We start from the raw sequence: 288,358 nt of genomic DNA on the forward strand, positions 1-288,358 counted from the left end.
TTTCTTTCTCAAGTGGCTGGGCTGTTTTTGGAAGCAGTTTGGACCCAAGTGGAAGGACAAAATTGGGCAAAATGTGAATTTTATCCTGGACCAAGAGTGAGCTTCCAGCTCCAGTGCTAATAAAAGATTTATTTCAATCCTTGCTTTTCCTTTAACCTATAGGTTATAAACACAAGTTGTGAGGCTGTAAATTCAGAAAAATCTGGAGGTGAGGAGCACCTGCAAAATGTATAAAAGCAAAAAAATGCAGATTGTGCCTTTCTTAAGCAAAATTTTCATGGGTATTGTCAGGGTTTTATGTCCGGTCGAAGACTGTTGATTCTATTTTTGGCTTCACGCCGACATCTTGGGCCAGCATCTGCGGAGTTTGCAATAACTGACAACTCTGAAACTGCTTTGATGAAACCAGCAAGACTCCAAAGCGTGCATCGCATCCATTCACACTTTTCAGGGAACATCTTTGGAAAAGCTGAACAAAAACAGATCTTCTGTCCACATTCATGCGGCGTGACTGGATGATAGCGAGGGACTGGGGCCGAGCCAGCAGCACCGTACATGAGCAAACCGAGGAGGGCCGGATGCTCGGACAAGCGAGCGGGTGTGCAGCAAAAGGACCGAGTGAACAGACGGGTGAGGAAACGGGATGGCAGGCATTCAGCGGGGGAGCTTTAGAAACGCAGGTGCCTTAATTGTCCTCCAATAAAGCCTTGGCGAGTGGGAAAACCTGTGAATGAGTTGCTGTAAAAAGAGGGTGGGATGGGGGCCATGAATGAGATGCACGTGAATAAATAAATGAGTGAATGAATGAGCATACGAGGGCCTGGAAATGCAAGGACTCTACAACCCGGGATGTCGGGTTGTGGAAATAGCAGGGGATGGATGAGGTGGTGGGTGACGGGGTGTGTGTGTGTGTGGGTGTGTGTGTGTGAGGGGGGGGGGGGGGTTACGAAAAACGGTGAAGAGATGACGAGGCAAAGACGTTGGGAAGTAAGGAAGGAGATGAAGGAGTAAGAGAGCAGGGGCAAGTAAGAGGGGTTGAAAAATCAGGAAAGAAGTGGAGCCATGAGAGGGTGGGGGTTGTGGGGTTAGTGGAGGGCGGGGGGTTTAGTCAGGCCTGTCTCAGACAATGTGACATGGCACACGCTATTAATTCTGGCTCAGTGGAGAGACCCTGCCTCGCCATCTGCTCAGGGTCAGGGGCATTGGCTGGGGTCGGCGTCACATCCACCCCCACCAACCCACCCGCCTACACACACACACAGAACCCCCTCCCCGCTCCCGTCCCACCCTCCACCCGCTCTTCCATCCTCGCCTGACAGACACCCGGCCAGGCCCGCGCGCATTTCCATAAAACAATTGCAGGCCAACCTGCTCCCGTGTCGGGTGGGTGGGGTCAAGAGGGGACTAGAACGCTGGCGAGCTTTCCTTAACAATGGCCCGTCAGATGAAAAAGGCCTTTAGTGAACTTGATATACATTACAAAAGAGCCAACACCACGGTAGTCCCCGGGCTCAGTCTCGTCCGCCTGCGGTTAGATTTGATGCTTGGCGTTCTTTTTTTTATTTAGTTGCAGTTTATGCACATGCTCCCCCTTCAACCCCTGTAGCACCCACTCACTCCTCCACCTCCTCGCTCCTCGCCCAATACCTCTTTTCCTCTTAACCCCCTTAGAATGACATCCAACCTCACATGTGCGCGTGGCGGCCTGCTGCTGCGGCTGATGGAGCTTTGTGTTCATTCATCAAAACCCGGTGTGACAATACAAAAGACCAGCAAATTGTGTAGTTAGTGTAGGATCAGAATTTTAATAAATCTGAGCTGACAATTTTATACAAAAGAAAATGACCCTTTCATTAACTGTAAAGGGAAAATCTGACTGAAGGCAATTTGACCAATCATATTTCTGTTTTGCTTAATAAGAAAATAGAAATACAAATCTTAAAAGGGGAGTATGATGTATTTTACAGGCATGTAGTGTCATTTTATAGCACAATCAAGAAACCATGTGACTTTCAGTCGTTATGAAGCTGTTGTATATATATCAAATATGACTTAAAAAACGCCTCACTTCTGAATTTAACGCTTTGAAATTGGACTCCGTCTCTTTAAGAAGCTGCTGCTCTTTACAACACTCCTCCTTCAGCATGTCATCATAACAGTGCTTCTCTGTTTACAACTTTTCTGAGGAGATTTGAACTAAGATGTAGTTCATGTAGTGAACTTAGCAGACTCGCAGTTCCACCAGGTGTTTGCAAATTGCTGCTGCCGCTAGTCTAGAGGAGGCAGGAGCTCAGTTGGAAACTACAGCTCAGAGGAAGAGCTTTGGGGAAAAGGAGTTCTGGGACTGCTTGGTTTCTGCGGGACTTACTGAACTTGTTGTAATTGATGGACTCATAAATTTCTGCTCTCTACTTACAAAACCCTGAAGGTAAATATTCGTACTTAAGGCGATGACCTTAGGATCAACCCCACTCAGGTTATGCATCAGGGCAATGATCCTCGCAACAACAACAAATCCACTTCTGAATGGATTAAGAAAAGTAAATGAAGGTCATTCAAGTCCAAAAGTAGACTTGAATGTGATCGAGAATCCTCCAATATGACGGAATTGGCAAAATTCAGTAAAAACAAGTGAGCCAAAATTTCTCCACAGTGACGGTTAGCACGGCCAACTCTTAGAGGAGAATTACTTTCCACAACAGGCCAGGCTGGTTTGCACAGCTTCAGTGAAACCATCATCTGAAAACTGCTTCTTTCAGGTAATCACTTTATCTTTGTCTTGTTCCTTTAATAGATGCAGAGTATATGTTATCATTTCAAGTCTGTCCATTCCTACACTTTTAGCTCAAGCAGCGTGAATTTCTATAAATAAAATCTGATGTGTTTTTTTTTTACTTATCTTCTGAGGTCATCCCTGATGAGTTCAGTGTGTACGACGACGCAGAAAGACCCTGATGTACGATTAGTTTCAGTATTGACCGTCTATCTCTTCCCACTGCCTATTTCTAGCTTAAAAGAAACCTTTTCTTGTTTGACTTCCTCATTAGGGATTCATGTGGATGGCCAAAGAGTCGAAGTCATTCCTGAGCCACCGCCCCGCCGATAGTCAAATCCTTTAATCTGCTCTCAGACACGTCTAGAGGGCAAAACAAACAAATAGGATCGCCCCCCCACCATCCTCCAGCCTCACGTCTACAACCACACGCATACAGATCCAACGGCCCCTGCCCTGAGGCCACATCCTGGAACATGGCATCGCCAGGAGGGGAGGGTGACAGCCGCCTTCTCCGTGTTAATGAGGCAGCGCTGACGGCGGAGGGTTACCGACCTACACTCCCGTCCTCAAGGTTCTTCAAAATCCACTGCGCTCGTTCTTAGCTTCAAACGAGCTACGAGTCATGCCGCCGACAGACATCCTAACTACTGAATTATAACCAGGAAAATATATTTGACATAATACATATTCTCAAAATGATTTTAAAAAAATCCCCCACCAATTTTATTTGCATTTATTTAATTTTATTAAAATATTCAGCATTTCTGCCCTCAGGTCTTTCTGAAGATTCATGTTCAGACCTGAGGCAGTAACACTGATGAGAGCCTGCTAAAACGCAAATACAAACTATTGTCTTTTAGTGTTATATATCTGTCCCTTTGTCCGTCCAGTTATAGATAATTAAAACATGGATCTTTTTGTTTGGCAAATAGACATGAACAACAAAGTTACTGTGTTTTTCTAACTTCTTTCTCAACTGGGAATCAATCATTTTTGCAGACTCAACTTGTTAAGAACTTTACCAGTAGGCTAGTTACGCACAGACGATACGCACACTACCAAATCTAGACACTGAGTCTGCCATCGTCAGACAGCAAAAAGAAGAAACTAGATCATATAAAAGGGTTATTAGATGCTCTGTCCTCCTCCCATTCTCCACATTTTAGTTTACTAGAGTAATTGGGAACAATATATTTACCAAAATTGTTTCCTCACGTGAAAATGCTTTGATGTTCATGTATAACAAACAATTAGGTCTGCAGAGAGAATCAGAATTCAAGGGTCCACAGTCAGAAAAAGGGAAGGTTTAACTCCTGCAGACCCCACATATCCTGGACATAACTTTTAAGACTATTCCCTTAAGGTCAGCACTACAGAGTACTATTTTTCAAAATAAGTCTCCACAGAGACAATTTTGTTCCTCCAGACTGTCTGCTGCCACATGCATTTAATGTAATTCAACCTCATCTTTCTCTTATGTAAATACACTATATATTTACAAAATTAGAAATTTACAATTGATTTAAATGACCTCTAAAGGCAATTGAATATGGTTTTTGAAAACACTTAATTATTTACTTTGTGGTAACAGAAAAATAAGCTGATTATAAAGGCATGTTACAGTTTTCATTTTGTTTTTAAAAGTAATACTCCTGTATAATTTTTCATTTCCTTCATGGTCATGACTCACTTTTCGTTTAAGGTCATTTTTTTCATTTCATTTTCTAGTGTGTTCACTCAGTAATGCATATGAATAGTTCAAGTAAAAATATATTTTTTTAAAAAAATCCATAAAACACAAATAAGTATAGGCTTATTTATCTGGTTCCTAGTCACACAAAAGAAAATTAGCTATTCGGCCCTGAAGTTTATTCCAGAGACTTTCAATAATCAAAAAACAAACAACCAAACACTGACTTATTCAGAGTCACACTGCTTCATCATAATGGGTTTCACATTTCTTTTAAATGCAGAAAGAGATTTTGCATTTTAAGAAAATGCAAAATCTCGATTGCCCTATAAACTGACAACCTTAACTGAAATGCATCGTTCCATTAACACCGTTCTACATCCACATTTTTTTGAGAGCCTTGGTTCCTATTAAGCCTGATTTGCTTTCACTTTTGCAGCTCTGCTTTGAATATCGTTTTGGAAAAAATAATTGTGTGCATTTTGTACACACATTTTAAAATATTGTACTCTATCAATGCATGAAGTTTCAATCAGTTGACTTTGTGTTTGTCTGTCTCATAAAATACCAAGGACGTGCAACGAAGGTTCTGGTCACGCGACAAGAGGGGAATGAACACTTTTGCAAGAGCGCAGCACTGAAAAGAGTAAATTAAACGTTATTCTGTCCAGTGGCCGTTTGCTTAACTTAATTTAGACCAAAGCTGCACTGCACAGCTTTAATTACAGACCGGCAGCGTCCAGGCAGCCAAGCTTGGGTTAAATATCCCATCAATCTGTGTTGTGCGTGTGAGTGAGTGCGGATGTCCACTATCTGCTGTGTGGGTGTGGAAACATCACAAACACATGCAGGGCCTCCCTCTGTTCCCTCCTGGAGCGGCGGTCTGGCTGCCAGGAACGGGACAGAGGGTCAGGGATATGCTCACCCCTCCTGGCGTCCCCCCCACTCACTCACCTCCCAAATCCTAATCACCAGTCTTCTTCCTGCCCCTCGCAGACCCCAGCCTCCCTGGTCCTCTGTCGGCCCACAGACAGATAGCCCATGAGGAGGAGCCGGGAAGGGGGCGCGGGGGTCACGGCCTCAGCGGCGCAGCCACTTGGCCAGAGAGTGTTTGTGTGAGTGTTTGCGAGCTCCATGTGTGGGCGTCTGTGTGCGTGTGTGTCCAATATCCAAAACAACTCTAGCAGCTTTTTTTTCCTTTTCTATGTCAAAGTGTTTTACATCTTTATTTATTTATCTATTTATTTTCAGATGGGGCAAACGCTGCAAAATGTATTCGTGTTGTCCGAGGAAGCATTCGTGTCTGCGTGTCGTGCGTGTTCTTACCGAGACAGACAGAGAGAGAACGATTGAAAGTGTGTGTGTGGGCGTTAAAGAGGCAAAGGTCAAGGTTTGAGAGGTTCACTTGGCTGAGGCTTTTTCCCTCTAAACCCCCAGCAGTCAAATATGCCAGAGAGAGGCTGTCCGTTTTGAAAACTAACTCTTAAAGTAAATGCAACAGCAAGAAGAGATTGCGCAACAACAAAAAAAGAAAAAAATTCCATAAATATACAATCATATCATGTTTTAGAAGTTCATGAGTGCAGCCAAGGGAGGGAGAACTGAGAACAGATCCTTAATATTGGTTTAATGATCACAAGAGGGATTTTTAGTTTTCATTTTACCAAAGTAATTTCTCTGAGAAACAAATATGCATTCTTTTTGTGGCTTAGGGATAAGTGGAGCAAAGCACTTTCTGCCCACAAATAGCTACACATCAATCTTTTTGTCATGATATAATAAAGCCTGTCACCAGCTCTTGTAAAAAAACAAAACAAAAAGAAAAACATAAGAATAAAACACTGACATTCTGCATTGTGATCTTATGAGCTAGCATCCTCTATCAGCCTAGCTTTGGACTCAAACGTCCCATCCGACTGAGACGGGCAAGCCAAGCTAAACGCTCCTACTTTACCGAACGCAAATATCCTGACAGGTGGAAAGCTTCACTTTAGCTGCAGGAAAGCGTTTGTTATGACATTTCTTGACCTCATGCCTGATTAGTTTTTTATGGATATAAACTTTGAAAAATGTTTGGCTGCGTTTTCCCTTTACAAAACGCACTGGCTTTCAGGCCCGAATGACCGCCGCGCTCCGGCTTTGAGATGATGTTTCAGCCACAGTCTGACGAGAAAAAACAAAAGCACAATGCAACTTGTGTTGAGGTTAGGAGATTCTTTACATACAGATCCCTGCAGATCAGGAGTTGGGCTTCACGTTGAAGCCTAAATAAGGATTTTCTAAAATGAGACATGTGGATGTCCTTCACTGTATCATGAAGGCATCGTTTAGCTCCAACAGCTAGCGCCACAGGACTACGGGCGGTTGACGTTAGGATTAAAAGTTGCATCTTGTCTTTCAGAGAAATTCAGTGAAGTGACTAATAGGTGTGTAATTTAAAAGTAAAAAAGTAGATGTCACTGCAAAGATGAAAGATTTGATCAAAATCTAAGCCAAGGCTAAAAATAAGCAAAAAATGGTCACTTCTGGGTTTCTTTTGTTCAAAAACCTTTTTTTTTTTTTTTTTGAAAGCACAAATTTAAAACCTCCATCTTCTGCACTGTCCACTTTGGTTTGATGTGAACTACGTAACTTTCATCTAAAGCGTTTCAATTCTCCATTTAGCTAATTACGCAACATGGCAACCAACGCTTTTAACATTAACAGCGCTGGTCTTTACTGAGCAAACAAAAAAGTAGCGGATCACATTTTAATTGCGGAGAATAAAAACATCCTTTCCCCCTAGTAAATATTGAACTTGATGAAACTCTTGTGTGTTTTTTGAACCGTAACTAAAGCAAAGATTTATGGTAACATCACTAGTGTTCCCTATAAACAATTATAAGGAAGCAGCCAAAGGAGACAAACTTCCTCCAGTAGGTAGTTAATGTAACGTTTATGGTCCTCGGGAATTTCTTTTATCGTCTTCAGAGCTTTTATTTTTTATCATTGTAATGATTAATCCTACATGATCCTGTTTCCTTGTCCCCAAAAACCAAAAGTATTCTCACTTTTATAGTTTTTTTCCGCTGCTGATTTTATGTGAGCAGGAATAAAAATCGATCTTGCTTGTTCTTGCTCGGTTGTTGGGGGCTTGGTGGTAACAACTGGTAACCCAATTTTTTATTTATTTATTTATTTTTAGTGATTGTGAAACGTTGGTGTATGATGTGCTCCGATAACATAAAAAACACAATTTTCCTTCGAAGACCACAGTTTTGGGAATCTCTCTTCTTCATTGTCGGTGTCACGTTTTTTTTTTTTGTTTGTTTATTTGTTTTTTTCCAGGGAACAATTCTTTATACAGACGAAGGCGTCAGTTTTCTGTCCTTCCTTCTCTCTTTTCTCTTTTAACTTTCCATAAAATAACACATCCGACATATTTTCAGGGCCCTGCTTTTTGAATCAGAGCACAATGGCCCAGAGGCAGATGCTAATTTAAAAAGATTGGCGAGCAGAAACAAAGCCAAGTCAGCCCAGGCTGGGGCTCGTATAACTTTTTATGGAAGCGCTTCTCTCTAGTGAAAACAGGAATGAAATGTGCAGCTCTCAGTCCCCAACAGGACTGTTCGAATGGTGCTCGGGTTGTAGAGACGACGGTCCGGTGACTTATTTTGTGAATTTATCTGTTTTTTGTTTTTTTTGTGTTGATTTTGCTGATAACTAGGAGGTGCATAGATTTATGTCTCATTTATGACTCCACGCTTGTGCCATACTCGCAAAATCGTGATGCAATCCAACTGTGTCGTTGTGACACAATAACATACAGTCCGTGGATTAATTGCTCTTTAGTACTAATTTAGAGGCTGATGTCATTTTTCATGTCTTGCAAAAGCATTCACAGCCCATGAACATTTCAACATTCTGACTTTGTCGTGTTTTACAGCCACAAGCTTCAGTGTACTTTATTGGGGGATTTTATGTTGATAGACCAACATGAAGTGGCGCCTAATAGTGCAGTGGATGGAAAGGAATACAAAGATCCACATCTCTTTGGAGGCGTCAGATCAAAGAAGGATTTGTGCATTAATGTTCGGCCCCCATGGATCTGGCTGCAATTCTAGGTGCACTTTTAAAATCTCTCTCCACCGTCTTTTTTTTTCCTCACCTTTTCAGCAAAACAATTGCAGCTCAATCGGGTTGGTTTGTTGGAGACCACCTTTGAAAATCAATTTTCTCAATCAGGCTTAGAGTATCAGGCCAGAGAAGAAGAGGCTTAGGTCTGGACTTTGACCGGGCCATCCTTACACATGAATATTTGGATCATCCATAACGTCCAGGGTTGTTTTTGTCAACAACCCTGAGCTGTGGGTCTCTGAAGCTCCTCTCAGTTGCTTCTCTTTCCATGGCCTTTTAGTTTATGTGGCCAGGCAGGTCTTTCCTGGATTGCATATATTCAACACAGAGGTTTGACTATGCCACTGGACCACATGGAAGTAAAAAGATGATTTCTGTAGGTGGCTGGATGCTGTTAATTTCATTGAGGCGTGTCAGAGTAAAAGAGGCTGACAGCCAAACTTTGAAATGATATTTAGTTGTGTTCCAATTTGTGTTGGTTTGTCCTAAAATCACGTTAGAGCACAAAGGTTTTGTCATCGCGGCCTAAAGGTGAAAGGTTCAAGGCCTCTGAGTGTTTCTCCAAGGCGACTGTCTCAGACAAGCTGCAGGTCATGGAGGCTTTTGCCAGAACCCCGAGCCGGGGAATCTGTTTCTAAATGCAGACGCTTCAGATGCATGGCGGGACGAGGCTGTCATGTTCGTGCCGCATCAAACAGCGTGCATGAGCAGATCTCACTTCACATGCAATCTGGCAGCTTGAACTCGTTGTGAACCGCTGAAGTTCAGGAAAGAGGAAACATCTCTTTCCTCGTGCCTCCTGCTCGTCTCTTTCAAAAGAGCGCTCTTGCAAAACAGGCAGCGACGGCGTCTCCCCCGACAGTCTGCAAACTTATCACCCTGTCAGTGTTTTTTTGTTTTGTTTTTGGGAAGTCTTTGGAAGGTAATTGGAATGACAGTCATGTGATCAGAGCGGGAGGCTTTGAAAAGCAAAGCCATGTCCCTCTCAAGACTCCTCTACGTTTGTCAAACCGGTCTGTTCCCGTCTGCCCCTCGGTTTTCTCCGGAGGCCGGGGAAGCGAGACCGATGGCAGGACGGACAGACGGACTCGTAACTCGACTTCGTTTTGACACTGAAAATACCCCTCGAGGCGAAGAGGCTTTTTAAAAGAACTTGGGCTTGAAAGGAGAAGTTTTCTGTCCGTAAGTGGACGCCGTGCCAAACTTTGACTTCCCGTCCCCATCTGGAGGGACTGGGCCTATCTTTCACATCACCATTTGTCAGCTCGTCTGTTGCTCTCGCCAGGCTTACACTTGACCTACTGTCTCCAAACGCCACTGCCTGTCTTGCTTGGACACGGCCTTTGCTCGTTTCGGGAACTTTCACCCTCCCCCTGGACGTATCGAGTGACTTTTTACTCAGAGGAGCAGCGAACAGTGGAAACACAAAGCTGCACTTTTGCTTTAGTTGGTTTGCTCTCGCCTTTGTTTAAAATTTGCACCCTACCGATAGAACCAATGTTCCCAATAAAGCTTAGTGAGATAAACTGGATATGTGGAGCACCATTGTTTAACCAAACTGGCTGAAATCTATTCAAAGACAACCCAGATGGGGTGATGTACCAGTCAGTGAAAGGCGCTTCCACAAGGGGAAGAGGATTTTTCTTTCTTTTGTCTCAATCTTCCCTCCATTCTGAGCCGCGAGCTTAAGCAGTCAAGTGAGTGGATTTATAGACCTGAGGCTTATGGCTTAGAGATGATTGCTTGCGTTGGCTCTGCCTCTGTGAAAATAAACGGTTTTTACTTCTAACGAGAGAGTCAGATTAAGATGATAAAAGAAAAAAAAAAATTAAAAGCAAGGCACTGAGAATGAGGAGGGAGGAGTGGGTGGAAAAAGCTTTACAAATAAATCATGTGGGTGACTTCTAATCGGGTCTACTACAAGGATCGAAGAACAAAAAAAACAAAAAAAAAGGTCAGTTTGCATTGTGCAGTTTTGAAATGACCAGCGCGTCTTCTCCAAAAGTAAAAAGAGGACCAGCTCCTTCTGCTTTTGTATTTTGCTACTCAGTTTCACAGAAAAGCAGTTGCACTTGTGTTGCGGCTCCTTTTTTTTTTTTTTTTTTCTGTGCCCCCCCCTTTTTTTTTTTAAATACTGTGTTCAGCTGTAAAACATTTGGGGAAACTTTATGCCTCCCTGTTCGGCTCTAAGTGTATCTGGAGGCTGTCCGCCGACTATAAAAAAGAGGTGGAAAGGAAAAGTGGTTGAGGGCAGGATGAGGTCCTCGTCTCTGCGTCTTCACCGCCCCGGGCTGCTTTCCAGGCACGCTCTCTGCAGCTCCTTTCTGTCCTTTTTTTTCTCTCTCTCTCTCTTTTTTTCTGTTTTTTGCTGTTCCTCCCCTCCTGGCAGGACCGGATTGCGCTGTAAAAATGAGTTATGCATCTGAAAAGCCTAAAAATGTGCTGATTTATACTGCGTAAACCTACTAACGATGTGATTCCACTCTGCCACTGTGGCACTTTCATTGTTTTGTTTTGCTCCTGATTTATATTTTTACTCTTCACACCAAAGTGCAATTAGAAAGAAGACGTGTTTCAAGGCCATACAGGCACTCTCACAGGAATGGGAGCTGATGTTGGTGACCAGAAGTACCACAGTCAATAATCTGTTCAATATATTATTAAAATAATAAATGTAAATGTTTTTTGTGATTTGAGCAAACCTTTTAATTCATAAATTTCATATTTTATTGTTGACTTCAAGCGTGAGGTTAATGCAAACCAAGCTTCTCCTGTTCTACATCAATTAATTTGCTACATTTCTGAATGATAAGATATTTTTAAGTCTTATCAAAACTTTCTTCAAATTCAGAGGCCATAATAATTACCATAATTTTCATTTTCATTTGGAAAAACTGTCTTTTAAACTCCTTTACTTGGGCCAACAACTTGGGTTCCTTTCCAAAAGCTTCTCACAACACGTCTCTAGGTAGCAACACCTCAGACATCATGTCCTGGAGTCTTGGCCTTTGTCCTGGAAAACGCCTCATGATACAAACTGTCAGCATTGGAAATTATGAATCAGGCCAAAAGATGCTGAGCGTCGTTCATGTCTCGCTTGACTCAGAGCAGAAAATGTTTCCTGCTTCTCCTCTTGACAAGCCACTGATTTCAAGAAAAGAAGAAAAGAGAAAAGAATAAAAAGGCACTGAGATCATACAGCAGCTTAACAAACCGTTTGCTCATCGTTGTCTGAGGAATTGTAACCAGATATTAGCACACACTTTATACAACACATAACTCACCTTGTCCTGTTCCAGGTCAGTTGGGATGACCAAACGTTTTCTATTGGCTAAATCCCAAAATAGTGAGATAATTCCTTCTCACTATAGTTTGCTGGAGTTTTTGCCCATTCCTCGAGGACAGATGTGTGTAGAACTGAGTCAGAACTATAAGCCGCCTTGTTCGCACACACTTTCTGCCCATAAAGGTTCTGTGACGCCAGGTTTTTGAGGTGGTCACCCCAAAACAGGGACTTTGTTGTCTTTAAGCCTCTTTGTAACCACTTTGTCCAGTTGGAAGACTGAGTTGCACTGACGATGTAACTTCCTGGGTGATGCATTTCTTGATGCTGCCCTAATATTTTCACATATTTCCTCACTGTGCCATGTTTTTTGTAAAGTGCACCAATTCCTGTGCGTCATAGCCCATTTCTCCTCCCGATGCAACAATGGTCATTATGGCCAAACAGTTCAATTTCAGACTACAGAATGTGTCTCATTTTCAATCTGCAGTCAGACTTTTTACATTGCCTTTGAAATGATGGCTTTAGATTGGATGATTATGTGAGCATTTATGATTTATGCTAATTCTTGACCAGAATTTGCGTAAATTCTGGTCTGTAAGTGAACCAAAATACATTAATCTCTGGGTCAGAATGGTACAAAGACTCAACAATCACATTGTGTTTGTATTTACACGTAACGGGTGAAGGTGGCGCCGTCATGTATTCACAGCTTTAACCAAAGATGAACCAAAATTGTGGAAAATAATAATCACGATTCTCTTCTTATCTCGGATGATTTTTTTTTCTTTCATAATTCTGGAAATCAGCAAATAGAAATGGTCTTTTAATCATAACTGAGCTAAAACATGAAAATTTGAGCCTGATTCACTGTCAGACAGTGACATAAGAGGTTGTGAGATTTTTTATAAAGTGTATGGGAACATCTGGTTCCACAAAATACAATTGCTTGATAGTTTCTTCCTCTGTATTAGTTATTGAGAGTAACACTACTGCAGCTGAAGGTAGGGAGGCTCACATCTGGATTTTTCTTTTAACAAGGATCATTTTCAAATACTGACTCTGACATTCAAAAAATGTCTCAATCCAATACTTTGGATTGAATCGGGAAGGTGATTGACCTAAAGTTAAATTGGTGTCTAGGTTGACCCACATGCTTCCAGTTGATGAAGAAATATATTTAAATTTTGATGAATATTTCCACATACTTATTTGTTTAAAGAATTTCTGACACATGTATTCAATTGAAGATGAAGGACATATTGCATTTTTCCTCATTTTGTTTTAATGAGGAGATACGTGATTATATTAAGATGTTATGCAACAGGCTGCGTCACTTTTAGCAGGAAAATTATACTTGGCTCTTTGACTTGTACCATGTTGAATCAGCTATGCTCTGTTACATAAAATTTGCTCCAGCATGTGGCACAGTTTCCATTGATTTTCTAACCCATGTATTTAAACAAAAGTGTGCTTACGTTTTTTGTTTTTTTCTCTTTTTCATCTGAGCCAATAAGCAGGTCACCCACTCCACAACTGACAAACGAACACCCTGTCCTTCCATCAGTGTGGTCCCACAAGCTTTTATTTCTTCTTTGAAGTCTGAAAATCTCCAACCAGAAGTCACTTGTTAGGTGAACAAAGATGGCAAACAAATTTAAATGAAGGCCGTGGACCTACATGAAGGTTTACGACTCGCCGGCCCCTCCCAGATAAACAAGAATGGCCTGACCTGTTTTTTGTGGGGATGATTTAACGCACTTACTTTTGGGAATGTAGGCAGACACGCACAGAGGAAGGCTTATAACATCTATGCCACATTTCCAAGCATGATTATTCTAAATAATAGGCTCCTTGTGCTGGTAGCTGAGGTTTGGTGTGGAGGGTGGTCATGGGACTCCCCAATGTGATGGCAATGCACTAATCTGCCTTGTATGGCCCCCTTCACATGTGTTCACACCATTGTTTCCACAGTCTAAACAGGGAGCGCAATGGTACCCAGGGGAATTGTAAATGGGCTGGGTAGAAATCCCTCCATTAATTACCAGTCTTATTTAGAGTCACCAGCCAGTCTAACTCTGGTTTTCAGATTAGTTTACATCGCCCTCTTCGTGTCTGGAGTGACACAAAATAAAGACTAAAAACATGTGCCTATCGAAAAGCAAAGGGGAAAAGAGCTGGAAATTCATATAATATTTGCATCTTACTCAAAAACTGGTTCTATCTCGCTGCTAACGCAGATGGTGACTGTTGTGAAAGAGTCTCAGCTCGGCTTTTTCAAAGTGAGAGAAGTGCTGCGGAGACCGACGTTCACTGCAAAAGTTGCCTCAGGTTGCAGCTGTAAAGAAATGAGATGATTCTCTTTAGTGAAAACAGATGACTAAAAAAAATTAAAATAATAAAAAAATTGCCCTAAAACAAACAAAAAACATTAAAAATGCCAATGATAAACATACAGCAGTAATTCCCTTTTCTGTGTCTTTTGAGGGTGTCTTTTAAGAGGATTTAAGCTTTTTAAAATTAATTTCTGTCCCATTGTTTTATCTGACCAGGACTGCTCATTATGTGGTGTGTATTTAAAAATCACCAAACAAACAGAAGACAAAAGACCCAAGACTGGGGGGCTGCTTTAGCTAGACATTTCCTATACTTTACTTCTATACCTTACAGACTCAGAGTTAGGTGACTAAACAATGCAAGTGAAAGGATGAATTAATCTTTGCATGAGAACTCTCAGGACAACTGACAATTGCCAAGGTTGGCAGAACCAGATCTCAGAACTCAAATATATTTTTACCTTTCACTTTTTTGTGTGTGAAGAAAAATGATGTAGTTGTGACCATCAACATTCTTGTGTACTATTACACAAGGTAATCAATAATTATTACATTGCTGTTTCAAAGATATTAAGTCTAGTCTTACTTTCGATTTTAAGAGCAAATGTCATTTCAAGGTTGTTATATTGTGAGAATTCCTAGTTCAGTGTGTGAAATAATATCACACTGGCTTTAGCAATATGATAATATGTCATGAGAAGACAGGATTCATATCAGAATATGTGCGTGTGTAAGGCCTGGGACCGGTTTTCTCCCTCAAACCGATTGGTGCTGTAATTTATTACCCGGTACACACGTGGGAATAGTATTACAGCGCCACAAGATAAACAACTACTCCACTTCAAGGCATATCTCGCGAGACGAAAAGCCTCCCTCAGTGCTCCCCTATTGTGAGAGTTTTCCAAATCTCGCGTTACCTCTGAAGTTTCCCACGCCTGTTGTTGTGGCGTCTCTGCCCTTTTCGCTCTCTCTCTCTCTTCAGTGTGTTGCTGTTATCCACTGCCTCCCTTCTCCTCCCCCTTCCCCTTTTTTCTCAGTGTTCCTCACCCACCCCTTTTTCTCTCCGTCTCCGTCATCCCTACACCTCCAGTCTGCTTCTGTTGTCTCGGCGGATTGTTGGGCTGTCGGAGAGAGAAGGGATATCGCGAGTATTGGAGTTTTGGTGAGAGTTTGTGGAAGATGGCGCCTGTTGTGACAGGGTGAGTCTGAAGAATCGGGGCTGGCGGTGGGGAATTGAGTTGTGCAGAAAACAACTTACATGGATGAAACGGCTCAGTTTTATGCGCATGCCGTGCTGCTTGTATTTTGTGAAGTGCTTTTCTGATGAGTTGGGTTTTTAGAAAGTCTGCATGTGTTCGAGTGAGGGTGTTTTCCCCCTCTTTGAGCAGTTGCGGGTACTTGCCTGAGCTGACTGTTGTTACCGCGGTGTTTGGCGAGCTAGCCCCCCGCTTAGCGTCACTTCACCCCCGGTGGTCTTTTCTGCCAGACAACGGAGGGCTGTTAGCAGGCTTGCTAGCCCCTGGGGCTAGGCACAGCCAGAAAAAAGCGTGTGCTTTTACATCAATTCAACACCTACACCCCACCTCCTTTCTGTCACAGTTTCACGGGGAAGCAAATTTTTCAGCACTTATATTTTTGTTTTCGTGCTCAGCAGCTAGCCGGGCAGCACGGTTACGAATTGGCTAGCTGTCCGATAACGGACACTTACTACATGAAACACGTTGCTGCTTTGTGGTCTGTGTGTCCTCTTCGTAGTGTTTTAGACCATTTTTTTGTTTATTTCTTTCGCGGTGATATAAAGTAAGTCTTGCATAGCCTGGTAGCTGTGTATATTTTAGTGTGAATCTACAACACACGTTGAATGATGCTTATTTTAAAACAGCAATCTTTTAGTTTCAATTGAAAGTAGCGTCTAACTGCGATCTAAATGTAATGAAAACTATACCTTGGTATTTGTGTGCCTGCATATTCAAAGCTAAGGACAAGTATGGATAATAATCGAAGTTTTATTCAGTTTGTTACTTGTATACTGGTGTAATAGCTACATTGATGCAACAGCTTTCTGAGACTCGACGTTGTTTTTCCTGCTGTCTGTGTGTTCTAGACTGTTTACATAAAATACACAGATTCAGCAAAAGCTTGTTTTAAGCCCATATCAGCATTTATTTTTTTTCACATATTCTTGCGATACTTTTTAAATAGTTATAATTTTAAGCATACATCATAATCTGAAAGATCACTGCAAAAAAAATTGATACCAAAAACATTAATGTTGGGATGAAATTTCGACAGTTGCAGCATTTCAAAGCTGAAATTCTGACAGAGTGGATTCGGCTTGCTTGCTTGTTCAAATGAAACATTAAAGTTATGCCCTGAAGATAACCTATAAACTACTTACAATTATTTATTTATTTATTTATTGAATTTGAACTGGCAATTTGAGCATATTAAAACACACCGAAACACTTGACTTTAGGCACTGCTATTTGGAAACATTTATTACTGACTAATAATAATAAATAAATTCTGCAAACGCAGTTTCGTCGGTCCAGTCTTCAACAAAAAGATCAATCTAACAGGATCGAAAAATGGTAATGAATGATAATTGAGGGTGTGTGTGTATATAATCACTGGAGACTTTTGAAACATTAATCTGTGGTTGCAAATAAAAAGCTATTTTTGAGGGACGACCAGGAGCATAAATACACTTGAGCGATTGATGCAGCCTTGCTGTTCGGAATATACCCATAATAACAACATTTACAGTGACACAGAACACTAGCCATTACTGAGACCTGCCTTATTGAGAAGGTACAAAAAAATAAGGGCTTTATAAACCATTGAGGGATATGTTGTGGACATTTTATTTACCATTTTAGTCAGGTAAAACTTATTTCTCGCTCATGACCAATTTTGAGAACATTTTACGACTCTTAAACTTATTTCCCCCCCCCCTTTTTTTTTTTTTTTTTTTAAGGCAAACTGTAAAATTTTGGAAGTATGATTCATAAATAACATGTAGACATTTTTTGAGATAATTCCCAAGTTCATTCTAAATAAAGAAATACAAGCTTTTGTAAGATTAAGTTCCTATAAATCTTTCCATTAATTAATTTATTCAAAAACACATGTTCTTCGGGTATTTCACAGAGTGAAGAAGCGGATCAATTGTAAAATAAGTGACTTGTTCACATGAGTCTTGCCACAGAAAAGGTTCGGTCTTCATATGTTTACTTGGTTTGATAAATCAGGTCTTCCCAAACATGTCCTAAGTGTCACCCTTAACTCACACACAGTTACAATTACATTTCAAACATCTCAATATAACGTCAGTTTTTTTCTTACTAAGCTAAACCTAACGATAGTCATAGCAGCTGTTCTGACTTCAATCCTGCTGCAGAAATAACTAGGAAACTTATTCAAGTGACCAGTGTTGCAAGACATGGCATTGTTGGTGCTTCGGATGACTCTTTTTCAGTTTGTTGAAGATTTCTCTGAGAAGAGTTGTTATTACTGGGTAAACCGTGGGTTTAAAGCACAAGATTCAGCACAGCGGTAGTACACTTGCGTGAACAAAGTACAGGTTACAGCTCTTCCATAATACCCAACAGCTTGCCTTTGTTGACCCAATGACACCTCAACACGTCCACAATGTTGCAAAGGGGCAAGTTTACCTTGGAAACAGATACAAGTTTACCTTGAAATTTGAATTTCTGAATAACAAAAACACAAAAGTTTACAACAAAACTATTTGGACAAAATGCCTCTATATTAAATAATGTTTGTATTTGAGTAAAATAAAATAAGTGAGAGGAATAAATATGAAATGTGCTTAAACTTACTTAGTCTTCCTTAGTGGGATGTGAGTTCTTTTTTTTAAGCAGAGGAAGTACTACAGTCAAAACAAAATACAGTTTTAATCAGCCTTTACTAAGAAGAGTGACCTTGTTCAGCATAAGAAGACAAGAATTGGACACAAAATGGATATATTTTTTTAAGTAAAATGACATTCACATATTGACAAGTCCCCCTTTCTCCACATTGAAGAAATCATAGGGATCTCATAATGGTTTCATCGTTATTTACACAATACTTCTGAAAAAGTAAATGGTTTTAATTAGAGCTCCGGCTTATAGAGCTGCCAGTAACTTATTCTGTAAGCCTGATGTCAGCCATTTGATTCCATTTGGCAAAAATGCCCCCCCAAAATTGTACTTCCTCCTCGCATTAGTCATATAGCTTCCAATTTTTTGGCTCTGTTGAGGTACTAATCCCTACAGACAGCTCGGTGGGTGACAGACATTTGCAGGGCTGCTAAGAGGTGTGTTTGTGTGTGTGTGTGCGGATGGATAGGAAGCGGGTAGTTTGCGGTGCATGTTCATTTGGGGCTTTCCAGCAGAGCTGGACTGATTTTGGTCGGTGCGTTTTAGAGGGAGGAGGGGGCAGGCAAGAGGGCAGGAGGGTCAGGTCTGGGTGGCTGGCCACCTGTCCAGATGATATCAACAGATTCATGTGTGTTTGACCGTGTTTTCCTGTGAATGAAGTTGGAAAGGAGTGGGGGGTGCTTGGAGGTCAGCGTGGAAGAACAAAATGTTGCGGTTGCTTGTTGGGCTGAGAGGGGTGTAACAGAAAATTAAACCGCCATAAGGATCCTCGTAAAGTCACCGTCGGCCTCGCTCACAGCAACGGTTGGAAACGCCAGACTAGACCTAATCTGTTATTGGTCTGAAGTGGGGGTGCGGGGGCTCCAGCAGTACTGAGTTGTTAATGGGATTACAAGTTCTTGTATGTGTTGCAAATGAATATTTGGTTTTATGTGTGTATATTTTTCCTTAAGTGTCACTCCATTTAATTAGAGCCTGCACTGTTAGCCAGTATTTTTATGTATACTATATTTCTTTGACATTGTTTCCTGCTCTAGCAGACTTCAGTTTTAAGAAAGTGTTTGCGCTTGCCAACTCGATTCGTCATGTTGATGTGGTAAATGTTGAGCGTAAACGGTGACAATGTTCAGATCCGATATATCTGCTCGCAGTCCTGACAGTCATTTTTCTGTGCATGGCATCCTACTATGTCGACATAATATTTTGACAAACTTACAGATTACACTCGTGTTCTTCCACATTTTCACAGTATAATTACAATAAAGTCCGATACTTCTTTTACAGGACTGTATTGTCCGATAGCATTCGTCGGTGTGATGCTATTGCATTCCTCATTTGGAGGAGCTGTGCAGAGAGCAGCTGGAATGATGCTCACTAAATGTTATGATGTTCTAAGCAAAGTGTTAAATTAATGAAGCATGGGAACAGCTTTTTATTGCAGCGTATCTTTGCACGCATTTGGCTGGAATTGCATTGGAAGAGTTGAATTATCAACAAGTACTATCAAAATGTATAGCAAACATGCTAGCAGTAGTCTACTTTTTTTGCAGACTGTTCATTTACCTACACTTTAAAGCCATGGAGTTAGCACATAAATCATATTGATTGTTATTGAAGGATTAAGGAGGGAAATGTCTGTTTTTAAATGACATCACAAGTAGAAAAGCCCAACGATTTCTGTGAATTACAACAGGAAAGTGTGAGTATTTCGAAAAAAGTCATGTGGCTAAATGAGCATGTTGGAAACATTTGACACAGTGTGTGCAGGATTAAAGAGACTGCATAAAATCAGATCGCTCTGGGTTTAAAAAGACAGCCTTTCCTTAAATAACATATTTCCAGCTATGAAAGGCGATTAAAAACGTGGCAGAAAATCAAAACGCTGCACCTGACTTTAATTTACTGAAGCATTTCAATAACATTTTGATAAATTATGTACTGAAGATCATAATGAGATAAATTGGAGGAGTTTTTAAAGACCAAAGTAAACTTGTAAAAAAAAAAAGGATTTTGGTGACAATTACACGGTTTATACATTTGAAGAAAGTGATTAAAACGAAATTTTTTACATAATTGTGCAGTCAGAAGTCTAATTTCTTGGCTCAAAATGGCAATTGTTTTTGTTACAACATGCAGAAAAATATATCCGTTGCAGCAGCATAGAACAGGATCTTTCTCATCTCTGAGTACCGTATTAGTCTGAGCAAATTATGTTTGTACACGCTGTCTAAACTCGCCGGATTCTCGTCCCCTGTGTGCACAACAAGCAAAAGACGAAAATGAAAATAAACAGCATCTACTTTGTGTTTTCCTTTCTGCACGTTGCTTCCTAGCGCAACTGACTGTGCAGTTGAAAGAGCGGCACTGTTCACCTGAGATGATAAAAGCATGAATCACTTATTTCAACACCGCTCCGCCTTCGCTGTGCCCCTCGAGGATGGGATTCCATTTAGCTCAACCCCCTCGCCACACACACGCGCGCATACACACGCACACACACGCACACACACGCACACACACCCCTTCCTCCTGTCAAAAAAAAAATATATTTTTTGTCCAGAAGCCAAGAATTTGCTCTGGTGTAACGACACTAACTCAACGTGTCTTTGCGACACAAACTCGTGTTTTTGTATTTTTTTTTTTTCACCATCAGTGCGGTTCAGGGGGCTTCCGGGGTTGTTTTGATCTGATCTAGCGAGTGTGAGCGGTTACACGTTAAAGCCGATGTGTGTGTGTGCACGTGCGTGCGTTCCCCGGGGTCATCTCCTCTTCCCCGCGTCCCTTTTATAAAAGGAAAGATTCAGAGAGAGCAGCAGATGTCGAAGCGCTGACCTTTATGGTGGCAGAGGCTCAGAGGAGAGTTAAAACACATGCCCACCCAGTTGACCCCCACTGCTCCCCGCCAGCTCGTGTGAACACACAGTCAGCTACTTCACCTGCGGCACTGGAGGGACAGGTAAACATCTGATCTGTGCGTCACCTGAGCATCCTGCAACTCGCTCCAGACGCTGTGAAAATCTTCAAAGTGCGTGTGGCATGTGGGGTTGGGAGTCGGTGCAAAAATCACAAGTGAAAACCACAGGCAAAGCAAATTTGCCATGACAACATTGGGGAGGGGGAATCTATTTAGTTCATACAGTGGGCCATTGTTTTAGGAGTTCATGCATATCTGTTACTTCACATGACCGAACCCCCCACCACCTCCACCTCCTTGAGGCCCGTAGTTTCGTTCAGGTTTCAGATTCGACTTGTTTGGTCAAGTGAAAAAGGGCCTGTTAAAGCACCACACACCCAAGTTGAGTCAGTGTCTTTTATTTTCTGGTTTCCCTGCTACAGCTGTTTGTCTCAGGAGGAACAGCCAGCCAAGCTTCCTTTAGGGGATGTATAAAGTATTTATCCATGTATCCATCTTGGAGACACCCCAGGCGGATAGAAATGCACATTTTTGTGTAATTTGCGTTGGATCGTTGCCAGTTTGGCACTCCTTCAGCCATCTGCTTAAGTGCGCACCCAAACAGATATTGTGACATAGTACAGCGTGTACCTGCACTTTTACTTTTGTACTTGTTGATGCCGCATTTCCATGCATCCAGAGAAGCAAGGAAGCCTTCTGTCGCGATTGGAGGTTCTCTGTTTTTCTTTTTTTTCCTTTTTGTAGACGTTTTGAGAATTTGTTTTTTTTTGGGACAGTTATTCCCTTTGGTTTTGGATGCAACTGGAAAGATTTTGACTCTTACTATTTTTTATTTTTTTTGGACAGTTGTTATGATGCGTAACCAAGGAAACAAGGTATTGTTTTTACAACTGGTAGCAGCTGATTAGCATCACTGAAGTTCAAATAGTACCTGAATTACAACCCTAATACTCAAGGAATTGAAATGGACTCTTCATTGCAGAGAGAGAGGGAGGACATTGACATTTTATTGATCATATTCCTGACTCCAAGGTCTCTCAGCCGGCCTCCTGTTCATACAGCCAGACAGAGATTTGAAGAGGAGTGGCAAAAGCAAGAGGAGTGGATTAGCAATGCTTACCAACAACTTATGGTGTCATCTAGGACATGTTACTGTCTCTGCTGCCTGGATACTGAGCTGTTAGCATGTCATAACATGAATCATCATCAAGTATCATCATTTAGTTTATTTGTTTTGCACATTTTAGCAATGAGGCAGTTCAGTGCTTTTACATTATACAGCATGTTCCAAATTTTTATGCAAATTGGATTTAAGTGTCATAAAGATACAATTTTTTGTTGTGCTATTGAATTTATAGATGGCATTGTGTGTCAGGGCTCTTTGAATAACTATAATGAATTTCAGAGAATTGGGTTGATTAGTTTGTCTGATGAGCTCAATTAAAGGAAATCTACTTGAGGATGTTCCACATTATTAAGCAGGCCACAGGTTTTAAGCAATATGGGAAAGAGAGGATCTCTGCTGATGAAAATCATCAGATAGTGTAATGCCGTATGACAAGGTATGAAAACATTAGAAGTTTAACGAAAACTGAATTGCTATCATACTGTGAAGACATTTGTGGCTGATTTAGAACGAAGATGGGTTTGTACAGTTAAAGGCATAAAGAGGAAGATTTCTGTTAGACAAATTTATCGGATGAAGAGAGCAGCTGTTAAAATGCTCTCTTGAAACTGCTGGTGCCTCTGGAACCTCAAGGTGGAAGAGCCTCCAGAGGCTTGCGGTGCATGAACCTACTATTCGGCCACCACTAACCAGAGCTCACAAGCAGAAAAGGTCGCAGTGGGCCCAGATGTGCATGAAGATTAATTTTCTAACAGACTTGCTCATTGATGACTGCTGTGGAACCTTGGATGATCCAGATGGACGCAGTAGTGGATTGGTGGTGGGCGACCACCACATCCCAACATGGCTGTGACGTCAGCAAGGAGGTGGTGGATCATGCTTTGGGCAGAAACCAAAGCATGGTTTCTGCCCCTTCTGAGTCCCTGAAGGTGTGAAAATGACCTGAGCAAAGTGTGTGGACTTTCTGACTGATCACTTTCGTTCATGGTTCAAAAAAGAAGAGCCGTATCTTCAGTAGCAAAATCATCATCGTGCATGACAATGCACCATGTCCAGCTGCAAGGAATATCACTGTCATTGGTTGCTGTGGGCATAAAAGGGGAGAAACTCATGGTATGGTCACCATCCTCCTCTGACCTGGAGTATCAGAAGATCTGAAGGTGGAATGCAGTTCATATCAAAACAGCAGCTCTGGGAAGGTTTTCTGACATCCTGCAACAAAATTCAAACAGAAAGTTTCCACAAACTCACAAGTTCAATGGATGCAAGAATTGTGCAAGTGATACCGAAGAAGGGCTCCTGTGTTAGCATGTAACTCGGTCTGTTACGATGTTTTGGATTGAAATAGCTTTTGATTTTAGTACATGTGAGCACTTAATGCTGCACATTCAAAGAATGACCGTTTGTGGTTCTTTACAAGCCATAAAATGTTTAGAAAATCTGCTGTGCATAACAATTTGGAACAGAGCATTTTGAGTTTTTTATTTTTGAAAAAAAAAAAAAACTCTTCTTTTGGGGAGCTTTGTTTAAGAAAATCTGAGAAAATATCACTTGCATAATAAATTGGAACACTGTGTAAAAAATAAACCTTAAAACACTTGCATTGCAGTGGCAGACTAAAAAATATGACATTCAATTTCCCTTCGGAATCAATAAAGTATTATTAAATTTAAATACAAACCTCCTGATGAATTGTTCTGTTGTGAAGGTGATGCAAGAACAAAGTTTCTTTGTTTGAACACATCCTTACCGATAAATACAATTTATACCCCTGATTTGAAACCTGATTATGATGTTGTTATGCCAGTTTTCCAGACATCCAGCTCTAGATGGCGTTAAAAAACTTAGAATGTTAGTATAAATTTGCACAGAAAAGAACATTTGTGCATCTGTGCTAAGAAGCTTTATAGGCGTGCGGTAAGGATGGTGTTGAACAATTTAAGGCAGAACTTGAAGACTTTGTGGCTTTTAAAAGCAGACCTGGCCTCAAGTCCTCTCTCTGTGTTGCTGTTGGCGTCTGCTTCATCGCTTGCTTCAGACAGAAAACCAACAAGTCAGCACAGTGGAAGCATTCAGCTCTGCATTGACTCTTGTTTTGAAATTCTTCTTTGACTTTCCTACATTCAGCCTCAGCTTCCAGCAGCGTTTCCTCGTGCAGTAATGGCAGCGGACCTCCCCGTTCCCCATCCTCTGCTACTTTGCTGTTTTACAGTGATTAATCTCACCAGGGGGATGGCACTTTCTACTCTGTCAGCAGTTTTTGCCCCCGTCATCCCTCCGCATTCAGGATGTTTCATTCACAAAACTCGTCTGGCTCCGTTCGCTTTCACCCTCCCCTCTGCAGACTTTTCTCTTGCGTACTTCCTATGTTGGAGCTGCTGACACGGAGAGGGGAAAACAGCCTAAAGAAGAAGTGTGTGATTATCTATTTTATCAAACACATCCAAGAAAGCATACTCTCTTTCTCCCTGTTGAATATTACGTTATTTTCAGTTCAACTCCAGCGTCTGGAGTTGTGGCGCCTTTGTTCGCGTCCTAATGTCGGCAGACAATGACACGGGCCCTGTAAAACATTCACAGAAAGGCGCTAAATATACATAGGATCTCCCGTGTTGGGAAAACCCCTGACGACACCACCTCGGAGCTGCGAGCAACTGCCACTGTTGCTGCCCAAGATAAGAGGGGAGGGGTGAAGCAGTAAGCCAGCAAATGCTAAATCTTACGCAAACAAGGTTTACTGCCCCCGGGGCAGTTGGTGGCATCGTATGTTTGTCGATGGCCGCGATACTGACCCACGACTGATCTATTTTAAGGGTGTTTTTTTTTTGCTCCTTTTCATTGCAATCTTTTGCAATCTTAGTAATGGGCGACTGGAAATGTACACACTTCAGATTTCACACCAAATTTCATGTGTATTTTTTTTTTTTGGGGGGGGCAGGGATTTTAGGTGAACAAACCAAAGTCAAACAAAAAAATAATTGTGGTTTATTTTAGTCTAATGTGGAAGAAAATTGACTCTACCCTGAACAGACAAGATGTGTGGTGAAAACATTATGCTGTGGGGGAGATTTATTAAATTTCTTGGCAAAAACAGAAGGTGGTGATCTTTATTTATGCGTTCATGGAACAAATATCAAAGTGAAATCTATTGAGACAATGATAAAAAGAAATTCTTCACGATTAATAGGCGATACGATAAAAGTCAACACCTATTGCAAAGAATACTGCTTTTATTCTACCAGCTACAAAAGCAGCTAATTGCAGTTTTATTTGTCAAGAAAAAAGTTTCCCAACCATGTATCGTTTGTTTCCTTACCAATAATCCAATAGCATCTATTGAACAATTATGCAAACTCCCAATAAAATGTGTCTGCAGCTATGAAATCAGGTCAAATCCAGTCTTTTTTGCAGCTCTGCTGCTTATTTTCCAAGTATGATATTCTCCAAAATAGCAGTGCATATTTGCCTTTTTTTTTCTAGCTCAAAAAATCATATTTCAGCCTGTGACTTCTGTGAGCCCGCCTCCATTGAGACCGCTGCTGGCATCAGTCCAGGCAAGTGATGGCAGCCCTGGGGTGAGATTAGCGAGCCTGCGTTCTCCTTTCTCCTCTGTAAAAAGTAAGAGCGCAACAAGGGGAGTTATCAAGTGTCATGAAAATGCAGCAGAAAGGAAAAAAAAAAGAACAGTAGGAAAGGAGGCTGAGATTCCAGGAAGGGAAAGCTGTTATCTGCAAAATGTTTTCTTCGCATTGTCTTGCTTGTTTAACCGAGGCCGGCGGAGACTTTTGACTCAAGAATCCGCCTGGTGGCATTCCTGTGGCTGTTGACGTCACGAGGGTTTCTGGCCTTTTGCTGTAGAATCACAATGAAAGCAGTGGACGTGTGTGCTGTTCTGTAAAAATGTCTGATTGTGGTTGAGCAAACAATGCCCTTTTCTTCCCTTTTCTTTTCAAACTTAATGAGAGGGTTTGTTTATGTTGTGGTTGATCGTCTTGCACTTGCGGCCGCGGCCTGATGCTGCCGTCTACTGTTTCAGAGGGTTTTGAAGTGCTGCTGGGGGAATGTATGTGGGGTTTCAGATGAGCTCATGGAAGGAAGCTGACCTGGTTTAGAATCCTCTGGTTTTTCCCAAAGAAGCCATCCAAAGAATGAACAAGATACTGATTTCGCGTGCGCCACATTGATGCATTCGAAATGTTTGCATCAAAATCGTGCGGATGTGGGGGATCATTTCTGAATTGGCTCACGTAACTTTGATTTTTTGTTGTTGTTTTTCTCCCCTTCAAAGATAGCGCAGTTTGAAGAGAAACAAGCAGCAGGAACAACATCCTCCCTCCCCATCATGAAACCAGACAGTCGCCTTGAGCCGACATACTCATTGCTAAACTGCACATATACACAAAAACACAGTGCGGTCTCAACATTTGGTTTGGTTTGCTTCGGATCGTCTCTCAGCATGTGGGCTAAAGGTCACTCTCCCGCTCTCTGGCTCTGCCAGGAATTTTTCTTTTCTTTTCTCTCTCTTCTTCTCGCTCTCTCTCGTCTCTCTCTTGACTGCAGTTCAGTCAGTGCCTTTGTGGCAAGGGCAGGGCAAAACGGTGGTCACTTTGATAAATGCCCAGAAACTGTGGCTAAATTTAGGCTCTCGCTGTCTTGGAGAGCTGCAACAGTGTTAAATCATTTCAGATATTTGGCAGAATAAGCAGATATGTTGGATGTCGTTTCCTTTTTAGCGTTTGCAATTAATCTGCTTAAATCCGCACCGGAGAGCTTAATGCCAAAATCAAAAAAGGAAAAAATGTACTCTGTAATAAAAGTGCAACAAATCATGATTTATTAATTCTATTTTTGTTCAAAGTTAACTTTTGTACGGTGATCAATACTGAATTTTGGTGATGGTACATATTGTAACATACTAAACTTCAGTACAATAATACATAGAACTGAATAAAAATATCAAATACACCCACATTTAAATTACTATGTTTGGCTTTAGGGACCCCAAACATAGTAATTTGCTAATACTCACAGTAGAAGACATTTTTATTAATGTGGCTCTTGAGCGGCATTACGAAAGCCTGATTTACAGCCAATCATTGCAAAGAAAAAAACAAATATTGCTCCTGGATTGGCTTCTTTGATGTTATATGTCTCTTAGGCCAGCTGGTTTGCAGTGTGCAGCAGCAGGTATGGGAGGGGCTGTCTGGTTTGTTATTACTTAGTGAAAACTCCAGTCGCTCCGATCCTTTCTGACATTTAGTGTTTGATTGATTTAATAATTTCTCCAGTCAAGTTTCTTGTTTTTTCAAGATTAATCTCTGTCAAGTTTTTCTGTTTAACTTTGAGAAGTGAGAAAACTGTCCACCATGTGTTCCTTGGTTTTTTTATTTTTTTTTCCCCCCTTCTCAATAGAAATGGAATCAGCTCGGGCCTGAAACGATTAATCGATTGTTGAAAGAATCGCCAGTTGATTCAGTCGTCGATGAATTGTTTGCTGGAGTGTACAGACTCAAAAACAGGACATTTGCAGAGAGAACAACACAGTGAGAGCAGCAATTGAGCCAGAACTTTACGAAAAGCCGACATAGATTTAATAGATTTTATGTTTAACACAAAAAAATTAGTAAATATTTTTTAAGCTAAAGCTAAAGAAAAGCTGTTCTTGCATTTCTGTCAAAACAATGTTATTTTAAAAAAACAATTTATTTGCATATTTTAATTTATTTATAATATTGTGCCAAAAAGGTTTCAAAGATCAATTGAAATCTCTGCAGAATGTTCCAATCTTTTGTCTGAGTGAAATATCAAAATACTTCTAATCACCAATCCACCTTCTCTTGCATTTCTTACACCTGCACATGTATTATTATCCCCGAGTAGATCATGAAAGTAGATCCCTGAGCAGATCCACTACCCGGCTGCCGCACCAAAGGCGGTTTTCTTCCCGACCAGGAGCCGCCGTAGTACTGTTGTGGTTGACGCAGCGTCCTCATTTCCCCCTGGGTTGGTTCTTGTTTAGAAGTGAGTCATCAACTCTGTAGAGAGAGTGAGTGGCGGGGACGAGGGTGGTGGTGGAACGAGGAGGGGGGGTTCATTCAAGGTTCAGATCTCCGTTGTGTCGTTTCATGTCATCTCTTTCCTCTCTCCCCTCCTTCCCGTCCCAGTCCGGTATTGGTTTGCAGTCTGTCGCTTGATCATCAGCATCTGATTCTGTGCGGTTAGATTGTGTGCTGTGTGACATGCTTTTTTTTTCTCTCTCCCTGCGGCTTCTAATACTTTCAGTGTGTAAATATGGCATATTTTTCGGCTCAGATATTTTGCATATCAGCATCATCTGGTTTTCATCAGGTTTTAAAATTAGCAGGATTCATAGGCAGTCTAGAAACAAATGAAATCTGGTCGAGCTGTTTTTCCAGACAAGTATGAAAACCATAAGTGCTTGGGAAAAATATTTCCTTATACCGTAAAAGTGTCCTTCCTCTATCATTCCTTCCTCATGTCCTCTTTGCCCTTCCTTCCCTGTAGCTGAAATCTTAGACTTGTGTAAATCTTTAACATTCCCTTCAGGGGAGTTTTAGACCATTCTTTGCAGTTTTGATTCTGTTCATTAAGTTAATATTTTGTTATGATTGGGCTGTGGTAACAACATGATTTATGTGTTTATGCTCCTGTATTTGAGTACACAGAGTAGTTATTGTTCAACTTAACAATTGTTGGTTGTCACGGTCCTGAGGCAGCAAAACGTGTCCAAGAAATGCACGCTTTCTAACAATTTTGCGTCATAGTTGGTATTAAAGCTAATATTTTGTCTAATTTTTGCTGCAGAATTCAAAAGTCCTTCATAAAGGACTTTTGAATGTCCTTTTTGAATGTTCTTTTTAGAAAAAACCTTTTTGATGGCGTCTGTAAACGAAGAAAAAGCCTCCAGTTGCTTTTATTTTCTCTGAGGGTTACATGATCTAATCTCTGGGTAAACGCATAGTAATGCCAAGATGAGAAGTTTAAATATTTTACCTAATTTGTTGTTTCAGATGCAGTCCTAAAATGTTTGGAAAGTGCTCTTCTAAAGCAAAACTGTTAAGCAGAAGTTACTTTTGAAGATCAATGCTGTTGACTTTCAAACACTTTTGAATTCTCCAGATTAGAAAACTCCTGAAACCTCCACTTTTATAAATGTGCTTCTTTCTCCCCTTTTTTGGCTCTGCTCTGATCCTTACTGCTCCTTTTAGAGAGTGTGTACCATATTTTTTATGATCTCCACTTTCCTCTGCTCTTTATTGTGGGTAATTTGAGAGAAACCCTTTTGCAGTCTTGGGTCATGGTGGCCATTTAGTGACTTAACATTTCTTTGCTTTAACTGGATATTTTGTTAATTATACTTGGTGTACAGTTGCTTGCACAAGAGCTATCCCTGAAGACTGGACATGGTTTTGTCGAAATAAACACAATCTTTTTCATGATAAAATTGATGTTGTGCAAGAAGAAAGTTGAAGCTTGTTTTTTTATGTTTGAAATTAATGAAAGATGTGAAGGTGTTGCCTAAAACAGATGCAAGTAAAGTTACACTTTTCAGCCTGACTTAAAACTAAGTCCCTGTTGGAAGGGAAGTGCTGTTACTCTGCACATTGATGCCATTGTGGTGTTGATTTGTTTTTCTTTTTTTACCCAAGGCAAATCAGTTGAAAAGCTCTCAACAGCAGCATGGCTGAATAGGAAGTGGATTTTCTGAAACCTGAGAGGAGCCTGACGGCATGCTGCACTTTAAAATTATGCAAAACCGTACATGATGATGCTCAAATATAGAAGTGGCACAGTGTTCAGGGTGACCAACAAGTACGCCTTCTTCTGGCATACTTTGTTGCATCTGCAGACCTGTGTCGGGTGTTTAAATCACACCTGTGTGATTAAGTAAGGGAATTCTTTTGGAAGAACAACACTCATGACCTTGAACTTTTTTCACATTTTAGTCACTTCATAGCCACATATGGCAGTACACTTTTATTTTTGATAAATGATAAAATACATGAAGCCTATAAGGTCACTGTTGTGGGGTTGCAGAGATCCACATTTTGGTTACAGGAATATGTTGACAGGACAATTTTCAAGCCATTCAGTTTGCAGTTTTTACAAATGATCCACGAGACTGAAAACATGTGGAAGAAGGTGAGGTCAGACCAAAGTTTTACATCTTCCGATTCTGGGTGATACAGATTCTGCTTTTTGTTTTGTTGCCCGAAAAGTCTCTTAGTAGCTTTGTCTCCCTTAGTTGTTATACTGCACTTTGTGTTGATTTATCACTCAAAATTCAAATAGAATATATAGACTTTTTCAAGGTGCTATTATTGTTAGTCGTTTCTGTGGAAAATTAATCTCGAGCGTCTTGTTGTGGTAGCTAGGTACTTTGGGTTTTGCAAAAAATATAAATAAATAAAATAAAGTAATTGATGAATGGTGCTGTGTTTATGTGCAAGTGCAGGTTGGCTAAATGGCGCGCACTGGAAATGTCATTACTTTATTTTCAGAGCGTATACGCTGCAGTGGAGCTTCTACTTGTTCCAGCCTCGGAGCCAGATTACACTCATTAAAGCATGGAGCTGGTGTGCAAGTGAGCGTGCGTCTCGAGGTCTTATTGATTGTGTGCCAGGCCAAGATGAGTATTTAAAAAAGTCTGTCCTGAGTGCTCCATATGGAGGGTTGATGTCGGAGAGTGTGGTCAAGAGGGGGAGAGGCGGAGGAAAGGAAAATGAAGGAAGAGAGGAAAGAAGGACGAGGAGACCTTCTCTTTTTTCTTTTTTTTTTTCTTCTTCTGGGCTTTGCTGCCTCTGTCATTAAGCTCTCCCATGTCAAAGACAGATGGAGCAGTTTGTGTGTGTATGCGCATGCCTTTTGAGTGCAGGGCGACGTGACCCACCCACGATTGCACACACAAACACACACACACACCATTGATCGCTGCCTTTTATCCTACCCCTGGTGGAGACGTCTCTGGGCACCTAAGACCTCCACCATCTGCAGTAACTCAACCTTGAGGGTCTGTCGGCTCATCAGCAGCACCGTACCACATTCAATATATTCAAGGGAAAATTGAGATTCTGATCACTTAATCATTTTTAAGTCTTGAGCAAAAGGACATTTAACTTTATCTTTTGTGGCACCATGTTGCTGTAACCTCAATAGAGACACGCTAGTAGGCCTGGGCAGTAGAACTATATCCATCGCGATAGACACAAGATGAATAGGAATAAAAATACATCTGATGGACTGTTCTACAAATTCACTGAACTCTGATTCAGAACCTCAGTCAGGTTCTGGGTCAGAAAACCTGAGTGTGTTAGCCTACAGCTAATTTAACACACCAGCTGTAGGGGATGTAGGCAGAGGAAAGGCCATTGGCCCAGCTAAGAAAGGTCAGTGGCATAAACTAAAATACTCGCTATTTGGTTACCTAGGAACAACTTTTGTGTAACATAGAGTAACAACTTCATGTTGCTCCCAACATACTAGGCCGTGCTTAATGTCGGATGCAAAGCAGACATCTACAAAAGTAAATCTTTACAACCACGGATGCATACTTTATGTCGAACTGATTCGCAGAGGGAACAGCTTATTGAGAAGCGGTGTTCACATCGATCTGTTCGTATGCGACACAGAGATGATGATGATGATGATGATGTTGAGTCGGTCCAACCGGTCGGAAGTACGCGTAGTGTAACTTCCACTCTCTGTGCAGCGCTAATATTTGTGAGCTGGCTGCCCTGGTGGAGAAGAACTGGGGCTATGCGCCCAGCCACATCATCAAACATGAAGTACCCATTAGAGTTGTGGGAAATTCCAGAATTTGTTACGAGAAATGTAGGCAATCGGTATGCTTCACTTTGAAATCTCAATTGTTTGCTGACTGTTGGTGACCCACAGCATTTGTACACACAGTACACACACAGGAGCAGTTTTATGTTTTGACACTGTGCCACATAACTGCTTAAAAATAAAATACAAATTGGAGTGGAGTGAAAGGAGAAGATGGGAATAAAAGCTCAAGAGATGATTGTGGACAAAAGAGGAATGGTCACGTCACTAACTTGCAGTATTTTGGATATTGAACAACAAGCTAATCAGTAAGTATCAATATTGGCTGATATTAAATGCTAATATTGTGATACATTTTTATGTCCAGGTTGCCCAGCCCTAATCCCAAGATCTTTTTAGTCTTGTTCCAGATGAGTGTTTTTTTTCCATAATAGTTTTGGGCACATTTTCCATGAAAAGCTGTGTTTGACACCAGCAAAGATTGTTAGTTTAAGTTTGAGTTGGTCAGTGGTGGGAAGTTGAACAAATTTTTCTTGGTTTGCTCAGACCAAAGGTCAACTGGTGACCATCAAACTCCACAAACAGCATCGTTGTTCTCAGTTTTATAGTGCTTACATAAAAGTCGATGAACAACTGGCAATAATGTTCTAATTTCTTCATTTTCCATGAAAAAGTATCTATCAAGAAACTGGCAGAGCAGAAAGACTCCAGCTCCAGTGATTGCAATCCTCATGTCAGCCAGCAGCACCTGAAGCGGAGCACGGATAACGGTGTTGGCGTGGTGAGGGTTCAGCTTTAGGTCACTAATTCTAAAACATTTTATTATTTAGAAAGAAAAAAAATAAAAGGTGCTTGCTACTTCTGTCACATGCTGATATTCAGGCATGACTTTGCTAAGAGGCAAGACTCTCACAACATTTGTAGCAGCGCTGCCCTCCTCGGCCCTTGCAGGCTGCTACAAACTGTTGGCACTTGCCAAGGCAGCAGTGCCAAGCACAGAGCGAGCCTCCAGCTCCAGCAATCGCCCCGTTACTGTCTGGGGGAGTGTCTGTCCACTCCTCCTTTATTTATATCAGTTTCTTTGTCCTCATTTGCACCCTGCTTTTCAAATGTGAATCCAGATTTGACTCGGAATGAAAAGTTATTCATTTTTTTGTGTTTTATCGTTTTTATTATTTTCAACGATTAAATTTCTGCCTTTAAGATATGTGTGTGTGTAACACACTAGCTTTAGGCTACACAGAAAAAAACGTAAGTGTAGCAGAGGAAGTGTGTGTGTATGTGTGTATTATAGAGAAAGCCTGTTGTTTATGCTTGAAGTGTGTTAGAGCTGTGCAGTAGTGTATGTGTGTGTGTGTGTGTGTGTGTCTGTGTGTGTGTTTGAAGCTGTGACATCAGTATGCAGGTATTTCTCAACAGACTGCCAGGACTAATGCAGCCAATAGGCTCCTATTTCCAAATTTCTTTCACTAACACGCACATCAAGTTGCTTGGTGAGACTTGTTGTTTCTTTTCTCTCTTTTCTCTCTCTCTCTGCTGACTCTGGGAAGCTTTAAAAACACGTAGGAACAGCATCTGAACCTCAGCCTGTTATTGCCTTTCAGATTCTGCAGATTTTTTGTTTTGGGGCAGGGTTGGGATGAGCAGGCCCTACAAGGCAAAATTGAGCCCATTTAGAGGACTGTTTTTTTTTTTTTTTAATAACTCATGAACCGAGTGAACCGGGAAAAGCTTAAAGAAAACGCATCACAGGAGAAAAAGATCATTTATCTAAACTGTTTGGTTAATTTTTCTTTCTTGGTTGTGTTCCGACTCTAACGTAATATCCGCATCTGGACGGATGTCAGTAACTCACGTTTCTTTTTGTCACCTCTGAAAACTAGTTTGTTCAGTTTCAGATTTATGCCTGTGATATTCTTTATCATCCTCTTTGTATTCTTCTGTATTGTCAGGAATGTCATCGTCAGCGAAGTGCCATTCAGCTGTCATTCATTACGCTCATTCAAACTAACATTTTTAAGGCAAGAATAAGTAAATAAGGAACCAACAGCTTTTACATGGGTTCCTTTTTTCTAAAACTCTGCTAATTATCTTCTGTTGGACTCTAAACTGCATCACATTTTTTCTCTACTGTGCTGAAGTTATCAAAAAAAACAAAAACCTGGAAACATCACAGATCAGATATGGATAATAAGACCTCAAAGAACATTTTTGCATCTGTGTTTGCCAGGAAGAGCCCAATCAGCTCAATTTAATCAAACTAGCACTGAAAGTTATTTTGATGAAAAAATTACTTACTACTTTTTAAATTGCTTTAGTTATGAGGACGTTTTGTTTCACACCCAACCTGCTAAATAGCCGTAAACGAGTAGCTTGTTCAGTTAATTTCATGTATTTGTGACTGTGTTGCTCGTTGGTTTTGATAATAAGGTGTAGTGCTGCTCAGTGGAGCTTTGATATCTACTATCACCCTTCAGGCTGAAACCAGACACCCTTTTTTGTGGCTCTAATCCCACACACTGTTCTTCGTTTACTTCACACACAACCCGCTGTCGCACTTTTCGCTACCGTCAAGCTCAGATAGAATGTATCCAGTGCCATAAAATAAAATAAAAAAAACCATATATAATTCAAATGTTTGTTTTTATATTTATATGGATAAAGAAAGAAAAAATAATTTTACAAATGCGTCTGCAGTTTTAATAAAATTTTCACATGTATAAAAATCAATTTTGCGACATTTTGATTTATTGAATTGTGGCACATTTGGCTTCCCATACCTGCTGTGGTTTAAATTGTACATTATAATAGAATACTTTTGGTTACATTAGGAGAAACTCCAAGTTTGAAGTTGCTAATTGGTAAACCTTATTGTTGAGTGGCACAGGCGTGACAGCACCCACACACCCCCACACCCCAAAAAAACTCAAAATGGCCCCAAAGAGGAAGAACCCGCACGTGCCTGCTGTAGATTGGCATCAAAATGTTGACTCTTGTCAGAGACTCATCTAACTCAGACCAAGCTTTTCTTTCGTTTCTCACTTGCGTAGTTGAAGTACATGGGGCTGTGTTTACTTTCTGCGTGAAGGTTTTATAGTATTAGTCAAACAGAAAAGCCAAGTTACCGCAGATCATTTGAAGAGTCTCGGCTTCAGAGAAACCATTGATTGAAAGTTCATCTGCAGTCAAAGCTGCTGAGGTCACACTCTCACCTCGAGTCACTTCAGCCCATCATAAGATGCTATGACACAATAAGTGTTAAAAGCAACAAGAGTCAAATGGGGAGAAGGGTTTTTACCACTGTGTCCCAATTGCCGATGAAGATCAAGGACTTTGTAGTGTTTAGTGAAGTGGAACTGGAGATGATCTAAATGACTTACACAGTCTGGTTTGGATATTACACTTTATGGTGATCAGCATGGCATCATACCTCCTACACACATCTGCGTCTTTACGCAAAACAAAACTATTAAAGGCATATTTATTTAAAACAATTCAAATCTTTTTTGTTAACTTCTACCTGAACCAAAGGCTAACTGTGAGTAGAGGAGGACAGAGTTACACTCCTTGACAGATGTCAATTTCACAAGAGGAAAATCCCACTTAATGGACAAAACGGAAGTATTTTCTGTGTTCAGTTTGGGTTTATGTGAATTTGTTAGTTTTTTTGTTGTTGTTTTTCAGGATTTTCCCCCAGTGGATTATAAGCCTGGTCGGCCACCAGGCTTTACTTGTGCCCCCACCAGGCTAAGCATTGTTTATTTTTAGTTTATTTTAATGTTTGCTCCTTATTTTAAGACTTTATAATTGGTCTTCAGGTATTAATCTTCCAATAACATAATTATCAAATGATATTTAAAACATTTCTGACAATTTTATTTATTTTTTAACTAAAACAGAAAAGAAAAAAAGCCAGCCATCCGGCAGCCTACCACATGGTTAAGAAAGTTTTTTTGGGGGGAAACCCGGACGTTGATGGCAAAGTTTTACCTACATGTCAGCAAGTACACTTCTAAGTGTAAAAGATAATATTTTACTGATAATGAAACTGACCAACTCTGAAGCTGTCGATGTGATTATATGGATTGATTGCTTAGTTGTCACGTGTCGACTGGAAAGAACAAAATGATCTGATTGTTAGGAATTCAACTGGTTGTTCAATTGAAAAGATGGTGTTCCTATTACTTTTTATGGCTATTTTTATACCACTGCAGTGCTCAGGAACAGCTAATTTATTTAGGTGGGATAAGTTAAGAGATTGCTGAGTTATGTAAGCCGTCAACCAAGCCCTTTTACCTTTGCTTCTCAATCCTCACAAGTATGTGGTTATGCCTGATCATTTTGCTCATTTTCACACCAAATGTTTTCCTTTCACTCAACTTTCCAGTAATATGCTTGGATAGCGCACTCTAAGGATCTCTGTCGTTAGCAAAGATCTTTTGTGTCATAAATGTTTTTGAGTCGAGGCTGTCGACGAACGTGTGTTGCACAATCAGTGTGTCAACAGACTTCCCCATGATTGGTGGAGACACTATGATGACATCCGTGGATAAAAAAGATGCACATCCTAAAAGTCTTCGATAGAAAAACGTTGGATTGCAATCAAATGACGGAAGCTGTGACGATACTATCAGCAGATTCCTGTTAAGTGCTCAGGGCGCAAAATGTTCTCTCAGCTTCCTTGTTGTAAATGTTTTGGTGAAATGGAAACATTTCAAACTCATAAAATGATCCCTTGTTTAATAATTTAAAGCTATTCAGTATAAGACACCTGCCAGAGCTACGCCACATGTCTGTTTTGCCATAAATTTTTAAATGTTTTTCATCGGCGCATGACAGCAGAGGACATTCGGTGCATTTTTCTTGTCTTCTAAGTTTTTTATTGTTGTTCCTTCAAACACATCTTAGCATAAAATCAGATTCTGACTCGTAACAGCCATCAGTTCCTCCCACCACCTTCTAAAATGCACCTAATTCTTCCTGTTGTCCTTCAGAGCTGCGTCCAGAGTAAAGTTCCTCTGATTGTTAACAACATCACTTTGTTTATGGTCTGATCTTGGAGTGAAGAATGAAAATTACATTCAATTCAAATGTGTGTTTTTTTTTATTATTCTGTTTTATACTGGGATGAATAAAACTCATTTTGTGGTAAATATGAACTGAAGCTGTTGATATTTGCATGTCCTAAAAACTCAAATGAGGATTTTGAATTGTTCTGGCCATTTTGAATTCTTTACTAATCCAGCATTTTTTTTTATCCAAAGTTTGACCATTTCAAAGAGAAATTAGAAAAAAAACAACATTTTTTTCATAATAGCTCCATTATACAAACATTTACATTTGCACCCTATTTACCATTATGTCTAATATTTTCACAGATTAAATGTCGAATATTTTGCTCACTTTGAATTGCTAAGCGTCATCGTTTCTTTCACTCAGCCGGAATCACAAGATTTCTGCCCACAATTAAAATTCTCACTTTACAGAACTTCTGAAAACAGTTTTGGTGGTTTAATATTGATTCAGTCGAGCTTTTCTCGCTGCAGTCTGCTTGTTTTGCTACAAACACAAAGTCAAAAATGATAACGTGTAATATCCTAATTAACCTAAGATGAAAATGTTTTTTTTTTTTATCCCCTCATATTTCTACATGACTGGAGGTTTGCCTCTGTTTCGGTCTATACTTTTTGATTTGCTGTGTTGCAATCAGAGCCTGACTCACTCTACCTCACTGCCTATGGGCCAGGGCACAGTTTACCTTGAGTTGTCTGAGGTTTCAGCCATATCTGTGAACGCATCAGTTTGCTGTAGTTTGATGAAACTGTGAAGGAGGAAACATGAAGAACTTCCAGGCCAGATGTAAAGTACGGGGGTGGAGGCATCATGATGTGGTTCGCTGCAGGAGGAACTGGCATCATGGAGAAAGAAAACTGTGTGGGAGTATTGAGCAACGAGACCTCAGCCGAGAAGTTAAAGTTGGGTCGCAAAAGGTTCTTGCAGTCATCAGTGACACTAAAGATGTAGCCAGATTAGACACAAAGCGACTAAAGAACAGCAAAACCAAGGCTTCAACCTTGATCTTGGTCCCAAAGAAAATGTCTTTGCAAGATAAGCAAGACGCATTTGTTCACGAGGCAGTCGAAAAACCGAGCTCATGTGCACCAGTTCTGTCTGGAGGAATCTTCTCTTTGAGTGTTCTGGCACTTAATAAATTAAAACCGCCTGGTTAATCCCAGCTGACCTACAAGCAAAAGGTTTAGTCTGATTTTATATTTGACATGAGGGCTGGAACTATTCGGCGTGATTAATCGATTATTCAAGTAATCGTCATCGAATTCAGTAACAGTGCAAATGCTTAATAAGGCCATTTGCTGAAAGAACAACATATTCATATTAAGCTAAAATTGTACAAAATATACATACATTTTGCATTTGAGTTAAAAAATAATAAATATGCGACATAGGTTTTCAGCTTCACGTGGTTCAAAATCACTAAAGGAGTTCAGTGTTGCGTTTCAGGGCATAAAATGTTTTTCTTATCTAAAAAAATAATTTATTTCAACCACTTTTGCCTTTTGTAAAAAAAGGCAAAAGTGGTTTAATGAAAAATCAACTAATCATCAGAATAATTGATTACTAAAATAATCAACCTTATTTGACACAGTGAGGAGAAATATCCTTTATGCAGTGTGTGGCTCTAATGTATTCTTAACTATGATGAGTGAAGGTTTTGTTTGGCAGCTGAGTGATCTGCGTCTTTCCCTTTCTTCTGCTTCTTGGAATCAGTGCCATGATATGCAGCGATGCAGGAAACAGTTCGACGTTTTCCGCGAACGACTGTCAGGTTATTTTTTTGTCTGCCTGATTCCTAATGTCAACATCTCGTCGTATAATGAGCCTTTTTGTTTTTTTTCTTCTTTCGTCGTTGAAAAGACGAGGCTCCAGGACCCGCTGTTCGACGAAGTTAGCAGTGAGACGTTGCTGCATGTTTGAGGCGCCTGGAGAAGTGCTGATGCAACAGTGAGAATGTCTTGCCCCTGACATCTGCCGCTCTACCTTTTTGTGGTTTCCTGCGTTCGGGCTTCTTCTGTTTTTTGGTGTTTTGTGTTTCGACTCGAAGTGCTAAAGTCAGTTTGTGGAGGTGAAAAGAAGTGTGGACTGTGGTTTTTCACAGAACCGGCTAACCAAAAGCGTGTGTCACACGTTGAAAGCCTTGATCTCACTTTATGTGCCACCGCTACTATCTTAATGCTCACTATTTCTTTTTTTATATCACTGAATAAAATTACCTAAACATGGAGGTGGAAACTTGTAATGAAAAAAAAAAAAAAACACTCACATAAATGTGTCTGCTTTCTGTATGTTTTCCACTACCCTCCCATTCACGTATTATTCCCTTATTTTGCTTTAAACATCAGGCTCCCTTTCCCCTGCAGTAATCCCTTCTTCCATCATTCGGAGCGTGCAGTAGGTGCTGTGATATTCAGAAGGGAGCTGAAGGAAGATAAGAGAGCCGTCTGGAATCTATTAGCCAGTGGAAGCATCGGCGCTGCACTGTGGGAACCTTATTGATTGTCCTCCCTTATAATCATTCCACCTCTTTTCCCATCATCTGGCTCAGGCACAAGTCATATCTGCTTCTCTCTCGTCCTGTTTTCCTCTATTTTTTTTTCCTGCTTGCTCTTATTTTCTATTTGGCTCAATTTCTTAATGTAATTCTCACGGCAGCTGTGCTTGATTAGCCGCAGGTGCTCCATACTTGGATTGGCTGTTTTTCCAAATCAAGTCTCGAGCTTTTAATGGACGAGTCCAAAGTCGTTTCCCCCCCAAAGTTCAGGCTGAAATTACTGGAACTAATATTATAATACTAATATTCTCACTCAGGATGCTTCCCGCCTGGTCTGATTCTAACTCGTTGCTAAATTTTAGAGCATTACTGCCGAGACGTAAAACTGCTATTAACTGCTTTTAATCATTTTCATAATAAAATGTAATATTTACCCATCTGCCACTGTGGATATTGCATTCATATTCAAAGAACAGCAGTAAATATGGGCTCCTTTCTGATAAGTCAATAAGAAGCTTGCAAAGCTTTGACGTCACCTGGGCTTTCATCATTTGTTCAGATACGTTCTCATGTCTGTCTACGTTACTCTAAAGAAAGCAAGACAAACTAACCTGGAAAAAAAAAGAAAACAAACAAAAACATTTGGTCTCATTTAATGACAGTGGAAAACATAATCACATGCATCTTTTTCTTTAAGCATATGTGAATATCTTGTATCGTCAATTAAGAAATCACAGGTTCAGCTCATGGGATTTTCTGAATCACAAGAGAGACAGGGAAAAATGCAGGAGCATGTCAAAGACCGTAACAGAATGTCTGGAAATCTGGGTTCAGATCTTTGTGTTTTTATTATTTATGAGCAGCTGCACCACTAAGGTCTTAACATGGGCCTGAGCAGTTTATCAAAACATCAACACGATATCGGTGTGCTCAATTTTTATGTTCCAAAAAGACTTTGGGATCATGGATTCATATGGTGCTTGGCGACGATGCATTCAGTCTTTTGGAGTAACCCTGCAGTTAGTGCTGAATGACGCATCGCCGTCAATGTTCGGTATTCAAATGGTTGTTTGGAGCACAATGATTGTTGTTTTTCTAGAGTTACAAGGAGAGATTTTTCTCGATAAGTGTCATATTTAGCTCCGACTGGACATAAATGACATTGTCCAAAAGGTCAGAGTGACGGAAGCGCAAGTGACAGCGAAAGCAGAATGAATAAAATCGGCATGTATCCTCCCCACCCCCAATGTAATCACTGCAATATTTACAAATATTACTGTGTTTGTAATAGTTTTTATAATAACCTGCAGGGGCTGACGCTTACACAAGGAACAAGTGACTGAGAATGCGACTTTTGAATATCACAATCGATTTGAACATCTGTTTGGAATGATTTTCTTGTCCGTCTAAGATGACGAAATATGAAGAGTCAAGAACTGTAGATATTTTTAGCTTTGGGGCTAAAATAGTTCATTCACAAAAAAAAAAAAAAGTACACTTTGATTTTTATTTATTTTTTTGACTTTTATTTTTTATTTTATTTTTATTTTTCTACTCAGTTATCTGCAGCTGGCTTTCGATTCCTGAGATTTCCTCCGATCCTTTTAGTCATACGCAAACAGCCGTGATCAGAGTCGAATCCAAACCTCCTGATCACGGAAGGTGGTTGGTTCGCCTGAAATGAAACACTGCTAAACATCTGCAGGTGGGACTCGCATTTTTTTCAGCCGACCTCTGCGTCTGATGTAGCACAAGCTGTAATTTAACTAAATGAGACAAATAAGATTGTAATTACTCTGTTCATAGGTCATTCACTGCCTGATTCATGCTGAACACATGTGCTCTCGGAAAGGCAGCCTGTACAGAGGACAAGGCTTCGGTAGATGTCCCGGTTTCACACCAAGAACAATCTTTTAACGCAGATGAGAAAGTGTTGGCGCTTCTGACACCCATCGTCTGTTTCCTCTGAGTCCTTCTAAATACACATTTGCTTTTGGCCAACTTCAGAGAGTTTGGATTCAGTCAAGTCTCTCAACGCTGATGCCAACCACTTTTCTGCCCCGAGGCCTTAAATGGACGAGAAGCAGAACGTTTGATGTTGGCTCTATCAGCGGTTTGGCGTTGCTTTCTGCTTCCTGTCGCAGCAGTGGCGAGGTCTTTTTGTTTACGTGTTTGTCAGCTTGATTCCGGAAAAAACTACCTGGCCGCAGCTCATGAGTAGTTAGCTGCGAGGTAGAGCCCCGCCACAGGAAAAACCCTGCATGCCTCTCCGCAGCCTCCTCTGACTGTTACTAGTTTCTATTTCGCCTGTGCAAAGTTGGCGACCTTGTTTTTTTTTAATAAGAGGAAAATGGTCAGACAGCTGCATGCAGATGGTGTTGGTTATGACATCAGGTTTTTTTGTTGTTGTTGTTTTACTAGCAGAAAGAAACCTCTTCTAACTTTGAGCTGAGATTAATTTTGGTTACCTACATGCCCATGTGGTGGAGGAGTCAGTGGTTTGAGTGCTGCATGCAGATTTTGACTTTAATCAGGCCCTCAACTCTTCATTGACTGGACATACGTGGCTTTAGTTTAACAAATATCTTAAAAGAGAACTGATTGTTGAAGATGAAACTTATGTTTGTATGTAATTCTTTTGGCCTAAGAAGCTGGAGGCAAGAAAAAGATGAATTTTTATAGTTTCATTTTTAGAACTGTGACGCCTTGCCAAAACAAGTTGCCACAAAAAGCTGAAAAAAAATCCAACCTTTTATTATAGCACATTATTATAGCCGTTGTCATCTTGGAACGTCCCAGTACCGTCAGGGGAGACTCTTCTGTGTTGACTGTGCAAAAACGTACCTCATTGTCGTTCTTTCTATTATGATGCCACTCTACTAAGCTGATATTTAATCAGGCTTTTTGCTGTCAACTTTTGGACAGACATGCTGCTTGTTGTATGTGTAGTTTGGTTCAACGTTGCCTTCACAAGAGTGACGGGGCAGGGACTCTTGAGTCCAATTCTTCATTTTCGCAGATTCATGCGCTATTTTAACTGGTTTCTCAACATTGGTCGTCCTTCATCCTGATTGGCTTTTCCTTTGCAAGTCAAATGTGAACTAAAGAAGTTAACGACTAAGAGGAAACAATAAACCAAGTCAAAGGAAACACAAGCAACGATTGTTGGGAAAGTCTTTTGTCTAGCACTGCTTTAGCCATCTGGTTTTAAAACTTTAAAACCAGATGGGGTGGACTGGGGTGGACTTTATCGCCACCTATGGGTGGAGTTTAGATATTTCAGCCTAAAGAGTCAAAAGCATATTCAGTAAGGCTCAGATCAGCTCTCCACAGATTAAACTCAGAGAGAGTTTTGACGTTTTTCTTTTTCCAAAGTGGAGTAACTGCACTCCAGAGACGCACTTCAGATTTATACTTGTGTACTCAAGGTAAACACTCAATTTCTTGATTTTCACTTTGCTTTGTCCATCAGTGCATTTCTAAAGCGCGTAAATCAATAGTTTCCATCTGCTAAAGTTCTTCTTAACTCAGAAATGTCACCTGATTCGGCCTCGTTGAGTCGATTTCATCAGAAGAGTTGAATCCCTCATCCTGTTAGGTGAGATTTACGCCCGTTTGGCATCTTTCAGAAATCCAAACTGATGAAACGCATCCAGTTCCTCTTGTGTCTGTGGACCCTGTCACATCCTGCGGTGTCTGGTTTACAAAAGGCTCAATGTTGACTCAGTGCTTGTGAAATTTATGAACCTTTGGATGAACGTAAATTTGTGAAGTGAGACATTTCTCGATTTTTCCCAAAACCCCCCCAAAAAGCCAGAAGGCTGCTCCTCCACTTGTTCACCAACAAGTCGCTGAGCAGTCGTCAAACATCCGTTTAGATGTGCAGATAACCGAGCTAAGTTTGTGGATGCGTCTTCTGAGCACAGTAAGAGGTTAATCTAATCTTCAGCCATCTGCAGCATGTGGCTGAGCTTCATGCACAATTTTTGTTATAATGGTATCTTCTTGTATTTTTCTTTTTTTTATCTATTCAACCTCTCCACCCTCTGCCCGCTTTGACCTGCTTGCGTCTGCAGTGATGCACTCTGACAGGGTCAGCATGGGTGGATTTTGTGTGCATGGGAAGATGCACCGTTTAGCAATGCCGTGTTTACCGTTTGTTTGTTTGCTTGTGGTTAATAACCGACCCACTTATGGTTTTTGTTCTCACTTTGTGTCTCTGCAGGAAGTTTGGGGAGCGCCCTCAGCCACAGCGCCTGACAAGGTGAGAAATGTTCTGCTGGGTTTTTGTCTCTTACAATACGTAACGTGCGTTAATTCTCATGTTTTGGTATGTTTGTCCAGCCGCTTGGAAACTGAAGTGTTTGGTGACTTAAGTGTAGTGAGAATTTCGTATCTAATGATCGAAGAGCTCAAAGTTCTTTCCCATTTTGACACGTTGCAACCACAAACTTCAAAGTATCCTGCTGGGGTTTTATGTGGTAGGCGAACACAAGCTTGGACTGCAACTACTAGTTAGGTTTGTAATCGATTAATCTCATCTTCTGGTAATTAATCAATAAGTCAGATGATTAATTGGCTATTCTGATTAATCCATCGGCTACAAAAATTAATTGAATAAAAAATTGGCACTTTCTGCAAAGTTTTCATTTAACCACGTCAGCCTTTTTATACAATATTAAAAATACATTAAAAAATGTAAATAAACAAATAATTCCGTTTTTTTTATTTATGGGAAAATAAACATTTTACTCCCCAAAACTGAGTGACAGCACTCCTTTAGTGTACACTTCATTATTTGTAGCGAAGGGTGCATCAGGCTACAGAATACAAGATTATGTTCTGGTTAAATGAAACTAAAACTGGACACTCGACATCACCCTGAAACACAGTGTGTCTTTATGGGAACACACAGTGATGACACCATTATTCTGTGGGGATTTTTTTAAATTATTTTTTATTTTTGTCAGTAGAGACGGGAAAGAGTCTATAAAAAGCTGATGGAGGCTGGAAAAGACTTTTGGCTGAAGTGGAGGTTCAACTTCTCCAAAAGTCTAAAGATGGCTGAATTACAACAGATGCTTTTCCTTTCAGAATGTGTTTCAGAAAGTTTCGTTTAGCGTCACAATTAGACTCTGCAATTTTTCCTCGTAAGATAAAATTCCAGTGAAATCCACGTGAGGGGCGTTGATACTTTTCCGTGACGCTGAAGTTCTGGTGATGTTGCCGCGTTGGCAAGGACTGCTGTGCATCTCTGTCCGTTGTTCCCTGTTGTATTACATCACAGTTGCTCCGCTGCCATTGATTATGGCTCTGATCTCCGCTGAGACTTTCCTGTTCATAAGCCTGTGTGGAAACGAGCTTCTTTCTCACAGTTTGCTTGTTGGAATGTCAACCCTCAGAGGCCGGACTTCTCCTCCATTCTCAGTCTTCAGCTCTAAAAACGCGAAGCGTCGAGCGCGACCCCGCTGCAGGTTTTCGGAGCGTTTCGTTTGTCCTAAGTTGGCTGCGAGTCATTCAGCGGATGCTGCGGCTCGCTGTAAAGCTCTTGCATGTGTTTCGCTGTTTTTGCTTGTCATCTTTGTTATTTGGAACAGGTTATTGGGTTTTACGTGCTCACATGTGCTCGGCTTTCGCACATGGCTCTCGGCGAGGAAATTGAGGGGTTGCATGTTGCCTGGAACAGCCGAGCTTTGGGTTTTGAGGAAAAAAAAAAAAATGGGGCCCTAGCACCTTTTGATGTGTCCCCCTCTTTATTCATGTGCTGCCAGTTCCTGGCTTGCAAGTGGCCCTTGGGTTCATGTGATGGTTTTTTGATGGCCCAAAATATGACAGACATGGAGCTTGCTCTTTGTCTCTCTCTCTCTCTCTCTGTATCCTCTAAAACGGTATTTAAGTTCAGCTTGTGGTTGTACCACTGTGCATCGTGATGTTCTGCTCTGTTTTTTTCTTTTTTCCAATTCCCCATTTCTAAAGGTTTTGCTACATCAATTTTCCACTTTTAAACGTGGCTGGATGACTTTCTGTTTGGCATCAGCCCTGAACTCAGAGAGAGTACATCATCCCTTTTTAGGGGCGTCCAAAGTTAGTCCACAGAGAGGGTTGCAGGTTTGAGTCTGTATTTGTGCGAAGGGGGAACTGAAGCACCGGTTCTGTGGAAGGACGCACAGCTCGGTTGCTGTGGATTGCTTGACAAATCACCCAACTGTCACAGCAAAAACATGTCAAAATCTTCTTTTTTGTTGTTGTTGTTGTTGTTACAGTTGAGTATTTCACACATTTTAAAATAAAATGACCGCAGTTAGCACTGAGTGGGATTAAATATTAAAAGGAAGAAAGCTGTTCAACTACCAATTACTTCAGTTAATCTATCAATTATTATGATGATTAATCGGGTAAATAATTTTATTTTATTTATGTTTTCTTTGACCACTTAAACATTTTCTGCACAGTATTAGGAATAAATTGAAAGAAAAGAAGAAATACAAAACTAATTCATGTCCATTTTTGAAAAAGGAAAAAAAAAGCATCTTATTGCATACAAATTGTATAGGAAAGTAATATATATCAGAATATATTCCGATATATTTCAGGTCATACATTGATGAATATATTATCCTTTGGGAGAAAAACCTTTAGAAAGAATGGTGGATAAAAGTCTGGTGCATTAAGCTCAACTAGCTTCTCTGTTTTAATGTCAGTTTTATTTGCAGAGACTTCAGTATGCATTCTGTTTATTTTTTTGTTTGGAGTAGTTAAAATGTCTTCCTGTTCAAATGCTAAATATGTGATGGTACTTAAATTTCATTGATATCTGAGAGAGCTCTAACTGACATCATCATGCTATAGCCATTGTATCACTTGAAAATGGTTTCAAAACAGCAGTGCTATTGTCTATTTCAAACATTTTTTTGGAGTATTTATCATTCAGCAAAATTTGCTATTGTGACAGGCCTATGGAAAAGTATGGTGGCCTTTTTTTCCCCATTATTATTATTATTATTGTTAGTAGTAGTTGATTTGACCGCTTACATGAGTTGCACAGTACACTGCGACGATGCAATGTCAAATGATCCAAAATGCAAGACATGTTTAAAACTCTGTTTAGCAGCTCAACCTCCATTTTTCTAGGAAATGTACCCTATTAGCTCACATTAATGGCTCAAATTAATCAAGGGATTATTCAATGCAGTGTTAGATTGCTAATATATTGGATAGCTGCAGCACTAATTGAGGCATACTTGAGCTCGGTCCGTTGGGCAGATGCAGAACGTCACAAGCTGATAGACCAATAAACAAATGTAGAAAAATTTCCATTGCTTTTGAAGTCAGTTGGAATTGAAAATCTTACATGTTGAAAATGTTTCCCTTGCTGCTCAGCTCAGATTTTTGTTTAAAAATCCGTTAAGGTTTGGGAGATTCAGTCAGCGGGCTTCTGAAACTAGCTGAGGTTTTTCACTGTGCATGACCATAAAAGGGTGCCCCCTGTCTACATGTGCGTGTGCGTGTGTGTGTGTGTGTGTGTGTGTGTGTGTGTGTGTGTGCGTGGCAGTGTAGGGACAGGGACAGTCCCACTCTGCTTTAGCTGCTGTTGCAGATAAAAAGCCTTGACTGCTCCTCTGCATCTGAAGACTCATTCAACTTAACCTTTGCTGACACAAGCAGACACCACAGTCCTTCTGTCTGTTTTGTTAGTTTTTTTTTTTTTTTTTTTTGTGGTCTCTCACCTCGTCCCCTTTTTATTTGTTTCATCTGTTCTCCTTTTCTCTGTTCTCCTTCCCTCTGTCCCCAACTGCTGGAGTTTCTTCTCTTAGAATAAACATGCAAATTTCCTTTAAGCCCCCCCAAAAATGACAGGCTGTCATTCTGCTAATGCATCAGATTATTTGTGATACTTTCTTTCCTTTATTTTTTTCTTTCTGGAAGGGTTCTTTATAAACAATTTTTGCTTAATTTCCTTAAAAGACTGGATGCATGTTATTAATTTCGCATGCTAAATTTCAAGAACATGTTTTTTTTTTTTTTTACGTTTGTCTACACGCTAGTTTTCCACAGGAAGTTGGTTTGTGTGAGCTGGTCACTGTCTCACTTCTCCTTCCGTCTTTTGTGGTAAAGGAGACACAACTTGATGCTCCGAGTGAGAGCCAGTTGATCCTAGAAACACCAGATTTGATCAGCTCTTGTTTTTTTTTTTTGTCTGTATAAATTCTCCTTTGACAGCCTTGTTTTCTAGGAACCAAACTTGTAGCACCTTTCTGCAGAAATCCGTGTGAATCAAATATGTTTAGTAAAAGTTTTACCTTTTCACTGTGCACACGTTTTGCTGCAAATAACAGCAAGACGTTGGCCAACATGTTGACCAACGTTTTCCCCTTGTACCGTGTTTTAGGCGACGCTCGTGGACTCAACTGAGAGTCAGCGTCCTTCTACGTCTTTGTTTTCTGGAACAAAGCTGAAAAGTTCAGGAATCGCCACCTTAACGGACTATTGCTGTTCCCTCCAGGAAGTCGCGATTACAACTTTTATCATTCGCAAATTTTTTCGCGGACTTTCAAGTCATCGCACCTTTTCTGTAAATCTTACAGATCACACTATCATTATACTGTACTTTGTTCTTTTTTATGACCAATCACAGTTTTTTTTTATGTTCTGTTGGATTTGCTTCTCTTGTGCATTCAGTTCATGTTAACTTGAATGATGGATGTGATATTCTTCATTTGCACTTCGACAACTTCCTTCCTATATTTGATTTCTATTAATAGTGCCATTTTAAGAAGGTACTTAAAAATGTTATTTGCATGTAAAATATAAGTTAAAAATCCAGTTTTTTTTTGTTTTGTTTTTTTTGGGAAGGTTTTGTGCATCAATTTCAAAATCTTTGCAAGATCATGTTAAGGCAAAAATAAAGCTTCAAAATAGTGTGACTTTGGCCCCACTTTTAAAGAAAGAAAATGCAGGAAAATCCGATATTTCATGCCCCGATAATCACAAACACAAAACGATGAAGGGTCTGAATAACGACCATCAGGGTGAAAGCTTCAGAGTCGTTATCCTTTTGAGCTAAAGCCGATCTGTCTCGATAGGCGAAGGTTGCTGCAGCGGTCTGGTTCTGGTTTGGTTTCTTGAGCTGTGAAACAGTGTTAACCAAAAGCCAGTGGGTGCTGCACATAACCAAGCTGACACTAGTTTCTTATTCTAGCAGCATGCAGTACACTGGAGGAAGATCTGAAGATATGAGTACAGACTTATATTCTTTTTTAACACCTCGAGACAGCTTGAGGTGTTTGTCCTTCTCTAACTAAACGATGGTATTTGAATCTGTCAGACAATGAAGGGCTGAGAACACCAGACCCTGACCTTTATTGGTTTCACACCAACCCCAAGACAAAGTTTAGAAAAAACAAACACCTGTTGGGTGATTTATTTAAATAATTAAGAAAGTAAGCATTGAAAAAAAATGTTATTCCCAGACTTGTCCCTTCCCGTTGTCTAAAGCAGTGGTTTCCAAATTGTCTGTCCCTCCTTTCCTTCCTTCCTTCCCTTTGTCCTTTCTCAATTTCCTTCCTTCTGACCTCCCTTTGTTCTTTCTTCCCTTTCCTTTCCCCTTCCTTCCATTTTCCCTTAATTTTGTCCTTTCCTGTTTGTGGTTTTTGTCAGGTTTCCTATTCCAGTTCTCAATATTTTTGCCTTTTCAAATCAATGTAAAGGAACTAAAAATCTGTAAAGGTTTTAGGGACCCTGATAAATGGATGCTTCAGATCAGTTCACCTGCCTGTTCTTGTTTATAAGATTCGGCCAGTCAGTAATTCAGAAATTGCTAAATTCTGCTTTGCTGTCAGTTGGAAATGTCCAATAAAAATGTCATTAGAGTGAAGTAAGAAAGCCTTCTCTAGTCCATTATGAAATGGATAAACCACAATTCCTCTTGGACTTCCTCCTCTGCTGCATCCCCTCCACTCCCCTAACACACACACACACACACACAGAAAGAGAGAGAGAGAGAGAGAGAGGCGCTCTGAGGAGGCCCCATACTTTTCATAACAAAGGCTCTGAGCCTAACGTTGGAGACTGGAACGGCGTTTGTGTGTGTTGGTGTGTGTGTGTTGGTGTGTGTGAAGTCTCTGGCGTGTCAGGTGTCACTGACATCTGTTCATGTGTGCAGCCTGAGTCGAGGTGTGATGCGGTGTCTCCATCTAAACACGATCTGTGCCTTTTAAGGGGCAAGAAGCTCCGAATGAGAAAAAAAAAACTCCAGAAAAAAAAAAAAGAAGTGTTTGCTGGTGAGGTCAGCTTTGTTGTTGTTGTTTTCCCCCCCCTCTCTCTATCCTTCCATTACTCCTCTCTCGCTCTCTCTCTACATCTTCTGTTTCTCCTCCACGTTCCCGTCTCCTGCTCCCCTCCGTCCCCCTGAGCCAGGCGTTGAGAGTTCAGCCCACCCCCACACCGACACATCTGGGGGAGAGCAGAACTTCTTGGCAAGCGCTCGAGTCTTTTGTTGGGTCATCCTGAGTTCACTGTATGAGTTTCCTCACCTCAGTCTGATTACATGTGTGACATTTGTGCATTCACTTGTTTGTTTGTTTTTTCTTCTCAAGTTATGTTTTTCGATGAATCATTGCAACTCTAATCCAAAACAAAAAACAAACAAAAAAACAACCTTACCTTCCTAGTACCGGTAACAAGGTATGTTGGTGATAAAACCTTAATGTTTCCGTTTTGTTGCAGAGAAGCGATGAGGAATTACCTAAAGGAGCGAGGCGACCAAACTGTCATGATCCTGCACGCAAAAGTTGCACAGAAATCCTACGGCAATGAGAAAAGGTGAGCCCCCGATCGACGCCGGCTCTCTTCCTCTCTCTGTGAACGATCGCCGCACTTGGACGCCACGCTGCCGTGAGAAAGCAACCGTCACAAAACAAAACCCGTTTAACCCCCTCCCCCCCCCCAACATCTCTGAAAAGAGCAGGCAGTCATTAGAGGGATTAACACTGATTGGATGTTATGGATTAGTTCGTCCCTAGGATGCTGAAAACAGAACCGCATGGAGTTTGAGCTCACTTTGGGCTCAGGTGGGGTTTTTTTTTAGTATGGACAAAAATATATTTTTTTCCAAACGTTTTGTTTCTCCCATGTTGCAGAGGAAACGCCTAATAAAGCTCTATAAGTGTGAAAGTTTTGACTTGGATGTAGAGCTGCAAAGACATCATTTTCACATTTGACAAAGGAATACTTTGAAAGGATTTGATCAGGGGTGTGTCAATAAATTGTTCCTGGAGTTATCAGGATAATCAATGATATTGTTGGCTTGAAATCATTTTTAAGCAATACAATGATAATGGCATACTAATAATGCAAGAACACGTTCTCAAGGATCAATAAACTTTAAATTCTAATGAACATTTAACACTAAAAATGGAAGACATGTTAAATATAAAAAATAAATGAACAAAACAATAAATAAAATTAATTATGACATCTCTGCAAACAAGTTTTAAGTTTTTCTTAAAAAAAAGATGTTTAGCTCAAACCAAGCACCAAACTTGGTTTGAGACTTTTATCATTCGGTTTTTTGGTAGAAAGAGAGGAAAAAACAGAAACGATAAATCGGGCCAATGGAAATTGAGTTTGTCTCAATTTATCTTGCAATTAACTGATATATTGATTATTGTGACAAACCGAGTCCACTGTCAACGCAAACGTCTACAAGGAACATTTCGAGCAGCTCGTGTTTCCTCCCATCATCCTCCAGCTGATTGCCTCCGTTCTACGGCGCATTGATGCAGTGATTCAAGCAAGACAAACAGAATTGATCCGACCTTCCAGAAGCGGGTCATTTCTGTATGCACGTACATGATAATCTGATTCATCTATGAGCCAAAGAGATCAAAATGACCAGAAAATAAAAGCTTGGAATATTTCACTCTTTGTGTAATGAATGCATGCGTTACATGACAGCGTTACATAATGTTAGTTTGTACAATATCCAGGTTTGCTGTTTTCTGCTCCAGTTTGCATAAAACTGTTTCAAACTTAATTTTCCAGTATTTATTTATTTTTTTAAGTAAAAGTGTTAATTGTGTGACAGACTGGAGACCTGAACATTGCCTCTCACTTGTCAGTTATCGTATGAATATAACAAGGCAACATTTTTCTTCAGGTTTTGCACTGATCAGCCTTGAGTGAAATCATGGAAAACGCATTGAGCTGAAGGCAGCTAGAGCTGGAAGTTGAACTCCTCCAGAGGGAATGTTTTGGGAAATCGGGAGGAATTTCATTGGTTGGATCTGAGCTGCAGAGCCCGTTGCCGTCAAACTCCTCAGTTCATTTTCTATGCAACACATGTAACTGCACTTCAATCAGCAGCTGATGCAACACCTCCAGTTTTTTTCAACTCCACTCTCTTGAACTCTTCTCTTCTTCCTCAAACCCTTCCTGTAACTCTGCACTTCACCTTTCCACCCCTCGCTGCAACTTTTTATAGCCTCCCGCCCCCTCCTGCCCCCGAAACGCTGCGCGTCTTCATTCCGCCGCGTTTTTTTGGCTTCGCTTGCGACACTGCTTGCAATCTCATCAGGCCGCCTATCTCTTGGTCAATCAAACGTTGGACGCCCACCACCAAGAGCTGGAAAAGATGAATTCCTCAGATAATAGTCTTTGTCCGGCAGGACTTTGCAGGATGCTGCCTTGTTGTTATCAGGTTGCGCCTCTCTGCACGGCTCTCTCTGTTTTTACACACGGGTCTCAAAGAGTGGAGGTGAACGGAGAACCTTGAAGCCCCCTCCTCCCCCCAGGTTTTCGCCGCTTCTCGGTCGTCTGTGCTTTTTATAGGAGGTGAAAGCAGTCAAACACCCACAGAGTCGAAATCTGGATGTTGCGAAATGGCTTGCTCTCCAGTTCCACTTGAACCCAGTTCGTCCAGTAATGAGCCGATTTCTTCTTTTTCAACGGTTTATTTGTGAAGGACTAAAATGTCTAAAATTTATTTTGAAATGTAGTTTTTTTACGCGTGTGTGTGTCTACACCGCAAAGTGCAACAACTTTTGACATGAAGTTGCATATAAAAATATTGAACCTGATTTTATTTTTTCACTGCGAGAGAGATGACACCAGGCTGCCCTCTGCTGATCTAAATTAGGATGCACAACATTTGCTTTATTTTGACCAAAGTTCAATATTTCGGTCAAGTATTGGAGTTAAAATAATGATTTTTACATCTGAAATGTGAACAAATGTTGATTCTTAAAAGCTCAGGGCATATTTAGAGAAGGCTGTCTTGGAAACAGGTAAAAAAACAAACAAAACATGCCACACACCTCATTGTTTCCAGGTTCTTCTGCCCTCCTCCCTGCGTCTACCTGATGGGCAGCGGCTGGAAGAAAAAGAAGGAGCAGATGGAGAGAGACGGCTGCAATGAGCACGAGTCGCAGCCGTGTGCCTTCATTGGCATCGGCAACAGCGACCAAGAAATGCAACAGCTCAACCTAGAGGGAAAGGTACAAATTACACAAGAAGACGCTCAGAAGAAAGTGTTTACTATGGAGTCAGAGCCACTCCTTCTCATCCCTGCAGTCAAAATGAAAGGATGTGACATAAACGGCTGCAAATTAAACACAGATGTGTTTGATTCTATGCCAGCAAGTCACTCATGAAATTAATAAATTCTTTCCTGTTTTGATCATAAATTATTCTTCAAAAATACTTTACTCATCCAAAAGGGGAATGAAATGTCGCTGACTGTCAATGATGGCATTGAAATCATTATTGTGTCAACAAAAAGATATAATGTTGGTCATTTTTAACTGACCTAAAATAAGAGAAGTTTGGTCTAATTTAACTTCAGATGGTGAGGGGAGAAAACAGCTGTGTGTGTTTTCATTCTGTGGATGTAAACTTCTGGTGCATTTCTCCAAATTCGCACAGTGTGCACCTAATATATATGCATGAAACGACACGAAAACCAATCAAATCATGACAAATTGCAGCCCGTCACAATCTGACAGCCTTGTTGGATTAACCAATATTTAGACTTAGAAAGCAGATGAATGAATCTGATGTCGATCGGTCATATTATTTTTGCTCAAAATGCAAAGTGAACTAACTATTCACAATTTCTCCTCCTTCTCCACGACAGAATTATTGCACAGCCAAAACCTTGTACATATCCGACTCCGACAAGAGAAAGCATTTCATGTTGTCCGTCAAGATGTTCTACGGCAACAGTGCAGACATCGGCGTCTTCCTCAGCAAGAGGATCAAAGTCATCTCCAAGCCCTCCAAAAAGAAGCAGTCCCTCAAAAACGCTGACCGTGAGTTGGACCGGTTTCCTCTTTTGTGTCTGTCGGTTCGTAGTTGGAGCACCGTCGTCAAATCTGTGTTCGTAAAACATTAGACGCTACAACACATTTTACTTTTCTAGCAAAAATAAGTCTGCACTTTATTTTTAGAGATGCTCTCCAGGTTTCCACAGCTTATTTTGTCTTTTTTGGTTAGATTTTATCTTTATAAATGTCAAAACTGACAGAACGGAAGTACCTTTCACTGCTTTTAACACAAAATATTAACGTGCAGTTCTGCATACTTCAGTTGGAAAACTACAGCTTGTAAATACTGTAACTGACTGTTTCATGTCATCCATTTCCACCAAAGTAAATTTTATCTGTGACAATTAAATGGTTTGGAGTCAAATAGTTTTACTAAATTGATTTAAACGCATCTAATACGTTGTTTAATAAAGATAAAACTATTCAATATTTTATTCTACTAAGCAGCAAACATCAAACTGAATCATTGTGTCTTCTGGTCATATTTATGCAAGTTATTAAGTAGGAAACCCCCAAATACTAATAAAAACATAAAAAATAAGTCACATGTTATTTAGGTGCATAATTCTAACAGCAGTGCAGTATTTTAACACCCAACAAGGATTTCAAATGAGGGAAAAAAAATTTTGCCCAATTACTTTCTTGACATTTTAACGCAGTAAAATGCAAACCTGGAGTTTAAATTTACATCTTCAGCATCATTTTCTGTCAATGACTCACTTTAGTGCCTCAGAGCTTTTCCAGCGTGAAGACAAGCTCCTCGTTTCAGCAGCTTTTAGTGCTTTTCACTAGCATTCATGGCAGTGAATGCTAGTGTTCAGACCAGTCTTCCTCCCAGGTTTGTGGCTCCATTAATCATCAGGAACCTGTTTGGGCGGATAGTTTCGGAAGTCTTAACGACGTGGAGTCCGTTATCTTTTCATTTGTGTTTGAACTGCTGATGTTCTCTCATAAACATGAGCAGTTTCTTATTTTTATGAAGAAAAAATAATTCTTAAGGGAAAGGTTAGATGTGCAATCATTGGTAATTGTTTTTAAGAGGAAAAAGATTAAGAAAATGTTTTTAATTCTGCTACTTGTGCTTTTATATCTGAACTCTTATTGGATGCTTTTGGAATGTTTTCCTCCATTAAACGTCCCGCATTTTGAACATTTAATTTCAAATAAAGTGTATCACTTAAAAAAAAAAAAAAAAAGTAAGTTAGTCTAACCACCAGGGGGCAGCATCGTTAAATCTACAGTGCTTGTCCAGTAGTTATGTGATGTTTTTACGCCTCTTGTCAGCCCGGTGTGCGGCAGGCCGCGTTCTCCTTACGTGAGCCCGTCTGCTCTCGCCCACAGTGTGCATCGCATCAGGGACCAAGGTGGCGCTGTTCAACCGGCTGCGCTCCCAAACGGTCAGCACGCGCTACCTGCACGTGGAGGGGGGCAACTTCCACGCCAGTTCCCAGCAGTGGGGGGCTTTTTACATCCACCTGTGTGAGTCGCCCTCGCCCAAACGCGACGATATGTCGCTGAGAGACGAACTGAAGTGACTGACTGACTGACTGTGGTGAGAGTGAGGTGGCGGGGGAGCGTCAAGCAGCTCTGATTGGTCGTTTCTTTGCGTTTCCAGTGGACGACGAGGAGTCAGAAGGAGAGGAGTTCACTGTGAGAGACGGTTACATCCACTACGGCCAGACGGTCAAGCTGGTGTGCTCGGTCACCGGCATGGCGCTGCCCAGACTGGTAAAAATAAATAATAATAGTAAATGATAACCGTCTCAGCGGAAACATTAAGAGCAGCAGAAACAGGCGAACATTTTTGCTGTTCCTCCGCAAACGGTAGCTGAGTGACGCTGCCGTCCTGCCTCTGTCCAAACATGTCAAAACCAGACTGCCAGCACCCACAAAATCATGTTACGTTCTCCCATATATATGTATTTGTAGACAGTTTTTATCTCGATTTTGTTTTCCACTCTGAGGGAACTAGATCTTCTCATTGTTCTTTAATTAGCAGGCTGCACAGAGCTGTCGATCTCTTTTGGCATAAAAAGAGTTTATTTCTCCCCCTCTTCATAAACGTCAGACTTTTATTTTGTTCAAATAGTCATTCTTAGACAAAGTCAGCCTTGTTTTTCTTCACTCATGCTGTGACTCATGTTCTTCTGAGCAGTGAACTGACATTTTGTCTTTTCTTCCATCTATTTGTGTTTGTTAACCTCATTTTCTTCTGACCTACATTCCCTTTCAAAAGTATTTGTTCCTTTGGTACTTTTTTTTTTCCAATTTGATCACATTAGCTCTACAAACTTCAGTTCATTTTCAGAGTTTTACAATAGAACACCACATAGTAATGTATGATGGTCATGTGGAAGGAAACTTTACATGGTTTGTAAAATGATTTTTCAATAAAACCTGAAAAGTGTGCCCTGCATTTGTATATAGTCCCTTTTATAAAATCAAGTACAACCACATTAGAAGTCAGATTAGAAACCTTTCAGCAGGACAACCATCACTAACTTCCAGGCAGAGATGCAGCAAAATTGTGTTAGAATGGCCTAGTCAAAGTCAAGAACTAATGCCTTTGGAAATATTCAGACACTCTTCTTGCAGCCTGAGTCTGAGCTTCTGAACTGATAAGGATTTCAGTCTCCAGATCCTCAAAACCGATAGTTTGGGTTTCAAAATGCTTGCAGCTAAAATTGCTGAAGTTTTTTGGGTTTTTTTTTTTTTGGAAGTGATTGACTGGGACAGAATACAAACACACCAAATAGTAAAACTTTTATATTGTTTTCCTTTCTTTTCACAATTATGATCAACATTTCATTAGGATTTTCTCTCACAGAAAATCCTAATAAAACACATTAAATTCTTGTTGCAGCATAACACACACATTAACCAGAACAAATACTTTTGCAATCAAAAAGAAGTCTCTTTTTTTTTTTCTTTCTTAAATGTCTTTGTTGTCTCGATTTGTCCTTTTTCTTCGATCTCAATCTCTTGACTTCCCATCCAACCCTCTGCTTTATCATAACATCCATCCCTCGGTCGGCTTATCTGCTCGTTTCTGCTTGTCTCCCTATGAGATCATTCGAAAGGTCGACAAGCAGACGGCCCTGCTGGACGCCGATGACCCAGTTTCCCAGTTGCACAAGTGTGCCTTCTACCTGAAGGACACGGAGCGCATGTACCTGTGCCTTTCCCAAGAAAGGATCATCCAGTTTCAAGTCTGTGCCACTGTTTCCTCTGCATACCAATATCAAAAATCTCTCCAAGTAGATCTCCAGAATTCCAATTTACCTTTCCCCACCCTCCATGCCAGGCCACTCCATGCCCAAAGGAACCAAACAAGGAGATGATCAACGACGGCGCCTCCTGGACAATCATCAGCACGGACAAGGCAGAGTACACTTTCTACGAGGGCATGGGCCCCGTCCACTCACCCGTCACCCCTGTGCCTGTGGTAGAGAGCTTACAGGTAGCCTGGGCGGGCGGGGTTTTCTCAGGACGAAGGTCTGCGGTTCACGTGTTTGAACTCGCCTGGTCTTGTCTGCAGCTCAACGGCGGTGGGGATGTTGCCATGCTGGAGCTGACGGGGCAGAACTTCACACCAAATCTGCGGGTTTGGTTCGGAGATGTCGAGGCTGAAACCATGTACAGGTCAGCTGTGGCTTTTCTGGATTGTAAAGAGAGAAAATTCCCCTTTTTGAAGAATACCTGCCTGCGGTTTAAGAAAAAAAGGGTTTATAACCCTTTAAAAATGGATAGATGTCAGCGACTCCATTTCTCATATTTTGCAACTGGCCATGAACAAGTATGAGTCATATATGTATTCCTGACATTTCCTTTTCACCAGTATCTTTTGGTGTGCATTGAGTGATGTGTTAGACATGTTAATGGGCCGTGTGTTTGCTTATTCCTGCTTTTCTCATGAGGCGAAACATTTCAATTGAACATTTAATATCGTTTTTTTTTGTGTGTGTGTTGTCTTATGGACTCTTTTTAAGTCTTATGGACTCTTTTTAAGTTAGTTTGCCAGATTTCTGTCCTGAGCGTGACAGTTAGACAAACCCCCTCCAAAAAAGAAGGTTCTAATCCTGGTTAATTTATGATTTAAAAAGGAAGAAATTATATTTTTACACAGAATCAGCGCGGTGTGGTTTGGATGGATTCCTCTGTAAATCAAATCATGATTTTGAAAACTTCTCTTGTACTTACTTGGGTTATCTTTGCCTGGTATTAAAATGCATTGAATGATCTGAAATATTAAAGTATAGCATAGAAGCAAAAACAGAAGGAATATGTAACTTGGGCAAAAGTTTTTCTTCGAGTCCTTTCATTGAAATATCAGCTTCAAACAGTGAGAATGTCACTGAGAAATGCCTCCATCAGGCAACGACGTAAGAAGATGAGCTCAGGATTTAGAAAAATAAATATATCCATAATGACGACTGGCCCTGAGTCACATGTCTGCTGCTCCATTCACTTGCAAAAACCTCAAAAATACCAGAATAATGACCTGATGTCGCTCTTCACCAGACTCTAATCTCCTTCGGGATTTTTAGCCTCTTATGTAAGTTCAGATTTACAGAGAAAGGACACGATGTGGCTCTTCAAACACCATTTGGGAGGCCAGTGATTTTCACTGAGAGTAAATCATTAATGTAGGGGAGTTACTTTGGAGATGCCTTTCTGTGAAAATCTAGGGGAAAAAAAGCAATCTGTTTTGCATATTAGTGTCAAATATTTCCCATTTTCTCCGTTTTCCATAACCAAGAAGCTAACATAGGGGAGACTGCCATGCCGCCTTCATTTTTGTTAGTGGTGGGAAAGTCTGAATGTGTCTGCATGAAAATGTGAAGGAACCCTGGATCGTTTGCTATCTTTGCATTCTATTCATTGAGTCACATATTTTAGTTTGGATTTGGCCTAAAAAGAAATTGATTAACTTTTAACTATAGGCCCAGGCCCAAAGTAAGCCCAGCATATTATTTCAGTTAAGATTTTACTGCTTTGGTATTTAGACCATAAATTGAGTTAACAGTGTAAATTCTCCCATTTTTAGCTTTTGCTTAACCTCTTCCATTTCCATTTTGTCGCTCGTTGCAACCGCAGGGCGAGTCTAGTGCAAATCGTCTGGGACGTGTGTGACTGATGAACCAGGTTTTGAAATAATCGTCAGCTAATTTAGTAATCAATTAATCATTAGCTGAAGCATACAGACTCAGGAAATGGGGTAGTTTGCTGAAAAAATAAATACCCGAGCCATTTGGAGCAGTGATCAACCCAAAACTGTACAAAATGTATACATTTTGCAGTATACGTGAGCCTTTAAACATGTTCTAGTCAAAATTCCTCAAGTTGTACTTTCAGCTTCTCCTGGTTCAAAATTCACCAAATGAATTCTGCTACTTCATTTTAGGCAATACGATGTTTGTTTTCTTGTTTTAAAAAGGAAGCTGAATTATTTGTTTATTTTAATGTCTTTCTAACATTGTGTAAGAAAGGGTTAAATGAAAAATCAGTAGAATGTTCCACTTACAATCAAGTAAACGTGAAACGCGGCGTAGAAGCCAGACCCGAGCATCAGGCGAAACAATCCGAATTCCAGGTCCCATTCGGGCCCCAACTGCTAACATGTTTCCTGTTGTGCGCCCTCTGCAGGTGTGCGGAGAGCATGCTGTGCGTGGTGCCCGACATCTCGGCCTTCCGCGAGGGCTGGCGCTGGGTGCGGCAGCCCGTCCAGGTCCCCGTCACCCTGGTGAGGAACGACGGCATCATCTACTCCACCACACTGACCTTCACCTACACGCCCGAGCCCGGCCCGAGGCCGCACTGCAGCGCCGCTGGCGCCATCCTGCGGGCCGGCAACGCCAGCCTGCACAGCAACAGCAGCCAGGAGGCCGCCGCCCCCGGCGTCTACGGCCCCAACAGCAACCCCGGCGCCGGGGTCACGTCCTCGTCCTCCGCCGCCGCCGTGGTGTCCTAACGCACACACACAGTATGCCTTGAGAGCAAAACACACCTTGGGGTATATACATGACAGACTATAGGAATTAAACCCAAACTTTGACTCATCGTAAAGTGCTGCGTGTTTAGCTGGGATACAAACGAAAAGGAGCAAAACTGAAGGAGTGACATCACCGAGGTGTCAGCCAATGGGAATAAGCAGAAGAGCTCCGTCGCCTGCAGATAACTGTAGGGACCTGCCTATTTAATCCTGGTGTTTGGAATGAGTGACGTTCCTGCAGGCTCAGAGCACCAGCACTTTCCTTCAGCTGTGAGAAACGACAACAATACATCCACCCTGAACGCAACGCCGACCACGACCTGAACGGATCGGTCCGTCGTCGGCCCGCCTGGATTCACACTGTTCAACTCCCACGAGCCTCGGCTGGGCGTATTGTTGTCGTCGCAGGATGCAGAGGGACACACAAAAACGTGACGATAACATAGTTTTTATGGACCAAGGATCTTGTATAAGCTTTAGTAAAGGTACATTTTTCTCCATACCTTTTTTTGTATTAAACATATAGTACACTTTTGTTACCAAATAGTTTCTATTCCTTCTCTGAGCTTTTGGGCTTTGTTTCCCTCCCCTTCCGCCCCTGTTTGAGGTCCAAACTCCCAAACCTTTTATGTTAATGTGACCTTACAACAAATGCCTGCTTCCCAGTCTTTGGATTGTTTTTTTCTTTTAATACTTCTTCTTTTGAGTTGGGGGAAAAAAAACTAAATCTGAAGTCTGGATTTGTTTATTCACATACGCGAAGGTTGCTTTTTATTATGTTTGTTTTTATTGGGGGGGGGTACGACCTCAGAGGGGCCTATATTTTTTATCCTCTTTGGTTTTTATGAAGTCTTTAAAAAGAAAAAGCTTTAAGCAACGCCTTTTGCCTTGCCTGCAATACTCTGCGTGCTCGCCGCGTCTCCTGGAACGCAAACGCTTCAGTACATCTCACATGGAGCCACAGCAACATCTGCAGAATATGTGGAGAGAAAAAAAAAAAAAGGAAGAAAAAAAAAGACATTCTTGGTTACAAAAACAAGTCAAACTCATGTAATAAGCGTTAGTAAGCCTTAGTACTGTATATTCTTACTGTGCACAGTCAGACCAGTCACATATCTAATATCTGTTGCTCACTGCACCCGGCGAGGCGTCTTCCAGCACGTGCTCTGCTTGCATCCGGTAGTTTTCCAAAAAAGAAGAAGGAAAAGAAAGAAAAAAAGAACACAAAACAATGGACACTTTTTCCAATTTGATGTGGCCTTACTGCAAAACGACGGGAAAAAAAGAAAAAAGAGTTCACCTTTTTCTTATATGCTGTTTACTCACCTTGGAAGAAGCTGTGCGTAGCACAAACTAATGCCTCGCTGCTTATCACAGGAGCTCTGCTGTCTCTGAGCTCATCGCTGCGGCTTCACCCTCCCTGCAGAAGCAGCCTTCTTCTTCTCCTGAAGCCTTCCTAATTCGTGTTTTTTTTTTCTTTGTTTTTTTTGTGGTGTACAAATACAAAGATCCCTACTCGCCTGTGTTTGTTTCGATATTGTTCTTCTGCTTCCACGGTTGAGACAATATCTCCCGGGTAGGCATGGACCGGTGTGATAACCTCAAGGGGGAAAAAAAAAAGTCAATATTTAAATCGGAAAGAACGCCAGCTGGAGTAATTCTCTTTATCTGCTTCTACGCCTGGACGAAAGCCTTTCTATTCAAGAATTCAAACATCACCACCTCTTGTTTTACTTAATGAGGTACTGATCAACAAGAGCAAATGCCAGATTTTCCCACCTGATATTGATTTCTAAACTCTTCTGACTTTACTGGTTAAAAGTGAACGTAAAGTTCTTCTTTGTGTGATTTCTCTAGTCTGAAAATGCAACTCCCCCCACTTATTTTCACCATTTGCTCTATATTAATGCTCAAAATAAGTTTTGAAATTTGACAGAGATGTGGCTAGTAGTTAATTTTGACAACAACCCAGCCCTTCTTATACTTGCTGGTTTCCATTAGTATTTTGATATTTCACTTTTGGTGACTAAAAGTTGAATTAGTGCCAGTCAGAAGAAGCATGTTGGCAGTATTATGAGATAACTCTGTAGCTCAACTTACAACGGATATGAAAAATTTTGTTTAATTGTAGATGGTGAAATCGTTGGGGAGGAAAAAAAGAAGTGCAGTAGTTTTTACTTGAGCGCTGTAGCATTTTTTTTTTTTTTTCAAATTTATTTTGAGCAAAAATAGAAAATAAAATAGAAATATATATGAAAGCAGTCAAGTCATTCCTTCTGGCATTTTTTTTAAACACAAAAAAACAGCTATTTAGCTTTGTAGTTGCAACTTCTACTACTTCAGTAGATGCACTTTCTTCCTAGCAATGGGCAATAAAATGGCCTATCAGTCAGCTGGCTGTCAGTGTGCAGCAGCAGGCGGGTCACTTCTTAACCTAAACACTTGTGCAGAAACTAAGGTGGGAAAATGTTGTGCTTTTGAACTCCTAACAGAGACTGATGCCTTTGTTTGCGCTCCATAGCTGTGTGTCCTTTCTGGAATAGAAAGGTTTTCAGCCAAATGTGTTGTTCTTTTTTGTTGTTGTTGTTTTTTATGTTTTTTAATAAGTGAAGGAAATTGCCTTCTTTTAACCAGCCTGACTTTCAGTGTGCAGCAACATCTGGGGGAGGATTTGTGTTTTTTGTTTTTTTTTTAAATCGGTCCATGCCTACATCCTGACTGCTGTAAACCCTCTCCGCCTTCTGTTCTGTCTAAATCACCCTGTGGTTCATTGCGCCGGCGGTGACGTCACCTCCTTAGGGAGCAAAGAAAAAAAAAAAAAGAAAAAAGAAGGCCTTTTTAAATGTGTATTTAAAACGTGCATTTCCGAACATAACAGCAATATTGTACAGGCCATCTTATTGTCGTGGTTTTCTGTTCTCATTCGCCTGAGCACTAGTTCACCAGCTAAGCAAGTTCCTTAAAGCGTGCTAGTGCCGTAATGACGTCACTGTGACCGAATACTGATTTGGTCCATTTAAAGGGAAAAAAAGGAGCTTCCGGTCTTCCACCAAATCGAAAAAAAAAAACGTCTAACTTGTGGGGGAGACATTCAAAGGCAATACAAAACAAAACAATACAACTGAATGTCTGCTCGATGAAGTGTTTCATAATTTTGTTACACCTTGAAACAGGAACAGAAAAGGATTGGTTCCGCCCCCCTTTAATGTATGAAAAAAAGCGCAGAAAAAAACGATGAGTTAAGTTATGCCCTGTTCTTATCTGTCACGTTTGTTATTAATGTAAAATGTTTTATATTGTAATATTGAGATTTTTTTAAATTATTGGTACAAAGTCTCCCGTTGTCTTACGTCAAATTTTCAACGAAAAACAAAAAGTGCATTATTGCCCGTGCTGCCTCTAAAGTTTCCCTTAAAGTACGCCACTTCCTGGAATGACTTTAAACTAAAAGTGAATAAATAAAAACAAGCGCTGCAGCAGCGGAGTAGCATCAAACAGAGCAGCGGCGGCGCTTCCCTTTGCTCTGCGGGATGGAGGTCACCAAATCATAACCGTACGTTTTTATTTTATAATTATTATCTTTACACCCTCCTTCGTACACTGAGGTTAAATACTTTTTTACGTGTTGCCTCCTCGGAGCAAACCGCGCCGCCGCGAGCAGCTTTCAGATTCATCGAGAAAACAAAAAATGGCGGCTCGGCGGATCCGCCGCCTTCGACAATCCGAGTTCATTTTACTGGGTTTTCTGTTTTCAGAATTGTGCTAATTTAAATAAATAAATAAATAATAAAAGTAAATAAAAACAAAGAAGGGAGAACACACCGTCAAAAACTTAAAAGATTAAGATGTTACATGCCTTCTCAATGCGCGCGCTGTGAACCTTCACGAGAGGGAAAACGACGTCTATCTGTCCCTCCCTGTTTTGCTTCCGTGTCTTTTCGTTCCTCTTCGTGTTTTTTTAATTGTTTATTTTAATTTTTTTTTTATTATTTTACACTACCAAAAAAAAAAAACACACAAAAAAGAAAAAAAAGCAGCTGTTCTGTGTGGATGTGTTTTTACGAGCTCTGAACAATGTATGTATCTTAATATGCCAAATGTCTTTTTTTATAATGTAGTTTTCATGCACTGCTAAACAACAAAACAACAACAAAAAAAGAAAACAAAAACAACAGGGCAGAGTGAGAGGCAGCTTTAAACAAATAAATCGGAGTGTGGGGCCCTTCCTCTGTCGCACTCAGCCTTACTTCTCCTTTTAGACTCTTTGGCTGTTTGCACTACAGAGCGCTAAACTTTCTACTTCTCACACATTTCATCCTCCATTGTTTCAATGTTTTTAATGTTTTTGTTTTTTTACATTGTGCATTTGAGAATTTTCTCTCTTTTTTTTTGTTGTTGTCGATGCTTGGCCTCGCCGCACCTGGATCTCCCTTTCTTTGTCTTCATCTCGCTTCTACTCTCACTGTTATCTGTGTATTATTCTAGTAAAATGGTAAGCAGAGGTGTCATGTGGTAGTATATACTCAGTGCTCAAAGGGTTGCTGATGGTAGAAACTTGTGCCGTTTGTAACATTTTAGCAATAACGTCAAAAACAAAAGGGGACGTGTTTTTTTTTTTTTGTTTTTTTTTGTTTTTTTTTTTTTTTTCTTTTCTAATAACATATGTTAGTTTGTTTTTTGTACATATTGCCGCTCCAGATCATGCTCAAAACTGTATGTCATTAAAAGAAGAAAGAAAAAAAAAAAAACAATAAAAAAAAACCCCAAACAAAATGAGGAAAAAAAAAACTTGCAATATTGGAATAAAATGAGAATTTAAAAAGTGATGAAATGTGAAGTATATTTTTTGAAATCATTTTATTGATTGCTTTTCACTCTGAATGGATGCTAAGAGAAAAGAAAAAAAAAAAGGGTACGGAGAACTGACCTGGATTTGTCCTGCTCTTACATAAAGCTTTTGCTCGTCCCCTTCGAGGTCCACTTTGTGAAACCCACTAAAAGCACCGGCTTGTTTTTGCCCTGGATCTGTGTGCACTCCAGGTTTTCATGCACAGCACTTTGCACACAAACTTCACAGTTTAAAACCGTAAAAAAAAAGAATGTTTCTTCTTAGATGTACAATTCCATGCACATCCAGTTGGCGCCAAACGTTTATCACAAAATACCAGTTATGATGGTCCATGCACCAGTGAAATGAATTATATTAATAATAATAGGAGTTACATTGCCATAAAAAAAAATTTCACCCCCTTTTGACGTTTTGTTGCCTTTGAAAGGGGGCATTCATGCATTCAATTATTCTATTTTAAATAGGTGTATATAATTATGTTTTTATAGAAATCAGTTTCACTTTGATGTCAAAGGTGGGTTTTTGTAAAAAAGGCAAATATTGTTGACTATGAATTGTAAAAGCAATAAAAAAGAGAAAGCATTCAAGGGGGTGAATAGTTTTTATAGGCACAGTGTGTAGAGCCACAACCCCAAAAACACGGCTCCACAAGGTGTTCGCTCAGAGGAACTGAATACAAATGCACTCCACACTTTTTAGATTTTTGTTTTTTATTATTTGTAAACATTTTTTTTATAAATGACATCTCATTTTTAAAGTTGTGCACATTTTACCACCTGTATGTGTTACACAAATTTCCGCAAGATACATTGAGGTCCGTAGTTTTGACCGCGACGCTCGGAAAACGTCGAAACGTTTTCCGACGGCCACGTTCGCAACAAGCCGATCGATATCCCACGGTCGTATTTTTCTAGTCAGTCGTTTGCCTGAAACGAGCCTGAGCACACAAAAAGACGGCGAAGTGCATTTTGAGAGCCGACATTTCACATCACAAACTGGCAGAAATGACAAGAGAAATATTGGATTCTTCACATATGAACTCAAAAAAACCACGCACAAGTTGCTACATCGACGCTGCTACGTTCAGCGGTAAGAATGTGTGGAAATCATGAGGGGAGAGACTGACTCTTTAAAGACGAGCTGCAGGTGTTACAAATCCCACAATAAGATAAGGCCTCTCCAGTTGCCCAGTCCTTTAGGTACACATACATACAGAGGGTCAAGGGCAGCAGCTGTTTGTGTAGCAGGCTGGGGGGTTCGAGTTCGAAGCTGCTGGTTGTGATCAATGTATCGGTGAGGCCTGTGATTGCTAGACGTTGGGAAGTGGAAAGGCAGTGTGTAAAGATTCAGATCAAAGAGACGGCCTATTCAAAACCTAGAAATGGTTCAGTGTCTTGGCATTTAGTTTTTCAGAACTATATAAAAATGTCTCAGTATGTAAATTCAATGCTGAAAACGACCGATAAATTGTGGTGAGAAAAAACAAAACAAAATAAAAAAAAAATGTATTGATTTATAAGTTCAGCTCAGTTCAGTTTCTCTCACTAGAGGGATTAGAAATACCACTAACCATGTACAGTTACACAATTTCTTAAACTAACATTTAATTTAGTTTAATTTAAATTCAAACTTGAATTATTTAAATTTTTACACCTGTTACAATAATTTTGACTTGTGTTTTTCGGCCTTGGGACTTTCTTTTTACTCCTGCTAGTTGCCAAGCAAATCACAAACTACCAACTTTTCTTTCCTTATAGTTCTGTTGAGATTAAATGTGCACAAAATATATTGTACTAAAATTGAAAAAATAGGTTCCCTATGCCAGCCTATACTGTCTATACTAGCTAGATGTACTTTAAAAGTGCTATTTTAAACATTTAGCAGTGACCAAGCTTCAAAACCTGTAAAGGTCAAACACTCCAAAATGTCTGGGGTTGAACCTTTTGTCGTTTGAAAGTTTAGGTTTAAAATTTAATGTTGACTCTTGAAAATTAGATGTATCTGTTTTAAGAAAGGGAAAATAAAAAACAACAAAACTTGTGCTCTTGCACACTGTGCAAACTCTCCATATCCACCACAACTTCTCACAACAACTTTTGACCTCAAACTAAGGTGCACAGACTATTTACTCACCCGTATCATTAAAACTGAAAGCAATACTTAAGATATCCCTTATTTATTAAGTCACCAATGAAATATTTGGCAACTCTCTCACAGCACTGAAAGTTCATTTCCATGTAGTGAGTTGGTCCTTTCGTATGAAAAATAAATAAAATGAGGCAGCGTGCCTAAAGAAAGGTAACACAACCTGTTGTGATGCAGCAGGACACTGTGAACGACGCCCCATCCAACAACAGGAGCAAATGAAAGGCACATCACTTCAAAGAAATGAAAATTTACACACAAAAAAAATATCCTTCATTTATTTTCATGTGCAGGCCTGCGCAACAAGCGTTTTTAAAAATGCCATCACAATACGTCGCGGTGTGGAAACCAATGAAAGCTAAGCGGGTTTGAATCGAGGACATTGATCTGGCATCGAGAAAGATATTAACATGCAAATATTTATGATTTATTGTCTTTGATTTGGCCTTTAAAAAAAAAGCAGTCTGTTATTTCACCACACACTACTGGACTTTTCTTCCAACTTGTTATTCTTTTCAGCACAAAGGCGAATTTAAGCATTAATTGGAAACGGGATCGGGACAAATCTAGCTACGAGCTGCATTTGATTTGTCTCAGAGGCTGAGACTCAGAGGTGGGGACGGCGTCACGCCAGGACTGATGGCTTCCCAGGCTCAAGTAGTCGGAATATTTGAATATGGCTCTAACTCTGCATAGGACATTGTTGTTGTTTTTTCCTGACTAAAATGATTTAAAAACTGAAAAGTCCCACTTATTTTTGCTTGTGCACTGGTCCTTAAAGATTAGATATTGTTTCAACATTTTCAAAGAAAAGCTATTATTTAAGAAAAATGTTTATTTCTTTATTTGTGTAATTTCGGAGCTTATGACGGTTCTAAAGCATCTGGCGGTATTTATGTGCAGAACCGGGATGTTGACTTATTCGCTGCTGCGTCAGAGCACTTCATGTTCACGCCCGCGGTCCCCGAAGCTGAATGAGCGTCGTCGGTACTCTGGACTCTGCAGGTCTCCGGGAAACATCTGGCTGTGATCGTTCCGCTGTGAGGCGTCAGCCTGCCGACTCGTGTCGTTTCACACCAAGCTAAAATGAAAGAAATACCCACAAAGCACTGCGAGGGCTCAGCAACACACAACGCGCCGTCTTCACCCCCGCGTGGCACTTCTACATAGAGCATGCACAGAGCGGTCCAGATCACGGGCCCTCGCTGCACTGTGTCATGGGGATGTTCGTGTTGACGCCGGGAGTGCTCTCCCTCATGCTTTGGGTACTGGAGGGCGCGTATCCTCTTCCCACGTCTCTGTGCCATTCAGATGGGCTTTTTTTCTTCCCCCAGTAGAACCACTTCCTGATCCCCCCCGTGATTTTGACGCTACAAAAGGTAGCCAGTATGCTCTGCCGGAAGCGTTTGTTCATGAAGCAGTACACGATGGGGTTGACGCAGGACGAGGTGTAGGACAGCAGGTGGATGAACGAGATGGGCGCTCCCGTCAGACGGTTCGCCGAGCGCTGGTCGAACGCCTTCCACGCGTTGACGACGAAGACGGGGGTCCAGCAGAGGAAGAAGAGGAAAACGATGACGATGAGCATGTGGATGACGCGTTTGTTGGCCATCAGCTCCTTTCTGCTGGAGTTTCGGGACGTCTCCGGCAGCTCGCCGCCTCTGCTCTTCCTCGATCTCTTGCTCTCGGATGAGTTGTAGCCGTCGCCGTTTCCTGGTTTGATGCTGCCGGTGCTGGCGTGGCGTTCTGGTGCGGACGAGAAAGTGGAAAAACAAAATAGCGGCATGAGAGGGCTACATTAGCCAGGGACGTCTGGCTTTAGCTTTCCTATGGAATTGGTTTGGTTTAGCAAAAAATAAAATTGGTTGAGCTTCTTAGAATCAACTTAAATTTACTTTGATTTGCAGATATTGTTTGTTTTTTCTCTCTGTGATCCACATTATTAGCATTGAGTGACAAATGACATAAAAATCTAGTTTGCAAGAACATTTCTGTTGTTCTTAAAGGAAACTTGTCATGCACTTCCACTGCGCAACGATGCTAAAGCAGCATCTTCTCATACGTCCATGGCCCCAACCCTATTTAATTAATTCAGTCATCCACACTGCAACATTTTTCAATGTTACTCAACGTACTGTAAAGCTCTCAAAACACATTGTTGCGTGCTGAGGGGTAAACTAGAACAATAACATACAATAAAACATTACAAACACGTATATAATGGTTGCAGCCATGCTTTGTTGTCATACCTCGGCTGGACTGCTTCAGGGACTGCGCTCGCTTGATTCCCTTGTACAGCTTCAAGGAGATGAGTCCGTAAGCCGTCGCCATCATGATACCAGGAATCAGGAAAAGCACCAGCAGCAGAGCGATGTACCTACGACGACCAAATTTAATCAGAATTAAATAACTTTACAGTGAATTAAAGGTGGGCTGAATGAATGGCTCCCTGGGTGAGGGTCCCTCAGCTTGTTTTAAAGAACATTGTTTCTTCAGATTTAATGGTGTCATGTGGCTAAAGGTACACATAAAGGTTCTGGTTCTCACTCCACATGAGCTCAGTGTGATTGACAGCCGACAGAGTCTGGTCTCTGTTCTGACTACCAAGCTGGAGGGCCTAATTAGGGGTTCCAGCACACATATAAAAGTGACATAAAATTTGTTGAAGCCAGGATTGTACTGGCGGATCCCCCTACTATTTAACTGCCCATATGACTTGTAATAAAATACAACTTCCTGGACAAACCAATCAGACATGGAGTCAATTCAATCATGTTTTCTATTGGAAGGGTTTTTGCAGCTGGATTTCCTCCGGTGGCTGCCTCGCTCTCTCTTCACCAAGACGAGAAAACCTCTCAGCAAAACAGCCGTCTTAAGCCAACCGTTTTGCGGTCACCGTGTAGTACAAACCTCCCCAATGAGCAGATTTGTATCTCACCAGGACTGCTGGAACACCGCGTTGGGCCACATCAGGCGACACATGTGTCCCGTGCTGTTGTCGAGGCGAGTGAAGGGCCTCAGGGTGCTGGAGATCGGGTAGGGCAGCATCATGATGGAGGACACCACCCAGGTGGCGGTGATGACCTTTTTGGCGTGGCTCCTCGTCTGCCACACCATGGAAGCGAGGGGGCTGCAAATGGCATAGTAGCGCTCGATGGAAATGGCCACCAGGTTGAAGGTGGAAACACTGACCGAGACGCCTGCACAGAGAGGAGAACACACCCACAGCTCTGTTTGACCATGAAGCAATGTCCACTGTCAAAACAATGCTGGACTCCATGCTCAGTTTCCTTAGACATAGACTTTTTAAAACTACTTTCAGCAACTAACTGAGTTTACTGTCCTGTTTGATAACTAGGGTCAATTAAAAATGTATGTGCGACCGAATTGAAACAATCTTTTTGCAAAGTGTCTTGAGACGGTATTTGTTATGAATTGCCGCTATGTCGATAAACTGAATTGAATATTGTGTTGTACTGCTTAATCCTGAAGATGATAAAATACATGAATATCAAGGAGGTTCAGGCAAAAAATATGAATTAAACCCCGGGTTTGTCCTGTGTTCAATAATTTTTAAAAATGGATTCTGCAGAATATTTGGAAAGCTGCTGCTTGTGATATTCAAGAAAGGATGCTAAGAAAAGTAAAATGTTTTAAATGTTAAATGAACAAATGGCAACAACGCACCTTAATAAGTCAGCGCGTAAAAAAAGCAAAACTAAAAAGACACATTTTGACACAGACAAACTCACATTTATGTGTTCTGTACCACTACAGTTCATGCAAAGACAAAGTAGTGCCATTAATTTTATCCCTTGTAACTGCCAGACATTCTCCCCACATTTTACAGTGTAAAGTGTGGATGGACAAACTCAGTCATATTTAACACACCGTTGCTGCATCTGATCAGTGTGAACACAGTCCTTAGCAATAACCACTCGATCTATAAATACATTTCAAATTACGGCTGGGCACAACCTGCAAGAGTGACACATCAGCAGATAAAAACATGGACGAATGACAGAGCAATCCCCGAGGACGGCCCTTTAATCTCCATGTACGGCTAAATGGAGCAACAGGAAGTGAGGAGAGGAATTAAAATCACATTTCCTCGTGTTTCCGTAATTGGATGAAAATGAAATATCTGCATTCAATGCATCATCTGTAATGACTCCACCTTGTTAGAAAGATCCCCACAGAGGTTTTCTGGAAGGCGCATGAAGACGTAATCCAGGTCATTTATCAGAATCACGGGCAAATTAAAGTCAAGGAAGAGGTTCGCGTCCCTGAATGCACTAAATCATCTCCGTTTAGTCCGTCTCTGTAGGAAACGTCAAATCCCTGAATCAAAATAAATGGGAACTGTCTTGCAGTTCCCTCTGATTGTATCCATGCTCTCTTGACAGTTCCCACGTTGTGTCACACACCCAAACTTTAAAGTACCTCAGTTGGATTTTAGTTTTGTGTTCTTTCAAATGTAAATATATAAATATAGTTTTGCCTAATTGTGAAATGAAAGGAATATGATAAATGTTTTCTTTTTTTTTTTTTTTTTTTTACAAATAAGAATTTGTATGCATTTAACTCAACCACCATTTAGTAAAATCCAATGCTACCTATTATCTATGAGATAACAGAAATTAGTTAATTAGTAAACATAAAAAAATATGCATTTGCAACAAACAAACTGACAAAAACTTAAAAAACTGCAATGACGCTTGCCATGGCATGTCACTAAATAGACAGCTAACTCTTAAACTTAACATCTGACTCCGTAACAATACAGTGACACACACCTATTAATCTGAACCTTTAACTAATAAAGACTTTTCCCCTTCAAACTTCAGCTGGATTCAGATGCAAGAGGAGCAGTTTTTTTTTTTTTTTTCATTAGCAGCACGCTAATGGAGTGCAGTCTGTACGGTCTGTTAATCTTTTTACTTGGTCATGTAAGTTACTTTAGTAAAAAAAAAAAAAGAAAGCAAATAGAAGGCAGATATTTTCTTTTTAGATATTGTGGAGTCGTCAAGACAAATGTATGCAGTCGATTTAGTACAGATACGCTGCTGGCACTGTCCAAGCAGACACACATATCTTATAATAAGAGCAACTGTGCCTCTGTAGTGTCTGCAGCTGTCAGACAATTGGGGGAGGAGAGAGAACTGATTGGGAAATCACATATCTTTCCTGCTAATGGAGTCAAGTGGACCTCATGCGGAAAAAAAAAAAAGGGGAAAGGTCCAATAAACACAACCTGCATTTCTCAATGAATGAGTTCCTGCGTTGCATACAACCCCGAAGGCTTATCTATCAGGACTTGACCTAAGAGCTAAGAGCATGAGCCACAGAAAGCAATCCGAGAGATTTAAGCCGGAGCAGACAAAATCAGAGCCAGCGGATGAATTTCACCCACAGTCTGGCCGCGGTATTAAAAGCCATCAGGAAAAACTATCTCTTGATTGCATTGCGAGATCCAACTAAATCGCTGAAGCAAATTCGGACTCAGAGGCAGAGTCGGAGATGTGGAGCAATTTCCATATTGAAAGTCGTACTCTAGATCAAGACAGTTACAAACAAGCTTCAGGGCTGTGAGGAAGTCCTTGCAGATTTCATCTAATTTTTTTTTTTTTTTTTTGTCAGACTGAAATATTTTAGATCATCAAACTAGATTCCACACAAGATAACCTGAATGATTACAAAACTCAGGAGGATAAATGGGCTACATGATATCAGAAAAACAAAAAGAGCACGCCCTGTTTTAAGGAGGAATAGAAGGCGATATGGGAAGCAATTTGAAGATGTCTGTGACGTGTTGTCCTGCAACAAGTCACAGGGCAAAGCTTCACTTTTATACAACACGCATTATCTCCTGTCCAACTCTGAGGCTATATGTCTCAACTTAGCCTCAGTATGGTTGGAGAGTTTTCATTTATGTCGTCCCGAAAGGCTGAAATGTAGGACAGCTAACGATGGCGAACGTTACGTCTGCGGTGTTTGTCTTTCTTTCTCAGCCGACAAACTGATGATATTTGACGTGTCCCTGTTGACTCACAGAGGCCGCTCGGATTGTCTTCTTTACTCCGCGCCAAGTTATTTTCAGACGCAGTGTTTTGACGACCTCCTCAGAATGCAGGGAAGACGGAGAAAATGTCCAGTGAGGGCTGGCGTGTGGTGTGATCGCTGCTTCAGAGCCCTGAGTCACATCAGAAATAGATTAGCGTTGTTGCTCTCACTTGCTCTTGACCGGAAAGGTAATTTATGTGTGTTTCATACACAAAGAATGAACTGGTGAGGATAATTTTGGCAGAGGGAACAGGTCACCTTTTTCAACCTAAGCTGATAGGAATCGTCTTCCTGCTGGTTTTCGAGGCAGTCAGTTTCCAGATCGTAAGGCGAGACCTAAATCGAAACTCAAAAGGTTTGTCTCTGTAAAAATATAAACTTATACTCTCTGGACAAAAAAAAGGCCTGAACTGTTTTTAGCTCAAGCTCATTAAATCTCCAGGAGCGTTTGAACATACAGGGGAAATGAACCTTGCAAACAGCCTCAGATGACTTCAATTATCTAATAAGCAATTACCAACACAACAAAAAGTACAGTGACTCACCACGGAGACAGAGTTAGATTATGTTGCTTCCGGCTTTAGGGTTATCAATTGCAATTAAAATCTTTCACACATTATATGACTAAAAAAGTATAAAAGTACTAACGCCTCATTGGATTTAGATGTTCCAACGTTTTTGTCATTTGATTATTTACTTGCTAAGTTCTCGTTAACATTAGTTATGTTTGTTATTTTCGTCTCTATTCATCCACCACACGACCGATCACTAAAAGGTATCCAGTCATGCAGACTGCTGCTCAAAACGTCTGCAAAAAAATATGGGTTGCTATTAAGGGCTTGGTGAATGAAGCTGCGGCACCAGGATGCTGCGAGTAGAATGAGTCAATTTGTTGAAATTTCCTTGATGCTAAAGTGTAAGCAACCCAATCAAAGAATGGCAGACCACTTTCAACCACTGAACGTGGCCAGTTTATTGAGTGCAGTCGTCGCCAACTGGCTTCTGAGTAAACAGATACCGTCCTCCAAACTTTGTGAAAACCAGAATAATTCACAGAGCTCATAGAGAACTTCTTGGAACGGATTTCCAAGGCACCAAGTTCAATGCAAAGCACAGGATGCAGAAGAGTAAAGCACCCCTCCACTGGACTCTGGTATCCCAATGGACGAGTAAGGACCAATGGACCAATGGATTTTTATGGACACTGCCTTAGTGCCTTGTGTCAAATTATGACGATGGCATTTTGTCAATGTGCACAGCAGGGCTCAAAGCAAGTTCCATTTTGACTGGAATTAATAGAGCCCTGAGATCAACACCATAGAGTGTGTAGAACTTCCCAAAGAGAATATTAAGGAAAACCTGGACTTTTGGAAAGATTTGTCTAAAGCACAATTATTTAGTTGTAAGCACAACAGATACATTTTGTATAAACCAAACATTCCAGGGGAGAAAAAAAACCTTATATCACCTGTGAAATATGGAGGCGGAAATGTTATGATGTGAGAATGATTAGACATAGATATGTGAACATGTCTTCTAAGGATAATAGACTTCTAACTAAATAATTGATGGGGTGTCCACATTTATTTCCATGTCTGGAGGGGAGAATTTGAGAAACTTGATCAAACGGTTTCATTGATCAAACTCCAGTCCACCTTCTGACATCTCTACATACCCATGAAGTACATGACCAGCTTGCACATGCCGAGGCCAAAGATGAAATCCTTCATGACGTTGGGGATCAAGGTGAAGGGGATGCACACCAGGGAGATCATGAGGTCGCTCACTGCCAGGGACAGCAGGAACAGATTGGTGATGGTCCTCAGCCGCGGTCTTCGTCCTACCGGCAGCAGGACGATGATGATGATGCTGTTGCCGATGAGGCTGAGGAGGAAGATGATGCTGTACAGGACGATCCGGACAGGCTGGGAGATGTCTGAGAAGGAAAGGCGTGTCAGTGTCTTTATTTTTCAGGAAAGAAGGTCTCCGGCTGGAGGATTACTAACTTCTGATCATGACAAGTCAGTCTACTTTTCCATCGGTCGATATTTCTGCATTAAAAATCCCTTTTATAATTTTTTTTGAAGACCTCCTGTCCAGCAGTGTGGCACTCTGAGTTATAGTCAACAAAGCTACTTTTGCATGCGTATCGTGCCACGATGCCCCACTTGGGAAACATATGAAACTTTATTAGAAACTGCTTTGTCGTTTACTTCAAATGTAATCGACACAGAAACAAAACAGAAAAGAAATGAGTAAGGAAAGAAGGGAAAGACGGCGATAGGAGTGTGAGGAGAGAAGGAAGTCTCCACCTGCCTCCAAACCCGCGGAAAGAGAAAACACAAAAACCAACAAACCATAACGACAAACAACATGCACATGACAACGGTTGCAACAACGGTTGGGAAAGCACACAGTACATCATCATGCAAGGTGTATTCAGTGGCCACTGAGAGTGCGTCTGACAAAAACCTGAATCTAAACACCCGGAAGAGTGGTCCCTTCATTAAAATGCATCCCTCCTCATTAATAAACTGTTCATCAGTACAAAGAGTGTAGAATCAGGCAATCACTTGAATAGAACACGAAGTCAGCTAAAAGTTGGGCTGTGCAGAACGACAATGACCTGGACAGAAAGTCCATGTCTGGATGGATTACATGAAAGAATATTCTGGATACAGAATATTCTGTATTCTGTATGGATACATAAATACAACAGAGAAACAGTTTTTTTTATTGCCCTCAACAGGTCATTCATCCCCTGAAACCCTTTTGTGTGGCTGATATGAACACATTTCTAAAAAAAATCTACAAATAGAGTGCCGAACAGCTGCAACCATGTAAAAGCTCACTACCAGTTGTCTGAAGTGTTTTTAATCACTTCTTCAAGAGGCTTCCCCCCCCCTCATAATAAATAAAACCATCATCCGAAACCTGCTTTTAAACATTTACATTGTGACTTTCACTTCTAGAAAATAATTACTAAAAAGAAATTACTTTTTCAGTGGCATTCTGAGAGGCACCTGCATGTGGTGGGGCTTCTATCCCGCCTGTCGCTTTCTGCCCATATGGGCCACATCTAAGCTCTGGGTCTCCTGTCCTCTTACACTCTGTGTATATTTTATTTTCAAAGTCATCTGCCTCCCTTCAGGAAACATCACTCTGATATTTATTCAGAAATGTGACTCGTGCAGCCCCGCTGATGCTCAGCGTGCGCATTTTTATGCTGCCACTTCGGGCTGTGGTCGCCTTCCAGGGTTTTATCTGCAAAAATGTTCCAAACTGGCGCTTTTTACGTCCCAGTTTTTTTGTGCCCCCCCTCAAACCACCTCCAGAAAAGTACACAAATGCAGTTTGTGCTCACTTGACCGCGCAGAACCAGCGAGCGCCGACTGCATTAGCTTTTGTGGAGGACCTGAGCCGTGCGCGTAATGCGCAATGACGCAAGAAAAAAAAAATGCCCAAAGCGCTCGCCTCCCCCCTCCCCTCAACCAGCTCGTTTCTTTTTGCCACAATCTGGAGTTCAAAAGACTATTTTAGGTAAACTGAGAAATCTTCACAGCCACGTTATATCGACACGCTGGTTTAATTTACCGTTGGGCTCTGGAGAGGGGCCCCGTCCTGGCTCGCATTCCGAAATGTTGATCCCGAAGCGGCACAAGACACTGTTCAGATCTGTTGAGTTAATCAGGAACTCATGGGTCGTGATAGCCTCCATGTCGCCTTCTCTTCTTGTGTGTGAGCTCAGGTCCAATCTGTCTGAAGCTCAGCAGTGGTCATGCTCTTTCATAAGACAGAGAGAGAGACAGAGAGAGAGAGAGAGAGACAGAGAGAGAGAGAGAGAGAGAGAGAGAGAGAGAGAGAGACTGCGCGCATGGATCTCGAACTTTAACTATCCATTCACAAAACAAAAGCAACGAGGTGAGAAAAAAACACAGCTCCCACTGCTGCGCTCCTCTGTTGCAAACAGCGTGTGGAGAGGGATCGTCAGCCCGCCTATATGACCACCAACCCTCCTCCCTTCAAAAAAAAAAAAAAAAAAAAAAAAGGCAAACAAATCTCAATCTGAGCTGAAGAATTTGATCACAAACATCGTTTGTGTCCGTGGCAATATTGAAAGGGCTTCTCACCCTCTGCGCGGGCATGCTGCTGCAGGCTGAGGCATTTTCCTGAGAACGGGCGTGAAGTTGGAGCTGTTCTGACGCGTGGAGAGACTGGCTGCCAAAAGGCGCAGATCATTGTTGTACTAAAAGGAGACAGACAAAATGCATTAGAGAAGAAGAAGAAATATTCACACGCCCTTCGTTGCTGTTGTGTCAAACAGAATCAATGTGTGGCTTTTTATAACTCAGTTCCAAGGAGGTGATAATAGCTGGTTAGGATCCATGAAATGATGAGGGAGCAGGTAAAACAGGCTGATCCAAGCTTAGTTTCACTCCTCAGTTTCTAAGAATCAGAGTGCTTGATAGGCAGATTCTTTTCTGATGTCATAAACTGATGTCCTCAGTTTACAATCTCTTCTTGTTTTTGTTATGTTATCACTTTGCATGCTTCCATTTTTACCTTCCCCTTGACTGTACTGCTGGTGCACTGAACTTTCCTCCACAGGGGGACAATAATAAAAGTTAGATGCTATTCTATTTGAATCAAGTCCAGCCAAAATCTGTTCCATTCGACTCGCAGATGTGTGTCCTGCTGCATCTCGTTGTTGACCCTGATTTGCTGGATCAGAGTGATCCGCAAGGTGTCGATTTGGCAGCCAAAACTCGATCAAGTCGCTGCATGTTGACCCAGAGGTCACGGCGAGAATTTCCCAAAGCTTTATTCATGCCTTTCCAGAGCCAAGGTATTTGGAGGAGGCGTCTAAAAGACATGCAACTTGGCCGAAGTGATCATGTGTTTGACCTGACTCGCTGTCTGCGTTTCCTCTCACCTTTCCCATCACAGAGGATAGGCCCTAAGAAAAGACTTGCAGCTTTCACAATATGCCCGTCAAGAACAGCTTCCTGAGATGCAAACTTCACAAACCTTTCAAACCTTTAGGGAACGCTCACTGAAGGTTTCCTACAAGGTTTCTTAAAGATTACATTACACTGAGAATTCTCTAAAGGTATTTGACATTGCCTAAATATTTGATGAAAGTCAGCTCGAACTGTTATCGTCTTCCCAGACAACCCCTGAACGTTACATTCGACACAGGGGGGGGGGGGGGGGGAGTTTTTTTATTCAGTCGGAACCAAAGTGTCGGGTGTTTGTTTCTCGCGCACCGACCTTGGTTGCTGAGGAACGGCCTGGCGCTGCCGCGGCTGCCGTTTGAGGGATGCTGAGAGCTCAGCCGCGGCGTCTCCTGACAGCGGGCCGTGCGAGGTGTCCAGGTGAACCCGGAGGATGGACGAAGGCACCGCGGTGTCCCTGAGCATCGCCCAGGTCGTCCAGCGTCTCAAAGGGAGCCATTTACACTCTCAGATAGAGAGGCAAGCTAAAGTGAGTCAGTTAGCAGGCGGCTAAAGATGCGGAGCTAGCTGCCGCTGTGTGGTGCAGTTTTTGAGTGATAAGCAGTTTTATTGCCTTTCTTTCTTGTTCAGCTTCATTGTAAACCGTGAAACTCCTTTTTAGGACTGTTTACACCGGCCTGAGATAAGATTGGAGTCGCTAAAGGAAGACGTGCGCAGTTTTCTGAAAACATCAGGTGGGTTAAGGCTTATTTTCTTGCTACCTGCTGCCACGCCACAGCACGCCTTTAATACAAGAGCGACAGAATGACGAATGTCCGGACACGCGTCTCTGTTTAGGCTGGGAGAGAAAGCTGCAGAATGCCATCTACAGAGAACTTCACATGTAAGTCAAATGCATATACACACGAAACACTTTTCCCAAACAAGCTGCCAGGATCCAGCTGGGACTGAGGTTGCATCCAGGCTCTTGGATGCTCTTTTTCTCCGTCATCCGCGATATTTTCAACTTCTTTAAAAACAAACACATGTTGTTGAGAATGTCTTTGGCTCATTCTCCATCAATATATCTGACTCTCAGTTTGGGTCATTCCCATCTTCTAATACTGGTCCCCTATTCTGCTGCATACCTCTTTTATTGCTCAGAGAAGGTTCTGATGTAGTCAGATCTGAATGAAATGTCTTTCAGATGTGAATAGTTGGGGGGTGGGGGAGAAAGAAAAATAGGATGTGTACATCTTTATTTGCAGACTTTAATCTCTGTTGCCTGTAAGATCCATCCATCCTGTTGTTTTTTCATATTTGAGTAAATATGTAGAACATCTCCAGTGATTTGTGTCTGGGGAGAAAATACCCAAAAAACAAACAAACAACAAAAAAAATAGCCCTGATCCACAAGTGAGATATATAGAGTTAAAATCCATTGTTACAAACGCAGCCATTGTTGCTCCCCACAAAACTCTTTCACAACACTAAAAAGATATTTTTCTTATATTTCTGACTCGCAGCTGGTTTGGTATACTTGAGGCTGTAGGTTCGATTCCAGCTTCTTTGTGTCACATGTCGATGAGCCCCTGGGCCACAGACTTCACCCTGATCGTACTGCATGTTTGTGAGTGTCGGTAGGTAAAAGTAGCTGAAGTGCAAAGTGATTTGAGTGGTCAGTATTACTAGAAATGTGCATTTCCTACGTCCTGTAATCAATCGACACATAACTGGACATTTACACGTAGAAGCTTCAGTAAAAAGAGGCTGCAGCCACAAGCAGAAAGTGCTTCTGATTTTCAGCTTCTAGATATACTAAGAATTTAAATTTTCCAAGAAATCATCTGTGATAACATAAATCTAACATAACGTAATCAAAATACAGTTGAACATTTTTTTTATTCAAGTATGAATCTGCTTTCAAAGCTGCAGTAAAAATTTACCAGATTTCACTCTTTTACACCTGTGTTCAGATAAAAGGTTTTAGTAATTTTCTGCCACTCTTTTCAGAAATATAAAAATATTACTATATTCTTAATTTATTCATATTCCTCACTGTTAGTGTTATAGTGTGATAGTAACACCTATTTACACTTTTGAGCAGGTTGTACTACTATTTCGCATCCAGTGTTTAGGAGACAGTTTCTCATCTATATTTTCCTATTTACATTTTTATCTGGTATGCAACTTCAGGCTAACTGGCTGAAACGTAATAAATTTCTCTGACATACGTGTACGGCGCCTCCCGTCATGTGAACGGATAAGTGACGCTCATTGCTCTCTGGAGTCTCAGACATCAGCCTGAGGCAGTTACTGACTAACGGCTCCGTGTGGCGGCCAGCAGTCAGCCCTGTGAGCTCCTTGTAGGTGTTTACAATAGGATGTACGGTGTTTAATGCACTGAGTCCTTGAGTCATACAGCATGCCTTGAGCGAACTCAGTGAAACACTTCTAGTGGAGATTTGTTCTGTGTCATTTAAGCTCTGATCGGGGTGTAGGTGGGGGGAGTTTACTGTTAAAAAAATTCTCTATTTGGTGAATTCGTTCTACTTCTGAATAGCGTTCCATTTGCATCAAATTATCAAAGCTGTCAGTCTTTCTTGGAGTCAACGTTTTATCACACCGTTGCGCTTCCCCACTGCAGCCAGCTGCCTCCGAGCCATCCCACGGCTCCACTGGAGCATCTCAAAGAGCCGCTGGCCTACATGCGTAAAGCTCAGGTCAGTGCGTCTCCTCTCGTCTCCGTCACTCCTTTGAATTCCATCTTCCTCTCGTTTGCTTTGTCTTTTTCGTCTGCTAATTCCCAGAGATGTAAAACCCTTTTTTGGGCTGCATGTGTGTGCGCAGGCCAGCTGGGAGAAGCGCATCCTGAAAAGCCTGAACAGCATGAGCACGGAGCTCGGAGTGCCTCTGGCCCGTAAGGTAGGGGAAAACGCGGCCCGTCACAGGTAATACCGCTAAACTGCAGAGACTTCCCCAGTGGAAAGGCTCTCGTAACGCTGTATTTGTTTTCGCCAGATGGTAACCAGACTGTCGTTTTTTTTTTTTTATCTCCGTGTTCTTTTACGTGCACACAACTGTATTTAAACAGAGCCAAGATCTGTGTTCTGCGGTCCGCGCGCTGTTTGTTTTGTAAAGACCCCGCTGTCCCCTCCTGCTCCCACAGAGGCCCGGAGCCGAGCAGAAGGAGTTCACCAACAAGTGGAACGAGATGGGCACGGATGAACCAGGTCTGCAGACATTACCCAGGGTTTTGGCCCCTGCACTCATCTGCCCGCTATGACGGATTGGTGTTGATGTGTATGCATGGGCTGGCGCATTTAGCATCAGCTTAACAACTTGCCATGTTGTACAGAACCAGATCTACTACTTCTGTGTTTGCTTTGTGAGCTATATTTATCCAAGAGAGCCAAGGTTTTTCTAGCGACTGGCTTGTTAATGAGGAATGTGTCCATCGATTATGATTCTTATTGCTTTACTCAGACTTAAAATATTCAGACTTCAGAAACGTCTTAGGCAGAGTTCAGTGACTTGCAAAAGTAAAACAGATTAATTCAATGTTTTCTATAAGGTTCCAACTATAAACCCCAAAGGTTTTAGTGGGATTTTAGATGACAGGTCAAGACAAAGCGGTGAACAGTGATTAAGTAAAAAGATGTCCAGGGTATCTGCATCTGTTAAAAGTTTTACATTTATGTATCTAAAATTAAAGCCTTAAGATGTCTTAAATTAATTTAAAAAAGCAAAGTTGGTGAAATCTGCAGACTCCTTGGATGTATGTCTGTTTTTGATATGCATCTACCGGATGTGAATACCGTAGTTACAGACAGCAAATTTTGCCCCTTTTTTTAAACTCTCGCTGCCTATCCTCAATTGTATTTGTCTCTGGGCTTTGACTGGGCCGTTTCTGGCACGTTGATATGCTTTGATCTGGACTATTTCATTGTAGCTGTCTATCTCACTCAGTCTCCAGTCTTTCTGGGCTTATTTCCTTGGTCTTCACAATGTTCAAGAATCTTCACAGGACAGCTAGAATTGTACTAAAATCACTCATTGGCAAACGCTATTCGCCGATTAGGAGACTTTTGAGTGCATGACCGGAATCATAAAAAGTTGATTTTAAAACCTGATCAAATGCGCTGGTTTTGGTTAAAGGTTTTGAACACTTTCGGAAGGCAGTGTACTTTGTTGTTAAATTTTGGATTTATTAGCTCTTTCCTTTCTCCTTGTTGCTCAAAGCCAGCTCCCTTCCAGAGAGCAGGCCAATCTTTTAGTCCTAACAGTGCTATCACAACTCAGGGACATATAATAACATTTAGGATGTCCCCCTTCTCTGGCTGTAAACATTGTGGACTGCGAGTATAGAAGCTGTCCAGACCTCTTGCACAGAGTTGAGGTAATGGCTGCAATACCCTGCTTCCATCCCAAAAGTTAAACTCCATCCTTCCCTGTTCCTGCAATGAATTTACAATCATGTCGCCACAATGGAAGCACTCTCCCTCAGAATGCAAAGCAGTTGTTTCTGTGTTTGTTGCAGACTTAAGTCGCTTCAGGCCTGTTTATGCACCGAAAGACTTTCTCGAGGTAATCGCATTTCTTGCTGCTGATGATTTATTTTTGTCATGTTGAAAATTTGGAGATGTACTTTTTCACTTTAAAAAAAAAAAAAAAAATTTTATTGCCATCAACTCAGGTGTTGATCAGTTTGCGGAACCCCAACCATGACAGCTGCGAGGACGTAAGCGCCCGGAGCCACTGGGGGCTCATTCAGGTTCCCCTCAACGTCCGAGATATTCCACAGCTGGTATATATCACATTATTATATGTTTCTAACGATTTTTTTTTTTTTTTGCAGTGATACATTTTAATGAACAAATGAGCATAAAAAGTTTTTGTGTTCCACCAGAGAGTTTTTGATCATCTTGTTTTCTGACCAGTTCTGGTGACTGTGACAAACCTGGAAGTTGATTTCAGTTGAACCATTACTGTGTTGATTTGGCCTTAATTTTTAGATTTCCAGCCACGTCGTCATCCTTTGCTTGACCCCAGGACCACTCAAAGTGTTTGATGCTGAGCGTTAGTGTTGTCTGGTCAAAGCACACAGCTCAAAGTTCCAGTAGAAGCTCTACTTCACGTTTGTATTCGTAATGGTATGGCAGAACAACTGAGTGGCATGTGGATAACATCTCTAACGGTGTTTTTACACCTGCTAATCTGGTAGTCTTAGTTTGACTGGGGACCAAAATTGCAACATTTGTTACATTTTTATATGGTGCAGTTTGCTTTCATGCTGCACTATGTCAAATGATCCAATCGCTTTGAAAAACCCTTTCACCCCCTTGCCTGCGGTGGCGCTGAATCAAGAACCACTGAAGGAAACAACTTACTTCTTCACTCAAAAACTAAACACCACTTGGTCTCTTTTCCATGCAGAGTTGATTTTCCTTTTAAAAAGAACTGAAGCTGAACCAGTTTACTTATTACAAATAGAGGAAATTAGGAACCTTTGCTTTGTGTTTGCAAGCTAGGAAATTCATTCAGCATGTTGGTGGCCACCCAAGAAATTAGAATAACATCTTCCCAACCTTGGATTAATTGGAAGGCTTTTTTTGAATGAATTTTGAATAGTTGGTAGCATTTGCTTTTCTAAATGTAAGAGCCAATGATGAAATTTGGGGATAAAACGAACTGACTGAACTACAAATGCATTTTGGCACAATTAAAGCAGCTGACTAAATGATGTCGGAAACAGCTTTCTTTTTTTATCTGCTCACAGAGACAGGCGTACGCAGAGCTGAACCTGAGCTCCGGCCAGTTGGGGATTGACGACCTCACACACGTCCATCCAGGTATTTACAGGAAGCAAAACGATTCACGACTGTCTGACAAATCCACAATGAACAAACATTTTTCACGCAACAGCAATTTGATCAGTTGCGTGACGGCAGGGAAGCTTTCCCTCTCATCATTCAGTAGCTATAAGAAGCAGGCACAGAAATCCTTCTTGTTGTGATTAAATACGCGTGTTTATCCATTGAACAGCTTCGCACACCCACCAGTAAACCTCGCTGGCTGTATATCAGTGTGTGCGTCTCTGTTGGCTGTCTGGGATTTCTCAAATAGCATCTTCATGAAGTCCAGATATTGACATTGTTCCAGTTTATCGTTCATGCCTTAAATAGAATGGCCTCTGCTGTCTGTGTGTTTGTAAGTCAGACCGATAACAGCGCTGATCTAATCTGTTCTGCTCTCTCTTTCCTCTAGACCTGTTTGAAAATGACTATGTTCAGATCGGCAAAAAAGGTTAGCGTACATGTGTGTGCTTTTTTTGAATTGTTTCGTTTTGTTATGCAGCCCTACTACTTCAGAAATTCAGAATTGTTCTTTGGTATCAGCTGAATGTATAGTTGCTAGTCTGGAAAATATTGGGATTTCCAGATTAGGAAATCCTACAATTTTCCTAAACTAGTTTGTCTTCTTTAGGAAAGAAAATAAGAGTATAGATAATCTTTGTATTTCCAGATTTTATCCGTTGTACCATTGCTTAAATGTTGTGTGTGTCGTTCCTTTCTTCAATTCCTCCTTATTTGTATTCTTGCTTTCTATTTGTACCTTTTCTTCAATCCCCCCCTGAGTCCTTTCCTCCCTTTCTTTTTCTATGTCCATTACATCTTTCCATCCATGTGCCATTAATTCATTGTAGACCTTTGTTTTCTCTTGCTCATTCCTTGAGTTTTAGTTTTAGATTTTATGGCTGAATGATTAAATATCCGGGCTCGGTGGTACAACATAGAAAAATAAAGCCTTTCTGTGAAAATGGTCAAAAACTGGACTAGAGACGATTGACGGAGAAAAGTTTCATTAAAACCTTTGAAAGGAGCATCTAAAAGGTTTCATGACGTTTTGTTGGAAGGAGCAAATTCTCTTTCCATTTGAGTTTGTTTCAAAGGTCTTCCTAAACATCTCAATTAAAACTCCAAAAATATCCATTACTGGTCATATAAACATTTAGAAACTGAAAATATACATTGGTATGGCAGGAACAAGTGCCCTACTTCTCTCACTGACAAATCTTTTTCTCAGGTTCCATAATCAGTAAAAGCAACACTCAAAGCCAATGCCATGAAGCCAGCGTAAACACAAAGCTTAATATGGACACCGATCAAGCATCAATAGCCTTAAGAACACAGGCTGTGCTTTTTATATACAGTGCCACACACCCTCCACTTGCTGCTTCAGCCCTCAGTTGGCTTTGTTTTGACTTCTGGGCTGCGGCCTCTTTTTCAGGCCAAGTGTTAAGTGCCTTCAAAAAGGAAATTTAGGGGACCGAGGAGTGCGTTAGTTTATGCTACAACTGGCCTGCACCTTAAGCTGAGGGACGTGTGTTTTGGCCAACTGTTACAATGTAGATTTAGGAGAAGAGTGGGCGAGCCGAAGAGTTATTAAAATGTGCCTGAGGGGCTCTAGAAAGTTGTGCAACTATGTCAATTATATGAAGATCGTGGTTTCTGGTGTTTATGCTTTTGTAGGCTGTGAAATAGTGAGCCCACAAGCCTGATTTAAGGTGTGCAGATGTTCGTTTTCCCATCTGTGCTGCTGGAGGACCGTGAGCAAGTCAAACAGGAACCGTTTTCTGTTGACTTTAAAGCGAGACTGTGTTGTGTTCATGTGGCAGTGATAACGAGCTAAACTGTTCGAGTGGAGCAGAGTTCAAGCACAGGATGTTAGCAGAACAACAGCAGCACGCCAAAGGATTCACACCGCTTAAATATTTCACATTTACTCTCATTACAACTGCAAACTTAAATGTTACTTACAAATCTTACTTACAGGTAACTGTTCAGCAAGATATAGTCAAAAATGTTTTAATATTGATAAAAATGTACTAGTTATAGGAGAAATAAACTGCCAGAAGGTGGAGAGTGGGCTACAATTTGCACTCAAGTGAGGTTTTATGCTGAGAATCTGGATTTAAAGTGGCGTTCACAGATGTTCCTCGTCCAATCTGAGTTTGAGCTGTTTTGCAAAGAATAAATTGTAGCTTCTACTGGAGCACACCACAAGATTTACAGCTTGATTGCAGTCAAATGTGGCTCTATAGGAAATGTGTAATATTGTGTTTGTAAAAATGTGAAAAGTTTTAGGATGTATGAATGCTGATTTATACTGATTTGTTTTATGCGGAATGGATTAATGCCTCATTTAAGCATTAACTTAACGACGCAAAGAGTCGGTTCCCGTCTTTTTTTTTTTTACATTCCTGCTTATTTTCGATTGCGTTCTGTGTAGTTGTAGTGGAGCAGGACAGCGCAGCGGCCCAGCAGTACAGCAGACGGGGCTGTCCCACCGGGCTCCGGGCAGACCTGTGGGCCCTCATCCTCAACTCCACCAACCAGCTGCAGGTACGGCAGCAGATGCACAGACACTCAAGTTCACGGGTCACTTGCATAACTGGCCCACTTCCCGAGCTGTTTCCCGACAACTTGAATTCCTCTCAGCTGCTTCTGTTTCCCTCTTCTTCTTTTTTTTTTTTTTTTTTTCATAAAATTTTTGTCTATCTCCAGTTGGATACATTCACTTCAAGTTAAAACCAGCTGACCGATAAATTCGAGGTAATCTGTGTGTTTGCTGCCGCGGTGTTTATTTTAACTGGCCTCGTTTTGTCCCGTGTGTACAAATGTTAGGATGATCAAATGCTTTCGCTCGGTTTAGCCTAAACAGTTCTGCTTGTCTGCCTGTGTGGCAAAACACCAGAGTCCAGGATAACCTGCAGGGGCCTGGTTTGGAAAATACTGTATGGGGTCGGAGGCCTGATTGGGTCAGGGCTCTGGAGCGCAAAGCACATCAAAGAGGGTTGCAAACGTTGCTCGGTGTGTGTCTGTACGGCCAATCTTCAACCAAGCATTACGGGACCAAATACATCAGAATCAGCGATTGGTTCTGTTACTGCATCAGAACCAAAAAAAATAAAATAAAATGAAAAAAAAAAGTCTGTCTTTTTGGAAATTTGCAAAAAGTGTGAATATTACTTCCAGTCAAAAGAAATGTTTTGCCAAAATTAAAAATTCATGTTTAACCTAAATCTGGGGTATGAATAAATAGACCTGTTGACTGATTTGCTTCTGAAACTGAATTACAATTTCATTAAAAAAATTATTACTTAACCCTGGTCCAAAAGCATCTCCTGACCACTGTTCAGCATGGTGGAGGATCTATGATGATGTGGGCTCATTTCTCTTCTGAATGGTCGGCTGGCGTTACTAGATTATGTGGCAGCACGAACTATAGTGAATACCTTAAAAATTTAAGTGAAAAATCAATTGGATTATGTCAGGAAGCGGAAAGTCAGTCGTCATTGGGTCTTTCGGACGGATAACGATCCAAAACCAAACTGACTAAATCAAAACAAAAACAGTTCACATGACTCTAAATCAAGCTGGCAGAAAACCAGCGGTCAGAGCTGAAGAGAAAAGACTAAGGCTCTTAAAGGATTGTGCTAACAGGATCCTCATGACAATATCATTACTAAATAAAAAAAAAATGGAATCTCAACAGTTTAATTTCTTTTTTTTTCCTGGATTAGCAACTGATGGGACTCTCTGGTATTTTAGCAGAATCCTTTTAAACTTGGTCATTAATGTGGTCCACAGTACCAGTTCCAGCTGTTCCAGTTTCCTCCCTCAGCTCTCTGCTGCTGCTCTCGCAGCCGGAGCGCTGAGCATCGTCAAGACGCTCAGAAAGTGTCACTGAGAACATTTTTATTGCTCCGTTTGGCTCATCTGTGAAAAGCTGTCTGAAAGCGGAGACGCGTTAGAGATTAAGCATGTTCACGGAAACACGGTACCCTCTCTATTTGTGCTCGATTTAACCGGATTGTCATCACAGTCACTGGGAGGACGTAATTTAGTAGTGTCTGTAAAGGAAGTGAGAGTTTTCAAAAAAAAAAAAAAAAATAAAAAAATAAATAAATATATATATATATATATATATATATATATATATATAGGTTTTTGGTTTTTTTTTTTTTTGCTCACCTTTCTCTTAAAAGTTGTTTCTATTCGTTTCAGTTTAACATAATGACCATTCTAGATGGTAGGAGAAATAAAACTTACTGAGTCTTTGCCCTTTCAGGACATGATGCACTATGAACAGCTCAGGGCTGGAGTGATCCAACACAACCTGCTGGTAGATAACCTCATCTACAAGGTGAGCTGGTCAACGCTCATTCTCCTCTGAGTAAATGAAACGTAGGCACGCCTTTAGCAAATGCTTTTTTTTTTTGTCTTCTCATAAACACATTCCTCTGAATGACTCGGCCTTGGATGTTAAGTTCCTGCTGTGTGTGTGTGTACATTCACAGGGTTTAGGTCTGAGCTGCTTTTCTTACAGTGGAACTGAAAAATGTACACACATCTGTGGAAATGAGACAGATTTTTGTGATAGTAAAAACATCACAGCATCATAAATAATTGCAAAGTGTGTATGTCCTTTAATTAAAACAGTAGTTTGCATGGAGGCTACAAAAGGCTGCAAAACTATCTCATACAATACACATGTATCTTGTGTTGTTCTTTTTTCTTTGTTTGTTTTCACCTGAAAGGTGCAGGATATATTTGACGGTAAAGGTGCAGAAAGTTGTTCTATGTCAATAGATCTGTGAAAACCCTCTGCTTCAACAGGATGTCAAACTCACCGCCAGTAACGACGACTACTACTTTGTGTTTGAAGATTTCCTCTATCAGGTCAGCTCTCTTCTTTATGAAACAGTCAGTTTCTCATTATTTACCCTTCTGGCATTTTTTCCTTAAACAAATAATACAATTTTGATATAATTGTTATTACAGATTTCAGTGTTTCTTGTTCGTCAAAAGTGTTTATACATTAGCATTTCTTCTTCTTCTTCTGTTGTTTCACTAGATAACACTGTCAGCATCTTCCTTTTTGGCCACCCTTGGTGTTTACTCCTTCTGTGTGACAGCAGTCATTTTTATCTGCTGTTGTACTCTCCAACCAGGCGTCAGCAGCTTCTCTGTTAGTGGCTGCTCTGTTTGTCTTTGACGCTCATCCGATAAACATGTTTCTGCTCTTGCCAAGCAGGTTAACTCGGCAGCTGCTTGTTTGCCGTGCTCTTTGGTGACAAACCAATGACCGGGCCAGGTTTATCAAAGACCAGGCTTCTGCATCCTTGTCAGTGTTGACTGATGGCAGACTCACTAGGCAGTGAAAGAATCCACTTCATGTCAAAATGATACTTAAGAGATGGCAAGAGAAAGTGTGGAAGGTTTCTTAAGAAAATCCAAAAGGGTGATTTCCCAGAACTGTTCAGAGAAGACATGTTTTCTTAGTGGATGTTTTTTTTATGTATATTCGAATGGTTGTTATTCTTAACTTTGTGACATAGCTGTTGTGTTATTTGATGAGGCACCTCCCACAGTTACACAAGCATGCCTATGATCTGAAAGACAAACAATCATGAAGAAGTCATTAAATATTAGCTGCGATATGAAAAATAAATGTGATTTAGCAATTGTTTTGGAGCGTTGAGTTTACTCTATGGAAAATTTTGATCTTTACCCAAAGAAACGGCAATGAAGTGGTGATATGAACTGATTGGATTTTTTGGCTCAAGCGGGATAAATATTAACGGTGGATTTTTTTCCTCTTTTCCACTTGAAATCGTTGTTCACCTCAGATTTTGAGCCGGCTCCGTTTCTTTCCAGGTTCTGTTATGTTTCTCACGGGACACTGCCGTCCTGGAGCACTTCAAGTACAACAGCGCCACTCCGCCTAAATCCTACCTGCACGGTGAGGTCACTTGATACCTTTCCATTGTTATATACAGGCTGAAGGACATGTTTGTCTCTAAAACTGTGATCATACTCCATATGTTCAATGCCTTTGTCTGCCTGCCTTGCAGGGAAAGTGGGAGACGAAGAGTATGCTGTTGTTTATCCTCCAAATGGTGAGTTCACGTTCTGGCATGAACGTTTTTAAATCAGATCAGAGAAAATTCACTCAGCTGGCATTTTTACTTACTCAGGCGTTATCCCCTTCCACGGCTTTTCTATGTATGGTGAGTTGTGTCAAACTCATGTTTTTTTCCTGATGCAAGTCGAAACGTCCAGTAAACAACCATGTGTGTTGTAATTTGTGGATGTTTCCACAGTGGCGCCCTTGTGTTTCTTGTACAACGAGCCGTCCAAACTCTACAGCGTCTTCCGGGAAATGTACACCCGCTACTTTTTTAGGCTGCACTCCATCTCTTCTTCTTTCTCAGTACGAGCGTTTTCTGGGTAAAAGTCTTAACAGCTCCACTCTACCTGGTGAATGAATTGACTTTATGTTGTTGTTTTGTGCTGCTGCAGGGCATAGTGTCCCTGTGCCTGCAGTTTGAGAGGCTACTCCAAACCCACCTTCCTCAGCTCTTTTACCATCTTCGACAGATCGGTGCTCAGCCGTGAGTTAAAATACTTCGACATCTCACCTCTGTGATTATATGTGCCTCATCTACAGTGCAAAACTATGAATACACATTGACCTTTTTTCAGGGTGTCTGTGCATTCTTAAAAAGTCTTATATTTCTAAAATTAAGGCCTTAAAATATCTTAAATTCATTAGAAAATGTTCGACATTGACCCGAAATACGACATCCACAGGTTTTATATTTTGCCGAACCAGACTATTTAATCTTGTATATTCAGTTTAGTTTATTTTTCTCTTGGGAATTTTCTATCAGGCAAAAGTTTGAGTCGTGCACAAACACGATGTTCTGTAACTTCAGGCAGTTGAGGCTACCGCCTATCAGCTGCTAATAAACCCATGCTTTCCTTCAAAAGGTCTTAAAAAGTCTTCAGTCTGAGATGGTGAAACCTGCAGAAGCCCTGTTTTTCACACTTTTAGCCCATCACAACCACAAACTTTACTCTTTGTTATTTTAAATTTTATGAGAAATGCTAATGCAAAGTATCTGAAGGCAAATAATACCTGGTTTTAATTTTTAAAAATCTGCTGTGACATGCACTTGTTTTTTCCTTTCCATCCAATGCATCTGAGTTTGCAGACAGAGACATGAGTATCCCTAGAGACTGTTGTCACTATTAGCATTCTGATTTTTATGAGCTGCTGCCATCTAGTGTTTATGGCATGAATTACATTTTTCTCTCTATGGATTTTTTTCTCTAACTATGGAATCATAAACGTTACTGTGAGAGGTAGCGGATGCAATTAGAAACATTAAAGTGTCACTGAAGAGTTCATATTTTCTTCTAAGGTTGCGTATTGCCTTTAAGTGGATGGTCCGGGCCTTTTCCGGATACCTTTCCACCGATCAGCTGCTCCTTCTTTGGGATCGAATCCTCGGGTATGACTCGCTGGAGGTAGTTGCAGGTCGGTACATCCCGAACCCTTACTTCCACCCGTCATTCTCCCATCTTTCCCGACTTTTACTATGCTGTTCTGCCCTCTTCTCCCACCATGCCGTCTCTTTCACCCTGCAGTTCTTGCGGCGGCGGTGTTTGCCTTCCGCGCTGAGAACCTGATGGAGGTGACTTCGCTGGCCTCAGCTGAGGTTTGTCTGTCCCGCTTTTAGACATGTGTGCTCGCAGGTGCGTCTCAAACGAGGAGCCTATTCCCCCGGTTGCACAAGCTAGAAAGCTAGAAATAGCTTCAGAGGGGCCTCCACCCTCTCATCCCCCACCCCACCCAGCACGTCGACAAGTACTCACCATGTCCTCTGACACCCAGGCCGGTGTAGGAGGACCTCTTTGTTTGTGCTTACAACCATTTTTACAGCGTCTTAAGTGTAGCCTTACATTGCTAGTGTAACCCTGAATGCAGGCTATGTGACTCGCCACCCTTTTGCCTTCCTCACCCCTTGATGACGACGGGGTTAAGCGGCAGCATTATGTGGAGGGCAGTAGTTCTAGGGGGCACCATTTGCTTGCAAATTCTCCCACCTGCCCTTCTTAAGAGAAGATATCATCATAACACACTGCTTCTTATTTTATATTTAGCGCCTCGGGCCCAGTGCTGAAATTTTAAACCCTCTTTCTAAACATGATCGTGTCCCTAAATTTAATCCTCCCCACTGAACCCAAAAGGACAGGGTGGGAATCTCAGATCATCGTGCTGCTCTCCTGTCCTCTGTGGACGTTTGACTCAACTTTTTATGTCTATATTAAAGCGGATTGTTAGAGAGTTGTCTGACTTGTCTTTTCTTTGACGAACGCACCGCAGGCTGTCCTCGCCGACCTCTCCACTCTGAAGGTCATACCGCTCATCCAGATCTTTCTTTTCGCCACCGCCATCTGAACGTCGCCGACGCGAAGACTCAAGAGTTCTGGGTGGGTTCTCGTTGCACAACAACGAAGACAAGCTGACTAATGAAAAGTGACACCAGGAGGCCACACCTCATCTAGTTCAAGCAAAAAGCCAAACGCACCTTTCGCCCTATAAATAGTATTCTCCCTTTATGATGGTATTAGTTGTCATACAGTATGTAAGTTAATCCCGAGGCCAAGCCAGCCTCATTAAGCCGGGGGAAAGATGATCCTCGCGGCAGTTCTCCGATCAGCTGAGGTGAGTTGCATGAAGCAGTAATCGTGCCGCAACGGCAGCATGCAAGGAGACGCAACGACAGCGGCGTCTCCGTGCTTCCCTAATGAAGTGTTAATTAGTTCTTGCCATTTATGCGGCCCAGCGGCTCCTGCTTGTTATTATTAAACTGTTAGATCCTTATGTTACTGATGAATGATTTGGCATCTTAGTTTGCTTCAGCATGATGAGAGAAACCTGCAAAAAGCCATGAACTACAGTGCCATCCACAAATCAATCTTGAAATGAATTCCTGTTTAATTGCAGTGGCATAATCTCACAGCATTCTTTTAATTGCCTATTGTTTATATACACAGAGAGGAAGCTTTTAGTGCATTTGTTTTCATGCAGTCTGTCTTGGTTGGGACCTCTTTCATCCTCATTTAGCTCTGTAATGCTAGGAGGTTTATTTTTGTTTTATATGGTCTTGTTTTGACCATATAATCTGGATTATTATTTTGCCTGAAAAAACACAATGACGACCCTTTCCTAGTTGAGTCTCCTAGGGTTTTTAACGTTTTGTTTTAGGCCAGATTTCCAACGCCTTTGAAAGAGAAACAGGCCCAGATCATCACTCCTAATGAATTGTGCTCAACAGTGGACATAAGATGTTATTTTAATCGTCATTATTTTGTTATTGCCAGGTCCACTTGGTACATCTGATCAAATAACATGGCTCCAGTTAATTTCTTACATAAATGGCATGTTCTCTTATCTTACCCATTTTCAAGAGTGGCCAAAAGAAATGGTAAGTTTACATAAGTTTAATTAAAAGAATGATTTATTATCATGTGTTTTAAAGGAATTGTTGGGGGTGCCAGTGCAATACCTGTGATCTTTTGAGAAGTAAAATAATTATTTCTCAAGTTATACAATTTTCCCCAACAAATAAATAGCTTAAATTACATTTTTTTTTGTTTTACAGTTTTTGTGAGAGATTATGGTGCAACATTAAAACGAGAATTTATTTTTGTTTGTTTTTAGCCCTACCCTACCCTTGCTGGGTATGGGTTAAGGGGCAGTTTGTGTGGAGAACTCTGTAAATAACAGTACTGTTTGTGTAATGTACAAGCTACTGTCTACATGCAGTTTATTGCATTTATGAAGGGTTACAACACACTTTATGGATGTTTAGCACCTTCAGTGCCAACATTGAGGTGAAACGTTTTCTCTTTTTACACGACTATAAATTATGAATTTTTATTGTTTGGAAGTCATTGCCATTCAATCTTGTTCTGCAAAGAATTGTATTGCTATTATTATTATTATTTTTTTTTTTAATTAAAGGTTATTAAGGCAATCGCACCTGAAGTGCTCTGTGCTTCTTCTCTGAATATTTCTGTCGGGTTGTGTGACAAGATAAATGTTTGGACAGGCACCAGTGCATGCTGGAGGCTCACTGCAATCATTTCTAAATGAGCCCCCGCCCTACACGTAGCATATTCCCTCGTTCTTGGCCGCCTCCCTCATCCCCTGCTGTCCTCTCTGCAAGCTAGTATCGAATTATGCTGTTCTTCTCTTTCGTCTTTCCTCTCCCCCTCCTCCGCCCTCCTGGATTCTGCTACATCTGCCACCTGTTTACTAGCACTCCCACGCCGGACTCTTTTATCAGTCATGCTCCTCCTTTGGGCCCCACGAGTCTGTCGGTCCTGCAACATGTACCTGCTGTGGTGATTTAATCACACTGCAGTCCCTCCTGGTGGCTGATTCGTTGCATTGCAGGACAGCGTGCCTTCTGTCCATCAACACGCAGACACCGGCCGTCGTTGACGGATTTCTTTCTGAAATTTGAATCAAGCACAGTGATCTTAGAAGATGTTTGTGCAGCACAGTGTACTCAGATCGTCTTAGATTTTCTAATTAAAGTCCAGTGGAAAACTCATTTCCCCCTTTCAGTGGATACCAGGAGTTTACGTACTCTGAATAAAAAGTCTCAAATGAGAGAGATTCAATTATTAATATCTTCAAAATTATAAGTTTACATACAAAACGATTTGTGTCTCTTTAACCTTCTTAGCTGTCATGATTGATGACGCCAATGTCATGGACACATTGGCTTCCTTGTAAGCATTTTGAGGGTGACAGCTAAGGGGTTAAGCAACGAGGGAAAGCCAAGGTGCTGATGTCATAGCATTGGAAACTTCTGATAGGTTAACTGACACACTTGAGTAAACTGGAGGCCCACCTGGTGATGTATTAGGGCCACACCTGGAACAAACTGCCTTGTTGTTTGACAAGACTTGAAAGTTAAAAGAAACCAGCCAAGATATCAGGAAGAGAATTTTGAAGCTGAACAACTCTGGTTTATCCCTGCGGGGATGCTTGCAGGCGCTGCATTTATTTGTTCAAACAATTATGCAAGCACAGACACGATTGGAATGTCTGTCGTAGCTCTCAGGATGGAGATTGGTTCTATGTCCCAGAGATGAATGAATTCTGATTGGAAATATTCAACTTGACCCTGGAACAAGAGCCAAAGACCTTGTGAAGATGCTAGTCGAAGCTAGTCCTGTACCAACATTGACCGAAAGGCCACTCAGTGCAGAGGAAGCCATTAATCCAAAAGAAATGTAAAGCAGCCAGATTACAGTTTGCAAATGCACAGACACATAGATCAATTTTGGAGACATGTCCTGTGGTCTGATTCTCACCATGCAATTTAAAAGAATTAGCCCTGACGCTGACCAAATTTGTACTAAATTCAAATAAAAGGCCACAAATATAACAAATATTTTTAAAAACCCTTCTTGCTAAATTTTTTGCCATTTATCGTCCATCCATTATCTAACACTGATCTAAAAAAAAAAAGAAAAATGTGGTCTGGTTTAGCTACAGAGAGAAAGAATGTGTATCTGTATTTTTTCAGTCAGCCTATGTCAGCTTCAGGTTTTAGCTGTAAATGATTCAAATTATGTTGAAGAAGAGAAGCCTTCAGAATTTCAGTCCACTCTGAAATACAATGTATGTATTTTAAAATATTGAAAGAGAGATTTTGTATTTACATTTATCTAAAAATGACAAGTAATGGTTATTTTACACGCTCATCAATCTGGGGGGAAAAATGCAACAATCAAACCCTTTTTAATAACTGCTTACCAGCTTTTTACGTGTTTATTTAGTTTGACGATTTATATTTGAGATTGGAAAACCTCTTTACCTCCGCCATATTTTATCTCCCCTGCACAGATTGCCTGTCAGATTCAAATTGGGACTTGGCCATGTCACTCCAAAATGCTGTTACTACTTCCAGGCATAACATCTTGGTAAAATGTAAAGATGACTTTAAACCTGTATTTCAGAGGATAAAGAACATCTAGACTGGTTTTGTGCTGCACCTGAATAATACATGTTTCCCTTTCTTTCAATAAGGGAAACGTGCACCATTTCTAAAGTTTGGGATTTACCAAAACTTTAAAAATGCTTTGGTAACATTTTTAAATGATCTCTCCTGCAAATAAATCAATTTGCCTGCGTGAATGCTGTGGCGTTGGCACGATACAAAATGTTGGATTTCTTGATTTCTGATAAACTGAAGACAGTGGATGACGTGCAGCCATTTCACTTGTACATTGTTTTAGGGATGTCATAATCATAATAAAATTCTACTTTTTATTTGGATGTTGTCTGTGTCATGAGGCTAATGTACTATGTTTCAAGGTCTTATCCACAAACCCTCAGTAGCAACAACGACCTTTTGTTTTCCGCGCGGAGCATCTTCAAAAACAGACAGGAGACTGCCGTTGGAAGCAACCAATCAGACGCTGCCATGTCGGGCCAGTCCAGCCAATGGGATCGCTCGGTCGGGGGAAGAAAACTTGGACGGGGCGATGGAGGAGAACAATGAGGCGGCAAAAAAAAAAAAAAAAAAAAAAAAACGTGCTCATCCTCCACTTCACTGTGGAAGAAGACACCACGCTAAGTTTCTGGAGGCTTCTGGGGTTTCTGACGTGGTTTTGCTAACGTAAACCCACCATTAGCTAAAACCCCCCCGGCGTTAGCAGCTCTTAATTTACCTCCACGCAGGTACAAACACTCCCAGGAAAAGCCCTGGTCAGACGCACGCGAGGGCATTTGGAGGCGAACCACAGCGTCTCACCCGTCCGTCCTCACCCCTCCCCGTCTTTGTCGTCACGTCGAGCCGCTTTGCATACCGACTTCCTTCTCCCGCCGGTCCCCATCAGCCAGCCGGCCAGGCGAGCAGCAGCAGCTGATAACATGACGGGAGGATACAGTGTCACGGAGAGCCACGCAGAGCCGACTTTAAAAACTTCATTCGGGAAGTAGGCGGATGTCGTGTGCGACCGACATCCAACTCGGAGAAGGACGACACGGAGTGGAGCGGAGAAATGGATAATATCTGATGCTACCGGGATTTTTGTTGTTGTTTGTCTTGTTCGACGCGAAGAGGCTGAATATGCCGGTGTTTGGAAGTACGCGGAGTGTTTTTCTTCCCACTCACAGCTCTAACCTAAGGATTTAAATCGCCGCTTTTTTTTTTTTTGGCTAATTGTAGCCCCTCGATTAAAACAAAACAAAAAACAAACAAAAAAAAAACGCTACTTGTGCGTTGCTGAGTTTTTATTTATTTTTTTTTATTTTGTATTTTTTTTAACGTCGCAGTTAGTGAGCGCGCTTTCCTGCAGGCTTCATGTGATTTTGTAAGCTAATCCACATTTTTAAATGTATAAAATTAGCCATGGGGTGGCCCCCCTCTGAAACAGCCTGTGAAACCATTAGGAGCGCCTCTCGGCTCCCCTTCTTCACCCACCTTCCATCAACATTTCCTGTTTGCTAGCTTTTCCCCTCATTACAGGTGTCTTATTTGTTTATGTTTTATTTATTTTTGCGACACCGCATTCATTTTTTTTTTTTTTGCAGTTACAACCTAATTCAGATTTTTCTTGTTTGTTTTTTTTCAAATATTCATCTTTACGTTAAGGCTGCTAACTGCTGTGTGTTTTGCAATCAATTAACTAACCCCGCCAACCCTCCCCCGCCCCCCATCGCAGGACACGAATCCCCCCGTTTTCCCGTCCTGATTTCCACCATGAGTTACATGGTAGTGAATGTATTGCTACGTGGACTCGTCATCTATGCGGTACTGGGCTCGGAGTGCTCCTACTCCAACGATCTGCCGAGCCACTCGTCTGACGCTGCAAATGTAGCCATCACAGGTAAGATCAACCCGCTGCGTGTCTGCTAATTTATTTAAAAAAAGATATTTTGAATATACGTGCAGGATTTACACCACCCACCCCTCTAAACCCGAAACACACAGCCTCCTCTTCCTCTCCTCCTCCTCGTTTCCCTCTGGTCCCCAGTGGTTTTCTCAGGGAAAGCCGAGGAAAGCCCTGCGCATTGATGGAGAGTGGTGATGCATCACTCCCCCCCTTCCTCCTGTACGTTGCTGAGGAATGCATGACATGACTAAAATGCTGTTTGCAGAATCTTTAAATGCAAGGCTTTATACATCAAGGGACGTCAGGGAAATCACAGTGCCTTGTAAAAGTATTCACAACCCTCTTACATTTGGGTCCCTCACAGGCCGTTTTTGTGTTGTTCTTGAATCGGATCTGACAGAAGCAGCACAAAGAAATAGGTGTTTGAAAGTGGATGCACGCTCGGAGAAGGTCGGAGCAAAATGAAGTCTTTCAGCATGAGTACAAAACATGACTAACACTGCACATTACCCTGGTAACGTCATCCCTATTGTAAAACATGGTGGTGGCGGCATCATTCCCCAGGGATGCTAGCTCTAAATAGGGTAAACTTGATGGAGAAAATGAATGAAGACAGGAGAATCCTGGAAGAAAACCTGGGTTCGCCTACTCTAATAAATATACAGCCAGAGCTGCAATGTTTACATGAAAGCACGGTCCAGTCAACGTCCAGATCTAGATCCAATTGAGAATTTGTCTTGTGGCTTTAAAAGAGGTAAACACTTTGTGGCAAAACAACAATTTAAGCAAAGTTTCAAGTGTCCAGATTTCCAAAGCTCATACAGTTATACAAGAGGCTGCGTTGAGCTCTCAGAAAATTCTTACTGCCTCACATTAAAGTTAATAGCCGGGACAAAGTGTGAATACGGTAGGAAGTCATTGTATGTTCTTGATCATTAAGGCCTCAGATGAACTCCTGCACTCTCCTTCACCCCCCTTTAAACTGCAGTATCGATATAAACTAATGAGAACAGTATTTTCTATCCATTTGCATCCGTTTTTAAACAGGCTTTATTGATTGAACAGACTGAACAGCTCTTCACACTGTGCCTTAACTAGCAGGGTTAAATACAGACACCAGCGTATGTGTTTCTTTGTCTCATAAAGGACATTTTAAAAAAATACTTTTGGGACACTAACATATGCTCCAGCTGTCTTTTCCTTCATTTATTCATTTGGCTCTAATTAAAATTCCAGTCGGAGGTTTACATATGCTCATGAAGATAATAAATGTAGTCATTTCTGTGTTTTTAATGAATTATTTGAGTTGTTTATTTCCCAGGAAGGCTCGAACAACACAAAATTGTGGTCATTAAAACAAGAATTGGGTGCTAAACTGTATTAAATTTGCCAAGGCCTTTCTCCAATCCACACATACTGTAGTGAAAATGCAACCACCTAAGTTGTTAAATAAGCAGCATTTTCAGTTGTAGTGTCAGGCAAAATGCAAATAAACAATGCACAACCTTTTTATTTTTTTAATTTGTTGTATTTTTAGCTTTCAGGAAGTCAGTTGCATCCATTTATTTTAGCTTTGTGCTACTCCACAGTTTGTCTGACTTCAAAATGCTTTTTTCAGACGCAGGATTCTTTTATAAATCCGCTTTATTCTAAAGATTTATTCATTTTTTTCACAAAATGCCCTTTTTTTCTGAAATTAATCATTTCACAGTAGCCTATGAGTCATTCAGGCCTAATGAAAACATCGATGGCTCAGCCTAAAGAGTGAGCAAGTGTTGACTCATCAACAGGCGTAGTTTTCCTTCCATGTCTGACCTTGAAGATGACAGTTAAAGAGCTAGACAATGCTGAAGTTCACCTGATGTATCATCTGGACCTGGAGGATTGTTATAGTTTGTGAAGGTCGTATGTTGTACACTCGAGTCCGTGTTCTCCTTCTCCAGACACTTTGTTCACGTCATAGTTCTGCCTCCTTTGAGGAAACAGTTTCTTTTCACAGGCTCTGTTGCCATGTGACCAGGAGAAAGTCCAGGAAGTTGACGTTGCCCTGCCGGCAAACACTCAGCCACAAAAAAAAACCTGCTCTAGAAATGGGTCGTTTGTGTTTTTGTCCTCCACTTTATTACAAATTTACCGGAGCTGAACAAAGTGTGTCGCTGGTAGTGACTTAAAAACAGCCAGAGCGCTTTTCTAACTGCTGTAGCCAGATTTATTTAATTGTGATCGTGGTTGTTCGACGGATAAATTAAAGCATCGTGAGTATCAGGCGTTCTGCTGAAACCGTCCAAAAGATAATACTTGAAAGTCTTATCCAAAGATGTGGATATGCTCTGGTGCACATTAGGGATTCTGGAAGCCACAATGTATTTTTTTTAATCAACTTATTAGAATATTATTGCAGCTTTCAACCACGTCTTCATGTACTTTTTGTAATTTGCGTAGTTTTATATTTTATGGCCTTAATAAATGTTTTTATGATGATTTTGTCCGATCATGTGGAAAAGAAAATGTTCATGATGGTCAACACATTAATGAAGAAAAAAAAAAACTCCTAAGTATTCCCTGTTTGCCGTAATTTTCTAGAATTACGGAAGCCCAGTTGATCAACAATTGTGACCGCTCTTGCTAAAAGCAGGAGTTGGGTTACTTTGACAGGACAGGTCCGACAACGATCAGATAGGTCTGCAGAGATGATCATCACGGTTGACCTCCTCCCCTTCAGAACTTGTAAAGGCTTAAGGTCAAGATAAGGGCAGACCCCACACATCCTGGACAAAAGCTGTTTAGGCTTTTACCTTTACAGCACTGGTTGAAAAAAACCAGCCACTATTGGGACAATTCTTCCCCCATGAACACTAATTTATGTTCATGCTAATTCAACTCTTTCTTTTTCGTAAAAAAACATCCTCAGTAATAAACAAGAAGATGGGAAGGGTTTTGAGGTAATTTTCAAACCATTCAAAATTCATTCTCTGGTAAAAAAAAATAATAATAGTGGCACGAAAACATTGAACAGTTTCCCATCTTTCCCGGAGTGGATATTTCACAAATTTAAACAAATTCACCACATGATTATTATCTAATGTTTTGAGAAATTCCAAATAACCCAAGAGCTCAATTTCAGCTTCTGTAAGCCTCATTTAGCGTGTTAAATGTTGCATTGCATGACATTCAAGAAAGAGAATGAACAAGTATAGCTTGTTTTGAAGAGCTGCCCTGGAGAAAACATCCGCTTTAGATTTGATGAGGAGTCCTTGGATTTATAAGACCACATTGGAGACGTTTGGAGATCAAACACAGCATATCAGCATAAATGCCTCATAAAAACTGGAAAAGTGAGCACCTTGCCGTGGAGTGAGGTATCTTCAAGTGGCCCAGCCAAAGTCCAGACCTTAGCCTGTGGGAAATGCCACGGTGGTCGTGCATAAACGTACACTCTCAAACCCAATTGGCTCGAGGCAATGTTGTCCTGGAGATGGAAGGGATTTATAAAGTCATATAGAAAAGGATTATGACAAGGTATTGCTGCTAAAGGTGCTTTTATGACTAACAAAATGATGGAGCGCGCTCAGTAGATTTCCCCAAGTCACATTTAAATAGACTTTAATCAAGTCGGATAAGGCTGTGAGTTCTATGATGATTGTTATTTTCTAATTCAGACCATTAATTGAATAATAAATCACACGACCCTCATCAGAGGTTGTAGTTTAGCTGTCTTTGGTATTTTATTTATCTGTTCTTTCATTTTTATGCCTCCTGTACACTTTAACTGTCCCCACTTGACATTTTATACAGCTTCAAGCAGATTTTTCTTTTTAAAGATGCTTCCCTGATGTAAATATTAGTTTTCCTCTTCGACGTTAGTCTTAGATAAATCCAAAGTGAGCCCTAGTTTCTTATTCTATTTACTGTTTTACTCCTCTTCCTTTGTGAGGTGTTTATGTAGACCGATATGTGCCCCAGTGTCAGGCTGCTAGCTTCACAAGCAGCCTGACAAATGTTTAGCCTTAAATTCATTTAAATATGCATATCCACCCAATACGTCCCACCCACGCGTGGCAGAGCTGCAGGAGAAGGTAATAAACCTCATCCGAGACAGCTGGTAAACATTCAAGGACTGTGTCTTTACAAGTGCGAATCCAGCCGCTGAAAATAAACCCAGGACATATACGGTTTATTGATCAATAAGGCAGAGGCGCACTCTCCCTTTTCCAGCGTGAGAGCGGCCCCGGGGGCCGGCGGCGACACTCTCTCCTCCGGCACACAGCGGAGCGAAGTGGATGCAGAGATGGCAGTGATTTAATACAATGTCAGTAAACATGACCGCAGTGTTAGCCGTTTCCCACACGGCTCCCTGGAAAGGTCAGCTGCCCTGGTGTCAGGCTAGGAAAACACGAGTCTCTGTTTGAGTGTGTTCGTGCCGAGGTCTCCTTACAATCTAATACGTTTCAGTCGCTCTCAGATTTTCAAAGGGTCTGGATAGTTTTGGGGTTTTTCCACTAAAAGGCTGTACTTTACAACTACTAAGCAAGAACAGTAAAGTGGTGGTGCTGTCATAGTCATTACCTAAATGATCTGTCAGTGAAGTAGTCAATGCATTTCATTCTTCTTCCCTTACCTTTGTAAAATGTGTCTCTTTCAGAAAACATTTTCTGACAATGACAAGATTCAAACAACAGGGAATGGTAATGATCTAATTTATATTTTTTTAATATATATTTGCGGTGTGAAAATTCATTTGGGAGGCCTGCAGATTTTTGACTTTTTATTCCAGCTCAGAAACGAAGGCTGCTGTTATCCGATCCTCTCAGGCTTCAAAGCTGCCATTTAGCCTGCTGGGAGCAGCACGGCGGTGAAACTGCAGGTGGGTCAGGTGTATCCCCCCTGTGATTTGGGATGTTCAAAGATCAGGCCTCGGGGTTGAACGTGCCCGGTTATCGGAGGGATAACCGCCGATGTTTCAAAATGAAAATGTTGACTTTAAGATTAGAAATGTAACGCTAAATCTTTGAGGACATACTGTCCTGGCCAGAGGTTTACTTTCAGCCATGATGGACATGGATGTTATGCAAATATTATGTAAAATGCAGTTGCACTTTGTTTTACAAGCAAGGATTAGGTTTTAAAACAAATCTTGCGTGTCATTTAATCCAGACAAGATCAAGTTAAACATACCTACTCAATTATAAACATACACTCCCACTATTATGGCAAGGTCTTTCAGAAATTTGGTGATGAAATATACAGTTTTTATTCTAGCCTACAGTTAGCTTACTTATTATTGACCACTGTCAAAATCCATGTGCCTATTTGAGAGTGCTTCATGAGCTGGAAACTGACTGCAGCGCAGGGAATTCTGGGTAAATACAACAAAAACAATCGTGCGAGTCTTGCCAAATACGAAAGTGAAATCCTACATCAGTTGAGATCTGGCACCGCTCCATTCTCATTTACATTTTGTGAAGAAGGAAGTTGCACTAAATGTCTTCCTTCCAGGTTTTTCGCGTTGTTTCCTTGAGTGGTTCCTGGTGCAGCGACAGCCCCGACAAGGAAGTAGCAAGCTTTTCAAAGGGTTTGGATTGTTTGATGTCGTGTGGCATGAAAGCGTATAGCACTAGCTAATAATTTGACAAACATTTAAACTTTGGTACCCAATTGAACCATGCCTACCGGACGACGTCGTGAGACAACACCATTATTCAATTCTTGAGCCAGAATGACCTAATTTAAAATGTGTCTTATTATACATTGTTAAGCCAACAAACTACAAAGAGATATGGGAATAATTGATAACTTTTAGTCCCTCTCCCCTTCTCCTCTCTGTTGGTTTAGTCCAAATAAGCATAATTGCAAGATTAATCTGAAATTCATAACAGGACATGCTGGATTTGTTGCTTGTCTTGATTTTATGGGATTTGGATTGAAAACCAAAGTTGGGGAGATGTTTTTCTCCACGTTGCAACTGTATTTTATTGTCTCCTTGAAGCATCTTGACAGGCTGTTCCTCACTGTGAATTTTATCAACATCTTACAGCTCCTGCTTTACTGGGAACACACCTTCGGGGACCACAGTATATCACTCTGTGTGTTTTTTTGCACAACAATGCACATCATAAATCACCGGCGGTGATCTGAAGGAGCAAGTGGAGGAGCATTTTTGAGACAGACAACAGGGAGGTGTCTTGTTTTTGTACAAATGTGACCTCTCCCACTTTAATCTTCTTGTTTGGCGTTTCGACAAACATTGCGCTTCCCTTCGGTTGCGACGTGATGAGCCCGGCGGGTTGATGGCTGCCTTGGTTACAGGCAGACGCGTTATGTAATCTTAATATGCGGTAAGTGGCTGCTGTGCATCAGCATAAACACATACAGCTTGCATTCCTTTAGCGTCTGCAGCTCGGTCAAACTTTTGGACAAAGTCAATCTGTCTTTTTCTTGTGTTTTGAGACCAATCGGAGGTGACTCTTATCGTCTCATGGCTCACTGATCGCATTAATAAAGGGATTTGTTCGGAGGGGAGGTTCAACATTTGCTTATCTTCTGACTGCTTGCTTAAGTTCTGCTGGGAGTGCAGGAATTTGCATGCTGCTGTCGGCCAGCCTTTCGTTCCGTCAATCTGACACACGCGCACACTTGAGGAAAGACAGGATGAGCTGGAGTCTTAGGAGAAAAAATTTGTGTTTGCCCTGGGGTCACAGTGCGAATGTGAACGTTTCATAATGTCCTTGCTCTCAACACGCCATGTCCTTTTTCTTTACATATGAGAAAAGTTTGCAACCGGCCTGTAGCTTTTTTACAAATCACTTAAACTGCCGTGGAAAAACAAAAAAAAACCCAGCTAAAAACAGAGATAACCAGAAGAGCTTCCTATGCGGACAAAAACTAATAGTACACGAACTCAGTGGGAGCAACACCTTTAGTTACCAGTTCTGTCTGTGGAAAACTCATTTAGGCACAGAAAGTTAGGAATACCACTCCTAAGAAAAAGTTAATGACAGCAATATCTCAATTAATGGCTCCGTCTGGAAAAAAGACACTGAACCAGTGAAATTGGAGAATTTTCTATGAGAAAAAAAAAAGCTGAGGGAACACAATGTTTATGGCAGTATTAACTTTGAATAATACATCAATGGAGAGCAGTAGGAGATAGCGGCATAATAATTACACCTATGGCTAGGTGGAACCACCTGTACTAGTCTATATTAATGCAGAATTGCAGAGGTCTCTGATGGAACACACTCTGCCAATCCGTGCGTTGTGTACAGTGTGTTATTCTTCATTACGTTGGCTACTTCGTGCATCGTTCCACTGTGCACAGTCAGCTCTGCAGGCTCCAGAGAAATCACAGACATGCAGTCTTTTTTTTATCACTTTGTTTGGAGCTTCTTCATCACTGTTCTTGATGCAGCTGCTTAAATGTATAGCAGCAATGAAAAGTGCTTGCTTCTGTCACAGACAAAAACAATGACGATGGTGCCGGAGGTCCAGCTAATGTGTCATAAAGCTAAATATATACACGCTTTTGCTCAAGAGAGTCTCCTGATTTCCTTGATGCGTTTTCTTTGACTGATGTAATTGCGTAAATTGGGATTATTCTAAAAATAAATTTGCTTAATGGAAACACGGGAGTTTAAAAAGAAAACTCAGTTAACTTTTTAATGACTGCATTCAAAACACAGCTGTTTCTGGAGACCTTATCGCCGTGTTGCCTCTCACCCCAAGTTCTTAAACCCCTTTATTTACCCTATTAGCAAGTGGAGGAAGATTTCAAAACACTGCCCCGTGTCCTTGTGGCTAACGTTGCCTCTGTGGATCCAGAACGCTCATCACTGTTCCTGATGGGATTGTGTTTCTGTGCCCAAGATCACAACCAAAGAGTGTTGAAAGTTGGTTGGGTGGCAAATTGTTGTACAGCGATCCACCCATGACATGATTTCGGATCTCCAGTTCTTGTCCAGTATATGTTTGATAAAAGACCTTAAATGGAAAAACATAACCCTAGTGGTACATTCCTGAATCTAAAAGGCACACAAGAGGTGCTTCAGATAATGCGTCCATAAGCAGAGGCCCCCCTTTGCAGCCAATAAGCTGATTCACTGTTTCACCAGGGGATGTAGGTCAGTGTGCTCTGCTGTAAACCGTTTCCTGCTGTGAGTGGCAGCTTCCAGTAGCAGAGGCTGCCCTCACACATCCCCAGAGGAACGGAGCCGGAGTCCATTGTTGTCCCTGTGCTGCTCATTTTAAGGTGTTGATGTCCCCAGCTGGCAGCACACAAGCTGGGTGAGCCCTTCATTACCAGCAACAGCTCAGAGTTGCAGATCTGTGTGCATAAACCTGAGTAGAAAGGAAAATAGTCTTGGTTCCCTTTTTAGGTGTCACTTCCTCTATTTTTAGTTTACTTATGTAGTGGCTTAAAGGGTTGGATGATCAATTACTCAAGCTCTTCCGACGGTTATGCTTGATGATAAATTGGACAGATGACGTTGTTTTGGTGCAAACTCACCTTTGTCGGCTTCTTGAAACGGAAGCCAATCCCAGCGGCGGCTCAATTCCTCCTGGATAAAAGACGGATAGGCGTCACAGAGAGAGTGGGCTCCCACCGTGATAATACTTCCCACCTCAACACCGGAAGAAACCAGTGTTATGTCCTTCACAGAGGTCTAAACCTGTTACAGGGGCACAGTCACTGTGTGCAATTTTTTGTTCAGCAATGTACACGGCATACATATTTTCAGGTGAATTTTTGAGATTTAATGAGATTTAATGCTGGACATGAGCACGGAGAAGCGGCCCCCTCGGATTTCAGGGACTTTCCCTTGGCAGAGGGCACGTGATGCGGTGGGCCCGGGTGAGGAGGGCAGTGAGTGGTGTGGATTTCTTTGGTATGCTGGCCCTTCTCGGTTCTGTCTCCACTGACGATCATGCTCTGACCTGTACTCATAACAGCGTCATTTACAAGAAAGACCTAGGAAAACATATTTAAAAAGGAATCTCAGTTTATCTCTCTTTCCACATTGACGTTTGATTGTTGCTAGGGAATTTATTTAAAATTTAGGGTTCTTTTCATTTCTCAAGAACCCAGGTTATTTTTACTATTAGATGAAATCCGTTAAATTAGCCCAGTTATCTTTCCATTGGCAGTTAAACTTTATTTTGATCCCAAAATTGACAGTTTATCCTACCAAGCAGCTGCGGTTCCTCGTTACTTTTTACATTGGTCTTTATCAATATTTCTCCAGACTTATTCCAGACTTGGTCTATTGTTTCCTCTTCGACCAAAGACACCTAACCATTTTTAATTTAGTAAAACACTGACTTTTGTTAAGCCTGTTAGAAAGCTGCTTTTGGACGAATAGCCCCACATTTTCCCTTTACACACTATTTGTCATATTTTTGCAAAAAGGAAAAAAAAAATTACAAACAATGAAAACAACAAAAGAAGCACATTGTCTCAATACAGGAACCCTCTACAACCTTTGCTTTGGGAAAGTTTCCTGTGGTGAGTTTTACTTTTCCTTTTACTCAAAATATGATCAAGAAAAAAGTTTTTTGAAATACTGATTGTCCAGCTTGATTACGTGTCACAATTTGTTTTCAAAATTTTGAGGGAAGACCTTAAAGATGCTTATTATTGCCTGAATTACTAATAAAACGTTTTTTTATAATAAAACACGTGTCCGGATGTGTCCATAAAAACAAACACACACAGCAAAAAACAGGAAAGAACCAAATGTAAATGAGATATTTAGACACTGTGTTGGTAGCAACCTTTCACAAAGTTGTGACGTGTTCCAGTCTCTTCGGTTAAACAATTCAAAATATTAAAAATAAATAAATAAATTCTGAAGTAAATCACCTTGAATTACTTCTAGATTTTTTTTCTTGTATTTTTTTAAAACGCTCAAATTAAAATGTATCTAAAACTACCTCTTCATAGTTCATCCTCGAATTTCCTGTTTTTCAACACACCATAAAACTAATAGGCTTTGTGAATTACCCTTGTTGGTCCAAAAACAAGATTTACGCTGGTTAACCTGTGATATTGCATTTTCTGTACAATTAGCTTAACATGTGGAACAAATCTTAAGTGTTTTGGTGACAGACAAAAACACAATTTAAGAATAAACATGTGGCAACTTGTGCTATTCAGATGCTAGGAATGAACACCCGGAGCTTTATTTCGAAAATGGTTATTTATAATGACTGGCCTGAAAAACAGAGAAAAAAAAACAAAAAGAAAAACAAAGCAGTCAGTGTTCTCTGTCTCCAGAAAAAGTCTTCCTTAAACCTGCAGAATGGCTGAAAATGTCCCACAGATACTCTTGTTATAAATTCAAAACAGTTTGGCTCCCTTTAGAGAAAGGATTAAAAATTAGGAAGACTCCTACTTTTTTTTTTTTCTTTCTTTCTTTTTTTGGAAAAGAAGTTTAATATTTACTATGGCAATCCCTACTATTTATTACATTTAATCTGCAGGTTTTCCGGAGTTCATCTCTCCCATCCTCGCATCCAAATTTAGAAGCAGCAATGAAAAAAAAAAAAACAGGACAGAATCCGGTCTTGCAGGAAGATGAAGGACGCGCACAGGATGCTGGAGAAGAACCAAATCTATATTTCGTTGTAAATTAACAAATCTGAGTACTGAGAAACTTGGCACAAAAAAACCTCGTAAATTTGAAAGGTAACAGTGGTAGTTCGGACATTTTGTTCCTGGCATTTCTGCGTTGGCCTCTCCAGAGACTCGGCCTTTGGATTTTGATTCAACTTAATGATACAACATAAATGTAAGATTCAGTGGTGAAAGTATCAATTATGAGAAATCCTAAATCAAGAATTTGCAACGTGGAGTATTGTATTTTTCACTGCTTTATACACAAGATGTTGCCACATGTTCAGTTCTAATGTGTATTTACTACAATTACTAGCATTCTACCAACATTTTGGATCCCTCCGAATAGAGCAGTGCACGAAGGACAAAATAATAAAACAATCGGTCAAAAATTAAGTCTATTCTTGCTCTCTCTGTAGGACTTCAGACTGAAAGTAGCAATCAACTGGAACTAATTAATTACGCGTTGAACCTATTTGATTAACTGATCAACAGATGTAATGACTCGTAAAATCAGTAGTTTTGACAGTATGCCTGAAGCATAAAGCTGCAGGCCTCAGACTAGAATGCTGCCAAAAGGCAGAAACGTTTGTTATCTCGCCGTTTGGACGTTTGCTGATCTAAAGCAGGCGGCTGCAGATGGAAAAAGTGATGTGCTGAACGAGGACAGGTTTTTGTTTAGCAAATTAAAGGATTGTGGAAGAGATTTTATATGAGTGGCAGACAGCCTATGTGTTTATTGTCCCTCCTTTGTCTAAAGCCTTAAGTTTATATCCCTTCAACGATTAAGTGATACATTTCCACCAGGAACTCTTCTTCCAGCTTAATCAGTCTGACATGTTTTAAGGAAGGAAAAAAAAAAAAACCTGTATGGACAAAGTGTGCTCCGTCGTGTGAATTCCCAGGAATTACATTCGGGAACCTTTCCACACAAGTCAATTCAGATGAAAAGCGTGACAAAGGATCTTATCGTTGCTTCTCAAAGCACCTGGGAAAGGCTTTATTTAATTTTTTGTTGCGTTCAGCCTCATTCCGTCGCTCAACCCGGTCTTCTGCTCACAACTCGAAATATTGTTTAAAGAGTGACTTGAGATTCTTGTCTTTGGTGATTTGTTATTCTAATAACATTCCCTTGAGATAGTAGAGATATAAATACATGTACGTCTCAACAATGTTTCTCCTCCCCCCACACCTTTTCAGCTCTTAGTATTCATTTTGCTGTAATGGTGTTGCAAAGCTTAAGGTGCTGTTCATACCATTTGTGTAAACTTGCAGCTAAAATGGCTTTTACTGGTGTGGGGAGTATTTCCTCTTGGTTTTATGATTATAAGAATGTATGACCATTTTTCCAGAAGCACATCTCTGAGGTCAGACACTCATGTTGGACAACAAGACTTGGCTAATGGTGTCCAGTCTTAAGTTCTCCCAAGGTGGTCAGGCCTTTGGGCAGATTCGTCTAGCTTTTACACAACAACTTTCACGAGTCTTTGTGTAGCTTGCTGTATGTATTGGTGCATTCATGTTGGAGCAGGAGGACTTAACACTGATCTGCACAATAAGGAGCATGAAATAGTGTCAAAAATCTTGGTGTGCTCAAAAAAGTATAAATGCTTAACTGAACTCTGGTGCCAAAAAGGTGAACTCTCGTTCAACTAAAAAAACAAGGTGAAAGTGTGAAAGCAAACAGCACCAGCTGAAAATGTAGCAATTTTGGTTCCCAGTCAAACTGAGTCTAGCAGAGTATGAGGTGTGAAAGCACCCAGAGAAGCGAATGCATCTGATGCTTAGGATGGCTTGGAAGTAGCTGCTTGCCAATGGAAGCTCATTTTGTGAAGCTCTGTGTAGCTTGTTCTTGAAGTAATCTGACATTGGGAGGTCTGGAGCTACTGAACGCATAAACTTGGTGACCTCTGCTCACTGCGAGCCTCATGATGCACTGACCCCGCTCTGTAATTTTATATGATCCACCACTTTGTGGCTGAGTTTCTGTCTTCTCCAATCACTCTTAATGCCTCTGACTGTGGAATATTTAGCAGTGAGGAAATTTCACGACTGCAACCGATTCTTCCTCAGAGTGTTTGCAGGGCTCCCCCGCTCACCCCCGGAAAGTCTAACCTTAATTTATGTGACTGTGAAAATTATTTTGTTTCTGCTGGAAATCCAAAAACACATTTGTAATCTTCTCTTTAGCTTTCCATCCCTCAGGGCCCCGTGAGCAATGAGGGAACATATAAACCCAGCTGGGATTAACACGGAGGCACGCACAGTAGTAGAAGTTATTTTCTACTGTTTTTGGTCTTTGTACAATATATACTGAATGTACATGCTGAACTCCCATCAGGCTTTTCTTCAAGTATCCCCTTTGTCTCTCTGTAGACACTCACTCCATTAACCTCCTGTCCAGAGGAGCGTGGCGAGTTCAGCTAATTAAATGATTGCTTGGCCTCGCGGTGCCCTTTCCTCCTCGCGTCTGAGGCCCGCATCGCACATCCCGTGTTCTGGTTCTTGCTCAAACATTCCTGAGAGAAAGCAGGGAACGTCTCCTTTTCTGGAAGTTTTCTCGTCAGACTAAGCGAGACGTTGAGGCCCTTCCTCTTCATCTGCCCTCTTGTTTCAAGTTGTTGCCCAAGCAGAGGATTACCGTTGGTTGAGATGCTCAAGATTTTTCACAAAAGGAGTGGGCTCCTGTAAGCCAGCAAGACGTCACGAGCTGATCCGCCTCCTCCTATGCTATGTGCTCGATATGTTCTGTATTCTGTCGTCTTTCAGAGCGGACGAAGGTCCGTTCAGACATGTTGAAAATAGCTTACAGAGGTGGCTTATCAAGACGTCGTTTCAGAACCCCAATTTGTGTTTGTGGACGGCAGTGGTTGTCTTGTCATCGGATGTAATCGTATATTTGTGTGTGCTGCTCATTGGTGACTTTGTTGCAGCACATTCCTCTGCCACGCCTGCAACACACGGAGTTTAAAGACTCATCTGTCAGCACATCGTCACATGAATAATGGTAAAGCATCGGCGCTGAAACACGTCTTACAAGGTCCCAGTTGCCAGTCGGATTCAGCCTCTGTTTAGTGACTCATTTCGATCCCCAAACTACTTTTGGACAAGAATGCTTCTTAAAATGGGGTCTGTTTTTAACATTGCACTCTTGTGACCAACTTGTGAAAACCGAGAGTAACAAACCCTTTCTGTATCTTGTTTAACTGCCTCTCTTCCACCCTTCTCATACCTCTGCTCTCGACGGTGGCTGATGATATTTGTGTCTTACTAATGGTTGCTGATGAGCTGAAATGGTAGACTCTCCCGAAGCTTTATTTACCCGCCTTTAATACTGACCCGTCAGCTTGACTTATGAGACTGCCACATGGGCAGCATGTACGACGGTCCACTCTGACATCACATCCTCGGCCAGGTTCACACAAAGGTAGTTGGGTGCTCCAACTTCCTCCCACAGTCCAAAATAATGCATGTTTGGTTTTGTGTTACTCTAAATTGCCTAACTTTTAAATGTTTGGTGTGGATCCTTACTTGGCTCAAAGAAAACTCTCGCTGTCAGAATAATAAATGTGTGAAGGTATGCCATTTTGAAAGAGATGAGCTCTTTTGCATCGAAATTGACCAAAGCTGAGCCATTTTCATCACCTAAAGTTGGCGCAGAGCAAAGCTTAGAAAGACAGACATTTACTGGTTGTGTTTCCTTTACAAATGTGCACAGAACTTTGTTGCACACAACAAAATCGGCAACCAAGTTGACACAATTTTTCAATTGCTAAATTGTGCCAAAAGCCCCCAAATAATTTTGCAATTGCAGTGTTTCGCTTAAATAAAAAATATTAGAATCACACGTGAATACGTTTGTTCGTCTTCCTACCACTTCCTGTTGTCTTCTTTGTCTTTTCCGCCAGTAGTAACATCCGCTTGTTGATCACATGACTGGTGTGATGCGAAAAAAAAAGTGCTTCCATTGCAGTTTCGCAAAGTACACTAGTTTGAATCTTACCTCAAATTTAAACACCTTGTTCTTTCACACAGGACCCGACTTGCTCCGAAACTACCTCAGCCGACTTGTCCCTATCGGTATGTCATTGAGGAGTGTGTTGCGTAACAGAGACGAGTTGACCTATACTCCCCTCTCCCAATCGGTCCTTTCGTAAAACACACAGAGAAGGCAAAATGGCGACTTAAAAAGACTCGACCGCCTACCTACTTTGTGGCAGCTTTTACATCTCAGCTCCGAGTCTCGCTAATGTGGACTCTGAGCTTATCTAAACTCTCCTGCAGCAGCTGCAGTAATACTTATCTTGATTCAAATTTAATGAGCCAAAGGTGAACCCTGGGGATTTCCTGCAAACAAACCCTGAGGATCAGGAATGCAAACATATTTTGCATTCCTCATGCCAGACAACCAGAATGCTTCTTCCTGATGCATTTGCAAGAACAATTAGCTCTTTACAAACTGATTCTTCGGATCTTGCTTTCGTCAGAGAAGGCGCTTTGACACTACTCAATGTTGCAGTGATGTTACATTTGGCATTAAGTAAAGTAAATAACGTCAATTTTACAAGTTGATGTTTTATTAGTTCACTGCAAACAAACCCTGGCCTGAAAGTAGCAAATAAAGATATTAGATAAAGTTATGCTTTATTTCCACCAGCATGCTTTTGCTGAAAAACATGCATCTGGTTACAGCTGCTGTGTTGGCAGTAGAAGAGTGTAGTTGGCTGTTGTACAGACCTCAGTGCCTGCCATAAAACCGTTTTCCTGCTGTGCTAAACCAAAGCTTCACCAAACGTTGTTAATGGCATGAATGCACCTCTGTAATTACCTAATATACATTCATTATCCGCAGTCCTATGCAGTATTGGTGCTGCATTTAATGACAACTGCTAGGAGATCCGAACTGTGTTTCTGTTTCATCAGATTGACAGTCGTACTCAAAAAAGGATGAAACACTAACCTGAAGGAAAAGTTGCTTCTGAAGGCATGCTATTGTATCCAACCGTCTTCCCCTATTTATTTATTTTTTAAATGGCACATAAGTCACATTTTTATTACATTTCAAAAACCTGCAACTTTAACTCAGTGTTGTGTCAAGTTTTGAGAGCCGCTGAATTATTTCAGCGCAGCATTGGTTTCATATAGGCGGTTTGGCGATACTCGCAGCGTAACCTTGAATCAAAAGTACCATCACATTTTAATTTGGACTTGCGCAAAAAAACAAAAAACAAAACAATATGCATAAACAATGAATGGCATAATCTCAGTGATTTCTTCTACCGCTAAAAAACCCGCTAAATGTCAAATTGAAAATGTAAATTTTATTATTTTTAATCGGATACCTATGTTTCAGCAAAAAATAAAGTACAAAAAACAATTATGTTCAAAATTTTGGTGAGATTATCTGGCCAATCGAGAGATTCACTGCATAAACGTGTTGAAGTTGAATTTATTTCTTGACTGAGCCTCTTTCTGATTCTGCCAGCCGTTGAGTCTGTATTAATAGTTGCTGTATGATGAATAATGCTGCAATGAAAAATGACTGTGTCTGGAGAAAGAGGGATTAGTGTGTGTTTGTGCGTGGAAGAGGAGGAGATGGCAGAGGATCCTGAGAAATCTCAAGCTGGTGCGCTGGTGAAAAGAGGCCGCCTCTGCTCCCCCACAGTCACAGATCATCAAACCCACCGTGCCCCGCTGTCTCAACTCCGCGTTACCCCTACGCACACTCCCTCTTCTCATATACGCTTACCCTGAATCAGGCTCCTCGTCCCGGATCAAGTTATAGCGAAGACGGAATTGGAGCTAAGCTCGGTGCCACGTAGAGATCTCCCTTTGTGGTCTGTGAAGAGATGATTTAAAGTCTCCGCTTGTTCTCCGAGACCGGTTTTAATCCTCACTGCAGGGAAAACGATGACACTCACGCTGTTGATTTACAGCCATCTGAAATTGATGCAGCTGTCTTTATAAATGGATGTTGGAGGAAGTGTTTGGTTTTCTTTTTGGAAAAAGTGAAAAGCTGTAAAGTGCCCGGTAAAAGTAACTTGAACAGCTTCGTATTTGCAGACATGGAGACTGAAATGTTTGCCTGTTGTTCTTGGGGAACCAGCTTGAGCTCTTCAGATTGAATTGAGAGCATCTATAAAAGGAAATCTTTTACATTTTCAACTGGATGGACACTTGGTGACTTTTGCAGAATATTGACTGTGCTTTTTGAAAAAAAAAAATGTTTTTTTTAGGGACATCAAATTAAAGGAAGCAAATTAAAAATGAATGCCACACTTCTTTTTAATTTTTGCATTAAATATTCTATTTAATAATTCTGTTTTATTACTTAAAAAATCCAATGAGACACAAGGCAGGCTGTCAAAACAAGAAAAATTTAATACTTTATTATTATTTTATTTTATTTTTTTAGCTGCTTCCATTTTTTTTCTTTCTTTTATAGGTTGCTCCTTCTATTCTGTTTCTCCCAATACGGCTCCAGGATGGTGGATGTTTAGTCTATTTTCGGACGCCGGTAGAGTTTTGCAGCAGTAGTTGGTTTAAATACAGTCGGCAAAATGCCACGGGGGTCATGTCTGAGGAAGTCCCAGACCACAGAGCACTTTGTCTTCATTGTTGTCTCCTCCTGTCTCCTTCTCTTCAGCTCCTTGTGAAAACAAAGACAGAGGCTTGTCGATGACATGTATATGTTGTGTTAAAAAGGAGAAGGAGAAGAAAGAAAAACTTGTTTCAGGTGCAGCATTTCACTTTAAAGGAAGAGGCTGACAGCTAAATGCCTTTGTTATCAGATTCTATTGAAGCCGAGCTGCTGCCCTCTCTGCGACAGCCCGCATGCGTTTGAGTTAAAGTGACTCAAACGGCTTTACTACCACTCTCCCGCTCGCGTCGCCGCGCTGCCTGTGTGCGTCTGTCTGAGCGCACAGACAGACGCCTGCTCAAGCGAGGGAGACCTCTGCCATTGTTGAGTTTTTTTATTTCTTTATTTTTTTTCTTACACGCTGACAGCCGGGACTAAAAATAACCCAGTGCTTTCCAAATTTGTCATCTTTAAGGCTACACTGTTTTGTTTTGAAGCGTGCTTCTCCCCGGGAGAGCTCGAGGTCAGCGCGGGCCACTTCCTGTTCCTCTTTGTTGTGCTAACGGCGGTTCCTAAATGTACTCAATCATACGAAAATAAAGTGGGACACCTGGGAAGGAAAGGCCTGCGCTGTCATCTTCCTGAGTCGCACAGCAGGTAGTCCAGCTGCGACTGACAGTTTTTCCTTCTTTTACCCTGTCTTGTTTTTCCTTGCGTGGGAAGATAAGTCAGATCACGGGGAACGATGCCGCCGCGACAGCAGCCTGTAGAGAGAAATGAAGCCAAGTCTTCAGTAAACTCTTCAGTAAAACCCACTGAAGAGTTAAACTTGGACTCACAATAGGATGTGCAGCTGTGTGCGTGCGTCTCGGCCCTCGCTTGTAAAAACCCAAAGAAAAGTTCTGTCTCTTTAAATAACCAAACAGCCTAATAGACATGCACGCTGCTATGCAAACAGCAGACTATGTAAACTTCCCAGATGATCTAGGCAAATACGTTATGTAAGTCGTTCTCAGGTGCTTTTGGACTGAAAACAGACACAGGCTTCTTTGACTAAGACTTTACTGAAAGGGTTTCTGACGTCCTACGACTTTTTCACCCTCTGTTTATGTTGAGAAGTGGTTTAGAGCGACATGTGGTTGCCCCCTTCCTGTTTCTCAGAGGTTTGTTAAGAGAAGGCCGGCGCTCATCATTTTGGCCTACCAGGAAGTAACCCGTGATGTTTCCACAACGTTCCTCTGTACTGCATTACATTTAAATCCAGCCCAGTTCTGATATACTAACCCACTGTGCCCATTTTCACACAAACAAGTGATCACAGCTTCGTCTAAGCTCAGTCATTTGCCCGTGCCAGTTCCTTCACCTGACACAACAAACACTCTTCAGACTGATGCTTTTCTTTCACCATGCAACTACAATGAATTTGACTGTTTTTTTCCCCCTAAATTAGGAACGATTGAAAAAAAAACAAAAGTAGCTGCTAACATCAGTTAGCCCTCCAAACCTTCAATATGTTTATGAAAATGCTGTTTAAGTTGGACGGTTAAAACGAGAAATGCTTCAGCATTTCGACCGCTGTCGCAAATTCACCTCAAACCTCCACACAACCAAAGTGGCGTCTGAGTACCACGACTGCCTCCAACAAAAAAATGGGCTACTCAAATGTTTGTTCACAAAGACCGGACTGACCTCCAAATTGCACAAGAAGGAGGGACATGGCGAGTTCTTAAGTCTGCTGTTCAAATGCAAAATGTATTTGCCACACTGTCAAACATTTACTCTCACATCATAAGTGGGGATTAGGAGGGGGATTAAAACGAGCAAGGAGTGGCTCACATTATATATCCTGCACACTTGCACAAACAGAGTGTGTGTAATTGTTTAACTACTGTTTTTTCAATGGGTGTGGGGATTATATACTTTTTGTCCTTTTCTAGGTGCAGAGTAGCCAAATAAAAACCAGCCCCCTGTACTCCGCTTTGCTTCATACAGAAAGGGGCAATTGAGGAACGATTGCGTCCTGTAGGGGTGGACTCTGACGTTTTAAATTTCATTGAGAACATTTGGATATCGCGTGTGAAACGCACCAGCTCGACGCCATGAAGCGTACGGTGAGTCGCCTGCGCTGTAAACAACCATCCTCTACTGCAGAAAGAGAAGCGCAGAGCCAAACAATTCGTTAATTCAGTATTAGGAAAACTACAATTCTGATTGACCCGATTGAAATTCTACCAGATTTCTGTGCATTATTCCTTTCCATTATATGGAAATGTATGAATAAAATATTTATTAGACATATATTTTGGTTGATGTCATGACTGATGGTGTGCTGCATCAGTAAGATCTACTCTTTCAGTAAGGCTGAAGGTGATGGTGCAGAAACCTCCAATGTCTGTGAGCATAATCTGCACAGTTTTAGGAAACATTCTGGTGTAGAAATGGTTCTTGTGACTGTAGCACTGTGAACAAAAAACAAAATTAAATCAAACAATTGAAACAATGCCCAATATTTTCAGAAAACACACACAATATTATTTCCTGAATCTTTAAAGTTTCGTAATCTTATTCTAGTGCTCAGTTTTATTCTGTGCCCTGGAAGTAATTACCAAAGATTAACTGTTTTAAAAGGCACGGCTGTTTTATGTATTTTTTCTTTTACTGTTGCTCTTTAATCACTCTTTTGGGGTTTTTCAATCGCCATTTCAGGCACTGACGGGTTTCTTGTTGCCAACCTGAATTACAGACCCGAGTTTGGGCGTGTTAGGTGATGGTGTGTTGGCTTTGCGGTCGCCCGCTTCTGTTTGAACTCTTGCCAGCGCAGAACACGGTTGTTCTTCTGGCTTGGACCGAGGCCAGAACACGACTGACCATCTTTGAGGCGGAAAAACCTTTTTGTTCAGTTTGACTGATGCCTTTGAAATTGGGACAAATGCGGTGTGTGTGTGTGTGTGTGTGCGTGTTTGCGCCTGAGCTGCAGCTTTCTGAGGATTTTCAAACACTTTGGTTTGTGTGTGTTGTGGGGACTCTGGAGACAATGTGGCTCCTTTCCAGTTCAGGGGTGGTCAAATAAAAACAAGACGGGGGGAACGCTGAGGGACGCCGCAGGAATGACAACAACATTCAGCAGAGGTTTCCACTGGAGCGCTGAGCTGCTGTTTTAAAGAGAAATCTGCTTTATGCTACCTCTGCTTAATCTGTTGTACAATTAATAACTTACAGGCTGTCAGGAATATGACACTTAACTTGATCACTCACTATCTTACCACATTTTACGGCTAAAGTATGCGGAATACTTCAAATGCCGCATATTAATCAATCTTTTGACCTGAAGATCATTCCTTTAGGTTAAAAGCCAGTTAGCATTTGACCTAACTGGGTTTTGACCAGCTAGGTCAAAAACCAGTTTGAAATATGTGGTCAAACTGGCTTTTTGTCGAAAATCTGACGAAAATCTTTTTGTTGAAAAGCCGACGAACGACAGCCGTCAGATAAATGCGAGCTGATTGGCTGACACCGAAATCATGATGCAACCTTGTTGGAATCTCCAAGCGCTTGTTGAAATGTTGGAATTATTCAGTGTCAAATCCTAAAAATCCAGATGTTTCCTTTTCCCTAATGATGTCTGGTCTCTTTGTGCTTTTATTTATTTAAGAGTCACTGGACTTTTACACAGATCTGTTGTTTCACAGTAAAATTGCAGCCAGTAGCTTGAAAAGTATACATTTTGCAGGTTTTTCAGTGCAGCAGATTATTCCTATTTACTTGATAGAATGTGAACTGAAGTGTTTTAAAGTGATTTGTGTGCTGAAAATACAAATGTCTGAGTTTGTGAGCTGCATTTCAAACCTTCAGATGAGGAAGATTTCATGCAATTGGAGCCTTGTTAGCTGGCACAACCCTGGAGGCGAACAGCACTGAACTGCCTCAATGTTGCCGTATTAACTTTCCTCCCTTTGACATGACTGATGGCTTCGGTGCAGCATGCGTGTGACTTAGCTTATTTCACTCTGTGGATGATGCAACTTATGTATCATTAAACAAAGGCTGCTTCTCATTGTTTCAGAAACTACAACAAAACATTTGCTTTGTCCTCTGTATGTAATAGGTTGAATATTTCATTACTTTTTAAAACACGTGAATATATTCTGTTCATATATCAGAAGAAGCTCCTCTAAAAGCTCACAAAATCCTAGATTTTAAAATAAAATTCTGCCTGCATCTTGAAAATGAGTCGCAAAGAAATTGCCTGACTAACTGTCTTCACTGATTAAATGCTACTTCTTGTATTTTAGTCTTCCAGGATTGCCTTGAAATAATTAAAACGTATCTAATTTAATTGCCATTTTGGCTTTCCCACTGTGACTCTTGAAAGTGAGCTCCATTTGCTGGCGTGTCTGCGTTGCGCTGGGGGCCATTTTCAGTGAGCCACGCAACAAATATCTCTTGTCTTTGGGAACTTAAAACACCCTTCTTTATTAGGATTTGTATTTCACGTGCGGTACAATTTGGGTACGAAGGACTGACGTGACGCGTTTCTTCTCTGTAGACCCGTGTCTCATCGTGATGCCGCCATGCGTGGGCGAGGCCGACCGCTTCAGCCTGGAGGCGCTGCGGCACATCCACAAGCAGCTGGACGATGACAACGACGGAGGGATAGAGGTCAACGAGAGCTTGGAGGTGAGCTTCTTCTAGGGTTATATGGCGTCACTGGTACGATTTGTGTTCAAGACTCAACAACTCACCCAAACTATCAACATGGAGAACAGATGGCAACCTTGACAATTCAAAGAGATGTTTCTGCAGCCAGTGATACAAAAACCCAAGTGTGTTCATAAAACCGACAGGAAGAAAAAGAAAACTTCTGCAGTTTTTGAGATATGTCATTGTAAATTACATTTTTTGGTGGATGAAATTTTTCAGTTTTTTTGCTTTAGGTTTTTGAACAAAAAAGTAGATGGAACAACATCCGAGGAGGCAAACTGAGTTCTTTGTGTGACTATAAATAAGAGAAAATAAAAATGAAGTAAATAAAATAAAGCACAACTTTTAAGATCAGGTCGTTTTCAGTAGCTGAAATTTGATAGAGCTGCTGAACTAATCTGTTAATCTCCACTCATTAACATGGTGATGAGAATATCCGTTAGGACTGTCACCCTGCATTTTTATTTCATCACAATCTCAACACAACGTTGTAACAATATTCAATCACTAAAAGTGAAAGGACAAAAGTATTACTGGCACGCATAATTTTCATCGCTAAGTCATGACTCAGCCTCCTATGAGCTGGAGATATGTGTCACTGCACATGATGGTGGCGACATCATGCTGCGGACATGTTTTTCTTCATGTAGTTGATGGTGCGTTCCTCAATGTTTCTGGAATGATAATGAAACTTCAGCATCTAAACTGGTTGAAATTTGGGCATATTTTATAACTGCAGCAGGAAAATGTTCCCGAAATTCAAACAGTCTCATGTTTCACTCTAGAATCAGCCAGACTCAACCCAATTTATAGGTAAACAGACGACTTATCAGGAAAACAACCCACTAAAGTATGTCCAGAATAATGTGGAGGCTTCTTAATTGCTACATAAAAGCACGAATGAATGAGGTGGGAAATTTTGCACATCAACGATTCATAACAATGCTCTTGTTAGAACAGTTTGAAGGGACCAAAGTGCCTCAAGGTAGAGTGGTAAATAATGCATAAATATCAGGAAACAGAAAGGAAAATCTTCTAAAGAGATAAAATTCACAATCCTTGGCCTCACAGCTAAATGTCGGCAAAATTAAACCTCAGAGGTTTTAGAAAATAAATGCTTAACCTTACTACTGCCACTTCCCTAGATTTTTAATTACTAATCTTGCATTTTGTACATTCAGCCAGAGAATGTTTTCCTGAAGCTTTTTCATTTGCCTGATGGTGCTTTGTTGAAGCAGGATCTCTTGTCCGTCGCAGGTCGACGCATGTAAACATTTAGAGAGAGGGGGCCTCTCACATGAGTCAAATGATTTTAATGCTTAGCAGTCAGTCGTCAAAGGATGAGTCAGCATTCCTGTCATAGCGACCCGTCATCACAACACCGAGCAATGCTATGACGGATTTTATATTACGGCCGGGCGACGAGGAAAACGTGTCTTTCAGTTTCGATTTCGGCTCCAAATAAACACAAAACTGTGGGATTGCTGGAAGAAAACGTAGCAGCATTCACTCATTCATAATATCAGTGTACCAGAGACAGCAATGTTTGTGGTCTTTGAATCGGATTCAGACTAATCCCTTAACAATGTCTCTGACCTCTCACATCCCAGCTTAAAGCAGCTGCTTGGAGGTGTTCGGTTGACTGGAAGGGTAGATTGACGCACTCTGATCCGCCACTCTCCATTTCAGTCTCTTGCTCATAAACGTTTGACTACCGCTTTTTTTTTTTTCCAGGAGTAATTTCAAGTGTTGAAGGAGTTCTGGTGTGAGATAGCTGTACCCCGCTGCCCTGCCGTGGCGCCTCAGTTAGTCGTTTGGGTCTTGTTTTAACCGATCCCTGTCCACATTAGGGCATGTGTGTCAGTGATGTGCTATAAACAGCCTGGTTTAACTTTTGTCTACTATGATGATAAATCATGTTCTCTTTTTATTAGAGACGGATTCCAAAACACCATTGAGTCTCTTTTTCCCAAATTATTATTTTCTTCTTTGTCTTTGTTTGCTTCCTGAAGAGAGATATCTTCAGATATTGTGACTAAATTTCTTTGAATTTGACATATTTCCTTTGTTGCCATAGACTCAGTGCGGGTCACTTTATTAGACACACCTTACTCATACCCGGCTCAACCGCCTTTTGAGATCCCGTGGCCATTGGAGGACCTTGAAAGTTGCCGTTATGATGTTCAAGGAACCAGTTGGAGATGATCTGAGCTGTTTTACGGGGCGGATTAGTGGCCATCAAAAGATGGGTACACTGTGTTCAGAAAGGGACAAACGTGGTCAGCAACGGCCCCGATCCATGACTAGCTCAGCTTTTATGCCATTTCTGCTAAACGCTCACTCTATCATTGTAATGATAGAGTGACTCGTTGGACCAGGCAAACTTTTTTTTTTTCTTCTTGAAATCTGTTAGCTGTCCGTGTTTTCGTGGTGCCTTTAGGGACGGTATTCTGCATACTTTGGTTGTAGCAAAAAGATATTTCAAGTGCTGCTGCACATTTTTTTTTGACATCAATGCTACTCATTTCTATCTTTCCCTCGTTTTGACAATTTCTTCTAATCCCGGGCTATGAATGTGTGAGAACCTGCTAGTATATGAATCGCTTTTGAAATATTCGGACCAGTCCATCTGGCTCTGACAGCAAAGTCACTTGAACTTTCATTAAACCGGTCTTTCCTGCATGAGTTTTGTGACCTCGTGTTTGGCTGAGAGAGCCACTGAGCAGGGGAGGCTAATAAAGCGGCTGGTGAACATCTTTTTAATTGCATGTTAACCACTACGATGCGGTTAACATGCAACATGTTAACATGTGGTTAACATATCGCTGAGGGCCAATAAATTATACTTCTGTATACCTTAAACTTTTGCTCTGTCGCCCCACTGCATGATGCTACCACCACCGTGCTTGACGGTGTTTGCAGTGTCCTTAGCTTCGAATGCCTCTATTTGGCATCAACAGCTCAATCTATGTCTTGTGTGTCTATAAACTCTTTTTATTTAGACCGATATGATAAATTGGATTAATCGTGATGAATCGATTAATTAAGTTACCGTCAACTAATTTAACAATCGGTAACTGGAAAACACAGACTCAAAAAAGGTCATATTCTGAAAGACGGCTAGAGCTGTTTTCAGAGAACCGGGGGGACGGCAGCTGTAACTTGGTCAGTACTGTACAATATATATATATGTATATATTGCATTTCAGTAAAAAAAAAAAAAAGAAAGTTTTTCTTTTTTAAAAAGCAATTCCATTATTTGTTCATTTGCATCTTTTAGTGTCTTTCTAATACCGTACACAAAGGCTTGAGCGGTTAAATGAAAAAATGAGCCGAATGTTCAACTTCTTATCCGATAATTGATTAGTCATCAGGAAAACTGACAGATTAATCGATAACTAAGATCACTGTTCGCTGCAGTCCTACAAATCCAAAAACTTGCCCTTGCTCTAAGAAGTCCAGAATTGGTTGTCTTTGACCTTTAAGCGATTTTGGTGATATTTGATTGTTTTATCATAAATTGAACCTGCTCGAACACGGTCCTGCAGGCCGTACCTCTCTGCTCACTTCCAGGGATTTTGGATGACGCCTGTGGGGTCTGTTGCTGAGCACAGCCGCCGGGGGACGGCAGGTGCATGTCCTCGCCTCTCAGTGGCGGGCCGCCCGGCGGCCAAGTGGATGTTCGGCTGGATCGTGTTGCGTCTCTTGAATTGCACGAACTCAGACCTCGTCAAGGACCGGGGCGGTGGTGGTTTTGGTGCTTCTGTTGCAGACTTTTATTAGTTCTCGGCTGATTGTGCACAACGTCGCCCAGGGACCGTCAGCGCAGAGGCGTACTGTATATGCAACACGTCTTAGAACGACACGAAGGCGGAGAAACCCGAGTCGGGCAGAAGCAGCGTCGAGGGTATGATACGTCTATAAAAAGAAGATTCTTAAGGGTGTTTGTTGACTTGTCTGAGAATGTTCAACACAGAGATTTGATTTACAGCTTAAACTTACATCTCGTGATGCTCGCATCACCAAATATAAGGTGTCATGTGGTAAAAAATTAGAAAATTAGCTGTTTCTTGGGGTGTTGGGTTGAAGACAGAGATGCATGAAGAAATCAGTGGTAAGAAGGATAGAAATATAGCAAAAATGATGACATACTGAACAGAAATGAGAAATAAAAATAATTTTTTTAAAAATACAAAGTTACCCGAACTTGTCTTGGTTGTGGTTAGATGGAGGATTTAGATTCAGGAAAAAGACTGAGAATAAATATAAAGGATGCACAATTAAGATTGCCAGATTAAAGCCGCCTTTAATATGTTCTGGTTCATTTGTTTTGAATAAGAGAATAAGATGAACAGCCATTTAAATCACTGATCTCTGTGCAGCTGTCCTGCTAATGGTGTCCAGTAGCCTCCAGATTTGATGCAAAAGCAATTTCCTGCCGATTTATACTTCATAATTAATTCACGGAGCCAAGAAAAAAGCGATTGTTTTTAGACCACCCCTCTCACCGAGAGGACGCTTGTGTAAGTATTTATTTAATGGAATAAATTAGACGGCTCTGTGAGACTCAGATACATTGCTTTTGACTCCTACTGCTGAGCAAATAGTGCCCTGCAGTTCTGAACTTGGGTTCACTTCTAAGTTTTGATCGAAGCAGGAAATGACAGCAGGGAAATGCTGTGGTAAATATGGTCACTGGGACGGAGCAAAACCGGATAAACGCGGTTCGTCCTCTTTGTACCAGGAAGGACTGTGTGATTCCTGCAAAAGGGATTTTTGAGGAGTATAAAAGCATCATAATATTCCGATTAATCATCGGAATGGAAATAATGAAGCTCGTTTCAATTTCTCATGAAATAAATTAATTGCTGATTAGAAAATGGAGATACTACTGAAAGTTTCACAAGACTCTTTCATCGGGTCGCTAAGGGAAAATGTTTTTTCATGATTATTTACTCGAAGTTAATAACAGCACTTGGCCTTGTCAAGTTAAAAGATTAAACATCTTCAGTAAATTAAGGTGCTTAGATGGCCGTTTATTCATGTTTCTGTCTGTTTGTGTACTTCTGAAACAATAAAATCCAGTATAAATTCAAATGCTGTATCAATATTTTGATTTTTAAGAAAACAATCAAATCAACTTGAAGTGTAATCATTGCAGCGTGGAAAAAAAAGACTTTTTAAAATGAAGCATTAAAAGCCCCAATTTATGACTTTGACCCCCGACAAGTAGATGCAAAGTTCTGACCAGGACTGTAAATCTGCAGCCCCTCGGAGAAACAAAAAAATGAAAATTACGAAATGATGGACGGCTTCACCGGCGTTCACGTCTTCATAAATCGCAGCCCCGCGCTGTTTGTGTCATGTTAATGACATATTAGGAAGGATAAATCAAAGTCGCTGTCCTCCGTTCTGCAGACTCTCTCGCTTAGAATAATGTTGATCTCCGCGTGCGTTTGTCATCTTTACAGCGACGATGATGGAAAAACAGTGGATGTAATAACTTTCGCTCGTTAAACGAGAACGGATCGACTGCTTAGCTGAGTATCACGGCGACACAGAGTCAGTGGAGCAAAGGCTCATGGGAGGAAAACCAAAACCCAGCCAGCTCCTCCTGAAGCAGGAGTCTGTTCCGAACAAAAATATTCTTTGTTCTCTGCTGGGTAAGTGTGTGTCAGTGTCAGTCTGGGTCTGATTATGTCACAAACCGCTGTTGTGCAGACAGCGTGTTGTCACACCAGCACTGATGCTTGATTCTCAAAGGGAGTCTGGACTCTCTATTCCTACAAAGATTTCTACCGACGGTTGTTTGGAGAGACTCCCTCCTCTGCTCCGTTCAGAGTTAAGATCTGCTCCGATCTTAACTCTGAACCACCAAAACCACAAATCACCTGCGCTCAGACCTATCTGTATATTTGTGGCTTGCTGCTCTGACTTTATATGGCTCTATAAAGTACCTCAAAGCTTCCTTTGACTGCATGCAAAGCATCTCTGCCAACCTGCCGGGAAGTGGATTCGTGACGCTGCTCTGCGACTATTACCATATAGATTTCTAAAGAAAAGGCCTTTTTGTGCTTTTTTGCATCTTATTCATAGTTTGTTGTATTCCGTTGCCTTAAGCTTCACTCCCCTTTGAGGGAGTGAAGTCGAAAACTGATGTTTTGAAAAGTTTTCTGCTTTTTCTCTCCATGCTCATGTGGTTTGGGAACCATTCTTTAGGTCTTTGCCAGAAAGTCATTTTGTTTCACCCTTAACTTGTAGTGGTTATTAAGGACGAATATTACACACACTGCTGTGTGAGGGTGTGTGTGTGTGTGCGTGTGTGGGTGTGTGTGTGTGCGGGTGTGTGTGTGTGTGTGTGTGCGCGGGTGTGTGTGTGTGTGTGCGGGTGTGTGTGTGTGTGTGTGTGTGTGTGTGTGGGGGGGTGTGGGGGTGTGTGTGTGTGCTGCGGCTGTTTGCTTCTTTCACAATTTCCATCAATGTTTCAGTGTTCTCAAGAAGGCGTGAGGGTACAGAGAACACCCACATGCGCCAGCCGAAGCGATGTCCGTACGGGAACAAATGAAGCCATCCATCCACTTATCTTATGCTACACACAGACCCGTTGCCAGTGTGACCGACTGACAACAGTTGCATTAGCCTACAGAGCAGAGATTACATTCAGGTGTGTCAAGATCCCACAGCGAAAAACACACAACATTTCCCACAAAGGGAGCAGAGCAGTCAGCCCGTCACAGTGCTGTATTTTTTATGCTTGATGTTTATTTTGCGATTATTGATAAGTGGTCGCCTGAACACGGCGGAGCTTTTTTTTTAGTTGATCTAAGCAGCTCTTCTGCTCTTGATCTATCAGAGGGTTGGTGTGTGAGTCGCCCTATTTCAGTGTCGACTGAACAAAAACACAGGAAATTATGCAGCACATGTACATGCTACAATTGTCAAAGCCAAGCTAACATAACTGACCTACTTATGCTGCCTAGCATAGCCTACACTATTTTTTTTATTTTATTTAAAACTTTTTATTGACTTGTGAAATGTGACATCCTTAGACCTCCCTAACTATCATAATGTTGACAACTAATACTGCTGTTAATTTTTTAAAATACATTTTTATATGTCATGTGTACTTTTAAGATTTAGTGTGTAATATTCACAACTTGTCAGCTAAAAACAATGGCAGTCGTGTAATCGTGTGTGCGGGACCTTGGACATGTGACGTCACATTTCAACTCGTCAACACTTACTACAGACTGAATTACTGTAATACAACGTAAAACTAAATAACAGTGTCGATGATGGATTTTACTGGGCTGGTGCCTGTTTGTGTGTTCCCACGACCAATCATGATCCGGCATGACTCCGTGTCATTCTTTACAATGTGGCTTTGTGTCTGACTCCTAATGAAGTCACCGTGGCATCTGTTAGTATCTGTGCTTTTTTTTTTTTTTTTTTTTTTTTTTATCGCGTTGAAGACGTTCCTGATTACGGCCTCCCCAAAAACTCTCGGCAAAGTCTTGCTCTGACAGCTCGAGAGCCCTTTAACGTCTGATTCGAGTTAAGTCAGCGCTCGTCTCAGACTTTTAATTTTACAGGCCATTCAGACAGCTCCTGCGAGCAAAAGGATTCTTCTTTCAATCCTTGACAGGAGGAACATTTGCGGCAGACAGCCTTTCAACACCAGGCTGCCATTATGTATTCAATGTCAAACTCACAGCGGTCCTCCAGCTCAGGCTCTTGGAGCACACACTGGAGACGTGTGAAAGCGCTGCGAGGTTCTGATGTCGACTGCCACGTCTGCATATCTGTGTCATAGTTAATACTGTTGTTGGACTGTTTCTACAAAATACAAGAGCTGATGAAAACATGTGTCATGGTGAAGTCAACAGACGGAGATTTAAAGCCTCTTAATTACAACGTTCCCTCAGTTCTCTAACTCGGATACTGGATTTGAGCTTTTTGTTTGTTTGTTTTGTTTTGGTTTGTTTTTCTGGGTCAGTTGGGACTTCTTTCTGTGTTTTCTGCCCCAAAGTTGAAGAGGGATCTTTTTCTTTTTTTTATCACCTTTTATTTGCTGCTAATGTGAACAGAAAGCAAACTGTGCTAAACTTTTCACTTCTTACACTTTATTTTAGGGCTCAGGAACTTTTAATTTCTCTGTAAATTTCCACTTTGATATTTTCACAAGTTTTTTGAAAAGAAAAAGGGAAAACAGAACTATTTTCAGTCCTTAAAACTCATGTAAATTATGTTAACAGAAGGGAGTTGCTGTTTTATACTTGTACTTGTTAAATACTTTATTATGTTGCACTCGCCAACAAATAGACAAAACAAAAGCACTTTAATTTCTAAGATGTTTCAAAATTATGTGAGGGAAATTTCAGGATTGCTTGTATTTCTCTTCTCTCTTCTCACAAAGTTGAAATTTACTAGCCTAACCCAGTTTGACCGCTGGGCTAAATTACTTAAAGGAATGGAAATCTTTGGAATGTTTTATATTTTTATTATTATTACTTCCATTTTAAATCATCTGAGACCATTTTAGCTGAGTTTCTTCACACGGTTTCCCCTCTCCAATTAATGTTGAATGAAAGTACACTGTTCTTCTGAACAATATCAGGAACAAATTGATTTTCCGGCACCTACAACATTTCCTCCATCCATAAAAAGTGCGTCTGTTGACCCAGATGGTCTTCTATTGCACTACACCTACTCATAAATGGCTTAGCATTTATTTTCAGGATTAAGAAAATGTTTTAGTGTCAGTAGTTTAGTTAGGCAGCCCCTAATCGACATGCAAAATAAACCCTAGACTTAAAGGAAACAGTCAGGGTGGAAAAGTATCATACTTCAGCGGTCCGACGCTCGTCGGCATCACAGTCACAGGCTGGTGGAGAATCATAAACAAGCAAGATGACAGGAGTTCTGCCTTTTTCAAGCGCACGCCCGGGCCACACACATGTGCACCCAGGAGCCTGGGATGAATGCTTTGAGGTGTTTGGTAGTCAGCTCTGATCCTTGCTAATGCTGCTGGTGTTCTGGCTGTTCTCTTCGTTCGGCTTTGTCTCTGCAGGGGCTCTCAGTTCTGAGCGCCAGAAAACTAAAACGCACGCACGCACGCACGCACACACACACACACACACACGAGCACACACGAGCACACACGAGCACACTTTTTTTTTTTTCTCTTCAAGGGTTTAAAAAATAGAATAGATCTGTGGAAGAGGTGCCACTTCCACTGAGGCTATGTGTGTGTGTGTGTGTGCGTGTGTGCGTGTGTGTGTGTGTCAACGATCCAAAGAAAGACTTAAAGACAAAACTCTTGTGTTTTTAAATCCAGACAAGCACAGCTATCCATACCTTCCTCTAGCTTTGTCTCTCTTCTTCTTCTTTTTTTTTTCCAGTTTATAATAGAAGACATGAAGCAGCAGCAAACCAACAAACACAGCAACCTGCACCGTGAAGACCAGCACATCACAGTGGAGGAGCTGTGGAAGGGATGGAAGAACTCTGAAGGTAAAGCAAAGTTATTCGTCAGGAAATACCCGATCTGTCCTGAGCGAACCTCTGCTTTCTGGTTTCACCCTCCGTTTTCCAACCTAAACTCACCTTTGAGAGGTTGCCCAGACAGGTGTGAGGTGCCAACGCTAATGGTTTTGCATCGTCAAAAATAAACCACAATCACTCGAGACAAAGCGATAATTAAAAAAATATTCACACACTTCAAAACAATAAATAAATCACACAACAAGGGAGTGGTCGCTTTCAGGTAAACACCAGCTGAGATGTCGTCCCCGAAACACGCTCTGGTGTGTTCCTGCACTTCAGGCTTAACCTGTTCGGTTTGTTTGCCTTTTAATCGACACTGATGGCATCCTTTTACAGTAAGGCTCACATGAATCGCTGTGCTTAATAACTGTGTGAGCATTCCCGTATATTTTGCTGGAGCGCTTCCTTCTTCTTTCCTGAAACTTCATCTCTTATTTGCTGAACCGCTCTGCTGCAGTTCAGTTCACCTTGTCCGCGTTATCGTCCTTCATCTCACGGCCGGGCCCAGATGTTTTGACAGCGCCACACGTGTCTTTGGCGTGCTCAGGAAGTAAAAAAATAACAACAGAGAGTTAAGGTTTCAGGGGCTTTACATGTGCTTAAAGGCTTAATAATTTAATATCCGGGTTCAATAAGTGTGGTGAAGGATTTGAGTTTTGATCCTATTTTTTTTTATTTTGTTCTGATGTTAGAGGCTTTTATTTGCAGAAGATCTGCAAAGAGAGAGAAGCTGGGAAAGACATTCATCACCGATTATTTATTTATCTTATTCCGAACATTATAGCAGTCGGACCAGCGATGTTCTGTACTGTGAAGTTGAAGATCGCTGGTCTGACTGAATTTTTTTTCACTTTAATTAAATCTTTAAGTTCTGATCGTCTCACTTGATACAATGTCTGTATCTGCAGATTTTTCTTTACAGGCAGCCATCTTTTCTGACACAAGAAGGCGATGACGACAAACACTTAGAATAATTTAAACAAAGTGAAGTTTCACCACCGAACCCAAAACTCAACATATTTTAGGCACCGTCGCGACTCTTAACCTGGTTGTATAAGTGCGCAAGCTCTTAAACTTATAGTTTGTTGAAACACCCTTTGCTTTTTAGTTTTTGCCTGCTGTTTTGTTGGAATTTCTGGGTTGTTCACCCACACTGCCTTGCAGATATCATGCAGTGCAATTATTTCATCACATTAACTAGTAGAACCATTTATCCGAGAATGGAGTGGTATTTGGTTCTAAATGACCATTCTCACTTTTTAAAGTGACTCAACCCAGATCTGATTTGATAGTATTTTAGTCTTGATTGATGAACAACTTTTTGTCTTGTCATCATAATTCTGATTGACTGCAGACTTATTGTTTAGCTGTAAAGACTTAAATTAACACTGACCTGCAAGGCTGTTTTTGAATGAAGCTTACATTTTGCAATTTTTTTTAACAACTGTTTGCTTGGTTTCATCAGGTAATTCAACAAAATTTGTTTTGTTTTTATTTTTATAAGAAAATGCTCCTAACTTTGTTTCTTATCCTTTCAGTACAGACACAGAGAATACAGGAGACTGTCTTTATTTGAAGAATGTAGATGTCAGATAAACTTTATTTTCTGGTGATCTTATTCACAGCATTTGTGAAACGAAATGAAACAAAATCAGACCTGTGTAGCACTTTATTTGGACACATTTGAAGACTAAATATGAAAGTGTGGTGCAATAAATAAAGCATTTATCACTGCATATCTTTGTGTTTTTGTCCCCTAAAAGTTCTGCTGGGTTTTCAGTTGCATTTCGCAGGATAAATGCCACATTAAAGCTGCAGAAAGCTTTTGGGAAAAGTTTAACTGGGGTGTTTGCACTTCCAGATCAAGGTTAATTAATTTGAGTCCTTTGAGAGTTTTCTAACTCTTGTCTTTAACCTCTCATCAGTCCACAACTGGACCATGGAGGACACGGTGCAGTGGCTGAAGGAGTCGGTGGAGCTGCCGCAGTATGAGAAGAACTTCCGGGACTTCCGGGTCACAGGGAACACGTTACCTCGGTCAGTACAGCCAGGAGCTGCCGGTCTTCATCCCCTCTCTGCCTCAGTAGAAATTTAAATATAAGCTTTTCAATTTTTACAACAAATAATTGAAAGTAACCCTCCCCACACCTTCACCTAAAGCAACCAGTGATTTGAAAAAAAATCTGGATTCTGCTTCCCTCTGCTGGTTAAAAAATGCAACACAGGAAAAAAATGTTTGGAATATTTTAAATGGCAGACATTCCTCACGGCTTAAAGGTTTCCTTTCATCCTTAAGTCCGACATTCAACTTCGGTCCAGTCGCAGTGATCTGACTGACTGCTAACAAAGTTCTCAGTCACGAGTTTAAGTCTTCAGTAGAAGGAGCTGCAGATGAAGTTGTTATTGAAGGACTGTCATTAAATGAACTCCTGTGCGACGGGTGCAACGTGAGCCGCTGCAGACTGAATGTACTGAGTGACTGACTGTAACTAGGGGGAGGCGGTGGGTCTTTGGGGGGCTTCATGTTTCTCCGCCGAGCTGACTCATGAAGTGATGTCATAACCAGAGGGCTCGGTTGTTTTCTGAGCCGTTTTAGATGCTGATCGACGGTCCACCTGTCGGCCCCGTGTTTCTGTACGGAATGTTAAACATCCCGCAGATTTACTGTCTCGGGGGGCGGGGGGGAATATTAAAATGTGCTACTTTGTCATTTGAATTTATGCTCTGTTTGCGTTGCAGAATAGCGGCAAACGAACCGTCGTTTATGTCCATGCAGCTGAGGATATTAGACCAGCGGCACAAACAGAAGCTCAACCTGAAGGCGCTCGACGCCGTGCTTTTCGGGCCTCCTCTTCGTGAGTACGGCTTCTGTTGGAACGCGGCAAACAGGCTCCGCGTCTCCGCTCACCCCTCCCTCTTGTGTCCCCTGCAGGTCCGCAGCACAACTGGGTGAAAGACTTTGTCCTGATGGTCTCCATTGTGATCGGAGTGGGAGGCTGCTGGTTCGCCTACATTCAGAACAAATCCAGCAAGGTGCACATTTCTCAGATGATGAAGGATCTGGAGAGCCTTCAGAACGCTGAGCAGAGCCTGTTGGACATGCAGAGCCGGTAAGACAAGAGAGCAGACTAGAAATACTGAAGTATGCTTTTATTTAACTTTAGTCTTTTCTTTGCATCCAAAATGATCGTTAGATTTTATTCAAGTAGCATGCTAAATAGTCATGCTTGCCTATACTAATTTCTGCCAGTCGGTATTATTATTGCAATATTGAGCAACAGTTTGGAAATTACATGCTTTCTTGATATTGTGTAGTCATTTTAGACTAAGATAATGTAGTAAAAAAAGGGTCATAAGAAGCTGCTCTGGTCATATGAGACCAAAATTGAACATTTTCAGGCTACCTGCAAAACGGTGAGTGTGCATGTGTGTGCGCGCGTTTGTGTGTGTGTGAGCGTGTGTGTGTGCGCGCACGCGTTTTTGTGTGTGTGTGTGTGTGTGAGCATGTTAGGACAAACTAGTAGTGAAAGACGGAATTGGCATGTGGTGCAGATGTCTACTGTTCTGCAGGAGCAGGCCAGATTTGTTGCGAAGATTGATGGAGCTTTCAAAAAAGTCAATTGAAGGCAGCAAATGACTTGAATCTGAGGTGGAAGTTCATCTGATCCACAGCCAGAGCTTCACTTGAATGGTCTGGTCAAAGTTTGGATAGAAGTCAAAATTTGAATCTGTTTCAAGATGGGAGAAAACCGATGATCATAGATAACCATCAGACTGAGCTTGAGCTATTTTGCAAAGAACAAACCATGATTTCCAAATTTTGATGTAAAAAAAAAAAAAATGGAGAGAGAATATTAAGGATGGCATCTGTTCACTGTAGCGATTCTACAAGATGTTGAATCAAGAGGTTTGAATCCAGATTTATCGCATTTAGAGTCTTAAATAAATGTAAAAAAAGTATTTTGTCTCATTACATAAAACACATGGACGTTTGTTTCCAGGCTGGAGAAGGCTCAGGAGGAGAACCGGACGGTCGCCGTGGAGAAGGAGAACCTCGAGCAGAAGATGAGGGACGAGATCATCGACGCCAAAAAGGAGGCCCACCGGCTGCGAGAGCTGCGAGAAGGCGCCGAGTGCGAGCTCAGCCGGCTCAAATACGCCGAGGAGGAGCTGGTCCAGGTGAGGCCTGCCGGAGGACTTCCTGTCCCTGAACGCAGCTGAACCCGTTTCCCCTGAACGCAACTCGGCCGCAGGCTCATTATCAGTCAACACGTGCTGGCTGGCTGAAGTGAAAATCACATGGTTGCGTGCAGAAATGTGTGGAAACATGACTTAGTTCATATGGAAATTAAATTTGAATTCACTTGATGCGGTTTGCACATTCTTCACTGCCTTTTGAACGATGGCTTTAATTTAAAATAAGGAGGAAAAGGCTCGTCTGGGTGCGGTGCTTAATGCAGATGTAAATGTATTCATCGCTGTGGATAAATTGAAAAGATTAGTTTTATATTGTCTGCCTTAAATTTTCATTTCATTTGCGAGGGACCTGCTTTGCATAATTATCCTCCTTCGTAAAAAAAAAAACAACCCACAGCTCTGCCCTTGGATTCGAGTCGGGACAAAACTCCCCTTTTTTAACTCATCAGATATGGAAGAATTCAATAAATAGTAATCTCTGTTGTGTTTGTTATGAATGGTTTTTGTCGGCGGAGGGTTTTTTCTTTTCCTCTTTGACCCCCCGGTCGTGACGCGTCACCTTCCTGCAGGTGCGGAAGGCTCTGAAGCGGGCGGAGAAGGAGATGCAATCCGAGCGCTCCGTCCCCGAGGCGCTGCAGAAGTGGCTGCAGCTCACGCACGAGGTGGAAGTTCAGTACTACAACATCAAGAAGCAGAGCGCCGAGTTCCAGCTGTACGTCGCCAAAGACGAGGTGAGCTTCTCTCCGGCGGCGCAGGAATGCGACGGACCCAGAGCGCTCTGCCGCCCTTCGGCGCCGGGATTAGCGGCCGTAGCGATCCATCCATATTTGCGTTGTATAAATTTGAATGAATTTCGCCCTGATTTGAAGCTCTGATTTGTTCAAAAGTGAGAAACAGATCTTTTAGCCTAATTCTGTTTCAAATAATCATTTCAAACCTGTCTGAAAAAGATCTCATTCTACATATGTATCAAAGCTGAACATGAAAACAGGATAAAGAAATCTTCATGCAATAATAATGTTGCATATTGCTTGAATCAGACTTGTAGAAGTTTTAACAAATCATTTTATTTGTTTGGCCTCATTTCCTCCTTTTTGAGTTGTTGCAGTGAAATTCAGTAAATAATTTTGGCTTCTTCCCTTTATTTTTTTTTTTGTTTCAGGCAGAGAAAATAAAAAAGAAAAGAGGTTCTGTGTTCGGAACCCTTCATGTCGCCCACAGCTCGTCCCTGGATGAGGTGGACCACAAGATACTAGAAGCAAAGTAAGACTCAAATCTACTTCCTGCGTGCGCAATTCCCCTCGCAATCTGATTTACCATCATTTATTTTAACCTGAGTTCATTAGTTGAACATAAAGCCGCCCTAAGGAAAGCAAAATGGAGAGAAATTTAATTTCTCAGTCATTCACGGCTAACAGCCTTTGTGTATACTGGAGTTCAAGTCACCAGCAGCACAAAACCCCCAACATCCTCATTAATCTGGGATTTATTGCCGTCTTACCGTTTGTTTGCAGTAAACTGATTCAGGAAGTGACCGAGAATCAGACTGATTCTCTCTGCATTAGTCAAATTCCAGTATCGAGTGCTGAATGCATGCATGGACGGCATGTCACACATGTGACAGTTTTATTTGTTAATTGTTTTGAAAAACGTGCGTCATGCGAATTGTCCCAAACATGTCAGACCTGCATGCAACGCCGGCTCTTCACTGGTGTTAATACCACCGGTGTCCTCTGGTGAAACGCCAGCTCCTGATCTGTTCTATATTTCTTTGCAGATTAGTGTACATTCCTCTGGGCGCTTAACTTTGTTTAGTCTGCGGTGTATTTAGAGTTCCTCTGAAATCCAGTTCAAAGAATTGTTCAGTTGTTCAAACACCAAGGGGAATCACAGGAAAAACAAGAAGAAAGTGCAGCGCTCCGTCTGGCTTCTTGTTAGGCAGAGGTCCAGCTTTACAGCTTTGTGCCAAAAAGTGCATTAATCTTGGCTCATCAACTTCTCTGTGCGTCTTGGAATGGACGTTTTGATGTGCATCAGAGAAGAATCTCTCTCTTGCTCTCCAAGTTCGGCACGCTCAGATCCAGGGCCGTCCACTTCGTTTAGTTTTTCCCTTCTTATTTTTTATTTTTTATTTTTAGGAAAGCTCTGTCAGAGGTGACGGCGTGCCTGAGGGAGCGGCTTCACCGCTGGCAGCAGATCGAGAAGCTCTGTGGCTTCCCCGTCGTCAACAACTCAGGTCTGCCGAGCCTGACGGCCAGCCTCTACTCGGACCACAGCTGGGTGGTCATGCCCCGAGTCTCCGTCCCGCCGTACCCCATCGCAGGCGGTGTGGATGACCTGGACGAGGACACGCCTCCCATCATTCCACAGTTCTCCAGTGAGTGCGGCGTGCCATATTTTATTTGACGTTTCACACTCCATCTCAGCAGGAGAAAATGTCGCCGCTTGCTCCAGAACGACGTCCGATCTTTGTTTTGTTCTCCCAGCCGCCGCGTTGATCCGACCCCCGCTGACCCGCAACAGCAGCCTGTGCCGCTCCCGCCGAAGCCTGCTGAGCCAACAGTCGTCCCTGATGTCCCCGGACCCGGATCTGCTGTCCATGGCCGGCTCGTCCCTCTCCTATCGCCCCGACGTCGACGACGAACAGTTTATGTTCAGTTTGGATAGGAGGGGGTATGTAGCTGTGGCCGGAACGCCATGGAATGGTTTTACAGTTTGGACCAACAGGTGTTTTATCCAGACACTGACAGATTACCAAGAGGGTTTCACTGAATGTTATAGACTGTCTTCTGACTTGTAACAAATCACATTCATTTCATTAATCAGACGTTTGTTTTAGGTCTAACTGTCTCCTGATAATGACACGATGCGATTTTTGTCCCAGTATTTCTAATTTGTCACCGAGTCTCAACGAAGCCTGGTTGAATCTTTACCAGACTGAAAAAAAACACAAAAGTCTGGTTGATCTAGTTTCTAGCACTTGCAGTCAGACAAAATTAACTTACAAGTAACTTTTCAACATGATACAGGAGCTTTCAAGTCAATAATTCCTTAATATTGATGAAAAAGTACTAGGTATAAGTGAAATAATCAGCCAGTGGAACAATGTGTTTTTCCCATATTGCAAGTTAAAAATGTCGCACATATTTCCACGTTGCTGCGACGTTTTCAGTGCGTGACCCGCTTGTTCTGCTCCTCTCCGTCAGAGAACCGACTCAGGACGGCAGCTCCGACACGGACTCCCTCTGCTCCACCATCGGCCGGAAGCAGTTGCACTCCCCCGGCGCCGCCGACGCCCCGTTCCGCCGCATCTCCCGCGAGGAGCTGCTGCTGCTGGGCCACGGCAGCCCGGAGCGCCCCGGCTCCACCCACACCACCAGCAGCAGCAGCAGCAGCAGCCTCAGGGACTCCACGCCTCCTCCTATGCCCCCGACGCCGGCCGCCACCCCCTCCGGCCCGCCCTCCACTTCGCCGTCCCCGGCCCTGGAGCACCAGCCGTTCGCGCGGAAAGGCTCGCCCGACCTCACCCGCGTCATACCCGAGTCCCAAAGCATGCCGCTGTCGCAGGGCAGCGCCGCCTCTCCGACGGGCAAGGGCGTCTACAACGGCATCCTGGAGAAGTCCTACAGCTACGGCCAGCTGCCGGCGAGCATGCTGCCCAACGTGGGGCGCCACCCGTCTCTCACCTCGCTGGACTCGGAGGGCCGGAGCCTGGGGAGAGATTACAAGCTCCACAGCACCTCCTCCCAGGACTCCTGCGACAACGGGGAGAAAATTAAGCGCTCCTCGTCTAAAATCAAAAGCTTATTTAAGAAGAAGAAATAAAAAATGTTCAAAGAGAGGTAACGCGTCATGTGTGACGGCGAGAGAGAAAACTAAACTAAGGGAAGAGTTTTATCGCTCATGCGTCACTGGAAGATAAAACATTTCCTTTTCTCTCCTGGGTTTTTTTTTTTTTTTCTTCTTTTCTGTCGTCGTCAAAGATGGAATGTAGCTCAGCCTGGGTGCCGTCAAACGCCCCTCAGCCTGGTAGCCTTATTTTTCAATAATCCCTTTGTTTTTAGTTCTCGCAGAGAAAAAACCCGCACAGGTGGAGGAAGGAGCCGAGGCAAGCTTAAAACCTGCTCACGGTTCTCTCTTCCTTTCTTTTCTTTTCTTTGTATTTTTTTATTTTTTATTTTTTTTAGTTTGAACCAAAAAAACCTCTTCGTAAAGGGTCAAAAGGTGCGGTCTTGTGCATTTAGTTTCAAACTCACAAAGTGTAGTGTTTCACTGAAGACGTGTTGTGTGGATGAACTCGTGTGCTTGACTCATTTCATTCAGAGGAGAAAGCGAGCGAGCGAGAGAGAGAGAGAGAGAGAGAAAATAATAATAATCCTGCTAAAAGTTTGTTGCACTCCTGTTTTCTTCGTGGTTGTGTTTTTTTGGGGGAGGGGGGTTTGGAAGAGAGAGAGAGAGAGAGATTTAGAATCAAGATGTCAAAATGAAGGGAGGGGGATGAGTGAGCGGTCGCAGTGAAAACGCAGCACAGAGCCAAAATGATCTGACGTGCCCTCAGTGCCACTCTTTATGGATGTCTCTATATAAATAGAAAAAAGAAATATATATATACATATAAACTGTTTTCACACAATGTTCTTAAAGGTGATTTTAATAGATTTTTAAATTTTACGGCTTCATTGCGGACTGAAGCTGCAGCGGTCACTTTATCTGTGTTCTTGTCGCCCTTTATTACTTGATTACCTGCATCCTGTAGCCATACAGTAACAAAATCTACTATCTTTATGTTTTTTTTTTAAATCTATATCTCTATATCCTACAGCTTTTTAAACCTGGTGTCACTACAATGTTTGGGGGGAGGAGGGCGAAATTGGTTTGCAGGTGCATCTCTCAAGTAAATTAAATGATCATTGAGAAGCTTATTTATTTTTGTAATGTAGTTTGAAAAGTGAAAGTTGTGTCTCGTGTAGTTTTCTTACACACAGAGTGATGTATTTTAAGTGTATTTTTTTGTTTAAAGATTTTAATCTTTCGCAAACCTTCAAATTGGGTTTCCATGATCCCTGCTCAAGGCTGCAGTCAAGAGCATGGAGTCGAATGTTATCATGTTTCCCGCCTTCATATATAAAGTAAAACTGATTCCATGTTCAAAATCTAATCACTATCTTGAACAATAAAAGGCAAACTCAGATTAAAAAAAAAAAAAAAACATCTTCAAAGTTGTGTTGATTCACGGTTTAACCATGTAGTGTTTTTATTTATTTATTTTGCTTAAATGTTCATACTATTCAGCTTGTACTGAAGTCTTGAAGTGGACGGCTTTTGGGAATTCAGCCTCCTGCAGTTTTTCCTTCCACTAAACTTAGCATTAATATTCTTGGATGCAGCACTCTATGAGCAGCCATCAAGTATTATTAATCTCTCATCTAGTGCGTAACTATTTTTTTTTTCTTTTCTGAGTAACTGTTTAATTACTTTTTTTTAGCTGCAGGTAACAATCAAAATGAACAGAAATAAACACTTGAAATGTATCACTCTGTGTAATGAATAGAAGCTTCACTCTTTGAACTGAATTATCAGCTTATGAACGTTGATATATATATTTTTTTGATGCGCCTGTATGTGTTGAAATTCCAGGAACACTAAGAATAATCTGCTGCCAATCTGACATCACACTGCAAGGCAACCAGACCACCCAACTGTTCAAAAAAGACAAAACAAAAAACAATATGCGGCAAGAAGTCAAGCTGTTTGATCCGGATCTGATGAATGATGAACCAAGACCTGCCTCTCCTCCCTGCTTCTGACCCCCCACCGAGTCCCCACTAAGCTCGACCCACCAATAGAGTCCTGCTCGTCACCTCCGGGGGCCCGCAGACCTCGCGCACTGATGTCAAGAGCTTCACACTGTGATTGCTGGCCGCTTCCTCTCGTCCCGGATCTGGGTGTCACCGCTGCAGTTTGGGAACGCAACGGTGCTCCAGCAGCATCTAGGAGGTCGCCGAGCTGAGGATCCAATGTGCGGTTTTAAAACTAGGAGGAGAAAGAGAAACAAAACAAAAAACTCATACATGTGAGAGGTTGTCGGGCAACGGAGCGCGCAATGAAGGGAATGCAGGACAGGGCTGCTCGGTGGGGAGGGAGTGAATGTTTACGAGGAATGTGGGGGTTTGAGGATATTTTGTGTGTGTGGATATTTGTACACTGTAGAAGAATTAATAATAATAAAAATAAAAATAAAAAAAAAGGAAGCAACTGAGATGGTTCAGAGTCATGTTTGCGGGTCTGTTTTATACTTTTGTCTGAAGAGGTGAAAAAGTGTTTTGTCCAAATCAAACAGCAGCTGAAATTTCATCGCCAAAATTACTATGAAAGAGCACAAATATCACTGCTTTTACATTTTCTTTCAGTTTCCCTTCACCTCATAGGGCTTGTTGGCCGCATTTAGTTTCATGTCGGAAGTTGATAAAATTGTAAAAAAAATTATAATGGCAGATAGAAATCAAGATTGCATCTGGAAGTCGCAGCAGAATGATGATATCAAACGTCACATTGAGCGCTTAGCACACAAGCTTGAATTAAATGATTTATCCGAACTAATGTATGAGAGGAAATATCTTGGGAGATCTAACAAACCGGCACCTTATCCAGAAAATTCAAGCACTGTGATTTACCCAACCTTTGCGTTATTTACAGTGAAAAAAGCCTGCTTGTGGCAACAATTGTAATTCTCAAAACCCAAATTACCACAGCATTTGGGGGAAGACGCCATTTCTGCTCCTGTTCTGACCAGCATTGTTGCTCTGATGCAACAGGTGTCGCCACCCCCATTTCATCCAAACAACTGCGTCACCAGAACCTTTGGCAAGGGATGCATCCAGAGGTTGAGTAAAATATTTTGGCAGAGAATGGAACCAGATGGAAGTCACACTTTAGAAATCGTCTGTTTTTGAGAGGTAACGACAATGTGGCTATCATCTGAGAATGTGTTGTTATGCTAGTCAAATGCTGACTTTAACCATCACTTTTCTACCTATTTAGGATTAAAAAGAAACGGTCAAAAACACATTTTTATCTGAAAACCTTTATCTTCACAAACCACACCTCACTGTTCTGGCTTCCGACTCGAGTTGTCTGTCCCAGCTGCGGCCTGAATGTTGTTGTATCTTCATTCCTCAAGCTTTATTGTTATTCTCCTTGAAGCTAAGTTTCCAGTTATTTCATATCCCTGAGGTCAGGACATTCTGTTACACTTTTGCTCTTCTGAAGCAGGAACCTCAGGGGAAAGTGAAAGTGCTCCCTTCATTATTGGGCAGACGCACAATCCAGTCGACATATTCCCCTGAAACACGTCGTTAGGAAAACACAACAGGCAGTGACGCTCTGACTTTTTCAACATCTTCGTTCACACATGCAGATATGTATTTCTGTTTCATAGAGGGGTGGCTATAAAAAAAAAACAGTGCAATTTAATTGTATAATTACTTCAGTTTTTCAGTACTTCAAAAAGTATGTTTCCAAAAAAAAAAAAAAGTCAAATTTGAACTTTTCACTTGCTCTCTGAAGTGTTTTCCCATAAAAGCCCCATCCACAATTCCTGATTGGCATCCAGCTGGATTGCCTGTTTGTTTCGCCGCAGAAAGCAGCCGAAAGACCACCCTTCCGAAACCTGCATCCTCCACCAGCCGAGCCCTGGTGGGGGCATGGAGTATCCCTCTGACAACCCATTTGTCTTTGGAAGGGAGGGCTCAGCCGCGAAACGCAGAAGAAAAGCATGCATGATCGCTTTATCAATACCGAGTGAGCGTGATGAAACTTTTGTTGATGGTTCATCAATTTGGGCGCACCAGGAGAGGAGCGGAAACGTCTGCCGGTGATGAATGTTGCCGGGGGAGCGCCGCGCGCGCCGCACAGCATCCCGCACCCGCCGCTGCGCCGCTCCCAGCTGGAGGCGCAGTTACAGCGGCGGCCACACGAGGTCAGCAGAGCATCGCGGAAGGAACCCCGCCGGCCACTCCCTGAGAGGAACTGAGGATCTGCTGGGCGTCGGTAAGGTGATGCGATGGGGAAAGCGGCGTCGGACGCGGTTTGTATGAGTTGCCAAGCGCTCACAAGTACACAGCAGGTCCAGTGCTGAAAAGTTGTGTGATAGTTTAAAGTGTCTTAGCCCTGAATGGCGTCATTGTTTACAGTCCAGGTTTAAAAAGAGATGTTATTCAAATGTGATTGGCTGTCTTGACTTAATTCAGTAAGTCAAGACAGAATTACATTTTCATTGATTGGTTCAGCAGTTAGTTACGGTTCAGATATATTTCAATCAATAGGTGGCGGATACTAAAAGAATAACTTCTGAATGTGACTGAGCGAAAGGGACTCTCTTGAATACTGGGGGGCTATTGATCAATACCTCTCATGCATAAAATCACCCACTCAAACAGCTTTCTGCTTTTGAATTCATGCTATTTGTTCACTGTCTGAAATCAGTTCTACTGTTTGTGAGTTGGCTTTGTTTTAGACGGAAAAAGAAAGGAGCAGTCCTTCAACGCAGCCATGCAAACAAAGGAATGAAAGCTGAGGATGCTGGCTCATTTCTGAGGGACACAAACTCTTCGGTTTCAACTACAAACATTCCTGCTTCACTGCAAAATGGTTTAATGGGAAAGTTAATGGCAGTGCTGTTCAGCACTTAACTATCTGTTCATCCATTTTCGTACCTGATTAATCTTTGCGGAGGGCGGCATGGTACCCATCTCCAGAACTCAATGGCGTCTGGTGGGCTTCATCTTGGGCAGTGACGGAAGCGGAGCTGCTGATTGGAGAGTCGCTACCTTCTGTTTTAGAGTCTCTGGAGGAACAGGACTCTGAGCATCATCACAGACCCCTCACTGCTTCGACGTCATTTTCTTTGGACTGATGTCATCAGGCGACTGAAGGTGAGGCAACACCAAAAACAGAACCACCAGACTGCAACACAACTTTAAGACCAAGGTGTTCAGATTATGTTTTATAAGTTAGCACATCTTGCACTGTTCAAAAAACAAAACAAACATTTGACATTCTCTGTGATGGACTGGTGATCCCTTTAGGGTGTACTGCGCCTCTCGCCCAAAATGTTCACCGGAGACAGTCACCAGCACCCCTCTGACCCACTAGAGACAAGGGTGGAAGAAAATGGATGGATGGACATATGACATTAGGACCAAGACCTGATCCCCACAGCTCCTGTCAGCTGTTACCTCTTCCTTCCCCTCCTCCGTCAGCATTAGAGAATATAAACGACGTGATCTGTGGTTACTGATTTCCAGAACGAGGCTCATCAGACTGTTTGGAATATGAAGCTTTGGTCTTTTCTCCACCAAACCATTGTGAGTGAGCCAAGCCCGAGCGTTTTGCATGCGCTAAAAGTTGAAATCCTGCCTTTATGCGTCATGACATCGTTAGTTACAGTTCATATTGTGACACCGCAATGCCAAAATCCCACAAGCGTTTGCTCTGCAGCACCTCATTTCACATGGATCTGATTTACATTTAAAGCTGCTGCATTCAGCAGCACTATGTCCCTTATTCTCCCCCTTACTTTCTTGTTTATGCTTCCTTTCTATCCTCACAGGAGCTGCGCAGGTTGGGGACGCGTTGCTGATATTTATGGCCCCCTGAACAGCACTGCAGTGTGGTAATTGGCCCCACAATGACTCTAATACTCAGACAGAGGAGCTGCGTGAGGGAGCAGAAAGTGATGCAATGCCATAAGATGGCAGGTCCTTCCCTTAATGAGTGGTGGTTGGGAGAAAGAAAAAAAGCCCAGTAAATGAGCAGACATAAACAATATTTTAAAAAACACATGAATGTAAAGTGAATATAAAACAATAAGGTGTTTTTTTTACCCAAACTGCTGCTGAAATCTCTCCCTATTCATTCTCCTCTCCTCTTTTCTTGATCCCCTATAACTCAAGCCCCTCTCCTCTCTCGTTTGGATCCCATTCCTTTGCAGCGTAATGGGTTTATTAGTGTGGTTAATGCACTGTGACCTAATGGGAGCTCGCCGTCTACCTTTTTCATCTATGGAACAAAAAAAAAAAAAAAAAAGAAAAGCAGGAATGTTTTTTCAAAGGCGAAGCAGAAGAGAAATGAGGTGTACAGGGAAGCCACAAAAACAGCAAATGACAGTTTTAGAGCCAAAATCACAGCTGAACAGATGAGAAAAAGAAAATACATAAAACCTGAGCAGAAAATTGACAGCCTTTGCACTTTTTTTTTAAAGCAAAAATCAGTGGCAAGACATTTTCAGTCTCTGTAATTAATAGTATTGGAGAATGAAAGCAATACCTGAACAAAAAAAAAAGAAAAAAAAAGGACTTCAGCTAGAAATGTTCTGGACAAATAAATGATTTTGATGCAAAATTGTGGGTGATGAAGAGACCGGAGTGTTCTTTTGTCTGCAACAGCGGAGGCAAAAATTAAATAAAATGAAACATAATTAGGAGGGTGCCAGCCTTAATTTTGTGAGAGCTAGACAGTGTCTGAGGCATACGGCTCGTCAGATCTCATCATCGATTTTGCCTGAAGTAGAGGAGAAAAGAAGTTTTCAAAACAAGCAGATAGTGAATCTTCTCAACAGATGGATATTTGAAAATGAGCTTTCTTTGACCTTAAACCTTGTTTTTGGTTTGCCGTCCAGCTCATTTGCAATTCTCTTATAAGCAAAAACATAAAGCAACCTTCAGACTTTGCAAATATTGACCGTGTTTAATATTTATATGATAATTCCAACTTTATTATATTGTGATAAAAAAGAGCTTGAGCTTTCCCCCCGATGTTCATGTGAACGGATGGTTTCTTCACTTTCGACTTCTTTGTGCAAACAAAAATGCATTTGTTTGTTTTTACTGTCAAGTAAATGCTAAATTAGGAAGATTACTGATGAATATAATTTGTAAAAGTCAGGTGTTTTAATGCGCAAAATAGAGAATTTAACAATTGTGTAGAACTCCAACCACTAGGTGGCAGAAAAGTCCTTCACGCCAACTATCGGTCACATCATGGTTTATATACTGGAGGCCACAGCCCCACCTAGTGGCCAAAAACCAACACATATTTGGCTTCAATAATAAGACTGCGAGAAGAAAAAGAATTGGAACACGTTGCAGATGTCTTTGAGGAATCGCATCTTGACAGGCGGGTCATATTTAAGGGACGTCTTGATGGAGAACAGGTGTGGCGCCAATCCGGGCCGGTGCAGCTAGAGACAGTGAAGTCAGGTGTGATACCGTGTGTGTGATGAGACGGTCATTAGGTGTGGATTTTTGTTTTCTCCTTTGATAAACACCCTTATTTAAAAAAAACTGCATTTTCTGCTTACTTGTATGGCCTTTGATTAGTATCTAGGGTTTTGAAACCCTTGTGACAAACAAGAAAAAAGACAACAGAAAAGCAAATCAGGATGCCTTCTGGAAACAAACGAATTGCACTGGGGGTTTTCTGAAAACGTAAAAAAAACCTGAGACACTGAGAACCAGAAGTAGAGCCCAAATATCGCTGCTTCTGACAAATTGCCCATATCGGATTTTAACCTTACCAGAACGTAGACGCAATCAAGCTGAAATGCTGAACGTCGCTGTTGAACATCTCCACAATAATGGCGGCCCTAGATAACGTGAAACTCGGCCTACGGTGAAGCACATTCGCAGCCATTGGGGTCAGCCTGAGAGCAGCATCTGCGTCGTTCATCACGCAGCAGCACGACTCGTTCTCGCTGCCTCAATGAAAGGAAACAGTCTGAGATCTCACCCTCAACTTCTTGCAACGTTAGACCTGATCGAAGCAGCCTCTACAAATAATTTGATGACACTCCAGAGGAGCCCGAACCCGTCGCGAGGACGTGTTTGTTGGGACTCGAGGTTTGTCGCGTGCGCCGGTGGATTGAGCAGATCTTAATCAGGCTTACAAAGATTGCAACTGGATTAAGTTTGGGCTCTCCAAAAGATTTCCAATTGAACACACCCGTGCGTTTTTAAGTTTTAATTTCACGTCGCGAAACATAAAGTACAGTGATTTAAGCTCTCCGCAACTTCCTGGAGTACCTGTCGGGACGAAGGGTGGGGCGGTTTTTATTAAAGACACTTTTCAGGATCGTGAATAAGTCGGAGCGAAATGGGAATTAACTTCCTGTCCTCCCGCTCGAGCTGTTCGGCTGACGGGAGAAAAATACTGTTTGGGCTCTCGGGGAGTCGGATACTTATTACCTGGAAGCGTGCCGGCTAAAACAATGAGGCATCGTAGGACGTGGGGGTCAACAGGTGAAGCCAGGCTTCATTTCACTTGATGGAAATCCTCCTACTCTTTTGATCTGCTCCAAGGTAAGACAAGGCAATTTAAAGTGTATCCCAAAGGGTATAAAAACTTTATGAAAAGTCATAAGTCATTATTATTATGAAAAAAAAAGAAAAGAAAATTAAAATAGATTAAATTGAAAAGAAGTTACAGTTAAATATGACTAGGGAGTTCTCATTTAAAACCGAACAGAAAGCAGCAGCAACCCTCCTTCCAGTTCATTTAAATGTCGCTTTATCTAATGAGTGTGATTGTTTGCAGCCGCGCCAGCAGGAAGTGGCGCCGGTGTGTCGTCCAAGTTCAGCCTACAGGAGAACTACTGCAGCTCTCCAATCGCATCACACACACTAAAGCTGTTGTTCATTATTTCGCTTCACAGCAGCGCGGCAAAAGCGGCGAGGGACGGTGAAAAAGGTTAAGATCTTAGGACTGCAAATGTGACAGAATAATTCATTTCTTTTAAAGGGCAGATTTCATCATATTTATGAGACGGGAAACCTGCAAATCTTGACAGAGCTGAAATAAATAATTCAGTCAGCCATTTCATTGTTTTTCGAGACAGATAAATTACTTTAAACTGCACTTTACTGGCACAATGACAGCTTTTGGTGGCCTTTACGATACCAAAAAAATGGACGACCATATGTGGAGTGACCACAAACCGTCCACAGGAGTGAAGCGCCATGTGTTGAGTGTAAACGCCAAGACTTTATCGTGATACTCGTATCAAAATTATTACACATCAAGTTGTCCTGAAACATAGCTGGAGTTCAGATATGGAAGATAGCTAACTGAACTGTAACACAAACGCAACTGAAAGACAAGTTTAAAACAATTTCAAAACATCATCAGAATCAAGAAACTACCTGAGATCGCAGTGGTAATGTCAAAACTACAGTGCTTTTCTTTTTTCAACATTAATGTTTTTCTAAATACACCCTTTTTGTAGATTTTCAGTGTAATTATTTCTGTGTACATGAAACATTATTTCTACATATTCACTAGGAATGTCCCTTTTTAACGTTGCTTCATATTTGCTTGGTGCTCTTATTTCAAATTCTTCTCGTTGAATTAATTATTCTGTCCTTCACTCAAACTGACTGCTTGTGATTAAAAAAAAAAGTGACAAATTTTAACACAAGCTGACATACGTATTTTCACTCGGAATGCCGCACGGACTCCAGGCTCACAACTCCCACAAGATTAAGTCATGATTGCGGTTTCTTTGTCTGTCAGCCGAAATTATATTTCATGAGTCGCAAGCAGGATAAAAGCACTCAATCAAGTATCAAAAAGAGGCTTCCAACAAGGCAGTGTGGCCACCGTAATAGGTGCCAAAGATATTTTCCGGTACAATTACCATGTTGTTACTGTCAACATGGTGTCAGGAGGCACGATGAAGTCCAAGCCGAGTCGGGGCTGAGCCGTGTCGCGGTCCAAGGGATCTGACAGCAACGATTAGATTAACATGGAAGGTTCCACTCAAGACTGAGAGCTCAAACGGCTGGGAGACGAGAGTTTCGATGAACCCCTCAGAGGAGTTTCCTTCTAGTTCTTATTGTCAGGGTTTTACCTAATGTTTTCTTTTGTTTTAGGCTGGCCTGAGATTAGACGTGGATTAGAGGTGCAATATTGTTTGACCCACTGAGGTTGAAGCGAGGGACTTTTGAACAGAACCGAGGTTTCTGCAACGTCTGCCAAACAAAGGACTGCGCTTCCTCAGCTCGTCTTTTGGGAAATTTTTGCAATAACCAATAAAATGTTCTAAACTGTGCCAAACGATGAGGGGGTAGGGTGGGGGAGCTTAATTGTGTCGTTTTGTTTAAGAGTAATGGGCTACTTTGTGCTGCTGTTGCAATAGTCTAATTCAATTCATTCACTTTATTACAGTGAGAAAAGTTGCCTCTGGTTTGGCAGTTCTGAATGGATCGTAAACGTTAAAGACTGAATTGATTAAATGACACTAATATGGGAGGCACATGCATTTTCCTGTTGCATTTAATCCAAACCGATTAGTTTATGATACGTTTGAATGAAAAACAAAGTTTATGTTGCATGCTAATGATTTGTGAAACATACATTTTTATAACTGCTGGCATTTTTTGTGAGGCTGGTTTGGAAAGTGCCTCCAGTACAACATATTAGAACGACTCTGGTAATTTATTTCTCAAAATAGATCACAGATTAACAGAAAAATAATAAGTTCCGGATGCGTTTTTGATCCGGCGCTTGATATTCACAATTACCGTTGAAATCTTTGAATGATACATCTGTGATTAGTTTTAATTAATTTGTAACTTATCTAAATGGACATACAAACCTAATTTAAAATTTTATCGATGCCTCCACCAGCTGGTTGCTTACATATGCCAGAGTCTTTTTCTGCTCTATAAAAAGCTTGTCTATAAAGGCATCGACTCTATTAAATCACGCCTTTGGCATCAAAGTTGTATTTCAAACTTAATTCAGTTAGAGTAATGTACCTGGTAGAGTGTAATTAAAGATTTTTAATAAAAACTTCAGATCACGAAGAAACAAAGTTAACCACAAAAATAATGAAGGTATGCTGGTACTTTTCTTATCAGAAAAGTTTTACAAATCCAGTATTACATTACTTGGGGAAAAAAATGACAAATATCTGTGGAAATATAATATATATATATATATATATATATATATATATATATATATATATAAAACTCTATGTATAGTTTTAAAATTTAGATTGTGTCAGCATGCTCCGTTCTTTCTTCTTACAGTTGTAATAAATGTGGCAGTAATTTATATTTTTATGGCTTTTTTTCTTAGCTCAAGAAAGAAATGAAATAAATAAGAATCAGTCAAGCAAGATGTGAAAATTCACAATGTTTTTCACAATGCTCTCATAGAGGAATCACTCTCTGATGCACCGTCTCACACACACACCCACACACACACAGGCACACACGCACAAAGGGGAATTTGCAAAATCCTGTGTTTTTTTTTCTTCAGCAACAAACTAAAGTTTAACCTTTTGGTTCTGAAATGGAAATGGAAGCATGCCATCAAATCCAAACTTTGCAATGAGAAGACGGAGACAATTAATCAATTTGAAGCTGACGTGCAACAGAGCTGTGAGCAAAGATTAAAAAAATCAAACCAACACTAGAAATGATCAACTTTAATAAAACAAACAAAATATCAACAGGAAGTGATGTGTCAGCCGTGGATGTTGCTCAGATCTGCATACCGTTCTTCACATTGTGTTTTCATGTGATTGCGAGTTGAAACAGGGTGAATGTAAACAAGTGTAAACTGCAAAAATAAATGGGGTGTCTTGGTTTGGACTGTGGTTCAACCGGTAGCGTCAATAGTTGCATTTAGGTTGAATAAAACCAGAAATAAAATGAAACGACTTAATCTGAAAGCATCATCGGTAGCTTTCAGGGAAGAAGAAACGATTCTTTGTACACTAACACAAAAAATCAAAAACAAAAATTGTAATACAAAAAAATGAATAAATGTGAGTAACCTTTTACAGAAAGTCACTCCAAGTTAGTTTTAAAAAACGAGCCTAAAACTTCAGAACTTGACAGAACTTTTATTCTTTGACAGTCCTGCAGCGGTGTGGATCATTTTCTGAGCCCAGCTGACACTTAAAGTCGTTCCTGACACATAAAATGAGTCCTAAAGTTTCATTTAATTTTCTCAAGTTGATGAAACACGGTGAAACGCGACAGTAGATGAAAAAAAAAGAGAACAAAAAGAGAAAATTTAGTCGGATAAGATCAAATCCCTAAACGTGCCAAATAAAAATTAATTTACAATTTTAAAATTCTTTAAAGGCTTTGCTTTATGGCAGCTGTAGCATTGATAAGACTTTTTTTATTGTATCTTTTTTAGTTTTGTTCTTTTTAAATCAAACTTTTGGAGCAGTTGTCTGACCCCGGTGAGCCACAGAAAGGGTCTGTGAATTTCTGTGACAGCAGGGGATCGGAGAGGGAGGCAGGCATGGAAAAATGGAATCTGAAAGGAGAGCAGTGTGAGACTGAAACGCAGGGGATGAAAGAATCTCAGCAACAAATAATAAAAAAAAAAGAAATAAAAAAAGAAAAACAAGTGAATCAGCAGGGGGCCAAGGTCACCTGAATATGACAGTGCCTGACAACAACACAAAGGAAAAGAGGAGACATTTTAAACAGTTCATGCGGGATTTCAGGTGGTAAAATGATCTCAAATTACTGGACGTGATTAGGCGCGCTTTCGTTTACTTCCCGCCAACTTCGCCCACAGTAACGTCTCACTCGCCCTGGTCTGATCTCACTTTTTCATAACCTCCAAGAAAATCCAATCACTTCTATACGTGTCAAACCTCGGGCTTGATCTCTCAAACAAAGGCGGGTGAATTTGATTTGAGAGAATTCAGGAGCTTTTGCGCCGATGAATAAAACATTCGCTCTCCTTGATGTTACCCGGACTTATCAAGTCACACATTCCCCCTTTGAGCTCGGCGGTGACACCGCAGCACAGGAGCCCGTGTGCGGGATGAAACAGAAAGAGATGAAGTTTCTGCTGTATATCTTCAGCCTTCGCGTCGAAAGGCGAGGTAACTGCACGAACGCGGAGATATATATACAGGTAGGCACGGCGCACGGCCGCCGCGGTGGAGATTGACTTTGGATCAGGCCTTTGATGAATGATGCATTGCAGACAGGAGCGGGGAAAGTCGGGAAAGAAGAAGAAGAAGAAGTAAAAAAAATAGACAAAAAGTTGATCTTTGATGCAATCTGCCATCTACAACATGTCCAAATCTCTGCGATTGTGCAAAGAAGAAAAAGGGATACAAGGGGATTAGGAAGACTGTGTGGGACTATCACAAGATATACATTACCCCGTAATCCAGTTTTTCCAGGAGGATTACCGTGATAAGTGACTGCTAGTTTGACGCTTAAGTGTGCAGCGTGTAATTTGAGTCGCCAGTCAGAGATTTGCTTACCAGATTCGGATGGACATATATAAAAAAAAAAAACACTTTATTTTAGATAATCTGGGGAAGAAGCCAGTGAGGCTCGGTGGTCAGACTTTTGAACACAAATTTACAGAACAGCCTTTTACTACCTGGATGAGCAAAGAAGTGGGAGATGATCATCCTCATCGATGTTTCCACTGCAGCAGAGTGAGAAGCAACATTTTTCCTACCAGGTTTGCATTTTATATGTAAAAATCCCAAGACTCGACTTCTCAGAGCTCGCAGTATGTCATGTTTAATTTTAATATAGAAATATATACTGGTATGTATATATTAAGGTTCACATGCGAGGTGCAAAAAGAAAGCACGGACAAAAGAAAGGAACGACACAGGGAAGGATATATGAAAGGGAGAAAAGAAGAACACAAAAAGTTGTTTTTTTTAAAAGAAGGGTGCATCTGTGTGGGAAACAAGAAAGAGCTGGAGGTACTGAATGAGGAATGGAGGACACAAGCCATGAAAGAAGTACAGACAAAGGAAGAAAAGAAGAAAGGAAAAAAAAAAACAAAAAGGAAGAAGTGAGGGAAGAGAAACAAAAACAGGAAGAGAATGGCAGGACCAAGGCCATTAGGAACAAAATATAGGGAAGGAAACAAAGGGAAAAAAAACAAGAAAAAATGGAGGGAAAGAATCTTAAAACAACAGTAGAAAACAAAGTGTAGAAACATAAAAGGACTGAGGACACAAGGAAGACAAAAGGAAGGAATGAAGGAAGGACACAAGAGAGAGATTCAGGAGGGCATAAGAAAGGAAAGACACATCAAAGTAATGAAAGAAGTAGGAAACAAAAAACAAAACAAAGATGGTAGACCGAAAAGACAAAAGATGGAAGGACATGAAGGCAGAATGAAGAAAGAAATGAGTCAAAGAAGCATGAAAGAAGGATACCTGGGCGAAAGGCAGAAAAGACGTGAGTGGGAAAAACGAGGGGACAAAAGGAAATAATCACACTACATTTAGACAAATCCAGACTCGTCCAGCCTGTGAAGGAACCGTCCAGCCTCGGTTGTTTTGTTCCACAAAGCAAAGCGACATAAACAGACAAGAGCCATCAACAGCGGCAGTTGTTCAAAGGGTGGAACAACTTTTGCCTCTGAACACGACGTGGCGCGAGGCGGCCGACCTCTGGAGATGATGGAGCTGGAGGTGACCCGGCTCACTCTCTGACCCGCTCACACGCAGTCGAGCTGCTGTCTTCTGGTCGGACCCGTGACTGATAGGTTCTCTGCAATTTTGTCTGATACTCCTGATCCATCCCCTCAGGATGGCAAAACCTCCCTTTATCTCATACTGCTCTCCTCCTAAAGTCATCACACTCACACACACACACACACACACACACACACACACACACACACACACACACACACACACACACACACACACACACACACACACACACACAGCTGAACAGATCACAAATCTTCACCTAATGAACTGTCACATACACACTGCAGACTGGGATGAAGGATGAACTTTTATCTGGAGGTCCTTACTGTGCTTCTTTCATCTAAGGCAGAGGTTCTCAATCTGCGGTTCGGGGGACCTCTGGTGGTACCCGGGCTCTTTCTTCTCATATTTATAAGTTAGAGAAGAAAAACAAAATATTCATTGTAAGCCAAATGGAGAAGTAAAATAAACAGGAGTGGTGCGTGTAATTTTGGATTTCCCCACCGCCAATCTATTGACTAATATTTATATTTATATTTTGTTACAGTCATGTGAAACATAAGAACATCCCATTAAAGCAGTTGTTCCCAAAGATTTTCTGGGCTCCCTTATGGATTACAATGAAATCCCAAAAAAGAAAAAAATAAATATCAACTGGGCACACACATGGTTCAACCATACATAAACTTGGACACACATTTTGTTTTCAAACTCCAGCCAGCTCTCAAAAAGTCTAAAATGCCACCTTGGACGCCTGAGGTAAATGTGTAAAAATACAAAAAACTAGAAGCTGAAGGAAGAACTGCAGTGTGCAACACAAAAATGATCCAAAACACAACAGAAAATGCACCATGGAAGAGAGAGGACTGAGTCAAAACATGTCATTTCGGTGTTTTTTCTTAATCTATTAAAACAAACCTTCATAAAAATGTGAAAGTAACAATTTTTAAGAAGCACACAGCAATCCAAAATAAAATGTATGCGACGCTTTCGATTTTGGCTTGTTGACACAACGCGACTTGGAGCCAAAAACACCGACCAGGAAGTGGCGCGATCGGAAACGTGTTGCTACACCTGCAAAGGCAAAAGGAAAAAAAATATAAAATAAAATAAAAATGACAGAATGCACGAGGGCAGACTTGTTTACTTTGCGAAAAACTTGTTCAATTTCACAGAAACTGAATTTTTAACACCTCCGTGAAGAACATGAGAACATCGCTATGGAGAAGGGCGGCAGCAGGCAACATGTGCAGGTCTTTCTTCTAGAAATGATGTTCTCTGCTCCTTGCAGCAGCAGCAAACTTTAATCAGGCGCCTCGAAGCTGAAAACTGAAGGACAACATTTTGAAATTTAAAAGAGGGCTTGAGCTCAGCGATCAATTTTTTTAAATTTATTTATGTATTTTTCTATCTCTAAGCCCTTCTATCCTCTCAAGAAACCAACAGTGGAAGGATTAGGTTTTTTTAAGGTTTGGGCAGATCACAGTTCTGAGCTAATAAGCTGTAAAATGTGTGCTTTTGATCTTCTAAACATGACTCAGAAATATTTATTTACTGTGGCTAAGTACAGTGGATGATATCTGTGAAGGAGAGAGTTTACCTTGGGGAATCGAACGCCCGGGGCAGAGGTGTCGGAGTCAGTAGATGGCAGACTTACTCTGTTCCGACTGTCGGGTCTGCACAACCGGCTCCACCCTCACATCATTAATGCAGCCGCCGCGCACTGTCTGCCACATCCATACCGCCTGTCTCTGTATGTTAAAAAGAGCATGTAAAGTGGGAAAAAAACCTGCAGAAAATAGTTTTTTTTTCTTGATATAGATCTAATGGGAGATGAGCAAGAAAATTGAATTCAGCGAATTAGAGATGGATTCATCTCTCACACTGTCCCCATGGCAAACAATCTCACTGGAAACGTTGTAGGATCTTAATTTTGTCCATTCGATTCCATAATTTGAAATCCAGTAGATGTTATGAAATGTGACGGCGTCTATAAAGCGTCTCGTGTTTTGGTCATGTTTTTTTTTTTAAATAAATAAATAAAACAGTTGTCTGCCCACAGATATAAATGACACCTAGTCAAGTGACGTTAAATGTAGATTATATCAGGTTAAGTAAAGTTTGAAGCTTGGCTCAAAAAAAAAAAAATCTCCCAAGACATAGTACTGTTTTACAGCACAATCAAATGACTACGTTACCTTCGGTTATGAAAATGCTGCATTCATAAAAATGTGACTTAAAAGAAATTTGACTTTGCAGCACGACCCCTCGGAATTGGGCCTCTGTCTCTTTAAGAAGCTCTTGTTCTTTCTGACACTCTTTCCAGCAGATGTTTGCTAATTGCTGCTGCCGCTAGTCTAGAGGAGTATAGTGAGGAAGACATGCGGCCGGGAGCGCTTTGCAGGGGCCCCGAATGGTCGCCACGGGAGAGTCAAGGTTTCCTCAAACACGGATGAAAGAATCAAAGCAACACTCCAGGTGTATTTTTATAACACGATGAAGAGCTAAAAAACCCCTCCCTCTTTATTAAATGAAATAAACATCCGAACGCTGGCTTTTTAAAAAATGTATTATTAGTTAATTATCTATGTTTGATATAAAAATGTGTTTGATGACACTTTCAAGTGTAATAAAACAGCAGGCAACAAATAAATCCACAAGGGGACCAAAGCTTTTTCTGGTTCTGCGGATCGCTTTAATTTGTTTGCACAGAGGCCCAGGGAACTCCAGATCCAGTTAAGGCCATTTAGCACAATCTGAAGCCGCTTTCCCAGATCGCCGGCTTGCAATAAATGAAAACAGAAATGATCATTCGCATTCAGTTATCTGTTCACACAGTTTCGTTTTTCTCAAGTCACACACCTGCTGGATTTGAGCAACGCTCACACATCAGAACTCTTGGATGTCGGCTGTGAAGGGGGGAAATAAGTACATCAATAAATAAAAAGTTCTCCTGGCCAGTCGACATGTTTAGCATTTCCTTCCACTGGGCTGTAATCGGGTGCAAATGCGAAAAGGAGTTCCACTTTTCATGGACCCACGAAGGCAGTCGAAGAATTTGAAGTTAGCGGCGTGGGCCCGCTAACTTTTTGAATAATCCCGTGCAAGCGGAACGCTGTGAGTCGCTAAAGCGTGACAGCAACACCACTAGCGGGGGGGTTCGTGGTTTGATTCCCTCTGTGGACGAGCGTGATGAAAGTCTACACGCACAGGGCGGCGAGGGGTAATAAAAGGAGCACCACGCTTATGCGGGTACGACTTTGGTGTCCATGTCTCTCGGCTTCTCGTAGCTGCTGCAAATGAGCGTAGGGATGAAGCAGTCTTTGCTCGCAGTCAAGCTAGAACATAAGACTTATTAGTCCTGTCAAAAATACGGCCCCTACACGGTCCATTCGTGTTCCCTTCAGTGAAAACAGACTGAAAAGAGAGGAAAGGTAGCAATAGGTGGTGGAAATTATAGCAGCGATGAGCTTGAGAAGTCGGTTTCTGGAAAAAAAAAAGAAAAAAAAAAAGCTGACGTGTTTAAGGAAGAAAAGGAAAAACTTGCGACTGTGATTTTGAGCGCTGAAGTTAAGACGGGAAGGTGTGAATGAATAATGAGACGTAAGATGAAGAGGGGGTCTTTTGAGAGAGCCAGACATTAATGAAAACCATTGTAATTGTCAAATTACCTTTTGTCAGACTTAAGAGCCCATTTCAAAAAGTTTAAGCTGAAAAGGCATGAGCCATGGAGAGTGAAAAGCCGCGAAGAATGGGCCTCTGATCAAAGTGTCTGCAAATTACTGGAGGAAATGGTAATGGAACAAAGGTTAAGACGCAGCTCTGCCTCTCAGGTTATTGCAGCACAGCGGTTTGCTCACAGGTTTGACCGTTTGCCTCGGCAAGGACCACGATTATGCACATGATTAAGACCTGTCTGCATGAGTGGCGGTGGAAAAGACTGTATTACCCAGGTTTTGGTATCTTCTGATGTCCAGATTTGTGCATTTTGAATTTCTTATAAAACTCAAAATGTTATTTGTTTAAAAGTTATTTGCGTCATCCAAAATTTTACATAGAAGTATCACTTTACGAGATGTAGTTTCTTATGGAGAGTACGGGTCTAATGAGCTTGCAGGTCAAGCAAACATGTTTCCTCACTCTGAATTGTCCTTCTGTTAACACAAATACGTTGAAACCTTTTGTGTAAGCATAATATTTCTGCATCTCGTAGGATTTGCTAATTATCGTGTTGACAAATGGTAAAATAGGCTGAGAATAATGCATTTTTTCAGCATTTTATTGATTCAGACAAATTGATGGTGGGAACTAGCGATTTGCGATTCTTTTGAACGGTTCTTTACCCGAACGACAGGACTTGGGCTCGTCAGAGCAATTTTTTTGTACTTTACAGCTTTGCTTGCTTATACGTCTGTACACACACTGCTGCAGCTATTAATATTTTTATTTATTTAATCAGAGAATAAACCCAATACAAGAAAGCTGTGGATAATTGCTATATTTAAGGGTGGCGAAGATTTAGCCCCCTTTTTTTTGATGAGTTAAATGACTCAGAACATGAGTGTTTGTGGAGACACTGCTCACTATTCCTTCTTCAAATCAAAGGAGTGATGGCAAATGTGCTTTTCCTGATGCAAGCGTAAGCCCTAAATAAAACACGCACTGTTTTATTTGTGCATGAACATCCATTCATGAGATTTGTTGTATGCGGGTTAGAGCACGCATTCCCCCCCCAAAAAATAAAAATAAATAAAAATAAGCACTTAGCTCAGCATCTATTCCTGTGGCTTACAGTATGTGTGTATCCATTTATGAGTTCAGCTGTTATGTTTTCCTGCGTCTGTTTATTGTTTGGAGCTTGTTACCCCACGCGCGCCGCGTTACCGCACCGGCTCTCCATTATTCCCATAAAGCCGGCCCTTAAATCATTCAGGAAGCCTATTCAATTTCAAAATTGAGCCCCCTTTGAGGTAATTTAGCAGCCGCTGTATCGACCTACCCGGGATTTCTACATCCAGCCGCTTCCTGCGCGTCACGTGTCTCTAATCGGATTGGAGGCAAACGCGGAGCTGAATATTCAGAACGCATGATAAGGATTATTAAGAGCGTTGATGAAATGGTGTGGAGCGATGGAAAAATAAAAAATAAAAAGAAACTTACAAATGGATCCAGTGACGGTTGTTTATTGTAGTGACATGTTAAATGTGGGTTTTGCTGTGGTTCAAACCAGATCTGACCCTTTCCTGTACATTTCTGACTTGGTGTGGAGATGACCAGAAGGGGGAAACCCTGAACTGAGGCTGGTTCGTAAATGAGAAACGAAAGATCCACAGCCTCCACAGTCAAGTGGACAATTTAAATTTGACCCTCAGCTGTAGAGTCATACATGCAGAGGGAAAGTCATTCAGGCCAGTGGTGCTTTCTCACCTTTGTCTGTGCAGGGAAGTGTGATTTCTGACACCTCCAGGAGACCTTTTAAAAATGCACCAAGTGTAACACACTGAGATATACTTGTCAGTTAACTCAGATCATTACTGCCTGTTTCTTGAGTCAAAGGCGTTAGCATTGAGTTGTGGAGTCCCACCTCTGCTGTGTGGACACGGTTTCATGTGAAATGTTCATCCTGACAGTCTGTGGTGTGTGCGCGCGTCACCATCGCAGTGCTTTATGGAAGAAGTGCAGCAGAATCTTTCATTTGATGAAAAATCTTCTGGAAAAACAAAAGACAAACAAACAAAAAAAAAATCACATGGCTTTGGGTTTTGCAGGTCTCCTGGCAGGGTTTCCTTGACCCCACTGCTGCCTTTTGAACATCAAATAGTGTTGAAGGTTGTGAGATTATCTTCAATCATGAAATTCCTAGAAAAAAATAAATAATATTGTCTCACGTTTTGCACAGGTATCAGTCCAAAATGGATAAAAAGTGTAGAATTGTTGATGAATGTGTGTGAATAGTCATTAAAATGTTGTTTATTAGTGTATTGACAGCTGTTCTTTACAAGTCTGATCCTTTTGACTGAGGAAAAAAAATATATACATCTGTGAGAAAAAATCTTCTCAAGGAGAAACATCTGAGGGTTTTTCTGCAAAGCAGGATCAGTCTGGTTCGGTCTGTGATTTTTCAGCTTCACAAAGGTGGTTTGCGTCTTACCTGGCCCAATCACCATGGCAACTAATGCAGGATACCAGAGCTTGTGAAAAACCCTGCCTCTAAACTATGCATCAATGTCTTAGTTTGGAGGCACAAGCTCTGCTTTCCCTTTTTTGTTGTTGTTTTGTAACATCTAATTAACAAAGAAAATCATCTTAATGAGACCATAGTTGAAGTTTTTGTTTCCTCTGATGGTAATTATTTGTCCCATTGGAATCTCCACTGAACAAAGAGTTTATCTGCTCTTTTTCTTTCATATTCCTGCAGCAGACACACCGGACGTGCTGCGCTATCGATCACAGGAACACGCGCCCGTGAAGATTTCTGAGAGGACAAGAAGGAGCAGAGGAGAGAGCACAGGTCGAACCGAGGTACAGCGGCCGTATAATGACAGCAGACAGGTTGGAGCAAATTACACAAAACGGGACACGAGTGATGTATAAGCCCGCGTGCTTTTTCGAAAAAGCACTTGTCAAGAGGTAAGGCCTTGAAAAATCCTTTTGTCATCGACACCAAAATGCAGAGATTAGTCACCGTGCCGGTATGACAAAAAAGGTCTTAGGTGTATTAGATTTTGGATCATCAGTGCCATCAGTCGTCAGCGCGGCCGGCAGCGAAGACAAATGGCGGTTGCTAATCTGGGCCAATACGACGGAACGGGGTGGTTTGCTTCACGTCCCCCCATACTTTTCTGATGTTCTTCAAGGCACAACCCCAAACTTCTATGTCTTCTATTTCATTAGGATGTTTGGTAAAACGCCACTGTTGAATTTTGCATCATTTGGAAGAAATGATGATTGATGATTGATCTCATCAAGTTATTGATGAGTGAAAATGTGCGGAATCAGTAAAGTTAGTCCTTTGTGGAAACACACTTTCCTGAAATTACAGCTGAAAGTATTTCTCGTCCATCTCCTCCTAGTTGGATGAGGAGCAACAACACCAGTTTTCAATTCCCACCACTGCTTCTCGATTGCACTTTGATTGGACCATTCTCACACATGTATATGTTTTAAATGTTTTCAAGAGATTCTTAAAAAAATTTAAACAATTCTGATCGCTGTCCCCTATATGGCAGCCTTCTGCACACAAACGTATATAAACCCGTTCATACACACACACCCCCACACACACACGCACACACACACATCTGCCTTCATGTTTATTTCTTGGCCCCCATGCATTCATGAATTTTAATTCCTGCAAATATCGGGACCCACTGTATTAAGTTTTGAAGTTATGTTTGATTTGATTAACTGCACAACACAATATACAAAACATATGATGCAATTAAAGTTGAATAGTTGTCCGTTACTCTGTTTTTTGATCGTCTTGTCATTATTTTTAATAAGCTTAAAATGTACTCATAGCTCTTTGAGTTCTCCAGAGCCCCGCATTGTGGGAATTGCTAATCTAAACCTCCTCATTTTAGCTCTTGCTGTATATTTAAAGCTGTTGTTCTACTGGAAGCTTTTCTACTGCTGGATTGCCCCATCATCTTGATTTGTTCGTCTTCCTATCGACTCTGACCAGCCTCCCTGCTCCTACTGAATGAAAACGTCATACGATTCAGCGACGTTCTATAGTGTAAAATGTAATTCTTTTACTTCAACTTAACGCATTTTTCAAATCACAAATCATATGTTGTGTATTATAGCCCATTCAAACACGCTTGCTCTGCACAGAATTGGTTCCAATAGGCAAACATTGTCTAACATATAACAAACAGCCTGTCAGCAAAAAGCGACAGAGTGACTTGTGTGTGTTTTGCAAATCAAGTAGCAAAAGAAGCTCCTCTGTGGCTGAAGTGTCTCAGCTAATGCCTATTAGCGCCAAATACAGCTGCTGTGTAACCAAGAACATCAGCATAGACGGTATTAGAGGAAAACAAAGTGGGGCAGAGATGCTGGAAAAACAAATGGGCAAATAGAAATGAATGCAGCTAAGTGGAAGAACCAAAAAAGCGTGAAAAAGCGGGCTCCGTGGCAGATGGAGAGCAATAATACAATCCAGAACAATGCGAAGAAACAGATATATGGAGGGGGTATGGTGACAAAGACGGACCGGAGCGGAGGAAAAGAATAATGCTCCTTCGTGCAGAAGGAGAGCTGACAACGGGAATGTGCAAGTGTGAGGATAAACAAACATATAGAGGAACGTGTTTAGGCTTGCATGATGCTGCTCCTCAGTGAAGCATTGTGTGACCCTGAAGATGTCAGCCACTGAGCACGACTCGTCTCTTAATAGTCGCACAAGAAGACACAAGAAGAAAGACATGTTGGTGTTGGGGAATGCAGAGAAAAAAAAAACCTGCTGTACTTCCTTAAAACAAACGGTTGGACTTTAGACTCCAAAATACCACCAGTGGTGGACCTTTGCAGATTTTCACGTTACGTCCCTTATCAGCCTTATCATTTTGAATGGTGGCTATATATACACATCTTGACCAGCTGCGCTCAAGTTTAGTTTCTTCATTTTTCTCACTATAGAAAAGTGCATGCAGCTGCTCTTTTCCTTTCCTGACTTTTAATGATCAGCACATATCTTTTCAACTTTCACTAAGTGGCTAATAAAAATGGGCCTGTGCATCACATTTTAAAAAAACAAAACAAAAAACAATATGTATTTAACTTTAAAAAGTCAAATGCAAAGTGAAAAACATAATTTACACCCCCAACTGGGTGTTACTTTTCAATCTCCCCCCTGACATACTCTAATATTTAAGTGTAGTAAGAGCAACATCCCACATTTTATCACAAATTGTTGTCGTGAAACTGTAGTTTGTGTAACTTTCCAAACTGCGTCCCATTTTGTACCGCTGCCATTTAAAAAAATATCTATTAATAGACATGTTTTAATAATTGTGGTAATTTGGTTGGTTGTACCAACCCTGTAAATTCATAATCGAACATCTGCTGAACACCTGCTTTATGACATTTTCAATTTAACTCAGCTGATGACCTAAATATCCAAATTTCTTCTTTTCTTTACTCCCTTCTTTTTAATAACATATTTATTATTATTTTTTTCCCCATTTATGCTTAGGAATCTATATTCTGCAATATCTGTTTGTCTTTTCACTTGAAAAAATTTGATCAAAAATGTATTTAATTATTTTTTTTTCCCTTTGCAATTAGGATAGCATTTCCAGGGAGGGAAGAAAAGCAGGGGTGGCCTCTGATGGTCAGAGGAAACTGTTATTAAACGCCAAGACAAAATGTCAGCGGGAAATTTTGCCTTCTGTTTTCCCCTTCCCTCTGTCAGTTTTATTGCCTCTCATTCCAAATACACGGCCGCTGGGATCTAATTAAAGGAGCTGCAGAGAGCCTTCACGTTGAATCTGTAACTTTAAAGTAATTGTCGCACACGGAATAAGCACGCCGGCTTCAGATGAGCGGCCGCAGCACAACTATTTTCAGTTCAAAGATTAATTCCCTTCGCAATTGTGACACCTCAGGATGAAAACTTATCCCCTCAGATGTGACAATAAATAATTATTTATCACTCAACCTTTCTCTTGACCAGCGCAAAACTTTTTGGAAATGACTACAATCTCTTGACATCGCACCTGAGGTATTTTTTAAAATTTTACTAGCCACAAATGATATGAGTCGATGCATCCAGAACATTTTTTTCCTGTCTAGTTTGGTTGCGAATCTTTACTTAATTTTTCTGTTTTCCGCCATTTTTAGCATGAGTTTAATATTTTATGTCTACTTCATCTCAGGAAAAGTCTGTGGGGACTTTTGCTTATTTGGTTTGTTTGCTCAGAGGTGGCTCAGTGTTTTTCTTTTTGCTTGTCACACAAACAAAAAGAAACCTTAAAATAAATTTATGAGTATTGCAGAAGCATAACCCCATACTAAAAACATTAGAAAAGCACAAACCTTTAAACTGAGTAAATATGCAAAGAAAAAAAAAATCTACATTACGATATATCTGCTTTTAACAAAATCAGCCGTTCAACAACTACTGGACCCTGAGTAATTCATGTAAAGTAAATGTTTCAATTTGTACAGTTGGATAATTTATTTGATCAAATAAAACAACACAAATGTTTCACGTAAAAATATTCAATATGTGTCACATATAGAAAATCTTTTTCTACTAGTTTTTGTAGTTTTGGTCGTTTTGTGTCTGACGTTTTCAAGGTGGGTAATGGATCCACCGAATGTGTGCGGGTCAAGCACTAAATCAATCAAGGGGACGAAGCCATTGCTACGTTAACAGCGAGTTGCTAATCTTAAAAGGTAACCCTAGCTTATGCTGTTCAGAATGTCTCATTTTTTTCATTGTTGTTGAAACAAGAGCTTCACCATTCCTTCATACTCCTCATGAACATCGGTGTCGTATCTGTGTATTTGTCATGGTATGGGAGTATTAAACTTCCAGCAGCTCTCTGTTTGCATTGCAAGGGAGTATCAAATTTTTCACAAGTATATTAGATAAATCTGTGACACTTTATTTAAAAGCATGTGCGTAAGACTGACATAATATTGTCATTAACATTACATAACATTTGTTATGAATACAAATTTTTTCATGAATGTTCAAAGTTGACAATTTTAATGGACTTTTAATGCAACTTTTAGAACAACTTTGCCTTAAAAGTGTCATTATTATTACCAAATGACACATTGTTCATGAAGACTCCTTCAGGTGTTATATTATGTTTATGTCAGTCTTATGCACACCTTCAAATGAAGTGTTACCGACAAATCTTTTTTTAGTGTCAATTATTGCAGAATCTCAATCCCACAATGAAGATAAAATAAAAGTTCACTGAATGTGCAAGAAAGCGTGACGCCATGGAATCAGCAAGTTTCCATTCATATCAGGATTTTTCTGCACATCTTCAGCAGAGGTGCCAATCAATAAGGAAGGTGTGCATCCCTAACACCTGACAAGTACTGTCAAAGGCCAAGACCAGGCAGATTACCTGAAACATAAAATCCATGTAACCTTTTTCACACATCTTGCTCCTGTTATTGCTCTTGGTACAGAATCAGCGAGCTGCTTTAGTCTGTAAGTACGGACATAATATCCAGCTAATATGATGGATGTTTGTGCACAGGACTTCAGAGTGGAGATGTGTTCGCTGCAGCTTCTAAAACTTAGTATTCAGCGAGCCTCCCCATAGTGCCTAAAATGTATTTTACCTTTCCAGTTTTCTATCCAGTTACTATTCTGCTTATTGTGTTAAAGGAATGCTTTTGCCGTTATATTTCTTATATTTTAGATTATGCTGATTTATCCTCAAAATGGACTTTTCTTGAGAAAGTGTAGCAACTTCAGCAAATGATTCCCACTTTGTAACACAGAACCTGGCAAGGCCGAGTCCAAATCTCATTTAGTGCAACTACTCAGCTGAGCAATATCACCCTTTTTACTTTACAGACTTTACGCAGCTCCAAACACTACACTTTATATACCGCTGGATAACACTGAACACTCTTGAGTTCATCTTTCCCAGTGACATTTTCACACTCTCTTTTAAACAAAGCCTCATTTTTCCCCGCGATAAGTAGACAACTCCAACCCAACATGTGGGCCAAACATTTGGAGCTGTAATGACTTTAAGTCTCTTTCTGGCTTTCGCTGCGGCGTCTCATTGTTTGATAGCACTGTTAGCGCTCACCCCTTCTTCAAGGCGCTGAAGGGCCACAGGGACTCAGCTTGTTTAGTGTGTTTACCAATTCCCACAACCGAGCTCAGACTCTCGGGGGCTTCTCCTGGAAATTACATTCCATAAGGTCCCACAGCCGAGTGTTTGCAGGGCAACCCTCCACACTCTCTGTTTGCCATGCTGAGGGATGTAAACAGTATATATTTATGCTGGGAAACAGAACTGTGGAGAAATAATTGCACAAATTCTTTTAAAAAACACAATTTTTTACTCAAAGAGGAAACAACCCCCCCAAAAAAGGACTAAAAAAGAGTTAATAACTCTGACAGCAGAGTATAATTTGATGCAGGTTTCATTCTTTCAACATGCAAATAAGTTTGAATATTAAGAACTGATTTCACTGTATTTATTGTCATTTGTTCCAGTGTCCTTATACTGTAGCTGCATCTTGAAACTACATGTTTATAAGATACTAACTACCGAAAACAACTCAATAGAATCTACTTTTAAAGCTCTTTGTTCATGTTTTGTGCCTTTTATTGCTATATAAATTTAAGCAGACATTTTAGATCACCAGAGCAGCTTTTATAAACGATCATACTGAAAACAAAAGAATAAAATCACAGTATTTTCTTTTATATTGAAAAAGTAAAATCAATTTCATATTTGCTTTTGTGTTTGGCTTTACAAACACAAAAGCAAATATGAAATAAATTCATATCTAAAAAGCGCAATAGAAATTTTAAACATGTTGTGTAAAAACATTTAAAACAAATCAATTTACTACACGCGAACCAACAGACAGTAAGACTGAATGGATGTCTTAGACAACTCTCACAGGAAATGTTGAATTCTGCAATAATATGACCGCAGATGATTGACGTAGTGATGCGAAATGTTTAAAATCACTTTCATTTCTACAGGTGTCCTAAAACGCCACTGATCAGAGTGGATAAAATAATAGCAGGATGAAAGAAGTAAAATGTAGAGTTAAAATGACTAAACTCACCAAGACGAATCGCAGGACTGTGTTGTAATCACCAAAAAACAAAAATACAAACCCTCACCGTTAAGCTCTCATTTGATGCTTATCACACGACTCAGTTCTACTATAAGCTAAAATGAATGTGAGTTGGTAACTTTTGGGAGTGACTGCTGATTTTCACCCATCCACAGGTATTTAAAAAAAAAAAAACTCCACCAGATTTCTTCACATTCAATGTGCGAAACGTTTACCTTCCCCATCTCCCCGCTCCGAAACGTACAATGACCTGCTGATTGAATGACTAACTGTGAGAGCCGTAGTTAAAGAGAATTTCAAAGCAGGGAGAAGTGAAACTGATGGAGCACAAGCCCATTATTAGAACCATTATTGTGCTTTTTTTTTTTTTGGGTCAGGAATGACACCAGAAATTAAGAGTCGTGCAACCAGCCTATAAGGGGCTTTCCACTGAAATGAATGAAGTCAACTTTGTATTTCAGATTAGCCTCAAAATGACCTAAAAACATTTATTAGTAAAATCACTTTGCACCACTTCAGCTCCATCCAGGAGGGAATAAACCCCCCCACAGAATTAGGAATCCACTGTAATGCTGAAACGTACAAACAGGATTTTGTGTGGGCTATTCTTGACAAATACATTTTTTTCAGCCTTGATATTCACAATAAAATACAATAATAGAGATGCACTGTTCTCTAGCAATTTTGCCACATTTGTTGTGAAGTAAAAATTTGAATTGATTGTAATTCAGGCCCTTAATGACATTTTATAGCACAGTCAAGCAACTACCATAATCATAATGACCTTCAGTTGTGATAGAAACGTTGCACATATCAAAAACAGCAAAATAAATTTGAGAATTAGAAATCGTTGTATCTGTCGCCTTGATATTGGCCCCTGTCTCCTTAAAAAATTTTATGAGGATTTGCTTATTTTTTCTGTTTTTTTTAAATTTTTATTACAGCTCACCTGCAAGTATGAATATACTATAAAAGATAACCCGAAGAACTACAAAATGCAGTTTTCAAATTATAATTTCATTTAATGAAGGAAAAGAGATATCCAAATTAACCAGGCTTTCTGTAAGAAAAGTACATTTCCATTGTTGCCAAATAATTTACGTCAAACACCATGACGTAGATTAAAAGATTTTAAAAGAGAAACATATCCTGTGCATAAACAGAGTGGAAACAAAGTTATTGACATGTATGTGGCAAGAAGGTGATCGGAAACAAATGAACCAGTTCACATCTGACTGGCTCACTAAAAGGTTGTTATATTCTAACTAGCAGATCTGCAAGAGAGAGACAGAGAGCTAAAACTCCTGTTTATGAAGGTTGGGAGAACTAGTTATTCGATTTAGGGAGCAATAACTTATTCACATAGTTGGGTGTGTTTTGTTCCCCCTTTCTACATTAAATAATTAGAAAGCTACTTTTTTTTTTATTTAGTCAATTTTCTGTGGCATTAAGTTGTGTTTGTTGGTCTAAATTTGCCATAGCACAATTTCCATAAGCACCGAGTCGTTACTCTACGGAAGAAAGCTTTGATAAACGGCTTTTGTATAAACCCGGCGAGCTGAAGGGTACTGGGATTAATTTGACCACATAAAGCTGCATCTGCTTCGCTATAATGCAGTCCCATGTGTGACCTTATCACCCTGTCACACTCACCACAACAAGGCAGTGGATGTTATTGTGCGCGGCTGATAGCGTCGGTCCTCTCGGCCTCTTGTCTCCTCCACTCAGACCAGGCCCTAATTAAGGCTGGATTTAGACGGTGGCATTTGGGTTTGTGTGGGCAGAACAATGCTTTCTGGTGAAATGGCCACATCAACGTGATGATTCCTCTTCGTCTTCAACAGACCTCCACCTCCTCTTTCTGTTTTCCCACCATTTCTGTGATTCACCCCCCAGTGATCCATGCAGATGCAGATATTTCCCTCGTCCACCCCCCCCCCCCCCCACCCCACCCGTTGCTGCGGCTCGTCTAATTGTTATCATATTTTCTCATCTGCAGATTCCTGCTTTAGCTGCTCGGGACACACATAAATACCCGCTGACGTTTATTGAATGTCAAAGGCCACTGGGCGGCTGATTGATTCTGACCCCTTTTCAGTGATGTCAGAGTGTGATTTGTTGCCACATCACGGCAGTTTTAAAAAGCTATTTTCTCCACCAGTGGAAATACTAACTATCACTCAGGGAGGAAAGCGAGACTTGAATAACTAAGAAATTAAGATTAATGGGTGTTTTAGGAAGCCTGCCGGAAACCATGAAGATATTCTTGGACATGTTTAAAATGGCAAAGGGAATGTCACCAAGCGGCAATAATTAATGGATTTTTGGCATAACTTGAGAGAAAGGGCGAGACCTTTATCTTTTTGAGTTTGAGTGTTAAGGCACGTTAAAGGGAGATGCTCTGACAATATTGGGGATAAACATAAAAACTGTCCTAATTAGGGAAGAGTTTAAGTTGAACAAAAGGAGAAATCAATGGCACAGATGTTCTATTTCTTGTTTTTTTATGCTTCATTTCATTTTATTGGTCTCACACTCATAAGACCTGTGTGTGGCTGGAAACGTTTCACAAACAAATGAGCATATTTAGAACCATATTTCTTTAACAGAGGTAGCAGAAAAAATCCTGAATCTAGCATAAAATCTGAGTTAAAACTTAACAACACATACCCATAAATACGGCAGAGCAACAAAATCTGCTTTTTAACACTTCAAGCAAACAACCTTAAAAGTTACGGCTTCTTGATATGCACACGCTATAAAGGTCTACTTTACCATAAAAGTTATTTGTTTTTCTAAAAGAGTTTTCAGCAGTGATTTCAGTGATGTGTTCATTCAGACTGAGGGGTTTTCACCAGAGTCCACTCAAACACAAAAGACAAGCCACAAGTGTGCATCCCATTCTGCTTTCCTCCTTCCACAACTCACAGTGGAACTGATCGATATTTCCTCTTGTGTTTTTTTTTTTGTCACCATTTAACTCACAAGACATTGAGTTTGAGCGCTACTGAATTGACTCAATCAAAAACAGCGTAATACCCATGTTGTGACAGGCTGATCAATTGAAGGACAGAGAGCGTGGAAGTTGAAAGAGTCAAAATGAGCTCTGTCACACTGATGAGTTAATGAACTGTGGGACTGCTTCAGTGTGTTCAACAGTAACCCTTCGGTTGGATGTCAGACCCGCTCCGCTGCATGAAGAAGTCCCCTGAAATCTTGTTTGGCGATTTTAGCATTCTGAAACGTACACAACAGAGGGGGAGATGTGTGCTAATAGAGTAGCTTTACCAAGCAAACTATTATTCTGCAGACGAACTTTGCTCACATTTAAATTAGTTGGTGTGTGTCTTTTTAAGGTAGCATATTTCACTACAGTATAGCTTGAGTAACATTGTCTGTTTGCATCATTTAGAGTGCATGAAAAATACCGCCTCCTGAAAGCTGGAGGTAATTTTAGCGTACAAGAAGGAAGAGGAAAACAATCATGTACACTAACGAAGAAAAGGCACAGATGTCACAAAAGAGTCAAGTCATCCATTCTTTTGAGATGTTTCTAATATTTAGGAAAATAAATCTGTAATAAAATAAATAGCCAAAGGTATGCTTCAAAATAATTATAAAAATTCTGGAAGAGGAACTTGGGAGCCAAATGAGGAGAAGGAGGTGACAAGTTGGAGCACAGGCAGCACAGCACAGGGGAACACAGTAAATTAACAGGGTGTTTTTGTTATTCTTATAAGTACACCAGCAATTTACTGTATTAGTACACACTCAGACACACTTTTAAATTAATTTCAATTACCTTTTCTGAGGCTGAGTCTGATGGAAAAACCCGTATGAACTGACAACCCCAACCAGCCATGTTGGAGTACGCCGCACTTCTTCACCTCTGTTTCCCATTAGCTTCTTGACTTTGAAAATATTGTCAAGGCCAATCAATTGTGCCGCTCGCTCGAAAACACAGGACAGCACAAAGCGCGGGCTTGCCATTACCTGCTCATCCACCCACATTATCACTTCTTCCTGCGGATGGCAATAAAAGAGGAAGACCAAGTGACATTTTGGAATACAGATTAATGAGCGCGGGATTGTCAAGAAGAGAAGACACACGACAGAGGTCAAGCGTGTAATGACTGACCTTAAATCCAGCAGTGTCCAAAAAGTAAATGCGTGTGTGTGTGTGTGGGTATGTGTGTGTGTGTGTTGCCAGTCTGAAGAGTGTACTTTTATCCCCCAATCCTACTTCCTATTATTTTGTATTCATTGGCTTATTTAGTGTGAACTTGTATTATTGTGGTTCAGTGATTTTGTCACCAGTCTCGATCATAACTTTTGTTTAAATTTGAGAATTAATGGTCTTTAGCTGAAAAGGGCTTTCAACATATTTACTTTTTATAGATATTAGAAATGCCTGAACTAGCGTAAAAGATGCATTCCCATTATTTCATGAGGGCAGGCAAAGTAACACTTTGACTTCCTCACTTTTTGTTTTGTTCGTTAAGATGAACATCATCATAATGCCAGGGCATTAATGTGGCCACATTTAAATGGCCTCCTTCACTCCATGTTTCATGGCTGACATTCATCAGTACATCATATTTGGAGATCATTGACTCATTAACAAAAACATTATCATAATATGACTTGTTTTGATGCGTCTTTGCATCAAAACAAGCTTATACTGTAATATTTTTAGATAGAATCGACTGTTGAACATAATTGGTTCATTTGTTTCACACGACTTAAAAACGTGACAGTCGGTTGCTGTATAGTTCAGCTTGAAACAAAAACAATTCTTTCGTCATATTCTGAACAAATTGTTAGGATTGAACTATCACTTCCAGCGCCATTGTTCAACTGCTGGCTGAAGAAGTAGATGAAAACCGCTCAGTCGTCCCCACCAAGCAATCAATGCGAGTGTTGACCGTGAGAGTCAGGCCGCTGAACCTTTTCACATAATTTCAGATCGCGTTTTCCTTCAGCAGCAGAAAATGAATGCACATCTGATGGTGTCGCTGCGCCGAGAGAGAAGACTGACAGCACACACGGAGCTGTGTTTAAGAGTCCTTGGCTCAAACTTTCTCACTTGTGGTTTTAAAAAAAAGAATGTCACAGACGAGTCCTTAATCATATCACAACTAGGCCAAGTAGTGCTTCGTTTGGGTGCTGCTGCTGCGACTACTACAAAACAGACTTGTTCTAAAAAATCAAGGACTAAAATAGAACATCTATTCTATATTACATTACGCTAAATCTTAGAATAATGACTGTAGAGAATTGTAATCCCGATTTAACTCAAATTAAAAGCCCAGGTCTTATAGAAATGTGTTGTGGGTGAGCTTTGTTGCCAGTCCATCTATAGGTCAACATGATTACACTCCCACCATCACGCATAATGGCACTTCCCACATTTGGAGGGAAACCTTGTGAGGCTTAAAGACAATTAAGGATAATTATAACTCCTCATAGAAAAGCCCCCAGATGAGACCTAAAGATATTTTTTGATGTTCAGAGTGAGCTACTGCCCCACCAAGGAGCCACATTGGTTTCTTTTTCTCCTCATTTAATCTCAAAGTATAATTTTTTTTACAACCCAAAATCATGCAGACACAAAAGGTTCTGGATGGTAATTAATAGCAATACCTGTAAGGTCTTTGTTTTAGAGCGGATTCCAGAAATTGGAGTACAAAAATATTTATGCCAGTTTAACTCTTCTCACACTTTCAATCTAAAACCACAAAAGTCAATACATTTTACCCAGTTTTTGAAGTTTTTCTTTTTTCTTTGATGGAGCAACAAAAATAGTGCACAACTGAGAAGTGAAAGGAAAGAAATTATCTGAAAACTGCATTTTTATTAAATCTCTTCCACTTCAACATCCTTGAGTTTTTCTTTCACCTCCGGCTATGCGTAATGCCATGCTTAGTACAAATCCATCTGTTCTTTGAAAACCTCAGAGCTTTGCTAGAGGATATTAGTGACCAAACAGTGTCAAGCTGAAGATCTTAGGTAAGGGCAGTTTAATAATGTCCTCCTGAAATAGAAAGTGTGCAGCACAGTTGCAAACCTGCCAGACATACATGGTAATCAAGTGAAGCAGGTCGTTGGGAACCCAGGAGAAATCCACAGCTCTGGTGGGAGAATCTGTTGACAGAGCTGCAATTAGTTGTACAGCGACTTAAAAAAAAGGCAGTTTTTAAAATAAAACTTTAATAAGAAGATTCAAAGTGGCGAAACAATAAAAGAAAGGAAAGGAGTTGTCGGCCAAAGTGACCAAAATTGAACTTTTTTGCCTACATGCAAATCATCGTAGTTGCAATCACATGATGAACAAAGGGGAACACAGTGGTGGCAGTATTATGCGGTGAGGATGCTTTTTTTTAAGAAAGTGATCGGCGTTGATGAGAATATGGATTGAGCATAATCCAGGATAATTCTGGAAAAAAACTGCAGGAAGATGTAAAACACTTTAGATTTAGGATAAAGTTCATCTTTTGGCAGAACTGTGAACATCCAACCAGAGTTAAAGTGAAATGGTCTGAATCAGGGGCTCAGAGCTGTTCATGGTGGGGCGTGAAATAAGAAAATAAATAAAACTGAAAAAAGTCATTGTGGACATTTAGCCGACTTCAACTGAGACAAAACTGACAGGTCTGTAATACCTAAAGCTATGGTGAGTAAGAACTCAGGGTAAATGAAAATAAGTAAATAATAATAGAAAAGCCCTGGATTATGAGATGCACCACCGTCACATTGCAAGTTTTTCTTGCAGTCTCTTACGATTTTCCGAGAAACTCACAAAATTTGAAAACTCCTGGTGTAGATAAAATCCCAAATCTTTTCTAGTTTTTAATCAACCAAGAGTTCTGCCTATGCCAGATGTCAAGCCCTTCATTTAGAAAAAAACGAAACAAAAACAAAACAAAAAAATTATGCATAACAGATAATACTTGCTATGAAAATTAGGAAGACTAACTCAGGACGCTGACTAACTTTTCTCAAAAATATTCTCCTCCAAACTGTGCTGCTCTTGAGGACAGCGCTGTGTTTGTGGCTCGGGAAGTAATGGTCCCCAGCCAGTTACACTGAAGATCTCTGTGTCTTCAGTGTAGGTATATGCATATAACTATAATGTGAGAACCTTCTCCAGGGTGCATGGGAATACGAGAGGCAGCCCAGTTGTACTGGGGAGTCTGCTCCCTCTTTTAACCGTAATGAGACAGAGGCTCTTATACTCTGTGGAGCAGGATGAAAATAGACACGTGTTCCACTGGAACACTTTAATCTCCCCCCCCTCCTCTTCTCTCTCTCTCTGTCTCTCTCTCTCTCTTTCTGCCACAGCTGAACAACATCTTGGGATATGGAACTGTGGGATTTGAAAACCTATATCTGCTCTGCGAGACAGAACTGGATCCCCGCACTTCTTCTTCTTCTTCTGCGCCCGTGCTGCAGTCATAAATTTTGCATGTGAGGGAACGGAGGGGAGGGAGCGGACGCTGCTTACAGACTCTGCAGCGAAACCGAGGGGGAGAGAGAGGAGGGCCATGGCTGCTATTAAACAGCACAATGGTTGGCTTTTTGGAGCCGTGCAGAAGTGTGTGTGTTTGTGTTTGTGTGGGGACGGGGGGCAAAAAAATGGCACTTCTGTTGGAGGCAATTTGAGTGTAGCAAAGCGAGTGACCACATGCAATCTGTTCAGCACAGCGGTGCTGGAGGTGCAACCCAGAGGCTTGTTTGGTATTCAAAGTGGGCTTTAATGCATTGATCCATGAAGGAAGGGATAGGATACACAGGCAGAGTCACGCATGACTATAAATTCACAGCCTGTCAACTATTAGGGGGTAATAACACTGACCAAAGGGGTGCATATGTCTACATGCAGAGAACAGGGTGGTGTGTTTGTGTTATTAGCCTTAAACTTGGGTGCAAACATGCACAGCTGCATGGGCATTAGCTCCCGACCGCACACAAACACAGCGGCTTGAAAAACTATTTGTTCCCCTTGAGATTTCTCCTTCCGACAAAGTTTCTGGTCAAACGCAGCCAGGGTGGATACAAAAGGCAGCTTTCTTCAAAAGCTGTCCGAACCAACCCAGCCCAGTGTGAAAATACTGTGTAATTGTCCCTCTTTTTGCTTATGAGCTACACTGAAGCCTCATTTGTAACAAATGAGAAATGAGATGGAACCTATAAGCTAAAAACAAACAAAAAAAAACAAAACATAAATCCAGGAAGATCCAAAGTCAGAACAATTGTCCACAGGTGGAGAATCATGGAGGAGTGGTGAACCTTCTCATTTCAGCCGTCAAAAATAACAATTGATTATTGATTCTAAAGGAATATTAAATGTCGTTGTAACTCATTCAGTTAGTTATTTTAGATGGTGGTGGCCATGAGCAGGAAAGATTTTCTCTATCACAGCAAATTTGAAGAAACTGTTTTTCTAAGACAGTCTCATGAAGAGGACCAACAGTCTGCAACTCGTCCAGGATTTAGAACCCAAAACAACATCTGAAGCGTTGCAGACCTACCTTTCCTCATATATGATCATTGTCTCATAATAACTACAAGATTATTTGAGTCTTTCCTCAAAACGACAACAAATTATCTTAAGGAAAATCTTAAGTTTTTGTGAAGGCGTGTGGCCTGTCTTCACTGCCGTAAAGTTAACTCAAGATTTAAAAACAACAACAAAAAAGATCAATCTGACAGTCAAACATAGCAGTGGTGGTGTGATGCTTCAGAACCAGGAAGATTCGTCGTAAATGGTACAACCATTAATTCTGTTCTGAAACATAAAGTCTTTTGAGAGAATGTCTCATCATTTGTTTGAGACTTTAAGCACAAGACTTATTTTTTTAAATAACCAAGAAGATATCTTTTTTCCCTTATTAAGTGAAAACTGAGGTTTGAATTTACTCAGATTATCTTTGACTGTTATTACAATTTCACAGGAATCATATAGGGAGAACTACTGCAACCCTAACACACCTTCACGTTTCTTTCTCATGAAGTCACAACAATCTGCCTTCACCCGCCGTTACAACGACAGAAGAAAATCATAAGAAGAGGTGAGGGGAGGGTTGTCTGAACTCCATGTCTCCAGGCGGATTCTGACTGGATTGTGGGGGAATATGAGACATTTTTTATTTTTTTTTTACTCCTGCTGCTGTTTGCAGATGATCGAAGCTGATGCCGACCTGTCGACTGGTGAGGGCGGCATTTGGTGGGCTGTGGATTACTGTGCCAGGCCGCCTGTCTTAGTTTATGACCGTCAAAGAAAATAATTCTCCTTTTTTTTTTCTTTTGCTCACAAATTACCTCTTAGCTCCCATCTCCTCCCACCTGTGCTGGGCTGGCTGGATTTATTACACCCAGCCAACACCTGACAGTGAGAATTTACTTAAGGGGGGGGGAGGCTGATTAATGTGTGTGTGGAAAAAGACCAAGGTATTCAGTAGCCGTATATATAAAGATAATTCAGTGGATGCTTAAATCTCTTTTTTTTTTATTATACAGAAATATGACTTTAAATATGGACAATAAGGCTAAAAGTAGATGAACGAATCTTACGAGTAAACCAATGGGATTTAGTAAGTTTGGAAATATAATGCTAATTACATAGCTCAGATAAGACGGCAAAGAGAGTTAAAGTTGAAACCTTAAAATAAATTACCAGGATATCAGATTTTGCTGGATGACAAAAAGTCCCAGGTGTTATAAACAGTAATATTGCTGTTTTGAGATCCATATCGATAACATATCGATTGTGGCGTAGCAGGGTTTGCTCTCTCAAAAAGTAACAAACTTTCATTTTGTTCATGGCACTTAACTCTGGAATTTGATGATATTTTCAATATCCGACATAAATCACAATGGCCTAAAACCTAAATGAAAAAAGAAATAAAAAGCACACACAACCAAAATCATAAATAAAATGAATTGGGAAGTCTCTTCATACAAACTTGCCCTTGAAAAAGTGTTGACAATCAGAATGGAAATGAAGCTCATTTAAATTTATCCTTTGATTAATTGATTAATTGCTTAATTGCTTATTGTAATAGGCTCTTTGGTTAAATTCAGTGCCAATTTCTGGCAATTCTCATTCCAAAGGCATTCGCATGACAAACATATCCAACTCATATCCAGAAATCCATACGCAACTCAGTAAGTACTTATTGCATAAACAGATTCCAGTTCAGTCGACAGATGGCTTGTCGTTTTATTTCAGTGGAAGCACAGCAGATTGAGTTCAGTCATTGACTTTGCGACAGTCCTTCCTCAAGAATTTGCTATAGGAAGCAAATTCTTCCTATAGCAGCGATTTTTTTACACTTCTCGAACAGAAATCCAAATTCTACAAATACGTTTCAACAGGAAAAAAACTCAATATAGGATCAGTGACTGCACGGGAAAAATCAGGTCAGTGGAGCTCTATTTAACATTTTGGTGCAGGAACGGAAAACAGACAGCTCCTGTAAGTCAGAATATGCACAACGCCGGACGGGAGTCTCCCGAAATGTTGTAGCAATTAGCTGTGGACTTTGTTAGGCTTTTATTTCATAAAAGTCGGCTTTAACAAAGCTTTCAGTTTCAAATGAGGCAGATCAACATCGTGGGAGTGAATAAATTAACCAAAGCTGGATACAAGCTATAAGCAATCAGATGTAGTTTGCTGCTTTATCCCTCGACAGTAACTGGCAAGTGCTACTGTGGATTTCTCCACCACAGACTGAAATCAATCAGATCTATTGTCAGATGAAGGTTGATGCTTTGTAGATGGTGTTTGCTTTGCTGTCTGAAAAGCCAGCTCAAATAATACCACTTTGACTACAAAGAGACAGATTTCTGTTCTTGGAGATCAGTGTCAGAAAGTCCAAAACATACATTCACAGACTCCGATTGTTGTTTTTTTTTCTTTTGTGCATTTGGTTTACTTTAGCAAAAAAAAAAAAAAAAAAAAATCATTCCAATCTTTGGTGTGTTTGATATGAAGGTTTAGTGATAATAATACTGCTACTGTGGCCCTTTACGTTTCATGCTCAAAGGCCCTTTTAGCAGCAGGTAAGGCATAAACTCTTCCAGGTGGCCGCAGCATTTAGCTACTTTGTGATACATTCGCAATGACCGGAGCAGCACTTTGTGCGAAGGAAAGATCACACCAGTGCACACACAGACACAGACACAGATACCAGCCAGGGGAAGTCGGAATCCCACAGGTGTCTGTTTGCTATCTCCTCTGCTGTCAACACAAAGGCAATGGTCCATTGCTTTTTTTTAGTCACGCACGCCGACCCCTCTCTGTCTTCCCCAGAGCCTCACAGAGAGTCCTGTGTAGACGGAGAGGCAACGCTGTGTTTATTTCATCTGGGTCTCAAACGCTCCCGCGTGCATCACTTTCAAACATGCCGAACTTAAATAAATGTTCATTATCTTCATCATCAGAGGGCGCTTTTTGGCTTTTGGAGCACAAGTTCGATGAAATAATTAAGAAAGACTCTTCAGCCTCAGATCAGGACCCCAAATCACTGGTTCGTTCCGGCTTTGAATGGAACAAATTAAACCAGCGTTCTGGAAAACATTTGACGTCAACCTTATTGTAACTTTTTGTGGACTCAAAGAAACATCACTCAAAGCTTGACGAAGGGGGTTAGAAAAGCTGACGATGTGGTGCGGAGGCCTGCAACACACCTGCGGCCATCCCTTTCTTTCTGCCTTGCTGCCTTGAATCAAACAACACAAAAAGCAGACAGCAAAACGGATAAAGTCAGGGATGGGAATCCATTCTCAGTCTGCTGCCCGTAGACGGAGGAGGTGCTCAATTCAAGCTCAAAGATTCTCTGCAGGCTTGTGACTGAGTTGCTCCATCTTCTGTCCCTAATCCCCCCGTCCTCGTATTTCTATTAGGAGTTGAACAATTTATTAAGATTAGATGTAAGTTTAATGATGCCTGTCGGGAAAATGGGTCATTGCACATCACTCTGAGTATTAATAGAAATTAGAAACAATGTCTGATTGCAATGTATGGGCCGACACAAGGTTTAAGCCTCTTCAAAATAAATGGTTCTGAATCGATGATGACTCTAAAGGCTCTCTGTCACAGTTTTACATGCTTGAAGCTCAAGTTCAGAAAGCAATTTCAATTTATTTGACTTAACCTGATCTCTTCAATAGCTGGCAACCCAGATTCTGGGGGTGACGTGGTTTTGCTAGGAAAACCAGGCGGTCGGTAACTGGGGATGGATTTGGGTTTGCAGCTGGGGATGAGTCAGGGTTCCTTCTGGAGTTCACAGCCCAGGTCTTGAAGAATGACCTCCTTCACTGGTTCATCTGGCTACTGATGATCTCAAAGACTTTCTTCATTCAAAGCTTTTGAAAGGAGGAAGCATGCAAAGCTTAACTTCTGAAATGGCCTCTACAAAAGCCCTTGTCTCAACTATGAACTAAGTTTAGCTGTTTGGTTTGTGCCAAGAAACCTGTTCAAAAAAAGTGGTAAATATTTTATTGAAATAATGATGAGCTAATTGATGGCTGCAAAACGGGCTTGGATTCACTGTAATTTGCAAAGAGACATTTAGCCACATCACACAGGACAGCTGGTTTATTTTTGACACAGAATGTATAATTTTCACCGTCTTTTGATGAAGGAAAACCGGAGCAAAAAGTTAAACGTGTTTGAGTTTGTCTTACTGTACGGAAAATTGTGCAGAGTAATGATTTTCTTTAAGGCAATGGTGAAAGAAGCTTCCTGGTTAAAGATATAAAGCTGGTCTGTTGTTTTTCTGTGGTTTAATTATAAACAACCAATAAGTGATCTACATTGGGTTTGGTTATTATCTTAACCCTCCTGTTGTCCTCGGCTCATGTCGACCGAGGACAAGCCCTTAAAAAAATATGTTTTTCAATTGCAGCTGCATACAGAAACTTTAATCTAACAGTCCTGCATCAGAACTATGGTGTGCACAAACTCAGGGGGAAGTTTAGGCTCAAGCAATCCAAATGTGAACTTTACAAAAGAAATAAAGATAACCAAACCCAGGCCTCAGGTCAGACTGACCGGAAGGCTAAGGAAATCACAGCTGGACAGGCAAACAGTATGGAATGGCATCATTGATCTCCGTAAAACTGATATCTTTTCAAATTTCCCCCCTCCTGTTGCCCTCGGGTTGACATGACCCGAGGACAAGCCCTTATAAAACATTTTTTTAATTGCAACTGCATACAGAAACTTGAAATCTAACAGTCCTGAATCAGACCTACAGTGTTCACACTCAGATGGAATTTTCTGCTGGAGCAATTCAAATGTGAACTTGACGAAAAAAATAAGAACAACCTCCTGTTGTCTTCGGGTCAAAATGACCCGAAGACAAGAGGAGGGTTAAAGATATATCACTAAAGGTCAGCTTCTTCAAAACCGTGGAGTTTTTACACAAAATAAACGTTTGTATAAGACCAAAATTTCAGATCCTATTAAGTTATTCCCCTTTCATGTTTTGTATTCATCTGTCTGTTGAGTTTGTTCATTTCTACATGAATAAAATCTCTTTTAGTCTCACTGAGAACCAGCCCACAAGCTTGGCTCGGGCCTCTTTTGGACGTCTCTTCGTTTTTGTTGCGGAAACATTAAACTTCATCCAGGATGGATGGGAAGTGTTATTGCATCGCCAGTTTTAGCTCACTCCAAACACGCTCTCCTGTCTCGTGGCCAGAATCTGGCTGAGTCATGCTGCAACTTTTGCAGAGCTCTTCTGAAGACACTCTTGTGTTTATCCAGTAGTGCTTTTTAAGTTTTTGGTTTGGAGTTCTTGAAGATTAAGCTCGTGAAGGTTTTAAATTAAAAAGTCCAGATAGCTCTTTATTTTAATTATTGCATCCAGCATCTATATCTATCATAACTTGTCTATCAGCGGCTTACACAAAAGCTCCCAAGCCTTACACTGCCACCGCCATGCAATAAACAATCGTTCATGAAGGTCCTTAAAGCGTGGCGCCCACTTCAGATTGGAAGAAAAACTGGATCTAGAAAGTGTTTTAATGGTGGTTTGATTCAAAATCAACAAAAAACAGACGACATATAAACACCTGAATCAAAAATAATAAAGGCCCTAATACACATCCCTGTGCTATCCCATGTTCTTGCACCGACAAACGTCTTATTCTTACAAAGTAAAAATTTCGGTATAAAATATTATGTAAAACAAACAAAAAAGCTTTTAAAAACATATGCTATGTGTTTAACATTTATCTAGTATTTTGATGTTCCACAAAGTAATTTAAAAAATATATATTGAAGGCAGTGGTCACAACAACCCAAGTCAATGTTTGGGTCTAGAAACATTACCTAACGATGCTAACGTGTGTGGATTTGGTCAGTTGTGTCAAATGTGAAAGGCTGTTGGGTCACAAGTGCTGGAAATTTTAAACGTGAGGCCATCATCTGGTTTTTTTGAGTAAAGAAGAAACAAGAGTAGTCCAGTTGCTTTTTACTGAAGCACATTTTTCACGTTTTTCAAAATGTGAAAAATGTGGGAACCCTTTGTGAGGGTATATTGAGCTAAAGTTGATTGTGGGCTGGAACCGTTTTCACCAACAACGCAAGAAAACAGTCTCTTTTTAAAAAATATCTTGATTGATGAGGAAATAAAACGAATTTGTTTTAAGATAAATTGGCAAAACTACAGGACGTGAACGTTTCTGTCTGCTCGGCTTGGTGACTTATTATATGCTAATTAAAAACAAACGTGCCAAAGTACAGACATAAAATCATATCTGTCTTTTCAATCTGCACCCATCTGTCCCGCCGTTCAGAATGCTCTTCATTGCCAGCTCATCCCTATCATGGCTCCATCAGATGTCTCCCACCGCTCCAGCGAGGAGCCACGCAGCTATCCAAGTGAACTTAATCAATTCCTCCTTCAGCGGAGCACAATTCCACTGTTACAGGACTTCACACTGCCATCCATCCTGCCGCTGCTCACCGCAGCGGCAGCAGCCGGCTGCGCCACACAGATGGGCTTCTGCTCTGCCATGAAATAAGCTCAGTTTGTCCTCATGGATGTGTGGCGTCCGCGAGCGTGTGTGGGGGGGTGCAGCAGCAGCAGGCCACGAGCTTCTGATAAATTCTGGTGCACTTCACCTGACAGTCACCGAGAGACGAATCGGAGTGGTTTGGCATTCTCGTCTGTTGGGCTGAAGGTCAGTCCTATTGTGTAGGTCCCTTGCATTCCCGTTAAAGATAACAAAGACAATATTGATGCTTTTCACATGTTGTTGTGCTCTTCTTGTTGACAGCTTAGCTGGAAAAATCTGAAGCATTTTTTCCTCTCAGTGGGAAAACAGTTTGATGCTCTATTATGTTTTTTTGTTTGTTTGGCTGTTTTTGCGTCGTTTTTCTCTTTTTTAACTCAGTCAAAGTTAGTTTTTATTTTCAAGTTCTTACGACCAAATACACCCACACACACATATATATATCTTTCACCTGATTGCCTTAGCAGTTGTGTTGGACCTCATCAATCTCAAGTTGTGACAGCAATTGTAATTTGCGGATGTTGAGCTACTAGTTGTTTAGCGCTTAGTGTTGACTGGGGATGTTGAAGTGACCATTCCTTCCCCAGTCTTTGCATGTAACCTCTCTGACTAGGGTTACTTGAGTAGTAGCATTGCAACAGATCCAAGTTTTCACCTCTCGCCCATTTCCGTCTTGTTCCAGTAGCCCATTTGTCATCAAGGTGCTCTGGCTACCCAGCACCTTGTTTGACCTTGGGCGACGTCTGAGCCCCCTCAGCCAAATTATCAACAAGACTGGCTACGGATACCGACTCAAAAATGGGGCCAACATCAGTCACCTCCTCTACATGGATGACATCAAGCTGTATGCCAAGAGTGAGCGAGACATCGACTCACTGATCCACACCACCAGGATCTGCAGCACTGACATTGGGATGTCATTCGGACTAGAGAAGTGTGGTCGGCTGATCACAAAGAGGGGGAAGGTGATCCGCACAGAAGGAGTCTCACTCCCACAAGGAACAATAGCAGACATAGAGGACAGTTACAAGTACCTAGGTATACCACAAGCAAATGGCAACCTCAATGAGGTCACAAGGAAAGGAGCCACAGCTAAATACCTCCAACGAATAAGGCAAGTCCTGAGAAGCCAGCTCAATGGCAAGAACAAAATCCGTGCGATAAACAGCTATGCCCTGCCAGTTATCAGATACCCTGCTGGAATAATTAGCTGGCCAAAGGAGGAGATAAAAGCCACAGATATTAAGACCAGAAAGCTACTAACCATGCATGGAGGGTTCCATCCCAAATCCAGCACCCTGAGACTGTACACGAGCCGCAAGGAAGGAGGCAGAGGACTAGTGAGTGTGAGAACCACTGTCCAGGACGAAACAACTAAGATCCATAAATACATCAGGGACAAAGCCTCAACAGACAATGTGCTCAGTGAATGTCTCAGACAACAGGGAACGAAGGTTGAGGTGCCAGAGATACCATCATGGGAGGACAAGCCCCTACATGGGAACCAAAATACAAAAATGGGAAAAGTAAAGGTCCTACCAATGGCTGGAAAAAGCTGGACTCAAGGACAGCACAGAGGCCCTCATCCTGGCCGCCCAGGAACAGGCCCTAAACACCAGAGCAATAGAGGCCCAGATCTACCACACCAGACAAGACCCAAGGTGTAGGTTGTGCAAGGAGGCCCCTGAGACAGTCCAACACATCACAGCAGGGTGCAAGATACTGGCAGGGAAAGCGTACATGGAGCGACATAACCAAGTGGCAGGCATAGTGTACAGAAACATCTGTGCAGAATATGGACTGGAAACCCCGAAATCAAAGTGGGAAACACCCCCAAAGGTGGTGGAGAACGCCAGAGCTAAGATCCTGTGGGACTTCCAGATCCAGACAGACAAAATGGTAATGGCGAACCAACCAGACATTGTCGTAGTGGATAAACATCAGAGGAAAGCCGTTGTGGTAGATGTAGCAATACTAAGTGATTGCAACATCAGGAAAAAGGAGCACGAGAAACTGGAGAAATACCAGGGCCTCAGGGAAGAACTGGAGAGGGCCTGGAAGGTGAAGACCACAGTGGTGCCTGTGGTCATCGGGGCCCTCGGGGCAGTAACCCCCAAACTGGAGCAGTGGCTACAACAGATCCCAGGAACAACATCAGACATCTCAGTCCAGAAATGTGCAGTCCTTGGCACAGCCAAGATACTGCGCAGAACCCTCAAGCTCCCAGGCCTCTGGTAGAAGGACCCGAGCTCAGAGGATAAGAACCACCCGCGGTGGGTGAGAAGGGAATTATATATATATATATATATATATATATATATATATATATATATATATATATATATATATATATATATATATATATATATATATATATACAAAATGCTTCTTTGAAAAAATATTTTATAATAATCATCCTGCATGTAACTAGTCTATAGCTTATTTTACTATTAAATTAATTCTCTAAAATAAATGAACATTTGAATCAAATATAAATTCATTCAGACAAGTGTACATATTTTGGGTTTTCTGTCTAACACACAATTTGTCAATTTCTTCCAGGCCAAATTTGAAAAGAAGTATGTAGCTCTGCTCCATCTCTTTTCATCATTATTTCATATTTGTCATCTGTTGGAAGAAAAACACGTGGACATCCCAAATTAAGTGAAAAAACTGTTTGGCATGCAGTTCTCTGATGGTCATGAGGGGTCAGGTGACTATTTAACCAATACCTTTTATAAGAACTTCACAATCACATCACTACTCAAATATTAAGGAATGAAGCTAATGTTTAACTTTTCTATAAATGTGCAAATCCATTGTTTTGAACTATATGGTTTTTGAAGCAAGTTATCTTTTTGCTATGCACAGTCTGTTCTCTTCAGTCTGACTCCCATCTTCACTGAGACCAGAGCAGAGCTGCTCATTCCAGTCGTCGTCTTTGTAGACTTCTGAAAGCGAGTTCTGACAAAAAAAAAAAAAAAAAAAAAAGAGACCCAACCACTTGCATCACATCTGATGCCTGTCACTTCAGCAGCAGACATGTTTTCCTCCTAAATCAGTCGTATAGCTGAGCATTAACTCCCCACAGCCTCAGGAAGATGCTGCACTCCAAGGAGGAGAGCACACCGCCACTGTTTTTCCGAGGAGCAGCAAACTCGGCGGTAGTTATTTCTCTGTCCGAAAACCGATAACCTGTAATTATTGTGGAGGAACTTGGAGGGGGAAATGCTGGGGTTGGCTAACATCTCCATGTTTACTGCCTAACAGCTGCTGTCAGAGACTGGGGATGTAAGGGATGGTGTAAATACGTACAGTGAGAATTAGCTGCTGCACTGCACGTTTTTGGGTGTTTGGAGGCTGGGGAACAGATTAGAGTGTGAGAAGAATTTAATGAAAGCTCATAGTCGTTGGGTCTGAAAAAAACAAAAAAACAAAAAAAAACATTTAGGAAGAAACACAGATGTAGAAAAACAGAACGCCTCAAAGGTATCCACACCTGTTGAACACTTGTCCATTTTGTCATTTTGAAACTAAAAAATTAAAAGTTTTTGACAAGCAAACAATAATTAGTATGTAACCAAAAAAGTCTTATGAAGAAAATGCTTGTGAGTGAAAAGTTTCTTTAAAAATAACATTTTATTTGCTTGTGTCAAAACCTCCCCATGCCGGGACCCCTAAAAAAACAATTATGTCACTTACATAAAATCAACCAGTGTGTAACTTGAAGTGGGGTGAGTATAATAACACTTAATATCTGGCAGAGAACTAGAAAATTATGGGAAACTAGATGGAGCTTACAGCCAGAGCTGCAGTTCAATGTTTTAGATAAAAGCATATTCATGGCATGGAATTGCCCAGACTTAAATCTGACTGAGAATATCTACAGTTTCATACATGGAAACCCAATTAAATCAATCAATCAGTTTTCTGTAAAGCTTTTTTTTATGTAACTCTTATGCTTTCTTTCTTTCTTTTTTTTTATTCAGCTAATGCTTAAAAAGATGTATATTTTCCTTGTTGCTGCCTAAGTCGTTTCATGGTCCCACTGCATTCACTGTCTGACCTCAGTGTTTCTTCTGCATCCCTATTTTCCCTCAGGTTGTAGACTGGCAACTTCCAGATAAAGTCAGGTGGGAGGAATAAAAAAAAAGGAAGAAATTTGCAAGCAGCACCTCTAGAATATCCCCAACGTGATTAGAGAAGCAAATTCTGTGGACACCGAAAAAATTTGAGCTCATAATTTATCTATTCTAACCCTTCCTGACAGTAGTTGTTTTTTTTTAAAGGATTTTTTTTTCCTCCCATATTTTCTCAGCAGCATTAATGTGGAAAACCTTCAGCTGGGAGCTCAGAAAGAGCTGCTTGCCTCCTGGATCCTGCGGCTCGACACTCCCCGCCTGCTGCTGCTGTCTGGGCAGCTGAATATATTTGTTCAGACGGACGTTTTTGTAGATGCATATGTTGGCTTGCTCGTTTTTTTTCTGGACTCCTGTAATTATACTCGCAGTACATATAGATTTTTGAGTCACTAGACCCCCACCTGCACCCAGTGTTTATTGACTCCTCTCTTTTGCGTGTGCGTTTTATCTTGTTTAAAATCAGTCTGTCTGCCTCATTTAAGGATATGGGGCATTCTCTATCTTTCCTTTTTTTAAAAAAAATTAATTAGTAAGCCCATCAAGAGGAGCTTGATTTTTTTCATAGATTTCATAGACACAACATGGTTACAGAATAAAATAACATAAATAAATAAATTAATGAATAAATAAATAAAAGAACAAATATATAAATAAATAAAATAGTGAATAAATGTATAAATAAAAATAAAGAAGCCAATTACCTTTTTATTTATGTATTAACTTATGTATTTATTTAATTTTGGCTGAAAGAGATATTCATAACAGTTTGAACAAATATGCAAAAAAAAACAAAACAAAAAAAAAAACAAGGTTTTCTAATTACATTATCCTTGTATGTGCAACGTCTATGTTAAATGAGAACTCGTACACTTTTCTAAAGCCAATACTTCAACTGTCTTGAATGTGAATTTGTTTTTACTGCAATGGTAAACTTTATTTTGATTATTGGTAACGTTTTTGAACAAGCTGTGTAACCCTGTTCTGGTTTGTGCAAAATTATATCAAAACATAAGTAGACTATTTAAACTCTATTAAGAAACATAGATGTCATGCCAAATGCATCTATTATTCTGAACAGCGTTGGTGCATCAGTTGACTGCAGCTTTATGTTCTATTTTTTTGCCCCACTGTAAGAGGGAGGCTGATGCAAATGTTGCATTTTCTTCTCCATCATATCGTGCTGACATCTCCAGTTACTTGCTTCTTCTTGGGTCTCTGTCTTCATTTCCTTCCTGTCCAGTAAAACCCACCAATTTCCCAGACTCAATTTTAACTCTAACTGCGAAAGACAGAATGCTGACTGGAAGAAACATCACAATTCATTTAGGTGAATGACCTGTCGAAGTATTAAAATAAATTCTTTTTTGTTTTTTTGTGGAGACATGGTTAGAAAAACATATCAAACAGTATCAAAAGTATTTCAGTTGGTATTACGATTTGAAGAGGATTCCCACCAATGCTTGCAGCTTTCATACTCTTTTGTTGCAGATGCAAAAACAACTGGTTGTTACTGAAACTGAGGAGATCACACCACATTGAAGGGCAGGAATTATGCAGCTCTGGTAAAAGGGGAAAAAAAAACAGGTGTACTGCTTCCTGTTGTTCTTTGAGGAACAACAGGACAGCTGCTTGTTCACATGTTGTAAACGAGTTCATAAAAACAAGTCCTTGTGAGTTTGTAGATGAGGAGATATTTGACATTTACAAAGTTGTACCGTTTAATTGTTTTCAGTTTTGTGCCTCCATCTTTTTTGGGTGTCCGCATTTCCGCTGGAGTCAGAGAACCCATCAATGTTTTGATTGGTTAAGCCTTGCAATAGGTCAGTAATACGCAGGTCCTGAAGCTTCCTTCATTAGTATTTCCATCACATTTCTTTACTCTTACCAAAAAACTGTGAAGAATGTGCAAAACGCACCAACATGTAGCAGAAGTTAGCTGAAAACAATTCATGAAGTGGGCCTCATTTGATTAGTGGGAATCACCGTGTTGTGGCCAAATTTAAGCCAGCTTTGAGGCAGAGGCGTGATAAGGTGTAAGGAAGAATTGATTTGAGTGTGCGACCGCCGCCGCCTGCCATTAATTTCTTCTGGCCCTCCTGTGCTAAAGGTAAGTATTAAAGATAAGTGGCTTAGCCTGATTACCGTTTAATAACTCAGAGGTGTCATAATTAAATTTCCATCAATCAGGGTACTCCGCCTCTAACAAATGTCTGAATCATCTGAATCATTATGCAAATTAATAAGTAATATTCTCAGAATAAATTGGGCTTACATGTTCTATTTGGTGCAGCTCGTTGGCGCCAGGCTGTGTGTGTGGTCTGCATGTAAATGTTCGACACTTATGCAGAGATCGCTTCTGCCTCGCCTGAGCATGCCTTACCTCTCATCACGCCGTTATTTTCCAAGAAAGCGAAGGCGTTTACAGACACATCCCCAAATCACATCAACTACCGTTGCAATGAGTTAATTTTTATGTTGAGTGTTTAATTGTATGGCCCTAAGAAAAAGCTATTTTTTTCAAGGAAATCTTTCAACAATATGAGTTTGAAGTGTTATTGAAGAAAAATGACCATTCTCTGAGCCAGTCTGTAGATTTGCTTTGATTTCTCTTCCGTGCTGGAGACTGCAGATTTTAAAGAATAGTTCATAAACTTATGTATTTGTCACTAATTTGAAGCTGGACGTGGGTTTTGAGCAGAGTTAGAAGTATTTCAGGCATCTTCAGTTTTGAAACGAAGTTTGAGAATGTGGTTGATAGAGAATGTTGATAGAAAATTATCTCTAAGAAACAATTTAGAGAAAAAAAAATGTTTCCACAACTGAGGAAAACTGAATGAAGCTGACTGTGCTGTGCTCATAAATTCTGGGGAGGAGTGCTAGTTGGCTAGGTCAACAAGCTTTCAAGAAAACGTTTTCCTGTTGTCCTCCTGACTGGGTAAATCTTCACTTGAAGAACTCGAGCTTTGAGCTGGAGAATTCTCCACCACTATTTTGTCCTAAGTAACAAACAACCTACTTTTGATTTGATGCTTGTGTTCGGTGTTCCAAATATAACATCAAGACTCTACTACAACTTTCTGTTGGTTGTTTTTTTTGTACATATCTTGATTTTTGTGCACAGAAAACAAATTAGCTAAATAAAAATCACTGCCCACCTCTGCAGCTCACCACACAGCTTGCTGCTGGAAACATCTTGTACATCAAGGCCGCGTTCAAATGGACATTTTGTGGCCTTTTCGATTTTTTACACGAAATGTAAAGGAACTGTAACTGCACAGTTTTCCTCCTCCCCCTCCTTTCTTTCAGCAACAAACCTTGGACGTCTGGCTTCAGGCTTGTTGCATCTCACATGAAACAACAACACCAAAAAAAAAGTCAAATGAAATGGAGGCCGAGCAAATAATAATGGTGAGCGACACGGGCTTCTGCAACCTTTTCATTAGGAAAATAAAAACAGAGAAAAACACCTGCAGTCATTACAGTTGGAAAGTTACGAGCAGTTATTAGAGCGGAGAAACTTTTCACTCTGCTGACAGAGGCTTCAGGAGCATGAAGGAAGGAAGAGCAGAGAGAGGGGAAAAAATAGGGCAAGAAAATATCAATATGAGAAATGAACGATGGTGGGTGCTTTCTCTCTCTCTTTCTCTCTGTCTCTCTCTTTAAAATGCTGGTGGCGGGAGACACTCAATATTCATCGATTAGAGACGATGCGTCGGCGAGAGAGAGAGAGAGGGGGGGGGGGGGGGGGGGCGATGACGTGCAGGGCGAGCGCTCCTCATTGAGTTCTCCTTGTTTTTCTAACCCCGCGAATCAGTTCTTTTTGTCTACAAGGCAATTTGCTTGGGAGATAAAACAGCCAGGGTTAATCCAGAGCACTGGCAGCGCCTTTTCTGTTTTGATTTTTGTCTCTGTTTTTTGCATGGGGTGTAAATTAAGGTTCAGCCTGACCCTGATTTGTTTCGCTCCTGAGGAGGAGTGGGAGTGGTGGTTGCTTTAAAAATAAAACATAAAGGATGGTGGGGGGCGGGGGAGAGAATGGATGGAAGACAAATGAGAACAGGAGATGTTTATCTCTACATATAATTTAGTTAAGGTAGCCTACTTCCCTCATCTTACATGCTCTTTCACCTTCATGCATCATTGACTGCAAGTCCTCTCATCTTCTATTGTCTGTTTAGAGTTCCTTCATTTTCCACTCAAATGTTTGCGGAAATCGGCGAAAATAAAAATCAACATGGGCGGAGGGAGCGAGACGGAGGCCTGGGGGTGAGAGAGGCGGGGGATCCCGGCTGGTAGCTTCTGCAAGAGCGACAAAACGCAGCTTCGCCTTCCTTTGATTATCTCTGGATGTTAGTCGTCCATCGGCGGCCGCCAGCCAAGCGCCTCAGCTGGCTTTTCTTTAGCAATCTGCTGCTCTGTTTGGTGACACCCGCATCCAATGAGCAGCCGCCTATTACCAGAATGTGCATTCATGTGGGTGTTGGGGTGGGGAAAAGAAATCACACGTTTCTTATAATTGTCTGTCTTTTTACGGTTTTCTTCTGTCTTATCGTTTCAAAGTAAAATAATAATAAAAAAAAGAAACTATCTCAGCTTTCAGATGAAAGGATGAAACTTTCACACCTTACACCTGCTTCGCTCCTTCTCTCCGGGCTCGCTCATTCGGCATTATCTCCACTCACTGCGCCCGTGCCATCTGCTAGATTAATTGATCAAAAAGGCTAGGAATGCTCCTCGACGTTTGCTTGATTTAATTTGGGACAGCCGGCGCCTTCGTATTTTTCACCACGGCTTCCCGCGCTCCTCCGCCGCTTCTTTTGCACCCTCCTTCGTCTGTCTCTTCTTTACTCTCGGTCTGCCTCTTTTCATTGTCACTCCTTTTTTTTCCCCCTCTTCATTTTCCTCTTCATTTTAACACGCATACGCTTGGTAATAACCCAGATAGTATATCACACAGGAGGAAAAATGACATTTATGCACTCTTGGATTTTTCTTTTCTTTTTTTGGTGTAGAGGTAACAGAAAAATGTAAAAAAAAAAAAAAAAAAAAAACGCCCCCCCAAAAAGCTCAGCCAAAGGAAGTCTGGGAAAAGTTGAAGATCTTAAAAAAGAGAGTCCTCTGAGATCTAATATTTTTTTGTTTTGTTTTGCTTTATGGAAAAGTTGCTATGGAGCATGGCGTGTAGCCATAGGGAGCAACTCTGACCAATCAAAGTGCCCACTAAAAAAAAAAAACAACACAAATCAAGCAAAGGGTTAGGACATCCAGGCGTTTGTGTATCGGCATGTGCACTTGGGCATGCACTGCACTCATCTTAAACAAGCAGGCCGTGTCAAACGAGTGTGTGTGTGCGCGCCTGTGCTCGGCCTCATAATGGTCAAACTTTGTTAAATATTGCTGTCCAGCCAAACAACCCCGCTGCGATCATCCATGTAGCACAAGGCTCTGATATCGGCAGGGTCTGAGGAAGAACACCATGCTGGGCTGGCAGAGCGTCAGGCCGAGCCTGACCGCGCAGTGAGGCACGTATAGATTATTTGCGTCATCTGATCCAGAAGACAGCAGATGGCGATTCTGACAGTCAATCGAGGCAATCAAGGGGTTAAGGGAACCCGAGGACTCGACGCGACGCCATGCTGGTGTTTTCTGTATGTCTGAATTCACTAATAGTTCAGAAATTTACCAGAAAAATAATGACCGTTCAGCTTGATTTTTCAAATCCTAATTGTCTGGACTACAGAGAAAAAAACATAGCAAAAAATGTAAATGATCTGTTTATCTATGTAACTCATTCTGTCTTGCGATTGTACCTTATTTGGAAGTTTGAAGAGCTAAATGTGAAAAAATCTAGTATTTCAATATTGGAAATACTGCCAGAGAATAAAGAACAATCTTAAATTCATCTTAAGCTGAAAAATGAATATAATTAGTCAGAGAATGGATCTGTTAGAGTTGCAAAGTACCTTTAGGTAATATTTGCAGTACATTTATTGCTTCCCGGGAGTTTGCATTTGAGTTCTTGTGAAGTATTAATGACTCATAACCGTGACGTGTGTTTGTTACAATTTACCTGCCTTAATCCTGAAACTTCCCAGCTTTTTTTCCCGTCAGTTCATACTCTTGGCAAATGCATGATTACGATGAAACTGACATCTTTATTTTCCCGAATTATTAGTGTAGAGAGACTTGACAGGTATCGTCAGATGGTGCAGAGTATGCCACATTTAAATACAATTTCATTGCTTTCTGGCATGTGACGCTACTAAAAGCTGCATTTGAGTGCTCTTGTCAATATGACTGATTGAATTATGATTTTGTAGATATTGATGCACACAGTCTACAAAATTACCCTGAGTGTATAGTCATGTAAGTGGCCAAAGTGTGTCAACACCCTGAAGTGTCTCTAATTTGAGATACAAGTTAATTACTCACACAATGCACTTTGGTTCTTTTTTCATAATGTTTTGAGATGACTAAACATTGCCCCTTTTCCTTGAGTTTTCAATGATGAGACAAAACTGGATGAAAATGTTCGTAGCTGGTCTGTCAGACACACAAAACATTTCCGTCAGTTGTGCTTTACAAATACTTTTAGACAAAAGCTAAAACATATCAGTAATCCTGCTCTTCATGACTTTAATCATTAAAGGACCACGGTGTACTTTGCATGTTATGCAAAGGTTCTTGGTGGATACAAACTCAGGAAAGGCTTTATGGACTTATTTTGATAGGCTTTTGAAAGACGAACTAGATCGTCCAACAATATGGCCATGAACATGAGTTTTAATCTGAAACGGCACCTGAAGGTTTGCCTTGTTGATATTTTTCCAGACTGAAGTTCCTACTCATAGACATACATCATCCTGGAAAATTGGCTTGTGATACATTTCATTGTAGGTTCGTTATGTGTATCATTACTGCCCTCCCGTCTACTCTGACCATCATCACAATGTTCATAGCTATTCCTGCCTTTACTCGACGTTTCTCTGCACTCTGTCTGCTACTTCATTTTGCGGTTCTGAGCCAATCTGCATGTTGGATTGCATTGTTTTGTGCTGGCCTGTCTTTGAACCATCTGGATCTTAAGTTCGGTTGGCCTGTTTCCCTGACTAATGGTTAGCATAACTCCCCCTCTGCCCCCCCAATCGGAGTAGTTTTGTTTTTTCTGATTCTCAACACTGAATTCACACATATCTAAAAAGAAAACCATTTAAAATGTCCAAAACATTCTTTTAAAAGTTAACAGTGACAGTGTTTTCTTTAATTCAACTTCCTGGAAAAAACAAAACTTTGTTCCTTTCACGTCGGGCTGTCGAGCATCCATTGAATAATGTATGCAAATGTAGATTTGGTTTGCTTTTTCCTTTCAAGTCGTGCCAATGGAAGTGCCACATTGGTGACAGAACAAACAAAAAATATGGGGCGTATCAAAGAAAGCAAAAAAAAAAAAAAAGAAAACGTATGTAGTCAGGGTGTCAATTTGCAAGTGACAGTCTATGCACGGTAATCAAAACTCATTTGTAGACATGGCTGTAAGAAAAGTTTCTATCAAGGAGTTTGATGGTGCCACTGCAGAGGGAACAAAAATGAAAAAAAAAAAACAAAACAAAGTCTTATCTTCATGAACATGCCAACCCAGCTTGACTGTGATTAGCAGAAAGACAGACAATGGTGGACAGTGACAGAAATTAGGCCTGAAAGGAGCCTCTAGGTTTGCTGCTGATATCCAAACCACAACACTGAGAGCTATGAATACTGAGAGTGGTCTCGTTTTTATTGTACTTTTTTTTAAAAAACAGACGCGCATCCTTAGATCAATAAAAAAGTACACATATGCGTATGTAGAAGGGGCTGAGAAGGATTGCCAGACAGAAGGGGAGGCAATGCAATTGGACCGAGTGTGAGGTTTCTCAAGACTGCAGGATTTGGATCATTTGAAAGAATACGGCTGAATCAGCAACACCGCCGCCACCGCTGAAGTTAATCTATCGAATAGTCCTGCAGGCGGAGACTGAGTGAGAAGGAGAGGGAAAGAGGAAGTGAACGAAGGGGCGAAGATGTCAAATGGGAAGAAAGGAAAGAAGCGAGAGATGAAACAAAAGGAGAAGGAAGACGGAGCGGAGGGGGGGATAAAGCAATAGATACAGTCCTGACAGGAACGGCCAGGAGGGAAAGAAGAGAGATGGGGAGAGACAGAGGAAGCGAAAAGCGGTGGGTGAGAGATTTATCAGAGGAGACGGCAGGAGCGAGAGAGGAGACGGAAAGAGGAGAGGGGCGAAGCTAAAAGAGATGGAGGGAGGAAAGCAAAGAAGGGAGAGAGAGAGAGAGAACGTAGGGGAGGGAAAGAGATATGGGCAGCAAACAAGAGGGAGATAGAGAAAACTCAGCCAGTCTGCTGGCAGCCTGCCGCTTTTCACTCGTGGATTGTTCTCTCCATCAGATTAACAAGAAAAGGGGTTGAGAAGTCTGCACCCCTCCACTTCTTCTTCCCCACCGCCAACACTCCTCCTCTACAAGACCTGGAGGGGGGCGAAAGTGAGGAAACATGCTGCTTATTTCTTTATCTTTTGACATTAACACAGATTTATCCTTCTGTGTTGCTCTCTCACATTCGCGTCTTGCTTTTTCCTTTCTGGTTGAACACATGGGTGGACATAAATTGTTGCCATTTAAAGATAGCTTGAAGGAGTGGAGAGAAAAAAAAAAGAAAGAGAAAAATCTCACAGATTCTCCCTTTTTGTTCTTCGCATAGTCATGAACAGAGACGACATGTCTGACAGTGTTTCTTGTCAGATCGCTCCATGTAAGCAGAGATGTAAAGCCGTTGAGTAAATGTAAAAATACTTTAAAAGATATAAAATTTCATGCATTTTTGTAAAGTCATGTAAGGGGAGTTCCAACAGTGGCAAATGTTGCTTGTAAGGCGCTATTTTTGATACAGAGTTGCTTTAAATATGAACACCTGCAGAATGAGGAAAGCTAATGGGCAGCATTTTATTTGCCTTGTGACTTTATAAAACGTCAGCTATTACTACGGTCGTCCATTTAGGAATATTAAGGTTTCCCATTCAGCTACAGTGACGGCAGAGAAAGAAAGGTGGACTGAAGCAAAGCTTTCTGTCTGTATTTTTCTCACTCTACATTGGACTTAATTATTCACCTGAAACATTTTCAAACCGAGTGTAATCATCACTGTAATGCAGAAAAATAGGCTGAAGTGCAAATCCAGCTCCTTGCAGCATACAGTCGACCCAAATGCCATGTGAGTATTTATAGCGCCAGACGTAGAACCAAACATCGGTACTATTTCAGTAGGACTCTGTCCAATCAGAGCTGTTTTCCCACAAGGTGCATCTGTATGATGCTTTCAGGTACAATTATTTCACTGGACAAGTCACATGTCCAAAACAACTCCAAACATTTTCAAATCTAAAATGCTGACATACTAGTTTTTCAAAAAATGCTTACACAGACATTTTTTTTTTTTGTCGCATAAAAATTTTACCGATTGGCAAAGTCAAAGGAAGTCTCTACTTTGTTTATGCAGGGATCCTTTGGAAAATTTAATTATTGAGAGGAAATGCTAACATTCTTTGTTCATTCCTGACTAAACTAAAAAGGAGAAGAAAAATGCTTGTGGCTCTTGAATGACAGGGGTTTTGGTACAATTACAGACCAGTGTTATAGTCTGTCAGGGTTGGCCAGGAAAATGCAACCTGGGAAGCTAAGAAATACCTGGACATATTGCTACTTCACACTCAAATGGCAGCAAAGCAGCCAATCACAGAGGAGCCATTTCTTATGCTTGCTTTTAATTGGCTGTACCCCAAGAGCGACTGTGGACATTGGCGTCTGCAGTATTGCCAAGATGACGTCCACTGTGTGTATTCATGCATGTGAACATATATCTAGTGTTTTAGAATAGGCAAATGTAAGGGTTTTCACTTCCACTACATCAAGAAGGTGATTCATGGATAAGATCACAACTCTGATAGTGGAACATTGAAATATAAAATAACATTTAAATAAATTTGCATGACATTTTTAGAGAGTGAGGTTGCTTTAACATGACTGAAATTCCATTTTATCTTGATCCTATTTAACTAGATTTCAGCTGGGAAGAAAATACGAACAAAGGATTCACCAAAATAAAGGTCCTTCGAAGGGTGAGTAAGATAATTAATGCTCATAACAACTTAAGAAATTAAACAAATTAATCTGAGCTATATCTTAAAATGTTGAATGTGTAGCTGAGTCCTGTTTTCCTTGTGATCCAGTCTGACATTTGCACACATTTCTAGGCAACTCCTAATAAGCACAGTGACCACAGTAGCCTTTTTTTTTTTTCATTTTGGACTCACTTTTCATGCAACATCTAATGGGACCTGGTTGTTCTTCATGTAATAAATAACTCTTTTGTTCCCAGCAGACATTGTGCCACAATGTGCATCATTAATAGTTGTTCCGTCGATGCAGATGAGCCTTCTATTTTTCTAACTTTGTTAGAAATATTCTCAGATTGTGCGTCTCAGCATTGGATAATTGTCCAATTTATTTGGGAACTTTTGTTCGCAGCAGGGAGCGGCAGTCTGCAGGAAGTTATTCCGAGAGCAAAGCAAGAAATCTTACTTCATCTCAAAAACAATAACTGAATCAATAATTCTGCGCTGTTATTTCCATGATACTATTTTTTAGAACATGATGGAAAAAATGGACTTAATAAGTCCTTCTTCTCAAACAACTGTTTTCATGAGTTTGGAAAACTTAACTGAAGATTGAATGTCATTAAAATGTCTAAATCATAATCAACATGGGGATATCTTTTATTTTGAGAAATCTACAGCAAAGAGATCTCACTGCAGTAACTACATCAGTGTTATATTAAGAAACTAAAAAGCAAAATTGCCTTTGAAATTGCAGACATGTAAACAGTATGACACCATTCAACAAAAAAAAAGACAAAAAATCTTTGTCCATCATCTGCCATCCAGAACATGCATGAACCTGCCTCATTTATTTATTTATTTATTGCTGTAGCTGTTTGTACTTTCCTGCCACCACTAGATGGCAGACATGGTGTGCGCCAGCACCTGCCACTGAACGCTCCCATCTCTCTGCTGAGCCTAATGGCATGTGGCGGCTGGTGCCTGTGAGTAATGCCGCAGGAAAACGCGCTCCATAACCTATTGTTCTTATTGCAACACAGGAAGAGGAGACGAGAGGGACACCAACGAAACAAACAGGGCAGAAAGAGAGGATTAGAAGAGGATGCACGGGCAGAAAAGAAAGACAAACCAGTGACACCAGATGAGTTGTGCGCAGGGAGGCTTGTGTGGTCTTCTGACAGGAGGGCGGGGAAGGTTAGTGCGATACAGAGGTTAGATCCTTTGACGTGCTTAGGTGTGTTTAACACTTGCTGAAACACAGAGAGCTGCTGTGTGTTGAAACCAAAACAATGCACAGCAACACAGAGATGCATTCATCTTCAAATGCTGTAAATGCGTGAACTGTGCACTTTCTTCGGAAGGTCAGCGTCAGCAACCTTAGCCATTTTTGCAAGAAATGTTTGATTTGAAAAGTGGTACCCTGAGATTTACGTCGGCACATCATGAGTCACAGGATTAGTTTGTTGAGTTTGCTGCATAAATAGAAAATGTTCAAAATGAGTCAGACTTTCCAGGGATCCTTTAAACTATGGCCTATGGCCAACTATGAGTTTTTTTAAATGAGAAGTTCTGTAGATTTTGGTTACTTTACATCCAAATTCGCTTCTGTGCCTGAATAGTATGTTTGTTGCATTGTTGAGTTGGCTCACAACAAACAACTTAACAAATTACCAATTATAATTTTTACCTCTAAGCACTGAAATTGGAACTCAGATCTGGGAATGACCCAAAGTGTCTTGGTTCAGTTAAGTGCCAGAAAAAAAATTACATATTATATGGCGCCAACTTTTAGGAATGAAAGCAAAAACAAACTATTCATGTCCATTCTAAGCATTGTAACACTTGACAGCTTGCTTCCAGGGATCCAAACTTTCTTGTAATCTTTTAGAGTGCATTTTACAAAAGGCTCTTTAGGCTTTCTGGAAGATGTTCAAAGTTTTGTTTTGTTCTTGGACTCTGATTGCTCAGCCGTCATTTTCAGTCATTTAACTCTGATCTATGAATTATTCAAGAATAAAACAACTACTAAGCTGAAGCGATTAGGAACTGTTGGGTTGACAAACTCAACAAGCAATTTTTAAAATAGATCTTCAGGCACATTGTTATGAGCAACCTGAATGCAAAACTTGAATCTCAGACAAAATCAAAACAAAGTCTTTTCATTCAATCAAAGCATGGAGGTAGTATTTGTGGATGCGTTGCAGCGGTAAGACTTGGCCAACTCACCATCACAGAATCAGTCTGGTAGAATCAGCACCTGTAAGAAATGAATGATTAGAGCACAACTTGACTCTACACCAATCACATTGATCCTCCAGTGAATCAATCAAGGACTGGCTAACAAGTGATAAATGGAAGCTGTTAAAACTTAGTGAAAGCCAGGATCTTGATGACGCTCAGATACTGAAGGTTGACTTAAAATGCTATACGAAGAAACCTTGACGTTTCACAGCTGAAGTTGGTAAATTTTTGTTGCTCGCTTGCAATCAAATAACCCTTTCCCTCAGTTTTGAATAGAAAAACAAGATTAGATATCAAATAGTAAACATTTCAGAATTAATAGCTGAATATTCAATTGAGTGCCAGAGTTTTCTTTAATCGATTAGGGTGGATCCTGTTTAGAAGCAACACTGCCCTCGGGCAACTCTTGTGCCTTAAGTTCTTGAAACGCTTTTGCTGATTCAGTGACCCTATGATTATGGCGAAGTAGATTCTACAATGTGTAATGTTAGACAGCTCCGAACTCTTTTTGTCTTAATCCCTCTTGGTATTCTCTGATGCTTTACAAAGTCTCAACCCATCTTCTTCACTTTGGGAAAAAAAAGTGAGTAAAAAGCAGATAAAACATTGAAAAACCTCCAGAACTATTGATCAAAACAACTTTAAAAGTCGACAAGAATTATTGTTGCTGTGCAAAATATATCCTTCAACCACTACTCATTCTACTCATTAATAAGTGACTCCTACCAAAAGAGCAGTTCTGAGCTGTTCACTTGTTTTAGTAAATGTTTGGTACTTGAACATTTTAGGGATAGATTAGAGGTTACACCTCTGTTGTTTACCAAAATAAGAAAAGTCTCCTATGCAGCTAATGGTCTGTAATTACCCTGAGTTAATGACAAAGAGCCACAAATATATTTCACACATCCTGAAAAAAAAATACTCACAAAAGAACAAGTGGACACAAGGGGGCTGGCTGCAAAAGTAAATAAAGCAGAATTTGTTGTAATTAGATTCCTACTGATGAATTTTTTCCCATCATGCTGGACTGGAGAGAGGCCTACGGGAAGCAAATGGATCAATCAACCTGGATCCTGCATGGTGCGTCGAAAAATCTCCGGCTGGGGTCGCAATCGCCCGGCCAGGGAGGGAGCGGCTTGCACTTTTTCGGTCTGTGTAACTCACCAGCGCCGCAAAGAACTCGCAGCAGAAGAAATGTCTGACTGACCTGCGCGGTTGTTTTCCGCTTTCATATTCACGTTCCCACGCTCAGAACGAAGCTTTCATCGCCTAATCGAAGTTCTTCATCATATTCAACTTTACTGTTTCCAGGTCTCTCATTGGAGGATCTTCTCTCAAATCAAATATTTACAAAAAGCCCAACACTGTTTTGATCTCATGTGCATTTAAAACACAGATATAAGCAGCCATCACCTTGACACCCACCCACATGCTGTACAAACTAAGCTATCTTCATGCAGAAGAGAAGCGAGAGACAATTTTTTTTTTTTTCAAAATCCAACTCACCCTGTCCCACCTACACCCCCACCTCCCACACCCACCCATTGTCTTATTTACACATCCTCTTCTCCTCTTCTTGCTTTCACTCCCGTTCTTTATTCCCTAATGTCGACTGAGATAAAAAGCGAAACACCTTTGTTTGCTCAAAAAGAAAAGAGGAGGGAAAAAGAACGGTGGCGGTGGGTGTGCGGGCGGTGCGGATGGTGGTATGACTCATGTGCGAGGCTTGATTTCCAGATCGTTATATCTTCCCGAGAAGCCCCTGAATGCAGCAGAGGAAGAGGCAGGGAGCCGGCTCGCTGGAATCTACTCTCCCTTATATCCCCGCTGCTGGCTGAATGCTGCCTCCCCACTGAAGTGCTTGTGACCTTTGGAAGAGAGGGGCAGGGGTTTGATAGTTTTTTTTTTTTTTTTTTTTTTTGTCAAATTGGGCACACAACATGCAGTAGCACAGTGAGGACCCATTTACTGGCTGAAGCCCCTCAATGAGGGACAGAGCTGTGGTGCTCAAAGATTATTTTTTTGCCACAATTTCTCAACTTTAAATCTGAAATGTTTTTGATACGTCTTAAAATACTTTTTAGGACAGGGCATTTAATTTGCTTAATTCAAACAGTTAAATGTCCTAATAATAATAATAATAAGAGATTTTGGAGCATTATTAAAGTTTTGAAAATTACAGAAACTTTAGTTTCTTAATTATAAAGGTTAATCTTTTTTCTCCCCATGTAAATTATACATTTACAGTAATTTATTCTCCTCTTTTAGCTTTTATAAATCAATTGCTGATGTTAAGTCGGCTTTGCAGATGTCTACACAAATATGCTGTACTTGTAATTATATCAGTTCTCTATTTTAAGTGCAGACCTGCCTCTGTAGACACACAAACTCAGCTTTGAACACTCTGACCTTCATAAATCCGCTTTCTTGAGACATTTCTATAGTTTTGCTTCCCCTCACACGTCTTGCTTTATCATGACTGTTCTTCCATTCAATTTCCTATCTTTCAAATGGGAGATAGGAATGATATTAATGGGATTGTAAGCAGATTATTATCTTGAGACCCACAGAATTCATAGTCACACACAGCCAGGCTTTAGAACCGGCCACAAGTTTATCTCTGCTCCACTGAAAGTCTTGAATGACCTCATAACTGCCGTTGAAAAAGAAGAACACTGTGTGGCTGTGTGTTTGATTCTGTAGACCAAAACCGTCTACTTGGCAGACTCCAAGAGAAACGTGGGGCTAGGTTTGAAACCGACCCCTCAGGTCGCTTTGAGTTGGTTCAGGCTGAAAGTCACCAGTCAGAGCTGCGTGTCCAACTTGGCCTTAAAGAGTCTTTTTCCTGCTTTCAAATTATTTTCAACACAACAACATCAAAAACACAATCTTACACACGGATTGATGTCAGACCTCCTCCCACGTTAACATCTCATTCCTGGGCGGCTTACCGTTCCAGCTCATCCCCTCGTATAAATACCAAAATATATTGAAACACAATATCCTCTCTTTTGACTTTCAACATTTTGTATCGCATCAAGTCATTTTTCAGTCGATCTGCAAAGCACAGTTTGGCCAAAATGACAATCTTCCCAATTCTTGACGACGGTGACGTCATCAACAAATCTGTCTCTGAAACTGTACTCCATCAGCTGGATCTCATTTATCACTTTGCAATCCATTGTTGTTGTTTTTTCTGTTTTCTTCCATAGCTGTATGATGCTTTGTTACGTCCTGTTTTTTTAAAATTTGTTCTCAACAATTTTACCAGGTTACTTCTGAAAGAAAAGTGTAAAAAAAAAAAACCCTAAAAAATAACAGATTAAAATTATTTAGACATTTCACTACTTTAAACATATTCAAGGTTTTTTGATTTTGAACTTTTTGTCAAGTTAGTAGTGATTTATTTATTTTTTGGGCATAATCCTAGAGAGGTTTCTTCATAAAGGAGAGAAAATCTTTCTGTTTATATCAATAGTCTGGAGTGGATTATTTAACATACATTTTACTTCACAGTGACATTTAACGATTATGCTCAAGATTTCACATTCATTCCTCGTAGTCCATCCACTGGATATGATGTATTTTCTTCTCTCCTGCTCTCCTGATATTTCCAAATTACTTTTTCCATTTATATGTGCATAATCCCTTTCTCTCATTTTATCTTTCATTCACAAGACCTGTCATCTCAAAATCCACTTAAAGCAGTATCTTGTCAGAGGCAATCAGACAAATTGACATGAAAGAAGTACTCATCCACATTGTATCCATCTGCTTTCTTATCGTTTGTACTTTTCACTTCCTCTTCCTCGTGTTTTCCGTCTTATCTTTTCTTATTGCTATGGATTCATGGGGGTTTCAAGCCACCACATCCAGATGTGGATTCTTGTCTTCACATCTGTTTTTTGGCACAAATAGTCTTTTTTACTTTCACAGCATTTCTCAGCCATCTACATTTGGCTGACTACCTCATGTTGGATGTTCACGTTTGCCTCAGAGCGGTGTTTACTGTGGTTGGCTCTCGGCGACAGGAATGTGATGGCTTTTCGAACCAAAGTTCCTGATGTATTTGTTTCATTTGGATAACTGCACGGAGAACAGCCTGACATAATGAGAATGTAAGCAATAAAAAGTGCCTGGAGACAGTGAATAGACCGCAGGATGAGTCAGGCTCCATATATAAAGGCACTTGGAACATATGCTTGACGGAAAATTGACTTACGCCGATTAAAGTTCGACAAACAGGAGAAAAAGGAAGAGAGAATTTGGAAGAAACACTAAGACGTCAAGGCAACAGATCTGCTTTGATAAAGAGCACTCATATTCATCTTGGTAGACTTACTGCAGCGTTTGCTTCTGTGTAACTTGTTTCTTTGTTTAGGCTGCCAGCCGACGTGTCCTGCATGAGCAAGCGAAGTTCCTTCGCTTTCTGCGTCTCCATCCCTACATTTGGATCAGGCCAGGAAGATTTGAATCTAACACATAAAGGCAGAGACCAGAAAGCTATGTTTGAAAAGCATTTTCCCCATTATTCAGTCAGTCCCGTGTTCGTCCATCGCTGTGTGGTTTTGCTCATCCTCAAAACATGTCTGGAGCAGACTGGAACAAACAATTAGGTCAGGAGAGAGAATCTGCAAGGCTGACTTCTCTGTCCATCCAGAACTTGTACAGGTCAAGGGTCAGGAAAAGGCCACTAAAATCTGCTCAGAGTCCACATATATTGGATAAAAACTTCTTAGACTTTTACCTTCAGGTCAGCGCTACAGAGCGCTTTTTGCAAAAAAAAAACAGCTGGCACAGAGACAATTTCTTGCCCCAGGCTGTCTCTCTGATGAACACAAACAGTCAGTATCCAGATTGAAACCTCACATGTTAGCAGTAATTCAGCCTTGTCTTCTTCTTTTGTAAAAAAAACCCTGGCTATGAAACAGAAATTATTATTATTTCCCAAAATATAAAAAAAAATGTTTTCATTTAAAATGTCTTCAAAGAGAGCAAAGTGACTTTGTGTGAGCAAAATAAAACTGATTGTGAATTACTAGCGGGTGAAAATAATGTGGGTAAGGAGAAAATAGATATGTAAAATGGGCAGTAGGTTTTAAATAAAGATTGCAGATCTTATTTGGGAAAATAAAAGCAATGTCGTTTTCTCTGCGGGATTAAAGCATGCCTTCATAAACTGACATTATAATTCAGTGTTAAAAACCGGGGCGTATTACATCATTCAGCAGCCGTGTGCTTTGCCACGATTCATGTTTACCTCTTGACTGACTGACTGGCTGCTTGTTTCGCTCCTCCCGCCAGACTTGTCGTACAGATCTCGGCGGTAACTTTCGGGAAAACGGTGTCACCCTAATTGACGTCAGCAACAGCCGGAAACTTTGAGAACGAGATCAAAGTCACAGCAAAATGAATCATTTAACATGTGGAATCAATCCCGAGGAATAACAGGTGACAACTGATCTTTGAAAAAATAATCTGAAGTTCCAGGTTTTTGATGGTTAAGAAAATGTTGTGTGTAAAGAAGGGGCGACATGTCTGAGCACACTGAAGCACATAACTTTGAGATTAGCCGACGCTTACTCCAGAAACATACCAGACATTCTGCGCCAGCTAACAAGCTATGAATGTTGTCAGCACATACATAAATTCGCCAGGTCTTGAGCCAATTTATGCCATTAGTTCTCAGGAGATTTGTTTCCCCTCTGGTTTCATCTTCTGAACTCTTAAAGAGATCTACCGACTCACTGCAAAGCAGTCGGACGCACACAGCGCCTCGCAAAAGAGTTCATGACCCCTGAACTTTTACCCATCTTGTACGATTTCATGTGACAGAGCACTTTTAAAAAACAGGCCCAAAAGTGTGTGTTTTGAAAATATTTTTACAAATAAAAGTCTAAAAAGTGTGGCGTGTACTTGTATTCAGTCCCCTTTACTCTTGTACTCATGATAAAAGAGATGTTTTTTTTTTATATGAAAACCTTGAAAATTATGTGCAGTTTTTCTTCAATTTCTCGTTTTATGAGTTATTCTCTTTGTGCATCATGCAAAATTGCAGTAGAATACACTGAGGTGGTTTTAGTGTGCGTCAAAATGTTCAGGGAGTGTGAATACGTTTGCAGGATAATGTATACACCATTTCAAATAGACTGGCGAAGAGAGAAGAAGCATTCGCTTTCATAACTTGATTATGACATGTAAAATCTTCCATGAAGGTCACAATTACACCAGGACACACCCTTATCTTTATGGTACTCCAGAACCACAACGGGATGTTCTCGTAAAACATATTTATAAACTGCAAAATTACTTCTTGTTTCTACACGGGGGGAAAGACGATTACCCCCACTGTGTTACAAGCAAGTGTTGAGAAATCTCAGACACATCCTGTAGACTTATCAGCTTCAAAATGACATGATGCTACCACTGCTGGGACTTGAATATTAATTTCCAGGCTTGGCGAATATAAAAATAAATCCTTCTGCTAATCGCGCCTGAAGATGCGTGCCGGCAGTTAAAAAAAAAGAAGATAAAAAATAGAGAGGGTTTTTGTGTAAATTACTAGAAGATTAGTTCCTTTGCCGGTTTATCTCCAGGTCCAAACCACAGAGGTGGATTGCTCAATCACCAAAAACGTTCCTCCCTAACTTCCTGGAAGAAATGGAAGGATTTGCGGCTGCTTCCGAAATCCTGCAATTGTCTCTGGCGCAACAAGATAGTGGCTTTGAAGTTGTAAATCTGTGACAGGGACGACAAGCATTACCTGTTCCCGACAGGAAGTTTCCGGACAGCCGGACGTTCCGTTGCGTGTGATGGGCCGACGCGGCGTTCTCATGGGATTACCGTGGATTAGCCAAGGTGGGTACCGGTCAGAACACACCCCGCTCTATTTTGCTTATTTATGTTTAATCCCTTTGGCAGGAAGTAAACATTTATAGCTAAAAGTGTGTTAATCTTCCCTCGCTGTTAGGCCTCTACATCCCATAAACACTTATCACTGGCCTATTTAGCGTACGCTTTGCCTTGAACATGGCTGGAGAAGAAATGGGAGAGGAGTTTGTCGTTTCACACACTCAGCAAAAAAAAAAAAAAAAAAGCACCATTCTTAAAACCTCCCTCAGATATGATCATATTGCCAAAAGGCCAGTGAAAAGAGCGCTTAATGGGGAAATGGGCAAGTAGCAGAGATGAGACAGGTATATTACCCCAATAAAAAAATATAATTGAATCCCTACACCTTCATAACTGAGCGGAATCAGGACTGTTCTGGGTAGAGAAAAGAAGAAAAAAACAAGACATGAAATTTTATGGCTTTACTTCTCTTTCATCATTAATGTTTATGAAAAGCTTTCTCTCCTGCCACACTTTGGGTATGCACCTCACTAGAATCTCTTTCCCTTTGAAACCTTAAGCCTGGCTCCCCGCTTGTGTTTAGGCCGATCAATTAAAATCTTAAGGAGATGAGAGAAACATGAGCAAGAGGAGAAAAACCACTTGGTTATTTTAGGAGTTTTCTCAATTTCACCTCCTACAGTTCTTTTCTAAAGAGTTGATACCCTTCAGCCTTTTCACATGCTTGTCACGTTGCAGCCACATGCTTAAGCGTGTTTTATTTGGAGTTCAGGTGGCAACCCACCACAAAAAGGATCATATTTTGTGCACTGTGAATCCAAGGTAAGCGTAGAAGTTGCCGGCGTCAGTGTCCTCCTCCACTTTGGGCCTGTGCTACCCAAAGTGGAGTTTTGCAAAACATAGTTTTGCATAGTTGATGACAATGCAAAACAACTTTTTAAAATCCTCCTAGTGAGCTTGAGTAATAGGATGAGATTGATTATCAGATAATTCTAGAGGAAAAACGAACCAAGGACCAACATGTCAGCAAGTTTGCTCCAGGATCAAGCTACACTCAGGTTTCAAATAAAGGCTTGAGTCAGGAAGAGCGTTAATCAAAGAAGCGTTAATCAAAGTTTCCAAAACATGGAAACTTTGGAAGAACTGGAGAAATCCATCGTTCAGAGTCAAATGACGGAAGAATGATGATTTCTGCACTTACGAGTCTGCACACTGCAACAACACAAAATCTTTCCATGGATTTTTGATCTACTTTCTAATGCAAATATCTTAGCAAACTTGAAGTAAGACAAAACTATATTACAAGTAACTTTTTAGTAAGATCTAAAGGCTTGTTTTAAGTGAACAATTCCTTAATATTGATGAAAAAAATGCTTGCACTATGGGCAGACTATTCAACTTATAACAAGATGTTTTTCCTGTGTTATAAGTCATAATTATTCTGCCAGTAGAAGAAATACTTTCTCATCAATATTAAGAAATTAATTACTTAAAATGACCATCTATATCTCGCTGGAAAGTTACTAGAAACTATACCATAAATACTTGACAAGATTTTGTGGTTTTGCAGAAAAAGAGTGGACAGAAGAAAGTCAGTGAAAAATAACAATTAAGATATACAGTAAGTTATGTCTGCAAAATTGTAAAAGAAGGTACTTTGGTGAGAAAAAAAACTGAAATGTCTGGCCTCCACGCAGAAACCTATCTGTGGTGGGAAACCTCATCTTGAACACGGGAGAGACATTGAAGTTTATCAGAGTTGATAGAAGGGTGGAAGGAGCTAAACACAGGACAGTCTTGACAGTAAGCCTATTAGAGGCTGCAACAGACTAGAGACTGGGGTAAAGGTTCACCTTCAAGTCAGAGGATTGCCCTAAATGTGCAGCGAGAGCTACAATCGAATGGCTTAGATCAAAACATGGTCATGCATCGAAATGCTCAGTGAAAGTCCAGACCTAAAAAATCCAATTCACAATCTGCGGCGAGACTTTGAAAATTGATGCTCACGGATGCTCTCTGTCCAAACTGACTGAGATGGAAATGTTTTGCAGAGAGCAAATCTGTCCCTACAAAATAAATTAGGGTGGGTGAACACATTTATGTTATCGGTAAAAAACACAAAAAAGGGTCCCGGTTACATATTGTGTTGGTCTAACACGTAAATTAGATCATTAGGATTTCTGATTGTGACACAACAAAATATGAAACTGTTCAAAATTGATGTTTTAACAAACCCCCCTGTATGAAACATAATTACTAAAGAATCTCAGTACATTTTCAGAACAATGAGGGCTTTAAAGCAGGACAGTGAATATGTATTTCGATAGGAGTGTGTGGTCAGTAATGAACAGATGACCTTATCTTTGCCACATCTCTAAGCCAAAGGCTTTGCACGGCAAAATCTCAGAGTCTTGTCTTTAGAACTCGCCATCAAAGTCCCAAACATTTTTACTATCTTAAAGAGATTTAGGCACCACTATCCAAGGGTCCACAGTCATAGATCCTTTGGATATAGATAAAGAGGCTTAGGTCTACACACACCTTTTCTTTCTACCTCTTCATCCCCTGATTTTTCTTCTTTCTCCTTTGCCACCTTCTCATCCCACGCGGTCGTGCACGCATACACACTCGCAAGCACCCCCGGAGCTTAATTTGCAATAGAAGACTACTTCATTTGAATGTCTTTGATGTAGCATGGCTTTGCTCAAATGAAGTATCTGATCCCAATCCCCCGGACAGATCCACGTGGGTGTATCGGTGTAACCAACCACCACCAGAACCAGCCCCTCCTCCCCGTCCTGCTGCCAGCTCCTCTCTCATTGTGTTCCTCATCTATAAAACACCATCCATCATTATACTCATCATGCCGTCGATCCCCTCCCAATTTAATTCATTTACACTTTTAACAACCGTGCTTACGTGTGCCATCATCCGGGTAATTTATGGAGATGGAGTCTTGTGTTAAGTCCCTTGGTGGGCCACATAGCCTGTTGGTAAATCTGGCTTAAGCAGATCGGCAAAAAGTAGAAAGACACTCTCTTAAGAAGTCTTGGAGAATGCTTGTGGGTTTACAGAAAAGAAATCTAAATCATTTTTCACTGTGCAAGACTGTTGCTTTTGTCAATTTAAAATCACGGCTGCAGCACTGAAAAGAGTCCCGTAATTTTTTCACGCTTTATTTGCTGACTCACATACATACGAGATTCAAAATATATATAGTGTATAAAAACAGAGGCTGTGCTTAAGAGAGATTGGTAAGGCTCTAGAGGAGTCAATCAAGGTGAGGCTTCAGAGGCAGGTTTGCGTTTCAAGGAGATTCTGAGCAGAGCTTTGCAGCGCCTGTTCCCAGGCTAACTCCTGATCCACAGCTGCAGGAGAACGCCATGGCCACTGGTTGGTCCTTCGGTGGGGACAGACTTAAGGGAGTTGAAGGCTACAGGGATCCAACTACGGACTATGAAAACAGCAATAAATATCATCTGGGAGGCTGAGAGGACACAGAAAGTTAGCGACGCAAATGGAAGTACACATAGAGACTCTAGAAGGCTGGATTCTACCACATAAGCTAAGCATCAGCCAAAACCTGAATGTCCAACAGCTCTTCAAATCCACCAGGTTATGAGTATTTGTAGTAAGAAGAAGATTAACAAATAACGAGAAATTATGGAAACAAATGGAAAACCTTTGATATTTAGGCCTCAGATGTTGTAAACCATTAACTTTGTTCTTAGTTATTTTTATTTGGCTCATTTGCATCTTTGGAGGCCAGTTGTCAACTTTATATGATACCGTATTTTCCGGACTATAGAACGCACCTCACTATAAGCCGCACCTACAACGGTTTTTTTTTATTTAAAAACTGGAAACGTACATATTTAAGCCGCACTGGGCTATAAGTCGCTGGTATCTCTGCCACGCTCGATTTTCCACAAGGACGCAACAGAGGGATGAAACTTAATTGCAAGTGTGTGCCTATGACTAAGACACTGAAACAAGCTGGCAGCCAGCAGCCGGAGACTTAGCAATCATGATAATGGAGCATGCAAAAGCTGCACTGCCATCGTTTGTCAGGCAGGAATAAATCTTAAAACGGCGGGGCTCAGATTATTCTTGGTATACTTGACTGTTTAGTCAAGCATAGAGTGCACTCAGTCTTAACTCAGTACATTCACTGCATTGGTCTGTTTCAGACTCTACAGATTTGTGGTTAACACTGTTGCATGTTTTACTAAGTATTAGCAAACTGCAGAGTGCATAACATCTGACGAACACACACACCCAACATTAACTGCAGGTGGAGGAAATAGGTAGAGCACTTCACTCATGCAGAGTTCTTTCTTTTTTAAATATTGAGAAAAATATATGCAATATGTTTGAGAACAGGTAAAAACATAGTTGATTCTGGAGAAAATAATGCAGTCTCAAAAATTAGAGGTGGGTATTACCACACCAGACACACAACTACACAGTATATGGTCAATTCTTTTATGTAAGATGTACTTTGTTTTAGCACTAGCATTTAGCAATTTTTTTCTGTCTCTAAATCCTACTGCATCATTCAGTGGGCAAATAAATATAAAGTATGTAACTTACATAGTTCAAACATGTTACCTGCTGCAGGTCATGGTTTTTATTGAGAAAAAATGAGATGAAGAAATTCTTGTGCCCTAATATGTTGTTTTGTATAGAAATTACCTGGCAAATGTTGCATTTTATGGTTTTCAAATACCAAACAGCCTGCATTATCTTTGACTTTTGTCAATCTGTTCAATAATTTCTAAAAATAAATTAGACATCATGATTAGTCACACATTACTTAACCTTTTTGCACTTACTTGAATAGTAACTTTTTTACTTCTAATTGAGTATTTTTGGCTCCTCTACCCATCTCTGTTCACGATCAAGAGTAATCACAGGACCAATGAAAGGTAGGTCTGCTGGCTATATATATATATATATATATATATATATATATATAATATATATATATATATATATATATATATATATATATATATATATATATACATACAACAGCAAAAACTGTTGTATAGTTTTAAATACAGTATTTTGTTTGAAAGGTATTACAAAGTGTACTCAGCTGCAAATGCAAATCTCTTCTGAAGACTCTAAGCCGCATATAAGAAGTAGTAGATATTTAAAAAATCATGCTACGCTCGATGCAAAAGACTCAGTGCAGGTTCAGTGAAGACAAGAGGCTAAAAAAGACTAAGGGTTACTCCATTAGGAACTGACCAATAAAAGTTTTCAGTCAGAAAAGCCCTGCCTGTACTTTGGAGCTGTTACCTGTGAAAGAAAAATTCAGCTAACCTTCATGCCAGAGATGAACACTCATAAGGTGCCCTTTGCAAAGTGTTCTCTGAAGCATTCTTTAAATGGGTTTTGTGATTGAAGTGCGCATAACATCATTTGAAGTTAACACAGGGACGAAGCGGTCATGATCAAGTAAGCTTTGAAACATTATGCCGAGCTTAAGTGTCCCATCCAAAAAAATACTGTTTGTAGCTTTAATATTTCACAGAGCCACTTGTAGATCAATTGTATAAACTTATCTCAATGGCTTCAGGTTTGCAGGTGGATTTTTTTTACCCTTCTTTAAAGTCAGGTATATTTGTTAGACCATAGTGCTTCCTCTGTTTAAGCCAAACCGAGTGCAAGCAGAAAGTGCTTCCACCGCAGCAGCCATTTTATCTGCCTCAATTTGTTGTTTGCTTCTAAATGACTCCGCTTGCATACCTGATGGGAAGAAGTCACCCTCTGGCTCTCCATTCGTTAGAGGCAGGGATTTGCGGAGTTTAAATTTGATGTTGTCTGGCCTCAGCGTGCTTGTTTACCTCTGAGGACAAGCCGAGGCTGATAATGTGGCAGCAGAGTCACGGCCGCTGGCCTTTTTTGATGAGAAGAAAGGTCTGTTTGACTAATTACCCTGGCGGTCGCACTACTTGTTTTGCCAGTGCCAGGATTTCACATCTTCTTTTTTTTTTTTTCCACACACTCTGGTTGTTTCTGTTCTTGTTCCGCGAGCGCACACGCACCGATCTGTGAACGTCTTATGTGAAAATTAGCATTCAAATTAGCACTCCAAATCAGCGGGCATTGATTAGCTTTCTTTTCTTCTAAACTTTTGTTTAAGAGCATTTTACCTCCCTCACTGGGCCGTTTCTCTCCTCTTCCCACATCCAGCACCTTATTTCCTTCTTTAATTACACATTTTACACATTTTTTTTGTCACAGAGCGAAAGGTTTACAGAGTGGGGATGGGCTAATGAACAGAGCACTGTTTGAGGTTAAATCAATAATTTCAAAAGTGAATAAAAGAACTCAGGAGTCGCCAGGTAGTTTACTGGCTTCTCCATCGATCTGCAGGCAAGGGAGGGACAAGAGATGAGAAAAAATTATGGGAATTGTGAGACCGTTAATCAAGAGTTACCATGTACAGTATGTTGCGGCATATTTTCTCAACAATTACTGGTTGGAGGGATAATTGGACATTAAATCACAGATCACTCAAAGTCCTTCATCTAATCTGCTCTGCTGAACTAGAACGGAGGGGTTAGGATATTTCCGTCCGTGGGATGTATCGTCCTCACATATTTATACACCGGAATGTGTGACTATCGCCATCACATTCAACCGTGTCACAAAAACACACAGCATTAATCAGTCTGATTTGATTTGGTGTATTTTAGCAAAAATATGCAACAAACTGCGTTTGAATATGAACTACATGAATAGAAAGCAAACTGTCGAAGCTGAAGCTCCTCTTTTTGCGAGACAGTCACATTTTAGACCGGAAATTGAAGTGGCTACTGCTGTTCCTAATGCAGATAAACTCGTTTTGTGGGAAACATCTCCTTTTTAACTTCAGTTTGGGTTTTGCCATGTCCCCTGATTAAGAGCTTTGTTTGAGCCACCTGCTCTCAGGGTCTTGTTTTGAAGCGGACAGAGCACATGTGCCTCAGGAGATTAAGAGACACGTTGACATGTAACAAATCCTTTTAGGATATAAGCCCTGACTCTGTCTAAATATATCATTTAAGAAACTGAACAATGCACTAGATCAACTAAGTGCACTCAATTAACTGGAACAAGACAAATATGAAGCGTCTTGGACGGCAGCCATCAGAAAATCCAAACCTCATCCTTTAAATCGAACCGCTGAGTTGCAGCTGATCAGATGAACCGACAAAGTCATGGTCATGGTCATACAGACGTTGTTCAGCAGAGAAACCAAAACATTCTGAGGTTTTGTCCAGAGATCACAGTTTGTCTGATGGAGACCAATAAAAAGTCCGTCCTTAAATTCTGGCAAGCTTTTTGAAATTTCAGAAAGAGAGAAAAAAAGGGTTCAAACAAAGCATACTTCACACCAATATATCAATAGGGCGTTAGCTGGAAGTGCTGAACCCACTTCATAATATATTTACCTATTAATCTGCTGACTAATAGCTGTTGGCTTCTGGCAGACGATGGTCATCTGCTGATGAGCTTTCTCTAATCCTGTCCCACGTTCTCAGGCGTTGTGTCTTGCTTTCTCCGTGTTCCAAAAACATGAGTGCTGTGATCATTCTCTTAAAAAGATGGGGCAGCTTTATTGATCTGACATAACAAGTGGACTTTAGACTGATCTGGAGTTTGGTAAATGATGAAATAAATTGTAAAACAGCTGACTAACAGAGTGGAGTAGCAGCTCTCCGGGAGGCTTGCCAAATGTGAGAGTGCTCCATCTCCCTTAAGTCTGGTCCGATAATCATGTTTGAAGAAAACCTCTTGAACGGTGCGGAAATAAAGTTTAATACTCGGTTCAATGCTTCTGCCCACTAATAGTCAAATAAGGACTATTTTAACCTGTTAAAATTTCAAACTGCGATTGATTGCATAACTAAGAGGTCAGATAAGATATTAGAGACTCAACTGAATGTTACCTTCCAGTCACATTTGACTGGAAGTTTGTCCCCTGCATTGGAGTGTCAGGCTGTCATGACCTGATCAAAAACACACCGATGCTCTTTCATAGGAAAAATACACCAGAATGCTATGTGCCTATTGCCAAAAGATAATTACCACCGCTGACAAGAACTGAACTGACATGACGGCCTTCTAAATGCGAGCGCTCAGTACGTTCACGACTGAATTTAAGCAAATTTGCCCTCTTGCTGTCAAACTGCCCATGATGGCTTCAGGTGTATTGTGAAAATCATCTGGTTTGTGTGCAGGCAATTTGCTGGGGAGTACACGAGTGGGAGTGAATTAAAGAAACGTCCAATCAATATTATGAGGCCGAGAGAAGAGAAGAGAGCGAGCGGGAGAGAAAATGAATTGGCCCATGGACAAAGTAACCAGATGCCCGAGAAAGTAGATGTTGGAAGACACATTTACATAACCCGGGTGGAAAATAGATACAGCGGTGGGGTAGAGGGAGGGAGCGAAGGGGGAGCGAAGAGAGAAGATTAAGTAATTATCCTTTCAAGCCTAATTTGAGGTGCTGTTTGAAATTAACCTATGCAAATGAAGTGGCTAAATCACGCCGAGGACAGCAGTGACTAAGACTGTACAGAAGGCGAGGGCTCGTTTTATCACAACGCTGTCCAACGTGAGCACTCACGTACGGGAAAGTTTCAGCGCACTTCATTCGGTGCCTATTATCCGTACCACTTGAGAGGGTTACAGTGCATGTTAGTGCATTGTTCTGTCTAAACATTCAAAGTACACTGAAGTTATATAAAGGGAATCTGTATTCAGGTAATAGCTGGGGGTATGGCTGTTCAGAGAGCGCTTCTTCTTTTTCATGTGACACTGCTCGCTTTAGAGAAATGAAAATACTAAACTTTTAATCTTCATATCAGATGAACGTCGCTGTTCAGAGGATGTGTGCAACTCAACTGCTGCTATAGGGGACAAAAGGAACTAGGAATTTAAGCTAGGAATTTAAGCAAGAGTCTCCATGTTTTGGTGCTACATGATCCCGGATGTGTATAAAAGAGCTATATTTATGTGAATTGAAGTGTTTAATGTGCAGCCTGAGAATCCTGTTCTTGAATGTGGTTGAGTGGCAACAACAGAACAGGATGATGCTCCTGATTCTTCTGCTGCGAGTCTGAACAGCCACAAAGTGAGAACTGAACTGGAGGTTTAGACACATGAAATGCATCCTTCACATGCAGATTCTCACCTCCTTGTCATCGTTTCTGTTATGCATATTTCTAGGCCGTGTTCCAGTCACAACACTTATTGCTGATTTCAGCAACACTGTTGCTAAAATACTACAGTCACTAATGCTGCCTTTATGCAGACTTTATGGCTGATCGCCTTCAAATTGTGCGGTTGATCTATTAATGTCATAGCTGTTCTGACACCTCTGTGCCAGCCTATGGAGAAAACGTGAAACTCACCGCTAATTAATTTTAGAAGCGCTTCAGAAATGGAGTCCTTGTAAAGTAGATGGATTTATCCTGCCAGTTTTCCTCGCTGTAAAAACGCGTCGCATTTGAGGGAGAGAAGAACAAACTGATCATCTACTTTCTCTACTCATAAAAAAATGCCTTGAAGAATGCATTGCCCAACGATACACGAGAGCTAACCTTCCATGACATTCTAGTAATACTATGAACATTACCAAACAGCAGGATTTCAGATTATGTTCACCTTTCCCACCCAATCGACCGCTTATTCTAAGCTGTTGATTGCTCGTCATTATGTTAAGCGTCTCGTCATTCACTGCATTTTTTTTTTATTCATTTATTTATTTATTTTGGTCTTTTGCATTTTCTCCTCCTATTAATCCAGTATCTCCTTCTCCTAGATTTTGTTTGCAAAGGTTCCCCCCCAACTCCCTCCATTACTAACCAACAAATTGCTCTCCATCTTCCCTGCTGTCACGACAGATTCCTCTTTCTGCATGGGATGAATCCCGTAATGGCTGGTGCAAATCAATTGGCATTTAGATACTTACTTTTGTATCACACTATGTGTCCACACAGCATGGCACGCTGCATGACTGCCTCCTCAGAATAGGGCTGACTGGATATTATAAGGAGCTGGCTTGGAATTGTCTTGCGATCTAAATGCAAATCTAAGGAGGGCGTTAAGGAAGTCATTACCTACATGGCTGGCTTTGATGAACCGCTCACGGCGGTTTGAAGCAAATACCAAAGCGGAGCATCACATACATGTGATTAAGATGATTAATTACTCTTTTGAATGTATTCCTCATTTTCAGCCGCCTTTTGTGACCTGAAGCAATCGCAGGATATGTGTTAAGATCTTGTGATGTTTCTGGTTTCGGAGGTTCAAATGCAGCGGTTGGCGCAGGCGCTGGGGGAGCCAGCCTGTAATCAGCACAGAGGTTTTGAAGCTAAACAGTGAACCGATGTTCAGAGTTGGCTACAGAGGGCAGAGTTGACATATTGTGTCTTGTAAAAGTATTCAAACCCTTTGAAACCTCAAATATCAATGTAATAAAGTAGGCTGTGAATGTGAAAAAAGGAAGTAAAAGGATATTTTTCAATATTTTTATACAAACAAATCTAAAAAGTAGTGCATCTATTCATTTTTCCCATTGAAGCTGCAGTATGTAGCGTTTACATGTTTTTTTTAGGTGTTTGTTAAAACTGTCACCATATCTTGACAGTATTATGCAGATAATCTGTGAAAAGTTGAGCTAATCTACCTCCTCCAAGTGCTACGATTGCTGTTTGGAAAAATGCACCACTCCAAGAGCAACTAGAGCTAGGAGGAAGAGCATAGCACTGTCAATCAAGCTCGTGTATATACTGTTCAATGTGCTACTGGTGATAAAACAACTTACCATTGCAGGAAATGCTTCAATTGCCATCATTGGAGGCCATGCTAAGTAGCCTGAGCTTTAATGGCAGGCTCCGGTGTGATCAACCAAATGAAATGTAGCAGAGAGCAAATTGAAGGGGGTGAGCAGCAGGTACACAAGATGGATAGACACTGGTAAGACCCTCCTCCTGTCTCTGATTGGTTGTTTCTGTTGTGTATTTGTGCAGATCCACAAATACACATGAAAGGTTTTCCCCTATTACTAAAAAATCTCCAGAAAATATCAGTTGGAGCTCCATTTTTTTCCCCACAGGTTACCTGTCTTATATTATACTGTCACGACATAGCGATAGTTCTATTTGGTGAAAGAAAAAAATGAAAACAATGCGTCCTTCCACTTTTCAGTTGTGCACTACTTTGTATTAGTATTACTTTGTAATAGTTTGTCTGTCACAGAAAACCCAAGGAAGTAGCAAACTGGTCAATTCACAAACACCGAAATGGTAGCACTAAAACCTGCTACTTTTAAAGTAAAGTCTCATCTCCCCTAGCCAAAAAAAATAAATAAATAATGTTTGCGTCTATCCTCTTTTATGTAAAATCCCACCAATTTGTGTCACCACTTTTGCTATGATTCCCAAGGACATTTCCAGAGACAGTCCTAAACATATGCTGATGTGACATCACTCGCTGACAAACCCACATTAAAGGTAAACTCTTAAAAAAACACTCTTTGAGAAATAAAAGTCACCTTTAGAAGAGGGAAATACTGAGAGTGAAATGAAAGCAATTTTTCCTCCTTTTGAAATGGAAATGCAGTGTGATTTGCTGAATGCCTTTGAAGAAATCGTGTTATTAAGAATCAGGTGTCGCCGTGCAGCCACCATTGATACGGGGTTCATAATCTTAAATGAAATAGTTTTCTTCCCCTTGCAATTTCTTCACCCTTTTCACTCCGTTCTAAGTGGAGAGTGGGCTTTTGTGTGAAAAGGTCATGTGGCTTTCATGGAGCTCACACTCACCTGCTGACAGTCGAATGTCACCTTTTTTTGCTTTAAACTAAGTAATGATTCTTTTTCTACAAGCCTTCATGCACTGCAACATGTCTGTGTGGCTCCTCCTCTCCTTATTAATCTTTTCAGAATATTCATGCCAAATGCTTGACTCGTTGAACCGTACAGATCGTTTTGACGAGAGGGGAGTGTTTAACGGAGTAACCTTTGAAAATCGCAAGTTTCCTTTCGCTTTTTTGCTTTTTTTGCAAAATCTTGAACTAAAACCAAGAAACTTTAATGCAGAGAATATGCCTAAACCCCTCAAATTAAGTTTTGTTACAGCATTAAAAGATGTCCAATTAGTTTGTTACAATTCAATTTATGTAGAAAATTCAAAGAGTGTAAATCCTTAATTCGTCTGCACACATGCACAGTTTTGATATGAGGGCCTGGAATGTTTCAATTCAATCTGTCATGAATATATTTTCATTATTTTTTTGAAATGTTGTGAAGAGTAAAATTAGTGTAGATTGATTGTCTTGTTGATCCTCATCTTATTTGGTCAGATACAAGATTAAAGATTTAAGGCTTTAAATCTTTTACATATCTTTCTATGTAAGTATGTAAAATATGCCTTATTTATAAAGTACATGTCAAACAACCAGTTGTATGTCAAACAATCAAACTGCAAAAATAAATAAATAAATTACAATAAACGTAAATAAAGGTGGACAAAAATGCAACATTTTAAAAATAATAATTAAAACCCTGGATATGTTTGGTTGAACTCAACAGGATAATAATTCTAAACGTATGATCAAATCAACAAGGTTATGGATCAAGCACATTTGTTCCAAAATTTTCAGTGTGAGAAAATGTCCATAGTAAAAATTGAGCCTAAAACTTTTTATACATTTTTATCAAGAGGACATACAAACGAGGTTGGCTGATAATTACAGTTTTTGTTTCGTTACTGCTCTGATTTAAAAAATTTTTTTTTGGCTCTGTTCTGCAGGTGCTCAATAGTTTCGAAGGCTCGATTTCTTCAAAACTAAATCGCAGGCGTCACTGTGAGTATTATATTTGACGAGTTAACTTTCTGAAGCTTAAGCTCCACTTTGTGCCCTTGTTGCACCAGAAAGTGGTTTTCTACCTTCAGTTTTAATGGGCACATTTGAAAGCAATGAAAAGTAGAACACTCGACCTTGAACACTCAACATGATCCGCAAAGAAGCAGATACAAAAATCCCAGCTCGTCTCACACAGGTTTGCATCACAAGTTTTTCCAACTGTTTATATTGACAATTTGGTGATACAGTGGAAAGAAAAATTGTCGCTTTGCTGGAATCTCTATTCTAGCTTTTCGTCTTGCATGTATCCACTTTAACTCAGTGAGAATTCCCCCACCTGAAGCAGCTTCTCCTCTACTTATCCCCTCTGGAAACAATCCTCCACAGTGTTTTATTTTATTTTTTCCAAGAAAAAAGCCGGGTGTGCTGCAACCTGCTGAGACAAAGCGGTTGGTTCGGTACGCTCTGTACTTGTTCAGCACTGCTGCCATTTGGCACTGAAGGCAGCCGTCACAACCGACGAACAGTTTGCTTCGGGGAGTCTTTCAAACTTTGTTGTCATGTACTCCGTATGCCTTTGTAAACTCATAAACGGAAGACAACTGATCTGAAAAGACAAAGACATAAAAATGACACTTTCTCTTAGCGGCCAGGATTTTAACAAACTTCTCAGCGGTGGTTTAAAAGCACTACACCAGCTTGGATTCTGATGAAAATTTATAAACTTTGTTTATATAAACGCACCCAGTGTGAGGGAATGAAGTAAAAGCATTTTGCCTCGTAAAAAAAAAAAAAAAAAAAATCAAACATGTGGGCTCTCTACCTGCGACTGAGCATCAAGTTGAAAGCTATAAGGGAGCGTCTGCTTGCCTTTATCACTAATGGGCCCCCAAACTGCTGCGCTTAGACGGAATATGAATGCACCTCCGGTGAATTATTAATGCGGTGGTGCAGCTCGCATTCTGCCTGGCACTTCCAGAGGTGATCCACCTCCCACGCGGATTGGGAGCTGTCACCCATAATTGGAGAAATCACAACTGCATGGAGTTAAGTGCAGCTCATTCCCCTCCGGTGAAGAATCCCGACGCTGCATCACCGAGAGGTAAGAACATTCGCCTTTATGTTTCTTTTTTTTTTTTTATTGCCGTTTTCACTTCGTGTTCTAATATTTTCCTTTCTCTTTTTCCTTCCTGTTTATCTGGGATTTTTATGGCCGACGTCGTGCTGCAGGTACGGCTGAGGGAAACTGACCAGAAAATGATTTCTGAGGATTTCCTCCTCAGTGAGCAATGATCAGAGACGTGACAAGTGCTCGCTCCAGGTTTGAGACGTGGTGCGGCGACTTCTCACTGTGACCTCTGACCTGGATGACAACCCGTGTTTCCATTAAGCATACTCCACTGGCTGCGGCGAGGTGAACCGCGTCTGATGGAAAACATGGTAGCGTTCACGGGGGCAGACGGTCATGAAGGCTTTGCGGCACATTTTTCTGACAGAGTGACAACTCCATGCAGAGCCCGTGGATCTCGGGGTCCCACGGAGTGGCTTAGGGGTGTTGTCAAATCGACAGCTCAAAGCTTCGGGACCTCCTGCCCCCGTGTCCCAGAGACACAGGCAGAGTCATAGGCAAACCGAGGAGGTTTTGTAGTTCGATTAGCCCTGAAAGAAAGAGAACTGTCATTTCTCTTGACAGGGGCAGGATCCTTGTGTTTTTCATCGTGGACGAAACCAACCACAATATACATGGTCAAATTGTGGCACATTATTCTCAACAGTGCATTCTCTGGAGAACCATCTGGCTGTCAAAAAAAATATTGTTTGGGCGAGATAACTCGTGGGCTGACATGTTGTGACAGCTGTCCCTTCTGTCACACAGAGACCTGAATGGTGATCGTTTTCTATTCATCCTTAACATTAGTTTCCATATTGATTAGTGAAGAGTTTAGAGTTTTATTATTTTCGTTAGCCTGACTCTTTAGTTAACTATTTGCAGTGCACACAGTTAGTGAACTTTATCTGTCAGTTCTTGATATTGTTTGTTAAATGGAACATATTAATTTCTTCTTCTTTTGAGTTACCAGTTAACACAAACCTCCTCACTGGGTCATTCTATTTGTTTGCCAGGGGAAGGGAAAATTTGGTCTTCTTTAGTTTAATATTAACATTTCTTCCATGTTTCTTCTTTTTGGAGGTTAGTTCAGTTCAAATATTTATTTAATTTTAAATATTTAGTAATGTGGTGACCGGTATTTGTTTAAGTTCTTGTGTGTTTAATTACCCCCTTGTGTGTTAGCAGTGGTCTGATCAGCCACTACTTAAGTTCCCCTCATGTCTTGTTTGCTAGATCAGTTTCTGTTCAACATCAGTTTCCATTTACGCGTGTCAAACCCTCACACGTGTTTTTAGCCCGGTGGAGGTTTTTCGTAGAGACGGTGACAGGGTCGAAAGGTGAAATCTGCCAAACACTAGTCTGTAAGATCTAACTGCTGTAAATGGATCTGAATGTTTTTTAATTTTTTTTTAACAATACCTCTCAGAGGCCATGGCCTTTGTGAAGAGGAATCATTCAATTTGATGTTAGCCCTTACAAGTGGAATCTAATGAATTTAATCAAGCCATTTAATTATTCCACTGTTGCTTTGTGACCAAGTAGTGAAAGGTTACTTTTTAAATGTTTTTTATTTATTAAATTACGAAATAAATTAACTCATACATTGCTGCGAACAATTACTTCCCACAATGGGGATTTATTGGGTTTCAGTTTTTATGTCCCATATTTCAGGTCATCAAATAAAGTTTGATATGAAAGATGGACTAAGTAAATAAAATGCAGTCTTTAAAACATACGTTTACATACATTTTTAAATTGTCACTCTATTGTGACAGTGTGATAGATAATCTATGAAAACAATCAATCTCCAATCTCTTCTACCTAGTTCTTCCTAGAAACAAGCAATCAGAACCAGGAGGCGGGTCTTAGCGCTGTCAATCACAATCTTTGTGGCGCTGGTCACCCTCACTTACTTTCTGCTATGCTGCAGCTAGCAAAGAATGTCGTGAACACTAAGGATACATGATCACAGATGATAAAGACAAGTAAGCGATGTCCCTTTAAAGGTTAGTGGTTTCGCCACCATTACCACATTTAGCATTATTGATTGACAGCACTAAGACCCTCCTCCTGCTTTTGATTGGTTGCGTTAGGTTGAGTGTCGTGTTTCTTCAGAAGGCAATAGCATCTCCGAGAGGCGGTGGAGGAAATCAACTATCAGTTTCATAAAGTACTCACTGTGTCACAACATGGAGATGGTTTTAAACAACTACATGAAACACATATCTTTTAAAAAAGTTACATACTGCAGGTTTCCAAACCATTTCTAAAGCTGTGGGGATCCAGTGAACCACACTGGGAGTCATTATCCACTATTGGAGATGACATGGAATAGTTCTGAACCTTTCCAAAAATGGCTGGCTGGTCAAAACGTCTCTGAAGCTGTGTCAACCACTCATCCAGGAGTGGAACAGAACAGAGAACAGAACAATGCAGGCTTCATTTACTGAGTCTAGTTCAGAGTTTATGGGCAAAACGATACTTATAAAGTGTGAAAATACTTCCAATGTACGTTTTGCATTCTATTTGAAAACAAACATATAACAGTCTGGAGGAAAAAATGCAGAGGTATAGTTAACAAGTTTCTTTCTTTCTTTTCTTTCTTGTGATTTTAGGAAAGCGCAGGGATCAAATGTAAAAAACGATCTTTGTAATGTTCCACAGATTTTTTCAGAATATTGCAAAAACCATATGATATTTCCTTAAATGTTGCCTAAAATGACAAATGCAACAGATTGATATGTAAAGCATGCTTTCATTTTTTAATATTTCACTCTTGTTAATATGAATTAGCACAACGTCGAATCCCTATGACTGCCACAAAATATGCAAATTGTTTCACAATCAACATTTTTTGCACACCTTGAAACACCTTGAAAAATGGATGTACCTGGTGGCAGAATGTTGAATAATTAATGACACGCATTCTCTAATTCACCACAATTTTTACCATTTCAGGGACATATGCATGAAACTGAAGTTTTAAGGTCGCGTGACAGAGCTCTAATCTTACTGTTTGACTTCAATTACGTTACGCAACTTTAAAGAGGACTAATTCGTTATGTGGACTTGTTTTTTTTTCCTGTTCTAGCGTTTCTGGCCATTCTCTTTCCTTTGATGCTAATGGCGTTTCTCACTGTTTCTCCCTCTGCACCTCAATTCATACTCACTCAACAGTCGCAGCACATTCAGGAAATTGCACTCACTTGTTGTTCATTCCAGTCGTCGTTGTCCCAATATTTTAGTGATCAGTTTGCAGGAACTCTTCCCTGGGCTCTCCCGTTGTTCCCATCAAGGCTACTGTTGTTATTGTCACACAGCCACACTTGTGTTCTGTGCTAGGCTTACAGTTATCTGCATGTTTTTGGATGTCCTTTGGGGAAACTATGCCTTTCATTATGATCCTGCTTGCACTTCAACCCATGATAAAATCGTCTGGGATTGTTCAAGAAAACCCAACTCAGAAGACAGATTTCAAGAAATGTAAGTTTGCTTTTCAGCAAAGGTGTATTGGAATAACATCAAAACAAACTTAAACCGCTTCAGCGAAAAGCTTTGAAAACCTTTGGAAACTGAGGATGCACAATTCAATTGACAGTTTTGTCAAGAGATTAACATTTGATTGTGAGCTTCAAGCTGTTTTATAATGTCTGCCAGTATGCTGGCACTCTGACGCCTCAAAATATTCTTTGGTGCTTTCTGTTATAAAAAGTTTGACAGCCACCGAATTTCAGTATTTAGAATGTTTGAGAACAATCATTACTGTAAATGTGAATTTGTTCTCTAAAACTTTAAAATGTCCCTTGGAGTGATAGCTCTCCACAGCAATTTCTAGAAATTTATTCTGATTTGACTACATCAACACGATTTTCCTTCATCCAACCAGTGGGTTGCTAATTGTGCTGATGACCAACTAATGTTGCCACATTTTTGTTCATAATCTAATATCAAAACTTGTCTTTTGCTTTTCTTTTTATGCACGGCTGTCATGAACAGCATCCTGCTTTGGCAGAGACCAGTTCTGCTTCAACCAGTTTAATACTTTCAAAAGTGGGAAATCTTGTTTACAAAAGGATGAAATTTGGAAATGAAAAAAAATATATATATTTTTGGAACCTTTGAGTTTCCTGCCCTCTAATGCACCACAATAAAGTGAGAAATTGTTTTTCATATCCAGTTCTAAATCCTGTACAAAAAAGGGTTAATTGTAGATTGATTAATTAATTAATTAAATTAATTTGATTTTAGCCGATGACCAGTCTCTGGCTTCTATGAATAACCTTTCAATGTTCCTCCTTTAGCATTATAGATTAGGAAAGTAATCTACCATCACCTTCTTATGGATGGAAAGAGAAAATAATCTGTCTAGTCCTTAATTGGACCTGTAACACAACATCATCAATGACTGGGAAAATCTTTTATGACGTGTCATGATGTTAACTGGAGTGTTGCTTTGATATAGCTGTCATCCAGTCGTTCACAGTCAATCTGCAAAAAGGGAAGTGCAAATATTTAAAGAAGCAAATTGCGTATCAGGTCCTTGCTCTGTTTACTCTGCACCTCCTCACACAGTAATAATGCTTTAAGGCTTCCTTAGTGCTACTGATCCCAAAAGAGGAAGATGCTTCAGAAGAAATGGATGCATTGACTCGATCCTCGCCATTAAGATGGACCACTTTGAAATGAGATGTGCATTTAATGTTTTTTTTTTTTATCTGAGTCTTTGGTAAATTAAACCAAATCAAATTACATTATTATAAAAAGCCATGATTGACATTTTATTCCATGATGACTCTTTACTCTAGAGAGAAAAAGACAGCAATAGATAGTCATGTGAAAACAATTAGGACAGACCATGAAGTCTAAATCGTGACATTTTAAAATAGATTTATAATCTCATTATTTGTTTGTCTCTGGAAAAGTTGGTTTTAATTGCACTTAAAAAATTGTTTTACACGTTACACAAATTATCACTTTGTTTGACGTTTAATTGATTTTTCCTGGAGATCAAAGGTTTCTATTTGCTCTTCTGCTGCCAAATTGCGTTGTTTCATTGTCTTGTTGAATGCAAGGGGCAGTTCAACAGTCTGCTGTCGGTTCCATCGTCACATTTCGGGGCTTTAGGAGAATTGTTTCGGTATCTTGCTGTCTTGTCTCAGTGTGAACATGCTTGGGCAGCCTGACCTTTGCATGTTAGTTGTTTTTTGTCTCCTCACCTTGCAGAACACAACTCAGGAAGTGAAATGGCAGATTTCAAAAATGATTGTGGGACCTCTTTAAATCCATTTCCAGACTCATAAGTTGATGCAGTTTCCCTTTCTGAAGACCTCGTCACGGTGCGTGGATCTCACCTCAAGAATCAAGAACAGAACCAGTTGTTTGAGGCCTAATCTTCAGTAAAACTCTAACTTGCAATTTCTTTTTTATTTCTGTCATCTGATGTGTGTGGACATGACACTCGTCAGACTAGAAAGTATTTCCAGACTGGGGGAAAACATGCGCAGAAGGTCAATGGGTCAGAATTTATTAACCTTCGCCATGCCCGAATTATTGGGAATAAATAATGTTTTTTCTTTCCCCTCACAATAAATGGTGTTTTTAAGTTTACAAATGGCATGGGACACATTTATAAGATTGCAGTGAGTCTTGTAACAACGTATGGTTTAAGCAAGGGTCAGATAAATGATGCTGTTCTGATACTCTCCTGAATTTGAGAAGGTCTTTCAGAAGTTCTTCCTTTAGGACCAGTAAACAACTTTATTTCCCTGTGTGATCATTATCATTCCTTCTTAAAAGATTAAAATAAATTGTACCTTGGCTAGAGCAACTCACTGAGTTATATACCCTTATTCCAGCACTCCCGCCCCACCTTTTTTTTTCTTGTTTATTAAAAATCTAATTTGAGTTTGAGAAGTGGACTCGCTGCTGTCGAAACATCAGCAATGGCAGCAGGAATAGGTTGAATGGGGGAGGCTCTGGAACGCCACTTTGGAGCTTTTCCCTGGAGAAAATCAGATCAGCCCATTGTGACGTCACCCTCCCTCCCCCCCACCACTCACACCTTTGAGTTTTGGCGCTCGGTATTAATTCCTTCAAACTGTGGTGACAACAAAAGCTCGCGACAATAGCCTGAATCTATGTTTAAACTGCTCTAGTTTGTTGTAAAGTGGGTGTGCATCAACAAGGTTTATATTCTTTTCTTCCTTAAGCCATATGACAGTCGGTTCTTTGTATTTTACTCTACATTGTCAATGAGTCTTCAAACTTGTTTTTTTTCTTTTTTTTCCCATCCCAACAGAGCACGAGCAGGAACCTTTCGTTTTATATTAGGAGCAACAACAGATTTGCATTACAGTCGCAGTAAACTGTTAAAACGCATTCAAGATACAAAGCAGCAGCTGACAGGGAATATTTGAGGGAGCCGGCGGTGTAGGAGGACACGTCGAGGGCCCGTTGTACAGCAGAAGTTTGAAGGTGAGACTAAGCAAACTTAGAAAAGTGATTTCTCAGAAATGTGGGGGCCTTGCTGTTCCTCATCTCAAGGTGGGCATACCACAAAGGATGTCGGGGAGACAAAGTGTTTATGAGTTGTTTGAGGTTGCAGTTTAATCTTTTTTTTTCCTTTTTTTTGTTGGATGCAGTGCAAATAAAGATGCTGGAATTGCCAAAACAACTGTTTGTCAGCATTTTTGGCTTGCTGGCAAACGTCAGATGAAGAAAGACTTGACAGAGTAAAAAAGAGAGAGAAAAAAAAGATAGTGAATGCATAAAAGAAGGATAGTAAAGAGTGAAACATCAGCAGAGGGTTTTGATGCACTTATTGATCTTGGCAGACTGACACTCCCTCTCATCCCTGGCAGTCTCCTTCTCCCTCCCAGCAGAAATCTATTTTTTGCGCACATCAGCAGAAACGGGGAGGTAAAAATGGCTTTGGGTTGTTAATGAACTCAACCCTGGGTCATGTGATATAACTTTGTTGGGAGGAATTGGAATATCATTAGATTTTATAAAGACCTTTAGTAGGACCCAAAACTTTATTATTGGTTTTCTTTAATGGAATAAATGTTTGTACTTCCTGTTGTTGAAGAGTTTCTCTTAAAAGTTTGCAAAGAATAATTTATAAGGAACTGTGGACATCAATACATTTGAACAACAATGGAATGTATATCCATCCATTGTCTACTGGCTTCTTCTCCCTGACGGGTTGTGGGGGCCTTTACAAAAACATGTTGAGTGGTATTGCAGTTGTGTATTTATTAAACATTATGGCTCAGATTAGATAATAAAAAACTATTTAGAACAAATCTTTTAGGATACATTTGAATCCAAATTTAATACAAAGTTGGTAGCACTTTTCCCTCTGCCACAAAAAAGATCCTTGGTTCCAGTCCTGGTCTGGGGTCCTTCTGCGTGGAGTTTTGTATTTGTGAGTTCTCTGCTGGTTTCTCTCTGCTTTCGGTCCCAAAACATGCCTTTTTGATTAATTGGCCTCTTTAAATTGTCTTCAGGTGTGAAAGTGGTGCTGCATGTCCCTGGTGACGTGTACTCTCACCCGGTGACCCCTGGAGATAGGCATCGTCACCTCTGTTACCCGGCAGGGTTGAGTGCGAACAGACAGTGAATGGATGGATAATTATAAATATACCTGTTAGGTTTTTGTGAAGTACCTTTTAATCACTTTTTCCATCTTTAATGATGCAATATATAAGGAATATGTATAGGTGGTGTCTAGCACATTGGTAATACCAGTTTTCATACATAGACCTAAGCAGAACAATATGTTAGAAATAACCTACATTCAATTGTAAGTTTCTGTTGCGTCTATAAATTATGAATATTTTCATCTGTTCTTGACAAAGTAACACAAGCATAACAAGCAGATATCAGCTGGTTAATTAGTCTATCTGCCCAGGTGGGCAATCTGCTACGCGACGTTTACTTTAATCAATGTTTAAAAGTGGCGAATGGTGCTCTTCTGGTTTCCACACCATGACTTCTCTTTTTGTGACTGTCCAAACATTTAAATTTGTTTGGATTTGAAGCGAAAAAAAATAATATTCCAAGCTGTCGTTTGGGGAAGAAGACTCAGGTCAACCTGTACAGTTGGTGTGAAATCCTGTTATAACTCTAGAGATGGTGGACAATGTTTAGCAGTGCTGAAACTTTTGGAAAACCTTGGTATACACCAGTGACCAGGCCTGTGTCTCATTTGAAAGTCAGGGTTTGCGGCAATTTGTTATATTGGTGACCTGGCTCTATCCCCAGCAATGCATGGCCAGGGCCAAAAGTGTAAACAGATGAATTAACAAATATAAATACCAATTCTTATTTATGTTTTTGCTTACTTGCAAGTCCTGCTGAAGGTCCCTTTTGCAGTGAAAGCAGAAATATAGAAAATATGGCTGTATACACCACAAGTGTATATTTTTAACATCGGTAATGAAGTTAAAATCTACTCACACCGTTATTCAATTCAATTCAATTCAATTCAATTCAATTAAATGTTTCCAGTCTGAAACTGAGTTCGAAAGGTCGGCCTGGTAGTCAGTAAATGTAGACACAGACAGATAAAGAGAGAGAAAAAAAACTTCCACCATATCTGGTAAATTAGCCTTTAACTCCTACACGATTCCTAGTGCTTACAGTGGATTTCATTATGTTCTAATCTGCCACTGCTGAGCATTTATGAAAAAAAAACACTTAAGGCTTAAGGAACCCCAAATACTCTTAAGCAGTCTATCGGCGCCAGAAGGCATTTAAAGTCATGACTCATGATCACTGTTGTTTTATGTGGTTGTAAACACATTCTTTTTCTCAGATTCTCTGTCTCGCTGAACGACTTAAAAATTCGGAGCAATGGCTAAATTGCTGAAATGACGCCGTGCAGGATGCTCAGTCGTTTAATGCTGGACATCAACACGGTTCAACTGTACAAAGGCCAGTTAGCCGACTGGTGCTATTCCCAAAAAAAGCAGCAAAATGTGTTGAGGGATGTATAATTTTAGAAAGTAAAAATTCTTTGCTCACCTTTCTCTGTCACAGTTTGAAGCCTGTCCAGTAAGTTGTGTTTACTACCAGAAGTATGAAGATAGACATACAGCTGTATGTCTATCTTCGATGTCTATCTACGTTACAACTTTGCTGGCCACATCTATCCATTCTCTAACAAAACATCTATTCATCATGTCAACAGTTTATTTCACTCGGTTTACCACTGAAGAAATACGTCAGATATCTTCTTAATGTTGGGCTCTGCAGAGAGGTTATGAAACCTTACCTGAAGCGAATAACTGCCTGAGCCTCTTCAGTTTGAATTTCAGACTAACAGTATATGCAAAATTTCATTTTTGACATCTTATTTGATTTAAACCACCTTCACGTCTGCAACATATAAAGTTCCTTACACAATTTTTTGTGTGTGTGTGTTTTCCCACATAATATTAAAACAAGGGATGAAGACAAAGGGTTGCTTGATTGCCAAGTGAAGGAAAAATAATATCTGGTTTTCAAATTGCTTTACATCCTGAATGCTGCCTGTTCACTAATGTGCTTTAGTGAATCTCTCAGGCCTTTACAGAACAGCTGGAGTCATATTTACAGATTAAATTTCATACAGGTGTAATTACAGAGCTGTAAAAAAAAAAACACTATCGATTTTTACTCTTTTTGCTTTTTCTTCCACACTGAAATTTTAAAAACTATCAAACAAACTTTGTCTTATCAAACAATTAAAAAATGATTTTGGTTCACCAACAAATCACCTGGGCCTGATTACTCCCACACTTGGCATCCTGTTTGACATCAATATGAATATTTCACACCAAAAAATGTTAATTTATTCCCTGCCCTTCCTGAATGGGGGTCAGTTTACACTTGCAGATGATTGTTTAATTTTCATCCTGACATGTTGTAATGTATAAAGTGGTGCTGATACATTTTCGTAAGACTGGCAGTGAATGCACCAGAGAAAAACGCTGAGATGCAAGGACACACGTGTGTTGTGGAGAACAGATAACATCCAGAGTCGGATTGTAACCATGTATTGCTGTATGAGAAGCATTTCGTATGACTTGACTCGTAAAGCAACGCCGACTCCAATTTAGTGTAGTGCATTATAAGCGTGCAAACATCACACATGTGTGTGCAAACATCTGGTTTCTGCAGTGTTTCCTAGAAGAAAAATGGAGAAATACATTGTTATGCTGCACTAGCTAGACCAACTGCTTACCGCATGAGCTATCAAATCTCATAGTTTACCAACTTGTAGCACTGCTTGACTTATTAGACCTGTCCAATGGAGCACCTGCCTTGTGAGCAAAATCATTAGCATGTGGCTCCAGGATTTTGCTCAGGAAGCGTTTTTAGTCCGTTCATCTCGACAGAAACCTGGGCTGTTTAAAACTTAAAAAGGAATTACAATTATAATGCTTAAAAACAGAAATTAAAAAAGGTGATAAGAGAGAAACTCCATAACTAGCTTGAAAGCCAGAAACACTGCTGTAAACAAAGCAGACCTCTGTCTCTCTATAATAGAAAACGATGCTGTGACCTCAACAAGCATTGTACGTCACACTGCATTATAAAGGGACAGTAGATTGATTTTCTAGCATCCCTGAAATGTTTATAGTTTAGTGATTAACTGTAACTTGACAAAACCTTCATGTGCTTTTGCTTAGGATTCATTTTTCAATAATGAATCGATAGAACGAAAGCTCAGTGAAGCTCCTGAGACCTTCTTTGAAACCAAGAATGCAAACACTTAATATGTCTTAATATTCTGGAGGTATACAAAGAGAAAAGGGTCCGGGTGATTTAACTGAAGGATCAATAGGGATTTGACAACATTCTAAAAAATAAATTTCCTCTTGCCGCAGGCGAGAATTAGTACTGTAACCTCTGATTTAGTGTTTGAATCTAGTTTTTTTTTTTTTTTTTTCATGCGCCCCCAGTTCATCATCTCCTTGCTTAAAGCATCGATTTCATCCCACCAGTCTGGATTTTCCTTTTCCAAATAAACAGCACCCATTGTGCTTCAGTGAAACCAGATTTTATTTTCATCTTAATTTATGGCGGTTTGATTATATACCAGTTGTAAAATATATATATATATATATATATATATATATTTATATATATATATATATTGATATATATATATTTTTTTTCATTTCAGCTCATGAGTCGGTAGGATGCTTTCCATCAGATTTAATCGGTTATGGAAGGAGAGAAGAAGAAAATCAACAACATTTTCTCCAACAGCTGGTGGAGATTAATTTTCATCCCTGCATGGCTGCAGAAGGCGTAAAGTTCTAAAATCAAAGTCTTGCAGGTGCAAAATTGAATCTTAAATGTAAATTGATTTGGAGATCAAACATTCTCCAGTCCCTCTATCATTTTAATCAGGAAAAGTAGAGACACTGGTAGAGTGGAGAGGTGCTTGAAAATTTTAATTCACGAAATGCATCTCCCAACCTTGATTAAGGGTACATGTGTGTTTGGGTGTGCGTGGGTGCGTGTGTGTGTGTGCGTGTGTGTGTGTGTGTGTGTGTGTGTGTGTGGGAGGAGGAAGGGCCACAAGCTGCTGGTGTTGCACTGTTTGGACTTTTTGGAACGTTTGATCAGTGTTGGTTTCTGCATTTCTAGGGCTGATTTTACTCACCTGAGGAGTAAAATTAAAATAATACTTTGGAGAGGCCCCGAAGGCTTTGTGTGGGACTGTCGGTGGTAGCAGCAACTCATCTCAGCTGGTTGAAACAATAAAGGAAGCACATTGACCTTCAGGCATTCACACTGTCCCCATAACGGCAGACATTGCAGAAATAATGAAGAAAAATGTGGCCATAAACCTAATTTGCTTTTTGTTCTCTTACAAGCTGTTTTGGTAACCTGAATGTCAGAATTCCTGAGAGTGGATTGTTGCTAAATCAGTTTTTCCTGGTCGGTATAATGAAGTAGAATATTATTAGGGACTCAAGGAGCTAAATCTTCGCTGACATCTAAAATGAAAGACACGGGGACAGGCGTGAGGCGGAGGTTGCTCCAACATATCTTGTTGAGCTGTGGAATTGTGTTGTACCTAAAAACAACCTATTGTATGCAAAATAAATGACAAACTCAGTTTCTGATCCGGCAAATCCAACTTATTTAATTCTAAATCAAAAGCCTCTTAATTCAGAATTTCTGATTTCTTTTTATACAATGAATAAGAAGTTTGTCAACAATTTTTTTCCCCTCAAACTTCTTAGTCATTTGATTGGAAATATATTTAAGCTCTTTAGAGCCAAAGCTTTTGGTGTGAAAGTCTTATTGGGGTTCCTGAATATGTATCTTATTTGTCTTTCCTGTAACATTCCAACACAATTTGAAACACAGAGTTTCAAATTACCCACGTTAAAACTCTAAAATGAGAAAATCAAGGATGTATTTATTTAAAATGATGATTTCACTCCTCAATCTTTGCAGAAGAAGGCGTGCGATTCTTGGGAGATAAAAGGTCGGACTCAGGCAGCCGCAAAGACCAGCTTTGCGACGTTTGAAAGGCAGTTTAAGTATTAAAAACCAGGCGTGGACTCGAAGATGCACGCTGATATAATGCGTCTGATATCCCGGATCAAAACCGTAACATTTGGACTGTGATATACGCGGGAACAGACTTCACACATTTGTTCCTTGAAGGCTGCAGGACTCCTTTGGTCTTCTGAGAGTGTCTCATCTTCTGTTGCCATTCGCCCCTCTCACGTTGTCTCGCCCCTCGCGCATTCTCGCTTCTTTTATTTTTTATCTCTATTTCCCAACATGGCACATGGACGCTTTGTTCTCGCTAAGCTCATTATAAGGGGCCCGCACGGAAGAATGGGATAGGGGAGTTGAAGGTGTTAGCACGGCGAAGCACAGCCTCTCATCCGTGATACGCCCAGCTAATTACGACGCTTGGCTACTGTCGCTACTTTCCCTCCTCTCATAGCCGGGAATGGATTAAACTCCTGGGAATGACCTGCCCTGGATTTTATGCTACATTGAACTCTTAGCAAATTAGAAGAGGGTCATCCTCGGACAGCTAATTGCCAGAAGCGTATGGTGCATTAACTCATAATCAAGATTAAATCGCACAACTCCTGCTTGGACTGATTGACATTACTTTAAGCTCAACTAAAATGAGGAAGAAAAAAAAAAAAGAAGAGAAAAATCTGCCTTGGTGTGAATCGCAGCTCAGATCACTGCAGATGTGCAGAAAATAAACATCGTTTAGCTTTTATACCAACAGCAAGGCATCCAAAGCCCTAATCAGAATTTAAAAGCATGAGGAAAACGTGTCGATCAAACCGTCATCAGAAATCCTTCATTTGACAAAACGAGAGACGAGCTAATCCAGTGTTTCAAATCGCTTTGTGATTCCTCTCCGTGCTTTGGCTAATCATTTTTTATTTATTTATTTATTTATTTTTTTATACAAGAAAGGATCTTGAAAGCAACTGTTGACAAAATGAATAGATGAGCAATTATTGGTTTCAGGGGAATGACAGATGGAGGCAGAATCAAAGCGAGAGCAAACTGCGCGAGAGCTCAGCAGAATTTAAAAGGGAAGGAGTGGGAAAAAAAAACAACAATGCAAATATGCTACACCAAAAGAGAAGTTTCTCTTTCAAGTCTTCTGTTAAGCCAGAAATATACAAATAATTCATTGCGATGACTGGGGAATCGGATGGTAAACACAATCTGTTTTGAGACTTTTACAACCTGTAAAGTTAGTGGAAAAAAAAGATGCTCTTGCAGAGCCTCCCTGCAGGCTTTCATCACCCTTGAACTCTGGCACATTTTAGCGCGTTGCAACCAACACAAAGTGATGGGTACATTTATTTTATGTTTTTTTTTTGTTGTTAATTTTCTACCACATTAAAAAACAATCTTATAAGTGCTTATTTATTTAGAGAGCGTACTTCACACCTTTTGCGTTATTTAAAGCGGAGAGTCTTTTAAGTTTGCGTCTCAGATAGTGTTGCGCAACTGACAACTTTTTAACCATAGAACTGTATTCATGTAGCACGTTTCGAGATAAAAATCACAAGGTGCTTTAACAGATGGAATATCAAATACGCGGAACAAAATTAAGCAAAAGCAGATTTAAGATGAACATTTTAAAAACTTCTATACAGATATAGTCATTGAAAAAACTTTAATTTTATTTCCACTTCACAATTTGACTTCACTTTGTGCTGCTTTATCTCTTAAAAGCTAAGATGGCAAAAGGTGAAAAAATAAAAGTAATAAAATATTTACAGTCGCCTTTGTCGCCATTAGAGTCCGTCAGGTTTTGAAGTTTGCAGATAAAATTGATTACCGCTCTGCACGAGGTCTGACGGTCAGGCTATCAATGGCTGAAGCAAAGGCCTCGCGTCATTGAGCGGCGGGTGACCTCTCTGAAACGTCGCACTTATCTGTCTCACAGTTCTGAGCCTGACCTCTTTTTGTGAAGCACAAAGCTGATACTCAAAAGGCCCTGCCATTCACACTGGCCTTTAAAATGGCCTTTAACTCCTTTTCTTTATTTTCTTTAGAGAACACTCAGAAAATAAACTCAGCAAAGTTACGACTTGTGCGACTGCATGTGTTGTGTCCTCGGGGGGGGAGGAGACGTGTCTCGTTGGAGGAAGTTTTGGTGGCAGATCGGATGAGGCGAGGGACGACGTTGACTCTCGAAAGCGACGCACGAGAACGACGAGCCAAAGAACCAAGATTCCCCCCTTTCTGCAAATACCTCTGACATTTGTCCCCTCCACATTCCAATATCTCACCAATAACAATTAGCTGAGCGATTGTTGTGCTAATTACTGTGTGATTGAATATCTGGTGCGGTGCCAGGGAAGCAATCTGAGCCGCAGCTTGTGTATATTTACCTCCAGCAGAACAAATGTCAAAAGAGTCACGTTGTTGGTTTGGAGCAAAGGAACCAACGTAAACGCATGGAACTTTGTTATCATCCGTGTCAACACGAATAAATGTGTACAGGAGAACTCTATGTTTTTCTTTGTTTTTTTTAACCTGACCTCAATTTGTATCCAGCGCTCTGATTTATTATTATTTTCCCTCCACCTGTAGACTGCTGCTTATCAACACTTCCTGAAATGACATGGAGATAGCTCGAGCAAACAGAAAAACGGGACGGGAAGGGCTCTTCACATGCAAATTTGGAAGGAAGTTTTCAGGCGTGACGCCGTGGGTGTTTTGTCATGAAGTGAGATTAATGAGTTACCGAGCTGTGCTACGTCTAAAGCCAATGTTGAAGGTGGTGGAGGAGGCCATCTTTTAAGATGGCGAGATCACAATGGGTCACTGTGCTCCAAAAGAAGCTGCTGCCATATGAAAGTAGCTTTAGAAAAAGGGTTATTTCTATGTTGATAATTCCTCTCTTTGAGTTACACTTCAGCCTGGCTTGGTTTGCAGTGAAATGTGATACTGTCATATGTCTGTCATATGTAGGACCTGATTTGTTCATCTTTGTTGTGGTAAAGTATTTAGTATCTGGATCCGCAACAATTGGCAGAAGAGCTCCAATTTACTGTTTCTTTTTTTCTCTGCAATGTATATTTTGCTGGCGTTCCCACACACGTCGACTCTGCTTCTTGCACGCGATGAGAGCAACTTGCGTATTTTTAATGGTCACTGCTTTATTGTTCATTAGAAGTCGGTTAGCAGTGCTTTTTGATGTGGCAAAAGAAATGACTAAATTACTTTCAGTTGCAAAAAGTCAGAATATTGAGGTAATTGTTTTAAACGGAGCGTAAACTTCAAAGTTTGAAGATTTTCATATTTATTTTTTACATTTGGTAGATATTTGCCAAAGAAGTTTCCTCTGGGAGTGAGATCAGGTGATGGCACGTACTCCAAATCCCGAATTTTGTTGTCCTTTAGCCACTTTGCAATTAAAATGGCTCCTTCTAAAGGCCATTGTGCATTAGATTGATCAACATAATGCTGCCAACTTTGCGATGGGATGGTGTTCTGAAGTGATAATCTTTCCTTATTTTTAATTTTAAATGAGGTTCAAACTATTGCACTTCAAGAAGGACAGAAAAACACAGCTGGACATGTAATGGTTACATAGTTGCATTCAGTAAATGAATATATTCTAATAAGTATTGTTTGTCAGATTAAAAGTCACTTTTTAAAAAAAATAAGCCTTAAGGAAAAAATTAAACAATTTTTTTTGCAAAAAATTGTTTTTTATTGGTCTGTAATAATCTAATCTTAAGTGTCAAGTTCTCTTTAGTTGCAAGTTGACAAATCTTCACAATTTCTAGAAATTAAGGTGTTAAAACATCAGTCTGTAAGTAATTATTCCATGTAATGTGTTTCTCTTAGGTGTCAAACTGAATTTCATTTCTTCCCATTTAGATTTGCACATTATTATCTTCTTTTTGTGGAAGAAAAACAAAACACACATAAATGACAAGATAGGAAACAGTGTGGCAGCGACTTCAAATGAAAAAGATCACAGGAGAGGACTCCAAAATAAAGGTCTAAGCGGCTCTACGCAGCATCGGCGCAAGCTCTTTTGTCTGTGAATTATTACATTCACACTGAAACATGTTCATCTCTGGGACGCTTGACGTCTTTGATGCGCCACAAAAAATTATCAAACAATATGAATCCAATTAACTCAGATGCGACGAATTGACATACTGTTAATGGTTTAACTATTCCTGAAAAAAAAACTCCGAATTTGGAAATGATATTACACAAATTCTGTCACAATTCTGGTATTTACAAACAAACAAGTAAGAGAAAAGTTGTGTTTTTTAAACAGTATGTGTGAATAACTGGGTTAAATTTAACACGTGTTTAGACGCAAACAACAATATTGTAGTTATTTACTGTGGAACGATTATTGAGCTGAAATTTCCAGGGTGATATCACCCAGCGTGCAACATATGAACATAAAGAGTCTAGATTGATAGCCTTTAATCTGGACCTTAGAGTTTGGTCCAAACATTCTTATTGGGCAGCAGGATAGTTTGTATTGAGATGAAATTACCAACCTTAAAAACTAAAATTAGATGACGGAGAAGCTGACTGCAGCATGCAACAGATGAAAGTTAAATATCAAAATAATACGATGCAACTTTTCCACTATCTAAATAAACAACAGAGTCCACTTTTAAATGCTTTTTTTTCCCAGTTACATACACAATAAGCAGTAAATCAATTAAATTAAAGTACGATCGCATTTCTTTTTTTTTTCATACAAGTAACAGTTATTCAAAATGTCATGCACCTTAATAAACACACAGCAGCAGCTTTTGATAAACCAACTCGGCATTCATTTCATCCTCTCTCCGCTGCCTCTGCTGGCAACCGCAAAAATGGGACAGGCGAGCAGAGCGTTGCTGCTTCACCGACTCCTTAACCTGCAGAGATACCGCTGCCGTTCCACTCCGAGTGCTACCTCCGTCTCCGCCCTTCTCTCCGCGCCTCCCTTTTTTATTCCCCCTTCCTTTCTTTTTTGCTCCGAGCCGCTCTCCTGTCAGGTCCTTGTTGCCTGGCAACTGCTGTCTTAAGATTTTCCCGGCAGAGTTTGGAAGGTAATAAAACAATGCCCCAAGACAAACACAAGCTGGAACCGGAAAGGCCTCGGGGATAAAAACGGAGGGGAGAGGAAGAAAGTGAGCGAGGACGACGGTTCCCTTATAGGACAATCGAAACTCTCTCCTCGGCTTAGCTGTAACAAGAAAGGAGACTAACGGCATCAAATTCAGCTCTGAATTTGTGTCTCTGACAGAATATTGAGAGAAAACTTGGGGGGGGAATGCAAATTGAAATGTTACTCCAAGGTGACTGAGCATCCACGCAGAGAAACAGATGTCTTCTTCAAGGTTTCTGAGTCCCAAGGTTATGCAAACATATGGTAATACATTACAACACTCTTCATCTATTGAAAGAAACCCGAATTCACCTTTAGTGTGGTTTTTACAGTAGGAAGCCTGAACGGGGGTTATGATTGACATATTCAAGATGTTTATTTGCGCAACAGCCGGTCAGCTTTTTATCCGTCCCGGCCCTCCGTCAGGATGTGTCAGTTTTCACAACTTCTGTGGACAGAAATGTTTGTAAAATTAAAAACAAAACAAAAAAAAATCAACCCATTGAAAATCTAATCCATCAAGCAGATTTAATTTTATTGAAATTTTACCTCTTTATTTTTTTAATCATGTCACTTTGAGATATTAATCCTGGAGAAAATAAAACCTTTGGAGCCAACGCTGATTTTTTATCTCAGAAAATGCATGAATGCAAAAAAGGATATGGTGTCACTGATGAAACCAATGTACTGCTTCCACAATGTTTGATTTGAACTCATCTGGATTATTCAAATTGTGTGATTTGGTCGCATCTCAGTGAAACAGAACCCCATTGCTAGCCTTTTTAACAGTTCATTTTTAAAAGTGAACCTCCTACAGATTTCTTGCATACACATGGAAACATTTTAAGTGTTTATTTTCTGTGACTTTGATTATTTGTGCTTAGAACTAATGAAAAAAAACTCATTTGAGTTACAAAAATCAAATGGGCAGTTAAAAAGAAATATTTTAGATAGACACATTTTATGATTTGGTCACCAGATCAGGCCAAAGACTGTCAACTGAACATCTGTCCAGCAGGCAGGCAGTGACGGCCTCCGAGAGAACGGTGCGACACAAGAGCTCCATCCTGAAGAAGCTGGTGAGTGCTTTCTGACCTAATGCCTGTACATCACTGCAGATGAGTGTGTCAGAAAGCCTAAAGTGCCCCATTCGAGACGACCCATCACTCTGTCTGTTTGGTGACAAACAGACAGAGTATCAACTGTAAGTTTCTTACAGTTGATATGGTAATAAATGAATTAATTCCACATGGTTCATGCTGTTCTAAGAATTGCAAAGGAAGCAATACCTTGGAACTGTAAGAAGAAACAGAGTTTAAATATAATTTGTTTTAGCAACTTATCAGATTGTGTTTCTATAGAAATAAAGTCCACTGGTAAAAAAAAAAAAAGGAAGAAAATTAATTTAATCCAATCATGCGTAAATACATCTCTTAGCATGGACATTGCCATCTAGACATCAACTGTCCGTTTGTATCAGAAATCCTTTATCGGTTTCATATAATCTTCATTTTAGGCTGCAGTATGTAATCTTTTTTTTTTTACACTTTTGTATATTGTATATTTGTTGAAACTGTCACTTTGTCCTGACAGTATATGAGACAGATAATTTGTGAAACAAATCAGGCTTCTCTGTCTTCTCCCACTGCTCCCAGCGCTAACGACTGTGTGAAATGAATCTACTTGTGAGTTTCACATTTTTTTAAAATTCTTAAACAAATAAGTTGTGAGATAGTTGAACCTGGACTGACTGTTTTCTTTTCTTCTTTTTTTTTTTTTTTGCACCAAACAACAAAGTAGTCATCAAACATGGCACAGGGCCCTCTCTGCTGTAGCTCCACTCTCAAATTCAATCAATTATTTTATTGTATAGTTTCAATCTGTGTGTTCGCCGTCGGAGATGTCAGGTGGAATTGAAGACGAGAAAGATGAAAGACACTCTCCTGCCCTCCCTCACTAATCAAAATGCAAATATCCGTCTTCCTATCGGGGTATTAGTGCATCGCTGAGGGTGCACACCAGGGCTCTAAATTGAAACATGATGAATACACAGGTTTTATGGCTGCTCTGAAATAAATAAAAGATCGCCATTGGAAAATAAATTGTTTAAAAATAGCAAATGGTAAGAGTCACTCTAAAGTAGCAATAGAAATCAGGAAGAAGCCAAACACAAGAGTCAGGGGCTTTTAGTGAGAGTGTAGAGGCAATAACTACAGAACACTTCATGTGTCTGTCACTCAGAAACGACTCAGAGCTCCAGGGTTTGTAACGAACCTATGCAGCAATGTGCTGAAATAAAAGTCAGTTCATAACTTTAAGGCACAATGTCTATTGTTACAATTAAAAATCAAAAAAGTGATGAGAACCATTATATTATACTTGGCTCCCTTAAATGTGTTACCCTTTCTCATTATAAAGCCTGATTAGAGGATTAATCAGAGAAGTAGCCAAAAAGGGTCATGTTGACTGCAGAGTCAGGGCTGGTCAATCTGAACACACCATCATTTCTGGGAAACAGGTGATGCCATCATGGTGTTGAGACACCACCGCTAAGAAGGTACGGGGAAGTCAGCCAGAGTCCACAGGAAAACGGATGAAGCTGAATACAGCATAAAACTGGTGGAGGCTTTAAAAGACAACACTGGGACTTAAAGGCAAAGAAATGGCTCAGACCGAAGCATCTCCATCTTTAGAGAACAGATAAAGTCCAGACGCAAATCCTGTTGAAAAACAGTATCGAGACTTGAGAAGTGATGTTCGCAGACACAGTCTGTGCAGTCATACTAAGCAAAAGCTTTTATTTATTTATTTATTTTTTACAGAAGATTCAAATGTTGATTACATTCTCAAGCTGACACCACCCCCCCCCACACACACACACCCTAACCCTCCTTTCCATTTGTTGTTTTGTCTAGTATGGAAAGCTACACTTTTTCATTTTTATCTCCATAAAAGATCGTCTTTTGAACGGAAGTTCAGCAGGATCAAAGGACATAAGCAAAAAGTATGACATTAATTACTGGAACATAGTCATCACAGCATGCTAATGAGTTATTAGGATGTTGTGAAGGTTTCTGTTTAAAGTTCTGAAACTGTGTAAAATCTCTGTGTGATCAGTGCGTTTACTACAGACATCGATTCCACACACCACTGTTGAGAAGTGTGTGCAATTACTTTCATTTTCTGGTGTTCTGATATTTTCACGTTCTGCCTGAGATCTGAGGTCATTCCCCAAACATGATCCCTGCCCAGTCCAATCCGTTGCCTTGAGCGTTATATCTCCTTTTTGTTTCTCGTCCACTTTCTCCTCTGCTGTAGAAGCCGTCGACGCTTTGAAAGTCTCCAACTTTCCCTAACTGCAGCTTTTCTCCTCAAGGAGCCCGGATGCTTTGTGAATAACTTTTTTTTATTTTTACAAGAATCTTTCATTTTCATGCGAAACGCCCACCGTTTCACTGCATTTTGCAGGCGTTCTTGACTTGGGGCAACTCTTTACAGCAGGAAGTTTCATAGATACAGCTGCACACGATTATCCAAGAGAGCCGGTTTCATCCTGAGCACCATGGACCTCTGTGCCGTATCTCAATGATATTCGTAATTACAAATGCCCACCTCATGATGGTGCCACAGGAGAAGCCGCAGGCACCTTTGTAATCATTTCGATTAAGATCCGTCCTCTCGGGCACACGAACGGCAGGAAAAAAAATTACATGGCACTATATTGGTTTGGACCAATGCGGTGGATTGGATGACACACTGATTGACACCAAGGGCCCTGGAGCTGAATCGCAAGCACTTCAAAGAATACTAATACCGTCGAGTGGTAAAGCACATGCGGATGTCTTTCAAACATTTTACCGAAGCAAAAAAATAAATAAAATTAAAGCTGCAAGCAGCCTCGAGCGGCCCTCGCAGCCAAGCGCCGCTCCGGCCTATTGGCCACCGCAGAGTACTAGCAACCGCCGCCCGACGCCAGCCACCACAGAAGCTCTCACGCAGTTTTCAGCACCTCCGCCCGCACTGCGGAAGCTGTTGCTCAGTTTCCATCAACGCTGCCCATGTTCCAACACAGAAGTTGTTGCGCAGTTTCCGCGCCCGTCCACCAGGCGGTACGCATTGATGCGTTCGACGGCGCTCCTTGACGACGCAAAAAAATGTGGTGCAGATTCATTGGTTTAGTGAGGAAATATAGCTGGCGGATTAATGTAGGGGACACAGTGGAGTCAAAATACATTTCAATGCTGTTGTGCTCTTTAGAGGTCAAAAGGTCATACGTATCCAATTTGGCGCCAGTCGGATGATCCATGTGTCATTTAGAGCCGATCGTATGTACATGGCGAAGAACTGCATTTCGTCATTTCTACACCCCAATGCGGTTCGGTCAGCAGCCAGCATTCATAGAGTTCATCATGTTATCGTTTTTAGTCAGTATTCACATGATGAAACCCATATAAATTATAGAATAACAGTAAAATATACAGCAGAAAAAACATGTGACTGCCTCTTAAAAGTGGGCGGGTCTACAGTAAGTTCATCAAGTCACCATGGAAATGTGTTCAGGGCTGTTCTCTAGAAAGACAGAGGAAGTGTGATGCAGCTGTGATCTTGCATTTGGAAGTAATTTAATGTTGATGTTTCATGGTAAATAATCAAAAGTTTTACACTAAGCCACGCCCACATGCTTGATGTGAACTACAACTGAGATGTAAATGCAGTGCAACTTTAACGTTATCGTGAAATAAGTCAGGAAAATGGTGAAGGTTAAAATGTACCAGTTTAATAAATCGTACTGTTCAGTAATAAACCAAGGGCAATGCACATTAACTTTCAGCACATTAGAACAACAGCACAGGCTGAATCCCACCCATTAATTAGGTATTAATCACAGGAAGTGCTGCAACTAAATATTACAACCCCATTGGGTCGGTAAAAAGATACTTAGCATTTTCTCAGAGCTCTTTTAAACGACATTTTAAACATCTTCTATACATAATAACAAGTCTGAATGTATGAAACTGGATGTATCAAACACACTATTCAGTTTATTGAATTAGTAAAGCGCTTCGTTAGCATTAAAAACGTTGCAGGCCTCAGGCATTGGGTTAGCATCCTCCTCAGAATAACTGTTCCAAACATGACGGCTTCCAGAACCAGCAGGAAGGAATAAATTACTCACCGCACCGCGACTAACGACTGTTTAAACGAACAGCAATGGGCTCTTTGCACCTGCCGCGCTGACGTCACAACTGTATACCCGAATGCCGCTCTTTTTTCCACTTTCAGAAACTATGACTGCTATAAAACACAAAGTCGTACTTAAGACACAAATAAAACAATACTATGTACTTTGTTTAAGTTTTCATGAATTTCCAAGCGATCCTCAATTAAGACAGCTTGTAAATATTCGTTGCTACAAGTTAAAGCTACCACTTGAAGCTAACGCCGTACACACCGCTCTAAGCACCGTCTTAATGAGCCCTTCACAACAAGCATGCAAAAGTAATAAAATGAAATAAGACAGAAATCTTAAGCAACACGGCAATATTTTTCTAAAAGTAATAACTCTCAATCTGAACAGTCAGCTGAACTATGATACCAGAGTAAACTCTGTGCTCGTTTTTGTTCGTCATAATTCAAGCAAACTCTGAACTGTAATCTGCCCCCCCCCTCCCCGCTGCTTTATTGTCGTTAACAATAAACACACGTAATATGCTTGAAAATAAGGCACAAACAGTGTCCGTTAGAATGGCTGAGAAATCTTTAGATAATTAAATAGCAGATTTTTACAAGAAAAATGTCTGAGAATAATCCCTGCTAGCACAAGCTAGCTGGCTTGTGCTAGCAGTTTAGAGAAAATAAAACTCACCTTCATATCTGTGAATGTATAACGAGGCAAACATCTTAAAACTTTTCTCCGGCTTACTTGTGTGGGCTTCGGATCGATGTACATTATTAATTGTTACCTTGGAAAAACATTTGAGCCGTATTTCCGGAACGCGGAAGCTCAGGTGCAAAGAGCGCATTAAAACTGCTCCAACTCCGGTCAAACAGAGCCTTCTTGCTCAAAAGCGTGGTTCGGATTTCCAACTCCAAAACACAAGCAAAATGTTGAGCGTAGTCCAGTTCTGTGGCTCCTAAAAGCAGGCAAAATGTTCAGGAAAACTTCGCAGCTCCAGCTGTCGCCGGCCGACTGCTATGACGTAGCAGCTCCACGACAGTTACACTTAACTGACCAGTAAGGCACAGACGACTGGAATTGATGCATTTACTTGCGGTAGTAAATAACAGTTATTAACAAAACGCTACATTTACTCCGTGTTTTAAGCCAACAAAAATTATCTGAGGGCTTACATATAACATTTCAGGTTAAATGTAACAGCTTTCTTTTGGAAATCTCACGGCAGACGCGCTCGCAATGTTTTCATGGCCATCCGCCGTCGATCTGTTTGTCATTGGTGGAGTAACACTGACCCCTGCTGACGCAATACTGGTATTGTTCTTCATCCTGTTTGTCTGCTGTTTCATTCGTGGAGTAAGACTGACCCCTGCTGGCGGAATACTGATATTGTTCGTCATCCTGTTTATCCGCTGTTTCATTCGTGGAGTAAGACTGACCCCAAGTGGCGAATTACTGAAATGGTTTATAAACAGTTTTGCTGAATTACGTTTTCTTTTATTTCTAGCCAAAATTAATTAATATTTGTACTCTCACCCACAAAATAAACTTATATATATATAAAAACTTATAATACTATATATTTAAATAATTAATAACAAAACATAACCTGTATTTCATGGGCTGCTGTTTTCTAGGGGGCGCTATAGAAAAATTAGGCCACGCCCTACAAATATTGTGATGGATTTCTGTCGGCGAGTGGATGAGGATCCATCCTTGTGAATTTGGAGCAGCTGGGCCCGAAAATGTGGAATTGAGAGCCAAACGTATGGCAATGGCGTTACAGGTCACTTCGCCACACCACCACGCCCACCTGCTCCATCGTAGCTGGTCGGGGTTGGAATCCTCAATACACCAACATGTCTTCTGTGTCTGGGCACAGTTTCATGTTGATGAGGTCAAAGGGGTCAGATAGCGACCATTGACAGTAAAACATGACACTTCCTATTCTCAGGGGGCGTGGCCTAAGTGATGTCATCATTCGACCATAGGGTATTGTAGGAGACCCGATGATAATGAATCACAGAAACTTTGGTGCCTCTGTGAGTTTCTGTGTAGGAGATATAGCAGTTTATGTTTTTACAGCGAGTAGGTGAACTTTGACCCCTGCTAACCCCCCTTCAGCATACTCAAAAACTCACCGTTTAGATAACTTTAGATGGGACATGCCTTATGAACAGACTGACCGAGTTTGAAGCCGATCAATCGAAATCCCTAGGAGGAGATAGATCAAATATGAAGGCTGTAAACGGCAAAAATGGGGTCAAAAACCGAACTTGAATCCAAAATGGCCGACTTCCTGTGGGGTTTAGACCATGGCTCCAAGAGACTTTTTTGTACGTCCTGACAAGGTACAGATGTGTACAAAGTTTCGTATTTGTAGGTTAAAGCATGGCTTGGGGCTGATCATTTAAAGTTTTGTAGGGGGCGCTATAGAGAAATTAGGCCACGCCCACCAAATATTGTGATGGATTCCTGTCGGGGAGTCGATGAGGATCCATCGTTGTGAATTTGGAGCAGTTGGGCCCGAAAATGTGGAATTGAGAGCCAAACGTATGGCGATGGCGTTAGAGGTCACTTCGCCACGCCGCCACGCCCACCTGCTCCATCGTAGCTGGTCGGGGTTGGAATCCTCAATACACCAACATGTTTTCTGTGTCTGGGCACAGTTTCATGTTGATGAGGTCAAAGGGGTCAGATAGCGACAGTTCACAGTAAAACATTACACTTCCTGTTCTCAGGGGGCGTGGCCTAAGTGAGGTCATCATTCGACCATAGGGTATTGTAGAAGACCCGATGATAATGAATCACAGAAACTTTGGTGCTTCTGTGAGTTTCTGTGTAGGAGATATAGCAGTTTATTTTTTTACGGCGAGTAGGTGAACTTTGACCCCTGCTGACCCCCCTTCAACATACTCAAAAACTCACCGTTTAGATAACTTTAGATGGGACATGCCTTATGAACAGACTGACCGAGTTTGAAGTCGATCAATCAAAATCCCTATGAGGAGATAGATCAAATACAAAGGCTGTAAACGGCAAAAATTGGCAAAATGGGGTCAAAATGGAAACTTCAATCAAAAATGGTTGACTTCCTGTGATACTTGCACTATGACATTAATTGTAAATTTTGAGCGTCTTGGGGAGTTCTACAAGTGTACCAAATTTCATGTCTCTACGATAAAGTAAGTGAATAGCAGAGGGTAAAAAAGGGTGTTTTTCCAATTTCTAGGTGGCGCCGTAGAGACATTTCTGTTGCAATTTTTGCGACGACTTTAAAATACGTAAATTTTAAACAGGCTTAAGGCCTCTGCCAAGTTTGGTGAGTTTTTGAATATGATAAAGCCCCCAAAAAGCCAATTCATTTGGGTGGAAGAATAATAATAATAATAATAATAAACAATAGGAAAACAATAGGCCTTCGCAGCGCTTAGCTGCTCGGGCCTAAAAAATCTTGAGCATGTGTCAAGAGTTTTTTCAGACATTAAGGCCAACTCAAAATACAACCCAACAAGTGAATAATCAGAATTTTAGGAGTCTAACATAAGAGAACATCACAGGACAATCCGAGACATATTACCTTGCAAAAGTAGTTTGGACATTTGACAAATTTTGTCTCAGACAATGTCGTCCTTTCAGTAAAATTTCATTGAAATCGCCTGCGATAAATAGAAGTTGGTGCATCTGAGGTAAAGAGGAAAAATATGCATGATTTTTAAAAACTGTTTTGTGAATTTAATACAAACAAAAATGCGAGAAATTCATCAAACATTTGCTTCCAACCCTCTTGTGTGAATATATTGTAAAACCACCTTTCATTACATCTACCAGTCCCAAGACTGTCTTTACCTGCTTTGCACAAGAAATGACTTAAATCTTTGTTCATTTTTTTTCACCAAATAGCATAAACTCAGTCAGATTTCTGTACATGTAAGTTTTCCAAGATCTGCCAGTTTTTCAATTGAATTTAGGTCTGAACTTTGACTTGGCCATTCTAATACACATTTATGACACCGTTGCATAATAGATCTGACCCTGTATTACAGCCCCTGTACTGAAGAGACAATACTAAATCAATTTCTTATAATGATTTGCACCGGCTAATTGGTCCCATTTGCATGTTTCTTTTTTTTAACCTTATCAGTTTTATTTTAACAAGAAATTGAAATTGAAAGTTGTTACAATTTTAGCTTCAATCATACTGAAAATCACTAACATGAGATGTGGATCTCTGCAGCTCCTCCAGAGTCACCATGGTCCTCATCGCTGTTTCTCTGATTAATTCTCTACTTCTACTTCTTTGTCAGTGTAGCTGGATGCTCACAGGTTAGCGGGTTTGCAGTCGCGACACGCTCTCTGTTTTTCAAGCTATTCAAACCTTGGAATTTTGTTGTTGTATAACAGTGCTTCAAACTTCTCTGCATTCATCGGTATTCTTAAGTTTATGTCATTTGTTGTTTGTTGTTCTTTGACAAACCTCAGAGGCCTTGACAGAAAACATACTGAAATTAAGATAAACAAAGGCGTGCTCTCTCCCAACGATTAGAGGCAGCTGGTTGCATTGCATTTCACTGAGGGGTTTCAGAGTAAAGTGGGCTAAACGCAAATGAATCACTGAGTGATGCTTTACAGATTTAGTTTTCATCTCTATTATGGTTTTCTTCTCTCTCTCTTTTTTTTTTTTTTTTCCCACATCGATTTTTTTCGTTATCCGAGTCTGGAAGCTTCTCATTTCGGAGAGCAACACAAAGAAGCTAATGGAATAAGTGCGGATGCATTGTTGTTTCCACTGAGTGACAATGAGACACAGGAATGCACTGCGACGCACTGGTGGGTCGCAGATACACGTCTTCCACTAATATTAGAATAGATTGGACGGATGCTGCTCACGTATGATTATGTGCGTCTGTCTCATTCCGACATGCTTGTGTTTGTGCAGCAGCAGCAGCTTTATCAATGCCCCTTTTGAGAATATCTTGCCAAAGGTTGAGCACCCAGTATTCTCCTAAAGAAGTGTAAGGTAAATAATGGAGCAGCTAAATGCTGCTGTTCAGAATGGAGACTTTGCACCTGAGGTGGTAATTTAAAGGAAAAAAAAAAAGAGTCTCCCTTCTCAAGCCACCGCTCTCCCCCTGCACCTTGGTTGAATTAATCGTGTGAAGTGCCATGAATGAAATAAAAAATTCTGGAGCATCAATTTAAGAAGAGGTCGTCCTTATCCTTCATTCTGCCTGGAAGGCAGAGACCCTTTAGATCAAGACGGGCTTTGTTCTCTACCCGCTTCTCTGTCTAATTCTGGCGGATCATTTGTTTAGGCTCTCTCTTGACCTTCAGTAATGTGTCCACGCTGTGTTTGAATAGCAGTTACAGTGGGGCTGAGCTGTGACTCAAATCGAATACTCAAGATGAATATGTTCTTATTTTCAACAAGGATCTGGAGTGCAGGCGTAAGTGGCACTTATAACACTGTACTATTTCAGTAATATATTCTGAAAAAAAAATAATACAGTGACTGGCAAAGAAAGTTACATCCATTCAAAAATTTCACATCTAATCACGTTACGAACTGTTTGAAATATTTAATCATGATTTACTGGATAAACATAAGGCAAAAAAATATATGTATAAAAATACTTTTAATTAGTTTTTTGACAAGCAAAATATGAAAATTTGTAGTTGGAGGGCAGAGGGGGAATCTGGATGCACACTTCTGATTTTTACTTATCCTCCATATTCCTACAACCCAGGATACTTTGTAAAAATTCTGTTTGGGAATTTTGTACCAGCATTCATGAACTTGACCAAAATGAATTGCCCTCTTCCAGGGCAAATCCAGACTAAAAGATGCAAATATCAGTGTTTGATTATTGCAACAGAAAAAAATAAGCAAAACTGCAAGCGAGTTAGCTTATGCCCAGTTCACACTACACGATTTTTTGCCTCGATTTTGCCCTTACGACAATCTTAGAACGTACACGATTTTAGAAAAGTCATCTGATTCTGAAAACGTGGGAGACCACAAACTAGCCGATTTAAAATTGTAGGTGTAACGGGTTCGATCGTAGAGTGTGAGGTTTCACTCGAAGACATTCTAATTCCAGATACGAAATCCCTTCAAATTAAAATGAAAAGATTGTCGCTTCCGACAATCGTAACCGATCATCCTGTAGTCTTATTGATTGGATGTTTAGTTTTTCACTGTTGACAGGCATTCAGCTGCATCCTGATCAAAACTGAAAATCAAAGTCAAGCTAGCATCTTTAGCCTCAACTTTTTCTCCGTCTCAGAGGATCTGGGTTTGGACACTGCTGCCGGTGGCCATGTTGGAGGCTGCAGCCAAACAGAGCCGTGTTTCTGATGAAGCTCAGGTCAGCGTGACCAGAGCAGCATCCATGGAGCCAAGAACCCAGCCAAGCTCTGGACACCAAATCAGACATTCGAGACCTGAAGTCAAACAGAGGACGTTTCTGGAAAACATAACCCGTCCACTTCCCTCCAGCATTTTGCAGCCAATCCGGATAAAAACCTGGAGGGCCAGAGAAAGCTGCAAACTGTCTGAACCTGAGAGCGAGAGGCTGGAGGCTCTGGAAGAGGCTGTGAGGGTGGTGTCGTCTTTGCTTTCAGGTAAAAAAGACAACAAACACACCAACACATAGATGAAGACAACTAACTCAATCTATCTGATAGTGAACAGAACCGTGGGAACCTTACTGCTGAGCAGAGACATCAACAAATACTGCAAGTTTGTCTGGAGGAATTCAAGCCTGCTGAACTACGACAGGTTAGTGTCTAGTGTGTTAATATGCAAAGTCACCAGTGTTTAATATTCACTAAGAAATGCTCCAAAGATGCACAGTTCCAGGGCAGAAATATTATTAATCCATCTTTTTCTATTGAATTTACCAATAATGGTTTTCTGATACCAGATGTGGAAGAGCCAAACAAAAACTACAGAACTGAAACGTGTCTGGACGTCACAGTGAGCAGCCAGTCCAGTAACTCTGTTGTTTCTCTCCAGATGTTGTCGAACTAAACATCCATCATGTTTCTACCTTCCCTCTGCATGATCAGATCCCAGAAGAGCATCTGTCTGGATGCTACGTTTACCCAGAGGCCGACTCTTAGCGCAGGACCGTCGTCAAATCAGAAGGAGCCGGACTCCCTGACACCGACTTCCTGCTTTACATCCATGTTCAAACCACTGACAAATGTAGAGCAGAGGTAGACATCTAAGTTATAAGATATTGTTAAGGACGATTCCTCAACCTTTTTCTGCTCTGGAAGGTAACGCTGCAGCTGTTGAAAAGCAGCTTTTTAAAATACATAAAAACTTTGGAAAACATGAAGATTGATCCATTTTTCTTCAATGGGATTTTGATATCTGGAGAATATCTGGGAAAAAAAACCCCAACTACGTTTAATGTTCTGTTTTAAAAACACAAACCAATTGTTACCCTGCAACCTTGGGTGGCAGAGTAATGTATTAGAAAAGATGTTCCTCCAACGTGTGATGCTGTGACACAGAAAAGATGAGATACACACGTTGAGTTCTCATTAACATCCAACGGAAGATTTATTCCTTTTCTTGTGCAAATATACTCCATATTCAGTACTTCATTTCTTTTGTCATTTTTAAAAATCAAAACAAAAGCGCATGAGTTTGTTTTCAACCACTCCAACAACTTTCCTTCTACACACAGATAAGATGTTGTTGGATTCACTCCTTTTTTCGTTCCGTTAGAGGGCGCTGTAGTTGCTTCGCGTCGGTTAAGGCAGAGAAGAAGACGGACGGCAGGTCAGCAAAGGCACCGAGATAGCCGTTAGCTGTAGCTAACGGTCGTATTGAGCACAAAAGCATATTTTATCGGCGTTCATGAGTGTTGCCCAACGTGGTGAGTTACGTCAATGTTGGAAGCTGTTGGGAGATTAGTTCTCGTTATGTTTATTTGCGGGCTCAGTATTTGTTTAAAACGTAATTAGCAATAAGCTAACTGCAATGCGGCACTGTGATATAATGCTGATGTTTAGTATTACACGATGTGTTCTAAAAGTGAACGTAGCCTTATAACCAGTCAGTTAACCAAGTTATGGTTAATCTAAATTTATGTTTAAGTCCGTTTATTGAAGATTGATATGTTACTAAGTCTTGATGTTTTGTTTTTATTTCATTTACAGGTTAACCGGCATGTCCGTGTAAAAGCACGAGGCAATAAAACAATAACAACAACCAACGACTACCTTATGTTCTTTGTAACAGATATACTTTACTATTTAAACATCTTATAACTACTGGAGCCTAGAAAGATGAAGTCTATTGAATCCCTTACAAAATAGCAAATATTTTATCCGTTATAAAAAGAAAAACGTAACTGAAAAAGGTGGAATGCTGGCAGTTGAGATGTGTCACTCTCGTTACTGACACATTAACGGCCCTTAGTTACAATGCCGTTGGTTCTTAACAAGAAACGCAATTTTACAGAAAAAGAAATTAAAATAGTGTAACTTATCTGAAAATTGCTTCGGTCCATACAAAATTCAACAGTTCAATGGAAACTCAACAGTCTTTTAAACGTTTATCTACACAATACTCCTCACAAACAGGACAACATGACTCACCAGTCGACTTCCCATTCAATAACATATTCAGAGCTCTCTGATCTCGGCCGGGGGACGGCTCCCAGGGTTGGGCCCCGTCCCAGGGAGTTCCCAGGAAATGCCCAGCCCGGTGCCAGTTGCCTGGCCAAACCCCAGTGAGCGTCCTTCTGGGTACACTGTTCCCAGATCCTGGATCTCGTCCAGAACTTACCTTTTGCCACCTAGCCTTACGTTAGATATGTGCTCTTACGTTAGAGCACATATCTAACGTAAGGTTAGATATTCCACTCATTTATCATTTTTGATCCCACCTTGGAGTCTCAGTGGACATTTCATCACTTGGCAGTTGAGATGAGGCCCATTCTCTCCTGCCATTTGTAAATTTTTTGCTGTTAAGATAAAAACACTACACCTTTGAGAGATCGCCCTCCATGTGGATCAACTTCCATAAGAGAGATACTTTAGCTTATTAGAGGCAATTGTTGGCTACCTGGGAACCACTGAGATGACTTGAGATGACTGTAAAACATGTAACCGCCTCTAAAGAGGGCTCTAAAGAGGCGGTTACAAGTTTTACAGTCATCTCAAGTCATCTCAGTGGTTCCCAGGCAGCCAACAATTGCCTCTAATAAGCTAAAGTACAGCACTTAATTTAGTATATCTTCGATCACTTCGATCTTTTGATGGTGGCTCCATTCAGGTGCGTGAAGCATAAGTTCTCCACAGAGCTATTCCCCCCACAACCACCAGACCTACCCCTACTACTGCACCAATGCCAATAGCAAGATTTTTGAAAAAATTTCCTTCAGGAATCATTTTGGTCTCATTCTCCACTTCCATCACTTCATTTAATGTATCTTCGATCACAGCCTGTGATCGCTTCATTTCTTTTTTGTTCTCCACTTCCATCACTTTGTTCAATATATCGTCAATCACAGGCTGTGCTTCCTTCATATCTTTCTCTTTCTCCACTTGCATTACTTCATTTAATATATTGTCAATTACAGCCTGTGATTCTTTCACTGCCTCTGATTTCATCACAATATCTTTTGATGGTGGCTCCATTCAGGTGCGTGAAGCATAAGTTCTCCACAGAGCTATTCCCCCCACAACCACCAGACCTGCCCCTACTACTGCACCAATGCCAATAGCAAGATTTTTGAAAAAATGTCCTTCAGGAATCATTTTGGTCTCATTCTCCACTTCCGTCACTTCATTTAATGTATCTTCGATCACAGCCTGTGATCGCTTCATTTCTTTCTTGTTCTCCACTTCCATCACTTTGTTCAATATATCGTTGATCACTGCCTGTGCTTCCTTCCTATCTTTCTCCACTTGCATTACTTCATTTAATATATCGTCAATTACAGCCTGTGATTCTTTCACTGCTTCTGATTTCATCACAGCCTGTGATTCCCTCATTTCTAATTCCTTCTCCAGTTGAATCACTTCATTTTGTAACTCTGCAATCTGTCTATCCACCTTTTCCACTTCTTGTACAAGTAGTTGAGAGTAATACGATAATTCGATCATCTCACCAATCATTTCTAGGTAAGTGGCTTCATCCATTTTTGTTGTTACCTGTTCGTTTCAAAAATAGTCTGGAATTGTTCATCCCAGTGATAGGTATGAGAACAAACAACTTTAGTGAAACCTAATATAAGCCGGATATAAAAAGATTATATTTCACAACCGTGTTTTAGTCCATCGCACCAAATCCCAATGAAATGCATTGAAACCTACGACTAGAACGTAACATTTGAAAAAGTTCAAGGGATGTGAATACTTTCGCAAGGCAGTAATTATTCTCAGTTGTCAGAGGGACGTTTGGACTACAAAATGCCGGATCAAAGATCGGAGAGGCTCCTGGCACAGTGCCAGGTCAGATGGCGGGTCCTCTCCTCTGTCCGACCACCGAGCTGCTGCGGGAGGGTCATTAGAGTCAGAAACATATGCCATTCTGCATGCATGGTCTGCTGTCCAATTAGTGGTCTGGGAGCAGCAGTCGAAAAGCTGAACAGGGAGCGTGGCAAAATGCATGCAAACATGAGTTTTGGATTAATCTCAGACACATTGTGCACACGTGTTTGTGGCATTTGCAATTCTGAGTTCCCCAGTTTTGCATAATAGTTTAAGTGTAGTTTGTGAAGGAGAAAGATTAGTATTTTCTCACCCTCTACAGGCGTGTTCAGATTCAGGAACACAGCCACTCACTGTGGGTATCATAAATCTTTTAAACTCCTGTCAAGTTACACCAATATCCCCCCACATACAAAGAAAGTATGTCGCCTCTCTGAGACACATAAAATCTTAGAAGAAAATATCTTTTCCAAGTTATTTATTTATCCCTTTCCCTCGCCCACACGTTTCTGGCAGTTTTCATCTGCTTCACCGGTACTGATATCCAGGATTCGAGGTTGTTTGACATTTTTTATTTGCTTTCAGAAGGAGGCAAGGACGTAGCTTAGCGACTTCCACTGCCGTATACAGCCAATTCTGCAGTTTGCTATACATCACAGACAAACAATTTTTGTGCACTACAGCAATGACAAATAAATAAGTATCCTGACCAACTGATGTTTCACCACTCTATAACTGAAAGCAGAGTGAGCAAAGCTCTGCACAGTAAGCAAACAGAGTAAAAGATGGTATGTCTTCCAGAGCGCACAATGTTTAACATGATCTATTTTCTCAAGGTCCTTCTGCCTTTCATTTCTATAAGTCAAATTCACATTGCGTGTTTGTTTGTTAACCCCGTCAAATGGCATCTTGCTAGCACTTTTTGAATGTCCCAGAAAGCTCATTGGACTTGCAGGTGTCTCAATGCTTTGAGGGAAAGTTTGAAGCTTTTGAAGTCATTTTTTTAAGAGTTCACCATTTGAGCGAAACATAATGTAGTCATACTTAAAAAACTGGCACAGCTGGACAGTGCTGCAAAGGAGAAATCCCTTTGCAGCAGGAGAAAACCCATTGGTAATCTTTTTGATGTTAACCTTTTAGGACATATTTTTAATTTGTTCCTTTTTGGGAGTAAAGCCACATTTCACCAGGGTGACTTGTTGCATGTGTAGAAATTTGTGCCACTGCTTGTGGAGAGTTTTGGATGTTGCAGCAATGAGGCAGTTTTCAGTCGTGGTCTGGTCACTCTTGAAACAGTTTCAGGTTCTCGTCTCTTAGTGATCGCATGTCACTCTTCATGACATTCGACATGTCATCAAAAAAAATCACCCTAACTGTGTGTGTATCAGGTTAGAATATTTAAGAGACTGAATAATAGCATTTCTCTTTCTTGTGTTTGCTCAGAATAAATCCTGTGGTATTGAGGTTGTTGCTGAGCTTTTCAATTATAGCAGCTTTGCATGTGGGTGAACATTTCCTTTTGTTAAAACTATAAGCCCATATGCAGCACAAGATATCCTTACAACCCATACTTATCTGTCAGAAGCTCCGCCTCTGCAGCTTTCACTACAGAGATCCCCAACTTTTTTTTTTTTTCCCAGAAAGCAAAGCAGCAATAAAAACAGCGTGTAACAAGAAAACAAAAATACACACTCTGTCTGGGGGTAGTTCAGTTCAGTTTGGGCACTGATGACCTCAGCAAAGCCAAGGACTACTGGGGTCCAACACCTCAACAAAGATGGATTTTGTTGCCCCTGAATGGGCTGGGATTATCTCTACTGCACAGGAGTCGGAAGAAAGGGTGCTTCTGAACATCTCTGCGTGGTGAAAAATGAGGGACCGAGATACGATTTCTTCTTTAATTCACAAGGGGTAGTAGCCTGGCTCTGATAAGACACAAGTGATCAACTTCCTTTGATTTGGTGGGTCCCCTCTCTTCTGCTCTGCTGATATGCTGGATATACTTTTCCTCAACAGGTTACCGCATCGCTACAAAAGCGAAAAGGAAAGTGAAGGAAGATGGAGAAGACTCACCTGCAGGTTGAAGAGACGCCATGTAAGTGCAGAGCAAAGATCTGGGTTTATGATATGAGCGATGCTGTGAGCGCCCCCAGCCTGGGAGCCTGATTTTCCAAAGGTTTTGCATGTACAAACAGGTGCAAACCTGATAGGATGTGCAAATGTAATCTATAAATAACACCCAAACAGAATCAGCAATATGAGGGCATAACTCCAGTGTTTCATCTTGATGGAGTTCATCTATATAGTCCAGAAAAAGATTATTTTTATTCCAAAAATTGTGCCAGAAAGAGGTGGTTGTGTGGAATTTTCCGACAATATATATGCAATTAAATCAAAATTAAAAACACAATGACTGAACTTAAATGTTGTGCCACGTTACTCAACAAATTGAACATTAACAGCCACCAGAGACCAGAAAACCGTCATAGGGCCAAAATGGTAGTGCTGGTGTATCAGATGGAAATAAACTTACTATGCAACTTTTTCTTTGCTCAAGCAATTTGGAACTCCTTATTTAGAATCTTTGTCGATCAGGTTCATAGCGTTCTCATTTCTATTGCTGTTCATGTGTAAATAAATAACCACATGTACTTCATCAAACGTTTTGAATTCTTAAAATCCTGAGGAAAATGAAGAGCTAGATTATTCATTCTGATGGCAACTACGGCTAAGATGCTCATTTTGCTTCAGAAAGTATAATATAATGAAGGCAATCAACATTGCTAAATGAAACGTGCCTGTTAAATTTACCATTTTGCAGCAGCAACGAATACATGATGGATAAGTAACATCTTCAGTCTTTTGAACCACAAGTCCTCCCTTAATTTCATCCTACAAGCTTTGATCAAATGAACCATTATCAGTTGGCTTTAGGACACAAATAAAAGCATGTCTTTACATCAGAGAAAGCCACAGCCTAAAAATGAAGCACAATGTTGTAATCAAAGACTATCGTTTGATTTAAAGAAACATTACTTTGACGAGGTGGTAGCGTTTACATAATCTTGGTTGGGATAAAATGCACAGCAGACACATGAAGTCGTTTTTAATACTTAAATGTCAACTGGCAGCTTGAGAATCACCAAAACCTTAAAGGTTTTAAGAAAGTTTCCGACATTATCATTCTTTTGAGTACCACAGTCAATGTTTAGAGTTAAGAGTGATCATGTATGATTGAAATGGCTTCTCTAAATTTCAAACTTTGAAAATATTTGCTTGAAATATTCAAAACAAGACAGTTTCAGACTTCAGGCATGTACAGGCGCTCTGACACCGAACTGCAACTCCACATTTTCTGTTGTTCCTTCCATCCTTCTTGGCCCCTCTCTCCTCCCAACAGGCCCCCAGTTGTCACAAACAGTGTCAGCAATGGTCCCTCAAACCACCCGAGCCATAATTAAATCTCCAGATCTGAAATGCCAGCGTTTCTGCTGACATCTAGTCAATATAGGCTGGTAATTACGTTCTTCTAATTTATTCATCTCAAAATGATAATTGTTCACCTTGACATAATTCGACTATGTCTGATCCATTACTGCGGAGTGTTCTAATTGCATTTACCAAGTGGGCTGGGGGGAAAGAAAAAGCTCATTTCCAAACAAATAGAAAACCCAAAAGAAGACAAAGTTGGAAACGGCCTCTTGACAACTTCTGGTAATTGGATATTTATATCTTATTGTCTGTTTCCAGGGTTTCACATATATTATCATCATCGTATATTATCATGTGGCACAATGATTTACTGCCAGTGCAGAAAGTTCTTACTGATGTCAAATTGCTGACATAGTCGTAATACACTTCTGAAAAGGTCACTTGTGTCTGGGCTATCAGTGTTTGGATGATTTTGTCACAGCTCAGGATTCCAGTGAAACCCAATGGGCGCGAGGAAAATCCACCAAGTCTGTTGGTAACAGAGAGTCTTGATTTTTGAAGTCATACAATTTTCACATCTGACTTCTTCAGGCTTGCATTGTTGTTTCCTCGGTTCTAGTAGCTGCTGAAAGCTAAAAAATGGGTAATTTCCCCATTTGTAAGGAAATTACAAATCTCTTTGAAGCAGCTTTCATCACATTGTCATGAAGTTCTTCATACAACTACATTGGGCAGATGATTCAGAAGTTAAATCTTTTATTGCAAATCTCAGAATATCTACAGAAACAAAGAAGTAAAAACATAAATTAACTTTGACCTTCTTGCAAGTGGCTGCAGCATTTTCGGTTCCGCTGATCCGATCAGGATATCTGGTTTCTTCTCCTTCATCTCAAGCAGTGGAAAGAGAAACAGCAGCAACACAAACAAAGGAACATTTTAACAAACATTTTTTATCAAAACCTATCCTTCATGTTTTTCTATGATGAAAAATAAAACCCAACACAGATGTCTCCATGTTAAGTTGATGTCTCCATCTGAAAAGATGTGACAGAAAACTTCAGCTCTTAAATGGTGTCGTAGCCAAATATAATTTTTATTTTAATTTAATTTCAAAACAGGAACACACTCGTTACTGAAAAGATTTTACCATTGTCCACTTTGAAAAATGGAAGTGGTTTTTATCCCTACGACATGAGAACATAATCATGAAACACAAGGAAGTAGAGGAAAACAAAGTAATGTGCCTAAGCAAGAATGTAAAATATCTTCTAATCCTTTATCATCTACCGCCTCACCGTATAACCTAGAATTTTTTTTTTTAAATATACACAAGCTAATTGCACATTATATGGTATGAAAGCTTGCTTTGATTAAGTCCATTGCTTTCTCTCAAGTCTACCTAAATACTTTTTTACACGTCTTCATGCAAAAATTCTTGCAGCAACAGAAATAAGAATACAAACATAGAAAATGCTAAAACCACAATGAGCAAAAACACATTGAGTTATAGATCATGACCCACTCATGGTGAATTTTTTTTCAGCTTGTCACAGCCCCGTCCCCAGTTGCTGCTTTCCTTTGCCTGCTGACTTATAATCCAAAGCAGACTGACTACATAAGCTTACTGGAATGTGCAATGAATAATTCAATGTTTGCTCTGTTGTCATCTAAGTAGCAAACACGTTTTCATTGCTTCCTCCAAAGCATGTGAAATTATGAAAGATTTAGGGCAAAGAGCCCAAAATGTCAATTGATGTACAATTATTAGAAGCGTAAAAGACTACAGATGCTGTGGTTGAGAGGTAGAAGGGACTTTTTTCTTTTCTTTATAGATAATTTGAAGGTTCTGAAGGGAGAAAATGTGACCGAGTTAAGGGAAAGTAGAGAAGCTGCTCACAATCCACTATCCAACTTCCAGAAATAACATATAGCCTGAAGAATAATTATGTAATGACATTTTCAAAAATCACCAAAGTATGTCTTCATGCTATTTCAGAAGTGTTTCTGCATCTCATCCCATTGCTTTGCAATAAAAGCTCACTGTTTATTTGACAGATTCCCAGTCTTGGGAATTAAAGTGGATCTGCAATGGTGCATCTCCTAATGACATCCTATTTCCCACAACAGTCCTGACATTTTGGCTGCCTTATTTGTTTTGCACTCTTTGCCGTCTCTTTGAAGGTCACTCCCAAATTACTTTAAAGCATGCAAATCACTATGTCCACAATCCACCTTTAGTACTCAATGAGCTGAAGCAAATGGAGGAGACAGCCAAACGGCATGGAAGTGGTGAAAATATGGATAATCTTTTAATATAGTTCTGTTTTCAGCAAAGTCCTGCTGCAAGTAGAAGTATATCATAATCCATAGTTTCAGATTATAATATTCATGATATGTGGATATTGTGAACAAGGATGCTGAACAGTTTCATGATGTTATTGTGTGGAGAAATAATTAATGTCGTATTGCGCTATTTTTTTCATTTTTGGTTAAACAACCATGCAAACGTAAACTCTCACTTTAAGGCCTCCTTCACAAGGAATTTTCAAAGACTTGCCAGCTCAGGGAAGCAACATTGCAGATGTTGTAATTATTGCATCTCTATTGTCGGATGGCATAGAGATGCAATAGAGCTGCATCCGAACACAGTCTGAAAGAGCCATGCAAAGTGCATGACTCTTTCATGCCCTTTTGCTGTTGACTTCCTGCAGAATCACAAGACCAAGAGAAAATATAAAGCTGTTTCTGTTCTTGCCATTTATATCGGAGTATCGGAAAACACATTACATACATGTAAATGTGTGCAAATTAAATATACGTTGTGGAGCACCATGTTCTGCTAAATCTTTTGATGAGTGTCTTGTTTAGTATGGAGGTGAAGAAAGTGAAATATATATACTCCGTTTGGAACATACTGAGTTTATTTTCCTGCTGCATAAGCATATTGAGGAGCTTTTTGATATTTGCAGACCACCTAACGTCTGGTACAGAAATGAATAGCTCTGCATGTGGCCTCCAGTGTTCAGAATTTTGGTTTTATTGCAGCAGTCAGGTTGTCAGTTGGAACCACTTGAAGTATTGGGTAAGTATTGGGTTCATCAGCTCAAACAGAGCGCCTCCATCAGAGTCTCGGAGTTGTGTCAGAGTTTTTGACAAGTCCAAGAATCTTGTCGTTCAGCCTGAGGTTTTCATTATGTGAACTGTGTTTTTTTTTTTTTTTTAGTGGGAAAGTAAGTTGATTCTGAAGTGTCGGTGTGTGTTATCGCATGTTTTCACTCCACTGAAATTTAAAGCAGACTCCAAATAGATGTTTGACCAGTATTCTCAATTCATTATTTCGTCTTGTTGATTGAAGTTAATGCAAATTTAACAGTATGTGCTCATGTTAAAGAAAATGTTTCCCTATTTATCTTTTTCTAATTTATTTATCTTTTTCTAATGAGCGAGGTCACTGCAAAAAAGCTCTTTGTATTTCTATTCATTAGATATGCATTTGACTCAGTATGCACTCTGTACCTGGAGTACATGAATGTAGAATGATGTTAGAAGCCGTCACAAAACAGATATAATTTCCTTATTACTAATTGTTTAAAACTGTGCTTGACCATCCTTTAGTTTTGCAACAATATGTAGTATAAATAATAAAAAAAAAACACATCAACTTGCCTCTAAACTTCTGTGAATCAGAATTCCACCAGTTTTTGTGTCTGTGTGAGACCCTGCTGGGTCTCTCTCATCACATTTCCCCCCCGCTCCATGTCAAGATACGAGATCTGCACTGGAGATTATTAGCAAGAGCTTTCAGCAGTTTTTTGCCCTGAGTCTCCAGAGACTTATCTACAGTAGCAACTCAGCATTTGGGCGAGAGCTTAAATTAGACAGTCGTCGAATTTGGGTGAAGTACAGAGAACATTTGTGTCGTGTGTGGATGTGCTGCGGGAACCAAGACAACAGGCCAGATTAATGATGTTGCCCAGAAGTAAAAAAAAAAAAAAAAAAAAAAAAAAAAAACGAAACTGAGAAGAATCTCTGCAATCTGGCACACGGCTGTGTTCGAAGAGCCGAAGAATGTCCTAAGAACTGTTTCTATCTTGGACAACTCTGCACCTCATTATGTGGTTCCAAACCATAACATTTGTGCCAAAAATAAATAAAGAATTGTGGGATTTACGTAGTCAGCAAAGGGAGAGGAAAAATAAAAATGCTGCCCAAAAACTACCATCATGTGAGTCTGACTTTTTTGTTTGCAGGACAAAGACCAGGAGTAAGGAATTTGATCGTCTTGAAGAGTGAATGAGGAGACTGCTGTGGATGTGACAGTTGCTACCAAAAAAAAATTGAACATAAAGACAAATGTTTTTTGTAATGATCTATAACACATTTTATAACATTGAAGGTAGTAATAAACCTTTTTTAAAAAAAATATTTGCAAAGTTACAACCACAATCATCATGCATTTTATTAGGATTTCAAATGATAGACCAACCTAACACGGTAATCCGAGAAAGAAAGAATACATGGTTTTTATTTTTTCATATAAAAATGTAACAAGTGAATATGTTAAGTCTAACAGTTCTATTATCATTTTAGAGATCCCTGCTCATTTTTGATAAAAAAAAAAATAAGCTTCTTGGCTGAATTTAAATAATTACAAATCTAAAACTGCTACAGGCCTGAATAATTTTGGGTTTAACTTTGCATGTTGTGGCTCATAAAATCGAATATGTCCTAGGTGCACACTCAGAAAATCGTGTTTCCTTTATTTACAGTATAATCAACTCCAGACACCTTCTGTGGCATATTTTCAAGCTCTTGAGTTTGTGCTCCGTCCTTGCAAATTAAACAGCACATATGTCTCAGGAGCATATGAGCTCTTTCTTTACAAGCTAAATGACAGCCTGGGTGAGCGCTGACCCTTCTGGATGTAAAGAGCCTGTCATTGTTTCACACATTCTCCACATCCATCCTTTTAGTAATATGCCTCCTCCTGCCAGCGTGTATTTGAATATTTCATTCAAGACAGATGGAATCCTAATCTTAGCTCCAAGCTGTGGCGTTTTGTCACAGATCCATTTTCCAATCAAGCCGTCTACATCCACTCCGCCATTTTTCCTCGCCCGCTGCTGCTGTGTTTTGTCCTCCCTCTGGCTTTGCCAGCCATCACTCACCGAGCAGACTTTCTTCTCCTCAGCCTCTTTCCTTCCTGCTGACTTTCTTTACTGAGGTGCTTCAGATTGAAATGCCTGAATATTTAATATATTTAATTTTCACCATCATACATTATGTTAGGTCTAATATGCAAGGACTAATTTGATGTCTTGACGTAATATTAACATAATGGAGTGCGTGGAGAAGGTCTAGTGGTGACTGATGTTGAAAGGGTGAAGCTTTGTTGTTGAAAACACTTTTATTCTTCATGAATTAGTTCGACCCTTTGTTTTTCGTCAAACAAAGAAAAGGAGGAAAACAGTTGGGAATACCACAGAAAGCGGTATTAGCTCACCACGACGAGGCCGCAGACCAGAAAATGCGTTCCTTTATTACAGTGGCTTCACATTCAACAAAAATATGACGGACAAGGATTTATCATACTACGGAGGTTTGAAGCTTCGCTCAGCAGACGCAGCAAAGTACTGACCAGGTCCATATATATTCTGGAAATCTCAAGCAGCAATCTGATAAAATGTAAAAGCTACATGATGCTTGGCGTTCCATCATTCTCAACATTTAGACCTGATAATGTTTTAAATTAAAAATGTGTTTTTAACGTCAGTCTAATTTCTTGTGTAATTTTATTCAGTGATGCCAGTCACTGTATCTAAGGTCGCATTTATCTAAGACATGCATTATTTATTATGGATTTAACATGAATTAACAAAGGAATCTAGACTACTTATCATGTATGCTGAACAACAGAACACCTTAACATGAGGCAAGGCTGGTCAATAAAAGTAAAAATCTATAGCTTCTTCGTGGACAGAAAAAATCCCTCCTAATGTGACAGCATTATCGAGATTTAATTTGGGTGATAAAGCACAGTTTAACCTTGCGGCAGAAACTCCTCATCTGATCAGGGTGCTAAAAAAAAGTTCTATTTGAAAATCAAACTTTTCTCATCAATCCTCATCAGCTGCTCACCCATAAAAGATAAAGGTTTGTTTACCTAACTTTGATGGTTCATCTCCCTGATGAGAGTTTCTGCTTCGCCACTATTAATGATCACTGCGAAATTTTCTGAGCAGAACAGCGACGCAACAATAATAGATTTCAGTTGTTGATACGGCCATGCATCATTCTGATGGACTAGGTGTTCTGGTGGGAGGTTTCTCACCTTTTGCATTAATGACATTTTAAACATCAGAACAAGATCTGAGCATTTTTTCTTTTTCTGTTTTTTTTTTTTTTTGTTTCACTAAAAAATATTTTGTCAATTTCGTCACACTCTGTGCAAATAATCTGTAATTAATTTCTGGGTCCAAAGTTTGTTCGTATGGAATATATCTGAGTCTGCGTTGAGCATCTGAGAGCGCTTTTATGTCCCTCCGGATTGTCAGGTTCCATTAATTGCTGCTTCCCTTGTGCTTTAAGACGTTGTGACTGGCCCACCACGCGACTGTCACTCGTCTTTCATTATTTACTCATTCAAATGAGAGAAAAATGTTCATGTCGACATTAATGACTCCACCAGAGAGGTGGAAGAAGAACTGAACTAATTAAGGAGACTGACTCACCACACCATTAGAGGGAATTTAGTGTGGATATTGCAGTGTACTATTTCCCTCTCGCCACCACTGCCACCACATTGAAACCGTCTCCATTTTTAATTGCCGCTAACTCAAAAAAGTTTTGCGCAGGGACGCACAGACAAACAGAGAGGGACAGGGAATCATTTAGGCGGTTCGCACCAAGAGTACGTTCACTGCTATGGTGAACCAAAATGGGACTTTGTTTTTAATCCAAAATATTTAGACTACAAATGCATCAAAAATGATATTTTCCTCCTAAGTCAAGAACAATTCTGGTTTGTACTCAAGAACACGAGGTTTCAAAGTAACAGATGTTTGCGTTGGCCCAGTAAGTGGTAAAAGCAGCCACAAGAATAAGAAAATGAAACAAACAAAAAAAGAATTTGAAACTCACCATACCAAGTGTTTTGAAAAAAAAAAGAAACAAAAATCCCAACTATTATTCTTCATTTTTGATACATTTCATCATTATACCGTTGACGTTTAATGGGAGGATCGGAAATTCTTCCCTCACATAGAAACAATATTAGATACAAGCTTCAGGTGTTTGTCATGTGTTTAGCACACAAAGCTATATTCCATATGTACAAAATGAGGTTGTGACATCATCGTTTTTCCTCAAATCTACATTTGTGAACTACAAATACATTGTTAAGCCCAGATGTATTCATAAACCCTGGCAATTTAGATTTCAAATCACATTTATTAAAAAGTTTGATGATTCATCCTCTGTAATGATTTACACGTTTTTGAAATTTGACTTTTATTTGAAGCCAAACTTAGAAATAATGTAGCTTTGCGTAGAAGGGTAACGGTCTCACAAAGCACTAATGAATCCTACATGTCTTAAGTGTTCCAGGGGCATAAGAACTGAAACATTAAACAAAGATCTGAAAACATATGAACACCCATCAATGGCAGACAATAAGGGTCCTGAAATAAAATCTGTGGAGAGATATTTGAAGACATATTGTGAAAAGGCTCTGAAGAAACAGGACACGGTGTCTGCTTCGTCTCTGTCTCAAACACTTTCCTCCTTTAAACAACATCCTCCTGTTTACAAACCCCTCCACTTTTCGTCAAAGGCAGGCTGTTTGATAAATTAACTTGGATATTGAGAAGCAACGCTGCAAATGCCTGCACACACCAAGAAAGCGAGCATGGCTATTGAGTGGGTGGTAAATTGCCAATTAGAGGATGACATTGTACTGCAAGACCTATATACATTTAAGGATTTGGGTGGAGGTGGCGGCGGAGTAGAATGGGTCTCCTCTGTTGAAGCACTGCCTGTCAGTCAAAAACCACCTGGGGAGATGTTGTGTTTGCATTAAACTCCAATTAATAATAGTTTTAATAATAAAACTTCCTCTCCATGGGGATAAAAAAAAGATGCTGGGTTTCAGTTGTAACATCTCAATCATTATAGAGCCTTAATTAAAAAGAAAAATGTTGGACAGATATTTGAAAACAGCCTTTCAGTGCATTTAACACTAATTTGGTCAAGTGGTAAAATGTAGAATGTGATGCAGTAGACGTGCTGTGCATTCGTTTGCAGTGGTTGCAAAGTCCAAAAGGGCACACACACAGAGGTGAGCAGGAAATATCAGTAGGTAAGACTCTGGAATGACCTGCTTCACGTTCTGTATTGTAATAAGACCAAATGTTTAATTCACTCTCATTCACTCACACACCTAATAAAAAAACAAACAAACAAAAAAAAACAACAACTGAATTTAAGTTTCTCATCATGTTTCTCTGTACAAAAGTGAAGAATTATCATTTCTTTCCACACCAAAATGCCTTACTCTGCACAGCCTCCTCATAATGACTCACTTTTTAGAAAGCAATGTATGAGGAAAGCTTAAAATATCAATATTTACCCAGTAAAATGTGCCCATTATGTCGGGTGACAGCCCAAGGTATACAGTGGTTTATGCTTTTGGGCCGATTGTCTCAGACCTGAACCGAAGCTGCCACCATGTTGCATCGCTAATGGTAATTGGTTCTCCCACAATGAAGACAGAACTGTGAATAATGTTAAAATAAACTTTAAGAATAAATGTAAAAAAATAGAAACAAACACCCTCGTACTTTTATATAAGCTGTGTGGTGAACCGAGATTTTGTTGAAAATTCATCCAACCATCAAAACGAAGCAGAAAACACATATATAGTGCATAGTGTTACCAACACATGTAGGGGTAAACTTGTATTCCAACAGAATAAAAGAGAATAAATAAGTACAATAAGCACAATCAAAACACTACAGACTGAATGGGCTACAAACACCCAATGCCTTACTGCGGACAGCTTAACAGCTTCATGAACTCTGCCTTCACTCTTCAGCGATCAAAGATTTATTTTACGCTTTCTGCTACCCGATTCAAGATATTGGATACAGTATTTTCCCACCAATCGCATTCATAACTTCCCGTCACAGCGACCGTGAATGAAACTGGCACGTGTGTGAAACCTCTTCAAATCATCTTTTGTTATATAACAGTATATTAAAATACAGTAAACCTGCTTCCTGGCAGAGGGCCAGACAAGATTTCAGTCATCGGAGCTCTCTACGGTGCTGACATACTCAACCTCACCTGTCAGGCGTTGCTCTTTGCCATGACCTTCCAGAGTTTTCTGTGATAGCAACTATAATATAGCACAAACACTTCAACCAAACATGCAAGGTACGATGCACGGAAAGCTTCTGCAGTGTGAGACGCATCACTGTGGGAGGGGAAAATGTAAAGAAAAGGAGATGCTACACAAGTTAATCAAGGTTTGCTTGTTTGCCCTCCAGCTCAGTCACGGCTGCCTCCAAGGTTTAAATATAACACAAAGCCTAATATTAACAGGGGGGGAAAGATGCTTAGAGGTTCTGTCAAGGGGGAGTGCGTTTTCTCAACATTTTGAAAGGAGAGACCGGAGGTGATAAGATTTTACAAGACAGAGAAAAACAACCACCGAGCTACTAGTGAGTGGGAGAAATTGAGACGTAAAGCACAAGTCGTGCATGCGCTGTCACTTGTCAGCAAAAAAAGTAATAACAATGAATGTCTGCTGCAGCAGAATTTGGTCAGATGCAAACAAACGCGGTGCTTATCTCATATAGAAGGTATGCAAAGCCTGAGCAGTTTCGATTTGTTCTTAAGGCACGGTGACGTCGTTTTTGGAGGGTAATTTGAAAGACACCAAGTCAGACTCCATCTCTGTCTGTCCATCCATTCACCTGTTCATGGAAAACTGAAAGTCTGCTCATTTGTAGATGTTTCCATAGAGCATATCTAAAATATTCTAAAGAAAACATAGATTGGCAATCTGTAACGCTGAGATGTAATACTACATCTCATTTCAAACTGGCCAATCCAGGAGTAGTATTTCCATAGCGCTGATTGGCTGTACCCCAAAGACAGCAGATTTGGGATCTGGTAGATTACATACCCAACAAAGACAAAGGTTTGCTAAAATAATTTTTGGAAATTGGGATATGTTAACAAGTTGGGAAAAAAATGACTACTCTCTTGATATTTTCAATCTGTCAAAAATAATATTAGTAACTTTTGAAGGATTAAGCTAACGGCTATTCGGAGAGAGACAAAGACCAAACTGTTGTTCTGACTTTTTAAAGAACTCAAAATGATTATGGAAGTTAATCTGAATGCTTTCTTAAAAAGCCTCAAACTGCTATTTTGTTTGCAGGGGACACCCAATATGGTTCTGTGCTCCTCACCTGCTGAGAATGCACCAAACAGTAACTATCTGTTAGCAAAGTAAAGCAGCATATTGATGAATAAACCCCACTCTCCTTTAAAAGCAACAGGATGATTCACTCATGGGGAAAACCTGTATTTTTGACCCCATTATGAATCTCCTTCCATCTACCATTAACCTCATAATACTTGTTCTGTACTGCTTGAGAGGGATGTAATATCCTCTTTTCATTTATAAAGGCAGTATGATCCGATGATAGTACGCACATTAAGTATGAAGGCTCCGTGTTTAATGCGAGGCTCAGATTATGATCAAAGCAATATCATGAAACAACCATTGTCCAGGACATGCGCCGTAACGGAGCGTAGACGTTTCTTTTATCCTCGAGAGCTCCCGGAGAAAGGACCTCTCATCTGTATTACAACCATGTTTCCAAATTCAGCACAAATATCGCCGTTCGCTGTCATGTTACATGAAGTTGTGCGAGACAAAAGCGATCGAACAACATGTAACGGTATCTCTCAGGTTCAGATGGGAGCCCAGCCTTTCATGTTGTCACTTTATTAGGTGCCAGATTCTCGTCCTGGAGTTTTTTTGTTTTGTTATTCTGCGAGGGTTCCAGACAGAGGCACAAATGATCTTCCTCAAAAAAATAAAAAAAATGTGTTGTCAGAAAAATTATGAAGTGTGAAAAACAAATGAAAAACAGAAAGTTACTTTTCAACGCCTTCTTCCAAACCAAGAATGTCTAAATATTTATTCTTTCTTATTTTAAGAAACAATAAAACATGTCAGCTAATTATGCTACTGTACACTGCTGTTTTATCCCAATTTTAATTTTCCAAATGTACAGAAAATTTAGTGTTTTTAATTGTCTGAAAGTCATTATACTCCCTTTTCTCTGTGTTTCTTGGCTGTCCTTCATAAGATAAGCAAAGGTGACTGACTAAAAGAGATATTTTCTGATGAAGAAGACTAAATTATGATGACACAGGAATGTTATTTTGGGGCATTTTTTTTCGTGTACAGAAATTTTTATGTACGCTTATATCAAAGGAAAACGTTTATTCAAATATGAAGAGGAACTCATGTTTGCATTTAACACACCGACACAAATGAGATCCTGAATAAAATATATCCACATTTGTTTCAAATGAAAAATCCCAAACAAACACTCTGAAGGCGATCAAAGTCGACCATTATTTCAAAGGAAGCAACGTCAGGGACGCTTTGACGCTGCTAATAATTTGACGGCCCACATTGAGCTGGTTTGGGCTGTTGCATGGTAAGTCACGGGCGTTCTCTCATTTCCTTCTGTCTTCAAAATCACGTCTGCGGGAATCAGTTCCAGCAATGCGATCCCGCCGCAATAAGCAACAAATAAAAAGTGACTGGCACCAAATTATTTTTCATGGAGCTGATAGATGTTAGAGCAGCTTTGTTAGTGTTGTCACTTTATTTGTTTATTTATTTTTTTAGGAAAGATCTTTCTTGTGTGGTTCTGAGTAATTGAAAGAGGAGCTGACTTTGGAATGAAATAAGGATTATGGGAAGGGGTTTCACCCTTGCAGTGTTTCTTTTATAAATATATAGATATATAACTTTGCTTCTTTCGTCTTCATCATTTCATTCTCTTACATTTACAGGGAAAATATTGACACCGGTCCGCCACGGGCAAATAAATAAATTAATAAGTCTGAAAAAGAGAAAGCAGAAGATGAGCATTGTGACTTCAAAGTCATGACACTGACAAGGCAACAAAGTCACACAGATCGGAGTACTACACACCTGAGGTTAGGGTATTCATCATTAAAGAAGAGAGATGAAAAAAGGGGGAAAATAGAGGCAGAGCTGAAGAAAAGCGGCAGTATGATGTGTTGACTGTTTTCTGTTATTGCCCCGGATTCCCTGGAGTCAGCTGCCAAAAGAGTTGTTTTGATGAAGAATATGAGTGATACTTTTTCAAGGGCACTCCTCTGTGTCGGATCCAATGCTGAGCCTGCATTCACGTTGTAAAGCAAATAGCAGAGCATAGAGCTGCAATTCGGGGGCCCAGTGGTTGTTTTGTGGCCTTGCACTTTTGACCAGACAGCCGGGACACTTCAAACACACATCTGTTAAAAAGGCCAGTGAAATGATCATTTTGTGAATAGGATTTGCCTAAAAAAGAGGTAAAAAAATTAAAAATAGTTAGCATTGAATCGGAATTACAATGTGCAACAAAGTTCAATATGTTGAAGAAAATCATCCCCTCATCTTGACGCTGCCAGCATCGGTTATTCAGGGTGATATGTGGTGTTAGTTTTCCTCCAAAGACAGATTTTTATAAAACGTTCAATCCTGGTTTCATCTCACTAGAGCACTGTCTTCTTCACATTTGCGTTGCCTCAATTCTACATCTGACTTTTAAATTTTGTTTTGCCACTCCACCATAACTGCACAACAGCTGTCCCGTTACCAGATCCTCCCACCTGAAGCTATGAATCTCTGCGGCGACTCAAGAGTTACCATGCTGCTGCTTTCGTGAATATAAGAACCCTGTCGGTGAGGGAGGACCTCCATGTATTGGTAGATTTGGAGCAGAGCCACAGTCATCGCATTTTTGGATGATAGATTGTGCGATGCTCAATGAGATGCATAAAATGTGGAATCATGCTTTACAGTCCCTCTGTGACCCTACAGTGTCCCAAATGACCTACCTACCTTTTGTCTCCATGATCTATTTTGTTCATTAACGTTCTCCAAGCACTCTCTTGCACATCTCTTGCACTTACATTATGTCACAGGGGTGCATCACTTTCCACTGATGTATCACATTAAATGACAATAAAATGCACTAAAGTTTGTGGGTTTAATGTCATGAAGTAGAAAAATGTTTATTGATATAGGACTATCTGCAAGGGACTGTTTTTGGTGCTAATTTCTGGTTGCAATGCCCTTCCTTTTCCACAAATCTGTAAGAACGAATAAGCGAAAAAGTAAAAGTGCATATTTTGCTGGAGAGTTTCATGACATTTTTTTCTCTTTCTTCTAAAGGCTTTCAGTTCAGTCAAATATTTTGGATGACTATGCAATCATTGCTTCTTCTTTTTTTTTTTTTAGTTAGTTTTTATCAAAAGATTTTTGAGAAGACTAAGGTTGGGACATTATCAGAGCCTTTTCTAAATTTTTCAACTTGCACCCCTGGAGGTAGACCACAGTGGGCTTTGAAGTGTTTTTGGCCTTTTTTTTCAGTTTGGAGGAGAAATCCTCTTTTGAATATTCAGAAAAAGCCCAAAGCATGACCAATCTGCCGCTTTCCACGGTTAGCATTTGATGGAGGTGTTTTTTGCTTAAAACCTTTGCACCATCTTCCCCAAATATAAATTGTATCATTACGGTTAACAGTAATGTTTCAACTTGAACAATTTAACACTATTTTTGTCATCTTTACAAATTGTTGGTCAGTTCAGTCACAACGTATTTCTAAAGCACATATTTTAGTTGTAACCTTCCTAAAATAATAGCCCGAGTCATATTTGGCCAAAATTATTTATTTTTTTATTTTTTTTACCTACGTCTTTTGGAAAGAAAGAGAAGGGGACTTTTTTTTTTAACCGCAACTTGTTTGGCCATTGAGTCAGGCCATTATTTTAGGAAAGTGACAATATGAGAAATGATCTCCAGCACTATTCCTGCTGGAGAGCCCTCTATTTACAAGTTTCTCTAAAGGATTTTTTTTGGTAGCAAGCAGCATGATATAGTTTTGTTTTTCTGGCTGTTCCATGTTCCAGTTTCTGACACAAAACGCCTGCTGCTTCAGGAAGCACTGATGCCTCTAACAAGGAAACATTTTGAACCGTCATTGTTTTATAACGAGACCAAGCAGATGCAAACACTAAGCTGTGACAGTCATTAAAACTCTCCCATATTTAAGTTTCCCTACATATGAATTGAATTAGTTTTAACTTCAGTGCACAAAAGAAAGAGAATTTCCAGCTGCTGTACATGAGTTCAGGTAAAGTCTGTGCATCCTAATGTTTATTTTCTTTTTTATTGAATAGTAATTTGTAATGTATGTTGCCCCAGAGATTGTGAAGCACTACCTAATATTAAACATCACACAACGTCACACAGTGATTTCGTATTCCTTTTAGGCATTGTAGAAAAAAATAAAATAAAATTCTTCCTCTCTGTTTGCGACAGCAACCAAACCAATATTTACTAGAGCGTTCACACTCTCAGGAATCCCATCATGCCCTCAGACGTAACTGTGCTACTCCGTAATGTTTGCGTGTGTGTGTGTGTGTGCATTTTGCTTCATTAAGCATGTATCCAATCAGTCACACTCACAGCGGCTCACCACGTGGCTCGGCATCTCACACCCGGCCTGCAACCCATCCGTCACTCAAACGGCAGGAGTTCATTAGAGACACCGAGAGCCGGCGACAACTCCCTGCCGGTCTGACCTGTGTGTACAAGCGCAGGTGATCTGACCCTCCAGGAGGATTTCGCCAAATAAACAAAGATGTTGTGTCACTTGAAAGGAGGCGAGTAAAATGAGTGAAAACACTAAGAGGCGTGAGAAAAAAGCCTGTGGCACGAGGAAGCTCTTTAAAAAGAGGGCACACTGTGGGAACTTGAAGAGAGAGACGGAGCACAGCGGTTTCTGTTTCTGCTGCAGGTTATGGGGAATTAATAAAACACTATAAATGGAGCTCGGGTGCTAGTTAGCAGTGACACATAAAATGTCCTGAGTGCGTTGGGAGCGAGCTAGACATTTGCTTCAAGAGAAGTAGAGTGTTAAAAAAATATTTACTACTCTACTTCTTCTACTCTAATAGAAGAAGTCCTTCTTCTATTTTTCCTGTTTGTCAATCTTAAATGTTTCAGATGAGCAAACTAATTTATATGAGAAAATATGAAATCAGTTTTGAAATGATTATTTCATTTATCAACCAAAAACAGATTCTCAAACCAGTCTGGCAATACGTTAAAAAAAGTAATTGATGTCTAAACCTAATAACTCACTTGGTAGCAACAACCGCTCTAAAGTGTTTGTGATAACTAGCCAACTCTTTCACAAGTTTTTCTTATCTCTGGTGTTACATCATTCCACCCTCCCCAATTCTCTGTTTGGAATTTGACTAGGCCACTCAGGTACCTTTCATAGATATTCCTGGAACCATTCAGGTGGATGTCCTGGTGTGTGCTCTATGATGTACAATTGGTCAGCAAGGATTTTTACCCTGAAACTTTCTAAGGTCACTTTCACCAGGTTTGTTATTGTTGAATCATGAGCACCAACCTTAACTGAGACAAGTGAGGCCTGCAGACCTTTAGATGTTGGTTCTTTTAATGACTTCTTGGATGAGTCCTTAGTGAAAATGTCCTCTGTGGTAGGCTCACTACTCATGGGACAAGTTACCACTGTTAATTATTTAAAGATATAAAAATTTCCAATTGTGCACCATGTTTAACTGGAAACTCAAACCTTGGAAATGACTTTGTTACCCTTCACAAACTGGTAGATATGAAGCAAAAACTTGATATCTACAGTTTGAAATACTGTGCCGACATTTGAAACGGTTGTTTTCCTCTGCACTTTGCTTCCAGCCAGCCAGACTTCATTCGATCTTTTTTTTTTTTTTTTTGGACTTATTTTTAATCTCCATCTCATTTTTGGTCTGTACAGATACCACAGTTGGTGGCTAGTCTCTGAATACGAAACCTGAATGAAAAGGTGGGGGGTGGGGGAAAAGAAAACATATGGTGAGGAACAGGAAAAAAGAACGGATAGGTAGATTGATAACACACTAATAATTTTCCATATGGTATTGTACTTTTTCTGATTAACCAGACCTGAAAAATAGATACTTTTTTTTTCTAACTGTATAGGGATTCTGTTGGAGGGAAAATATACAGAAACAAGAGGACTCGAGACTTTTCCACAGCACTACATGTTTGATGTAGTAAAGGTCAAACATAAGCTCAGATATTGCACACTGCAAATAGCAGGATTTTCTATAAAACAATGTACAGTCAAACAAACAACATCACATTGATAATAAAAAGTGCAGTCTTTTTGACTGGTCCGATTCCCTGCGCTGAAGCAGGTCCGTTGTGGTAAACACAAATATATAGGATATATTATGTTGGGTAACAAATAAAGTCGTCAGAAACCTTTGCGTTAATAAGATCAGACTCTGAAATATTCATCGAAGCAAGCTCAATAATACATGCAGGTGGTTAAAAATTAAATTAATTCAAATCCAGCCCATGCATTTTTAATCGTACGTGATTAAGAGTGCACCAACAAGCTATTCTACTGATGTAGCGCCATGAGGACGACGACGTTTTTGTTTCGCGTCCCTTGTTGAAGGGACGCGAAACAAAAAGCCTGACCGAAAGACTAACGGGCGAGTTTGACAGTGAGGTGAGGAGAAGTACCACCACTCCTCCCTCCGTGACTCCTTTTAGCGTCGCACGCACGTGTCGCCGCAAAAAAAAAAAAAAAAAAAAACTCATGGCGGGTGGAAGGCGGAAAATGGCGCCAGGTGCAATAATTTAAGGAAGTTGAAGCTAATTTTAACGTATTACCCTGCAATGTGCATACAGCGTGTCAAAGGTAAGGCCGGGCAGCGATCTGTCGAGTGATTCATTCTCCGCGGGGGGAATTATTTTCATGACGCATCATAGTTTAATACATTTTGAGGAACTCGGCATGACATTGCCGGGCTGATAGAGGGAAGGAGAGGGAAAGGAGGGAGATGAAGAACGAGAGGGATATTAAATTATGGAGCACCTTAACAGAGCAATCTGTCTTAGAGAGGCATGATTGCCCTACCTCTGTGGATTGATGATAATCTGTTTGTAAGGGGGCCTTGTAAAGGCTGCACAGGCTTTAATGGGTGGAAACTCAGCGCTTTGGCCTGGACAAAAAAACAGCCTGATGAATGGATCACCTCTAAGCTGCATTATGAAAAAGAGTTTCACGCATTAATAGAATACTTTACAAAAGGCTTATGATTAAAAATATATACATATTCAAACTGTTACAGATGATAAGATGTGCTAACGGATGTTTAATATGTGCTACAGATGAGTTATAGTTTACGTCCCGCTGGAGACGATACCTTGAATACCTGTTGATGCGCATTCTACACATAGGATCGAATTTATGCCCAAATTTACTCAATTAAGCTCGTTTGGAAACAGTTCAAGTTAAATACTTTTTGTGGGCGATATTTACTTGCACATAATTTCTGTTAAGATGAACTTTTAAGGAATGTTTGATTCCTTAAACTCCGATCCTTGAAGGATAGCCGAGTTTGGAGAAATTAAAAATACATGCCATATTACAGTCTTTGTTTTTTTCCTCAAAGAATCTACTTTCCATTGAATAAATGCTCTGTGTGAATATGCTTTTACAGATAAAAGTATTGTTCACATTGCAGTTGATAAAGTCTTGTAAAAACCCATGCCTTATTCATTTCAAAAATACAAAGGAAATACACTAAACCTCACAAAGATAACCTTAAGAAACAATATTGTAAAGAAAAAACAGTCAAAGTTTTGTAGAAAAGTAATATACTTGCTGTTTTTAGTTAGGTTTATTGAACACTTTTTTTTTGTGAGCTACAGGTCAGAGCTTTGTGATGGTCACTATAACACAGCCTTTACTTAATGTTACTTTCTCATGATACCATTGCTTTTATGAAGTGCAGCAAAACAAACCCTCAGCATGATCCTGCCACTGCTGCACTTCACCAGTGGGAAATGGTGTTCTCAGGCAGATTAATCAAATTACATTTCTCAAAATATAGATAATCTGGTACATTACATTTCCTTCTTGTATAGGAAATGGTTGGACATCCACATACTCTTCATACTTGCACATAATCTCCCAGAACAGAAAACTGTGCCATGTTGAGTCATTTGACAACAGATAGAAGAATATATCCTCTTAATTTCTCCATGATGTTACACAGGGAAGAAGTATCCTAAACTTAAAAGTTATGGCTATTACTCCACATTGTATGTAAAGATTCGGTTTCAACAGATAGGCCAGGATTTGACATTTTATACACAGCGATAAATTATTCACCACCTTCTTCCAAAAGCTCTTTATGAAATGGGATTTGCTTGGAAGCAACAGGAACTCTTTTTATTTTATTTTATTATTATTTTTTTGAAAGGTAAGGCTTTTTATTTTACCTTCCCTGCTTCGAAGCCTGGCTAGGAAAAAAAAAAAAAAGCAAAAAAACAAAACCTGTTTCTCCCCTTAAGTACTCTTAAAGGAGCAGACAGGTGAGGTCAAGCCGTCTTTTTGCTTTCCTCTTGTTTCTCAGCACTTTCCATCCACCGCAGTCACATTGTCTTCCTCGTCCCCTTGTCCATGCCTTGCAGCTCTAGCTCGAGAAGGGAATTGTAAACTAGCCTATTGCTACCAGGGTTCACTTCAGAGAGCAGGAGGACTTTTGGCTGTCATAGGTTCTCGGGATCAGAGCCGAGAGCGAGGACACTTCATTTGCCGGTGCTAAGGAGGTGAAGGAGAAGAGGGGGAGGCAGAGGTGGAGGTGAGGAGGTGATGAGTGTGCGCCAGGGTGAAGCGCTGGAGAGAAAGCCAGGCAGTTATCCAGTGCTTCATTTCGCTCGGTGTTAGCAGCCCACTCTGTCCTGAGGCCTTTTCCAGTTTCTTCTGTGTGTGTGTTTTTTTTTTTTTCTCGCAGGTTGTGTTGTGGCAAGGGCATCCCGGATCAGCATTTGAAAGGCATTATAAGAGGAAACCTGGAGCCTGGTGTGTTAAACCTCCAAAAGCATCAGCAATTTATGAGGTGTAGGAGGTCCATCTGAGGAAGCAAGGCGCGCGGATCAGATAACTTTCTGTGACTTTCTTGTGGAAATAAAGAGACGCTAAAGAGTTTTTCAGGCACAATATCTGGAAATGTGTTTTTGTTTTTTAATGCGTTCCTCGACTGTAAAGGAAACGAGGAAGAATCTTGTCTCACAGACGCGGCTTAATTGCTTGCGCTTGCCCTCCCTCCCACGCCTGGTCATTGGAAAAACAGAAGGCAGCATGCTACGGCGCTGCGCAGAGCAGATGCTGGGAGAAAACTGTATCAGTAAACACAAATGTTTTTCGCGCTTTCAGGTAATGTGTTTCTGAGCTGAGAGATTGCACCTTTGCTGTTGTGCAATAACACAGAAAAATGCAAATGGGAATGAAGGAGAGCGGCGGAAAAGTGGGACTTTTTGTTTGTTTCCACGAGTAAAATGTTGAGTGGGTGGGTGGATTCACACACTGGTTTTTTTTGGTTGTTGTTTTTTTTACATAGCCTGCCCCTTGTGGAATTAATTATTACTGCAAATTTGTCTCAATATGGAGGCAGAAACAAAACATGTATCCACACTACCTGCCTTCACGTTTTCTATTGTTTCTTTATTTTATTTTTTTTTAATTTTTGTCCAATCCTATGTTCTGCATTGACCGGTTTGATCCATTCACACAAAGATGCGGGGGTGGAAATTGGAGCTGAGGGGTAATTCCTGTGGGAGGAGGAGGACGGCGGGAAGACATGAGATCAAAGAGAGGAGAGCTGAGGGCAGAGAGGGGAGAGGAAGGTAAATTATATCAGTGGGAAAGAGCATGGGGGAACTGGATAAGACATAACTTACTAAGTCCGCTAGTCCAGTCCAGTCAGACATTTACATCCACTTCTCTTGGGCATGGAAGTAATTTTGAGTGTAAGCTTGAAACAAAAGAGCTGTGCAAAAATATACACAGCTCTGGAAAAAATAAAGAGCCCACTGCACTGAAAGCCTTGTGGTTGTTCCACCAAACATTGATTTCTGAACTCTTCCTGAGTTCAAACATTAGAACTGTTGATTTTAAATGAATATCTACTTGTTTTCTTTTGTTATTTTGACTGTTTCTCATTTTACGCAAATAAATACTAAATTTTTACTTGGAGTTACGGAGACACATAGTCAGTAGCTCATAGAATAAAAGAACAATGTCTATTTTACTCAAACATAAACCTATAAGGAGTAAAATCACACAACTGAAAATTTCACAGTGGTCTCTTAGTTTTTTTTTCAGAGCTGTTTATTATTTCAAGTGCTTTTTAGATGCTTCCAAGAAAACATAACTTTTTAAAACATTATGAAATTCTCTACTTTTTTTGGTAACTTTAATACATTAGGGGTCTCCACTGGGTTGCAGTGCAAGGAATTATTATTTGCAGTAATTTCTCTGATACTGACGAGCTGAACGTGTGAGTGCAACAACCCTGAAGCGTTCATTTACTCACGTCGGTGCATTTGAGAACTATTAGGACATGAAGTGAAAGGAAGCTGGTAATTAAATGTGTGTTGGACATGAATATACTCCAGATCGTTAACGGGCAGAGCAGCAGCATACGCACTGGAGAGTTCACCATTCGATCTCAGGGTTAATGAACACAAATATGAGAAAAACAACCTCTCACTTAGGTGTAGAATTTAACCTCCAGTTAAACAACATGCATGCTCATTTGGACTGTTTAAAGAAACCCAGAAAAATTAGCCAATGGATGATGCTACAGTTGTTCCGAAAATGACTATGCCAAAAATGCAAAAATGGAAAAGAAAATGACTTGGTGTATTTGGAGTAATTTTTGTGTAAGATCAACCAGTTGTTTTCAATTTTCAAATTGCTGCCTTAGCTGAAATTTGAGGCAAAGCTGAAGGAAAGAGAAACGCATCACATCAGTATAACTGACTGGAAGAACAACCCCACAGCATGACGCTGCCACCATCACACTTAGCAAACGGGACAGAAACCTTTGATCTGGCAGCCTTACCTCAACTCTTTCAAGTAATAGTTCTTGTAATTGTGGACAAGTCGCCCACAGATCTTTGTCTGATCGGAACTTTTTGAAGGTCACCATAATAACCTTTATCCAAAGGACATGCGGCTTGTCCGTATGAGGGGTTGTAAATGTCATGATTTTAGAGAGGGGGCTTCTTTCTCTCCAGTCACTCGCAAGGTAAATCCTCTTCCTTTAAGTTGTTTCTGGACACAGGAACCAATTTTCTTTCACCCAAAGGGAAACAAATTAGATCTTGGTGTAAACATCAGTAAATTGGTGACACATATGAAGAACTTGCACTTGTGCTTATGGGTAACCGTCTACTCCCAATTGTATGTATTTTGGGTTCTTCTGACTTTTTTGGGGAAAACGAATGTAGCGTCAGGACCCTCAAAGACAATTTACAATAAAATCAGTCATTTCCATTCTTACACACGTTCATTGCTACTTCCTGTCTACTGTGCACTTCATAGATTCAGTTTATCAGCTTTTCTTCTGCATTAATGTGAGAAAAATGCTTGTTAAACTATGTTCTTTCATGTGTTGTGACTGAAAAATGCTCGCAGAGAGCTGGCGAATAAAGTTTATCGACATAAAACGTCATATAATTTAGTTATTTCGTGATCGAGTCTGCAGTACATGATATTATTAAAAGATTATGCAAATCCAGAGTAATCTCTGGACACAGGGGACGAGGCTGTAAAACCAGTGCTCATTGCGAGTGATTTTCAGGCCTTTAGATAGAACTGCTCACACAATCCTGCTGTAAAAATCTCTGCATGGGCACTTAGTTAAATTCCCCGTCCTGAGTATGCACAGTGCAGCGGGGGGTAAGAACAGACCTCCGGCAGAAACACATTCAGAAATAGGGTGAAATTGGGAGACTGAGAGGACTAGAAAAAGATACAAAGGGAGACAAAAATAACCAGGCCAGAGACCCCTGCTGTGGTAAAGAAAAAAGAAATTAATGAAAACATAGTTAATCAAAAAAACAGAGTAAAGAGAGTAGAGTAATTGGAGGGGACGAGGACGCCATCCATTCATTGGCTAAACCCGTTTCTTCGAGCAGCAGGCCTGTGCCTTTCTCCAGAGGTCATTGGATGAGAGGCAGGGTTCACTGGACAGGTCATCCAGACAACATAGGGCAGCACAAGACAAACAACCATATATACACACACACACACACACCAAGTGTGTCTATCCTCTATCTCCACAAGAAGTTTACATAGACTTCCATTTGTTTTTCATTCATTTCTGTAGCCTAACCCTGGCCATTACTCTACACTTAACCATTGCTAGTGCATGACTAACCTTGAACCTATAGGCTAAACTCAATTCACACCTCAAACCTAAAACTTATCCCTGAAAAAAACACTTCTTCCTCTTGTGAGGCCTGGTTTTGGGTCCATGAGGAGCATTCACAATGGTCCTTACACTGAATCAAAAACAAGGCCACACACACGCATACATGCACTCATACCTCCATAATTTAGAGCAGCTGTTAGTTTCATTGGCTAACAGTGGACTTTGGAAGACAGAGTGCCTGGAGAGAACCCAACATGCAAACTTCAGGCTGGTTTCAAACCTAGAAAAAAAATATGGATCCTGCCAAAGGAGTCATTTACATTGAAATGATTTACACAGAGAAAGTCTGGCCTGGATTTTCATATGATCATAAGCCTTGACCTGTTGTTAATTCTGGAATAAAATCATGTCCACCTTTTGCCCTTGTCAGTGTTTCTAAAAGTCGCTGATGTGCAACACTGCCAATGCTAATGCAGCTTTATATATTAGCTGAAGCAGCTAACACATAAATTGATGTCCAGGTTTTCCAAGACACTTTGTCCCTGTCACTTGAAAATTCACCATTAGCTGAAGGTTCTGTGTCTTATTCTATTTCAGGATACTTGGAAAACCACCAACCACTTGGAAAACCTCTTATAGTACCCGACACATATCGGGTACTATAAGAGCTTTTCAACAGTAGAATATTAATGTTACAAAACATGAAAACAATAGCTTCAGGTATCGTTTAGTTTTTGTCTCATAAGTTACTTTTTTTCAGCCACGTTTGTCCTTTCAAGAAAAAAAAAAACCCCAACATGATTACTTTCACCTAAAAAAAAAATCTGTCTCTCTGTGTAATTAGCTCTATTTTAAACCTTTTAAGCTCTTCCTCTAAGTGCACAGATGTGTCAGGTGATTTTTACTGAGACATTTTTCTTTTGTAATTGGACAAGCTACACTTTGCACCTCTAAGCAGACAGACACAGATTCTTATTAACCCACTCATAAAGTTCCCTTGTTTTTCCTCTGTTGTGTTTCTGGCATGATTATTGAAAGACACTTTCTTGATTAAACTTTCCTTTTAGATGCAAAGAGAGGAAATTAAAAATTTTAACTACTTAGTTCACTTTATATTTCAAAATTATTCAGTGTTTTTTTTTTTCCCGTCTTCACGTTTTTTTAATTAAAATGGGCAGTTTTGCTGACAGAAAAGAAAGTACCATTTGAGTGTCTGGCAACATTATGTAGGTGGAGTGCTCAAATCAACAACAGAGGAATGTGTTGACACAGCCTTTTATGAAATGAGGTGTTTTTCAAAGTATCTCTATTGTCCTCTAAGGGGATTTACATACATCACGGTTTCCTAAGTTTATTTTCTGTTAAAATTAAGCATGAGTATTTTGTGAGATTCAGATGGAATGAGCAAAATCCCATGGTATAAAAAAATGTAATAATTACAAAAGTAGACATATAACATTTTTAAATTATACTACTAAAATCTCTGTATTGACCTGGCGACCTGTCCAGGGTGCACCCCTCCTTGACCGCTGGAGATGGGCACCAGCACTCCTTGCATCACCGTGAGGGATTAGAGGGATGGATAACGATTGGATGAATGGACAACTAAAACGTGGTGAAATGTCTCAACAAGATTGTTATCAGTATTTTTTGGATGTATAACGTCATTTTTGTGCCTGTACACAGGAATAAAAAACCAACTGACTGTAGATCGCTAAATAATACCCAGTTTAGTATAATTATTGCACAACAGTTCAGCTTCTTTTCCTTTACCAAAGGAAATGATTTCAGTGCTTCATCTGATTTGATTTTTAAACAGCACTGGTTGGTGGTTTTAAGTGTATATCAGCTAGCATCCATTGGTGTTTCATGTCCGTTTTCCACATGGGGAAAATACCTCAGAACAATGATGATTTTAGGCTGAAGAGGTGCATGGTAGTTAAAGTTCTCATATATAAATATGTGATATAAATATATAAAGTTCTCAACTATATTGACAACTCTCGTACATATTGACTGTGTGCGCTTTGGGCATTCAGTTGACACAACCCCCTGTTTCTAAAAGCAACATTCCTAATAAACCCCGGTGGTGTGGAGGAGAGAAATAAACAGGTCCCACTAATGATTACGACGGTACAAAATATAAGCTGCATGTGCTTTATGACTCCTCACTAACAAGCAGATCATTTTAAAAAGTGCACAATGGTGTCAAGTCGCCTGGGATGATCCCCCCTTCAACGAGTGGATGGATTACTATAAGCTGATTTTCCATAATTTACCCTCACCGAGTGGAAAAGCACAATCCGGATTTGCCTTCCTAACTCCCTCTCCTTATCTTGTTCCCCTCACGTCACTGTTGTCCTTAGAACAAATATGAGTTATGTCTGCAAGCCTGGGGCTTTAAACGGGTTAGTTTTGAAGTTGGCAAATTTACATTGTAGGTCAATGTTATGTGTTTGGTTGTTTTAATAGTAGATGGTTTTTATGTCTCTTTTTTTTTTACTTTTAGCTTTTCAGGAAAAACACACTGTAACTGCGCAGCATTTACATATTTTTACATCCTGTTTAACGTCTCGAAGAGGACAGCTGGAGATCCCCATTATTTTCTTGCTGAGTGGATTTTTTCCTGAATCCACACCCAGCTAACACACAAATGTGCTAATAAGACAGATGTCGGCAACATATCTGAGGGACTTGCAATGAAAATGGAGCTGCGGTTTCATACAATCACAACCTCCCACAGATTACACTCTGTTGAGAAACATGTCGCTTTCTGCAAGAGCTGAGCTTCATATTGTTCCGGTTATGACAATCGGTTTGTCAGAAAAGTAACACACGGTGTCAGAGAAGCTGCTTCTGGTGTGACAGTGGTATTGTTGAAATCCTCATTGGAATCTTCACTTTGCGAACGGAAAATGGAAACTGTAAATTCAACCCTGCTAAGAGCAAAGTCAAAACATCAGTGACTCAAGGAATAATTCTTCTCTTTTGCAAAAAAAATGCATTGATCCCAAGTGCAGCATCTCTTGGACTATTTCAGATTTTGCCTCCTACGTTGCCCAGAGTTTTCAGGTTTGCCTCAGTGTCGCTTTTGACTTCCTACCACATCCGAAGATTTTCCACACTGCGGAACCTCTTAAATCTTTTTAAAGTAAATTGCACTGTAACGACTGGCATATGAAGGTGTTCAAATATGGCTTTATAGCCCTTTCCTGAGGTCCTTAGTAAGCTCTTTTGTTTAAGCTATGACACAAACAGCTGCATGGTGCTGCTGTTTTTCACCTATTAAGATGATGAAAGCAGCTGTTCCCAATCAATCAGGGTAATTAGGATACTTAAGAACAGCATGGACTATATGATATTCTATAAAACCTTGAATTTAAACAGTGGATATGTGAACATTGTCAGCCCTGCTGATAAATGCCATGCAAGCGAAATACAAAAATTTCTTCCTTTAGCTGCCACATTTTTCCATATTATTTTGAGAGATCTTAGTTTCTTCATTTTCAAATGAAGAAACAAACAAAACCTATCGGTCTATCACAGAAGATCTTTCAGGCATAAGATAAGAGGAACATTCAGGTTGTTTCATACAAAAACAAAGAGAAAATGTTCATATTAAGTGACTCAAATATGAACAGATTTAGTGAGATTTTTATGTTAAGAAATTTGAACATTCAGTGAAGATGAAAAAGGGGTCAGAAATGTGAAATCACAAGATTTTTAGTTACATTTAGCCTTTTAGTACACTCCTAAACTTATTTACTTTTTGCCCCCAAGAAAAACCAAAAGCATATATAGCCACCACGGGCCTGTATATGCAGTATTTAAACACATGCAAAATTACTTGATTGAATTGTAATATATTTGGATTAAATAATCAGAATGTATTTTTAACATAGGCACAAAACTGAGAAATCCAATCCCTTTGCATGTACCGCGCTTTATTTCGAATAGATCAGAGTTGCAAAATGTCCTTTAAAACACACACGAAGTTCTACTTCTGTCCTGAACATTAAAACTAACAAATGCAGGAGTGGGTTTGTTCTGTGTCTTCTGAGCGCCTAGAATAGACCTGCGCCAGGTTCTCATAACGGTTCAGATGTGTAAGCCACTGCGTTCCCTAATTAAGTTACAGAACAAGCAACACATGCTTTTGGTCTTTGGGATGAGAGAGCGGGAGAAAATTAACATCCTCGTTTGAAGTAACCAGACTGCGTCACAATCAGAATACGACAATCTCGGCAACTGTTTGCACGCATGCAAACAGCTGTTACAATATTTTTCATACTATTATATTGACTGTAAATCCCGTTACACTGCATAAGTGTGAATGTTTGTTCTGATTTGTCTCCAAAGTCTTTTTCAGGAACTGAGGTTTTTCTACAAGTGTGCTAAACTGAATTACCCCCTGGATTAAATACATTAGGGTTTTTCCCAGACTTAAAAACCCTAACTCGTCAGATGCTTTATTTCAACAAGTTGCAAAGCTTAATTTACAAGCACACAATACATATGAGTGCAAATTGCATCAATAAATGTTTGTCTCATTGAAGCTGGGCGCTGGGCAATTAAATCATGTAAAAATGTATTGACGCCAGAGGGAGCTCAATTATCACTGTTGTGTATGTGAACCAAATTGACTACACTATCATGAGTGACATTCCCCTATTTGCACACAAGGAATCACAGATTTGAGGGAAATGTGGTGTTTAAAATCTTATCCAGGGACACTCAGATGGTGGGAGGAAGCTGGAATCTTGATGACCCACAAAATGAAGTTTTCGAAAGAGTTTCCGTATTTCCCTGTAACAGCACTTAAATGCAACACTCCAAGTGATGATAGCTCACAATCTCAAGTTCAAATTAATGCGGCGACGGAAAACCAACGACAAGTAATGATGATAAAACCCTTAAGAACTTCTTTTGGTCTTGCAGATATAAATTTCACTCCTAAGCACCAATTACTTTACGGCACCTGTAAAGTCAACGCCTGTTGTGTCACTGCGAGCTTGCACGTTTGTGGTGCCAAGCACAAGGTTTTAGACTCTATTTCACACTCCGACTCTGCACAAAAACATTTCATAATCTCATGCTAATTAATGTGACTCAAAAGAAAAGTATTTGCAACCCCCCACATTAATCCTTACAGCTGCAGCATATAACGTTTCTTTAAAGAAATTTTTTTTCTTTTGCATATTTCTTGGAACTGTCGCTATGCTGTTACAATATATTATAAGACAAATAGTCTGTGAAAAATGCTGCCTCTTCCTTGTGGTCCTAGAGCCATCTGCAGAAATGCAACTCACCCCTTCAGAAACAACCAAACAGAGCCAGGAGGAGTTGCTGCTAGTCACACTCGGGTACATGCTGCAGCTATGCTGATGGAGAAGCAACTTACTGTTACAGAAAATCTGTTTATCCACCATCGTCTGTGGCTACACTAACTATCCTTTACATTCCTTCCTCACAGCACAGAATCTCTTCATTTACTACTTAAGTAACAGCCAACAAATTACGAAACATAAACTAAAAGAGACGCTCTGATAGTAAATGTTTTTTTCTGTACAAACAGCTTACTTCCCTGGGTTCCAGCAAAATGAAGGAGCTAGTACTATCATGAGCAAACGGAAGCATTTTTCGGACTAGTCCGGAGAACAATGATCTGCATAATTCGAAAACTTATGATTTAGTCACTTCAAAACGAAAGCACACAGATTTATGTGTTTTCACACAAAGTAGGAAGATGAAACGTCTCAATGCTGAATTCATGTTCTTAATGTGTCGTCCAAAGACGTCCTGACGTGTGTCTGACAACATGGGCTGACAGTCCCTCTGCGGAAGCTATCTTTAGCAAAATGGATGAAGTACTTCAAGCTCGTCACTTTTTGCAGGCCAATTGTGTATACTTGTCAGCTGATAATGCCTGTGTCAACTTGGTTTCCATAAATTCTGTGATGTGAAGAGATTTGGGCCAGAAGCCTGCTGTGTTAATCTTTTTCTTCTTCTGCCATGGTTTGCATAATTGGCAACGTATGGCAGGAGGATAATAACACGTTCAATGTTTACCTTTCTTTCGTGCATCGCTAGGTTTTGCCATTTTGGAGAGCTCAGTTTTACTTTGTGAAATAAGTTTGCAGTTATACGAAACAAAGATTCTTAAAACCTAGTCTGTTGTGTCTTCTCTTTGGTCTAAAGGCCTATACAAACCCCAAAACGACATCACTGATGTTCTTTCTGCATATGTTTTCTACTACATTCATTAAAAACATACCTAATTGATAAAGCAGCATAAAGGAAAGACAGCATGATATCTACACTTGCTGTGAGTTTCTAAAATTGAACATTGCTTTACTGAAGCTTGATTGATCCTTGGCGTGTCTGCCAAGCTGTGGGCGACCAGGTTCCTGTCAATTAAATGCTTAAAATCATACATGGTAGTTGTATCTGTGTCAGATATTTGCAGTCTTATATGTCCTCGAACAAAAGAACAGCTCACTCACTTACACATTTTTTAGATTTACAAATTTTATTTGACCAGTTTCTTAATTTTAAATTCCAGTAATGCCATGATAATTTATACCTGCATTGGACATACAGCCATAAAAGACTGAATGCAAGGGCTGGCGCAATAACCATTGATTTAAAATCTATACTCCTTTAACTTTGGTTCCAGTAGCAGGAAGAGAAAGGAAACTCTGTGATGTCATGGATACCTCTGCCTCTTCTGATCAGCCACCCTGGAGAGTGACATCGTGCTCACTTATCCTGACGGCACTGAGAGACTGCAGGAGCTTTGAATCCAATAAGATGCATGGGTTTCTATTAGTGCATCCAGGGCCTTTCCTTGGCCAAAGAATAAACCTTAGACCTGGTTTACTCAGAATTCTGCAAACCCCAAAACGACTTCAGATTGAAACTTCAGATTCTCAACGTTGTAGCCGGTCGCACTCCAGAGCACTGGAAAAGCAACTTTCCAAGGTGATCTGTTATTGAATCAGGCGTAGCTGCGGCCAACCGTTCCACCTTGGTCCATTTTGTTTGTGTTTAAAGCTGTGACTCGCTTCTGAGCCACAACAAAACAATTGTATTTAGTTCATGTGTATGTGGAACATTTAGCATGAACATGCATAAAACACCTCAACATTTATTGCTACATCACAGGCCATATATGGCCACACCTTTCTATTTTAAAATTATTTTTCCACATTGAAAACAAATAGAAGGAAATGTGATGTCACGCCTTCAAAACTTTAGCGTTAACAGTGAGGAGCGCTGCACAAACTAATTAGGATTGTCCTTGAACACTTGCAGGCTACAGAGATAACATGGTAACAGATTTGTTTGAACACAGTTTGAGCTGCAGCATGATAAAAGTAAGGTGTCACCAACACCTTCTGTGTGCTGATCCGTATTTGGGCAAATGTAAAACAACTCAAATTGTTTTACAAGCTCGCCATATTTGCAGATAAACAGGGACGTGCTTAATCATCAAAACCTGGCAGAAAGTTTGATAAGATATTCTTCCTCAAACACAGAGAAGGAAAAAAAAAAAAACAGAAAATGCTGGCAGGAAGACCACCCAGACTCATAAGCAAATGGAAGTTGGCTGCCAGTCTCTATTACCTTCCAGCATGTGTTATTGTTGCTTATTATTGCGCATATTTTTCATTGCCTCTCCCTCTCCTAGCTGGCACTTTCTGTCCGGAACCCCCCAACATCCCCCAACTCCCCCAACCCGTTCTCACTTCACCGGAGCATTGTTATGTGAATGTGTGAATCAGGTGATTGAATGAGTGAATGCCTGCATTGCACTGAGGCATGTCTAAGCTTCATTTGGCCTTACCGACAGCATGGTGGAAAAAAAAAGAGAAAAGACAAAAATGAATAAATGGCATACTGCAAGAATGAGTGTTAGTTTAGCTAAAAAAAAAAACCCAAAAAAGGTTTCTCTGCTCATTGGTCATTGCCTTCCGGTACTGTTCAATTTAACTTCATGGCGTCCTTTCTTGGCTGGCGAGGAACAAATTAATGGATTGGCAGCTTCACAGTGTCTTTAGTCAGAGCGCCATGATGTTTTTGACCACTGTATTAGCTTTGCCGTTCCAGCTGTTCCAGTTCTCCTCCACTGCTTTCTCTCCTTTCTAAATTAGCCCGATCTTAAACCACGGCCAACATCTGGCGAAGAATTCAGCAGAGGCAAGCAATCAGCCAATTACACCAGTGTGCTCTTAAAGAGGACGCGCTTAGCCCAATAGAATCTTTACCGACTGTAAAGCGTGATGAAGTGAGGAAATAAGCTGTCATACATTTGCAGTGCCAGCAGATATTCAAGTACTGGATCAATCTCTGAATGATTGCTTTGTTTCTAGACTGAAACGAATGCATCTTGTTCCATTTTATCCCTGCTGGATGCAGTGGAGGGTCTGGCTGATGTTAAAGCAAGTTTTTTTTTTCTTCTTCTTTTTTTCATTTTATTTGAATGTAAACAGTCATAGTGATTTTGAGAAATTAGGATTTCTATTTGGAGTATTACTGCATGTTCTCTCTGAAATTAAAATATTTGATGTAGGGTCCGTTTTGGGTGAATTTACAGTACTGCAGCAGAATTTAATCCTGAAACTACATTTTTAAATGACGTACATTTTCACAAAACATCTTTTTATTGATGTAGCTACATTATCAGCAACAAACTCAAGACATACACATGTTCACAGCAGTTACACTTCTCCACATTTTTCTCATTTCGCAGACAGAAAGCTCATGTGATACGCTAACAAAAATAGTTCACAATGGGGTAGTGGGAGGGAAAAGAAAGATTTTTTTTATTGTGAAATAATTTTTTTGTCTCCTTTATGCTGACACATCAATAAAATCAATTTCTAAATGAAATACAGTGCCACTAATTACTCAATTAGCATCGATTTCTATTCAACTCTCTTTACTTAGATACTTGTAAATAAAATCCAGCATGACAATTTCCCTTCAAAATAACCACCTATCTTGTCATTTATGCTTAGTTTAAATAAAATGGCTCCACAATTGAAGATTTTTATTGATGTGTGCGCCAACGTGGTAAGGTTCAAGGGCTGTGAACACTTTTGCAGCACACTCCACCTCCACTTCACATGAATTAAAGTTGCAACAGTGCAGCTTTTAGCCTGAGCCACTAATTGCCAGTAAAGACTCGGGGAGAGCATGCGATTGGCTGGCATTCATGCCATCGACGACAGCATGTGCTGGAATTTGTCTGTCAGGCCACAAACAGAACATGCAGAGTCAAAAATTGTCAGTGGAGTGTGGAGCCAAATCGTACTGGGGTGTAAGCATTGCTCAGTGTGATTAGACTGGGCTGCCGTCTCGGCGCCAAGCAGAGAGGACTGCAAGGTCAGATGTGGCACAACAAACAAACGGCCGACAAAGAAGCACCAGATTAAAAAGTTTACAGTGCTGCGGGTGTCAATGGAAACAAGACCGAGGCAAATGCAAAAGGATTCGCACAGTGAGCTCATACGTCAAGATGGCTGCACCTTTAATAGTTTTACACAATTGTAATATTTATTTTCTGTGTAGCAAAACGTTGCTGTCTGACTGTACATGCCGATTGCATGTGCAGCTATAATTAATGCCGTCTAAAAATAGTTGCGGTTGAGTTCTTTCATGCAGGTAAGCTACAAACTGTTCTCAGCTCACAGATCTGCTGCCTAGTTTCCGTCTGTAAGCACATTGCGTTTTGTTCATCCTCGCTCAGTCAACTTAGTCAACTGGCTGCCTCCTCAGCAGTTTGCCATGCTGTTCCTTCTTCAACAATAAGCCCCTTTTTTCAGGTTTTCTGAATCAGCACCAAAATGAGGGGGTAAAAAAAAGAGCCTGATTGTGGAGCCAGAAATAGACGTATACTGTTTCCGCAGCAGGTGTGGATATTCTCGCAGCTTCTGTTAAAGATATCAACATCATGATGTGTTTACTCCACAGCTGTTAAAATAGACCCACATATAATCCTTCCTGTGCTAATCTAGTAAGCTAACACTAATGTTAGCACGCTAACTCTCGACCACTCAGCTAACTATTGGGCTTTCCAGACTCAATCCACCAGTGTGACGCATTTCTGTCAAAAACCAAATCTGGCAAAAGTCCTCATTGAATTACATTTAAGATATTGGATAATGTAAACTGTTGGAATCATATTTTAAATAGCAATTAAAGGAAGTTACTTTTTAATTGATTTTGTTTTCCAATTGTTTACAAGATACAACCAGCGGGAGGAAGCAATTAATTATATTTACTCAGTCACATTTAGTTATGAGGCTTTTTGAAAAAAAAAAAAAGAATTAAATAAATAAAAAAGAATAGTTTTATTTTGCTGTACATTTTACTTTTACTTGAGGAAATGCAATAAATAACAGATGTGAAAAATATCAGTCTATCAGCTTTGCTCTACTTCTTGTTTGGATACAATTTTTACTTCCCTCTGCCCTGAATCTGAATTTATCTGAATTCATGATTTTTTGTAAGTCTCATATTTTCCACAGCAAACGGAATAACTCATTTTTTATAATGGATTTTCATTCCAAATGATTATCCAAAGTGGTAGCAGCATAAAAATAACAGTTGTATAAAGTCAGACCATTTTCCTAAGTGAGATGGTGGAACTATTCCTAATACTATCTGGGTCTATGCATATAAAAGCAACATGGAAATAACATGACAATTGTTCTGCACCAGCAAACTGCTCAGACTGCAAAGGTTCACATACCAAGATTGTATTTATGTGTTCAAACAGATTTTAAACTCAAAACAAGATGGATATGTGTGTAAGTTGGCCACAATATCAAAATGCATTCTTGAAAGTGATCCATAAACAGTAATGATGTATGCTTGTGAGCACCAATTTGTCAGACACACTCAGCATCAGAGATAAAATAAGAGATAAAAAAAAAAAAGAGTTGAGGAAAATCATGAATTTCCCAGAAAGACGTTCGGATCGTATGTTTTGTTTTCCCTAGAAAAAAATGCAGAATCCTAAATTAAATAAAACCGAGAGTGAAACACATATTTTTTATTTCTCCCTCGGAGTGACGAAATAGAGAAGGAGAACTCTGGAAGTTGATTTGCCACCAGAGCACCTTTGGAGAAATCAATACAGCAAATTTAAACGACCCATTTGTTTTCCTCCAAGCTGCCACTGATTTGAATATATATAGTTACGTGAAGAGCATGTGTAATCTGCTTTTCGAACTGGAATATAGTGTGCTATTAAGGTCACTACCCAGCGCTCTTAGGAGATTACAAGTTAGGGCGCATTTCTATGTGCATAAAGTGCTGCAGCGAAGTCAGCGAACCCTGGAAATTAATTTAAAAGTGAGAGGCTATGCTGTCATTTAGAAATGATGAAAACTCCACATGCTAGAGGAGGATTGAAAAAAAACAAAACAAAAAAAAAAGTGTTTCATTTATTTATTTAATTTTTGCTTGAAAGAGACTCTGGGAATAAAATTTAAATTAGTAAAAACAGTATTTTTCTCAATAACAACACTAGAATTAATATCCTTAGTATGCCTCACCTCACAATTGGCAAGGCTCTAGTTTTTAAATGTGTTTTGCGACAGATTTAGGCTCTCAAGGGAAGCACCATGCTGTGCGCTTCCCAAAATCACAGTAGGGAGCTGCTGGCTTGTAAAGGCTGGTGCACTTAGCTTCTTATTCGCTTTAATATTAATAATTTTTTTTATTAAACTGGCTATGCCCATTATTGCTGCATTCTTGCTGCACTCTTTTAGATGAGAGTTTAAGATGCCTTTAAGATGTGGAAAGAGTGGAGAAAAACTTTGTCAAAACTGAGGAGCTTGATGTGCATCTATCATGTTAGTGACAGAGATGCAACACAGAACATGATCAGTGGAGGACAAACCTTATTTGGGTGCAGAGTGGCTGTGGACCAGCAGGCAAATTTTTTTCATAAAATTATAACAGAAATCAATCTTTTCTGATAAACTCATGTTGATAAACTCAATATTGCTTATAACCAAAATATCTCCAATGTTGCAAATCCTTTTTGGATTAACTAGTTCAGACTAGAATATTTTGGGGAAGCCATGTTTTATTTATTGAGATGTTACTAAAAGACTAAAATACTT

General features: G+C 40.4%; 4 protein-coding genes and 1 long non-coding RNA gene across 9 annotated transcripts; 3 read left to right on the plus strand and 2 right to left on the minus strand.

Annotated features, from left to right (window-relative positions):
• Positions 1–15,171: 15,171 nt before the first annotated feature.
• On the plus strand, positions 15,172–61,330 carry rbpjb (recombination signal binding protein for immunoglobulin kappa J region b). The gene is made up of 11 exons (XM_055060247.1): positions 15,172–15,400; positions 43,725–43,763; positions 50,225–50,320; positions 52,827–52,992; positions 53,631–53,805; positions 55,162–55,299; positions 55,436–55,548; positions 56,889–57,029; positions 57,125–57,280; positions 57,359–57,462; positions 59,467–61,330. The coding sequence occupies exons 1-11, from the start codon at positions 15,381–15,383 to the stop codon at positions 59,789–59,791; spliced, it is 1,473 nt and encodes a 490-aa protein (XP_054916222.1). The 5' UTR covers positions 15,172–15,380; the 3' UTR covers positions 59,792–61,330.
• A 5,517-nt stretch (positions 61,331–66,847) lies between these two features.
• On the minus strand, positions 66,848–77,256 carry cckar (cholecystokinin A receptor). Its single transcript, XM_055060248.1, has 6 exons — positions 77,000–77,256; positions 76,464–76,889; positions 74,545–74,805; positions 69,745–70,006; positions 69,056–69,183; positions 66,848–68,552 (listed from the first exon to the last, which is right to left on the minus strand). The coding sequence occupies exons 2-6, from the start codon at positions 76,585–76,587 to the stop codon at positions 67,999–68,001; spliced, it is 1,329 nt and encodes a 442-aa protein (XP_054916223.1). The 5' UTR covers positions 76,588–76,889; positions 77,000–77,256; the 3' UTR covers positions 66,848–67,998.
• Positions 77,257–78,129: 873 nt separating this feature from the next.
• tbc1d19 (TBC1 domain family, member 19) lies at positions 78,130–93,694 on the plus strand. The gene is made up of 21 exons (XM_055060246.1): positions 78,130–78,353; positions 78,486–78,558; positions 78,662–78,707; positions 80,451–80,526; positions 80,654–80,728; positions 80,973–81,036; positions 82,344–82,390; positions 82,500–82,610; positions 83,583–83,655; positions 84,071–84,109; positions 86,096–86,208; positions 87,938–88,012; positions 88,486–88,548; positions 89,527–89,611; positions 89,724–89,768; positions 89,847–89,879; positions 89,973–90,082; positions 90,172–90,263; positions 91,077–91,192; positions 91,303–91,373; positions 92,042–93,694. Exons 1-21 carry the CDS (start codon positions 78,258–78,260, stop codon positions 92,114–92,116), a joined length of 1,578 nt encoding a protein of 525 aa, XP_054916221.1. The 5' UTR covers positions 78,130–78,257; the 3' UTR covers positions 92,117–93,694.
• A 2,579-nt stretch (positions 93,695–96,273) lies between these two features.
• Positions 96,274–139,466, plus strand: stim2b (stromal interaction molecule 2b). 5 transcript variants are annotated; one of them, XM_055060244.1, is made up of 13 exons: positions 96,274–97,211; positions 97,408–97,572; positions 119,314–119,444; positions 128,870–128,981; positions 130,940–131,051; positions 131,754–131,869; positions 131,947–132,124; positions 133,016–133,193; positions 133,781–133,942; positions 134,374–134,474; positions 135,350–135,588; positions 135,698–135,938; positions 136,418–139,466. In XM_055060244.1, exons 2-13 carry the CDS (start codon positions 97,446–97,448, stop codon positions 137,034–137,036), a joined length of 2,316 nt encoding a protein of 771 aa, XP_054916219.1. In that variant the 5' UTR covers positions 96,274–97,211; positions 97,408–97,445; the 3' UTR covers positions 137,037–139,466. The 5 variants fall into 5 exon arrangements, with proteins under 5 accessions (XP_054916219.1, XP_054916220.1, XP_054916218.1 ...); XM_055060245.1 differs by having other exon boundaries at positions 96,274–97,056; XM_055060243.1 differs by having other exon boundaries at positions 96,274–96,828.
• On the minus strand, positions 114,609–115,646 carry LOC129379460 (uncharacterized). The gene is made up of 3 exons (XR_008608181.1): positions 115,607–115,646; positions 115,378–115,531; positions 114,609–114,836 (listed from the first exon to the last, which is right to left on the minus strand). It is a non-coding gene; the product is annotated as an uncharacterized LOC129379460 (long non-coding RNA).
• Positions 139,467–288,358: the final 148,892 nt, after the last annotated feature.

The sequence above is a fragment of the Poeciliopsis prolifica genome, unplaced genomic scaffold (assembly GCF_027474105.1).
Source record: "Poeciliopsis prolifica strain line A6 unplaced genomic scaffold, Auburn_PproV2 SCAFFOLD058, whole genome shotgun sequence".
In the NCBI taxonomy this organism is placed as follows: domain Eukaryota; kingdom Metazoa; phylum Chordata; class Actinopteri; order Cyprinodontiformes; family Poeciliidae; genus Poeciliopsis; species Poeciliopsis prolifica.

Coding starts and splice junctions, on each gene's coding strand:
- rbpjb (XM_055060247.1), top strand. CDS start 15,381: ATGGCGCCTGTTGTGACAGG. Junction 55,549..56,888: donor GCATGGCGCTGCCCAGACTG/GTAAAAATAAAT, acceptor TCTCCCTATGAG/ATCATTCGAAAGGTCGACAA. Junction 57,030..57,124: donor AAAGGATCATCCAGTTTCAA/GTCTGTGCCACT, acceptor CCTCCATGCCAG/GCCACTCCATGCCCAAAGGA.
- cckar (XM_055060248.1), bottom strand. CDS start 76,587: ATGGAGGCTATCACGACCCATGAGTTCCTGATTAACTCAACAGATCTG. Junction 74,806..76,463: donor CCCCTCTCCAGAGCCCAACG/GTAAATTAAACC, acceptor TTTCCTTCTCAG/ACATCTCCCAGCCTGTCCGG. Junction 70,007..74,544: donor GCTGGTCATGTACTTCATGG/GTATGTAGAGAT, acceptor CTCTCTGTGCAG/GCGTCTCGGTCAGTGTTTCC.
- tbc1d19 (XM_055060246.1), top strand. CDS start 78,258: ATGGACGAAGGCACCGCGGTGTCCCTGAGCATCGCCCAGGTCGTCCAG. Junction 80,527..80,653: donor CCTACATGCGTAAAGCTCAG/GTCAGTGCGTCT, acceptor GTGTGTGCGCAG/GCCAGCTGGGAGAAGCGCAT. Junction 81,037..82,343: donor GATGGGCACGGATGAACCAG/GTCTGCAGACAT, acceptor TGTTTGTTGCAG/ACTTAAGTCGCTTCAGGCCT.
- stim2b (XM_055060241.1), top strand. CDS start 97,227: ATGTTTTATTTATTTTTGCGACACCGCATTCATTTTTTTTTTTTTTGC. Junction 131,870..131,946: donor GCTTTTCGGGCCTCCTCTTC/GTGAGTACGGCT, acceptor TGTCCCCTGCAG/GTCCGCAGCACAACTGGGTG. Junction 132,125..133,015: donor CTGTTGGACATGCAGAGCCG/GTAAGACAAGAG, acceptor GTTTGTTTCCAG/GCTGGAGAAGGCTCAGGAGG.